The 273363-nt window shown below is 39.9% G+C and overlaps 13 protein-coding genes and 3 long non-coding RNA genes across 36 annotated transcripts; 12 read left to right on the top strand and 4 right to left on the bottom strand.

Moving 5' to 3' along the window:
* Positions 1-18200: 18200 nt before the first annotated feature.
* On the top strand, positions 18201-28879 carry LOC124280440. The gene is made up of 16 exons (XM_046716378.1): positions 18201-18409; positions 18766-19099; positions 19617-19772; positions 19931-19977; positions 20241-20339; positions 20492-20611; positions 21567-21689; positions 22825-22899; positions 24487-24605; positions 24849-24938; positions 25409-25498; positions 27852-27965; positions 28080-28284; positions 28481-28630; positions 28771-28836; positions 28869-28879. Exons 2-16 carry the CDS (start codon positions 18840-18842, stop codon positions 28877-28879), a joined length of 1725 nt encoding a protein of 574 aa, XP_046572334.1. The 5' UTR covers positions 18201-18409; positions 18766-18839.
* Positions 28880-43108: 14229 nt separating this feature from the next.
* LOC124280423 lies at positions 43109-94459 on the top strand. Of its 3 annotated transcripts, none has more exons than XM_046716363.1 (20): positions 43109-43197; positions 48961-49100; positions 49853-50270; positions 51300-51953; positions 52325-52452; positions 52571-52693; positions 53272-53394; positions 53851-53922; positions 54345-54448; positions 55082-55186; positions 55965-56048; positions 56438-56557; positions 56993-57182; positions 57974-58120; positions 63315-63391; positions 64430-64500; positions 64823-64896; positions 91761-91932; positions 92319-92395; positions 94059-94459. In XM_046716363.1, the coding sequence occupies exons 2-20, from the start codon at positions 48971-48973 to the stop codon at positions 94061-94063; spliced, it is 2874 nt and encodes a 957-aa protein (XP_046572319.1). In that variant the 5' UTR covers positions 43109-43197; positions 48961-48970; the 3' UTR covers positions 94064-94459. The 3 variants fall into 3 exon arrangements, with proteins under 3 accessions (XP_046572319.1, XP_046572320.1, XP_046572321.1); XM_046716364.1 differs by having other exon boundaries at positions 43146-43197; positions 48968-49100; XM_046716365.1 differs by lacking the exon at positions 43109-43197 and having other exon boundaries at positions 49036-49110.
* LOC124280424 lies at positions 84503-85481 on the top strand. The gene is made up of 3 exons (XR_006899680.1): positions 84503-84666; positions 84970-85038; positions 85380-85481. It is a non-coding gene; the product is annotated as an uncharacterized LOC124280424 (long non-coding RNA).
* A 2307-nt stretch (positions 94460-96766) lies between the features above and the next one.
* On the top strand, positions 96767-118870 carry LOC124280410. 2 transcript variants are annotated; one of them, XM_046716335.1, is made up of 27 exons: positions 96767-96844; positions 99041-99186; positions 99574-99741; positions 100030-100110; positions 100277-100852; positions 101769-102201; positions 102642-102676; positions 103122-103383; positions 103835-103939; positions 104217-104765; positions 104970-105013; positions 105504-105623; positions 107997-108116; positions 108233-108355; positions 108838-108912; positions 109047-109168; positions 109709-109810; positions 110707-110796; positions 111106-111210; positions 111630-111855; positions 112397-112543; positions 112700-112785; positions 113026-113099; positions 115458-115534; positions 115686-115809; positions 115910-115989; positions 118245-118870. In XM_046716335.1, the coding sequence occupies exons 2-27, from the start codon at positions 99042-99044 to the stop codon at positions 118247-118249; spliced, it is 4074 nt and encodes a 1357-aa protein (XP_046572291.1). In that variant the 5' UTR covers positions 96767-96844; position 99041; the 3' UTR covers positions 118250-118870. The 2 variants fall into 2 exon arrangements, with proteins under 2 accessions (XP_046572291.1, XP_046572290.1); XM_046716334.1 differs by having other exon boundaries at positions 103829-103939.
* A 3521-nt stretch (positions 118871-122391) lies between these two features.
* LOC124280419 lies at positions 122392-134285 on the top strand. Of its 2 annotated transcripts, none has more exons than XM_046716357.1 (18): positions 122392-122497; positions 123811-124761; positions 125124-125278; positions 125919-126038; positions 126213-126335; positions 126569-126640; positions 126741-126859; positions 127150-127254; positions 127497-127586; positions 128011-128118; positions 128460-128658; positions 128998-129141; positions 129511-129593; positions 129726-129796; positions 130320-130396; positions 130666-130825; positions 133276-133355; positions 134033-134285. In XM_046716357.1, the coding sequence occupies exons 2-18, from the start codon at positions 123911-123913 to the stop codon at positions 134035-134037; spliced, it is 2562 nt and encodes an 853-aa protein (XP_046572313.1). In that variant the 5' UTR covers positions 122392-122497; positions 123811-123910; the 3' UTR covers positions 134038-134285. The 2 variants fall into 2 exon arrangements, with proteins under 2 accessions (XP_046572313.1, XP_046572314.1); XM_046716358.1 differs by lacking the exon at positions 122392-122497 and adding an exon at positions 123118-123360.
* Positions 134286-135390: 1105 nt separating this feature from the next.
* Positions 135391-152306, bottom strand: LOC124280412. 3 transcript variants are annotated; one of them, XM_046716339.1, is made up of 20 exons: positions 151684-152306; positions 150938-151084; positions 149720-150179; positions 148207-149325; positions 147844-147980; positions 147300-147422; positions 146798-146920; positions 146284-146355; positions 145648-145769; positions 145162-145269; positions 142156-142245; positions 141323-141442; positions 140859-141027; positions 140417-140560; positions 139996-140084; positions 139775-139845; positions 139254-139318; positions 138406-138574; positions 138221-138306; positions 135391-137719 (listed from the first exon to the last, which is right to left on the bottom strand). In XM_046716339.1, the coding sequence occupies exons 2-19, from the start codon at positions 151071-151073 to the stop codon at positions 138225-138227; spliced, it is 3399 nt and encodes a 1132-aa protein (XP_046572295.1). In that variant the 5' UTR covers positions 151074-151084; positions 151684-152306; the 3' UTR covers positions 135391-137719; positions 138221-138224. The 3 variants fall into 3 exon arrangements, with proteins under 3 accessions (XP_046572295.1, XP_046572296.1, XP_046572297.1); XM_046716340.1 differs by lacking the exon at positions 151684-152306 and adding an exon at positions 151434-151622; XM_046716341.1 differs by lacking the exons at positions 135391-137719; positions 138221-138306; positions 138406-138574; positions 139254-139318 and adding an exon at positions 139444-139522.
* Positions 152307-152412: 106 nt separating this feature from the next.
* On the top strand, positions 152413-166710 carry LOC124280411. Of its 2 annotated transcripts, none has more exons than XM_046716337.1 (20): positions 152413-152510; positions 153439-153571; positions 153891-154317; positions 154825-156075; positions 156290-156429; positions 158143-158265; positions 159570-159692; positions 160109-160186; positions 160420-160523; positions 160834-160926; positions 161887-161970; positions 162146-162265; positions 162527-162734; positions 162945-163091; positions 163655-163743; positions 164469-164539; positions 164625-164704; positions 165673-165838; positions 166163-166237; positions 166514-166710. In XM_046716337.1, coding segments are annotated over exons 2-20 (3510 nt in total). In that variant the 5' UTR covers positions 152413-152510; positions 153439-153441; the 3' UTR covers positions 166515-166710. The 2 variants fall into 2 exon arrangements, with proteins under 2 accessions (XP_046572293.1, XP_046572292.1); XM_046716336.1 differs by having other exon boundaries at positions 160813-160926.
* Positions 166711-169290: 2580 nt separating this feature from the next.
* Positions 169291-179942, top strand: LOC124280413. 3 transcript variants are annotated; one of them, XM_046716342.1, is made up of 22 exons: positions 169291-169383; positions 169982-170260; positions 170447-170918; positions 171123-171166; positions 171281-171908; positions 172110-172159; positions 172560-172655; positions 172772-172891; positions 173037-173159; positions 173308-173382; positions 174372-174487; positions 174764-174868; positions 175366-175455; positions 175644-175772; positions 176193-176424; positions 176589-176735; positions 177266-177357; positions 177510-177583; positions 177751-177842; positions 178054-178210; positions 178601-178674; positions 178907-179942. In XM_046716342.1, exons 2-22 carry the CDS (start codon positions 170020-170022, stop codon positions 178924-178926), a joined length of 3177 nt encoding a protein of 1058 aa, XP_046572298.1. In that variant the 5' UTR covers positions 169291-169383; positions 169982-170019; the 3' UTR covers positions 178927-179942. The 3 variants fall into 3 exon arrangements, with proteins under 3 accessions (XP_046572298.1, XP_046572299.1, XP_046572300.1); XM_046716343.1 differs by having other exon boundaries at positions 169353-169387; XM_046716344.1 differs by lacking the exon at positions 169291-169383 and adding an exon at positions 169673-169690.
* Positions 179943-182711: 2769 nt separating this feature from the next.
* Positions 182712-197244, top strand: LOC124280415. 3 transcript variants are annotated; one of them, XM_046716350.1, is made up of 20 exons: positions 182712-182829; positions 183167-183211; positions 186820-187237; positions 187771-188589; positions 188749-188915; positions 190365-190490; positions 190679-190801; positions 191076-191147; positions 192061-192179; positions 192383-192487; positions 192683-192772; positions 193019-193138; positions 193246-193444; positions 193711-193854; positions 194332-194420; positions 194551-194621; positions 194749-194816; positions 195430-195592; positions 195848-195927; positions 196188-197244. In XM_046716350.1, the coding sequence occupies exons 2-20, from the start codon at positions 183193-183195 to the stop codon at positions 196193-196195; spliced, it is 3000 nt and encodes a 999-aa protein (XP_046572306.1). In that variant the 5' UTR covers positions 182712-182829; positions 183167-183192; the 3' UTR covers positions 196196-197244. The 3 variants fall into 3 exon arrangements, with proteins under 3 accessions (XP_046572306.1, XP_046572305.1, XP_046572304.1); XM_046716349.1 differs by having other exon boundaries at positions 183167-183293; positions 190368-190490; XM_046716348.1 differs by having other exon boundaries at positions 183167-183293.
* LOC124280420 lies at positions 196020-199019 on the bottom strand. Of its 3 annotated transcripts, none has more exons than XM_046716360.1 (3): positions 198948-199019; positions 197896-198903; positions 196020-197811 (listed from the first exon to the last, which is right to left on the bottom strand). In XM_046716360.1, the coding sequence occupies exons 1-3, from the start codon at positions 198964-198966 to the stop codon at positions 197633-197635; spliced, it is 1206 nt and encodes a 401-aa protein (XP_046572316.1). In that variant the 5' UTR covers positions 198967-199019; the 3' UTR covers positions 196020-197632. The 3 variants fall into 3 exon arrangements, with proteins under 3 accessions (XP_046572316.1, XP_046572317.1, XP_046572315.1); XM_046716361.1 differs by having other exon boundaries at positions 197938-198903; XM_046716359.1 differs by having other exon boundaries at positions 196020-198903.
* LOC124280417 lies at positions 197645-212926 on the bottom strand. Of its 4 annotated transcripts, none has more exons than XR_006899674.1 (24): positions 212710-212817; positions 211475-211650; positions 210705-211074; positions 210414-210466; positions 209743-210274; positions 209430-209564; positions 208282-208325; positions 207959-208057; positions 205713-205832; positions 204696-204818; positions 204450-204524; positions 203412-203533; positions 203048-203143; positions 202827-202916; positions 202451-202573; positions 201693-201897; positions 201182-201328; positions 200830-200915; positions 200600-200670; positions 200229-200302; positions 199978-200149; positions 199705-199781; positions 198474-199600; positions 197645-198221 (listed from the first exon to the last, which is right to left on the bottom strand). XR_006899674.1 is itself a non-coding variant. In XM_046716353.1 (24 exons), exons 2-24 carry the CDS (start codon positions 211578-211580, stop codon positions 199431-199433), a joined length of 3015 nt encoding a protein of 1004 aa, XP_046572309.1. In that variant the 5' UTR covers positions 211581-211650; positions 212710-212817; the 3' UTR covers positions 197645-199430. The 4 variants fall into 4 exon arrangements, 3 of the variants coding, with proteins under 3 accessions (XP_046572309.1, XP_046572308.1, XP_046572310.1); XM_046716353.1 differs by having other exon boundaries at positions 197645-199445; positions 199521-199600; XM_046716352.1 differs by having other exon boundaries at positions 197645-199600; positions 212710-212926.
* Positions 212927-213007: 81 nt separating this feature from the next.
* LOC124280418 lies at positions 213008-238251 on the top strand. Its single transcript, XM_046716355.1, has 23 exons — positions 213008-213104; positions 214336-214521; positions 214682-215141; positions 215430-215503; positions 215640-215883; positions 215965-216096; positions 216280-216335; positions 216446-216559; positions 216880-216996; positions 217341-217463; positions 218736-218810; positions 218937-219058; positions 219237-219341; positions 219727-219816; positions 220056-220175; positions 220559-220757; positions 220865-221008; positions 221357-221442; positions 221941-222011; positions 222267-222349; positions 222764-222917; positions 223142-223215; positions 236865-238251. Exons 2-23 carry the CDS (start codon positions 214368-214370, stop codon positions 236921-236923), a joined length of 2856 nt encoding a protein of 951 aa, XP_046572311.1. The 5' UTR covers positions 213008-213104; positions 214336-214367; the 3' UTR covers positions 236924-238251.
* A 727-nt stretch (positions 238252-238978) lies between these two features.
* LOC124280414 lies at positions 238979-250639 on the top strand. Of its 2 annotated transcripts, XM_046716345.1 has the most exons (22): positions 238979-239098; positions 239603-239816; positions 240264-240705; positions 240832-240890; positions 241148-241784; positions 242256-242311; positions 243085-243171; positions 243708-243830; positions 243984-244106; positions 244376-244450; positions 244627-244748; positions 245225-245320; positions 245443-245532; positions 245755-245877; positions 246225-246414; positions 248067-248213; positions 248400-248491; positions 248578-248651; positions 248816-248916; positions 249035-249197; positions 249561-249634; positions 250209-250639. In XM_046716345.1, exons 2-22 carry the CDS (start codon positions 239612-239614, stop codon positions 250268-250270), a joined length of 3141 nt encoding a protein of 1046 aa, XP_046572301.1. In that variant the 5' UTR covers positions 238979-239098; positions 239603-239611; the 3' UTR covers positions 250271-250639. The 2 variants fall into 2 exon arrangements, with proteins under 2 accessions (XP_046572301.1, XP_046572302.1); XM_046716346.1 differs by lacking the exon at positions 238979-239098 and having other exon boundaries at positions 239728-239816; positions 240551-240705.
* A 330-nt stretch (positions 250640-250969) lies between these two features.
* Positions 250970-252114, top strand: LOC124280421. 4 transcript variants are annotated; one of them, XR_006899677.1, is made up of 3 exons: positions 250970-251196; positions 251484-251710; positions 252060-252114. It is a non-coding gene; the product is annotated as an uncharacterized LOC124280421 (long non-coding RNA). The 4 variants fall into 4 exon arrangements; XR_006899678.1 differs by lacking the exons at positions 251484-251710; positions 252060-252114 and adding exons at positions 251374-251423; positions 251773-251837; XR_006899676.1 differs by lacking the exon at positions 252060-252114 and adding an exon at positions 251773-251819.
* A 1818-nt stretch (positions 252115-253932) lies between these two features.
* LOC124280422 lies at positions 253933-268764 on the top strand. The gene is made up of 3 exons (XR_006899679.1): positions 253933-254143; positions 258025-258028; positions 268747-268764. It is a non-coding gene; the product is annotated as an uncharacterized LOC124280422 (long non-coding RNA).
* LOC124280416 lies at positions 255933-268435 on the bottom strand. Its single transcript, XM_046716351.1, has 23 exons — positions 268227-268435; positions 265755-266012; positions 264969-265467; positions 264555-264595; positions 263127-263550; positions 262718-262828; positions 262441-262490; positions 261917-262036; positions 261102-261221; positions 260521-260643; positions 260236-260310; positions 259906-260027; positions 259473-259574; positions 259021-259110; positions 258798-258905; positions 258397-258601; positions 257953-258102; positions 257757-257842; positions 257463-257533; positions 257064-257134; positions 256632-256791; positions 256385-256458; positions 255933-256180 (listed from the first exon to the last, which is right to left on the bottom strand). Exons 2-23 carry the CDS (start codon positions 265972-265974, stop codon positions 256116-256118), a joined length of 3087 nt encoding a protein of 1028 aa, XP_046572307.1. The 5' UTR covers positions 265975-266012; positions 268227-268435; the 3' UTR covers positions 255933-256115.
* Positions 268765-273363: the final 4599 nt, after the last annotated feature.

Here is a 273363-nt window from a genome sequence, read left to right as displayed (position 1 = left end):
CAGACAGCTATACAGCTATTGTTAGCATATACAGACAGATATACAGATATTGTGAGCATATACAGACATATATACAGATATCTGTTAGCATATACAGACAGATATAGACATATAGCTGTTTTAATAAACAGACAGATATACAGATATTGTTAGCATATACAGACAGATATACAGATATTGTTAGCATATACAGACAGATATACAAATATTGTTGGCATATACAGACAGATATACAGCTATTGTTAGCATACAGACATATATACAGATATTGTTAGCATATACAGAGAGATATACAGATATATAGTTAGGCAGATATATACAGATATTGTTAGCATATACAGACAGACATACAAATATTGTTAGCATATACAGACAGATATACATATATAGTTAGCATATACAGACAGATATACAGCTATTGTTAGCATACACAGACATATATGCAGATATTGTTAGCATATACAGGCAGATATACAGATATATACAGCAGATATACAGATATTGATAGCATATACAGACAGAGATACATATATTGTTAGCATATACAGGCAGATATACATATATTGTTATATACAGACATATATACAGATATTGTTAGCATATACAGACAGATATACAGATATTGTTAGCATATATACAGATATACAGGTATTGTTAGCATATACAGAGAAATATACAGGTATAGTTAGCATATGCAGACAGATATACTGATATAGTTAGCATATGCAGACAGATATACAGCTATTGTTAGCATATACAGACATATATACAGCTATTGTTAGCATATACAGACAGATATACAGATATTGTTAGCATATACAGACAGATATACAGCAGATATGGGTAGCATTTAGATATACAGATATTGTTAGCATATACAGACAGATATACAGATATTGTTAGCATATACAGACAGATATACAGATATTGTTAGCATATACAGACAGATATACATATATTGTTAGCATATGCAGACAGATATACAGATATTGTTAGCATATACAGACAGATATACTGACAGAGCATATAGACAAATATACAGCTGTTGTTAGCATATACAGACAGATATACAGCTATTGTTAGCATATACAGAACAGATATACAGATATTGTTAGCATATACAGACAGATATACAGATATTGTTAGCATATACAGACAGATATACATATATTGTTTGCATAAACAGACAGATATACAGATATTGTGGGCAGTATACAGACAGATATACAGATATTGTGAGCATATACAGACAGATATACATATATTGTTAGCATATACAGACAGATATACAGCTATTGTTAGCATACACAGACATATATGCAGATATTGTTAGCATATACAGGCAGATATACAGATATATACAGGCAGATATACAGATATTGATAGCATATACAGACAGATATACATATATTGTTAGCATATACAGGCAGATATACATATATTGTTAGCATATACAGACATATATACAGATATTGTTAGCATATACAGACAGATATACAGATATTGTTAGCATATATATACAGATATACAGGTATTGTTAGCATATACAGAGAAATATACCGATATAGTTAGCATATGCAGACAGATATACTGATATAGTTAGCATATGCAGACAGATATACAGCATATGTGTTATGCATATACAGACATATATACAGCTATTATTAGCATATACAGACAGATATACAGATTTTGTTAGCATATACCGACAGATATACAGACATAGGTAGCATTTAGAGACATACAGATATTGTTAGCATATGCAGACAGATATACTGATATAGTTAGCATATGCAGACAGATATACAAATATTGTTAGCATCTACAGACAGATATACAAATATTGTTAGCATATGCAGACAGATATACAAGTATTGTTTGCATATACAGACAGATATACAGATATTGTTTGCATAAACAGACAGATATACAGATATTGTGGGCCTATACAGACAGATATACAGATATTGTGAGCCTATACAGACAGATATACAGCTGTTGTTAGCATATTCAGACAGCTATACAGCTATTGTTAGCATATACAGACAGATATACAGATATTGGGAGCCTATACAGACATATATGCAGATACTGTTAGCATATACAGACAGATATACATATATTGTTGGCATATACAGACAGATATACAGCTATTGTTAGCATATACAGACATATATGCAGATATTGTTAGCATATACAGGCAGATATACAGATATATACAGGCAGATATACAGATATTGTTAGCATATACAGACAGAGATACATATATTGTAAGCATATACAGGCAGATATACATATATTGTTAGCATATACAGACATATATACAGATATTGTTAGCATATACAGACAGATATACAGATATTGTTAGCATATACAGACATATATACAGGTATTGTTAGCACATACAGACATATACAAATATTGTTAGCATATACAATCAGATATACAGCTATTGTTAGCATATGCAGACAGATATACAAATATTGTTTGCATATACAGACAGATATACTGATATAGTTAGCATATGCAGACAGATATACAGCTATTGTTAGCATATACAGACATATATGCAGATATTGTTAGCATATACAGGCAGATATACAGATATATACAGGCAGATATACAGATATTGTTAGTATATACAGACAGAGATACATATATTGTTAGCATATACAGGCAGATGTACATATATTGTTAGCATATACAGACATATATACATATATTGTTAGCATATACAGACAGATATACAGATATTGTTAGCATATACAGACAGATATACAGATATTGTTAGCATATATATACAGATATACAGGTATTGTTAGCATATACAGAGAAATATACAGATATAGTTAGCATATGCAGACAGATATACTGATATAGTTAGCATATGCAGACAGATATACAGCTATTGTTAGCATATACAGACATATATACAGCTATTGTTAGCATATACAGACAGATATACAGATTTTGTTAGCATATACAGACAGATATACAGACATAGGTAGCATTTAGAGACATACAGATATTGTTAGCATATGCAGACAGATATACTGATATAGTTAGCATATGCAGACAGATATACAAATATTGTTAGCATCTACAGACAGATATACAAATATTGTTAGCATATGCAGACAGATATACAAATATTGTTAGCATATACAGACAGATATACTGATATAGTTAGCATATGCAGACAGATATACAGCTATTGTTAGCATATACAGACAGATATACAGCTATTGTTAGCATATACAGACAGATATACAGATATTGTGAGCATATACAGATATTGTTAGCATATATATACAGACATATATGCAGATACTGTTAGCATATACAGACAGATATACATATATTGTTTGCATAAACAGACAGATATACAGATATACAGATATTGTGGGCCCATACAGACAGATATACAGATATTGTGAGCATATACAGACAGATATACATATATTGTTAGCATATACAGACAGATATACAGCTATTGTTAGCATATACAGACATATATACAGATATTGTTCGCATATACAGGCAGATATACAGATATATACATGCAGACATATACAGATATTGATAGCATATACAGACAGATATACAGATATTGTTAGCATATACAGGCAGATATACATATATTGTTAGCATATACAGACATATATACAGATATTGTTAGCATATACAGACAGATATACAGATATTGTTAGCATATATATACAGATATACAGGTATTGTTAGCATATACAGAGAAATATACAGATATAGTTAGCATATGCAGACAGATATACTGATATAGTTAGCATATGCAGACAGATATACAGCTATTGTTAGCATATACAGACAGATATACAGCTATTGTTAGCATATACAGACAGATATACAGATATTGTTAGCATATACAGACATATATGCAGATACTGTTAGCATATACAGACAGATATACATATATTGTTTGCATAAACAGACAGATATACAGATATTGTGGGCCTATACAGACAGATATACAGATATTGTGAGCATATACAGACAGATATACATATATTGTTGGCATATACAGACAGATATACAGCTATTGTTAGCATACACAGACATATATGCAGATATTGTTAGCATATACAGGCAGATATACAGATATATACAGGCAGATATACAGATATTGATAGCATATACAGACAGAGATACATATATTGTTAGCATATACAGGCAGATATACATATATTGTTAGCATATACAGACATATATACAGATATTGTTAGCATATATACAGACAGATATACAGATATTGTTAGCATATATATACAGATATACAGGTATTGTTAGCATATACAGAGAAATATACAGGTATAGTTAGCATATGCAGACAGATATACTGATATAGTTAGCATATGCAGACAGATATACAGCTATTGTTAGCATATACAGACATATATACAGCTATTATTAGCATATACAGACAGATATACAGATTTTGTTAGCATATACCTGACAGATATACAGACATAGGTAGCATTTAGAGACATACAGATATTGTTAGCATATGCAGACAGATATACTGATATAGTTAGCATATACAGACAGATATACAAATATTGTTAGCATCTACAGACAGATATACAAATATTGTTAGCATATGCAGACAGATATACAAGTATTGTTTGCATATACAGACAGATATACAGATATTGTTAGCATATGCAGACAGATATACAGATATTGTTATACAGACAGATATACAGACATTGTGAGCCTATACAGACAGATATACAGCTGTTGTTAGCATATACAGACAGCTATACAGCTATTGTTAGCATATACAGACAGATATACAGATATTGTTAGCATATACAGACATATATGCAGATACTGTTAGCATATACAGACAGATATACATATATTGTTAGCATATACAGACAGATATACAGCTATTGTTATACAGACATATATGCAGATATTGTTAGCATATACAGGCAGATATACAGATTATATACAGGCAGATATACAGATATTGTTAGCATATACAGACAGAGATACATATATTGTAAGCATATACAGACAGATATACATATATTGTTAGCATATACAGACATATATACAAATATTGTTAGCATATACAGACAGATATACAGATATTGTTAGCATATACAGACATATATACAGGTATTGTTAGCATATACAGAGAAATATACAGATATAGTTAGCATATGCAGACAGATATACTGATATAGTTAGCATATGCAGACAGATATACAAATATTGTTTGCATATACAGACAGATATACTGATATAGTTAGCATATGCAGACAGATATACAGCTATTGTTAGCATATACAGACATATATGCAGATATTGTTAGCATATACAGGCAGATATACAGATATATACAGGCAGATATACAGATATTGTTAGTATATACAGACAGAGATACATATATTGTTAGCATATACAGGCAGATGTACATATATTGTTAGCATATACAGACATATATACATATATTGTTAGCATATACAGACAGATATACAGATATTGTTAGCATATACAGACAGATATACAGATATTGTTAGCATATATATACAGATATACAGGTATTGTTAGCATATACAGAGAAATATACAGATATAGTTAGCATATGCAGACAGATATACTGATATAGTTAGCATATGCAGACAGATATACAGCTATTGTTAGCATATACAGACATATATACAGCTATTGTTAGCATATACAGACAGATATACAGATTTTGTTAGCATATACAGACAGATATACAGACATAGGTAGCATTTAGAGACATACAGATATTGTTAGCATATGCAGACAGATATACTGATATAGTTAGCATATGCAGACAGATATACAAATATTGTTAGCATCTACAGACAGATATACAAATATTGTTAGCATATGCAGACAGATATACAAATATTGTTAGCATATACAGACAGATATACTGATATAGTTAGCACATGCAGACAAATATTGTTAGCATATACAGACAGATATACAGCTATTGTTATATATACAGAAATATACAGATATTGTGAGCCTATACAGACAGATATGCATTGTGTTGCATATAACAGACAGATATACAGATATTGTTTGCATATACAGACAGATATACAGATATTGTGGGCCTATACAGACAGATATACAGATATTGTGAGCATATACAGACAGATATACATATATTGTTGGCATATACAGACAGATATACAGCTATTGTTAGCATACACAGACATATATGCAGATATTGTTAGCATATACAGGCAGATATACAGATATATACAGGCAGATATACAGATATTGATAGCATATACAGACAGAGATACATATATTGTTAGCATATACAGGCAGATATACATATATTGTTAGCATATACAGACATATATACAGATATTGTTAGCATATACAGACAGATATACAGATATTGTTAGCATATATATACAGATATACAGGTATTGTTAGCATATACAGAGAAATATACAGATATAGTTAGCATATGCAGACAGATATACTGATATAGTTAGCATATGCAGACAGATATACAGCTATTGTTAGCATATACAGACATATATACAGCTATTATTAGCATATACAGACAGATATACAGATTTTGTTAGCATATACCGACAGATATACAGACATAGGTAGCATTTAGAGACATACAGATATTGTTAGCATATGCAGACAGATATACTGATATAGTTAGCATATGCAGACAGATATACAAATATTGTTAGCATATACAGACAGATATACAAATATTGTTAGCATATGCAGACAGATATACAAGTATTGTTTGCATATACAGACAGATATACAGATATTGTTTGCATAAACAGACAGATATACAGATATTGTGGGCCTATACAGACAGATATACAGATATTGTGAGCCTATATACAGACAGATATACAGCAGATATTGTTAGCATATACAGACAGATATACAGCTATTGTTAGCATATACAGACAGATATACAGATATTGATATACAGATATTGGGGAGCCTATACAGACATATATGCAGATACTGTTAGCATATACAGACAGATATACATATATTGTTGGCATATACAGACAGATATACAGCTATTGTTAGCATATACAGACATATATGCAGATATTGTTAGCATATACAGGCAGATATACAGATATATACAGGCAGATATACAGATATTGTTAGCATATACAGACAGAGATACATATATTGTACAAGCAGATATACAGTTAGCATATACAGACATATACAGATATTGTTAGCATATACAGACAGATATACAGATATTGTTAGCATATACAGACAGATATACAGATATTGTTAGCATATACAGACATATATACAGGTATTGTTAGCATATACAGACAGATATACAGCTATTGTTAGCATATACAGACAGATATACAAATATTGTTTGCATATACAGACAGATATACAAATATTGTTAGCATATACAGACAGATATACAGCTATTGTTAGCATATACAGACATATATGCAGCTATTGTTAGCATATACAGACATATATGCAGATATTGTTAGCATATACAGGCAGATATACAGATATATACAGGCAGATATACAGATATTGTTAGCATATACAGGCAGATGTACATATATTGTTAGCATATACAGACATATATACATATATTGTTAGCATATACAGACAGATATACAGATATTGTTAGCATATACAGACAGATATACAGATATTGTTAGCATATATATACAGATATACAGGTATTGTTAGCATATACAGAGAAATATACAGATATAGTTAGCATATGCAGACAGATATACTGATATAGTTAGCATATGCAGACAGATATACAGCTATTGTTAGCATATACAGACATATATACAGCTATTGTTAGCATATACAGACAGATATACAGATTTTGTTAGCATATACAGACAGATATACAGACATAGGTAGCATTTAGAGACATACAGATATTGTTAGCATATGCAGACAGATATACTGATATAGTTAGCATATGCAGACAGATATACAAATATTGTTAGCATCTACAGACAGATATACAGCTATTGTTAGCATATACAGACAGATATACAAATATTGTTAGCATATACAGACAGATATAGTGATATAGTTAGCATATACAGACAGATATACAGATATTGTTTGCATAAACAGACAGATATACAGATATTGTGGGCCTATACAGACAGATATACAGATATTGTTAGCATATACAGACAGATATACATATATTGTTTGCATATACAGACAGATATACAGCTATTGTTAGCATACACAGACATATATGCAGATATTGTTAGCATATACAGGCAGATATACAGATATATACAGGCAGATATACAGATATTGATAGCATATGCAGACAGAGATACATATATTGTTAGCATATACAGGCAGATATACATATATTGTTAGCATATACAGACATATATACAGATATTGTTAGCATATACAGACAGATATACAGATATTGTTAGCATATATATACAGATATACAGGTATTGTTAGCATATACAGAGAAATATACAGGTATAGTTAGCATATGCAGACAGATATACTGATATAGTTAGCATATGCAGACAGATATACAGCTATTGTTAGCATATACAGACATATATACAGCTATTATTAGCATATACAGACAGATATACAGATTTTGTTAGCATATACCGACAGATATACAGACATGGGTAGCATTTAGAGACATACAGATATTGTTAGCATATGCAGACAGATATACTGATATAGTTAGCATATGCAGACAGATATACAAATATTGTTAGCATCTACAGACAGATATACAAATATTGTTAGCATATGCAGACAGATATACAAATATTGTTAGCATATACAGACAGATATACTGACATAGTTAGCATATGCAGACAAATATACAGCTATTGTTAGCATATACAGACAGATATACAAATATTGTTAGCATATACAGACAGGTATAGTGATATAGTTAGCATATATACACAGATATACAGATATTGTTTGCATAAACAGACAGATATACAGATATTGTGGGCCTATACAGACAGATATACAGATATTGTGAGCCTATACAGACAGATATACAGCTGTTGTTAGCATATACAGACAGCTATACAGCTATTGTTAGCATATACAGAAAGATATACAGATATTGTGAGCCTATACAGACATATATGCAGATACTGTTAGCATATACAGACAGATATACATATATTGTTTGCATAAACAGACAGATATACAGATATTGTGGGCCTATACAGACAGATATACAGATATTGTGAGCATATACAGACAGATATACATATATTGTTGGCATATACAGACAGATATACAGCTATTGTTAGCATACACAGACATATATGCAGATATTGTTAGCATATACAGACAGATATACAGATATATACAGGCAGATATACAGATATTGATAGCATATACAGACAGAGATACATATATTGTTAGCATATACAGACAGATATACATATATTGTTGGCATATACAGACAGATATACAGCTATTGTTAGCATACACAGACATATATGCAGATATTGTTAGCATATACAGGCAGATATACAGATATATACATGCAGATATACAGATATTGATAGCATATACAGACAGAGATACATATATTGTTAGCATATACAGGCAGATATACATATATTGTTAGCATATACAGACATATATACAGATATTGTTAGCATATACAGACAGATATACAGATATTGTTAGCATATATATACAGATATACAGGTATTGTTAGCATATACAGAGAAATATACAGGTATAGTTAGCATATGCAGACAGATATACTGATATAGTTAGCATATGCAGACAGATATACAGCTATTGTTAGCATATACAGACATATATACAGCTATTATTAGCATATACAGACAGATATACAGATTTTGTTAGCATATACCGACAGATATACAGACATGGGTAGCATTTAGAGACATACAGATATTGTTAGCATATGCAGACAGATATACTGATATAGTTAGCATATGCAGACAGATATACAAATATTGTTAGCATCTACAGACAGATATACAAATATTGTTAGCATATGCAGACAGATATACAAATATTGTTAGCATATACAGACAGATATACTGATATAGTTAGCATATGCAGACAAATATACAGCTATTGTTAGCATATACAGACAGATATACAGCTATTGTTAGCATATACAGAAAGATATACAGATATTGTGAGCCTATACAGACATATATGCAGATACTGTTAGCATATACAGACAGATATACATATATTGTTTGCATAAACAGACAGATATACAGATATTGTGGGCCTATACAGACAGATATACAGATATTGTGAGCATATACAGACAGATATACATATATTGTTGGCATATACAGACAGATATACAGCTATTGTTAGCATACACAGACATATATGCAGATATTGTTAGCATATACAGGCAGATATACAGATATATACAGGCAGATATACAGATATTGATAGCATATACAGACAGAGATACATATATTGTTAGCATATACAGGCAGATATACATATATTGTTAGCATATACAGACATATATACAGATATTGTTAGCATATACAGACAGATATACAGATATTGTTAGCATATATATACAGATATACAGGTATTGTTAGCATATACAGAGAAATATACCGGTATAGTTAGCATATGCAGACAGATATACTGATATAGTTAGCATATGCAGACAGATATACAGCTATTGTTAGCATATACAGACATATATACAGCTATTATTAGCATATACAGACAGATATACAGATTTTGTTAGCATATACAGACAGATATACAGACATAGGTAGCATTTAGAGACATACAGATATTGTTAGCATATGCAGACAGATATACTGATATAGTTAGCATATGCAGACAGATATACAAATATTGTTAGCATCTACAGACAGATATACAAATATTGTTAGCATATGCAGACAGATATACAAATATTGTTAGCATATACAGACAGATATACTGATATAGTTAGCATATGCAGACAAATATACAGCTATTGTTAGCATATACAGACAGATATACAAATATTGTTAGCATATACAGACAGTTATAGTGATATAGTTAGCATATACAGACAGATATACAGATATTGTTTGCATAAACAGACAGATATACAGATATTGTGGGCCTATACAGACAGATATACAGATATTGTGAGCCTATACAGACAGATATACAGCTGTTGTTAGCATATACAGACAGATATACAGCTATTGTTAGCATATACAGACATATATGCAGATATTGTTAGCATATACAGGCAGATATACAGATATATACAGGCAGATATACAGATATTGTTAGCATATACAGACAGAGATACATATATTGTAAGCATATACAGGCAGATATACATATATTGTTAGCATATACAGACATATATACAGATATTGTTAGCATATACAGACAGATATACAGATATTGTTAGCATATACAGACATATATACAGGTATTGTTAGCATATACAGACAGATATACAAATATTGTTAGCATATACAATCAGATATACAGCTATTGTTAGCATATGCAGACAGATATACAAATATTGTTAGGATCTACAGACAGATATCCAATATTGTTAGCATATGCAGACAGATATACAAATATTGTTAGGATATACAGACATATATACAGCTATTGTTAGCATATACAGACAGATATACAGATATTGTTAGCATATACAGACAGATATACAGATATTGTTTGCATATACAGACATATATGCAGATATTGTTAGCATATACAGAGAGATGTACATATATTATTGGCATATACAGACAGATATGCAGCTATTGTTAGCATACACAGACATATATGCAGATATTGTTAGCATATACAGCAGATATACAGATATATACAGGCAGATATACAGATATTGTTAGCATATACAGACAGAGATACATATATTGTTTGCATATACAGGCAGATATACATATATTGTTAGCATATACAGACATATATACAGATATTGTTAGCATATACAGACAGATATACAGATATTGTTAGCATATATATACAGATATACAGGTATTGTTAGCATATACAGAGAAATATACAGATATAGTTAGCATATGCAGACAGATATACTGATATAGTTAGCATATGCAGACAGATATACAGCTATTGTTAGCATATACAGACATATATACAGCTATTATTAGCATATACAGACAGATATACAGATTTTGTTAGCATATACTGACAGATATACAGACATAGGTAGCATTTAGAGACATACAGATATTGTTAGCATATGCAGACAGATATACTGATATAGTTAGCATATGCAGACAGATATACAAATATTGTTAGCATCTACAGACAGATATACAAATATTGTTAGCATATGCAGACAGATATACAAATATTGTTTGCATATACAGACAGATATACTGATATAGTTAGCATATGCAGACAGATATACAGCTATTGTTAGCATATACAGACAGATATAAAGCTATTGTAAGCATATACAGACAGATATACAAACATTGTTAGCATATACAGACAGGTATAGTGATATAGTTAGCATATACAGACAGATATACAGATATTGTTTGCATAAACAGACAGATATACAGATATTGTGGGCCTATACAGACAGATATACAGATATTGTTAGCATATACAGACAGATATACAGCTGTTGTTAGCATATGCAGACAGCTATACAGCTATTGTTAGCATATACAGACAGATATACAGATATTGTGAGCCTATACAGACATATATGCAGATATTGTTAGCATATACAGACAGATATACATATATTGTTGGCATATACAGACAGATATACAGCTATTGTTAGCATATACAGACATATATGCAGATATTGTTAGCATATACAGGCAGATATATAGATATATACAGGCAGATATACAGATATTGTTAGCATATACAGACAGAGATACATATATTGTTAGCATATACAGGCAGATATACATATATTGTTAGCATATACAGACATATATACAGATATTGTTAGCACATACAGACAGATATACAGATATTGTTAGCATATATATACAGATATACAGGTATTGTTAGCATATACAGAGAAATATACAGATATAGTTAGCATATGCAGACAGATATACTGATATAGTTAGCATATGCAGACAGATATACAAATATTGTTTGGATCTACAGACAGATATACTGATATAGTTAGCATATGCAGACAGATATACAGCTATTGTTAGCATATACAGACATATATACAGCTATTATTAGCATATACAGACAGATATACAGATTTTGTTAGCATATACTGACAGATATACAGACATAGGTAGCATTTAGAGACATACAGATATTGTTAGCATATGCAGACAGATATACTGATATAGTTAGCATATGCAGACAGATATACAAATATTGTTAGCATCTACAGACAGATATACAAATATTGTTAGCATATGCAGACAGATATACAAATATTGTTTGCATATACAGACAGATACACTGATATAATTAGCATATGCAGACAGATATACAGCTATTGTTAGCATATACAGACAGATATAAAGCTGTTGTAAGCATATACAGACAGATATACAAATATTGTTAGCATATACAGACAGGTATAGTGATATAGTTAGCATATACAGACAGATATACAGATATTGTTTGCATAAACAGACAGATATACAGATATTGTGGGCCTATACAGACAGATATACAGATATTGTGAGCCTATACAGACAGATATACAGCTGTTGTTAGCATATACAGACAGCTATACAGCTATTGTTAGCATATACAGACATATATGCAGATATTGTTAGCATATACAGGCAGATATATAGATATATACAGGCAGATATACAGATATTGTTAGCATATACAGACAGAGATACATATATTGTTAGCATATACAGGCAGATATACATATATTGTTAGCATATACAGACATATATACAGATATTGTTAGCACATACAGACAGATATACAGATATTGTTAGCATATATATACAGATATACAGGTATTGTAAGCATATACAGAGAAATATACAGATATAGTTAGCATATGCAGACAGATATACTGATATAGTTAGCATATGCAGACAGATATACAAATATTGTTTGGATCTACAGACAGATATACTGATATAGTTAGCATATGCAGACAGATATACAGCTATTGTTAGCATATACAGAGATATGTACAGCTATTGTTAGCATATACAGACAGATATACAAATATTGTTAGCATATACAGACAGATATACAGATATTGTTAGCATATGCAGACAGATATACAAATATTGTTAGGATCTACAGACAGATATACAAATATTGTTAGCATATGCAGACAGATATACAAATATTGTACGCATATACAGACAGATATACAGATATTGTTAGCATATACGGATATACAAATATTGTTAGCATATACAGACAGATATACAGATATTGTTTGCATAAACAGACATATATGCAGATTTTGCTAGCATATACAGACAGATATACATATATTATTGGCATATACAGACAGATATACAGCTATTGTTAGCATACACAGACATGTATGCAGATATTGTTAGCATATACAGGCAGATATACAGATATATACAGGCAGATATACAGATATTGTTAGCATATACAGACAGAGATACATATATTGTTAGCATATACAGGCAGATATACATATATTGTTAGCATATACAGACAGATATACAGATATTGTTAGCATATACAGACAGATATACAGATATTGTTGGCATATATATACAGATATACAGGTATTGTTAGCATATACAGAGAAATATACAGATATAGTTAGCATATGCAGACAGATATACTGATATAGTTAGCATATGCAGACAGATATACAGCTATTGTTAGCATATACAGACATATATACAGCTATTATTAGCATATACAGACAGATATACAGATTTTGTTAGCATATACCGACAGATATACAGACATAGGTAGCATTTAGAGACATACAGATATTGTTAGCATATGCAGACAGATATACTGATATAGTTAGCATATGCAGACAGATATACAAATATTGTTAGCATCTACAGACAGATATACAAATATTGTTAGCATATGCAGACAGATATACAAATATTGTTTGCATATACAGACAGATATACAGATATTGTTAGCATATACAGATATATAAATATTGTTAGCATACACATACAGATATACAGATATTGTTTGCATATACAGACATATATGCAGATATGGTTAGCATATACAGACAGATATACATGTATTGTTAGCATATACAGACAGATATACAGCTATTGTTAGCATACACAGACATATATGCAGATATTGTTAGCATATACAGGCAGATATACAGATATATACAGGCAGATATACAGATATTGTTAGCATATACAGACAGAGATACATATATTGTTAGCATTTACAGGCAGATATACATATATTGTTAGCATATACAGACATATATACAGATATTGTTAGCATATACAGACAGATATACAGATATTGTTAGCATATATATACAGATATACAGGTATTGTTAGCATATACAGAGAAATATACAGATATAGTTAGCATATGCAGACAGATATACAGCTATTGTTAGCATATACAGACATAGATACAGCTATTGTTAGCATATACAGACAGATATACTAATATTGTTAGCATATACAGATATACAAATATTGTTAGCATATACAGACAGATATACAGATATTGTTTACATATACAGACATATATGCAGATATTGTTAGCATATACAGACAGATATACATATATTGTTGGCATATACAAACAGATATATTGTTAGCATATACAGAGAAATATACAGATATAGTTAGCATATGCAGACAGATATACAGCTATTGTTAGCATATACAGACATATATACAGCTATTGTTAGCATATAGAGACATACAGATATTGTTAGCATATGCAGACAGATATACAGATATTGTTAGCATATACAGAGCCTATTCAGACAGATATACAGCTATTGTTATCATATAGAGACATACAGATATTGTTAGCATATGCAGACAAATATACAGATATTGTTTGCATATACAGACAGATATACAGCTATTGGTAGCATATACAGACAGATATACAGATATTGTTAGCATATACAGACAGATATACAGCTATTGGTAGCATATACAGACAGATATACAGATATTGTTAGCATATAGAGACATACAGATATTCTTAGCATATGCAGACAGATATACTGATATAGTTAGCATACAGAGACATACAGATATTGTTAGCATATAGAGACATACAGATATTGTTAGCATATGCAGATAGATATACTATATAGTTAGCATATGCAGACAGATATACTGATATAGTTTGCATATGCAGACAGATATAGATATAATCCGTCCAAACAATGACACAACTAAGTTTTTAAAGCACACCGTTTGGTCGGAATAGTCCGACATGACTGTCGGGAATAACCCGACAAGGGTGTTCGGACGAGTCGACAAGAGTGACAAAATGACATGAACGGTTCTTTGTTGCTATTACTTATTGCTTCATATTATATATATAATGAAACACAACAGGAATTGCAGATGTAGCGTCAGCTGTTTGGTTGTTTTGTACATCCTGATGTATTAGTTGTTCTTGGAGTTGTTCTAATAGGTATGCATGATTATTAATTGTACTTGTTAAACTGGAGATTTTGTTTTTGGATTTAGTGACTGAAATGGTCAGGAGTAGAACGACAAAAACTAGTTAAAGATAATTTACAACAATCAGTTGAAATCACGTTTGGGGATGTTAATAAGATCTGCTTAGGACAAATGACAAAGTTAGACAAACTAACTTCAATACATATAGATCAGTATATGCTGTCCTATACCAACTTCTCAGTATGTTAGAGACCCGTGAACGTCAGGGTTAGAATAGGTCTTCAATAACCCATGCTTGTGGTAAGAGGCGACTAACGGGATCGGTGGTCAGGCTCGCTGACTTGGTTGACACATGTCATCATATCCCAGTTGCGTAGATTGATGCTCATTCTGTTGATCACTGCATTGTCTAGCCAAGAGACGATTATTTACAGGCCGCCGTCATAAAGCTGGAATATTGCTGAGTGAGGCGTTAAACAACAAACCAACCAATTGTTTTTAGTTACATTTGATACACCGTATACTAAATTGCAAATTGGATGGACGCAAGTGACTAACGTTCCTTCAAGAAACCCTTTCTCACCAGTGACTGGAGTTATAGGCAGTAATTGGCTGTTACTGAATCACGAAGTATGCATATTGGAACACTAGTAATAATTTGATAATACGAGCATATGCGTCCTACTGGCGTCCTACCGAATTCGCTATTCCTTTTTGTGCTCTTCTTGAGCAAAATTCACTGATCACGACCTACGTCTTCGAAAACCACAGTTGTGAACAGAATCCAGCTATGACATCATTTCTTGTGACGTCACCTCGACCTTACGTTGCAATAAAATTCGAATGACGTCATCATGTCATGAGGATGGCATAGGGATAAACACTTTCCATGAGTGCTTTTAAGGAATGTGATAGTTCATAGATCGATAGTTGTAAGTTGTAGGGAAATGCAATTGTGATTAGCTATTTTGTTCCCAGGGTGGAGGTCGATATTATGGTGATATTACGACTCGACTTCTAATTTGAAGCAAAAAGTGAACCTAGAAATCTGTACGCAAAAATATCCAGTCTTAAACCAACCAACAAAGAAGACATGTTGTACAAAAAACCTTAACATGAAAATACAACTTACTGCATACTAATCTAAATGATTTTCCACAGTAAACTGGCTGTGTACAGTTCACTGGCAGTACACTTACAGTGGCAGTATCAAATACAATAACAACCAGGAAGTAACAGCGTCGGAGTCTGATAATAATATCAGCTTAGCTTACATGAAACAGTAATACGTGCCTGACAACTAATTGTTGTTAACACGCAATGTTATGATCTTCTGCTGAATCTTAACAAAAACGATGCAATACAGTTACAATATTGTTTTACAATACATTACAATTACATATACAACTGTTAACTTCGTTCATGTGTAATACCATGTTCATGATTGTTATTTACATTGTGAAACTGGTATTGTTTCCTCGTGCAACATTGACATGCGAGAATAGAAGAAGGCAACAATAGTATTAGCAACTAATGCAAGAGGTTTTGGGGACTTTCAGACAGAACACTTGGTGAACAATATGCGTGTGCAATTAGTATATACATTCCCGAGCATTCGGAGCTGTATGGCAGTAATCTAGAATCTAGACATGTCCCTAGACACTTACAACAGGGTGTGATCTGTGTCAACCATGTTCTTTGATTTTCAAGGGATGTCAGGTCACGGCAGTGGATTCAAAGTTCGGTTGAGGGTAAGGATATTTTTGGTGACTTCCTCAAATCACGGCACTTTTGTTAAATATGTTTCCAATTTAACAAATATGGTCACTACTAATATAAAATATAACATGCATTGAACATGTAGAATACATGTTTCGAATTGTGGATGCTAAATATCGATTTTGTTTCACCTGCATACTTCTGTTAAAGACTGACTGACTGAGTTTGGTTTTACGCCGCTTTTAGCAATATTCCAGCAACATCACGGCGGGGACACCAGAAATGGGCATCACACATTGTACCCATGTGGGGATTCGAACCTGGGTCTTCGGCGTGACGAGCCAACGCTTTAACCACTAGGCTACCCCACCGCCCCCTTCTGTTAAAGAACCCAGTGGGAATTATCCATCGGATGACAGAAGCGAGTCACACATACCGAGTAGCAGGATTGACGGTATTGAGATGGAACTGAAGCAGCTTCGAGAGGCAGTGTCTGAAATGAAGAACATACTGCAGAAAATGTCGGACAAGGTCCTCAGCGAAACTCACGTGTCAACGTTCACACCAATGAGTCAGACAGAAGAACAGCTGACGACCATTATACTACCGGAGAAATACAGTCTAGGAACCCCTGAAGCTCCAGTATCAGCAGTGGCAACAGCGACCTTACCTGAGTGCTGGCCTTCCTTTGACGAAAATGTAACAGAGGATGGTGTCATGGGGTTAGTCTGACAAATGTCTACACCAAATCATCAACCAGTGTTTAGAAAGGATCACCAGAAGTAACCCCATTCAGTAAACCCACTCAGTAACGAGTATCAGGTTTCATAACTCGGAGTCCGAACTGCCGTCAGTATATAACAATTTTCGATGGCTATAATCCTGTTAAATTGAAGCAACATCCAGGAGAATGACCACATGTCTAGGTTAAACAGAATGATTTTGACCCGAGGCCTAGATATCTAAGGTCAGAAACCATACTGATTTTGACATAATGAAACGGATGTAAAATTATGAATTCATACCATGGAAATATTCCGACAAACGATTTTTCACACGTATATCTGCATTTTGACCTGAACCAGGTATTAATATCTGTGAGTCAAATTGAGAACAGGGCCAGCTATACATTGGAATTGAGCACTACGATGTGACGATGTCCACTTGTATCTTTTTGGTCTCTACAACAGCGTTACTAATGGTCGGAACATTATTTCCCACCCATTCTTTTATTATCAGATCAAAAGTTTCCTGTGGTAAAGCATATTTGATGACAGAAGTTCCGAAACTACATGGCCAAACAAAACCATCACATGCAGAATCCAAACCACGTGATCAAAGAGATGACATACAACGACAACATCACAGCACCGGCAAGGAATCTTTCAGGGAAATGTATGTACTCCAATCTGAATGTCAGTTCTGTGTTCATCGTCGGTACGCTCGATCCAATAATGGTATTTTAAATTTTGCCTCCCTTTAACTTTATCATTTCTAATCTTGTAAAATAATAGTTAACAATCATATTTGATTTTGGCTATGATTTCTTTCAGTCCGGAACACATAAGACTACAGAAGCGACTTGATCTGGCAGTAGCAAGTAATAGTTTTGTTATTAAAATCCCGACATCGGTCATTGGAATATTTTAAATTCAACTTAAATACATGAGTTTGGTAAAACGACATACACTTTTACTTTCATATCTAAATATGCGTAATCGATTGTCCAAAGTTTGCTTGTAATCGCGTAATTGTTTTATCGACATTACTACAACACAACACTTGCACAATACGCGGTACCGTTCCGATAACTAACACAACATATACTCTGTGTATGTACTAAGCAATACAAATCCCTTTCAGAGAACTATGAACGCGCAGAATTGTTGTTAAAGAACCTGCCTGTTTGTGGGAATGGATTAAACCGTCTAGCAACTTCTGTTGCTGTGGCATTAGAACCAGGTAAGCTAATATATACCCGAAGTCAGTATTCATTAGTTTCTGCTTCTTTAATAAATCTTGACATATATATCTTGACATATATATCTTGACATATATATCTTAACATATATGGAAACACTTGGTTATGAAACTACACCTTCTCGCATTTCCAGAAGACCCAGAGCCACTTAGAGCTAAGGCACTGTGCACCGTGTTGTGTTTGGACGTTTCTGAGAGCTTGGGGCAAGAAGGGTTTAAGGAAGTGAAGCAAGCAGCACACAAGTTTGTAGATGGTCAGTAATTATATTGTATATTGCTGTCAATGGTAAGATAGGTAAATGTAGCATACGCTATATTGAGAATTACAATGTCCCAGTGAACACAGAGTCTTGCACTTTTCTGGAGTGAGTCACATCCGAGATTTGAACCCACACTCCCAGAGGCACCTAATCGCCAGCACACAAAGTCAGCAGTTTCCATAGCATGAACGTCTGGCAATTAGCAGTTTCCATCAGACTATGTGAACCCCTCTTATAAGTGTAATCCCATGGAAACATGAGTCAAGACCACATATACACAAGTATTTCCCTAGGTCTTCTAAAACTTAACATGATCAATATGAGTTATTGATAAATGTCCTTAATGTGTTCAAAACCCCACCACTGTATGTCCTCAGTATAAGTTATTCTTAACCACTCATGCTTGCAGAAACCTACTCCTATGACCCCTGGCTGGCTTTTGTGTTCTGAGACCCGTGAAGGCCTTCAGTAACCCATGTTTGTCGTCAGAGGCGACTAACGGGATCGGGTGGTCCGGCTCGCTGACTTGGTTGACACATGTCATTGGTTCCCAATTGCGCAGATCGATGCTGTTGTTGTTGATCACTGGATTGTCTGGTCCAGACTCGATTACTTACAGACCGCCGCCATATAGCTGGAATATTGCTGAGTGCGGCGTAAAACTCAACTTACTCACTCACTTTTGTGTCCTGACCAGCTGGTAAGAATGGGAAGGACATTTGTTGCATTAATTTACTGGAAGTAGTCACTGAATTCGTATTGCTGTCTACAGTTTGTGTAACTTTGTTATTTAACAGAACTGACTGATATTTATTGTTCTAGTTTTGTTTCGTTGTTTACGGGGTTTAAGCGTACCGTGGAATACTTTACCTCGTTTTATGAATGTCTTTAAAATGAAGTATTCCTCAGAAATATATCGAAATGCTAAATTTCCATAACATGGCTTTAGGTATAGAGGCGATGGCGGAGAAGCACGGACTGGAGGAGAATCTGGCCTTGGTCGTAATGGGAGGAGGTGCCAGGGTGGTCAGACAACTGACCAATGACTACACCGCTATTAGAAATGCTATCGGTAAGGAATGAGATGTATGAGCGGTTAGTAAGTCAGGCATAACACCTAGTATGTCATCTTAGTAGCAGGAAAATAATAGTTAATAGTAGGGAAATAACAGCTGGGTTTATCTCAACAGGCGGTCAAGTATTAACGTAATAGCAGGAATGGGCGAAGGTTGTCGGTGTTTACCTGAAATATTTGACAATTATTGTGGAGATTTAGGATAGTCTGTAGCACCAACTCATGGTCTTTAGGTCTTTCAGTTGATAGACGCAACTCTACACTACAAGGTAGGCAGGTGGCGTCTCCACAACTTGGTCAGCTGTGCTTCAAATTGACCTTTTAGGGATATATGTGCCGATTCGCAAGAATACACCATTGTTACACGCCATTCGAACAAACTTTTTTGACAAACTATTGCAATTGACTACCGCAATTTTTTTTAATAAACTATTATGATATATGATCGTAAGTAAACAATTAGAGAAAATGTCATATGGTGGGATACGTGCTCGCATGTGCATTTGCTAAGGGTCAGTAGACAAGTAGACGTATCGGGATTACTTTCGAAACTTCTGGAAGCCTTTCAATTATATTTAGTCGCAGTGACAGGCTTGCTTCTGTTATCTCACATCTTACTCGGTGCAGATGGTTATCTTCAACGTTGACATCCAGCCTAGGCTTGTTTTGAAAGCGCGACCAAAGATCTTTGAGATCAAAGATGTTTCTCTACTTCCATACCTGTGTTTACTCTACAGTAATTTCAAATATAATGGTATTTACACATTGGCAATTACTTGATTCAAAGGTTAATTGCACCTGCACAGTTTATTAACATTTGCTTTTTTTTTGTTTTTTGTGTGTTGGTTTCACACTGAATTCCTTAATACAGGTTTCCTGGTAAATTGTTGGTCACAGTGTGTAAAACGACACGAAATTTTGAACAGATGATATTTGAACATAACTATTATAACAAACGATTACACACCATGATGGCACATTCCAGTAACCCATTATGTAAACAGTCATAACAAAACATGATAAAAACGATACTAACAACACATTATAACATACCATTTTGATAAAATGTTATCACAAATCACATTTGAAGCCATTACAAAACAGCATCATAGCATTCAGTCTTCATTTCCAGATGGCCTTTGCATTGGAGGAAGAAGTCCTATTATCGAAGCTTTGGTGGTTTGCATTGCTGCTATTAAAGAGACTGGTACGTATTCACTCCTTCGTATTGCCTCTCGTGTTCTACACAATTCATCCGAGAAACATCTAATATCTAAATCATGCTGACATTTTTCAAATAAAACCGAACATGGAAAAAGAAATGTCAAGACTAATATGTTAAATGTTAACATATGCAGGGCATTTCAATGCATAAAAAACGGTCCTTAGTATTAGTATGTGCTACCAATACATAGTTTTGCAAACTATTCCTTATTATCAGTATGTGCTCCCAATACATAGTTTTGTAGACCATTTCTTAGTATCAGCATGTGCTACCAATACATAGTTTTGTAGACTATTTCTTAGTATCAATATGTGCTACCAATGCAGAGTTTTGTAGACCATTACTTAGTATCAACATGTGCTACCAATACATAGTTTTGTAGACTATTCCTTATTATCAGTATGTGCTACCAATACATAGTTTTGTAGACTATTCCTTAGTATCAACATGTGCTACCAATACATAGTTTGTAGACCATTTCTTAGTATCAATATGTGCTAACAATACATAGTTTTGTAGACCATTACTTAGTATCAATATGTGCTAACAATACATAGTTTTGTAGACTATTCCTTAGTATCAACATGTGCTACCAATACATAGTTTGTAGACCATTTCTTAGTATCAACATGTGCTAACAATACATAGTTTTGTAGACCATTTCTTAGTATCAATATGTGCTACCAATACATAGTTTGTAGACCATTTCTTAGTCTCAACATGTGCTACCAATACATAGTTTTGTAGACTATTCCTTAGTATCAACATGTGCTACCAATACATAGTTTGTAGACCATTCCTTAGTATCAACATGTGCTACCAATACATAGTTTGTAGACCATTTCTTAGTATCAACATGTGCTAACAATACATAGTTTTGTAGACCATTACTTAGTATCAATATGTGCTAACAATACATAGTTTTGTAGACTATTCCTTAGTATCAACATGTGCTACCAATACATAGTTTGTAGACCATTTCTTAGTATCAACATGTGCTAACAATACATAGTTTTGTAGACCATTACTTAGTATCAATATGTGCTAACAATACATAGTTTTGTAGACTATTCCTTAGTATCAGTATGTGCTACCAATACATAGTTTGTAGACCATTTCTTAGTATCAGGATGTGCTACCAATACATAGATTTGTAGACCATTTCTTAGTATCAACATGTGCTACCAATACATAGTTTTGTAGACCATTACTTAGTATCAGTATGTGCTACCAATGCATAGTTTTGTAGACCATTCCTTAGTATCAGGATGTGCTACCAATACATAGTTTTGTAGACCATTTCTTAGTATCAGGATGTGCTACCAATGCATAGATTTGTTGACCATTTCTTAGTATGAACATGTGCTACCAATACATAGTTTTATAGACTATTCCGTAGTCACAATATGTGCTACCAATACATAGTTTTGTAGACCATTTCTTAGTATCAGGATGTGCTACCAATGCATGGTTTATCTGGAGTAGAAAAAAGTTGTTTAGTGTTGCCTATAGTGTCATATATGTGTAATATTACAATACAGTTAATGCTTAATTCGTTACATTGCACAGCAGGAATACTTAGCATAGATGGCCACTACCTCAAGCCAAGAATTATCTTCCTCACTGACGGATATGCTACAAATGAGTCTGTTGTTGAAGGGCCTGACCTGACGGAAGTGGATCAACATGTTGGTGAAACACTTCCCTTCACTTAATCCTCAACACTGAAAAATACTTTATATCATTTGACTAAACTAAGTTATATTTACATATACGGACTGAAGGCCCAGGTGAGCCTCAGTTAATCCGTGTTGTCTTGCGTTCCTTACTAGCGAACGTTAAGAACCGTGATGCCTGAAAGATTGTTGAAGAGTCACTTCCTCTGCTCACTCACTTCAAATCATTTAGCTGTTGCTATCTCTGTGTTGCAGGCGCGGGTACACATAGTACAGTTAACTCGTACAATTAGTTCAGGTGGCATGGATCCAGTGGTTTGGGTGGCTGTTGGGAACGCTGACGGAGTATGTAACTCAACTTTGGTTGCAAAATCTTCTATCCTTTGCCTCAGTTAAGATAACCCCTCATTTTTCTAATATTGCTATATACTTATAGCACAATTATACCTCACTGAGCAATGAGCAAGGCTCGTGGATATTGCCTTATTATACTAATGACACCACACCGCAACGCTCTACGCGCATACAAAAAATGGATGAACAACTGCAAGTGATTATTACAGAGTTGGGTCTTTAGGACAGATTAAAAAGTGGTAAAGGAACTATATTTTCTGGAATTCTGATATTCAAAGCATATATTTGAAATGCGATCTGTGTAAGAAACAACAACAGAGAGCTACACTCATATTAATAATATAGAAGTTGTATATGCATATAACTCTCTCCGTTGTTCATCACACCAACTTCTAAATGCCACTCAAATAAGTTGTGTCAAATAGTCCTTGGACTTATGCTGCCGTCTGATTTGTTTGTAGCATTTCCTACGTTCATTGTCCGCACTTGGCAATGGGACATGTGTCGAATGCAAGAAAATTGAAAGTCTCTGCAAACATTACAGGCTACAGGTAAGAAATTAACACGAATGTTAGACATTTTTCATGCCTTTGCCGGCATTAAGTAATTCATTTGCATAACATGGTACGTTTGACCGCTTCCACTGTTGCGTGTCTTTAATAATGGCAATCTTTCTGATACTGACACTTCAAAATATAACAAAACACCTGTATAGTTCTGATACCAACTGGGAATACTATGCACGCCAGTTTACCAATATTGATGTCAAATTAAATCAGAATGAGAGAAATAGCTGTGAGGGGCCTTTGACGCTTAACAAATTTGCCTTTGTTTAAAAAATTATGAAAAATCGAAAGAGTCCAGGATCAGACAATTTTCCAGCAGAATTCTATAAGTTCTTCTGGGCAGATATTGGAATTATTTTCCTTAGATCTATAACACATGCTTTCTATATTGGAACTTCGTCAAATTTTCAAAATCAGGACACAATAACCTGCTTTTCTAAAGAAAACAGGGACAGGCGATATTTACAAAAAGCTGGCACCCAATAACTTTATTAAATGTATATTATTAGGGAAATGCAAACGGGCTTTCTTAAGGACCGTTTCACTAGGGAAAATACAAGAATATTATATGATATAATGAACTATTGTAAAATAACAATTATCAAATCACAAATAATCCCTCTATTTACACATCCATTTTCAGCTCTGCCATTGCCGGACAAAACCAACCTTCTTTAAATCGCTAAACACAATCTTCTTTTAGAGGCATTTTAGAAGTTGTATGGATAAAGGAAATTTGAAACCAAATTCTATGGATAGTCAACTTCTTTATTGCAATGAGTGCGACGTTTCGGTGTAGGTACTAACACCGTTATCAAGCAAGTGATGAAACGTCGCACTCATTGCAATAGAGAAGGTGACTATCCATAGAACTTGGTTTCCCTTAAACTCAATCTTGTTGAAACATAAAACGAGATAAAATATAAAAAGAAAAGTGTTGATCAATGATCATTCAGAAGGGGGACTTGGCATTTTTGATGTTGAGGCTTTTTGTGAATACACGAAACTGAAATGGATTAAACGCCAGACAGAAAAACAGCTGGCAAGATGTTCGATGATAATAAGGATATCCTGAATTTCCCAAACCATCAATTAAACAGGCTGATTAAAGACATTAATCGTGATATTAGGAAAGATGATTTAATTATTTCTAATAAGTTGCAATTATGCGAGATTGGAAATATTGACGAATTAAGAAATCTCCCCTTCATGAATTTCGTTCCATATGAAGATATCAAAACATACATTAAACGGTATCAGTGTGGAATTAGATATATTCGGGACCTAATGATTGATTGGGGACACTTCAAAGAACTCAATGTCTTGAAATGCGGCTTCAGATTATATGAAATGTTCATTACCTGTTTCAGATTGTTCAGCATTATACCCAACTCATGGGTTCAGGGACTTTATCTCATCGCCAGATTGCATATTTATTTATAAACTGATCCGTAATGATGATGGTATTTGTTCTCTTCAGGATCATAATTCTAAATGGAGCTCAAAGTTAGATGCACATATATCAGAAAATTACCTTTCCCTAGAATTGGAATTTCCAATATAAACTCATCCATCGTATCATACCATCAAAATCCTTTTTTCAAAAAGGATTGATAGAGGATAACCTTTGTACATTTTGAAAGACAAGAATATTTATTTTTCCCTGTCGAAACGATCAAATTATGATAAATTAGTTCAATTTTTGGAAGGAAGTAGAACCTATATAAAGTTAGACCTAACTATGAATAATTACCGTCTTGGCGATCCAAGGATGAATATCCCTGAAAAACACCTTATTAGAACCAAGCGCTATATAATTGTCATTACAACAAGACAGTTCCCATATTTACGCAAATAATACCATAATCACAACATAGAAAAATTCATTTCAGGAGACATTACCAAATTGGCAGAAAAATGCCCCCACCCCCAACCTTCGCCTACAAATTTAGATTGGTACAAACCAAACCAATGTATGATCACCTCTCTCCTGGTTCCACTTGCCTACTTTCCTATATATTTGTCTTTGTACTTTATTCACACAACCAACTTATGTCCTCTCTTATTTTGTCCTCTCTCAATCATGAATATATGTATGTTCTTTAATATCCAGTTGTATGGATATTGTACTATATTGTACTGAAAGCAACAACAATAAAAAAGCCAAAAAAAAACAACAACAACAACAACAACAACAAATCTTCTGATACTGTATGGCTCGAATTTTGTGCAACACAATAAATTGATGCATTTAGCTTTCAATGTCCCCAATATATTTACAGTGACAGTGTGTTCAGAATATTGCCATTTTCTAAAACATTGTGGATATCTTTTTCAGTACAACATAGGTCAAATCTACAACTATTTAAAAAAAGGCAAGTTCGGAGAAACGCCAGAGACAATTCAACAGGTTGTCGGAGCACTGACTGGAGACATGGACGAAGAGGATAGGGTAAGGGTTAATATGAAAGGTTTATATATATGACAAGTGTAAGATACATGTAATCATTTTCCTGGGTTCATTCGCATGTTATTAAATATTGCAACTTTATCTTCTCTCTTTCAGGATTTTGTTATCCAAGGTGTTCAACAAAAACTCGCCTTTTGTGAAGTACCAGATCCGGATGAAATGTGTACCGATTTCGACAATGTACATGAAATGAGTGAGTTGCCTCCCCTTGGTACTCGAGTTGTCCGAGGTCTTGATTGGCAGTATGAAAACCAAGACTGTGAAGGACCCGGGACTATCGTCAATCACGCGAATGACAGATGTAAGAACATATTTATTCAAGACCATGATCTTTTACAATCCAAAGCTAAATCAAAGCATTATCAGAAACTCAACAATAAATATTCATCATAAATCGTCCGATTGTATTATTTAAAAACGACACCTCTCATAAATTTTGAAGAAGCATTAGCCTCAAATCACGGCATCCTACATACGACCGCCATTACTTAATGCAGATATGCTATGGGTGTTGTGGGACGTCAACGGCGTCTGCTGCCGGTACAGGTATGGCCATGATGGGAAAATGGACGTCGTCGAAGTAGAGGACCAGCCACGCTTCTTGCTGCAGGATGAATTCATAGAAATCGGAGTCAGGGTCAAACGAGGTTTGACATGCTTTTACAATCATTAAGTGACAGTCATTGTTGTAGAAGTATCATTTAGATGTATGTTCTCGTTGGGATACTTCAATGAATTTCCTCTGTACAGCCACGTGTTAGGTTGTCCTTGTTCTGTTCCCGTGTAGGAGTGAACTGGTCCTACGGAGATCAAGATGGCGGCGAAGGGAGTACCGGAGTTGTCATTAGAAAACGTGAGGATGGTGTTGTGAAGGTATGGGACAAGGCAATATTTGAAGATAAGTTCACGCATTATTCCATTTTTATTTGGGAATTGTCCATCTAATTTCTGCATCGTGTGAACCCTTTTACACTATTACCATTGAAATGTTTGCAGGTAAAGTGGCAAAATGGAAATCTAAATAAGTACAGATATGGATTGGACGGGAAAATGGACGTTGCTGTCTGGTATGTGCTTCCACGTCTCTGTCAAAAAATAAACGCATCAGTGTAAGAAACCTTGTGTCATACATTAGACACGTGAGTGTCTAATACATAAACATTTGAATGCTGATAATTGTCAGTCTGCCTTTGTACAGTGAACCTGCCGATTTCATGAAAGTACGAAGCAGTTCCCAAGATGTTACTACCAGTAGAGACAGAACAAGCACCAAAGATGGTAATTAAATTATCCCTAGAGCATTGTATCACACATTGAACATCACTGAAAATTATTCACTGGATGACTAACATTTACACCTTATATGTGTCCCATAAGATAAAATATATATATTGGCTGAATACCAACAACATCCGTATGTTCAACAGATGTAAACGCTCTTTTTATCCTGATACAGTCGGTGAAGTGGGGTATGCAACAGCAACAGAAGAAAGGCCCAATATAGTCTGGCAGTGGCAAGATGACAAAGCGAAGTGGCACCTGTACAGTGACTCATATGGGGACAAACTGGAGAAAGAGTTCACCAGGAAGCCCTTAGGGTCATGTGTCCTACAGAAGGAAGGAAAGAGGTAGGTGCATCTATACAGTTGTTTTCAGATTTGGTTTGGCTGTAAATCAGTATAGATTATAGATAACGTTCCCCTCAACATTATGTTGTCGTTGCCCCTGCAGATTTGAGTATACGTAAGCATTTTTCACGCATTGAATTGTAAAAATAGGCCCACGCATTAAGCCTCAAACTGGAAAAGTTACTCCAAGTTTGGGCATCATCCAGTATTAATCATTTGTACATACAGGTAAACTATAGAGCGTATCATTCCTCTTGACTTTTGTTTGTTAAGTTCTACTACATTTGTATTCCAGATAATGCTACAAGTTATCTTAATTTTAAATAAGTTTATGCACACAAAGTTTGTAATTCAAGCCCTCTGCTTGGTTACAGTGTTCGTGTTCTCTTTTAACATCCCATGGTTGAGAAAGACGTTGGAAGTGGATCTAGTTGTGCAGTCAAACGATCAGGTCAAACATCCTTTAGTTATCAGTTAATGTTTACAGGACGTTTAATCTTTAACTCACTCATAACTATTCCGAAACCAGTGTATAAATATATCAACATATATGAACATGTATGTGTTTAAGCATACGGAACTGACTTTCTTTGTTCTTTATATTTTCAGTTTTAAGTCACGCGGAACTTCGTGAGCTGAAAGGAGAATGAATATTGGAAAATGGGTTTTATTGGTATCTTAAGCCATTCTGCCAGATTTCCTCAGGCTGTGCCTCATTGCAGTGCTGTAACCAAACTACAATTTTTATCCAGAACAGTTATAGAGGACTTTCCCATCAAAGCCACAATACTTGTCAGCATGATTAGAAACATGTGGCATACACCGACAACATACCCTGCATGTAACCTTTAGTTCCTGGTTTTCAAATATGCCATAAACTTAATCAACTATAATTGCTGTGAGCCACTCACAAGTTCGTTAAACTGCAACATGTGAGCCTAAAGCCTTTCAACTGAATAAAATAACTGATTCATTGATTATGGCAAGACGTTATACTACATTTTAGTTTGGACCTACATAAGTGCTGATTGAGTATGGAAAGTATCCCATCATATCTCAAGTGGAGTCCAATTGAATTTCTGTTGTCAGCAATTACCTTATCCACTATGTCAGTCTCATTTTGTAGAGTGTAGCGTGTCCTGAGTCACTCTTAAAATTATGCACGTAGTTGGAAGATCAGACCTAGATCAGAATGGGTGAAGTACGTACAATGTAGATGTATTGATAACATTGCCACGCGGCTGTGTGCGATAGGCTGTGCTCATCTATGTCATGTCTGTAGTGTCGTGAGAGATAAAGTACAAGGAAGTTAGAATACCCAATCTCAACTGCATAACAACACAGTACACAGGTCTTTGTGAAGCGGATTACCGTTAAATTGTTGATTGTAGTGATAAGAAACCTGTTGCAATAAGGGCACATGCAGAATTAGTGTTTGTATATAATTGATAATTTTGTCGGGGCCAATTCCTGGAATTGCTCATTCCCTGGGTTGGGGCAAGAGTGTTGCCTTAAACCCGTGAATGGCCAGCTAATGCCAGGGATGGGGCAGAGTTAACGACTGCTCATTCCTTGGGACAGGATGATATCATACACATGCTGATTGACTGGATTGTTGTGCTGTGAACATTGCTTGGTCTGTCTATTTTGCCATATATTTGTCATTTGTTTTACAATAACGGCAGACCATGTAGCAAACAGCAATAGTTGACAGTTTGGTGAAAACAAAAACCTTCTCAGTTTCTTTGATGGGCATGTTAGAAGTTGAGGTGACATAGAATGATAATAATTTTAAGGATATACAACTTCTATATAAAGGTCGTAATTAGGAGATAATCCTATTGTGTTTACAATTTGGAAGTGATTATAGTTGGTTGAACGTTGCTAAATGTCATTTAAAACCGAACATAATTAAATGTCATGGTAGAATAATATATAAATGAATGTTTCTACAATCGGTATGTGATTAGTTATATACATGGGGCGGCTCGTCACGCCAAAGACCCGGGTTCGAATCCCCACATGGGTACAATGTGTGAAGCCCATTTCTGGTGTCCCCCGCCGTGATGTTGCTGGAATATTGCTAAAAGCGGCGTAAAACCAAACTCAGTCAGTCAGTCAGTTATATACATTGATTTCAATAGGCATTCTACCATTTAAGTTCGTTTTTGATTGGCTGTCACTAAAAAATTAGAAGTGAAAATTTTCAATAACCACTTCTGAGAGCCGGTTCACTGTGCATAGTGTCAAAGCACTACGCAAGGGTAATGAGTGCATATTTAAATAGCGTTTTATTCATGGTGCATATGTGATGGTAGAATGGAGATAATCGCTGCTAAATGTTTTCGTTCGGTTTTAAATGAAACATTTAGCAGCGTTCAACCAACTATAATAATTTCCAAAATGTAAACACAATAGGATTATCTCCTAATTAGAGATAAGTGTTTTAAGTGTTTTGAAACTTTCCCCTTGCCTCCAAACGTCACCAAGCCGAAATTTTCATCAATGTTATGAACCTAGCACATAGGGGATCCTTAAGACTGGTTTCAATGTAAAACAAGGCAAACATATGGCAGATACACAGATGAAACAAAGTGAAAAAGAACAAATCAACAAGACGGCATACGTGTAATTCATTCATGTATTACTGAACTCTAACGCAGCAGTGGAATCGTACAGGTATTTAGAAAGCACAATGTGCATAAAGAACATGTAGAGGTGTGACACCTGCACCACTTCAGTACAGCCTTACATTCATACATCTGTAACATGTACAGGTGTGACATCTCTATCACCTCAGTACAGCCTTACATTCATACATCTGTAACATGTACCGGTGTGACACCTCCACCACCGCAGTACAGCCTTACATTCATACATCTGTAACATGTACAGGTGTGACACCTCCACCACCACAGCCCCAGTACATATCTGTAACATGCCTGTACATTCATACATCTGTAACATGTACATGTACAGGGTGTGACACCTCCACCACCTCAGTACAGCCTTACATTCATACATCTGTAACATGTACAGGTGTGACACCTCCACCACCCCAGTACAGCCTTACATTCATACATCTGTAACATGTACAGGTGTGACACCTCCACCACCCCAGTACAGCCTTACATTCATACATCTGTAACATGTACAGGTGTGACACCTCCACCACCCCAGTACAGCCTTACATTCATACATCTGTAACATGTACAGGTGTGACACCTCCACCACCCCAGTACAGCCTTACATTCATACATCTGTAACATGTACAGGTGTGACATCTCTATCCACCACCTCAGTACAGCCTTACATTCATACATCTGTAACATGTACAGGTGTGACACCTCCTCCACCCAGTACAGCCCCCAGTACAGCCTTACATTCATACATCTGTAACATGTACAGGTGTGACACCTCCACCACCCCAGTACAGCCTTACATTCATACATCTGTAACATGTACAGGTGTGACACCTCCACCACCCCAGTACAGCCTCACATTCATACATCTGTAACATGTACAGGTGTGACATCTCTATCACCTCAGTACAGCCTTACATTCATACATCTGTAACATGTACCGGTGTGACACCTCCACCACCGCAGTACAGCCTTACATTCATACATCTGTAACATGAACAGGCGTGACGCCTCCACCACCCCAGTACAGCCTTACATTCATACATCTGTAACATGTACAGGTGTGACACCTCCACCACCGCAGTACAGCCTTACATTCATACATCTGTAACATGAACAGGTGTGACACCTCCACCACCGCAGTACAGCCTCACATTCATACATCTGTAACATGTACAGGTGTGACACCTCCACCACCCCAGTACAGCCTTACATTCATACATCTGTAACATGTACAGGTGTGACACCTCCACCACCGCAGTACAGCCTTACATTCATACATCTGTAACATGTACAGGTGTGACACCTCCACCACCCCAGTACAGCCTTACATTCATACATCTGTAACATGTACCGGTGTGACACCTCCACCACCCCAGTACAGCCTTACATTCATACATCTGTAACATGTACAGGTGTGACACCTCCACCACCTCAGTACAGCCTTACATTCATACATCTGTAACATGTACAGGTGTGACACCTCCACCACCTCAGTACAGCCTTACATTCATACATCTGTAACATGTACAGGTGTGACACCTCCACCACCGCAGTACAGCCTTACATTCATACATCTGTAACATGAACAGGTGTGACACCTCCACCACCGCAGTACAGCCTTACATTCATACATCTGTAACATGTACAGGTGTGACACCTCCACCACCCCAGTACAGCCTTACATTCATACATCTGTAACATGTACAGGTGTGACATCTCTATCACCTCAGTACAGCCTTACATTCATACATCTGTAACATGTACAGGTGTGACACCTCCACCACCGCAGTACAGCCTTACATTCATACATCTGTAACATGTACAGGCGTGACACCTCCACCACCTCAGTACAGCCTTACATTCATACATCTGTAACATGTACAGGTGTGACACCTCCACCACCCCAGTACAGCCTTACATTCATACATCTGTAACATGTACAGGTGTGACACCTCCACCACCCCAGTACAGCCTTACATTCATACATCTGTAACATGTACAGGTGTGACACCTCCACCACCGCAGTACAGCCTTACATTCATACATCTGTAACATGTACAGGTGTGACACCTCCACCACCCCAGTACAGCCTTACATTCATACATCTGTAACATGTACAGGTGTGACACCTCCACCACCCCAGTACAGCCTTACATTCATACATCTGTAACATGTACAGGTGTGACATCTCTATCACCTCAGTACAGCCTTACATTCATACATCTGTAACATGTACAGGTGTGACACCTCCACCACCGCAGTACAGCCTTACATTCATACATCTGTAACATGTACAGGTGTGACACCTCCACCACCGCAGTACAGCCTTACATTCATACATCTGTAACATGTACAGGTGTGACACCTCCACCACCCCAGTACAGCCTTACATTCATACATCTGTAACATGTACAGGTGTGACACCTCCACCACCCCAGTACAGCCTTACATTCATACATCTGTAACATGTACAGGTGTGACACCTCCACCACCCCAGTACAGCCTTACATTCATACATCTGTAACATGTACAGGTGTGACACCTCCTCCCACCGCAGTACAGCCTTACATTCATACATCTGTAACATGTACACAGGTGTGACACCTCCACCACCCCAGTACAGCCTTACATTCATACATCTGTAACATGTACAGGTGTGACACCTCCACCACCCCAGTACAGCCTTACATTCATACATCTGTAACATGTACAGGTGTGACACCTCCACCACCGCAGTACAGCCTTACATTCATACATCTGTAACATGTACAGGTGTGACACCTCCACCACCGCAGTACAGCCTTACATTCATACATCTGTAACATGTACAGGTGTGACGCCTCCACCACCCCAGTACAGCCTTACATTCATACATCTGTAACATGTACAGGTGTGACACCTCCACCACCCCAGTACAGCCTTACATTCATACATCTGTAACATGTACAGGTGTGACACCTCCACCACCGCAGTACAGCCTTACATTCATACAACTGTAACATGTACAGGTGTGACACCTCCTCCACCACCCCAGTACAGCCTTACATTCATACATCTGTAACATGTACAGGTGTGACACCTCCACCACCCCAGTACAGCCTTACATTCATACATCTGTAACATGTACAGGTGTGACACCTCCACCACCCCAGTACAGCCTTACATTCATACATCTGTAACATGAACAGGCGTGACGCCTCCACCACCGCAGTACAGCCTTACATTCATACATCTGTAACATGTACCGGTGTGACACCTCCACCACCGCAGTACAGCCTTACATTCATACATCTGTAACATGAACAGGCGTGACGCCTCCAAAACCTCAGTACAGCCTTACATTCTTACATCTGTAACATGTACAGGTGTGACACCTCCACCACCCCAGTACAGCCTTACATTCATACATCTGTAACATGTACAGGTGTGACACCTCCACCACCGCAGTACAGCCTTACATTCATACATCTGTAACATGTACAGGTGTGACACCTCCACCACCCCAGTACAGCCTTACATTCATACATCTGTAACATGTACAGGTGTGACACCTCCACCACCCCAGTACAGCCTTACATTCATACATCTGAAACATGTACAGGTGTGACTGCTCCACCACCGCAGTACAGCCTTACATTCATACATCTGTAACATGTACAGGTGTGACTGCTCCACCACCCCAGTACAGCCTTACATTCATACATCTGTAACATGTACAGGTGTGACTGCTCCACCACCCCAGTACAGCCTTACATTCATACATCTGTAACATGTACAGGTGTGACACCTCCACCACCGCAGTACAGCCTTACATTCATACAACTGTAACATGTACCGGTGTGACACCTCCACCACCGCAGTACAGCCTTACATTCATACATCTGTAACATGTACAGGTGTGACACCTCCACCACCCCAGTACAGCCTTACATTCTTACATCTGTAACATGTACAGGTGTGACACCTCCACCACCCCAGTACAGCCTTACATTCATACATCTGTAACATGTACAGGTGTGACACCTCCACCACCCCAGTACAGCCTTACATTCTTACATCTGTAACATGTACAGGTGTGACACCTCCACCACCCCAGTACAGCCTTACATTCATACATCTGTAACATGTACAGGTGTGACACCTCCACCGACCCAGTACAGCCTTACATTCATACATCTGTAACATGTACAGGTGTGACTGCTCCACCACCGCAGTACAGCCTTACATTCATACAACTGTAACATGTACCGGTGTGACACCTCCACCACCGCAGTACAGCCTTACATTCATACATCTGTAACATGAACAGGCGTGACGCCTCCCAAACCTCAGTACAGCCTTACATTCTTACATCTGTAACATGTACAGGTGTGACACCTCCACCACCTCAGTACAGCCTTACATTCATACATCTGTAACATGTACAGGTGTGACATCTCTATCACGTCAGTACAGCCTTACATTCATACGTCTGTAACATGTACAGGTGTGACACCTCCACCACCCCAGTACAGCCTTACATTCATACAACTGTAACATGTACCGGTGTGACACATCCACCACCACAGTACAGCCTTACATTCATACATCTGTAACATGAACAGGTGTGACACCTCCACTACGTCAATGCAGCCTGACATTCATACATCTGTAAAATGTACCGGTGTGACCCCTCCACCACGTCAGTACAGCCTTACTTTCATACCCTTACAACAAATTCGTATTTACAGAACCCTGGTTCATGCAGAAACCATCACTTTTCAAAAACGATATCAATGTATGTTAGAAATTTATCTATTTGCCGGAAGGTTGTTCAATTTGCATACTGTACAATACCTGTTTATACCACTTTTAACTTGACATGGTTCTATTTTGGCATATATTTTACATTATGGAATATTACACGATTCCAATGGATATACAACGTACTTGTTGTTCTTTTGACCTTTCTCCTAGTGTCATCGTCTACGCCTTTGTCCTTATTTGCTTTGAAGATGACCCGATAGCTGGAAAAAACCAAACGAACCAAGAAAATCCAGTGAATAATTGGACGAAAACTCATAAAGGCAACAGTATTATTAATAAAATGAGCCTAAAATGGCTTTGTTCAGTGTGTTGTCTCACATTAAGCATGATTATATGTTCACATGTCGTCCGATCTGGCGAAGACGCAGTCCCCTGGAAGGATCTGAGGCAGTAAAGTAGAACGTACAATTTACTGTGATCGGTCCAACCATATTATTTATTCGAGGAAAATGGATCTCACTGCATTTGAGATCAGAATAATTTCAGGATATGAACGATTATATAAAATACATTAAAACGAAACAAGAAACCAACAAATAAAGAAGATACTTACGTCTCTTGGGCTGGAATGATGGTGATGATAATGTCTTGTGATCTGCACCCGTTTGATCCGAGGAAAGTGGTTTGGGTTCCAGTTTTGGTAAAGCATTTACATAATCACCAACTGCGTCTTCACCTTTGAAACTGATTAACATTGGAAAATAGTCATAATTTAAGTAAACACATGCATAAACTTTTCTGTCGTACCGCTCACCTCACTCACCTTTCAGTCAATTCTGCTTTACTGACTGGTCCTGCTGCCCCTACTAGTTGCAAGTTTGGGAGTGAAGATGGGCTTGTGTCACAAACTTCAAGTCGAAGCTGTTTCGTTTGTGAATCAATACGTAGACCTCGGTCTGGTATGGTGTTGGGTGAGGATGGAGATCTCTTCATGGATTTTGTTCCCATAATCAGATCTTCCTCAATGCTTGTCAGCATGCTTCCTAAGATCACTCTCATCTGCGGATTCAACATCACGTAAGTAAGTACCTTTGAACTACACACATGAAACAAACCTATATTTAACACGGAATTCACATGCTTTACTCATATTTCATCTAAGATATATCCATCCTCATTTGGATGGTATAAGGCTGAACTCACATCACAGACATTATTAATCCACTATTAACATACCAGTATTTGTTTAATTCTCCTGCGACGACCCCCTTTCTGATGGAAAGACCTTGTACCTATTTAACAATGTAATAACCATTCCTCAAAAAAGGCTGAACAACACCTCACTTCCACATTATTACCAAATGTGTGAATATTGTCTCAGTTCCAAGAGGAAAATGTGAATGAGTGAGTGAGTACTGGCACATAGGCAGTATTTCAGCCACATCGTGACTAAAAGAAGTCATATATTCACAATACATGAAGATAATTCACAAGAACATGTCAAGGAAGGACAGTAAATACAACTAGAATATCACAGATGTAGATGTAAAGCTGGCATATAAGTCTAGTACGTATTTTATGATTGAGAGGAAAATGTAATGTGTTCACATCAGTCACAATGCATTAAGCGTAATGCATACACATTTCTTACTTCCTCTTTCAGATTCAATGGGGTATTCAGTTTTGGAGCTGTTTTGAACAATGCCATTTTTCTCATTGGATGTTTTATGGTACTTTTCATGTCATGCCTCAACTCAACCCCAGATCCCTGCAATAACCACATGGGCCAAAGGCTCGCGTGTGGTATGAGATGAATACTGACCTAACCCTTTTATCACATACCATGACATCAGATCATGGAATGTAGCTATTACATGTGAATGTAATGCACTTTCACTTTCTTTGGAGGAGACTAATGCAAGACATGTTATTCCATTTTCTTACCAGCTGGGATGATATGAATCACCCATTCAAAATTCGTTGATACGTTATGTCTTACCGGAATTGGGTGTGATACGGATCTCGTTATAACACACCATGTGGCCATCTCTATGTTGCCTGTATGGCACATGCAAAATGTCTCAAATCATTGATAGATATATACTGAGAGGCATAAACAGCCCCCGCATATCAGGAATAGTCCAGCTATGCAAGCCCGGAGTCTGCCAGGCATTGATAAGCACAATCTCCGAATCAAAACTTGTAGAACTGCTCTCCAGTGAAACTGCAAAGCTTGTGTCAACTCAGCTACAGTTTGGGGAGGATTCAACTGACGTCTCACACGGTGCCCAAGTTCATCTCACAAATGGTCGATCGGGCTAAAATCAGGTGACCGCGAGGGCCAGTTCAAGACATCCACATTGTTCTGATGCAAAAAGTCCTGTGTTATCCTAGCCGTATGTGGTCTGGCATTGTCGTGTTGGAACACGACGCGATGTCGTCCATGTCTTCCCATCAATGGCAGAAGCACCCGCTAAACCTAAACATCAGAGCTATGCATTTCTTAACCACATGTTTTCACCATATTGTAGTTTTCAAAACAGCAACATCTCCAAAACGGACTTAGTGTAGAAAGTCCAATGTGCGTTTTTAACGCCTCTCAGTATATGAGGGGCGGTGGGGTAACCGAGTGGTTAAAGCGTTGGCTCGTCACGCCGAAGACCCGGGCTAGATTCCCCACATGGGTACAATATGTGAAGCTCATTTCTGGTGTCCCCCGCCGTGATATTGCTGGAATATTGCTAAAAGCGGCGTAAAACCATACTCACTCACTCTCAGTATATGATAATTATAGATAGGCCTCTCATAGTGAGACTAGATATTCAGAATACAAAATACATGCTTTCACAATGGCTGCAGTCTATGGAAGAGGACACGTTTTAGATCAATGCACGTAACAAAGTACACGAATCTCGACAGGGACATACACATACTTGGTGACGAATATCGAGTAAGTTACCTCCCTTGCAGAAGCCAAACACCCACAGGACAGTCATGTATACGCCTTTCTACTCAGTAGTATTAACACATAATTTTGTAAATGGATAATCAGCTTTAGTGCCATTTGCGTGCAGGACGTGGTCATGCCCATCTGTAGGTCATGAATCTTTTCATACTTTGAATATTGTGAACATCACCATTGTGATATGACAAGTAGGATATGATTCTGGTCCTATCATATCCGAACACATTTTGTAATGGGTTCATATTTTTCATATTTTTTCCAGTAGAGATTTAAAAGCAATATCTACTGACAGATACAACGCACGGTGTCCTTTTACCTATTTCTTTCTGCAAAAGACGTCGAAGTGTTACTGATTTCGTGAAAAGAGTCGAACTGACCTATCGACAGTGAGAGACACTGCTGTAATACACCACAATGGGAGCACATGAGCAGTGATAGCTGAGTCCTCTCGTACATTTGTGTAATATTGGGAGAGTTGCGTCCCTTCATCCATACATACGTTGCAACATTTCCAGGTACGTCAGTTTGAGACGTGCGTAGGTGTTATACCTTGATTTCTGACACATTGTCTTGGTACATGAAGAATATAGATTAGTCAGCTTTCTACATGCAAAGTCTTATTTGTGAAGCGTAATGTATAATTAGTTACAAAGATTGGTATTTTCTGAGATAAGGGAGCTTTGTACTATGTATTTTACAGAGTGCCCCATGATAAATGACATTCACTCTATACTTTCTCCTTATAGAACTCACTCTTGCAAAGTATACTAGTATTCAGTAAGTGGTGAACTCGCCAAGAGCTGACACCACCCCGTACTGTCAAAACAGTCTCAGGGGGTTCATGCCCCATTACCGGTGGCTTCGTTTTTTGTGTTATTTTTTCACACATAATATCAGTAAAATACACCTGCAAAAATCACATCCTCTTCATCCTGTTATTCTGTTATGTCTGTTAGTTCTCTAGCATTCTTTGTAAAACAAGGTGTCATTGTCGACATTTGTGATCAGTACGATCTCCAGGAAAAGAAAGACTTGATTTAATGCATCGCATAGGCTTTATACGCGTATACATGGAATTTGACACTACGCACACGTAATACGCACAACGCATCACGCAATTACGCAGACGACGGAAACCTAGCTTTATATTCGCTCACGAATGGTGTGCATTATTACTGGTTTACTAATGTCATGGCAGAGGTACAGATAAGCTGCGTATCTGCGTAAATTACGCAAACATCTATGTGAAAACTCAATTCCTTTCAAGGCTATTGCGTACAGGTATGCTTGACGTTTTGTAAATACTTAATAAATTTGATCTAACATGCGTACACACAAATATGTCAAATCCTAGCTTGCGTACTGTAACATTCAGGAAACCTACTAGAATTTGAAGTAATCAGACCCATGCGCTACAGATGGAGGTTACTGGGGATAGAGAGAATACCAGACTCAGAGGTACATTGAGAGGTTCTATTTCAGCACATGAACTTGGCAACTTGCAGCCTTTCTTATCTTTTCTCATATTACAGATCAAATATAAATAACACACACGTCAACCAACATTTAAACTTTATTCTATTTTCACAAATAATGGAAAATGGTAAAATACCCAACTGAGTTTGAGTGAGGTGGGTATAATTCATTTGGTTACTCAAATGAAAATTAGCATACCCAATTGAGATGAACACAAGCGAGTATTCAAGTCAATAGTTTATTTGCTTTTAGGCCACCGGCCCGTAACAAAAATTGTACAATAATATGTACATAGACAATAAATCACATGATGTGCATAAGCGTCATCAACATAATAACGATTTCCTTAAGACAGTTGCATGATATATATAATAGGCTAACATTCTTAATTATCTCATCATTATTAGAGGTCATTAGTGATATAAAATTATGTCCTACTGGCAGTTGTAGAAAATGTTTCTGGTATGTATTTCTTCCTAATATTATTAAGAGATTTACATTCTAACATAAAGTGCATTTCATCTTCTATTTTACCGTTTTTACAAAGTTGACAATATCTTTCTTCCCTGATAATACCCTTAGCCCTCCAGGTTTCTATTTCTAATTGTAAAACTCCACACCTTAAACTTGCTAATAATCATCTATACTTCTTTATCTTAACAGCATTTAAATATCGTTCTGGTTCAAATATTGTCTTAAAACGCCTAAATGTACATACTTTTGAAGAAGTTTCTATACCGGTATACCATTCTGTAATAAAAACATCTCTCATCCTTTGTACAAATTCGAACAAGAAACATTCTATATTCTCCACTCCCCATTCCACCACACAACCCCCAAACCGTCACAACACAAATAGCATACCCAATTGAGATGAACACAAGCGAGTACATAACTCAATGACCCAAAGGTTATCTGTACTGTAGCTCTGGACATGTAACCAGTGTAGTACTCGCTAACGAATGTTGTACGTGGAGCCAGTATTATATACTCCACTGACTTGGTCAACCATGGAGCCCTGTTTGCTGTGTGTGTGGGTGGGTGGGTGGATGGGACAGGCTGCCGAATTCCAGCTGCATTTCATGCTGTCAGTATAGGTGAGTGAGTGAGTTAAATTTTACGCCGCTCTCAGCAATAATCCAGCTATATGGCGGCGGTCTGTAAATAATCGAGTCTGGACCAGACAATCCAGTGATCTACAGCATGAGCATCAATCTGCGCAATTGGGAACCGATGACATGTGTCAACCAAGTCACCAAGCCTGACCACCCGATCCCGTTAGTCGCCTTTTACGACAAGCATAGTCGCCTTTTATAGCAAGCATGGGTTGCTGAAGGCCTATTCTACCCCGGACCTTCAAGGGTCTTTCAGTATAGGAGATGTACAGGGCAAAAAACACTAGCATCAGTCAAGCTATCTTTGCCTTGTACACTCAGCAGCCTTAGGTTTACATTTTAGGACACACTTAAAACGCAGGTTCCTAATTATTCATCTAAATGATTTTGATGAGGCCACTTGATAACGATAAAACTGAGGGATGTATGTATTATAACCTCACAAACCAAACGATAATCCTGAAAATGTAACATAATGAGAATTGTTTCGTTTGTTACGCCAATAGACGCAGAAACATGTCCTGTGAACACAACAGACTGCGTCACTTGGTCTATAAATAGAAACCCGGAAAACCCCAATCTCGTAACCGATTGAGGAACACTGAAAACATCTGGGGGATGAATAGTGGTTAATTTCTGGTAAGTTTGTTTGTCACACCAATATGTTTTGACTTAATTGTTTTCCTGCGATATTTTCATGTGCCTGCCGAGGTGCGCCCGGGTTGTGTGTTATATATCTATTTCCTGGATATGTTGTTTCGTTGTAGGTGCTATCTTTTCTTCGTGCATATTCCTCACGTAATCTCGCTCACACATTCACGTATGGACCATACACTGACATCATTCAATGAAGGTTTAGTCACCTGCACATGAACAATCTTTTCAAATGTTGAATAATAGCAACATGGCAATATGGCAGCAGGTAGTAGTTTAAAGGGAAGTAACTCGCCAACATCCCCTTTCAACTGGTTTGTTGTGGGAAGTATGTGCTCGGGTTAGATAAATGAGTGAATGGGTTGGGGAGCTAATTGACAGAGATATTCTTCAATGTGTGTCTCTGTGTGTGTGTCCCTCTCTCTTTCGCTCTGTGTGTCTGTCTCTGTTCTTAGAGTTGTCTCCGTGTGTTGTATGTCTCAATATGTATGTGTGTGTTTCTCTCTCTTTCGCTCACTCTCTCTTTCTCTCTCTCTCTCTCTCTTTCTCTCTGTGTGTCTCTGTGTGTGTGTGTCCCTCTCTCTTTAGCTCTGTGTGTCTGTCTCTTTGTGTGTATGGTGATGAATGTGTGTGTGTGTGTGTGTGTGTCCTATTTTGTTCTGGGAGGGGGTATCAATTTTGTAAATATGTACTGGGGGTAGGGGGAGTCAGCAATTTTGTACATACTTATATTTTAAAATAATGGGTCGGTGGGTGGAGGTATTACCGATTTTGTACATGACATGTTATTCACATTTTACATGCTTCTCCATAATAGTCACCATCACTCCCCAACCCCACCCTCCATCCCCGCCATAAGTTATGAACGGTCAATAAGATAAGATAAGAGAAAGAATCTGATATTTATCGCATAGAAGGTACAAAGATATAGAAATACGCAGATACATTTCACATATAAATAAGGTACAACATTTTCAAAAATCATATGTAGTATAATGACATGGAAACGATATGAGGAGACTAGTGTGATACACAATATTCATACAAAATTGTAAATAATTGATATGATGACATAGTTTGGAAATTGTTTCTGTACATCCGTTCGTGAAAATTGTGAAGAATTGTTCATTTTTGCAGAGTGTAGCAAATTCTTGCTCATGATTAAGGATTGTATGTAAAAGTGATTCTCTTTCTTTGCTATACTTTGTACAGGATATTACATGGTGCTGCTCATCTTCTAAGACATTACACATTTTAAAGAGACGTTGTTCTAGTGGTTTTGCAGGTTTTGTACGTCTACCAATTTATGATTACTTAACCGTAGTTTTGAGAAATGTGATCTGTGATTTGGTTCACATTCCGAATCTGTGAGAACGTTGAGTCTTCTATTTTTCCGTTAACTTTGTATGATGATGAGCCTTTTCAGTTGTGACGCACTCCCGCCCATCCTCTATCGTCCATTCGCTGGAACCACAGGGGTGTGTCACGCTTAGAAACAGCGTTAGAAAGACATATAGGTATATAGACCCTACCCTAGTATTATATAAAAGGAAAGGGATGTAACGACGGAACCACCCCTCCTCAATCTAAGTTAGATTTCACCACGTAAACCATTTTAAGGCTCCGTCGAGGCCTACGGATCAAAAGCGAGATGATTTCTCTACAAAATGAGCTATAATTGGTCACAATCGGATCATTATTTCAAAAGTTATACGCCACGACTCACCGGAAACAGCAACCTCCGCAATTCCAAGCCCAAATCATGGATCACCCAAGACAGCGAAAACACACCTTATAAATTCGTTTATTAATTCCAGCCACGTTGACAGCACCTATGTAAGGCTAGATTCGATCGGCACCGCCATTGCACGGGTCTAAAAGCTAATTGCAACATCTACAAATCATTTCCTCGACAGTAAGCAGGCATGTTCTCAAAAACCATCGGCAATCATACTCACTTGTCGGCCATAGATGGCCTTGACATTTCAGTGACCTGAACTGAACCCAGGAAATGGTCTCAAAAACGCAAACTGATCTCGGAGATGGTACGGTGTTCCCCATGTTTTTCATGCAACTCATTCTGCATGTGCTGTTCACAAGTACCAACCCTATAAAATGCATCCTCAGACCTGGTTGAAACATTCACATTTCAACGGCAGCAGGATGCCGCGACTCACGGCAGCTCAGAGGAACCAGGCGCTAGGAAGACTTGAAGCTGGCCACATTGCACAAGCCGTTGCCAATCACTACCAGGTCAACGTTCGGACCATCTACAGGCTGCAGGAACGTTTCCGGGCCACCAACTCCACAAATGATCGCCCCTGTACTGGCAGACCAAGGGTGACCACAAGACGACAAGACCGCCATGTTGTGCGACAGCATGTGCAGAATCCCTTCATGCAGGCATCCGAAACAGCACGCCAGACAGTGGGAACACACGGAAGACCAGTCAGTACTGATACAGTACGCCGACGTATTAACAGCTGGAGCCTCCATTGCCGTGGACCTTAACGTGGACCTATCCTCACCCCTCGTCATCGGCGTGAACATCTACAGTTTGCCATACAACACCAAAACTGGCGATACAGGCAATGGAGAACTGTTCTGTTCACAGATGAGAGTCGGTACTGCGTATCAACTGCAGATGACAGAACACGAATATGCCGACGAGGTGGCCAGCGTTACTCAGACCAATGTGTTATGGAAAGAGACTCAAGGGGAGGTAGAAGCATCATGGTATGGGATGGAATAGGCTTAAACCAGAGAGTGGGTTCTGTGGTGTCCCAGAACCTTGGTCCAGGGAAAGGAGGCGGCATCACAGCGGTGTGCTACGTCGACCGACGTTTTTCCTACGTGTCAGCTATCCTCTAGAACAATCTGCACGTGTCTCTCAAAGAATCCCCCTCAATAGCCAGCTTCCAGTCTAACTGTTCAAGAAGCACTATGACATCTAAATGAACTCCTGTTGTAAATATGTATATAGTTAGCGCCATGAGCTACCACTTGGTGATTGGATATAGGGCGCTATACAGATGGACTTATTATTATTATTATTACAGTGCCTATTTAATTTAAAATTCCAGTGCAGGGGCTTATGTAGCAAAAATGCTTCCCGTGGGAAGTGCATGTTAATTTTTGGAACCACTGATAATTGTGATCAGTATTGCATATGGATTCAGAAAAAACATGGTTCCATTTATTTTGATGATTATAAGTATCATTCTTGGGTAACTGAACATCGGTACCCATAATCGAGTTACCAATGTGAGAAAAACATATTTTTATATAACTATCACAACATATGCATGAAGTATGTCAAAACTACCATTATATATCATGAATCTCAATAATATATGATGCATAATAATCACTATGATCATAAATACTTCTGCCAAAAACTGACGGTGTGTTTCAGAGGGTATCCAGTCAACCCTGCTTGTGTGAGTGTATTTATGTGTTGGCATCTTTACTCAAATACTACTAGATGGATTTCAATGAAACGTTCTGGATCTCTTGGGTATGTCCCCAGGACAAATCAATTAGATTTTGAAAAAGTACACTATTCAAAAAAAAGAAACGCAAAAGCAAAATATTATTGAAAAATTGGTCTTATTCAATTATGTAAATCAACGAAAAAAAAGGGTACAGCATTGAAATTATGTAGAGCAATACATTGGTATCTCGTGCACACTTCACAAAAATTATAGTCATCATAGTCATTACTGCTGCTGTCCACGAGGTGACGCTGACATTACTGCCTTGTATGGCCACCTCTTACTGCTAGAACTGTACGACACCTCCTTGACACAGATTGAATCAGTTGTTGGATGTTTCGTTGTGGAATCCTCCATTCCTTCTGCAGCATGTTGAACAACAGTTACTGTTAAAGCCTCAATGGCGGATTGCGACGTTGACGTACACGTTTATCTATCTGATCCCACACATAATCAATGGTTTCAGATCTGGGGATCTGGAGGGCTAGGGGAGGACATTGATGTTGTTATTGTCCAGGTAGTCAACTGTAGCACGTGCTGTGTGAAGTCTGATGTCGTCCTGGTGGTCCAGCTCCCTTTGGCGGTCGACAAGACGATGCACGTGAGGACAGAGAAGCTGGTCGATATGTCTCGCTGCCTTAAGATTGCCTTGGTCGAGCACCAATTCCGATCTGCAGGTGTATGAGATGGCTCCCCACAACATCACTCCTTCTCTTCCAAATCTGTCCACTTGCCTGATGCATTTGGATGCAAAACGTTCATTGCGTGGTCTGTAGACACGTTGTCTTCCGTCAAATCGCTTGAGGGGATACCGCGATTCATCATTGAACCATATGTGCCTCCAGTTTCCAAGGCTCCATGGCAGCACCGCGTTACACCAACTGACTCACGGACGTTGATGTAATCGTGTCAGAGAGGGGGCAACTTGTGGACGTCTGGCACGCATACCTACCTTTCGGAGACGGTTCCTGATTGTCGGACATGCTCCAGGCTCCGAACCGTTCTTGTGCAGTGTCCCGGGTGGAATGATGGCAGTCACGTAGGTGGGTTACCCGGATGTAGCGATCTTGGTCTGTGGGGTGACTCGCGGTCTTCCTGGTCTTGGATGGTCATTTGTTGAAATTGAATGCACAAAACGATCCCACAAACGAGGTATTGTCCTGGGATGAACGCTGAAGGTCCTCGCCACGACACTCTTGGATTTGCCAGCTTGTAACCGTCCAATGGCTATATTTCGGTGGGCACCGTTGAGACGTCCCATTTTCTCATCCAATATTTGCAAGGGTCCTGGGTGAGATACATTTGGGTCTTTTATAGTCATAGGTTGCACGCGAAAAGCAATAATTGCGGCTTTTGGTTGTGTTCCATACCACTCAAGCTCATCATGACAATCGTGATCGATAAAACCATTCAAAATCGTTTATGGTTGCATTCGCTCACGCATGTTCTTCTAAACCATAATAACAACAATATTCAGCCCTCAAACATGCTTAATTTGACATTTGCATACCAACTTGCATTATTTCAAATTTTGTTTTGGTTTCTTTTTTTCCCTTTTTTGAAGAGTGTATGTTAATGTACATGTACACAGAGGTACTAAATAATCGCAATGTTAAAAAATGGAGAATATGAATAATAACTAAAAAAGTTATGGATGGATTTGAATGAATCTTGGTGGTTATGTTAGGTATGATACAAGGGCTATCTGCGAACAGTTTGGTGAAAGTACATTACAGTAGAAATATACATTAGTACTTTAAACATGTAACAGTGAAAGGAAATTGCTGTGCAAGGCGGAGGCATGTTCTATAAGGAGGGCCCTTCTAGTTTCCAAATTAAGAAAAAAAAGAATTCATGATTGTGTTTGTATGACAAATAATGTCGAAGCTTGTCTCTATGTCATACATCATAAGCTCCCTTTTGATATGCTACATGACTATGTTGTGATAGGTTTATGAAAACATGTTTTTCTCGAAATGGTGTCGCAAGCAATTTTGGGAACTCATATTCCATCACCCCACAATGACACTTATAGCAAACAGAAAAATGGAACCTTGTTTTTCCTGAATCCATACACAATAATGATAACAATTAGTATTGATTCCAAAAATTAACATGTAATTCCCACGGAATTACACAAGCCCCTGCACTATTCGTACTGACATTTGTTTTGCTGCTGAGTATATTTATAGAGTGCCAGCTATATACGGCTTCTAAGAGTCATTTGAAAACCTATTTAGATGTATTTCCCTAGTTCCCAGGCGATGGCTGAAGTGAATTACCGGGAAATCCGAGGCAAGACTATTGTGCGCTCACATAAGTGCCTGCCGGTTGTGGACTTGTGGTTTGATGACGCTCTGCTGGAGAGACTTAGAACAGACCAGGTCATTAAAGGTAACTGTTAGTGAGTGAGTTTGATTTTACTCCGCTTTTAGCAATATTTAAGCAATATCATGGCGGGGTCTTCGGCGTGACGAGCGAAGGTTTTAACCACTAGACTAACCCACCGCCCCATTAAAAGTAATGAGGTAATAAGTCTTTGTGTGGTACAATACTTTGTCATAATCCGTCTTTCTTGCTTCCTGAATGTCACAATATATTATTTGTTTCAATGTAATGAAACCTGATCCTGTTTTAGTTGTCATGTTGCGACAGCGTTGATGCAATAAAGTGATTTAAGGAAAACATTTTTTTTCAATCTAATGATGCTATGTAGTAGAATGAATGTACTAACTGAATTAGAATATATATTGTAGATAGACATTGACACAGCACCGAAAAGTCTCTATGAAATAATGTGTCGGTATCTTCATGTTTCACAGGTTTAGGATTCATCAGTGTTACAGACCTTTGTCTATCTCTGTTTGGAACATTTTCTCACGTTACTGTTATTCTTACGATGTTACCCGTGAAGATCTTGGTTAGAATTGGTCTTCAGTAACCCATGCTTGTCGTAAGAGGCGAGGACGGGGTCGGGTGGTCACGCTCATTGACTTGGTAGATACATGTCATCGCTTCCCAATTGCGCAGATCGATGCTCATGATGCTGATCACTGTATTGTCTGGTCCAGACTCGATTATTTACAGACCACCGCTGGAATATTTCCGGGTGCGGCGTAAAACTAAACTCACTCACTATTCTTCAGATGGAGCGTGCCTCGTGGCAGTGTACTGGGAGGACCATGTTACCGAACACGCTGTCTCCTCATCCATCACATTGGCACCAAAACACCGTTCCGCAGACTTCGAAAGGCGGATGAGTCTCCATGTTGACACAACCAATGGTCGCTTGTTTCATTTCGTCAGTCTCATGTTCCAGACTTTCAAGGCGAGGTTGATACACGTCAGACTGAGTCCCATCTCGTTCATTTTTCAACATGAAGACAATCATTCAATGAAAGCCATGAGAAAAAATGCACGGGGACTAAGAACTATTTTCCAACGATTTATGTCGCATTTGGCACATGGTGAGGTTGAGATGAAAATACGACTGGTGAATATGTCCGCCCCTTCCTATGCCAGTCGATGGTGTTTCACAAACAACTCCCAGCTGCACAAAACAGGGTTTGTATAACCGTTGTGAAGGGGATTATCACGTAATAAATGTGGAGATAATATATGCAGAGTTTGGTATGGTTGTTTAACATCGCACTATCGAATATCCCAGCTGTATGGCAGCTGTCTGTATATAATCGAGTCTGGACCAGACAGTCCAGTGATCAACAACTTGAGCATCGATCTAAGCAATTTGGATACGATGACTTGTGTCAACCAAGTGACTGAGTCTGACCACCTGATCCCGTTACGACAAGCATGGGTTCCTGAAGACCAATTCTAACCCGGATCATCGCAGATCGATATATGCAGGGAATTAATAAGGAGAAAACCTTTAAAACCAAGAGGTTGGACCTTACATGTGTCGTAAGAGGCGACTAATGGGATCGGATTGTCAGGCTCGCTGATTTTGTTGACACACGTCATCGTATCCCAATCGCGTAGATCGATGCTTATGCTGTTGATCACTAGACTGTCTGGTCCAGACTAGATTATTTACAAACCTTCGCCACATAGCTCGAATGTTGCTTAGTGCGGCGTAAAACTCAGCTCACTCACACTGGCGTGTGGGTATTTTAGTTGTGTTTGGGCATGACGTGATAAGCTTCACTTATAGGCTTTCCGAACGGTGGGCATGTGACAGTAATTTGTACTGAAATGAATTTTTGACACCAAGGCGTACAGTACGATTAAACCGCTCCTCACGTTACAAATAGGAATGTTATTTTGATGTTAAATAGGTATATAATTTGGGAGGAAACCATATGAATAGACTGTATCCAAATTACTTAATACATCTTTCTTTTAAGTTAACACGATATAATTTAATATTTCAAGCCAGATTGCGTTGTATGTCATTTGATGAACAAGGAAGTCAGAAAATTTGATAAACTATATCCTGCACAGTAACGTCCGTGAATACTTTCAGCTTAAATGTAGTAATGCTTGTGCATGCTACATAGTTCAGAGATGTGCATCTTTTGGAGTTAGTGGAGTCAGAGATAACTACAGTAACCGATGTATATTTTTACATTACAGTTCTACAGAGAGCGTAGTGTATGAACTTAGTGACGTGGAGGAACACGGCCAGGAGGGGAAATCTTGTCGAAGTACGGAAATCTCCGAACAGAGACACCTTGTAGAGAATAATCCTAACTCGCAGAAACATGAAGATGGTCAAATCAGCCCTCACCTGGAAAGAGGCGGCGCAACTCGACATCAGGGTTCGGGAAACTGTAAAGAAAGCCCTGGAGAACATAGACTTGGGGCATTCCAGGCTGGCAACAAGTTGTCAACATCTGAATCTGAGCCTGATGACGACTTGTATGGGGGAACACTGAAGAATGACAATGTTAAATGGTGCTCTAAAGAAAGTTCAGCGTCTACCTCCATGCACGATGACAAAATGTATGCAAGCCCGGAGGAGGAACAGCATGAAAATCAAATGGAGAACGAAGAGCATGATCGGAACATTGATGCCAATGGGAAGGATAGACTGTCAGCCAGCGACACCAATCCAGGTTGGGTAGACTCAGCCAAACAAGATGGACGTCACACAAACAGGTCATGGAACACCGGCACCGGTTTTGGAAAGGGGGAACATCTAAGCGATTTATCTGAGAAAAGTTCTGTAAACAAATCAAAGACAACACTTCCCAATAGTTACGAAGAACAAGCCGATCAGATATTAAGGTAGACGTTGAAAGATAAAAGTTGTTTGTGCTTCCATAGGCTGCGTTTGATTTTACCGTTTTGTTGTCTGGTAGTGCTTATCTCCACACAGTTGCACCATATGCTGCTGGGCTCAGCAAAGCTGACGCTGTAGCAGACATCATTGTAAAATATACTCTCATCGCTATGGGTCCCTCCTCATTGCTAACAATCATGTGTATAAAGATGGGAAATGTGTCGTATGTACGTATTCAAAACATAACAAATATTGCACAACATTTAATTATTACATTTGATTATTTTAAAATAACTGACCTTTAATGCCAACTGCTTCATGCAAACTATGTGGAGGTATGATATTGGAAAATATGCTAATATGTGATCAATTTCAGTTTAGATATAACCGTATCCAAAACAACTGATGGAAATGACGGCCATGCGATCCTGCATCAATTAAGGGAGGTTACCGAAGACGTTGGGGGTAATTGTTGGACTGAAGTGGAACATATTCTCCATGGTGGTGAGTGTACGTCCTCTCGTATCTGGAAATGAAAAAGGACATGTAGAAATATTAGTCCGTGCGTGTCCTTGAGGTAGTTACAACATGCTGCGACATTTATTTCCAAATGTGTTTGCAGAAAGTCATGCAGTTCCAACGGCGGGCAAGGGAACAGATACATTGCTATGTTTGGACACCTCGGGTGACATGGGTAGGCTTGGATTACAGCGGTTACAGCGCATTGCGTACAGCTTCATAGAAGGTATGTCTCCACTGTTGACTGGGGGGTAGCCTTGTGGTTTGAGCGTTGGCTCCTTACACCGAAGGCCAGGGATCGATTTCCCACATAGGTACAATGTGTGAAACCTATTTCTAATGTCTCCCGCCATGATATTGCTAGAATATTGCTAAAAGCATAACACCATACTCACTCACTGTTGGTTGGTTTCTGTTAGTTCATAATGAATACTGTATGTAAATATATCATGTTTGATTTATAAAATGTTATTTATTGAACTAACATATCAAAGCAATTGTAGCTTGAAAAGTAAGTATTGTACCATTCATAGTCAAGCATGTAAGGCATTTTACAGCTATTTTTCTATCACTATATAAACAAATGTTGGGTATCTACATCTTGCTGAATGATTGTGTACTGACTAAACATGTACTATGTAACATACTGTAAGATCTCTCCAAATAAAGTAATCATATGCCAGTATGGCTAATGCACTGTATTATGTTGTACATTCTGTGTTTGTGTTCATTAACTGACAGTTTAGGACAGGACATAATGAATCTTCATGCAGTTCATGCATATGATTATGCATTTTCTTCTAGGTATCGAGAACAACGCCGAGGAATATGGAGTAGAAGAAAATATATGCATTCTTGTTTTCGGAAGAAGGCCCGGTATACTTCATCCCTTTTCAAACGACTATGAAAGTCTAAAGGAGGCAGTAGGTGAGGATCCTGATGTACCGAAGGGAGGTTATGCCTTCCAGATACGTAGCATTAAGAAAACACCTTTGTTGGAGGTATATAGAAACTTACTTTTTCATAATTTGTAATGTGTATGACACTCTTTCAGATATATATAGATATGATAGATATGATAGATATAACGTCTTGGAGTAATATAAGGAGTATATGGGTTATAATTTAGAAATAATTTGTCAGAAAATGTTGAAGAGAAAATGATGCAACCGTCCAAAATAGTATTTAAGCCTTTTGTAAGAAAGATTAGAACTAAGCCTTTGTAAGAAACTTACTGAATAACCCTTTTTACTCATAGAGAACAATAAGGTTTATTCTTCAAGAAGAAGAGTTATTCGTGTTAATACGAAAATACATGTTTATATGGTATTAGCGAATGTCTCAGTTGATTCTTTCATGTTGGAATTCAAACTTGTTACATAGAGGAAATTGAGTATGGCGGATACTCGCCCTTTCTCCACTACATGCTCGTATGTGTAGCAGCTCTAACCAAAGGTAAGTTGACCTTTATAAACGATGGTTGATTGATTAATTGATTGATTGGTTGGTTGGTGTTTTACGCTTCACGCAGCACTATTCCAGCGATATGGCGGCGATATGTCTGGACCAGACAATCCAGTGATCAACAGAATGAGCATCGATCTACTCATTTGGGATACGATGACATGTGTCAACCAAGTCAGCGAGCCTGACCATCCGATCCCTTTAGTCATCTCTTACGACAAGAGTGGGTTGCTGAAGACCAATTCTAAATGAACAAAAAATTTGATAAATCAACAAAACTAAATCGGCATTCGGTTAAAATATGCTACAGTGTCATAATTATACAATACCCTGACACTGAGTGACACAGAAAGGTCAGTAGTGAACAGATGAACAATAACACCATAACTGATACTTACTACATTCATATGCAGGAGGTGTTTGCGATTTCGGTGGGTATCTGAAAGTTCCGCCTCGGATGGTGGTGGTGACAGATGGAATAACACCCTTCAAGAGGGAACAAGTACAGGACGCACAGGTATTCCATACTTTGACAAAGAAGCCATGGATCCATTGCTCATTGTCAACTTCCAGATGATGTTTTACACTGACCATTTCATAATGGTTCCAGAAATATTGGAAACCGATTTAGTGTAACATCTGGCATATGTAGCTGGCAATGTTGTAGATGCAGGATGTTCGCTATGTGTTGTTTTGAACATAACCGGTGTTGCCATTCTGAGAAAACAAGTTGACTCAATGTCAATGTAGCTTTTATCAGATTGGTGACAGTATGGAATCGGGATATCTATGACTGATTTGAGTCACATTCAGTCACATTCAGTAATCTATATACATATATAGACATATTTAATTTTTATTTAATTTGAAAGCGTTTATTTTGTAGCGTACACACAAAGTTCATTAGCCTGTCTCACAGTCCCCGAACGAAAATATTTTCCCTACTCCCTACAATGCTAAAGCCCTAAATGAAGCAAGTCTTGATTTCCTTTAGTTCACGTATTTCACATCTCAAGGGGTCTTCTTTTCAATATAAATGGGTTTATTTGTTAACATCATAATTATGTACATTCAGAAACTAAGCGTTAGTTTAGAAGTCCATGTGTTAACCTTTGTTTTGTGTAATAAATGTACATGTTTCTCAATGCAGGGATTCCAGTACTTTACGGCCACACTGATGCAGATAATGATGAACCCCAAAACGGAACGTGTGGTCAGCCCAATCGTTTTTGTACCGCATGGAAATGCACAAAAGGTTAATCTAATGATTTATACATTAATGTTCCGTTGTAAAACTTGTGTGGAATAATCCAAATATATTACTATAACGGTCTTGAAATATTTTGAGGGGCGGTAGGGAAGCCTAGTGGTTAAAGCGTTCGCTCGTCACGCCGAAGGCCCGGGTTCGATTCTCCACATGGGTACAATGCTACAATGTGTGTGCCCCCCCCGTTTATATTGCTAAAAAGCGGTGTAAAACCAAAACTTAATCACTCACTTGAAGTGATTGAGTTTGGACCAGGAAAAACAAATCGTGGGCTAAGATTCACTCCTGTGGCGTCCGATCATGATGATTGGTAAACAGACAGGCCACTGATCAAGACACTTAAAAGTATCAAAATGTTACTACATGAGGTATAACGTTATTTGGTACCCAACAGACCTAAAGTGGTGCCTTTTGCTATTTAGAATTTTTTGGCATATTTATTCCCCTGGAGTTCCATGGAAACAATTTGGACTTCGTTTAGAAAAAGGAGTGAATTATTTTCTGGAGCTTATCACACACACAAAAACAAGCCCAATATCTATCAACAAAACTTAACAGATATACCTAACAGATCCCAGGTGCCTTTTGCTAGTTGCGGATTTTTGGCAACTATATTTTTCATGGTTTCCAAGGAAACGTTTTGGACTTTAAGTAACTGTGGGGGCCGGGGTTATCTTCCGTTGACTTTTGTGTATTTTAAGTCCCTGCTGTTTTGCTTACGCCTTCTGTCTTTGGGTATCTTGGCACTGTACTTTTTGAACTTCAGAGTTTGATGCAGTCAACAGCTGATATGTGTCTAGGGGTGATTGTTGAGGATGTCAAGACAATCTGCAACCACCAAAGGGTACAAGTGAGTAAGACGTGGTTTGGTTTGTACGTTGTACAGTACAACGCCACATCCAGCGATGTTCCTCTGATATGACACCGGTCCTGTATATTCCACTCTAGACCAGGCAGTACAGTGACTGGTGTTATGAAACAACGGTCTTTGCAATTAGAATACGATGCCATATTATGATTAAGGTATTTAGCTTGACCAGCGACCCTGTTAATCTTAATCAAGAATGTGTTGCAGAAGATCAGCTGTATGACTCAAGTAGTGTTTCAGCAATAATAGTGCTGTTAAATTTCCAATATGTTATGTCCATATTCCTAATTTAAAACATTGTACGATTGTATAGAAACCTCTTAATCATACACACACGCACGACTTGTCAATATGAATGTATATATTTTCAGATCCTCGTTGCACAAATCATCAAATTTGTTAAAGTGGACCCTGCCCTGCGTGTAGCACGAGTAAAACACGTCGATCTCATTGTTGACGCCGTTTGCCAGGATCTATCAATTGCTGAAAAAGTAAACATTTTCTTGCTATTCGTGTATTCCACGGTTATCAACATGGCCAGACATTACAGATTCATGTCGATGGTCTCAAGGAGTACTTCAACATAAATAGCCATTATGCTTGTTTATGGGAAATATCCCAAAAGATGCAAGTTAATTTCCCCATGACCACAGAATCTTTTGATAACATATGTATCTGCCCACCACCTTTGTGAGCAGTGACGGTTTTAAAGCAATGCATAAAGGTCTTATTTATTTGTGTCGAAATATGATATGCATGGAAATACATGAATATAAAGTTCCCTTAATGATTTGTATCCATCGGACAAAATGAGTGAGTGCGTTAGTTTAATTTTACGCCGCCTTAAACAACTAGGCTACCCCACCGCCCTCTAATAAAATGAATTGACTACTATTAGTATTAAGTGAGTACATTTTTTCAACTAGACAGCTGTTATGCAGAAGGTCAGTGCTAATCTTGACATGGACTTTGGGGCTACGGATGTATTTGACAACGTCAACATATCAGATGACCTCCCTCCCCTTGGGAAAAGAGTGATGCGAGGCCCCGACTGGACGTGGAAGAACGAAGACACGGAGGGGACAGGGACGATAGTCAACCATGCCATTGAGGGAGGTATGGGGACTGGCATAATGGTTGAACTATCTGACAGAAAGTACCAAAACCACACTGCTCATAAACAAACCCTTAACTTCAGTTATGAGGCCTAGTATATTCTTCACCCCACTTACATGTAAAACAGACTTGTTATTAGGAACAAAAATCAACAAAAAGTATATATACCTGTAGTAATATTTTGTAATACTCTGTGTATTTGTTTTGACGAGAACCAAAGTAAAATAACTTCATATATATTATGTGCTTACAATTAGATTTGAGTGTACTTGTTACTGTTTGTTGAAGAAGGAAGGCAGGTGTGTTATTGGTGTTTTTGGCAGGTGTGTTATTTGTGTTGTTGGCAGGTGTGTTATTGGTGTTATTGGCAGGTGTGCTACTAGCAGGTGTGTTATTGGCAGGTGTGTTATTGGCAAGTGTGTTATTGGCAAGTGTGTTATTGGCAGGTGTGTTATTGGCAGGTGTGTTCTTGGCAAGTGTGTTCTTGGCAAGTGTGTTATTGGCAGGTGTGTTATTGGCAAGTGTGACGCAAGATGCATTTAACAAAATGCCAGCAACAAAAACATCCATGGAGACAGAGCTTTCAGTGATGCTGCACCAGTTTTCTGGAACTGAGATCAGTATCTTCCCTGGAAGCATTTAGCAGCCAACTAAAAACTCATCTTTTTCTAGCTACCTTCTTGTTTCTCCACTTTCTTTACACAGCGCAACTGACAGTAGGTTGGACATTAGGGGTTTAACCAGATGCATCATGATTATTATTGACAAAATAACATCCGTCCTTTCTGTAGCGTACATATGGGTGCATTGGGACAACGGAACATGCAACTGGTACAGATACGGTGCAAACGGACAGTATAATGTGTTACTCGTGGATGATCATCCTCGCCTGCCAGATGGAGTTGAACCAATCAGTATAGGAATGGAGGTACAGCCAGGTGAGTAACGTGTACAGTACAGCATCTAGGTGTCTCTCATGCCTGTCAGATGGAGTTGAACCAATCAGTATAGGAATGGAGGTACAGCCAGGTGAGTAACAGGCACAGTACAGCATCCAGGTGTCTCTCACGCCTGCCAGATGGAGTTGAGCCAATCAGTATGGGAATAGAAGTACAGCCAGGTGAGTAACGTGTACAGTACAGCATCCAGGTATCTCTCACGCCTGCCAGATGGAGTTGAACCAATCAGTATAGAAATGGAGGTCCAGCCAGGCGACTAACGCGTACAGTAAAACATCCAGGTGTCTCTTTTATGCCTGTCAGATGGAGTTGAACCAATCAGTATAGGAATAGAGGTACAGCCTGGTGAGTAACGTGTACAGTACAGCATCCAGGTATCTCTCACGCCTGCCAGATGGAGTTGAGCCAATCAGTATGGGAATAGAAGTACAGCCAGGTGAGTAACGTGTACAGTACAGCATCCAGGTATCTCTCACGCCTGCCAGATGGAGTTGAACCAATCAGTATAGGAATGGAGGTACAGCCAGGTGAGTAACGTGTACAGTACAGCATCCAGGTGTATCTCTCATGCCTGCCAGATGGAGTTGAACCAATCAGTATGGGAATAGAAGTACAGCCAGGTGAGTAACGTGTACAGTACAGCATCCAGGTGAATCTCATGCCTGTCAGATGGAGTTGAGCCACTGAGTATAGGAATGGAGGTACAGCCAGGTGAGTAGCAGGCACGGTACAGCATCCAGGTGTCTCTCACGCCTGCTAGATGGAATTGAACCAATCAGTATAGGAATGGAGGTACAGCCAGGTGAGTAACGTGTACACTACAACATCCAGGTGTCTCTCATGCCTGCAAGATGAAGTTGAGCCAATGAGTATAAGACTGGAGGTACAGCCAGGTGAGTAACGTGTACAGTACAGCACTCATGTGTATCTCATGCCTGCCAGATGGAGTTGAACCAATCAGTATGGGAATAGAGGCACAGCCAGGTGAGTAACGTGTACAGTACAGCATCCAGGTGTCTCACAAGCCTGCCAGATGGAGTTGAGCCAATCAGTATAGGAATGGAGGTACAGCAAGGTGAGTAGCATGTACAGTAAAGCATCCAGGTGCCTCTCACGCCTGCCAGATGGAGTTGAGCCAATCAGTATAGGAATGGAGGTACAGCAAGGTGAGTAGCATGTACAGTACAGCATCCAGGTGCCTCTCACGCCTGCCAGATGAAGTTGAGCCAATCAGCATACGACTGGAGGTACAGCCAGGTGAGTTATGTGTACAATACAGCATCCAGGTGTCTCTCACGCCTGCCACATGGAGTTGAGCCAATCAGTATAGGAATAGAGGTACATCATGGTGAGTAACTTGTACAGTAGAGCATCCAGGTGTCTCTCACGCCTGTCAGATGGAGTTGAACCAATCAGTATAGGAATGGAGGTAGAGCCAGGTGAGTTACAGGTACAGTACAGCATCCAGGTGTCTCTCACGCAAGCCAGATGGAGTTGAACCAATCAGTATAGGAATGGAGGTACAGTAAGGTGAGTTACAGGTACAGTACAGCATCTAGGTGTCTCTCATGCCTGTCAGGTGGAGTTGAACCAATCAGTATAGGAATGGAGGTAGAGCCAGGTGTGTTACAGGTACAGTAGAGCATCCAGGTGTCTCTCATGCCTGCCAGATGGAGTTGAGCCAATCAGTATAGGAATAGAGGTACAGCATGGAGAGCTACGTGTACAGTAAAGCATCCAGGTGTCTCTCATGCCTGTCAGATGGAGTTGAGCCAATCAGTATAGGAATAGAGGTACATCATGGTGAGTAACTTGTACAGTATCAGTATAGGAATAGAGGTACATCATGGTGAGTAACTTGTACAGTAGAGCATCCAGGTGTCTCTCATGCCTGCCAGATGGAGTTGAGCCAATCAGTATAGGAATAGAGGTACATCATGGTGAGTAACTTGTACAGTAGAGCATCCAGGTGTCTCTCATGCCTGCCAGATCGAGTTGAGCCAATCAGTATAGGAATAGAGGTACATCATGGTGAGTAACTTGTACAGTAGAGCATCCAGGTGTCTCTCATGCCTGCCAGATGAGAGGAGCCATCGAGTTGAGTTGAGTACAGCATGGAGAGCAACCAGTATCTCTCATAGCCAGATGGAGTTGAGCCAATCAGTATAGGAATAGAGGTCCATCATGGTGAGTAACTTGTACAGTAAGAGCATCAGGTGTACTGTCAGTAGAGCATCCAGGTGTCCTCAGGTGTAACTTGTCAGTACAGCCTCATGCCTGCCAGATGGAGTTGAGCCAATCAGGTACATATAGGAATAGAGGTACAGCATGGTGAGACTTGGTAGAGGTACATCATGGATGGAGTACCAGTGGAGAATCCAGGTGTCTCTCATGCCTGCCTGCCAGATGGAGTTGAGCCAATCAGTATAGGAATAGGAGCATGTACAGGTGTCTCTCAGGTGCCTGTGCAAAGCATCCAGGTGTCAGATGGAGTTCAATCAGTATAGGAATAGAGGTACATCATGGTGAGTGCCTGCATCCAGATGGAGTTGAGCCAATCAGTATAGGAATAGAGGTACATCATGGTGAGTAACTTGTACAGTAGAGCATCCAGGTGTCTCTCATGCCTGCCAGATGGAGTTGAGCCAATCAGTATAGGAATAGAGGTACATCATGGTGAGTAACTTGTACAGTAGAGCATCCAGGTGTCTCTCATGCCTGCCAGATGGAGTTGAGCCAATCAGTATAGGAATAGAGGAGGTACATCATGGTGAGTTACTTGTACAGTAAAGCATCCAGGTGTCTCTCATGCCTGCCAGATGGAGTTGAGCCAATCAGTATAGGAATAGAGGTACATCATGGTGAGTAACTTGTACAGTAGAGCATCCAGGTGTCTCTCATGCCTGCCAGATGGAGTTGAGCCAATCAGTATAGGAATAGAGGTACATCATGGTGAGTAACTTGTACAGTAGAGCATCCAGGTGTCTCTCATGCCTGCCAGATGGAGTTGAGCCAATCAGTATAGGAATGGGAGGAGGTACAGCATGGAGAGCTACGTGTACAGTAGAGCATCCAGGTATCTCTCATGCCTGCCAGATGGAGTTGAGCCAATCAGTATAGGAATAGAGGTCCATCATGGTGAGTAACTTGTACAGTAGAGCATCCAGGTGTCTCTCATGCCTGTCAGATGGAGTTGAGCCTATCAGTATAGGAATAGAGGTACATCATGGTGAGTAACTTGTACAGTACAGCATCCAGGTGTCTCTCATGCCTGTCAGATGGAGTTGAGCCAATCCGTATAGGAATATAGGTACATCATGGTGAGTAACTTGTACAGTAGAGCATCCAGGTGTCTCTCATGCCTGTCCGATGGAGTTGAACCAATCAGTATAGGAATGGAGGTAGAGCTAGGTGAGTTACAGGTACAGTACAGCATCCAGGTGTCTCTCACGCAAGCCAGATGGAGTTGAACCAATCAGTATAGGAATGGAGGTACAGTAAGGTGAGTTACAGGTACAGTACAGCATCCAGGTGTCTCTCATGCCTGTCAGGTGGAGTTGAACCAATCAGTATAGGAATGGAGGTAGAGCCAGGTGTGTTACAGGTACAGTAGAGCATCCAGGTGTCTCTCATGCCTGCCAGATGGAGTTGAGCCAATCAGTATAGGAATAGAGGTACATCATGGTGAGTAACTTGTACAGTAGAGCATCCAGGTGTCTCTCATGCCTGCCAGATGGAGTTGAGCCAATCAGTATAGGAATGGAGGTACAGCATGGAGAGCTACGTGTACAGTACAGCATCCAGGTGTCTCTCATGCCTGTCAGATGGAGTTGAGCCAATCAGTATAGGAATAGAGGTACATCATGGTGAGTAACTTGTACAGTAAAGCATCCAGGTGTCTCTCATGCCTGCCAGATGGAGTTGAGCCAATCAGTATAGGAATAGAGGTACAGCAAGGTGAGTAACTTGTACAGTACAGCATCCAGGTGTCTCTCATGCCTGCCAGATGGAGTTGAACCAATCAGTATAGGAATAGAGGTACAGCAAGGTGAGTAATGTGTACAGTACAGCATCCAGGTGTCTCTCATGCCTGCCAGATGGAGTTGAACCAATCAGTATAGGAATGGAGATACAGTCAGGTGAGTAACGTGTACAGTACAGTATCCAGGTGTCTCTCATGCCTGTCAGATGGAGTTGAGCCAATCAGTATAGGAATGGAGGTACAGCCAGGTGAGTAACAGGTACAGTACAGCATCCAGGTATCTCTCATGCCTGCCAGATGGAGTTGAACCAATCAGTATAGGAATGGAGGTACAGCCAGGTGAGTAACTTGTACAGTACAGCATCCAGGTATCTCTCACGCCTGCCAGATGGAGTTGAACCGATCAGTATAGGAATAGAGGTACAGCAAGGTGAGTAACGTGTACAGTACAGCATCCAGGTGTCTCTCATGCCTGCCAGATGGAGTTGAACCAATCAGTATAGGAATGGAGATACAGTCAGGTGAGTAACGTGTACAGTACAGTATCCAGGTGTCTCTCATGCCCGTCAGGTGGAAGTGAGCCACTGAGTATAGACATGGAGGTATAGCCAGGTGAGTAACAGGTACAGTACAGCATCCAGGTGTCTCTCACGCAAGCCAGATGGAGTTGAACCAATCAGTATAGGAATGGAGGTACAGCCAGGTGAGTAACGTGTACAGTACAGTATCCAGGTGTCTCTCACGCCTGTCAGATGTAGTTGAGCCAATCAGTATAGGAATGGAGGTACAGCCAAGTGAGTGACGTGTGCACTACAACATTCAGGTGTCTCTCACGCCTGCCAGATGAAATTGAGCTAATCAGTATAGGAATGGAGATACTGCCAGGTGAGTAACGTGTACAGTACAGTATCCAGGTGTCTCTCACGCAAGCCAGATGTAGTTGAGCCAATCAGTATAGGAATGGAGGTACAGCCAGGTGAGTAACAGGTACAGTAGTATCCAGGGACATTATGAACACGCTGAATGGAGTTAAACCAGTCAGTAAAGGAATGCATGAGCAGTAGGTCCGGTGGGACATAATAGTCTTGCTTACAGCTTTAGTAAATGTGGACGGAAGGTTCTAGTTATAACCGTATCAATCTGATATGCATGTCGTAACTTTATTATACTCACACATTCTTTCTTTGTCAGGTCCTGACATGGAAACGGGCAGCTGTGATGATAACCAGTCAGGGACTGTCATCAGACTAATTGACGCCCGAGTGCTGGTACGTGATGTCACACATGATGTCATAGCGTTGTAGTATTTGTATACCGCAATCCTACATGACAAAGCTTCTGACAAACTTCACCCCGTGGAAGTTATATTTGGAGTGCTGGACTTCCTCTTAAATATCTTCTATTTAAAATGTGGCCGTAAGGCATTTAGACAAGAAGTAGGTACCCTCACAGGCACAATGTGTGTTCGTTCGCCTCCTTTCGTATCTGTTTCTCTATGCATAAAAATCGGAATTTCTACTGGCCTATTGAAAACGAAAGAACTTAAGCTTCAGATATATTGATGATCTGACACCGTTCAATAAAAAGCACATGTCCGGTTCCTTTCCATTGATTAACCAGCCTGGACTAACAGCCACACGTGGCCCATATTTAGATGCATAAAGACTTTACTACGAGAGTGACGATTTCAACTTTCCATTAGTCAAGTTCCCATTAATGCCGAGCAATGTTCCATGTTTACATTAAGGTGCAATCGTGCTTGGTGTATTTACTATACGAATCTTGCTCAGAAGAATATGCAAGGCCTCAGTAAGCATTTCAATAAGTTTTCTGGTGGATACCTTGAGGTCTTCGCAAAATCCGACACATTTGTGTTGAAAAAAGACGTCAGATGCCATTTACTATTTTGACTTGTACCAGACGTTCCCATGTCCTCCCCGTAGACAGTAAGGCACTAACCTTTTCGCGAACATCTACTATCATCACTATTTGATAGTCATTCACAAACACATTCTAATGATATCTTACTGTCGACTCTGCTATTGGCACAGATTTCCTGTGGATGTGAAAAAAAGGCTGCTGTATTTATAGATTCCCCATAGCTGATGTGATGATCGAACCGAATTGATATTTTGTGTAAGAGTATAAACCTACTGTATCTGATAATGTATAAATATACATTTTTTTTGAGAAGTTTATTATGTAACGTATTTTAGAATCCATGCGGATCGTATGATCTGTTATTAGAGTGTGTAGTCCAACAGATTGTGTTATGTTCATATATCTATGTATTAATCAATTTTCAGGTCATCTGGGAGAATCAAAGCATTTGTGAACACAGATACGGCGAAAATGGCAAATACGACGTTTTAATCAGGTAGGACTTGACAACGCTATATCAAAACTGTTGTAGCCTGACGTACAAAAGAAAGTACACACCTGATGCTTTGGTCAAATGTTTTCCTAAAACAGCGTAATATTTAGAAAAGTGTTTTCATTGTGACTCACAAGTCACAAACAGTGTGTACGTGTTGCAATAACACCATAGATATCGTACCCAGTTGGAACATTGCTAGCAAAATATTTACGTTTTTTTAATAGTCTCAAAACACCAGGTGTGTACTTTCTTTTGTACATCAGTATGCATGTTTTGCAAAATTTGTGAGCTTGTACCTAATACTCTTAATCTGTCACAACAGGCTGCCCTTGCAGAACGTTGGTACCCATAGACAAAGTGCATCATATGAAGACGGAGCACTCAGGTCATCACATGGTGAGTGTAGAAGAAATATACACCAACCTCTGAGGCCTATAATAACGTTCCGCCGGTCTGTGCAATGATTGATAGATTGGGCAGGACCTTTACTATTGTATAGATCTATATATAAATTTATCATCCAAAACTGGCCTCCACATGAAATATCGCTGCCGGTGATGTCGCTACAGGGAAATTCCATTGCAATGTGTCACAGACCCTTATGACTTTATGGGTTGTACCGGTTGTTGCGGTTGTCAGCGTGTGTATTATGCATTGGTTAGTAGGTGTATCATGGATTCATCAGACAGCGTATCATGCATTCATCAGACGGTGTATCATGCATTCATTAGAAGCTGTATCATGCATTCATCAGCCATGTATTAGACATATATCAGACGGTGTATCATGCATTCATCAGACGATGTATCATGCATTCATCAGTAGGTGTATCATGCATTCGTCAGACGATGTATCATGCATTCATCAGACGGTGTATCATGCATTCATCAGACGATGTATCATGCATTCATTAGTAGGTGTATCATGCATTCGTCAGACGATGTATCATGCATTCATCAGACGGTGTATCATGCATTCATCAGACGGTGTATCATGCATTCATCAGACGATGTAACATGCATCCATCCGACGGTGTATCATGCATTCACCAGACGATGTATCATGCATTCATTAAACGGTGTATCATGTATTCATCATTAGGTGTATCATGCATTCATCAGACGATGTATCATGCATTCATCAGACGGTGTATCAAGCATTCATCAGACGGTGTATCATGCATTCATGAGACTGTGTATCGTGCATTCATCAGACGGTGTATCATGCATTCATCAGACGATGTATCAGGCATTCATCAGACGGTCTATCATGCATTCATCAGACGGTGTATCATGCATTCATCAGACGGTGTATCATGCATTCATCAGACGGTGTATCATGCATTGGTGATTAGGTGTATCATACTTTCATTAAACGGTGTGTCATGCATTCATCAGACGGTGTATCATGCATTGGTTAGTAGGTGTATCAGGCATTCATTAAACTGTGTGTCATGCATTCATCAGACGGTGTATCATGCATTGGTGAGTAGGTGTATCATGCATTCATTAAATGGTGTGTCACGCATTCATCAAACAGTGTATCATGCATTGGTTAGTAGGTGTACCATGTATTCATCAGACGGTGTATCATGCATTGGTTAGTAGGTGTATCAGGCATTTATTAAACGGTGTGTCAAGCATTCATCAGATGGTGTATTATGCATTCATCAGACGGTGTATCATGCATTCATTAGACGGTGTGTCATGCATTCATGAGATGGTTTATTATGCACTCATTAAACGGTGTATCACGCATTCATGAGATGATGTATCATACATTGGTTAGTAGGTGTGTCATGCATTCATTAGACGGTGTATCATGCATTCATGAGATGGTGTATTATGCATTCATTAAACGGTGTATCATGCATTCATCAGATGGTGTATCATGCATTGATGAGTAGGTGTATCATGCATTCATTAAACGGTGTGTCATGCATTCATCAGACGGTGTATCATGCATTGGTGAGTAGGTGTATCAGGCATTCATTAAACGGTGTGTCATGCATTCATCAGAAGGTATTTCATGCATTGGTGAGTCGGTGTATCATGCATTCATTAAACGGTGTGTCATGCATTCATCAAACGGTGTATCATGCATTGGTTAGTAGGTGTACCAGGTATTCATCAGACGGTGTATCATGCATTGGTTAGTAGGTGTATCAGGCATTTATTAAACGGTGTGTCAAGCATTCATCAGATGGTGTATTATGCATTCATCAGACGGTGTATCATGCATTCATTAGACGGTGTGTCATGCATTCATGAGATGGTTTAATATGCACTCATTAAACGGTGTATCACGCATTCATGAGATGATGTATCATACATTGGTTAGTAGGTGTGTCATGCATTCATTAGACGGTGTACCATGCATTCATGAGATGGTGTATTATGCATTCATTAAACTGTGTATCATGCATTCATCGGACGGTGTATCATGCATTGGTTATTAGATGTACCATGTATTCATCAAACGGTGTATCATACATTCATCAGACGGTGTATCATGCATTGGTGAGTAGGTGTATCATGCATTCATTAAACGGTGTGTCATGCATTCATCAGACGGTGTATCATGCATTGGTTAGTAGGTGTACCAGGTATTCATCAGACGGTGTATCATGCATTCATTAGACGGTGTGTCATGCATTCATGAGATGGTTTATTATGCACTCATTAAACGGTGTATCACGCATTCATGAGATGATGTATCATACATTGGTTAGTAGGTGTGTCATGCATTCATTAGACGGTGTATCATGCATTCATGAGATGGTGTATTATGCATTCATTAAACGGTGTATCATGCATTCATCAGACGGTGTATCATGCATTGGTGAGTAGGTGTATCATGCATTCATTAAACGGTGTGTCATGCATTCATCAGACGGTGTATCATGCATTGGTTAATAGATGTACCATGTATTCATCAAACGGTGTATCATACATTCATCAGACGGTGTATCATGCATTGGTGAGTATGTGTATCATGCATTCATGAAACGTTGTGTCATGCATTCATCAGACGGTGTATCATGCATTGGTTGGTAGGTGTACCATGTATTCATCAGACGGTGTATCATGCATTGGTTAGTAGGTGTATCAGGCATTCTTTAAACGGTGTGTCATGCATTCATCAGACGGTGTATCATGCATTCATGAGATGGTGTATTATGCATTTATTAAACGGTGTATCATGCATTCATCAGACGGTGTATCATGCATTGGTGAGTAGGTGTGTCATGCATTCATTAAACGGTGTGTCATGCATTCATCAGACGGTGTATCATGCATTGGTTAATAGATGTACCATGTATTCATCAAACGGTGTATCATACATTCATCAGGCGGTGTATTATGCATTGGTGAGTAGGTGTATCATGCATTCATTAAACGGTGTGTCATGCATTCATCAGACGGTGTATCATGCATTGGTTAGTAGGTGTACCATGTATTCATGAGACGGTGTATCATGCATTGGTTAGTAGGTGTATCAGGCATTCATTAAACGGTGTGTCATGCATTCATCAGACGGTGTATCATGCATTCATGACATGGTGTATTATGCATTCATTAAACGGTGTATCATGCATTCATCAGACGGTGTATCATGCATTGGTGAGTAGGTGTGTCATGCATTCATTAGACGGTGTATCAGGCCTTTATTAAACGGTGTATCATGCATTGGTTAGTAGGTGTACCATGTATTCATGAGACGGTGTATCATGCATTAGTTAGTAGGTGTATCAGGCCTTTATTAAACGGTTTGTCATGCATTCATGAGATGATGTATTATGCATTCATTAAACGGTGTATCATGCATTCATCAGACAGTGTATCATGCATTGGTGAGTAGGTGTATCATACATTCGTTAAACGGTGTGTCATGGATTCATCAGACGGTGTATCATGCATTGGTTAGTAGGTGTATCATTTATTTCATCAGACGGTGTATCATGCATTGGTTAGTAGGTGTAGTAGTATATACAATGGGGGTTTTGGACCAAGTCCAACAAAAGCCTCTGCAAAGCCTTATTTGTGAAATAAGGCTTTGGTCGGACCCTTTATCCAGCTACCATTACCCCTACTGCTTTTGAGTCCCCCCGGCACTGAAAGCCTTATTTCATTACTATGAAAAAGTTTGAGACGCTAGCGTGATACGAACGCCCAATGTTATACCTCACAGCCGCACCACTTAACCGACTGAGCTACCGGGGACATGGCTGAAATATGTCGGTTAACGGGTCTATCCTGAGATAGCGAACTAGCACTTTCCTGATCATGTGACATGCCGTGTTGACAGGATACTATGTTGGGATTACTTGGTATTTTGCTTGGGGGGTAACATTGTGCCGTACGTCACGATCAATAATTCCGCTCTAACAAACCCTCTACCTGGCCCATCCCTCAAGTAGTACAAGTTAGGCTCGTCGGCTTTCATGTCCACTTTATCTATGTTGTAAGTTTTGACTGACCATATTGGGTCAGTGGCTCGCTTACAGCTATCACCCTCGTGTTCCCCCGGCTGGTATATATACCTAACTAGGGCCCTATCTGGTATCTGTTTCTCCTTCCCACGCAATGGAGCAGCCGACTCTGCCACTATTGATTTTAGTTTGATAGCGTCTGCCGGTTTCTTGCCGGTGAGACGGGTGGCTTCATGGTTGATTGCCGACACCACCTTGGGTAACCTAGCGACCCATTCAGTCGATTGCTTCCCCCGGGTTGGCCATCTCCCTCGCATACTGATACCCGAATAAGCGCTCAGCCAAAGTTCTATTGAATCTCTCAACTATGGCTTGGCTGCGATGGGCTCCAGCCGTGCCACGCCTGACCCTTGTATCGTGTTTGTCTAACAGGTGTGACACGACACCCATGAACTCCCGCCCGGGGTCAACTTGCAGCTCTGTTGGCCACGTCAGCGGACTGCGTTTGTATATACGCTCGAATCCGCGGGCTACCTGGACCGAGTCTTTCGCGGTCAAGGGTTCGGCTTCCTTATAGCGACTGGCTACGTCCACTACGGTTAAGGCATACTTGTACCTCTTGTCGTGGGGTAGGAATAGTAGGTCTGCCTGGTGAACGCTGTTGGGTATATTAATACCAAACTTCCTTCTAGGCACGTAGCGTGGTGGTGGCAAATAGATCTGCCACAGGGCTTGTTTTTCAAGCCACGCTTTGGCCTCCTCCGGCGGTACTCGCGCCATTTTAGCTAGCTTATCTACAGCACTAGCTCCTTTCCAGTACCTCCTTTCCAGTAAATAGCCTCAAACTTTCTCTGGTTCCGTGACATGTCGCCCCGACAGGGTATTTATATATACCTATGTTCTTGGTTCAATTTTCTCATGCCCGTACGCGTACGTGTTTATCCCATCAATAGCTATCCAACGTTTAGTGTCCATCAGCGACAGGGACGTCTTCTTTATAATCAGTCCGTATATCTTATGCCCATCACTTCTAAGTGTGTTCATTTTATGTCTAAAGGTACGGGTCTTGAACAGGGCTTCCTTGAATCTGGCGTGTTTGATGTGTTGTTTAACCACGTACTTCTTAACACCCTTAGCCTTCCGGATCTCACCATTGTCGGCCTTCAGTATGGAATACATCTAAGGCCTCAAACCTATGTACTCGGCTATGGGCGTGCCAGCACACTCGTTCTTCATCTTACCTAGGACCTTTCTATTTACTGTGCTGTGTATGGCATGGTCCTTGGGGTAGTCGCTGGTGTCGTACAAATCGAGGTGTTTTTTCATGTCCTCGTACACGTCCTCGGTTCGAATCTCCATCAGCAGGGAATCCGTGTCAGTGTACAGCACTTCACACCTGTCGTCGTACTGTTTCTTAAGCTTGTTGTAGTAAAAGTCGTACATCAGGTGTTTGGATAAATCGAGGATGCTCATCCCCACGTAAACAGGCCGGTTGAATTTTATGTGGCTTTTCTTCATGTGTAGGGCAACTAGGTCATCGGTGAATATCTTGCTACGGTTGAATGCCGGAATGGCTATCAGTCTCCTGAGCTTGTCTTCCTCATTCGACCGAACCAGCTTCACAGTCACGCGTTTCCTCAGGTTCTCCATAGTCTTACCAAACACCGAGTTGTTCATGAGCTTATAGAGATTTTTCTCAAAGTCACTGGTGGCCAGATTTCGGAGGTCTGTGTTCATTCTGATGTACGGCTCCATCCAGGGGCTCTGGTTGAACACGAGCACCCTGTGTATTTTAGTCAGCCTCATACCCAACGACAGGTACAGCTGTAGGTTGCGGTAGTAAACGATGTACTTGGTCTTATTCATTAAGTTAGGCACGAGTTTTTCAACGTCTGCCACCCGCCCACCTAATAAGTTATGTTGGTACTCAGACATCCAGTCTGGGTTAACCCTCATAATTTCGGGGGCCAGGGGGGTAGCTGTTGTGTGATGTGTGTAATGCCTTGGGGTATTCCAAGTCAACCTCGAGGATATAACCTTTGTTCGAATCTGGTGCGATGCTCATAACATCAATGGGTGACGCCCATTCGAATCCCCCTGTGGGTAGATACTGGCTCATAGCCCAGCCGTACAGGTTGTTGGCATCGAGTTAGAGAATATGATTGGTTGGCTTGCTCGGGTCGTAGCCCTTCACGTATTGATTATTTGCTTTCGCGTATCGTTTGGTTGCCATGGAGATCCCGCCTCGCAAGCCTTTCTCAATGAATAGGTGCATGTCATAATCTGTAAGCAATTCCAACTTAACTCCGGTCTTTTTCAACAAGGCATCCCACGACAGACCTAGGCTGGTGTAATACCATGCAGGGTCGAGTTTATACTGCTTGAAACATGTCCCGCCTAAACGTCTCAAATACGTCGGCTAACAGCAGTACATCTGTCCTCAAGTACAGGTCGTGATAGTCACCCAGATTCTTACAACCCAGTTTATTCCATACATTAATAGCGTGTGAGTAATCATCTTGGGATATTTCCGAGTCGGTCAGATAGCTGTAAAATTCTCTGATGGGGGGTAGTCTGGTCTCGGCGAACTTGGCCCAACCATCCATGTACTCATAGGGGTACACACCCTTCCTCATCAGCAGGGGTCTAGTCTCAGCGTCGGTGTATCGATCGGTGATAGGGAAGGTATCGTTGGCCTTGACCAGACTGTCAAGTGACGACAGTAGGAACTGAACCGAGTCGATGAACCTCAGGCCGTTTAAGCTGAAGGAAATGTATCTCTCCATGTTGTTGGGGATACACGTTATATTACCATCAATTTTCGCGATGGCCTGCATGATTAAGTGAGAGTCGTACCCTCTCAAGTTGTGAAAGACCACGGGGATGTTTTTTGTCTTAGGGATGATTCTAAGCTTCAGGTTACACGTGCTGTGAGCGGCGCCTCTATACTTACCAGTTACATGACAGTGATCTCTCACCGAATCACCGTTAAGTGGTGAGTCACACACGTGGCAGTTAGTGCTACAGGCGTGAGCTAGCCTGTCGGCTTGGGTCATACGCATGGGAGCGACTGTATACAGTGCGTTCCTAATAATTTTTTCTTCCTCCTGCAAACACTTAAGAAACTTTTAGCCGCGTCGGGACCCCTGTACACTACCGGAGCTTTCGTTTTCCCATCACAACAGACGACAATGTATCCAAACCCACTGGCCTCATGCTCCTGTGTTTTCTGTGTGAAGCTCTCACCTGTGGGAGTACCCCCGGCAGCCTCAACAGGTTTGACCAAGGCTTCAAAGTCGGCGTATATGATATAAGGCACAGACATTTGGTTCTTGTGGTTACCGAATTTTAGGATATTATCACCTTCCTTAGGCATGTCGACTCGTATAGCCGTCTGCCCCACACCTTGGCAATCCTCCCAGTGGGATTCTAATAAATCAGCTCGTGTGAAGCCATGTAGGCACCTTTCGCAGAAGTGGCTCTTTTCTCTGTGTGCCGATTGGTCATACAACAGCCTGCTAAAGTGTTTTATCCATGTGTAGTGGTACTTGTCGCCTCGCTGGATCATGAATATATTGATAACGCGTTTCCCCCCCTGTCCCCCCAGTTGGGGTTCCCCCAACGCTGGGCTGACTTTGTGCACTATTGTTGTGTTACCTTCGTGCCCAAAGACATTTATAGCTAGATTATTCTGTTTTTCTATTTTAGTTATCTGGGATATGGGGGTGGGTTCATCTTTACCATCCCAGTTGAGCCCATCGTCTTGGGGATAGCTAGAAAACCTGTCTGAATGAGTGTCAGCTGGAAACAAGGCTGACCTGATAGCTACCCTCAGGCAATCGTCTCCGCTATTCTTGACGTTGACCATGGCATGTTTTTTCCTATAGTAGGGGGGCAAGTCTAGGTATGACCCGCCTCTGAACGGCACGTAGTTAGCTATGTCTAGATAGACATTATCGATTTTATCTACAGCCCACCCGGACCCCAAGTGTGTGTAGCGTTCTAGGTATTCTCGTATCTGCTGAAAACTGGTATCGATTGATGCGTCTATGGTCTCTATATGGGTCACGACCTCTTGCCTACACCGGAAGTAAGGCTGAACGTACTCAGTGATCCCTTCCCCCACGCCCACCTCCTTATCGAGTGACATTTTCACTGTGATTTGAAATTTGATACTTCCCAGACTGTTTAGTTCCTGGTTGACCTTATCAGCTATCAGAGGCTTGATATCTGTGATGTCTATATTCCTATCAACATGCATGCGCCAGCCTCTCAAATAGTTGCCTACAGCGCGCTCAGTGCGCACGAACTGTAGGTCAATAGCTCTATTCTGCCGTAATAGTTCTACAAGCTGTGGTTTCCTCATACGGGAATATCCCCCTAAACCCAAATTGCGTACCTCGGCTTTTAATTGTTTTACAGTGGGAGGTTTTGCTACGGGGGCATGTGATAACAATGCGATTAACCCGGCTCTCCCCAGGTTTGAATAACCCGTGAGCCCAAGCTGTTTTGCTTGAGCTTTTAATTGTTTTACCGTAGGAGGGGCTTCTAAACCTAGTAATCTCAACAAGGCTGGCTTCCTCATTCGAGAATAACCGATAGTAGTCATAGTTGCGTACACACCTAAGAAGATCAATCTCTAATTGGGCCACCGTAAAGGTAAAAAATGAGTAAATATCTAGATACACCTCATCGATTATTCCCTCGACCCACCCGGAACATGCGCAGCATAGTAGGGTGTTTTGTATTACTTGCAACGAGCCGTCAACAAGTATATCTATCTCCCCATGCACATCTACTCGCCCCCCATCATAGTAATTCCAAGTGTGTCCAGCCCATGGCACATCAAACCCTACTTTTACCATGATTGTAAACGAGCACCCCTTATATAGTTCACTAACAATCATGGGTTTGAAGACACTGATATCTATACTTTTCCCCACATCCATCTGCCAGCTTCTCAGGCAACGTTCCCTGGACTCAATTTCCACAAACATAGCTATACGTAGGTGTGCACAGTGTCTAATTGGGCCACTGTCAAAGGGAGGTAACTCCTCAGTATGAACAGTCATCCAGTATGAACAACGTCGACTCCCCTTTAAATTTCTCGTGAAGAGCTTTCAACCAGTCCTGCAGGCGTGTTCCCGGGTCGACTTTGTGTACGTCCGGGTCCGTCATCACCCAAGGTCTTTCCGTGTACGTTTTATTCATGCTCAGAGTAGGGCACATGATAACGATGTTGTCGAACACATCCCTGTAGTACCCCTCCAACATATCCAACACGAAAACGGTCTTCCCAAAGCCAGTCTGCACACACACTATGGCGCAGTGTGGGTCGCGGGGCAAATCAATAGATGGCTTGCACGAATCTCCCATTGTCTATATTAAGTTGCGCGTCCATAATAACGTACAGATATAATTTCAACTTGCCAGCGGGTTGAGCCTTCTTGGTAATCTGGATGGTTATCCCCTCGCTGCTGTTGTCTATGCGGCGACCGCTACCGTGCAGTTTATCGTCATCCGTGGATCGCATGTCCAACCATAGGGTGTACTTGGTGGTCAGGTATTCACCGATCTGCACGGAGGATAGGTCCAGGTCCTTGGTTATGTATGGGTGTTGTTTGATGGCCGCTAGCTTTTTTATCTCATCCCACTGCTGGTATGCTCTCATACCATGACTGAACAGCTGGTTGGGCACGCCCTCTATGGTCACTTCCACCTTTTCAATTTTGGGGTTGAAAACTTCTCGCTGTCCCTCCGGAACGGCTCGTAATCCTCCACGGGGACGACCAGGATACCTTTCATCGATCACGCCGGCACGTTCAGGTTGATATTCCACACAGTGTCGCTCTTATCTCGCACGACGACTGATCTATGCGCAGTATGCGGTCGTACAGGATGGCCATCTTCCCCGAGTACTGGCTTCGAACCTGCCTTGCCAGCTCCGGGCTAGTGACCATGTCGAACTCCAGAGAGATGTTGTCTATGGCGTAACTGGCCTCATCGCCGTTCGGCGTACGCACTACTTTACTGTAGTCGTTAAACGTGAGCTCGTATTCAAGCCTATCACTCAGCGCGGCCTGGTAAAACGGCGCGTGTGACGTGAGCAACTCGAAGTCGAGCGGCACGCAGAACCTGTTCCCGTACGCTTGAGCGATGGCCTTTTCACCGTCCGTGATCTTGGCTAACTGGTCTGCCGTGAAGCCATACCCCATGCGCAACCGAGTTGATTTGCTGATGCCTTGATACACGTCATTGACGCGTTCTCCCTAGCTTTTCCAGAGGTCCCCGTAGCAGTGAAACACGTCGCTGTCGTCGATGCTCAGCACCTCGTTACCGCTGATCTGGATGGTGGTTTTCTTGATGATAGCTCGGCCTACGTTCCGCACTAGCTCGCGTTTGTCGTTGTCGGAGGTCAGCGTGAGGTTGAACGCCAGTCGAACCGTGCCTGGTACAATGAGGTCATTCTCACCAAGGTTTGGGAATCATAACCAGCAGCGTTTTATTCTTGTCTATCTTGCTGGGATTGTTGGTGATGGTCACCGACTGGCGCACGGTTCTGACGCCTAGAGGCTCTCTTGATCTCCGGAAGGGATCTAGTTTTCTACCATACATTGTTATATAAATGAAATATATAAGTTTTAATACTAAATAATGGCTGAGTACATACCTATGGATGATATGTGGGATGATAGTGCCCAGGCATTCGAGGATGAAACCTCATTCGAGAATGAAGCCTCATTCACGCAAAGCAACGAACTCGTGAAGCAGGCCGTCAACGGGTTTTATGATGGCTTAAAAGGGGATAAAAATTACGTAGAGCCGTGGGGGCGAGACTATTCCAAGTTTTTTGTTGATGGTAATGGCACGCTGCGACTGAGGGGTCGCCCGGAGATCGATCTCATGAATAAGCGCACGAGAGAACCGCTTGCCTTATCAACACCCTTCCCAAGGAGGCCGTTCAAGATCTGCAAGACGTCAGGGACGCCACATCTGATCAAGACATGACTGATAACATTGAAAAGCTGTTGGCCACATACCATAACAAACCCTTACCCGGGTTCGAATTTACCGTTCGGGAACTACGGGGGCTGGACAAGGCCATGCAAACCATTCGCGGACATCTCGTGAACAACACGGCCAAACTGTACGCGATAGACGACCACATCGCCCATGAAAAGACCAAACTCGGTGAAACTGAGGATGAGTCTCTGAAAGCCACCATCGAGGAACGAATACGTAATTTGGAAGAGGAAAGGAAGACCCGGCTGGAAACGGCATCCTCCTTCCGAGACCAGCTTCGATCCCAGGTCAGCCGTGAGCGGGAAACCGTTGATCGAGTCCTCTACCAGGACACCACACTAGCTGACAGGATTCGGATACTGTTCCGGGAGCAAGGGATCACCATTGCCAGCATTCTGACTGCATTGGGCTTCATCATATCAACCCTGGTGGTGTCATTGACGCCGGCGGCAGTGGCACACCAAGTGATGGGGGCGTCAAAGCCTTGATAAAAAAACTCGGGGAGGCCCTGGCTAAACTGGCTGGTAAGGCCACCGAAGCCCTACCCGGCATCCTGGGTAGCATCGTCTCGTGGTTGCTGAGCGCTCTGGCTAAAACTGCCACGTGGCTTAGTCAAAACCTGTGGGCAGCCATCGTCGCCGTGGCGGGGTTGGTGTACATAGCAGCTAAGGAATTTTTAACCAAATAAGCCCCAAAGCTACCCCACCAACCACCAGGGCTGTTTTACGATCGATGTGCTGCTGATTGGACGCCTGAACGTGTGGGGGTGACCCCACAGGGGGTGTTGGTTGAACCCTAGGCTCCGGAGGTGGCGCCACTATACCCGTTTCACCGGTCGTGGGTGGTGGGACGTGGGGGACGTTGACATCGAGGTTGACGCCCAACTTTTGGTCTGCCGTGGCTATGACTATTTCGTTGTTGTAGCCCACCACTTTTTTTACTCTCAGTTGCATATCACTCGAAGCCATGTACAGCCCCACGTCGAAGATGTAGTCGACTTTCGACCTGGCGTATTCCAACACGTCTTGGTAGCATTTGATGGCACTCGGTAGATCAACTGGAGCATTGATAGCATCCTCAACGTTGACAACGAACTGTTTCTGAGCGTCGTAAGCAGTCCCCTTACCAAGGATGTTGGAACGCGTTTGCATCTGCGCACCCAACAGCTCCCACACGTAACGTTCGAATCGAGTCGTTTAACCTGATTACCCCGGCTCCAGTGAACCCTCTCGACGTGTCCAGCATGAACTTTTTCCAGTCATCCGCTGCCCCCTGCTCGAACCTCCAGACTCGGTAATCCTTGCTGTTGTCGAAAGCCATGTAACGATCATCCCACTCGTTGGTTGTTAGGTGATGATCGACTTGTATCCCCATTCTTTCAACTTCTCGCTGGCATCCACGAGGTGCATGTTGTGAACGATGGGGATACCCAACCCGTGGTTCGGTCCCGGCAAACGCCAATCCGTCTTCGGGTTCAGTTCGAATTCATTGCAAATACGTTCGTAGGCCCGCCTATCGTACTTGTTGTTTACTGCGTTCCATGCGTTGTCCTGTGGGACCGGAGCGCTGATTTCTTTAAGGATACGCCTGACCTGGTAGTACACGTGGAACGTGAACACTGACTGACTCAGCGGTCCACGCCGAGTGTCGGTCAATGTCACACCACACCCCGTTGTAGCGCACCACACGGCGAGGTTGAGTTGATTCTGCCAGAACTGCATCGGGTTGTTGAACCAAGCATGAACTACCTTAGCGTTAGTCACCGAAAATTTATACAGGCTGAACACATCTAAAAGCTGGGCGTTGAAATACATCCCATCAGCGACCGCGATCTTCATGGGTGAGAAATCTACGTCCAGTTTAGGGTAAAACACTCCAGGGGAGTAAGACACTCCAGGGGAATACATTTTAAAACTATTATATAATGAGCATATATACTCTAACATGTACATAACACTTCCAGGAATAACGAGCGGCGAGGCCGTTCAGCTGACGCACGCAATCGATAATACGTCGGGTGAACTCGAAGTCGCACTCTGCGATATCACCTACCTACCGCAATGGACTAACATCAATGCCAGCAACAATAAGCTGTTCGTCAGTGGAGCTCGCAGCCAGATAACTGACGGCTACTACAGCGTGTGCTCGCTAAGCGACGAGGTCTTCAAACCCCTGGGAGCCGAACTCAAGATGAACGACTCAAACGGCACAGTGGTGTTAATCAACAACGGAAAAAACTCCTTGAGGCTCGGCCGGCCATTGGCGAGGACACTCGGTATGTCACCTGACGAGATAAAACCAACAACTACCGTCACAGGTATGAAGTTACCCGACCTAGTACCGTACCGAGGGCTGTACATTCATCTCAACCAGGTGAGCACAACGGACAACATTCAAGGTGGGCACCCTTCCACTATACTGAGGGCAGTGCCGGTTAAAACGGAGAAATACAACGACGGTAGAACCGAGTCGTTTTCACCGCGGCAGTGTATAAGAGGTTGGCTCAGGGCAACATACCTGAGCTGATAATATCGGTGTTAGATATAAATCATAATCCCGTCAGCTTAACGCTTCACATAAAATGACCAGCGCACAAGGGCCCGGGGTGAAAAAATGCATCAATATGGGGATCTCCGACCTCGGGGACACATGCGGATTCGACGCGCCCGGAGTAGATGGTAAATTGTACGCCTTGCAACTGAAAAACAACATTTACAAACGCGTTGAAGTCCCCTTCGGTGGAGCCCTAGGTGATATAATAGATACCTCAAGAGCGGTTGTCAACACTAAGTACACCCTAGTCAACACCGGTGATGATAAATGGATAATATACCCATCGTTCGGGGGCAAACTGTTCGACTTAGACGATGTTGAGAGCACTACCGTAGCCCGAAACAAGCCATATACGCTAGTCTTCACCGAAGATGACAAGTGGGTGTTATTACCCGATAAAGATGACTGGTTTCTTAATATTAGGCTCGGCTCCCCCTACGTGTTCACGGATAACAAAGACAACTACCTAAACAAAGTCGTGAACAACGGAACCCTGCTAGTGGCTTACGTCCCGACTCAGAGACGTAGCGTAGTCATCAACCCACTCGCCAGTATGGCAGCCCATATGCTATCGAGTAAACCGGGCATGCAAAACGTGACATTGCAGTTGGTGTCTGAATTCGAAGGCGTGGTCACCATCCTGGAGAGTCTAACGGCGAACTCAACACTGATCATCAAAGTCTACCTAGGGGAACCATCACGGGGTGATGTCGAGATCGTGAAGGGGATCAAACTCGGGTGGGCGAAACGACACCAGTATCACGTTTGCACAGTTTATGTGCTGGTGGGTGTCGGCTCCAACACCAGTCTGCAGGGTGTCACCGTGATCGTGGAAAACACGATATCACTAACCAATATATTCCTACCTGACAACATACACTTCATGGGGGTGAAGTTCACCCCTGAACTATTATCAGAAAACCAGTTGGAAATTATCTCGTAATAGTATTATAGCAATGACCAGTCATCGTCCCAACGCTACGCTTAACGACCTAGGGGACACGGAGGGATTCGATCAGCCTGGTGAGGAAGACACCTTATACATCCTGCACTTCAAAGACAACGTGTATAGGCGGGTGCCGTTATCAGATTTTAAAGAGCCTGAATGGGTAGTCAACTTAACCCTCGCCTCACCTTATATCTCATTAAAGGAACAAAATTAAGAATAGCGGTATCTTGCCTGGGTGTTTCGTTCCGGGGCCTAATACAAGGGTTACACTGAGCCCGGGTTTACCCAATATGTTACTGGCATCCCACGGGGGTGAGTTAATGTATGACTACTACGGGCACATAGGGATTCCGGCTATGGTACCAGGCTCCACACTCATCATAGAAGTCTATCTCGGTAGATTTAATATTAATAATGCAGTACAACAACTTTTACCTGGGGTGACAGTGTACTGGAGTCCCCAGAACTATGGTAAACGTTACCGTATCATTATACAACCAGACCCCTCAACGGGTTCTATAACCCCCTCAATAAGCCCCTCTGAGGCTCTTGTGAATGGAGAGTTACCTATTAAATTCTCACCTATTCTCCTACATGAGGATTTATTCCTTATAAGCCTCAAGTACGTTGATCGACTGTTAAATGAAACCCAATTAAAATATCTTTTGTAATATATATTATAGGATGGGTCTGTACCCAGTCGTAGAGGAAGTAGCGAAAACCCTGGAAACCGTAGACCCGCAGACTGCATCGTAAGGCATTGAAACACGACGAGATCAGGGTTCTGGCTGAAGCAAAGCTGAACACAGTAAGTGAGCGTATTTCCACGGCACTTACTGACAGTAAGATCTCCGAGGAGGAGTTTCGTTCAATCCTCTCTGAACTCACAAAATATAATAAAATGAAACAAGAGATTCGATCCAAGTCTCGTAAGTCTGCTATCAGTGAGGATGAGAAAAAAAAGTACATAGAACAGGGAGTACCAAAAGCCCGGCAAGCCTTTATTACAAACACCAAAGAGATTATAGGCGATTCACGTTAAACTGTTTCATCGAGGTAAACGTGGTATAGCGGCACGTTAGACGCAGCCCAGCTTTGGATAATACAATCCCAGGATAGACCCGTTAAACCGACATACTTCAGCCAAGTCCACGGTAGCTCAGTCGGTTAAGCGTCGCGGATAACATTGGGCGTTCGTAACACGCTGGCGTCTCAAACTTTTTTATAGTAGGGGTAATGATAGCTGGATCAAGGGCCCGACCAAAGCCTTATTTCACAAATAAGGCTTTGCAGAGGCTTTTGTTGGACTTGGTCCAAAATCCCCATTCCCTATACTACTGGAGTATCAGGCATTCATTAAACGGCGTGTCATGCATTCATCAGACGGTGTATCATGCATTCATGAGATGGTGTATTATGCATTCATTAAACGGTGTATCATGCATTCATCAGACGGTGTATCATGCATTGGTGAGTAGGTGTATCATGCATTCATTAAACGGTGTATCATGTTTTCATCAGACAGTGTATCATGCATTGGTGAGTAGGTGTATCATGCATTCATTAAACGGTGTGTCATGCATTCATCAAACGGTGTATCATGCATTCATCAGATGGTGTATCATGCATTGGTGAGTAGGTGTATCATGCATTCATTAAACGGTGTATCATGCATTCATCAGACGGTGTATCATGCATTCATCAGACGGTGTATCATGCATTCATGAGATGGTGTATTATGCATTCATTAAACGGTGTATGATGCATTCATCAGACGGTGTATCATGCAGTGGTGAGTAGGTGTATCATGCATTCATTAAACGGTGTGTCATGCATTCATCAGACGGTGTATCATGCATTGGCTAATAGGTGTGCCATGTATTCATCAAACGGAGTATCATACATTCATCAGACGGTGTATCATGGATTGGTGAGTAGGTGTATCATGCATTCATTAAACGGTGTGTCATGCATTCATCAGACGGTGTATCATGCATTGCTTAGTAGGTGTACCATGTATTCATCAGACGGTGTATCATGCATTGGTTAGTAGGTGTATCAGGCATTTATTAAACGGTGTATCATGCATTCATGAGATGGTGTATTATGCATTCATTAAACGGTGTATCATGCATTCATCAGACAGTGTATCATGCATTGGTGAGTAGGTGTATAATGCATTCATTAAACGGTGTATCATGCATTCATCAGACGGTGTATCATGCATTGGTTAGTAGGTGTACCAGGTATTCATCAGACGGTGTATCATGCATTCGTGAGTAGGTGTATCAGGCATTCATTAAACGGTGTGTCATCCATTCATCAGACGATGTATCATGCATTCATGAGATGGTGTATTATGCATTCATTAAACGGTGTATCATGCATTCATTAAATGGTGTATCATGCATTGGTGAGTAGGTGTATCATGCTTTCATTAAACGGTGTGTAACGCATTCATCAGACGGTGTATCAAGCATTGATTAGTAGGTGTATCAGGTATTTACTAAACGTTGTGTCATGCATTCATCACATGGTCTATTATGCATTCATGAGGCAGTGTATCATGCATTCATCAGACGGTGTATCGTGAATTCATTAGATGGTGTATTATGCACTCGTTAAACGGTGTATCATGCATTCATGTGATGATGTATCATGCATTGGTTAGTAGGTGTACCATGTATTCATCAAACGGCGTATCATGCATTCATTAGACGGTGTATCATGCATTGGTGAGTAGGTGTATCATGCATTCATTAAACGGTGTATCATGCATTCGTTAGTAGGTGTATCAGGCATTCATTAAAAGGTTTGTCATGCATTCATCAGACGGTGTATCATGCATTGGCTAGCAGGTGTACCAGGTATTCATCAGACGGTGTGTCATGCGTTCATCAGACGGTGTATCATGCATTGGCTAGTAGGTGTATCAGGCATTCATTAAACGTTGTGTCATGCATTCATCAGACGGTGTATTATGCATTGGTTAGTAGGTGTACCATGCATTCATCAGACGGTGTATCATTCATTGGTTAGTAGGTGTATCATGCATTCATTAAACGGTGTGTCATGCATTCATCAGACTGTGTATCAAGCATTGATTAGTAGGTGTATCAGGTATTTACTAAACGTTGTGTCATGCATTCATCACATGGTCTATTATGCATTCATGAGGCAGTGTATCATGCATTCATCAGACGGTGTATCGTGAATTCATTAGATGGTGTATTATGCACTCGTTAAACGATGTATCATGCATTCATGTGATGATGTATCATGCATTGGTTAGTAGGTGTACCATGTATTCATCAAACGGCGTATCATGCATTCATTAGACGGTGTATCATGCATTGGTGAGTAGGTGTATCATGCATTCATTAAACGGTGTGTCATGCATTCATCAGACTGTGTATCATGCGTTCAGGAGATGGTGTATTATGCATTCATTAAACGGTGTATCATGCATTCATCAGACGGTGTATCATGCATTGGTGATTTGGTGTATCATGCATTCATTAAACGATGTGTCATGCATTCATCAGACGGTGTATCATGTATTGGTTAGTAGGTGTACCATGTATTCATCAAACGGTGTATCATGCATTCATCAGACGGTGTATCATGCATTCGTTAGTAGGTGGTGAACCAGGCATTCATCAGACGGTGCGTGTCATGCATTCATCAGACGGTGTATCATGCATTGGTTAGTAGGTGTATCAGGCATTCATTAAACGGTGTGTCATGCATTCATCAGACGGTGTATCATGCATTGGTTAGTAGGTGTACCATGTATTCATCAAACGGTGTATCATGCATTCATCAGACGGTGTATCATGCATTGGTTAGTAGGTGTATCAGGCATTCATTAAACGGTGTGTCATGCATTCATCAGACGGTGTATCATGCATTGGTTAGTAGGTGTACCAGGTATTCATCAGACGGTGTGTCATGCATTCATCAGACGGTGTATCATGCATTGGTTAGTAGGTGTACCATGTATTCATCAGACGGTGTATCATGCATTCATCAGACGGTGTATCATGCATTGGTTAGTAGGTGAACCAGGTATTCATCAGACGGTTTGTCATGTGTTCATCAGACGGTGTATCATGCATTCGTTAGTAGGTGTATCAGGCATTCATTAAAAGGTTTGTCATGCATTCATCAGACGGTGTATCATGCATTGGCTAGCAGGTGTACCAGGTATTCATCAGACGGTGTGTCATGCGTTCATCAGACGGTGTATCATGCATTGGCTAGTAGGTGTATCAGGCATTCATTAAACGTTGTGTCATGCATTCATCAGACGGTGTATCATGCATTGGTTAGTAGGTGTACCAGGTATTCATCAGACGGTGTGTCATGCATTCATCAGACGGTGTATCATGCATTGGTGAGTAGGTGTATGATGCATTCATTAAACAGTGTATCATGCATTCATCAGACGGTGTATCATGCATTCATGAGATGGTGTATGATGCATTCATTAAACGGTGTATCATGCATTCATCAGACGGTGTATCATGCATTGGTGCGTAGGTGTATCATGCATTCATTAAACGGTGTGTCATGCATTCATCAGACGGTGTATTATGCATTGGTGAGTAGGTGTACCATGTATTCATCAAACGGTGTATCATGCGTTCATCAGACGGTGTATCATGCATTGGTCAGTAGGTGTACCATGTATTCTTCAGACGGTGTATCATGCATTGGTTAGTAGGTGTATCATGCATTCATGTGATGATGTATCATGCATTGGTTAGTAGGTGTACCATGTATTCATCAAACGGCGTATCATGCATTCATTAGACGGTGTATCATGCATTGGTGAGTAGGTGTATCATGCATTCATTAAACGGTGTGTCATGCATTCATCAGACTGTGTATCATGCGTTCAGGCGATGGTGTATTATGCATTCATTAAACGGTGTATCATGCATTCATCAGACGGTGTATCATGCATTGGTGATTTGGTGTATCATGCATTCATTAAACGATGTGTCATGCATTCATCAGACGGTGTATCATGTATTGGTTAGTAGGTGTACCATGTATTCATCAAACGGTGTATCATGCATTCATCAGACGGTGTATCATGCATTGGTTAGCAGGTGAACCAGGTATTCATCAGACGGTTTGTCGTGTGTTCATCAGACGGTGTATCATGCATTAGTTAGTAGGTGTACCAGGTATTCATCAGACGGTGTGTCATGCGTTCATCAGACGGTGTATCATGCATTGGTGAGTAGGTGTATCATGCATTCATTAAACGGTGTGTCATGCATTCATCAGACGGTGTATCATGCATTGGTTAGTAGGTGTATCATGCATTCATTAAACGGTGTGTCATGCATTCATCAGACGGTGTATCATGCATTGGTTAGTAGGTGTATCAGGCATTCATCAGACGGTGTGTCATGCATTCATCAGACGGTGTATCATGCATTGGTTAGTAGGTGTACCATGTATTCATCAAACGGTGTATCATGCATTCATTAGACGGTAGGTGTATCATGCATTCATCAAACGGTGTATCATGCATTCATCAGACGGTGTATCATGCATTGGTTAGTAGGTGTATCATGCATTCATCAGACGGTGTATCATGCATTGGTTAGTAGGTGTACCATGTATTCATCAAACGGCGTATCATGCATTCATTAGACGGTGTATCATGCATTGGTGAGTAGGTATCATGCATGCATTAAATGCATTCATTCAACGGTGTATCATGCATTCATCAGACGGTGTATTATGCATTGGTGATTCATCAGACGGTGTATCATGGCATTCATTAAACGGTGTGTCATGCATTCATCAGACGGTGTATCATGTATTGGTTAGTAGGTGTACCATGTATTCATCAAACGGTGTATCATGCATTCATCAGACGGTGCATCATGCATTGGTTAGTAGGTGAACCAGGTATTCATCAGACGGTTTGTCGTGTGTTCATCAGACGGTGTATCATGCATTGGTGAGTAGGTGTATCATGCATTCATTAAACGGTGTGTCATGCATTCATCAGACGGTGTATCATGCATTGGTTAGTAGGTGTATCATGCATTCATTAAACGGTGTGTCATGCATTCATCAGACGGTGTATCATGCATTGGTTAGTAGGTGTATCATGCATTCATTAAACGGTGTGTCATGCATTCATCAGACGGTGTATCATGCATTGGTTAGTAGGTGTACCAGGTATTCATCAGACGGTGTATCATGCATTCATCAGACGGTGTATCATGCATTGGTGAGTAGGTGTATCATGCATTCATTAAACGGTGTATCATGCATTCATCAGACGGTGTATCATGCATTCATGCATTCAGATGGTGTATGATGCATTCATTAAACGGTGTATCATGCATTCATCAGACGGTGTATCATGCATTGGTGAGTAGGTGTATCATGCATTCATTAAACGGTGTATCATGCATTCATCAGACGGTGTATCATGCATTGGTGAGTAGGTGTACCAGGCATTCATCAGACGGTGTATCATGCATTCATCAGACGGTGTATCATGCATTGGTTAGTAGGTGTATCATGCATTCATTAAACGGTGTGTCATGCATTCATCAGACGGTGTATCATGCATTGGTTAGTAGGTGTATCATGCATTCATTAAACGGTGTGTCATGCATTCATCAGACGGTGTATCATGCATTGGTTAGTAGGTGTATCAGGCATTCATTAAACGGTGTGTAATGCATTCATCAGACGGTGTATCATGCATTGGTTAGGAGGTGTACCATGCATTCATCAGACGGTGTATCATGCATTGGTTAGTAGGTGTATCAGGTATTCATTAAACGGTGTATCATGCATTCATTAGACGGTGTATCATGCATTGGTTAGTAGGTGTACCAGGTATTCATCAGACGGTGTATCATGCATTGCTTAGTAGGTGTATCAGGCATTCATTAAAAGGCGTGTTATGCATTCATCAGACGGTGTATCATGCATTGGTTAGTAGGTGTATCAGGCATTCATTAAACGGTGTGTAATGCATTCATCAGACGGTGTATCATGCATTGGTTAGGAAGTGTACCAGGTATTCATCAGACGGTGTATCATGCATTCATCAGACGGTGTATCATGCATTGGTGAGTAGGTGTATCATGCATTCATTAAACGGTGTATCATGCATTGGTTAGTAGGTGTATCAGGCATTCATTAAACGGTGTATCATGCATTCATCAGACGGTGTATCATGCATTGGTTAGTAGGTGTATCATGCATTCATTAAACGGTGTGTCATGCATTCATCAGACGGTGTATCATGCATTGGTTAGTAGGTGGTGTATTCATACGGTGTGTCATTCATCAGACGGTGTATCATGCATTGGTTAGTAGGTGTATCAGGCATTCATTAAACGGTGTATCATGCATTCATTAGACGGTGTATCATGCATTGGTTAGTAGGTGTACCAGGTATTCATCAGACGGTGTATCATGCATTGCTTAGTAGGTGTATCAGGCATTCATTAAAAGGCGTGTTATGCATTCATCAGACGGTGTATCATGCATTGGTTAGTAGGTGTATCAGGCATTCATTAAACGGTGTGTAATGCATTCATCAGACGGTGTATCATGCATTGGTTAGGAAGTGTACCAGGTATTCATCAGACGGTGTATCATGCATTCATCAGACGGTGTATCATGCATTGGTGAGTAGGTGTATCATGCATTCATTAAACGGTGTATCATGCATTGGTTAGTAGGTGTACCACGTATTCATCAGACGGTGTATCATGCATTGGTTAGTAGGTGTATCAGGCATTCATTAAACGGTGTGTAATGCATTCATCAGACGGTGTATCATGCATTGGTTAGGAGGTGTACCATGCATTCATCAGACGGTGTATCATGCATTGGTTAGTAGGTGTATCAGGTATTCATTAAACGGTGTATCATGCATTCATTAGACGGTGTATCATGCATTGGTTAGTAGGTGTACCAGGTATTCATCAGACGGTGTATCATGCATTGCTTAGTAGGTGTATCAGGCATTCATTAAAAGGCGTGTTATGCATTCATCAGACGGTGTATCATGCATTGGTTAGTAGGTGTATCAGGCATTCATTAAACGGTGTGTAATGCATTCATCAGACGGTGTATCATGCATTGGTTAGGAAGTGTACCAGGTATTCATCAGACGGTGTATCATGCATTCATCAGACGGTGTATCATGCATTGGTGAGTAGGTGTATCATGCATTCATTAAACGGTGTATCATGCATTGGTTAGTAGGTGTATCAGGCATTCATCAAACGGTGTGTAATGCATTCATCAGACGGTGTATCATGCATTGGTTAGTAGGTGTACCATGCATTCATCAGACGGTGTATCATGCATTGGTTAGTAGGTGTATCAGGCATTCATTAAACGGTGTATCATGCATTCATCAGACGGTGTATCATGCATTGGTTAGTAGGTGTACCAGGTATTCATCAGACGGTGTATCATGCATTCATCAGACGGTGTATCATGCATTGGTTAGTAGGTGTATCAGGCATTCATTAAACGGTGTATCATGCATTCATTAGACGGTGTATCATGCATTGGTTAGTAGGTGTACCACGTATTCATCAGACGGTGTATCATGCATTGGTTAGTAGGTGTATCAGGCATTCATTAAACGGCGTGTTATGCATTCATCAGACGGTGTATCATGCATTGGTTAGTAGGTGTATCATGCATTCATTAAACGGTGTGTCATGCATTCATCAGACGGTGTATCATGCATTGGTTAGTAGGTGTATCAGGTATTCATTAAACGGTGTATCATGCATTCATTAGACGGTGTATCATGCATTGGTTAGTAGGTGTACCAGGTATTCATCAGACGGTGTATCATGCATTGCTTAGTAGGTGTATCAGGCATTCATTAAAAGGCGTGTTATGCATTCATCAGACGGTGTATCATGCATTGGTGAGTAGGTGTATCATGCATTCATTAAACGGTGTATCATGCATTGGTTAGTAGGTGTACCACGTATTCATCAGACGGTGTATCATGCATTGGTTAGTAGGTGTATCAGGTATTCATTAAACGGTGTGTGATGCATTCATCAGACGGTGTATCATGCATTGGTTAGTAGGTGTATCATGCATTCATTAAACGGTGTGTCAGCATTCAGCAGACGGTGTATCATGCATTGGTTAGTAGGTGTATCAGGCATTCATTAAACGGTGTGTAATGCATTCATCAGACGGTGTATCATGCATTGGTTAGGAGGTGTACCATGCATTCATCAGACGGTGTATCATGCATTGGTTAGTAGGTGTATCAGGTATTCATTAAACGGTGTATCATGCATTCATTAGACGGTGTATCATGCATTGGTTAGTAGGTGTATCAGGCATTCATCAAACGGTGTATGCATTCATCAGACGGTGTATCATGCATTGGTTAGTAGGTGTATGAGGCATTCATTAAACGGTGTGTCATGCATTCATCAGACGGTGTATCATGCATTGGTTAGTAGGTGTACCAGGTATTCATCAGACGGTGTATCATGCATTCATCAGACGGTGTATCATGCATTGGTTAGTAGGTGTATTCATCAGACGGTGCATCATGCATTGCTTAAAAGGCGTGTCATGCATTCATCAGACGGTGTATTATGCATTGGTTAGTAGGTGTACCAGGTGTTCATCAGACGGTGTATCATGCGTTCATCCTACGGCGTATCATGCATTGGTTAGTAGGTGTATCATGCATTCATTAAACGGTGTATCATGCATTCATCAGACGGTGTATCATGCATTGGTGAGTAGGTGTATCATGCATTCATTAAACGGTGTGTCATGCATTCATCAGACGGTGTATCATGCATTGGTCAGTAGGTGTATCATGCATTCATGAAACGTTGTGTCATGCATTCATCAGACGGTGTATTATGCATTGGTTAGTAGGTGTACCAGGTATTCATCAGACCGTGTGTCATGCGTTCATCAGACGGTGTATCATGCATTGGCTAGTAGGTGTATCAGGCATTCATTAAACGTTGTGTCATGCATTCATCAGACGGTGTATTATGCATTGGTTAATAGGTGTACCAGGTATTCATCAGACGGTGTGTCATGCATTCATCAGACGGTGTATCATGCATTGGTGAGTAGGTGTATCATGCATTCATTAAACGGTGTATCATGCATTCATCAGACGGTGTATCATGCATTCATGAGATGGTGTATGATGCATTCATTAATCGGTGTATCATGCATTCATCAGACGGTGTATCATGCATTGGTGAGTAGGTGTATCATGCATTCATTAAACGGTGTGTCATGCATTCATCAGACGGTGTATTATGCATTGGTGAGTAGGTGTATCATGCATTCATTAAACGGTGTGTCATGCATTCATCAGACGGTGTATCATGCATTGGTCAGTAGGTGTATCATGCATTCATGAAACGTTGTGTCATGCATTCATCAGACGGTGTATTATGCATTGGTTAATAGGTGTACCAGGTATTCATCAGACTGTGTGTCATGCGTTCATCAGACGGTGTATCATGCATTGGCTAGTAGGTGTATCAGGCATTCATTAAACGTTGTGTCATGCATTCATCAGACGGTGTATTATGCATTGGTTAATAGGTGTACCAGGTATTCATCAGACGGTGTGTCATGCATTCATCAGACGGTGTATCATGCATTGGTGAGTAGGTGTATCATGCATTCCTTAAACGGTGTATCATGCATTCATCAGACGGTGTGTCATGCATTCATGAGATGGTGTATGATGCATTCATTAATCGGTGTATCATGCATTCATCAGACGGTGTATCATGCATTGGTGAGTAGATGTATCATGCATTCATTAAACGGTGTGTCATGCATTCATCAGACGGTGTATTATGCATTGGTGAGTAGGTGTACCAGGTATTCATCAGACGGTGTGTGATGCGTTCATCAGACGGTGTATCATGCATTGGTTAGTAGGTGTATCATGCATTCATTAAACGGTGTGTCATGCATTCAGCAGACGGTGTATCATGCATTGGTTAGTAGGTGTATCAGGCATTCATTAAACGGTGTGTAATGCATTCATCAGACGGTGTATCATGCATTGGTTAGGAGGTGTACCATGTATTCAGCAGACGGTGTATCATGCATTGGTTAGTAGGTGTATCAGGTATTCATTAAACGGTGTATCATGCATTCATTAGACGGTGTATCATGCATTGGTTAGTAGGTGTACCAGGTATTCATCAGACGGTGTATCATGCAGTGCTTAGTAGGTGTATCAGGTATTCATGAAAAGGCGTGTTATGCATTCATCAGACGGTGTATCATGCATTGGTTAGTAGGTGTATCAGGCATTCATCAAACGGTGTGGAATGCATTCATCAGACGGTGTATCATGCATTGGTTAGGAAGTGTACCAGGTATTCATCAGACGGTGTATCATGCATTCATCAGACGGTGTATCATGCATTGGTGAGTAGGTGTATCATGCATTCATTAAACGGTGTATCATGCATTCATCAAACGGTGTATCATGCATTGGTTAGTAGGTGTACCATGTATTCATCAGACGGTGTATCATGCATTGGTTAGTAGGTGTATCATGCATTTATTAAACGGTGTTTCATGCATTCATCAGACGGTGTATCATGCATTGGTTAGTAGGTGTACCAGGTATTCATCAGACGGTGTGTCATGCGTTCATCAGACGGTGTATCATGCATTGGTTAGTAGGTGTATCATGCATTCATTAAATGGTGTGTCATGCATTCATCAGACGGTGTATCATGCATTGGTGAGGAGGTGTACCAGGTATTCATCAGACGGTGTATCATGCATTGGTGAGTAGGTGTATCAGGCATTCATTAAACGGTGTGTCATGCATTCATCAGACGGTGTATCATGCATTGTTTAGCTGGTGTACCATGTATTCATCAAACGGTGCATCATGCATTGGTGAGTAGGTGTATCAGGCATTCATTAAACGGTGTGTCATGCATTCATCAGACGGTGTATCATGCATTGTTTAGCTGGTGTACCATGTATTCATCAAACGGTGTATCATGCATTCATCAGACGGTGTATCATGCATTGGTTAGTAGGTGTATCATGCATTCATCAGGCGTTTAGTTTGACGCCGCCTTTAGCAACATTCCAGCAATATCACGGCGGGTGACATCAGAAATGGGCTTCACACATTGTACCCATGTGGGGAATCGAACCGGGTCACCAGCGTGACGAGAGAAAGCTTTAACCACGAGGCTACCCCACCGCCCTTGCAGAACTGTAGATACAGCCCAGCTGTTGTTGTAGATACCAAGTTACACCCCACAAAGACAGAAGACCAAGGCGCGTACCAGTGGCAATGGTTTGATGAGATCCAAAGTGAATGGCGACCTTATTCCGAAGTCACTGATGCCAAATTAAAGACATCTTTCATGAAGAGACCAAATGGATCATGTCTTCTACAGAGAGATGGACAAAGGTTTGTGACTGAGTTGTAGTGTACGCCATACATCTGTGTTGTCAGACATTGTCGCCATACAATTCACATCCGTGTCTGTTCTACCATGCTGATTGTATTAGTTCTTTCATCAATTTATGTAACCAATGTTTGTCTTAAGAGGCGACTAATGGGATCGGGTGGTTATACCCGATGACTTGGTTGACACATGTCATCATATCCAAATTTCACATATCGATGCTCATGATGGTGATCGATGGATTGTCTGGTCCAAATTCAATTATTTACAGACCACCCCATATAGCCGTGATATTGCCGAGTGCGGCGTTGAGCAACAACCTAACAAACCATCATCATTTCATGTGACGTCTCTCCAGAAGGTGGTTCACTGTTATTTTTCATTTTAGTTTCAGAGTCTCCTTCACGAAGTTAACCGAAAGGTCTATGGACAAGGGTTCTACAACAGCAGTTCGAAAATTTGATGGTAGGAAGAACTGAAATCATTCTACTTGGAATCAGGAAAACAAAATGGTTGTTTCGGATGATGGGCGGACAAGCCCATAGTGCCACCATTTTCCTCCGGTGACGAGGGCGGTAGGGTAAAGTAATGGTTAAAGTGTTCGCTCGTCACGCCGAAGACCCGGGTTCGATTCTCCACATGGGTACAATGTGTGAAGACCATTTCTGGTGTCTCCCACCGTGATATTGCTAGAATATTGCTAAAAGCGGCGTAAACCTAAACCCATTCACACACTCTGTTAAAGACGGTAGTAGACGTATTAAGGTGACTTCCAAACTGAAGCACTCAGGAATCCGTACTCAAATATATTAAGTGTAAAGCCAGCAAATAACAAAGAACAGTTATAAATTTATTCTTTTTAGTTTATTTTAAGCATATTTTATTTTAGTGAAAAGGATCGGGGACAAGTTCTTACAACTTATAAGACCCCTCTCATAAGATATCGTTGTTATTTGCTTGTACTGCTGTACATGTTTTAAAATAATTTCATTTTTATGATTTGTCAAAACATTGAGTGTAAGGCCAGCAAATAATAAAGAACTTCTAAATATTTAATTGTATTTTACTGACTGACTGAGTTTGGTTTTACGCCGCTTTCAGCAATATTCCAGCAACATCACGGCGGGGAACACCAGAAATGGGCTTCACACATTGTACCCATGTATTTTACAGTTGACTGGGTATGTAAATCAAAACAAACTGTTTCAGAGTAATACAAATGGCAGTTGGCAACGGTACAACATCCAGTGGTTATACGTTTACAACGGCAGTAGACAATACAATAGTACTGGCAATCGCAATTAAGTCCGTGATCACTGAATTCTACTACCCTAAATCAGAATCACTTGCTCGCCGAGTCAGTGTCGTAAGTAAAACCTCTGGCCAGGTAGAGACATGCGAAAGCTATGATTGGATAATATGTTTTTTAAAAGCACATCCATCCTGTAATTAAAACTGACGATAGTTTTAGTATTTAATGCAGACATTTTATCACCATGACCTATGCTTAATGTATGTACAGATATTTTCAAGTAGGTAACATTTTGTGCGGAACTGGGGTTGATGTGTTCAGCTTCCTGTGCTTGGAAAATAGACGGAATAAGTTAGCCCGAATTTGTGTTTTTATTGTAGTTTAAAGGCGGACTGTACCGATGTTTTCATGGAATGATGATTTAAAAAGAATATTACGTTACTAATATCTAGGGTGAAAACAATATATTCACACAACCGGTGGGCTTGATGCAATGAGAGTTGATAGAAGTCTAGTTTGCGCTTACCCACGTTGCCACCTTCCAGAAAGTTCCAAACAATGCTGGACTAGTCTAAAGCTTGTTCTAGAACATCCGAAAATCATCGAAATATAGTAACTTCCTTATAGTAACACCGTTGCTTACATTAGATAGTAATATGCTCCTGACAACTAATATTTGTTAAACCCAATGTTATGAACTTCGACTGAAACTTAAGAGAAACAATTAAATATTACAACAATATTTAACAAGGCATTACATCTAACAAATATTGCATATGATTTACTAAGTATTATGTGTGGTAATAATGACTACGAAATATTGTATTTTGAAAATAATTGCGTTACTTTGTAATGATAATTGCTTTTCTCTCTCAGTTTGATCATGAAAGAAGGTTTGCATACAGAAGCAGGGATACCTTGCTTTGAGGATGGCAGCTTCACATGGGATGTTTCTGCTAACCATTAGAACATCATTCTGCAGCAAACATTGAATACTATCCACGTGGACATTGATATTCTAGCTTTGTACTCGTTTACCATACGAAGTGTCCGTGTACAAACAATCCGTTTCTGAGTGAGTGAGGGTTACCGCTTAACAATATTCTATCATTATGACGGCGGGTGACACCAGGAATGACCTTAGCACGTTGTACCCATGTAGAGTATCGAACCCGGTCTTCGGCGAGATCAGTGAACGCTTCAGCCACGGGGCTACCCCAACGCCCCCAATCTCTGCATGTGGGATTTTATATGGCCCAAGACAGTATCTCAAGAAAGTGGCGGCACTTCAATTTACTTTGAAACAGCTGCAATGATTTGTTATCTGTTGACACCAAAGTTGTTCTGTGGTCATAAGTAACATTTACCAAGGTAGTTGTGACCTGATTACCCCTAGACTGTGTATAGAGGGAGGTGGAGGAAAACTTGGTTCCAGTGTACCGTATATGTAACGGTATACTTATTGCTTTCATTGTTAAAATACAGTCAGGGGAGAAGGCGTTATGAAAACACAATACCATTTAGAAAATGGTCAAATGTTATATTTGGGATGTGTACCGTAAACGGTATACTTATTGCTTTCACAATTATTTGAATATGTTTTCGAACAAAATTGCTTATAACCCCCTCTCTACTGCATGTGTACACAATTGATGGTCCCCTACCTCCCCAGAACATAACGAGTGACCCTCCTCTCTCTCTCTCTCCTCGCCTTAAAATCATCATCAGCTCCCTACTCCTGCAAGTCTAGATTTCCTCAGGTTCTGAATCGCCGATATCGCCGGGGCTCCTTTTCAGTTTAAAACGACTTGTTTCTCTTTATAAAAATGATATACATTATATCTGAGACTAAGTGTTAGTGTGGAGGAGGAGTCTCAATGGTTAGTTACAGACCATGAGAACCGCGAAGTTGGTCTTTCAGAAATAGATGGGAATTTCAGTATCGGAGTGGTGGTATCAGCAACTTTGACTGTATTCGTTTGCTTTTCATGATTAGGTGTTTGAAATTGAAAAAAACAGAACAATAAGAAGACAGACATAAATGTTAGAAAAAGACATGTTCACATGTATATTCTTACCGGAACTAGATGATTGAGTTCATTGATTGTCGATAAAAAAACCGATTTGTAACCATTATCAGCATTCATTTGTACAAGCTCCGAATGGTACGATTAAACTATATTTAATAGATTTCTACTGTTTGTTTTGGATTTTATATTATACTAACAAATGGATCAATACAGATCAACCCGTGAAGATCCAGGTTAGAATTGATCTTCAGTAACCCATGCTTGTCGTAAGAGGCGACTAATGGGATCGGTAGTGTACGGGTACTGATTTGGTTGACACATGTCGTCCTATCCCAGTTGCGTAGATTGATGCTCATGGTGTTGATCACTGGATTGCCGACTCGAATATTTACAGACCGCCGTCATATAACTGGAATATTACTGAGTGCGGCGTGGAACTAAACTCACTCACTCACGCCAATACAAATCACGTCCTGTGGATGGAGATATCAGAAGGAAACATGGTTGTGGTGATAGCCTTAAATTCAACCTGCTATGCAAGGGCTTGTGGTGAGTACATACGTTCCACGTGCAACCGACAACCAGGACGGCCTTGTCCTCAACACAAACTACCAGCTGACAGGTTTGAATAATCATATCTCGCAGATGTAGCCTGCATCCTGCATAAAGCATGTCTCCGGAAGTAAGAACAATAAACAGACAGATGATAACTGTTTGTCATTGTCGCTCTCCGTCAAGGTTGGGTTCGAGGACATTGGTATGTCAGTGGGTGAACTGAGCTTTACCAACCATTGAAACTACCGAGTTGCTTCCCTTGCATCATATCCGAATTTCAAACTCCTACCTTCCCTCTCCAAAAAGAAGTATTGTTTGTAACCTCATGCATAATTTACTGTTAACGTTAGTGGATCAAGGAACACACCACCACCACACACCCACCCCCACACACCCCCATCCCCACGCACACACACACACACACACACACCCTTGGTTGAGTTGGGTTTTACGTCACATCGGCATTATTCCAGCCACATAGTGACGAGAACAAGTTTGCATTAATAAACATTGTAAGTACATACTCGGAATGAGTTTTTATTTCAAAAGCATAGGTTCATTACATTGTTATTTAAAAACCGAAAAAGAAATAGCACCAAATTTCACACCCCTTGGATCCGCCAATGGTTAGAATATGTTTCTATGTAAGTCTTTCGAATTTTTACTGTAAATTGTGTTTCAACATATATGGTCAGAAGTGCACGATTCATTATTAAACGTACATTATCATTTCGTGAAATATTCGTGTATATGAAAGGAGACACTACAGAAGGTGATGTGGAGTCTATTATATCTGCGTGATCCAATTCCTCGGTTATGTCTGCGTGACTCAATTCAATTCCTCGAGAATCGTGTATACAAGGAAGTGGTTTGGAAAACCCAGGCCTATCACCGACGCATTCTATCTATAGTCCGCTTGGCAACCTTCCAACAACATATACAATCAATACCGTCGTGACATAATCACCAGGTCATGGTCACTGGTAAGTCACATGACTGATCTAATTATAGAAACATGGAAATACCAGTTTCTCGCCTAAATTTATACCCATTCTGAGCGATAACAAGAATCTGCATGTAAGTGTTTACAAATTAACTTTTCCTGACACAATGCGTTGATTAAGTCAACTATACTTATTTATAACTTTATTTCATTTATGAATGATGTACGTCTGCATGTTGATGTGTTGATATAAAGGGGTTATATCGCATGAGTTTAAGAGATGAATCCGCCATTATGACATGTAGCCAGTGTAGGTCATTATGTGTTCATCAACACAACTCTGGAATCTGTGTCCCTCATGTAACTATATCTCTGTATCACAGAAAGACAATTGTATTGCCAGAAGTTTATTCATTATGCAGTTTATTACGCATCAAAATCTGAATAGTTTCCACAATGTCATACGGTATAAATGTGTTCGTGTTAAATCAGCTGTCTATTTCCTGTGACACTGTTGGAACGTTTAAGCGTGAGTATGTAGGGGTATTCTTAGACTTGCACAAGTCTCTAGGGTCATAATTAATTGTATAAATGAACACTTATAAAAAAAATATAATTAACAAACTAGCCGGTCATCTGGACTTTCCTCTTTGAAGGACAGAATTACTATACATCCACTGGCTTAGCATTCAGTCGAGCCTTGGAGCAAGGCCAGGCTATTCGTAGTCTTGTAAATGTCAATTTTATCACATGTCTTCATCTATATATGGTATGAAAGCTTTTTTGCTAAGACCTGCTGCTAAAACGATACCCAAGGGAATGGCTCTTAGCGTCCTGGGTTCTTGATGGAGAATATTACTGATGAAATGATGATGAATCTTCAATATTTCACATTAGATGTGGCCTAGATTTATTCCCTGAAACCAGTTATGGTTGATTTTATAATCAGATCTGATTGAAAAACTAAGGTATAACATCATTACCACGGACTCAAACTGATACATTGAATCAGAATATTTCCGTCACTCTCAATGCCGACTGGACTTTGCATGACATTAACTGTTGCGTGTACACTGCTGCTACAACACTGGAGTCAGCGAGACAGTAAGTGAGTGAGTATGGCTTTACGCCGCTTTTAGCACTATTCCAATATCGCGGCGGGCGACACCAGAAATGGGCTTCACACATTGTACCCATGTGGGGAACCGAACCCGGATCTTCGGCGTGACGAGGAAACGCTCTAACCACCAGGCTACCACACCGCCCCTGTCAACACTGGAGAATCTCTGTTCAGTTACTGAGCGACAAGACAAAAATAACGGGCATTCATAAAGACAAACCCCAGAATAAATGAAGGAAATTGAAATAAGGAAATATTTCTCCTGGATAGAACTGTGCTGAAGATTACATTTCTCATGGAAATTAATAACTAAACGTCAGAAATTGATTTGGAAAAAAAATAAAACCAAATATAAGACAATGAAACAAATCTAAATCAGATTCTTAATTCCTCAAAGGCAAAGTAAAACACGGACTGAAAAAAAAAGAAAGTGAGACAAAAAAATAGATTCTTTAAACACAAATAAACTTTTCAAATATGATAAACAACTTGAGGCACTGATATGAAAATATTCTACATGGATTCCATTGTAAGGTTTTGAAAATAGCTGTGGTTTATAAAGCGACTGTAATCTTGAGTACTTATGGGTAGAGAAGTACAGTTCTTATATACATGTCCATTCGTGCGTTTCATTTGTCCAGATTGCCGGAAACGAGGAATTGAAAAGTATTAATTCAAAACACTGAAAGGCTCTCGTGGTATTCAAAACCGATAGTAGAAACCATTCCCCTTTGTTCCATCGCTAATGATTAGCTGTTTAAATTCTCTCATAGATACAGTACTTCTCCCAAAGAAAGGTGATTTGACTGATCCTAATAACTCCGGCACTATTACATGTCTGAATACACCGTAAGGATGTCTTACAGATCTTGTGTCATCATACTACACCTCTAAAAACATTTTTAAAAGGACCCTGAAAGAGCTTTTGTGTCAGTACTGCGTGATGGTACAGAAATGAGCGTCAACAAGCAAAGTTCCATATCAAATCAGCATGGGTTTGGCTGTGATAACTATATAGTTCGGGAACAGTGATTCATTTTCGCATCTTGACAAACTAGCTAGGGTGAACATTTCCATATGCTCAGAAAAGTCGATACTATACTTCTGATTCAGCACAGGTTAACATAGACATATTCTGTGTATGCGAACAAGTAACATATCTTGTCATGTGTGATACATAATCTCAAGGTCGGCTATCCATCTATTTCAGAATGGACGGTGGCGGCGACCTACCAAGGGCCCCCAAATCGGATTTTCTCAATAGGATTAAAATCAAACTTGCAGGTCAAGGGAACACTTTACAGTTCGGAAAGAAGAATCAAATGGTTATCTCCAGTTCATCAGCTGGGGCTCAAGGTATTGGTTAATACACAGGAAAAACCTTTGTTTCCTTAATGGACATGAGTAAGTAGGTGTGGTTTAAAGCCAAATTGAGGTCGAACGCTTTTACCTTCACCATACAATCGTCTTGGTGTACGGTAATGTACTGAGAAAAACAAATAAAGGAACACATGGAAAACCAAGTGTTCCTCTAATATGTTCCAGTTTTCATCACCAGCTTTGAATAGCGCTGTGGGAGGAGATCTGAGAATAAATAAAGGGACACTGCCATGAAGTGGTGTTCCCTTAATTGCTTCCTTCAGTATGTAACCTAAAGACTCCAAACAAACCTACCCCACGTATATTGAAGTGTAAGGTCACCTGTCTTGCATCTGGATGTAAGTGTATTCGTTTTCTGTGTAGGTCCAGATGTCACCGAAATGGATCCGAGTGACCTAGATGAGTCCACGACAAACCCTGAAAGTTTGAGAGGAAGTGGTGGACCCGAGCTAGATCTTGGAGGAACCGGAAACAAGGTTCAGATCAGTGAGGAAAACATACTTGTTTTCACCCAACTTGATGACAAGGAGAGTAAGTATAGAGTAGCTTTCCAACTGTAATAATATCATGAAACAGTTAGAACTTGCTGCAGACTGAAATGAGTTGATAATGCGCTGATCAAATAACTTTAGGTTCCCGTGGAACATTTGCAAGCCTTTCTTTTGCAAATTATCGAATGAAGGACATACATATATATGTGTATCCATGTTGTTCTGTTTTGCATCTGTCATGGACTAAAGTAACGAAGGTTTAAAGGTTTTTGGAAATGCACGTATATTAAATACCGTTTACACTGTTATGATGTGTGCACTGCTTCAGTACCAATGGAACAGGAACCCTCTCCATCTCACCGTAGTTTGGAGCCAACAGTAACAGCAGTTCAAGCATCGTCTTCCCCAGGTAGGAATGAGTTGCTGGAGTACAGCACAATAGTCATAACAAACTGAATTATAACAGTACAGTAAGTGTTGCTGAATTGACGAAGAAATATAGTGGCCTTGATCAGGCAACGTTTGCTAATTTGTCTTCATATTGATGTTCAAGATATTTTTCTGTGTACCGACAGATACTGATGGAGATGTAGTTCAATCGTCAACGACAGAGACACCGATGAATACCAGCGTTCCTCAACATAGCCTCAGTACATCGAATGTTAAATCCCAGACTTGTGTTAAATCTGCATACGGGCCCGATGATAGATCTCTTGTAATAGACGGCTTAGAATTAAGATCATCTCTTAACACATTCCCCGAAGATCAGTCGCCATGCCATGATGAACCTCCTCCAGTTGACCTGTCAAGAACACGCTCTGTGAAACTCCAACCAGAAACAGGTAGATCTGGTGGTGAATCGCCCGGTTTCTCAGCGGAATTGTCAGGAAATCGTAGGGTCAAGTCTTCTCCATCAAGACCTGTAGCAGGACATCGACAGTCACAGCATGGACACCAACGTGACTTTCCACCATCCGCTGAACGTCAACAAACACTGACAAGGCAGACATCTGAGAGTGGTCACATGAGAGAAACACCCCAAAGACTTCACTTCCGGGAGGTTCGGGGCCAGGAGTATCACAGACTTGATCACTGCTGCCATGTTGTGGACATACGAAGAAGAAGTGATGTGTTTGGAGACGTATCTCAAGGTAGTAAACCTCATTATACTCAGTCGGACTCATGGAACATGTGTGTCAGTACTCACATTGTTACGAGCGAAGATGTAATACAGGGGTATATTACAACTTCTCTCGCACAGCTAAATAGACTACACAACAATATGTCTAAATGAGAACAATTTAATCTGCATAAATTTAATAATATCCTAATAGTTGGTTGGTGCAAAACATTGATTTATCAGTGTAATACATGAAGAGGGCATTCACTTAACAATAAGTAGTGACAAAGCAATATGGCAGTTGGTAGTTAAAATCACCTCATTTCCTGGGCTTTCGAAGTCTGTAAGACCATCATGATTTCACAGTTAGGACTTTTCCGTATTTAACACATTCCGACAGGACCGACATGGGTATAAGAATTGTATATACTGTCCTCACATCCATATCATGAGAAGAAAACTGTCAGAAGTCAAAACTACGATCTACTTCTCAACCAGACCAGAGTTACACGGAGCTTCAGTCCAAGTATTTGAGTTTTAATGCTTTGTCTATTGGCTGGCCACTGTGAATTCATATACAAAGGCAGCTTGCCTGAATCAATCAAACCCCAAGATTACATTCCATTCAGTTATATAACAATTTTGTTTCGCTCCAGTGGATGTCCCTCACCTCAGGCTAAATCTAATTGTGTCATGTATGTTCATCAATATATAAAAGTATGCAATATATTATCAGACATGTATCATCACCCATAACAACATGTATCCCGATCTCAAAGTATGGGATGTTTCCCTTCACTGGTCTTGTGTCGCTCTTCTGTCACCTGAATGACGCATTATCCAGCAATATGGTGCCCTTCTCTGTTTGGTTATCATGGAATCCCGTTATCATGTATAACAGAATGTAATGTAAGCTTCACTAATTGCTAAAATGTGATATTTTTCAGGGACTTTGTTGAGTTTGTCGTGGGATGCGACAAATAAGCACGTTGTATATACGTCATGGACTGTGAGGCTGGATACAGACATACACAGAGATCGTGCTGCTGTCATCAATCAGCTGGTTGATGACAAGTTCCGAAACCTACAGAGTCTTGCTGGGAACATATTTCGGTCATACACAGCTCATCTTGTACGTGTAACAACCGACTTTTCATTCACGTTTGGCCACTCAGAGCAACGGTCTGCAAACAGAATGATTGAAAACAAGGACGACGTCTGCACAATACTTTCTGCACATTTACCAGTGCATTGTGACTTTAGTCTGGAAGTGTCGAACAATGCAAGTTACGATGTGTCACGTGAGGAGGGCCCTGAGGACTGCCATACCGAAGTCCCAGCAGACGTTCAGATTATTTCGGAAGCGATACTCAAGAAAATGTGAGTATGACGTAATATCTGAAGAAGACACAGGGACTCGAGTGTAGCCTTCAGTGTAGGTGATTGGTCACACATCATATTATGTACTGAGTTTTCTATGTGCATTTTTGTGTGTGTTGTTTTAGTGTATCGGTAGTATACATACTTCTTTGAAATGTTCATTTGGAAAATATGCACTATGAAATCCAATCCTAGGGAAGTTCGTAACAGACCAGTGCTAGTCTTAATAGGCAACTTGTGGGATTCGGAAGCTCAGTGACTTGGCTCCCAACATGTCCCAAAAGGCGTCGATCGCTGCCTATCATATAGCAAACCTGTCTAGTCCAGACATATATTTCCAAGTCACCTCCATGTTATTGTATTGCTGGGTTCGATGTTAAAAAGCAATAATATATAAACACCACTTCACTTAACTTTACTATCGAATATGTCCCTTGTAGGAATCTGTCAACGCAGTCAAGGGAAGAGAACAATGGTAAGATTCGAATATCTTGTCATTAATACACGTACCAAATGATAATATGATGGTACTTGAATGTTCTTGACACAAAATAAATGGGAAATTGTAAAATTATTAACATATGTTATATTCTGGGATTACACTTTCTCAGTAAAGTACGTATTTTAGTACTTTTGTTAGGTTTAGTCCAATCTGGGATTCGATCCCCCATTCACCAGCACACATAGTCAGTCGTCTAACCCACTCAGACTTCGCGGCTTCCACAAAAATGGATGTCTGACAACTGGTAGTCTAGATCACACACTTTATGCACCCTTCTGACAAGTGTAAATTGGCATGGCTCACACTTTCGAAAGCTATGAATACACAATGCCATTTGAAAGTGGTTGCATTTAGCATATGTTCTATTTTGTAATATAGACTATCTTTTATAAAAGATTGGTTCCAATTTCCTTTACAGAAATTGCGGAAGTTCAAGGTAGACTTGCAAAGATGGAATCTGAATTTATGAATGCTGAGACGGAGTTAACCCAGACTCTAAAGACCCAGAAAGAGAATTCCGAACGCCAACTGCAGAAAGGTCGAAATAAATTTGAAAAGTGTATAAGAGAATTACAACAATACCAATCACCGGTAAGCGCGACCAAATCCTCAGCCCCTATACATGGACCAGTTCTGGAACCAAACGCTGGTTTTACAGTTCCGCCAGGCACGCAGGGTCAGTAAGTATACACTATTTCACCATGTTGACCGCCAGCTGTCAAATGAGTTGCTTTTGATATATTTTAGTGGTTAGAGGATCCGCCCGGTGAGCGGAATGTCGCGGGTTCGCTCTAAATGACGTTATAATATTGTACTTGTTGGTCCCTGCCTGGCGCATGGCATTAATGGGTACAACAAGGACTGGTCGGCTCGGGGTCTGAGTTTGGTATTCATGCTTAACTACGGTATGGTATCTGAGGTGAGCTAGCGCTATAAAACCAGCATAAGTCTGGGCTAGTACAAGCAGCCACACATACGCAAGCATGCACGTCGTCATATGAGCGAAATATTCTCAAGTACGACGTTAAACCCATGTCACCTCACCCTTGGATGTATTTAACGTTCTGTGCAAGCAGGAAACAGTGCCTGCCAATTTAGATGATTCAAGTTGTGTTATTGCTTCAATTTCAGAATGTATGCCACAAGTGAAAGTGAGCCCAATGTTCTAGATCAGAAATCATCGCCAGCTCACACGGTGCAGTACTCAGAAATACCTGAAAGTCCAACTGGAACAAGGCGAGTGTGAACACCTGCATTGACTGAGTAATTGACTGATTAATCAATTGATTGATTGGTTTTGTAAGTTGATTGGTGAGTGAGGTACCTTTGACGCTGCTTTGTTTATGATGGCGTGATTATGTGGAAAGATTATGCAAAATGTCTTTCATATTTGATAAAAATCGTAGAAACCTAACACGAAACCTGTAAAAGGTACAAAAGTCTGACTATGAACATTCCATGCCTTGGAACGACATACTTTCAATATATCTAATCATGAATATTTGTTGATTAGGTATGATATTGGGTTCATGAACAAAGCAGAGTTCTCCTCAAGAGGAGCGGGATCCACAACAGACCAACAACCATCCGGGGGCCCACCGACTGGCCAACGAGCATCCACGGGCGTAGCAACAAGCCAGCAATCATCCGGGGGCCCACCGACTGGCCAACGAGCATCCACGGGCGTAGCAACAAGCCAGCAATCATCCGGGGGCCCACCGACTGGCCAACGAGCATCCACGGGCGTAGCAACAAGGCAGCAATCATCCGGGGGCCCACCGACTGGCCAACGAGCATCCACGGGCGTAACAACAAGCCAGCAATCATCCGGGGGCCCACCGACTGGCCAACGAGCACCCACGGGCGCACCAACAGGCCAAAAAGCAGCCACGGGCACACCCAACGGTCATCAAGCGCCACAGGGCGCACGAATAGGGAAACAATCAACCAGGGGCGCACCAACAGACCAACAAGCACCGCATTGCGCACTAACAGACCAACAAGCCCCCCAGGGAACAACAGCGGCGCAGCCCACCTACATCCATAAAGACACACACAAAAAGTATGATTCTGCGAATAACCATTCTTCATAATATAGACCAACAAAGAAGAGGTCCAGTCTTTCAACTCCTAACGTATCAAACTTCATTTTGTTTCTCATAAAAACATGCTTTTCTTGTAGTTGTGCCTTTGGTATCGATTAAGTTGCATTCTGTTGTAGCGCGTATAGGTACGTGTTGTTTTCAATCATTATGTTTTTTTTCAGTTCCAGGCAGGATGTCGAGGATCTATTACAGATTATACCAGAAGGTAGCGCTTAACACGGAGATTTCTACAATCTTATTGTTTGTAATTCCTCCATGTTTACCATTGTTGTGCTCAAATGGCAGCCATGACTGTACGTTATTCTGTCATTGTATCGGTATCTAGATACAACATTGTAATGGAATAGAGCCAGGGAAATCCGTTTGGAGCGGACGAACAAACGATGTCATCACTTGACCAAGCGTGCTCCCTGTCCCTGACCCGACAATTGTTGACCTTAATCGCCTATCCTTACTTATGACATTTTCTTATTTGAGAGGCATTTCCTTCCTCACTTATGACAGTTTTGGTAATTGTCTTTATGTTAGGTGTTTCTAACATACAGCATCAATTTCACAGTTGAGATCTGACTAGGAGGATTTACTCAAATATTCTTATGGTATGTAAAAACACAGGCAATATGGGGGACTAATTTGGGGTTAACAAGCAAAATACTGTTGCCGCATTATCGGCTAAAGTACACCTTCCATTGCAGAAAGTCTTGTTACTGCTGAAAGGTTGCTGCAAGCATTCAGCGTTTCAAGCGTTGGCGATAGAAGGTCGCACCCAGAGGTGAAACGCCTGGCAGATTCCATAGCTCTGGCACTACAAGAGGGTAAGATTGTCACGAACAAGGAAGTGCTGTGTGCGGCGCGGCGTAATTATTATGGTAATATGTTTGTTAAACACACATAAAACTACATTGCGTATCACCGGGGAAATACCTCTCCACCATCTCTCTCTCATTCACCCGATTTTAAAGGAGAATACTAAAACATTTTGTTTCATAGGGGTAAAAGCATTCTAAAAGTCATCTACCATCATTAGTTTGTAAAAGCTTTTAAAATGGCAATAAGCACGTAAAACACGCACTATTTCCGCCTATTACGGAAACACACGACAATTAATGAACAGCAGCGGGAATCACGTGACATGCACTCAGTATAGGGTTATGGGATTGGTGTACGCTGCTTTTGGCAATATCCGAACAAAATCTCGGTGGAGGGCACCCCGTATGGGCCTCAAGCATCGAACCCGGATTTGGCGTGACCAGCGAACCTTTAACCCCTGGAATACTCAGTTGCTTGTCATAAAATTTGAAGGACCGTCAGTACGATTGTTACTACTTTTTGTGTGCTTTGGAATGTGAAATACTACGTATATGATGACATGCATATATATTGTTTTACACAGACATACATTTTATTCAGTAAAAGACCACTGGCCCAAAATACATTCATAAATATATGCACCTCGTCATAAATATCGCACCACCCACTTTTTTCACTAAGTAAAACTGGATCTACAACCTCATAAAAATGGTGCTTAGAAAAGCACATTAAACTGTTTAGATGGCCTCATGTGAGCGTTTAGTCAGAAAATTGACAACACAAGACCGAATTTGTGCACTAATTGAAGGTTTAATTGTAGCAAACTAAAATTTCATAAATGTTGAACACACTAGTAAGGTCCACAATGACTGGCTATAGCTAACTCAGTAACTGGTGTAACCGCCTCGCACTTGGATAACATTTTCAACACGGAGTCTCATGCTGGCCACCAGACGTCTGATTCTCTGTTGGGGGTTCTGCTGCCACACATCATGCAATGCATGGGTCAATTCCTGAAGGTTCCGAACTGAAGGATCCTTTGCTCTCAACCTACGTCCCAAAATGTCCCACACATGCTCAATAGGATTCATGTCTGGACTTCTGGCTGGTCATGGTTGTGTCTCAGTGGCGTTGTGTTGGAGATGCTGAACAACGGCTCGAGCACGATTTGGTCTGGCATTATCGTCCATGAAGACTGAACGTGTGGCGAGAGCATGGTAATCGAAATGAGACACTACAGCACCGTCCAGGATCAAGTTCTGGTACCTCTGTCCATACAATGCCCCGGGAACTGTGATGAGGTCAGGTTTACAGTCATAGGACATAGTCCCCACACCATGACGGATCCACCCTCAAATGGAACCTCAGCTTGAATGTTCCTCTGATCATATGCTGTGCCTCTCTGCCTCCAAACTCGTGCCCTCCCGTCTGTATGATGCAACAAAAATCGTCTTTCATCGGACGAGTGGATCCTTCTCTATGTCCTCAGGTTCCAGCGAGCACATGCTTGGCATCAGGTTAAACTGGCATGGCGGTGCTGATTTGTGAGGAGTGGACGTCTGATTGGTAGTCTTGCTCTCAACCCTGCAGAATTTAGGCGTCGTCTGATGGTGCTGATGGACACTCTGTTGTATGGATGCCATCCATGTCGCAATTGTGTACAAGTAGACATTTGGCTTCGTCTGGCATGGCGTACGAGAGCACGATCTTCCCTGTCATTGTTTTTTTCTGGGACGTCCAGACCTCGGTGCATCCTTCATTTCACCGGTAGCAGTATGCTTACGTATCAGCCTGCTGTTGATAGTGTGATTAATGTTCATTTGTGCTCCAATAGCACGACATGACATACCAGTCTGGTGCATACCAATAATATGCCATATTTGGTTCAGAGGCACTGGACGCTTGGGCATTTCACTAGTTTGTCGAAATAGAGCTAATTTATGCCTACAATAATTTTTTTGCTGTGTCTGCCAACATAACATACGCCAAAAAGGGCCTATGCGCATACTGCATTTATAGCTAACCGACCCCCGGGACATGCATGCTTAAGGCAAGCATGCACGTGCAGCTCGGAACAGGGTGTGTTTGTGATATTATATTCACAGATGGTGTCGTATATTACATATGTACGTGTAGTTTAAAAAAAACGAAACTTATATTTCTACTTTGACTTCCAAATGGGTGTTGCGATACTTTTGACGAGGTGTATATGTTTTGCATGAGTTTTACACAATAACATCAGATTTTTTTATTTTCCTAGCATTATATAAAAATAGGCATACATTATTTATTATTTTCCAATATCCTGGGAAATCCCCCCAAAAGCCAAACCCAAATCTAAATAACATATCCTTGATATATTGTTTTACATCAATAAGAGGGACGACCACCATCCAGATCGAACGGCCCCGATACCATTCTTTGTCTTGACGTGTCTGACAGTATTGGACAGAACGGCCAGGAGCAGCTGAAGGAAGCGGCAAACGTCTTCATCGACGGTAGGCGACCTCCATGAACCTCTTCCTACTAGTAAAACAGATTTTGTTGAAATAAATATGTTTTTGAGAGTAATTGTTGTATGATATTGTTGAAATGGCATCCCCGTCTTCTTCAGGCATAGAGGACGTAGCTGAACAGTTCGGTCTGGAGGAGAACATCGGTGTGGTCGCGATGGGAGGAAGAAGCACAGTGGTTCAGGAACTCACTAATGACTTTGGAATGGTCAGGGAAGCTATAGGTATGGGAAACGGCTCTGTGTTTTACATTCTGCGTCACAGTTCATGTTCTTAACGCTATGCATTTAGGTATGATGTCCAATGGTTTTAACCACATCAAACGTGTTATATACCCTTTTCAACTAAAATTCGATTTGTTGATTTGTTTTCTAAATTACTGTATTTGTTATAGTTGAAAAAAGGTATTTTTATCAATAACCATAACAAATCTGTTATTAGCATGCAAGGTAACAATAGTATTACCAGTTGCCTCACGTGCAGCTATGTACCTGGGCCCAGTGTTTCAAAGAGTGAGTAAATGAGTTAAGATTCACATCGGCAATATTTCAGCCATACCGTGACTACGTTTTTCAAAGAAACAGTAGCGTCAAGAGATGTTTTTCAATAGTTGTAAAACTACGAACGTTTTGTGAAACGGCACACTGGTCTTTAAACGTTAAATACAAATCGCTGATTCTATTCATTTTAAATTATTTTGTTTCAGATAATCTTAAGTTCGGTGGCCGAAGTCCACTATTCGAAGCGCTACTTGTTTGTGCTGCGGCAGTGAAAGGCCGGGGTATGTGTATACTTCCATGTTATATTCAATGTATTGCAGCCCAAATAATATTAATTCCACCCATATTAAAGTCCAATACACATTTTCCTGAAATATGGTTTCGACAAGACGTACAAGTTTCGTTCTTATTTCAGGTGGTATTTTAAGTATTGGTGACGAACACAAGATCCGACCTCGGATTATATTTATAACGGACGGATTAGCAACAAGCTATGCTAGTTGGACCGGCTCTGACGGATGGAGCTCTGACCATGAAGTAAGATCCATGAACACCGCCGTTGCTCCTGGAGACGTTTTCTGTCAAGACTCAAACATCCGTGTTGTTTGTTCACAATAGATAATGCCATACACTTTATACTTATTTCCTGTCTTAAATCGCTACTAGATAAGGAAGAGAATACAATAAATATCCCATTTCCCTCTCTGTTTAAGAGACCCGTGAAGATCCGGGTTAGAATTGATCTTCGGTAATCAACATGCTTGTCGTAAAAGGCGACTAACGGAATCGGGTGGTCAGGCTCGCTGACTGTGTTGACACATGTCATCGTTTCCCAATTGCGTAGATCGATGCTCATGCTGTTGATCACTGGATTGTCTGGTCCAGGCTGAATTATGTAGAGACTTCCGCCATATAGCTGGAATACTGCTGAGTGCTGCGTAAAAAATAAACTCACTCACTCACTCACACACTGTCTTTATGAATCATATAAAAGTGTAACAGGGTGTACCGCTTGTCCTCAAGTGAAATATTTACGTAAATGTGGTGAGAAATGGCTTACTTGTGTATTTTCTCCAGACCAAAGTTAAGCTGATTCAGCTTGTTCAACAATTTCTACCGAAGAATAACAGTTCCGCTCCTCATCCGATAGCATGGGTTCCAGTGGGAAAGGCGGACAGAGTGAGTAAACAGATATCTGTCACTGATTATCTTCAAAGTTGCATCAACATATCATATGATCACCAGCTGGACTACCTTTACATGATCAAATCTGTGATTGACAGTTGTTGGAAATACGCCTAAGAAGTTTAATGTCTTTACTGAAATGTTTGTATCATCATGAATTTATCATTCGGGGCGGAAGGGTAGCCTAGTGGTTAAAGCGTTCACTCGTCACGCCGAAGACCCGGGTTCGATTCCCCACCTGGGTACAATGTGTGAAGCCCATTTCTAGCGTCCCTCGTCGCGATATGGCTTGAGCATTGCTAAAAGCGGCGTAAAACCATACTCACTTACTCACTATTTGTTTTATTCATGATAAAAACATAAGCAGAAACGGCGCCATGTGTTGCGCCCCATAGTCATACAGGAGCCGATGATTATAGGCTCGTGTTGCGCCCCATAGTCATACAGGAGCCGATGATTATAGGCTCGTGTTGCGCCCCATAGTCATACAGGAGCCGATGATTATAGGCTCGTGTTGCGCCCCATAGTCATACAGGAGCCGATGATTATAGGCTCGTGTTGCGCCCCATAGTCATACAGGAGCCGATGATTATAGGCTCGTGTTGCGCCCCATAGTCATACAGGAGCCGATGATTATAGGCTCGTGTTGCGCCCCATAGTCATACAGGAGCCGATGATTATAGGCTCGAATTCGGAATTCAACCCATGTCGACATGGTTCTTGATGCTCTAAGTGGTTACCCTGATTTGGTCCTCCTTCCTTAGATTAAGCCGATACATGCTGTGGTGGCAAGCTATTTGTCTGGTCACTCACAGGAGCACGCGTCCCAACTGAATCAGCCAAACTCTTTAACCATATACATCAATATGAAAATGTACTGGTAATTTCAGGGATTTTTGAAGTCGCTTGCCAAACTTGGACACGGAGAGGTTGTGGAACGTGACAACATTGCGAAACTCAGCAGGAACTACAGAATCCAGGTATATGGCAAATTGTTTTTCCAAGAACATAAAGGTTGCCAGAAATGCTGAGTGTATTGGCTCCCGTGTTTTAGAAACTGTCATGCTTGTGATATAACCGTGAGTGTCCTGTGAACATACAAGCACAGTGTTATTAGTTATGCTCAATGTAATTTGACAGTGATATGAATTACGATAGTTGTTGACGTCCAATTGAAAACTTCAAATATCTTCCTATCTGCAGATGCTCGTGGTGAGCATGATATTCCATGGCCTGTTTCATTCTCGTGACAATTTACTTAACACTTTCTATTACGTTTGTTTTAACAGGGAAGTATAGGAAAGATCCTGATATGTGTGAAAACAGGTTCTGAGTCAAGTAGTATAGAAACTCTTGCAGAAGCCCTGCTCGGAGACATGGATCCTGAGGAAAAGGTTGGTAATGATATCACAGTACTGTTGTCAGTATTCGTGGATTGTAGTAAAAGGCATGAAGGTTTAATGATATCCTTCCGTTCACGCGAGGAAGGGTAAAAGGGAAGCATTGTTTGTTTCCGGAGCATAAGGCAAACAGCCTTCAATGTTTCTTAGTCCATTTCTGCTATTCAATATATTTTAATGGTGTGTATTTTTGTAGCGGTTTTCATTCTTTGGGATAGCCGATCTTTTCGATATGCTTCAAATATTTTCACTTTCACACTCGCGTACCGGGAGTGCGTAAGTTATCAATAACTTGAAAGCATATTATTAATAATTAGTTTTGTATTCACTATTTCGAACAAGTCCAGGCAGCGTCTGTCTTCTTGCCGGAGACATGATTACATCATGCTTATCCATTCGTTTCATTTACCAAGTCCGCCATAGTGGAAGCAGTGAAGAGGAAGCTGGACCACACACACACGGGCGGTGATGATGATGATGATGATGATGATAACATGGAACCAAACGACTTCAAACGCTTCCGAGAGAAGAACGCTCTTCTTGCCCTTGGGACGAGAGTCAGTCGGGGTCCTGACTGGAAGTGGGGCGACCAGGATAGTGGAGGACCCGGGACAGTGATCAACCATGCCAGGGAAGACAGTCAGTACATTTCAAAATATCACACTTTATCGAGAGTGACTTGCCTATCATTATAGTGTGTAAATGGAACTCAAGACTGTTGCACTTACAGCGTAGATGAGCTGACTGGACGTACACCGGTGTTGTAGTGCTGTCCTACTGGAATACTCAGGGGCGGATCCAGGAGTTTGGAGAGGGGGCAGTGCATATAAATCATGAAGTCAAAAGGTTAGGGGGGCAATGGTCTTCAGAGAAAGCAATTTCGGGGGAGGGGGTGGGGTGAGGTGGGGTGCGCACCCCCTGGATCCGCCCCTGATACCATACCTCAGTTGGCATCAGTTGAACATGGATACCCGGACTCAAACATATCCTAAGCAAACTGAAATTATCTGAAGCACGAAATGAAATTAAAGTTTTGAAAACAGCTGTTTGTTTGTTGAACTTCTCTCATGTCAGGATTGATAGAAACATTAGTTACGCCCGTCTCAAATTGTTGGAAACTGCGACAATATCATTCTCAAAACTTATGCTTGTTGAAGACGTCTGACTTGCATACTTTTAGATTTGGTCTGGGTATGTTGGGATTTCAACTCCACATGCTGTAGATACAGATATGGATACGAGAACAACTACGACCTGTTGGTGACAGACACTGCGCGGTACCTATGTGATGACGAACTCATTGAAATAGGGAACAAGGTCCAAAGAGGTAGGCATACAAATTGACCAATGTAGACATCAACGGATATTCTTACACAATATTCAAGACAGTAACAGTATCAAATAAGCATTCAGCGATATTAATTAGAGTACTGTGGCGGTAGTTAGTGGTGTATGCAGTATTGTGACTTTGTGCTATTCGTAGGACGTGATTGGGCGTATGGAAACCAAGATGGAGGACCCGGAAATCACGGGGTCGTGATCCGGAAATCTCCGGAGGGAAAGGTCAAGGTAAGTACACATAGGCATATGTGTTATACACATTGTGTCATCCTGAACATTTATTATATATTTACAGCTTTTCAACATTTCACAGAATTACATGTATCATTTTTCATTGGATCCTATTTACGCCGTCATTCTTTCCAAATTCCCGGCAGACTTCAGAACATACTGGTTGGTCTATCCATCCGTATCTATAATGTCTTGGCGTACGTGTAAGACTAATCAGATACGTAACATGTGTTTCAGGTGCGATGGTTTGCACAGGATACTATTTGTACATACAACTATGGCTGTGATGGACGCTTCGACCTTGAAATATGGTGAGTGAATCCTGTTGTCCATATGTGGCGACAATTGATGTCATATCATATCTGGACTTGGATTCTGTCACCGGTGACCAATTTAAAACAACAAGAATCATTCTGCCTGGGAGTAAAGCGTTGTAGAATTTCTTCAATGGGTCAGTGACTCAGTGTGACAGTATTGGCATTGAATAACTGAGTCGATGCAAGATAAAATTAACCATATGCTGTATTGCTATCCGTATATATTTTCAATGTCGGAAACCCATTGCTGGCGTCTCCCGTCGTGATATTTCTGGAATATTGCTAAAAGCGGCGTAAAACTAAACTCACTCACTCACCTTATATATTTTAAAACTTGATCTCTGCCACTCTTGTGTAATGCCAACCGATCCCGTGACAGTAACTACTGTCGCGTTAATAGTATGTCTCCATCATATACAAAATTGCCATCCATTCTGTACAAACGTACCATCCATACTGTACAAACGTACCATCCATACTGTACAAACTTACCATCCATACTGTACAAACTTACCATCCATACTGTACAAACTTACCATCCATACTGTACAAACTTACCATCCATACTGTACAAACTTACCATCCATACTGTACAAACTTACCATCCATACTGTACAAACTTACCATCCATACTGTACAAACTTACCATCCATATACTGTACAAACTTACCATCCATACTGTACAAACTTACCATCCATACTGTACAAACTTACCATCCATACTGTACAAACTTACCATCCATACTGTACAAACTTACCATCCATTACTGTACAAACTTACCATCCATACTGTACAAACTTACCATCCATACTGTACAAACTTACCATCCATACCATCCATACTGTACAAACTTACCATCCATACTGTACAAACTGTACAAACTTACCATCCATACTGTACAAACTTACCATCCATACTGTACAAACTTACCATCCATACTGTACAAACTTACCATCCATACTGTACAAACTTACCATCCATACTGTACAAACTTACCACCCATACTGTACAAACTTACCATCCCATACAACTTACCATCCATACTGTACAAACTTACCATCCATACTGTACAAACTTACCATCCATACTGTACAAACTTACCATCCATTCTGTACAAACTTACCATCCATACAAACTTACCATCCATACTGTACTGTACAAACTTACCATCCATTCTGTACAAACTTACCATCCATACTGTACAAACTTACCATCCATTCTGTACAAACTTACCACCCATTCTGTACAAACTTACCATCCATACTGTACAAACTTACCATCCATACCATCCATTTCTGTACAAACTTACCATCCATACTGTACAAACTTACCATCCATTCTGTACAAACTTACCATCCATTCTGTACAAACTTACCATCCATACTGTAACTTAAACTTACCATCCATTCTGTACAAACTTACCATCCATACTGTACAAAACTTACCATCCATTCTGTACAAACTTACCATCCATACTGTACAAACTTACCATCCATACTGTACAAACTTACCATCCATACTGTACAAACTTACCATCCATACTGTACAAACTTACCATCCATTCTGTACAAACTTACCATCCATACTGTACAAACTTACCATCCATTCTGTACAAACTTACCATCCATTCTGTACAAACTTACCATCATACTGTACTGTACAAACTTACCATCCATACTGTACAAACTTACCATCCATATTCTGTACAAACTTACCATCCACTGTACAAACTTACCACCCATACTGTACCAACCTACCACCCATACTGTAAAACTTACCACCCATTCTGTACAAACTTACCATTGATAATGTACAAACGTACCACCCATTCTGTACAAACTTACCACCCATACTGTACAAACTTACCATCCATTCTGTACAAACTTACAATCCATACTGTACAAACTTACCATCCATACTGTACAAACTTACTTACCATCCATACTGTACAAACTTACCATCCATTCTGTACAAACTTACCATCCATACTGTACAAACTTACCATCGATTCTGTACAAACTTACAATCCATACTGTACAAACTTACAATCCATACTGTACACACTTTCGATTCATAATCTACAAATTTCCCATGCATACTGTACAATATACCATCTATACCTACATGCTGGCTACCTGTAATGTACTAAATGACCTTCCCTGCTACAGCCCAGTTAACATTTGCATAATTGTTGATAAGACAAGCCTAGATGTTCTACACTCTTATTCCCTAAATATATTGCCGCACAGGGAATTTTGTTTTTATTTTACATAATTGTATATTGTTAATGTTTTGGGTAATTACGATAATTCCAAATGGATGTTTATATATTTATTTAAATTCATTTTCAGTAAACCAGATTTTGAAACACCTCCAAGGAAACCTAGTCCAGTCCCTGCAACATCTGATTCAGTTCCTACAGTAGTTGGTATGTACCCGCAGTCGATACCCCGCCATATCCCATAATATGGTGCAGTAGAATGCAATATTCATTGTTTGAACTATACTAACTGTGTACACGCCAAACCTCAATGCCGGTTTTCCCCCTTACTTTCACATATATTCCATATACCTTGCAGCATGGGAGTGGTGTGACAACGCTGGTGCGTGGACACTTTACGACGTGGAGACGTCGCAAAAACTGGAAAAAGAGTTTCAGAGAAATGGAAATGGGTCGTGCTTGATACAGAAGAATGGGAAAAGGTACGAGAGTGGAGTTGAGTGTAGTACAGTAAAAGTGTGTATATATATACAGTTCAACTGTAGTTCGATTCGGGTTATGTTGTAAAATTGTTTGTTTCAGTTTCAGGGTGGTATACAAAAAGGACCCGATGATCGAGAAGTCAGTGTCTGGCAATGAGGTGCACAATGTTCGGCGAATCGGTGAGATATGTACTTGTTTTTTTTAGGTAGATTAATATTGTTCAGAGAAAGATAATACTATATATGTACAACATTTATTGCCAGCGTGGGAACGTTTGCTGTTACTGTATCTTAGACAGGCAGTTCTAAACCCTAAACAGACCCTAACATTTCTAAACAGACCAGTGTGTATATCTTTAGGACTGGTATAGTCTAGTGTATTATCTTTGGGTATAGACAAGTGTGTATGTCATTAGGTATAGTCCAGTTTGTATATCATTAGGTATAGTCCAGTGTGTATATCATTAGGTATAGTCCAGTGTGTACATCATTAGCTATAGCCCAGTGAGTATGTCATTGGGTATAGACCAGTGTGTATATCATTAGGTATATACCAGTGTGTAGATCATTAGGCATAGACCAGTGTGTATATCATTAGGTATAGTCCATTGTGTATATCATTAGGTATAGTCCAGTGTGTACATCATTAGGTATAGTCCAGTGAGTATGTCATTAGGTATAGACCAGTGTGTATATCATTAGGTATAGTGTAGTGTGTATATCATTAGGCATAGACCAGTGTGTACATCATTAGGCATAGACCAGTGTGTATATCATTAGGTATAGTCCAGTGTGTATATCATTAGGTATAGTCCAGTGTGTACATCATTAGGTATAGTCCAGTGAGTATGTCAGTAGGTATAGACCAGTGTGTATATCATTAGGTATAGTGTAGTGTGTATATCATTAGGCATAGACCAGTGTGTATATCATTAGGTATTCCATTAGGCATAGTATGTCAGTAGGTATAGACCAGTGTGTATATCATTAGGTAGTGTGTGTATATCATTAGGTATAGTCCAGTGTATTATCATTCTGTATAGACCAGTGTGTGTCATTAGGTCTAGTCCAGTGTAGATATCAGTATGTGTATATCATTAGGTATAGTGTAGTGTGGTAGGCATAGACCAGTGTGCATGTATAGTCCAGTGTTATAGTCAGTAGTTATAGTATAGTGTGTATATCATTAGGTATAGACCAGTGTGTATATCATTAGGTATAGACCAGTGAGTATATCATTAGGTATAGTCCAGTGTATTATCATTCTGTATAGACCAGTGTGTGTGTCATTAGGTATAGTCCAGTGTGTATATCATTAGGTATAGACCAGTGTGTATATCATTAGGTATAGTGTAGTGTGTATATCAATAGGCATAGACCAGTGTGTATATCATTAGGTTTAGTCCAGTGTGTATATCATTAGGTATAGTCCAGTGTGTATATCATTAGGCATAGGCCAGTGTGTATATAATTAGGTATGGTCCAGTGTATTATCATTGGGTATAGACTAGTGTGTATGTTATTAGGTATAGTCGAGTGTGTATATCATTAGGTATAGTGCAGTGTGTATATCATTAGGTATAGTCCAGTATGTATATCATTAGGTATAGTCCAGTGTGTATGTCATTAGGTATAGTCCGGTGTGTATATCATTAGGTATAGACCAGTGTGTATATCATTAGGTATAGACCAGTGAGTATATCATTAGGTGTAGTCCAGTGTATTATCATTCTGTATAGACCAGTATGTGTGTCATCAGGTATAGTCCAGTGTGTATATCATTAGGTATAGACCAGTGTGTATATCATTAGGTATAGTTTAGTGTGTATATCAATAGGCATAGACCAGTGTGTATATCATTAGGTTTAGTCCAGTGTGTATATCATTAGGTATAGTCCAGTGTGTATATCATTAGGCAAAGACCAGTGTGTATATCATTAGGTATAGTCCATTGTGTATATCATTAGGTATAGTCCAGTGTATTACCATTGGATATAGACCAGCGTGCATGTCATTAGGTATAGTCCAGTGTATATATCATTAGATATAGTCCAGTGTGTATATCATTAGGTATAGTCCAGTGTGTATGTCATTGGGTATAGACCAGTGTGTATATCATTAGGTATAGTGCAGTGTGTATATCATTAGGTATAGTCCAGTGTGTATATCATTAGGTATAGTCCAGTGTGTATATCATTAGGTATAGTCCAGTGTGTATATCATTAGGTATATACCAATGTGTATATCATTAGGTATAGTCCACTGTGTATATCATTAGGTATAGTCCACTGTGTATATTATTGGATATAGACCAGTGTGTATATCACACAGCACACAGCATATGCAGATTTTTTTAAACTAACCTCAATCTAATTTTCATCTCGAGCTGTGCTATTTCATGTTATTCATAGCAATAGTGCATTCTTGTCTTTCAGCATGATGGAACACGAACTGTGGTATACGGAAGGCCATTGCAAGAAACAGATGTGTTTTTTATGTGATTCTAAATATGGGACCAATTGCTGTCGATCCTGACAGTGGCTACTTCCTTGTCCGTGTAGCATAATCTAATTCCATCGCCAGTATTCATCTGCTAAACTGGGCGTCGGGGTAGCCTAGTGGTTAAAGCGTCCGCTCGTCACGCCTAGGACCCGGTTTCGATTCCACACATGGGTACATTGTGTGAAGCCCATTTCTGGTGTCCCCCGCCGTGATATTGCTGGAATATTGCTAAACGCGGCGTAAAACCATACTCACTCACAAATATACATGTAGGTGATGTACATATCTTACCTGTGTGTACACCCAATTCGTACATATTGTATATTGTACATATTGTATATTGCCATATTGTACAGTACTGATCATGGTACACAACCCCATCGGTATTCAACAACCAAAGATCGTTAGTTCCGTAGATCGATACTCATGATGTCAATCACAGGATGTTCTGGACCAAACTATATCATTTACACGATTGATGTACAACACACGCTGCCGTTATATACTGGACTGGACTGTTGCTGAGTTTAACAACAAATGAATAAACACATAAAATGTATGTATTCTTTTATTATTGTTTATGTGTATGATTTTAAGTATAAAGTAATACCAAATATGAAAGAGTTTTCACATGTTTGTCTTGTCAGAATTCTTGCAGTTCAATGCAATTTCCAAGGGAATACACATCCTGACGAACTTGACTCGTGACATAAAACAGAACATCATGTCAACATATACTATTCCAAAAAAGAAACGCATAACCCAGAAACCTGTTGCGAAAATGTTGTATTTTCAAACATGTATAACTAGCCCACAAATAAACTTTAGGACATGAAGTTTTACATCAGTTTAGAAGAAGGTAATACCCATACAACCAAGTGGATAATTTTAGATAACGGTGCCGTTGAGCACAATGGTGACCACGTAGCTTGGTCCCGACGTCGGGTCTCTTGGCTCTCAGTGCAATCTCTCTCAACCTGTTCCGTACAGTTTGACCAGATATCCTCCGAAATCAAGGCACCCTGGCTGCTGTGCTCTCACCCGTGGCAGTACGATCATGCAAATGTAGTACCCGGATGTACCGATCTTGGGCTGCAGTGGTGACTCGGGGTCACCTGTACGGGGAGGGTTATTTGATGTACCTGTTTGGTTGTAACGGGCTGCAAGCAGTGATATCATGTTCAGACTAACATTCAGACGCCTGGCAACAGAAAATTGGTAATCTCCAGCGTGCATTCTTTCAATGGCGATGTTCCTTGTCGCAGTGTCAAGACGTGGCATAGTGATTTGACCTTAAAACTCCTTCAAAACGAATGCCGATAGCCAGACAGTGCATGCTCTTTGCTGCACAATTTCAAGTGGAAGGTGATTTATGTTGCGTTGTGGCGATGCCTTTTTAATTCTTGTAAGAAATCCCATCAAAAACAACATTTTAAGGTAAAGTCGATTTTTCACTTGTGCAATAGTGTAAAATCATATTATCAACACTTTTGTTACATATTTTGACGACTGTTTGAACTCAATTGGTTATTAATAGATTGTTTAAAATACAAAACGCTATGCGTTTCTTTTTTGGGATAGTATATGTGTCATGGCTAAAGTTTACTGCAGTCAAACTGTGCGTCCTTTTGAAGTGTTTGACCTGTATGATCGTGCATCCTCAAAAAACATGCATCACGTCGAAACCTGTACTATCCAGGTGCTAAAGTTCCGTAATGTAATACTTGTTCCGGGTTCTGTAACTGCTTATCAGCAAACACGTTCAACGATCGTGTGTCAAAACATGATTTGATTACACTGTACTGTTCCTTCCTTTTAACAAAGTTCTACCTAATGCTGATTTCGGAGAATTGTCTATACTTGCTTTTTTGTATTTGTATTATTAGGGACCGTTCATAGTTTATATCTGGGGTGGTGATTATTTTTAAGGGGAAGCGTGTAAAATGTGACATGTACAAATTTAATGACCCACCCCTTCCCTTTTAAGCATACTTGTTCTATATTCTAATGTACAAAATTGCTGACACCCCGTGTGCATGTGCACAAAATTGATGACTTTATCCATTTCGTTATAGGATTTAGCTATCATCTTGACGGTGTATTCCCAGAGTGGGTGGCCTCTCTGTCTATTACATAATAACCAAATTCAGGGTCCACTCCGGGACAACTCGTTGAAAAGGTGTGAACGTGGGGGCCAGTGTGGAACATCAACAACTTATTAGGGGCCACTGTGGGAAAGGCCACTCCGGGCATAAACCATCTTGACGCCACTCGTGATACTAATCTATGCTACAAATGCCGATGATAATAAATGACTTCAGTCGGAAATGTTGAATACAATAGGGCAATTATACACAAATACGCATCATGAATATATGCAACACGCATACATTGTAGGAATACTTACACATTTATCAGATTGTAACAAAAGTACTTTCACACTGACTGAGTTTGGTTTTACGCCGCTTTTAGCAATATTCCAGCAACATGACTGCGGGGGACACCAGAAATGGGCTTCACACATTGTACCCAGTACTTTTACAAATGCTGCTGTATTGTTGGAATAATGAAGTTGTAACGGAAAATGGTTTACAGTATTGGCTGTGCAAATTTGCCGGAAGGTTAGGCTACCTGGTAGGGATATATCTGGGTTATACCAATACTTTCTCGGGAATAAGGCTTTCAGAGGGTTTTATTGTTTCATTACGATACTTAAGAGGTCATTTCCAAATCTCACTTATCAGTGACAAAAATGTTCATTGCAGGAATTACCTCATGTAAACGACATGTTTCCGCGGTTTTTAACAAGAATACATTGTCTACGCATGGGCGGCGTCTATGCGCAGGAAACCTTCGCGAAAATCGGGAGTCATTCTTATTGTCATTATTATTTCAATTCTTATTTTTAAAAAAGCCACAAGCTTATGATGAAGTCGGAATTGTGCAATGGCGGTTACAACACATTGTCTATACATTGTCGCTGATTTGTGGGGAAGAGCAGGGATTTTTCGGCAGACTGTTCATAGTAGTTCATGGTAATGCAGGCACAGATATTTCGAAAGGAACAGGAGCCTAGCGATATCTATAAAATAAAATATTGTCTTTCCCTTTGTTATGCTTTTTTTCTTCCTTGATCAGTATAGGCGCGGTGAGTAGCCTAGTGGTTAAAGCGTTCGCTCGCCAAGCCGAAGACCCGGGTTCGATTCCCCACATGGGTACAATGTGTGAAGCCCATTTCTGCTGTCCCCCGCCGTGATGTTGCTGGATTGTTGTTAAAAGCGGCGTAAAACCCAACTCACCCACTCACTTGAGCAGTATGGAGGTGACGAGTAACTGATAGTTTTTGGTAGAAGTAATTAATAGCCTCGCTCCTCACATGTCAAGAACAGGTACCAATCAGCACTTAACGGTATCTTAGTTTTATTTGTAACTGATCAGATGTTGGTAATAGCTCACTTTATTATATATAACTCTTCGGTAGAACAATTTCCCGACAGGCCCAATCGTCCCAGGCGTCGCAGCTTGCTGCGCAAAGTTGCTTTCCTTCTGTATGTCAGGATCCTATGTTCTAATCCTATAAGCTCTAATGCCACTTTTCGCACTGAACAATATACCCCGATGACGTAGGAAGCTCTTCAGTCAACATTAAACTTACACCATGATAAAATGTTTAGCATTCAAAGAATTTCCTTTCTTTTTAACTTTCCCCGAGAATATATAATATGTAAATGGAATTGGGACTTGAATGACGCGATAGAATCATCCAGAAATACATTTTTCCACATACGCTTCCAATTGAAGTTATATTTTCTTGTTTTAGTGACACATACTATTATATATCAAATGAAACATACAAAAGCATCAAGCGGACATATACAGTCTACTTTGGGGTCATGTTGCACAACGTTAAATAATATATTTCCTACTATTCATATGGCTTACTACGAAGCCGATTAACGCTAGTTTCATTTTAGGCATTGTGCTGCTTCTCTAAGGTCAGTTGACACCTCGGCTCAGTGTCGCGCACAGCTGAAGTGCTCCCACAGCGGTATCCGGATGTTGAACGCTTGCCAAGTCAGCCTGCTATAGCAAATGACATGTCACGGTTATATTTAGCCGACTGGGAAAACCCACATTGTTCAAAACGAAAATGGGCGAATGGAGGTTTCGTGTTGGAAAACTGATTGTGAGTTAATTTTTGAATCTCTGTGTTGAACTAGTCGTACACGAATAGTCGTACACGAATAATTACACGCATGTACGATAAGTCCTAGCAGTTATCTTAGAGGCAAGTGTGGAGTGATATGGAGTTTCTTATTGTACTTTCTACCATTTAGGAAGATGTTTTGTAGCAGGTACTTTGTCTCGTTACGGTACGCCTGAGGCGTGTTCAGAACCGCGAGTGCCCGCGAACGCTAGCGAGCGCTCGATGCTGAACGCCTGTGTCCGTTCTAGCGCCCGCGCGCGCACGCGAACCATTCTCACAGCTGCCTCGCCAAGCGAACCAAGATGGCGATCATGTTTAATGTCATTCGTCACCACTCGCCCCTTTCCGTAACCTCCAAAAAGAAGACATGGAGGATATTTTGTTAATGTTGTCAAATAACATGTATATGTCATCGAGTGGTCTGAAAAAGTTGATATGTTCATGACAATTGACAACCTTAACAAAATATATTTATTATATTTTGATCATTGTTTATAAATCATCGAGACATCGATTTCGTAGTTCGCGTTTCGTAGTTCCAGGCAAAAGTGATATTCTACTCAGTGAAAATGACAATACCATTTTTATTTTCACCAATATTTCACCCTTAAGAATATAATAAAGAAGCTATTCGGCTTGTCCCGGAACAACACGAGTTGGTCACGAATGGTTTATTGTAACCAAGCGCTCGTGTCCGTTCAGGGCCGAAGCGAGCGCTCGCGGGAGGCAATCGCGCGGGCGCTCGCGGCTCTGAACACGCCTCAGTATTCAGTGATACAACATGTATCCAGTGGGACGGGAAAATGAGCTACGAAGTATTGGGGAATGCAGGATGAAGTAAAGTGAGCTTCTTGAGGAAGGGAGATAACTCGAGCGATACAAATGTCATGAAATACGCCTCTTCTGGTCTGACAACATAATACCGTGCTCTATGTATATATGCCTGTATATATGCGTGTGTGGGAGTTGGGGTGGGAAGGGGGGGGGGGTGATTGGGTGGATGGAGAAACCTGGGTACCCTGACATGCCTGGTTGAAACACCTGTATGTTTATTGGATACGCACGTCGCGGCCACACCTTGCCTACTCCGCATGAGGGTTTGAGGCCTAATGGTTAAAGCGTTCGCTCGTCACACCGAAGACCCGGGTTCGGTTCCACACATGGGTACAATGTGTGAAGCCCATTTCTGGTGTCCGCAGCCGTGATATTGCTGGAATATTGTTAAAAGCAGCGTAAAACCTCACTCACTAACTCACTAAATATGACTGTTTCTATAATTGTTACATTTGCAGATACCCGGAACGTGGCATTCAGTTCATTAATGATAATTCGAACTTGCTGATCATTTCATGTGTATAAGAAATAGAGCATAAGCCAACTGACAGTTCAGTAATGGGGAGCGTGGAAGGTGAAAATAATGCAAGGATTAGACAGAGATTTGCTTCCATTGAAGAGGAAATACTTGCCCAAAGAACATTGATAGAGACAGAAGTCGAACGTCAAAGGCAACAACATGTTGAACTGAGATCCGCCCTAGGGCAGTTACTTGCATTGATTGCCGACAATGCAGAGTTATTTGAGTATAGAGAGCAAGAGGACAGCAACAGTCGAACAGGCAATGTCAGTTTACAATCAAAACAACAGCAACCTCAACAGCAAACAGACAAACGTAGATTGCTAGCCACACAACAGCACCCTCAACAGGAAACAGACAACACTGGATTGCAAGCCAAGCAACATCAACCTCAACAGGAAACAGACAACAGCAGATTACAATCCATGCAACAGCAACGTCAACAGCAAACACACATAACTGCGCCACAATCCAAACAGCAACAGCATGGAGACAACGGACCCGACAGACCGGAAACAACGGTCGTCTTTGGAACGTTAGACGCCGACAAAGTTGCAACACCACCAACAGATCTGATTAATCATTCATTGCAAAAGGACCAGCAAAACAGTCCCCCGTCCCCCAAAACAGGCATCATAGGAACCAGGGGCCATTTGGTCAGGGAGAAGAGTAAGAAGCAATTATGTGATTTGGTCCGCCAGTTTCTCCGCTCAAGTGTGTTACCCGGAGTGACTGTGGACGACTTCCGGGTCGTGGGGAGACTGACCGGTATCAGCTGTGATGATCTGAACCCAGACGGCGAGGACGACGCTGTTGGTCTGGTGGAACGAATGCTGAGGAGGGAAATGGGGGGTCAGACTGATCCATTACTTCATGATCCAGATGCAAGGTACAGTACGCCGAGATTTATAATAATGATGTATACAACTTTGCATGGTTCAGTAAATCAGCCCGATATGAGTAGCGTTACCACAGTGTACTGCACAGCAAAGTTCGGGCGGATACAGGGGCGGATACAGCTTTTTGAGGGGTGCACACTCTTGAGAAAGGGGGCTGCACACTTTTTTTTTACACGTTCTCACGAGAGTGTCAATGGTCATTTAATACACTTTCAGGACAAAAGGGGTTGGGGATCACATCACCCTCTCTGGATCTGCCTATGCAATAATAGTATATACATATCTGAATTAGCTAACCTCTGTTCATTAAGAGTAAAGATGTGGTAATCGCACGGCCATGTTGTGTTTGTAGAAAAAGATTTGAAGCAAAGCTGAGCAAAAGGAAGTCTGGTTGTAGTCGGTCCGGCAGAGCAAGTATACAAGCATTACTGAGGATGGACGTTCTGAACAGCAGAAACCCCCACAACGGTTCACTTTGGCATGGTGTACAGGAGGCACTGAAAACAGGTTTCTGTCCTTGGTCCTCACTTTATCATGAGTAAAGTGAGTGAGTTTAGTTTTACGCCGCATTCAGCAATATTCCAGCTATATGGCGGCGGTGTGTAAATAATCGAGTCTGGACCAGACAATCCAGGGACCAACATCATGCGTATCGTTCTACGCAATTGGGATACGACGACATGTGTCAACCAAGTCAGCGAGCCTGACCACCCGATCCCGTTAGTCGCCTCTTACGACAAGCATGGGTTACTGAAGATCAATTCTAACCCGGATCTTCATGGGTTTATGAGTAAAGTTTGTTTCCGCCTCAGTACGGACCAGAGGTGGATACAGTGTTTTGAGAAAGGGGTGGGGGAGGCGGGTGGTTTGGTGTGCACAGTTCATTGTCATACGTTTCCCGAGAGTTTCAATGGTCATTTAATAAACTTTCAGGACGAGGGGCGTAGGGGTGGGGTGTGTGCACCTCTGCACCCTCGCCCCTACCCTCTGGATTCGCCTATGTGGACCACTTGTGGCCAAATGTTATACATATAGCCGATCGCAAACAATATTGAAATCATGTAAGTTTGTCAAAGTTGCTGTTATCAGTATTTTGAATCAATGTAATGTAGATATTAATTCATGGTATAGGTGTTTCTTCTTGTAGCGGGAGATATTCCGATGGCTGAAACTTCTCTTGACACAGTCCTGTGCGTAGATTCCTCCGAGAGTATAGGTGACAATGCATTGAAGGACATCAAAGACTTTCTTCTCGGATTTATCAAGGGTAATATATTCTCATAGATACAATCACATAGCTAGTGATCAAACACGTGGATTTCTTAAAATAAATGTACTGTACTATTAGTTTTAGTCAGTTCAGTAAATAGAGCTGTGTGTATGGAATACTTGCCAAATCAAATTTTTGTCTGCTTTTAGCATATAGCTTCCTTCCATACAGGACTTGAAGAAACTGCAGAAAACCATAACATTGAAGAGAATGTTGCACTTGTAACATTTGGAGGGCGACCGAGGGTGTTGCGTCATTTAACTAACGACTATGGAAGTCTCAGGGATGCAATAGGTATCACTTTCATTTTGTGTACAGAAATAGAAATACCACCATTAATATAATGGTTGCTCCACATTGTGCATTCCAGTTAACTATGATTGGTTATAAGTTGAAAGCTAAATGTTCTTCTGACTAACTCAGGACGTAGAGATCCCTCTCCTCTCTTTGTGAAACCCGCCTCTCTGCACACTCTCTGTATATGGTTTCTATATATGCTCTAATTTCCATAACTTTTGCTTTTACAGAAGACATCAGCCTTGGGGGACACTCGCCACTTCTTCAGGGCCTACTCTATTGCTTGGCGTGCATTACTAGAGGTGGGGAAACTCTTAATTAGAGTCTAAATCCAAATACGAAATGTGGTCTCTATATTTGGAACCTTTTGTTGAGGTTTATTGTGCTGATGGTTTGTTTCAGGAGGTGTATGCAGATTTGGGCAGCTGAAGGTTCCACCAAGGATTGTCTTCATCACTGATGGGCATGCATCCAATGAATGTCGTAAACATACTACAGACAATCGCCATATCAGTGAACAGGTTTGCAGTACGATCATATATACACAGAGCAAGTGGGTTACAAAATCTCTTGAAGTATTTTTACTAACGTTTAATTGAGAATTATCCCGATTGTAGAATTATGAAAGTAAGTATTCTATCTGCTCTGCATTGTGCATATGTCGATGTAAGTAATGGAGAAGTGGAAACAAACATAGATATCCCCCAACACATGAAACATTTTCGGTCATGTTATTTTGTTTTTCTGTTGATCGTTTCTATGTTAGATTTTGTTTTCCAAATTCTGTAAAGCTGAAATGTTTGTACTATAGGAGAAAACGAAGCTTCTGTCCATTGCAAGTGTTTTGAGTGGTGACCGCAGTAAACAGGACATCGCGGACCCCCTGGTGTGGGTGCCTGTTGGAAACGCCAACAAGGTGAGGCCACTTTCCTAGTTTGACATGCATATTGTCTTCGCTAGTCTTAGCCAGTCTTCGCAAGTGGTATTTAATATATGCGAGTGTATTTTACGTAATTAAAATCAGTTGATTATGAATACAAGACGCAAAAGAAATTTGAAATCTTGAACATCCTTAGAAACAGATTCCATTTGGTGTATGGGGCGAAATAACTATGAACGTTTAGTACAATATTTTGACACAGGAAATTATATCTACAGGAATTCCTTCGACAAATGGCATCCGCCAGTCTGGGCACATATACTTCGCCAAGTAATCTCACTACACTTTGCAATTACCAGAAGATAAAGGTAAGAAGAACAGGTATACACCGCTAGAAATTGAGTAATGTGAAGTTATATGTATTGACATTGTGCCTGATCACTCACTAACATCGTAATATAGAATACATGTATCATATATCACAGTCCTAGAAGGTAATGTACCCGTGAAGGTCCGTGTTAGAATATTGATCTTCAGTGACCCATGCTTGTCGTAAGAGGTGACTAACGGGATCGGTTGGTCAGGATCGCTGACTTGGTTGACACATGTCATCGGTTCCCAATTGCGCAGATCGATGCTCATGCTGTTGATCACTGGATTGTTTGGTCCAGAATCGGTTATTTACAGACCGTCGTCATATAGCTGGAACATTGCTGAGCGCGGCGTAAAACTAAACTCACTCACTCACTAGAAGATAATGTGCACCAGGTATCTCTGTTTTATCATTTCTAGAGGGTCAGTGCCAACGTTTTGAACTACATGAAATCTCATGCTGACAATCAACGAATCATCGACCGTGTCATCGACGCCTTTGGTTTGGATCTCCGATATGATGATAAGGTAAATGTTGCTTCACGCTTATATTAGCATATATTATATATATATAAGCAGTATCAGAAAGCGATCTTAGCCCTCTCATTCCTTAATATACAGTTATCGCTAAGGAGGTCGTATTTCTCCAACCTTAACACAGACTTAGCACTAAGATTGTTTTGTACAGTGGCGCCATGGAGATCCGTCTCAACTGCCGATTTGATTTCAAAGTGTTGTCACATGAGCATTGGCGTTAACATCTGTTCCTGGTGTTCAGACAATCAAATATCAGTCACATTTTACACTTGTAGTTTGATCAACCAGAACACTTCGAATTATTCCGTCCGTTGTAACCAAATCATTTTCAGATTCAAGTGGCAACACTCGTCCATAATATCCTGAACAAGGGCGTCTTAAATATAAAGTCACTGGACAGATTTGACAACATCAACATAAAGGAAAACCTGCCGCCGTTAGGTTCCAGGGTTGAGAGGGGTCCTGACTGGATGTGGGACAACCAGGACTCCGGACTTCCAGGAACCGTTTACAACCACGGAGAAGAAGGAGGTAGAACACATCAGCTGGGACAGTTATAGAAAACTTGTAATATATGACTTATCACTAGTGTAGTTACATGTATCGTATAAGACAGGAGTGAGTGAGTTAAATTTTACGCCCCATTGCATCAATGTTCCAGCTATAAGCGGCGGCCTGTAAATAATCGAGTCTGGACCAGACAATACAGTGATCCACAACAAGAGCATCGATCTACGCAATTGGGATACGATGACATGTGTCAGCCAAGTCGGCTATAAGATAGGCAATTTGTCATGCATTAATTTGGAAGGTCATGATTACATTTATTGTTTCAGTGTTGTACTCTCAGTATGATTTCATTACTTTCAGAATCGGTGTGGGTGCTGTGGGACAATGGCTTCAACAATGTGTATCGTTGTGGTGTAACAGCAGGGTACGATATCCTGCCAACAGACCGCCCCCGACAACTACTTCCGGATCGGCTGATAGATGTCGGTGTGCAGGTCGAGAGAGGTAGTATGCCGTAATTAAATACAATTAAACACCGTTGTGTCGATCTTTAGTGTGCGACGGTTGTCTCGAAGTAGAAACTCCCTGCAAATTCGTTTTAGTCGTGATTTTTCGGATAACATAAGTTATTACTACTCATGTGCCTTCAACCTAGCCATAACGGTGTTTAACTGGCAGTATTGTCTTCACTGCCAACTATTGGATTATAGAAGACTGATATATGCTTATTGTGAAACTTCATGAAATAGTTGTAAATACATATCGACGTTAAAGTGTAGACAAAAAGGTGTTCGTCATTGGAGTTTCTTACTGCACTTTAATAGTAGGATGTTAACTGTGCTGTGTCAAAACGTCAATCGTTTACTACATCAGGTTCTGACTGGTCTCATGAAAATCAAGATGGTGGACCAGGGAACTACGGCGTGGTCATTAGAGTCAGGGGATTGCGTGTGAAGGTAAAGTTATGCTACCACAGTCATCTGTTTGCCTTCAAAAGTAGTTGCATTTGTTGAACTCCATCCTTAAATGAAATATTCTTGTCATGTAAGCGAGACAATATATGTATGGAGTAAAGTGCATTGTTACAGGTACGTTGGAACAATGGGGGGATACACGAGTACAGGTTTGGTGAAGACAACAAGTTTGACGTGTCAGTTCGGTAAGATGTGATTATATAATATTTGTAGTACGAGTGTGCAAAAGACTCAAATCACTCTAAAGTTGGCCGTCAAATCATCTCACTGCGGTTTCACAGTTGTGTTCAGAGTTTTATCATCCAAAACGGTGTTCCACCGGAGATACTGCTTGTGTGAGATCAAACGATATCTCCTAGGATATCATTTTGACAGATCTTGTACAATGCCCTGACAATGCTATGACGTCATGAACTTGATGACGTCACAAGGCTGTGACGTTGCAGCACTGCAAGTCTAATGGCAGAACCGTGATCGAAGAGTGATTTTTGATGATAAATATAATCTCACGCTCGTGTCTTCTGATAGCAAATATATCAACAGCCGTTGATAAAAGTAAAAATATCCTCGGAAATTTGTAATTTATCAACTCGTGATGATATATTTCATATCAAAAGACACTCTGGTGAGATTCTCTATATGTTAAAATATGAGATGTAACATATAAAATGACAGTTGCTAGAAAATATCAAAATGTAATGTCCACAGCAATCTGATGAAAGCAAAAGATCGGAACAGACAAGCACCAACATCAGCGAAGGTTAGCAATCTCAAGCAAAGTACAGGTAGGTTTTAATTACAGAAAACAAAAGTGAGGGTATGCAGAAGTTATTCTGAAAACTGAATGAAGGGACACTGATAGTTCTCTATGTGTTGTTACTAACTGTAAAGCTACATTCTTAGACGAGATAAATATTTATAATAATTTATTTTAATTAATTTAAATATTTATAATAATATTATTAATTTATGATAGATTCACAATTACATCTTCACGGCGTGCAGCCTTTTTACACTACGCTGTATGACGACGGGGAGGTTTTACAACACACAGATCACGAGAGGCAGCGAGAGGAGGAGAGTCGGTATGTGTGGCAGCGTCAAGACAGAACAAAGGGTTGGCAGAACTACACAAAGGAAGAAGATGCAAAGATGAAAAAAGAATACAGGAGGAACAAGACAGGGACATGTTTGTTACAGAGAAATGGACAATGGTATGTAAAGGCAGTAGTTACACACTATAGTAGACAGACATAGACAATTGTATGTAAAGGCAGTAGTTATACACTGTAGTCGACAGACATAGACAATGGTATGTAAAGGCAGTAGTTACACACTATAGTAGACAGACATAGACAATGGTATGTAAAGGCAGTAGTTATACACTGTAGTCGACAGACATAGACAATGGTATGTGAAGGCAGTAGTTCCACACTATAGTAGACAGACATAGACAATGGTATGTAAAGGCAGTAGTTACACACTATAGTAGACAGACATAGACAATGGTATGTAAAGGCAGTAGTTATACACTGTAGTCGACAGACATAGACAATGGTATGTGAAGGCAGTAGTTACACACTATAGTAGACAGACATAGACAATGGTATGTAAAGGCAGTAGTTACACACTATAGTAGACAGACATAGACAATGGTATGTAAATGCAGTCGTTACACACTATAGTAGACAGACATAGACAATGGTATGTAAATGCAGTAGTTACACACTATAGTAGACAGACATAGACAATGGTATGTAAAGGCAGTAGTTATACACTGTAGTCGACAGACATAGACAATGGTATGTGAAGGCAGTAGTTACACACTATAGTAGACAGACATAGACAATGGTATGTAAAGGCAGTAGTTACACACTGTAGTAGACAGACATAGACAATGGTATGTAAAGGCACTAGTCACACACTATAGTAGACAGACATAGACAATGGTATGTAAAGGCAGTAGTCACACACTATAGTAGACAGACATAGACAATGGTATGTAAAAGGCAGTAGTTACACACTATAGTAGACAGACATAGACAATGGTATGTAAAGGCAGTAGTTACACACTATAGTAGACAGACATAGACAATGGTATGTAAAGGCAGTAGTTACACACTATAGTAGACAGACATAGACAATGGTATGTAAAGGCAGTAGTTACACACTATAGTAGACAGACATAGACAATGGTATGTAAAGGCAGTAGTTATACACTGTAGTCGACAGACATAGACAATGGTATGTAAAGGCAGTAGTTACACACTATAGTAGACAGACATAGACAATGGTATGTAAAGGCAGTAGTTACACACTATAGTAGACAGACATAGACAATGGTATGTAAATGCAGTCGTTACACACTATAGTAGACAGACATAGACAATGGTATGTAAAGGCAGTAGTTACACACTATAGTAGACAGACATAGACAATGGTATGTAAAGGCAGTAGTTATACACTGTAGTAGACAGACATAGACAATGGTATGTGAAGGCAGTAGTTACACACTATAGTAGACAGACATAGACAATGGTATGTAAAGGCAGTAGTTACACTATAGTAGACAGACATAGACAATGGTATGTAAAGGCACTAGTTACACACTATAGTAGACAGACATATAGACAGTGGTATGTAAAGGCACTAGTCACACACTATAGTAGACAGACATAGACAATGGTATGTAAATGCAGTAGTTACACACTATAGTAGACAGACATATAGTAAAGACAGACATAGACAATGGTATGTAAAATGCAGACAGTTACACACTATAGTAGACAGACATAGACAATGGTATGTAAAGGCAGTAGTTACACACTATAGTAGACAGACATAGACAATGGTATGTAAAGGCAGTCACACACTATAGTAGACAGACATAGAGTGGTATGTAAACAGTTACACACTGTAGTAGACAGACATAGACAATGGTATGTAAAGGCAGTAGTTAGACACACTATAGTAGACAGACGTAGACAATGGTATGTAAAGGCACTAGTTACACTCTGTAGTAGACAGACATAGACAATGGTATGTAAAGGCAGTAGTTACACACTATAGTAGACAGACATAGACAATGGTATGTAAAGGCAGTAGTTATACACTATAGTAGACAGATATAGACAATGGTATGTAAAGGCAGTAGTTCCACACTATAGTAGACAGACGTAGACAATGGTATGTAAAGGCAGTAGTTACACACTATAGTAGACAGACATAGACAATGGTATGTAAAGGCAGTAGTTATACACTGTAGTAGACAGATATAGACAATGGTATGTAAAGGCAGTAGTTCCACACTATAGTAGACAGACGTAGACAATGGTATGTAAAGGCAGTAGTTACACACTGTAGTAGACAGACATAGACGATGGTATGTCAAGGCACTAGTTGTACTCTTCAGTAGACAGACACTGGAATATGGTATACCAAGAAAGTTGCACAAGTTGTTGTGTTTTAGACCTGCATGAAAGATATATATCAGGTGATTTCATCCATGGCATTTTCAGAAATTCTTTTGTATTTTATATTTTGATATCTTCCTAAAAAAGCCACCCGAACACGTTCGGTTTCGATTTCAGGAGAAAATGGAGGTTAACACATCAATGGTATAAGAAGAAAGTGCACGTAAAACTAATCAGTTTATATTTCATAGTTTCAGAATCTTCTTCAAAAACGAAGTTGAGAGATGCGTCCTGGATGACAGCCTTGTGAGAATACGGAGGATGTTTCATGGCAAGTTACACCTCTAAATGATCATAATGGCAAGGCTTTGTGATCATAACTGTGTGTCAGTCAGGGTCGTCTTTTGCACCGTCACGTTTTAGTACAATGTTTTCCTTCTAATTAGGCCTGCCCTTTGTAACAGCCCAGGACATGTGTGTCCAATTTCATTCTGAGATTATGTTTAACAAACTACGTTTATTTCGTTTAGCCCAAAATATGTTGTCTTGCCATGAAAAAACAAACAAATAAACAAATACATACATTTTTAGTCATAAGATTGCAAGTACTATTGTGCTAACCCACATGTATATTTTTAATAATAGTTTCTAATAACCCGACACGTGTGGCTCATGAATATGTTCATTAACCGTTTTTGTATTCGTTTGTATGTAAACTCCAATAAAGTAAAATAATAAAGTTAATAAAGTATTTTTGCACCATTGACGACACGGACAATCAATAGCGCAATAGTGCATGATATTTGCTGTTTGTCTGAAACAGACACACAATACAAACTGTTTGTCATGATAAAGGCAAGGTAGTGTTAACAAGGTACAACATCACAAGTGGTTACCGCAACGATTAATAGTTACTGACAATGTGTCTCTATTAGTAAATATGTTATAACAAGTTCAGAAGAAACCTCATTTTTGTGTATACTTAACACTGTTTTCTCTCTATTGCAGATTGATGGAGTGCGGTCATGACAAGACTGTGGTATCTGGGATGAAAGGTTTCTGTTTGAACTGGACTGTCGCCCCAGAAAGACTGTGTTTGTGTCAGTCATGGTTTCAAAGTTGATAATAAGCTTTAATAAGATGCCCTTTGAACACCTGAGTGAGTTTCATTCAGCGCCGTTTAAACAGTAATCATTAATACCACGTGACGGGCTGGGGCTGGGAGCTTGGGCTGGGGCTGGGGCTGGAGCTGCGGCTGGGAGCTGGGAGCTGGGGCTGGGGCTGGGGCTGGGGTTGGGGCTGGGTTGGGGCTTGGAGCTGGGGTTGGGGCTGGGGCTGGGGTTGGGGCTAGGGCTGGAAGCTGGGGTTTGGGCTGGGAGCTGGGGCTGGGGTTGGGGCTGGGAGCTGGGAGCTAGGGATAAAAGCTCTAAGTGATAGTAGTCTAAGACATCGTGACAAAGACATCCTAGATACATATATAACCGGGGTTCAAACATAAGATCACAACTTTGCAGCGTGGCCAAGAAATTCTGCCTTTAAGTTAGCTATTTACTACACCCTTGTGACGCTAAAGTAAATGTGTACCGTGAAGAATATAAGAAGTTTTGTATGTTCAGGTAATCATCATAATTTACTTAAATGTATGATCGAAGAGGATATTTTATTCATGATCTTGACATCGTTAGTTGATGATGATGATGATGATGATGATTTTGAGATATCCGACTTGATGGGTATTTCGCACATGGAATCGTCGTCTGGACTTGAATGGCTGAAATATTGCCGAAGCAGAGTGTGGAACAGCATTCTCCCTCCTCCTCGACTTCCACACATAGAAACATACACGCGTGTGTTCAATGTGTTGAAGCATGAATAAACAAGTTATACCAATGTGCGCTTGATAGTCATTTATTATTGTTATGAGACTGGAACTACACTTTGTTTTCCTCATGTAGAGTCATGCTGTTCGTCAATGTTCGACCCTTACATCGTCGCCGACGTACAATTCCGATGGAGATAACAATGAGAATATTTATAACGCGCCTTTTTCAGGCAAGATATCCTGCTCGAAGCGCAACAATCTCATCATGATTCCCCCGGATAACCCAAGCTGCCTGATAGGCGCGAGAAGGTTAATAGTGTTATTTCACCAATTTCTGCTGGGTGAAAAGAGGCAATTTTGAACAAACTGTCAGGAGTTAAGCTGCCAAACACGGTCACCCATCCATGGACTCTCCCCGCCCAACGTTGCTTAACTTCAACTGAATTGTGACCTGAGCGCTATGCACAGGACCTCACGCCACCAGATTAATTTATATCAACCCCCCCTGTCATGAGGTGCAGCAGAAAGCTATGTAAGATCAAAATGGGTGATTATCTTTATTCATGAAGAATGTAGGCCTCTGGCCAATGTTCATACAGGTGGTCAGTCAGCAGATAATGTATATGGCAACACAAATATACAGTATATAATGAATAATAATTTAAGAACAAGTTATTCGGGAGCAATTCGCATAAAAATATACATTGCCAGCTTTCTAACGACATTAACATCCGTTGATGCCAAAAGCATAATATATTTATTACACGTAGGGAATGATATAGATTTAGTAGGTATGTACTTCTCACGCAGTGTTTTATAGAAAAATGGTGTCATGGGAAATTATTTCAAGTAATCAAAAAACATGTATGAAAACGTTTGTGCATATGTATAGGTTGATTCCCACCGTACGGATGTTTTCACTCCGCCATGCGGCGTAAGACAAGGCGGTATGTTAAGCCCTCTGTTATTCATCCTATTCATAAATGAGTTGGTAACAGAATTAGAAAAATAGTAGACAAATGGCATTTTGTAAGCGATGCCATTGGCCTGATAAAGTTATTACTTTTGGCAGATGAGGTTGTCCTGTCATCTGATTCTGTTATAGATCTACAAAGAATTAAATATTTGGAATCTTTCTGTGATAAATGGGGCATGGAAGTAAATTTAGATAAGTAAAAAATCATTGCTTATCGCAATGATGGTTGTTTAAAAAAAATGACAAATGGCATGAAAGTGTGTTTTCCTGTATTTAGTATATTCAGTAAATATTCGGATATGTCACTTAAAACAGCCACTAAAATGTTGGACACTAAAATATTACCGATTCTTTTATATGGTTGTGAAATCTGGGTTATACATATCGAGAATACATTGAGAAATTTGTATTTCAACACAGTTTGTAAGCTGGACCGAGAGGCCTACAATACTGAATAAAGACTACTACTACTACTACTACTACTACTACTACTACTACTACTTATAACGGACACAACCCATTAAAACGTGGTATTCATCTTCGGTGCAGCCTTCACTACACACAGTGCACACCCATTTATCTATAGGAACATTAACATATGTACCTGTTTCTATTTTGAGCCCATGGGAACTGCAACGAAACTGTGCTATGGCCACGCGGAAATTTGCAATTGTTAATTGTTGGAGGTATAATTCAGTTCCAAAGGTACCTTTAAAGAACGTATAATTTCTAGTTTTAGATTAAGATAGTATTCAGTTGTTGCTTGCTGTTTGTTATCTAGCGCCAACAACAATCCGATGCAGGACACACACAGAATAACAATTTTGACATCGGAACATCTGACATCACACTGACCAGTAAATATTAGAGTGAGTGAGTGAGTTTAGTTTTACACCGCTTTTAGCAATATTCCAGCAATATCACGGCAGGGGACACCAGAAATGGGCTTTACACATTGTACCCATGTGGGGAATCGAACCCGGGTCTACGGCATGACGAATGAACGCTTTAACCACTAGGCTACCCCACCGCCCTAGTAAATATCAGAACTGTCGACGCGTAGATGTGGTGACTGGGGAATTAGCTCGGAATTAAGACGAACATAGAAAAATACGTTGATGAAGTGTGCATTGACAAAGACGAAGAATAGGTTGAGTTCAACCTTCTTAATTTGGTGACACAAGACATAGCAAACAAGTATACAAGAATGAGGTGGGTGGATTCCTGCTCAGCCCATTTCTTGACTCTCACTTTTCTGGACTATATAGTTTTTGGGCTTTTTAAATATTTGATCGATGGCTGTCCTGAATTAGTCACTATAACAGAACTATGAAAAACTATCGGAACAATCAATGGTTACATTGTATCGAGAGACGGAACAGATAGTTTCAAAAACAGGATGAAAATGGCTCAAACATCAACATTTTCTTTTGTGTTACATTTATTTTAACTTGATGGGATCCGTAAAGATCCGGGTTAGAATATATCTTTAGTAACCCATGCTTGTCGTAAGATCGTCAGGCTCGCAGACTTGGTTGACACATGTCATCGTAGCCCAATTTCGTAGATCGATGCTCATGATGTTGATCATTGTTTGGTCGTCTGACCCAGACTCGATTATTTACAGGCCACCGCCATATAACAGGAATGTTAAACTAAACTTGATGGTCAGCAAATGAATATGATGAATGGCTGGATAGGTATTTACAAACGACGCCATATTCATTGATGAGATTGGGTATAAAAAGATCACGGCATGAAATGAGATTGACAAACTAAATGTATAAAAATAGAACTGTAGAAAAAAGCAGAGTTAAGTGATTTCATATGGAAATGGGTCACACATGAATCTGGAACGTCGAGGCTGCACTATCCTCTTCTATGAGACTTCACATTTCTAAAACAGAACAAATATTGATCAAAACCGGTGAAATAAACTACCGGGAAAAAGAAAGTTATAACCGACTTCACTGGACCAGAAAATATAAAAATAATCGTATGTGAGATAATGATTAATGATAATTATCTTACAATCAGAAATCATTTTAGAAAATGACATTTATGCTACAATCATGCACGTGTTTTTTCACCAATGTCACACGTTTGGGTTTTTCACATTTTGAAAAAAAATGCACGATTCGTTTTCGGACAGCTTCGTTGTTATCGGGACCACGTGGCGTTTTGGCGTATGTTCTCTGCTTGGTTTCAAACCTGTAACTGCGCTTGTATTTTGTATACAACCACTTTAAAAGTGGTAACTTTCTCTGTAGAATATTTAACTAACACATACATCAGAAACAGCTGATATGTTGCCGGAAGGATCATATCACAACAGTGTACACTAGATAACGTTTGATGTCTTGTTATCAGTGTGAGGTAAACATACAGGAACACTTACCATGTTACTGAAAATATTTTCGTACTCGCACCCATGATTTATCAGCCAATGACCGTTCCTGTAGGGACTTGAAGGACACCCTGAAACTGTAACGAACCCATGTATGTAAGTGTAACGAGAGTCGTGCAACTACAGTTGAAATGAAATCGTTGTCTCCAGATGATGATGCCAAGCATGTCACATACCTCTGTGTATTTCTTTGGACCAGACATGAACCTGTGGAATTTTTACCATACGCCTTCTTCATTTTGGCATCAATGGCTTCTGGATATGGTTCCCAGCCATTCTGTTTGTCCTCCCTCTGCCATACGTAAGGTCTGTCGCCATCTTTGCTTGACAGGGCATTTGCAGTATCTAAGGAATGAAATAATATACTGATGAAAATATAACAATGTTTGTCTTATGCCATAAATAGCTGCTTACCATTACAACTAAATGCTTAAAGTTGTTTCTCAAACAAAAAAGAGCAAAACAAATGTCAACCCAGAGGATGTGTACAAGGGATTTAATAAAAAAGACAAACTAATTTATATTGCACCTTATCTTGCCTCCCACATAAATTGCGTTTTCTGATTGACTGAGCGCTCTTCTATTATTTTCAATGTACCCCGCTTACAAGCGACTAACATTTTCTATGTACCCCGCTGGGAATGAGAAACTCATTTGGAACTTCGTAGTAATAATTCTTTATCTCGAATAACATTGAATCACGTATGATGTACGGAAATTACCGATGTTTTGCGAATGCAAATCGATAGAAGGGAGATAACTCTAAATTTGCTATTCTTGTCGTCTCGTCGTCTGGTATTCCATACTATGATCCGATACCCGTGCTTCAAACAGTTCCAAATTACCATTGAGGTGTTCAGTAAGATAAATACGTTGTTCACTGGTCCCTCGGGGCTCACGGGTTGATGTACCTTCGATGTTTCTTTGTGTTCCCCTCGCCCTTTGAGAGTACTCCAGCCCATGTTCCCCTTGAAACCAGTGAACAACTTATAATGTTCATGTCAAAGCCCATAAACATATTTACCTTGACTAGTTCCTATGTGAGGATTTATCTTGGCAGTTGTTTCCAGGATGCACGCAATTGGGTCACTACAAAACAGTTATTCCTTCATGGAAATTACATTTTTTTATAAAACTGGAGTGAAAATGACGTTTGTGATAATACTGGACTGCATAGAAGACTTAATTTCAAAGACATGCCAGTCGGAGTTTGCATGTTTTTCACTTGCTCATCTCCCATGTTTATTTCCACAATAGATCCTGTTTGTTTCCAGGATGCACGCAATTGGGTCAATTCAAAACAGTTATTCCTTCATGGAAATTACATTTTTTATAGAAACTGGAGTGAAAATGACGTTTGTGATAACACTGGACTGCATAGAGGACTTAATTTCAAAGACATGCCAGTCGGAGTTCGCATGTTATTCCCTTGCTCATCTCCCATGTTAATTTCCACAATAGAAGACATCCCTGGGGGAGTTTTAGTATTAACATCTGTAAGTCACCGTGCGGTGTCACATTTCACAACGCGTGAGGCAAACATACCGAATAGCTATGTCCACCATGCCGCACAGTCCATATCTGTAGTCGTTCATTTCACCATTCTGCCATCGAACCTGTAACAATTATTAATTTATTTTTTTATACAATGAGATGCGGATTAAATTCGGCTTTGCTACGCAGGATAATTATCCAAGTGGGTTTAATACAATTGATCCGAAATTATTACTTTGATCTTTCTCAGGGTTCTAAGTAGTATCTATCACCTTGACTTTCCCAGGTGTGAGACGAATGATGGTGCCATAGCTGCCATGTCCACCGTCTTGGTTTCCATACACGCGATGCCATCCAGGGCCTTATAGGATATAAACACAAACATGTCTAAGATGGATGGAGGATGGAATTGTAAATTATTGCAAAGTTGATCGAGGTTCCTAATGTAGTTGGGCGGTGGGGTAGCCTAATGACCAAAGCGTTCGCTCGTTACACCGGAGACCCGTGTTCCATTCCCCACATGGGTACAATGTGTGAAGCCCATTTCTGGTGTCCCCGGCGTGATGTTGCTGGAATATTGCTAAAAGCGGCGTAAAACCAAACTCCTAATGTAGCTGTTCATTCTCATGTACTGGTTACATCACATGAAGAGGGTATGAAAATCAATAAGCAAAGTTTCATGCCAAATCTGACCTCTTTCGACCTGTACCCCTACTGCCACTAGGTTACCGCTGAGAACCCGAGGCTGGTCTTCCACCACAGTGACGTCATACTTTCCGTCATGACCATATCTGTAGTAGTTGGAATGACCGTTATCCCAGATCACCCAAACTATACCTGAAGAAAGGCAACACATCTGTTTGAAGTAAGCTTATGTAATGATTCAGAGTAACCTCTATATCAGCTTCACCTTCGGAAGAAGGTACACCATGACGCGAACATAGACATCTCAAAACTACTGATTTCCTTGTTTAAAATGTTATTGATGTGATATTGATCATCCCTACCACCAATCCAAAATATATTCTTGTTGCAGTAGATATGAAAAGCCATACTAATCTGAACCGCAGATATAAACATTGTGATATAATATATAAAACATTATTAAATCCTGAAACTAATATATTATTTTCACCTAGTTTGGCGTGGTTGTAGATAGTGCCTGGTCCTTCTGTATCCTGATTGCCCCACTCCCAGTCCGGGCCTCTGACCACCCTTGTCCCCAGGGGAGGTAGACCTGGTTCTTCGTTGATGTCATTCGAGATTGACGTCAGATATGACTCTATTACCTTGTAAATCTCCATCTGAAACAGACCATATAATGAAGTATTTATCATGAAATGGAAGACTTACCATATTCCAATCCTCAATATTAAGAAATCTCCAGTGAAAATGGACGTCCATTGACCTGATATCCAATGACCTGATGTCCGACAAAGTCATAAGTGGGAGTTTATGAATCAAGATCAACTATTCAAGTTGTTCGCGAAAAGGTGAACGTCTCAAAGACCCCACTGGCACCCGTCACAAACGCATGGAAAGGTACGCAAATCATCCACCTAAAAATACACATTCCATGCATATGAATGTGACACTGACCGTACTGGCCCTGTCGATGTCGGGTCCAAGATTCGAGAACAAAGACCGCAATCCTGCCACAAATATGTCCGTCTCATTCCCTTTACGGCTGACGTATTCGATGGCTTGAGCGGCAACTTTCTGAAAGTAAGAACAAAATCAAATCATTATTACACACACATCTTTACACCACAACACAAAACAGAAAGGACATTTAAACATTGTTCAATTTCGCTTGTATGATGTTTGTTTCACATCATGGATACTATTATATAACAAAATCAAATCATTATTACACACACATCTTTACACCACAACACAAAACAGAAAGGACATTTAAACATTGTTCAATTTCGCTTGTATGATGTTTGTTTCACATCATGGATACTATTATATAACAAAATCAAATCATTATTACACACACATCTTTACACCACAACACAAAACAGAAAGGACATTTCATTTAAACATTGTTCAATTTCGCTTGTATGATGTTTGTTTCACATCATGGATACTATTATATAACAAAATCAAATCATTATTACACACACATCTTTACACCGCAACACAAAACAGAAAGGACATTTAAACATTGTTCAATTTCGCTTGTATGATGTTTGTTTCACATCATGGATACTATTATATAACAAAATCAAATCATTATTACACACACATCTTTACACCACAACACAAAACAGAAAGGACATTTAAACATTGTTCAATTTCGCTTGTATGATGTTTGTTTCACATCAAGGATGCTATTATATAACAAAGCTGAAATAGAGACGGGCTTTTTGCCTTATATATTTAGAGATAAAGTCAATATCGGAAACAGACAAAGGACAATTGCTTACGCGCAAGTAATGAAACTTTGACAGCTGGACAAAGGACCCAGCATCTGTCACTTTGCCATCACATGCTAATGCCAGGGTTTCAATGCATTTCTAGAAAAGGAATCAAACGGACTACATAAGTCAATGAACATTATTATATGGCAGCTGTAATTTATCTCTCGATTAAGTCATAATAGCCTATTTGCGTATTGCTGGATTTGAAGTATCAACGGTGGATAAAAGTTGGATTATGAATTTCGACAGGATATATCAGAGACTTTCCAACATGAATATCGATAGGATATATCAGAGACTTTCCAACATAAACATCGATGGATATATCAGAGACTTTCCATTATGAATATCGACAGGATATATCAGAGACTTTCCATTATGAATATTGACAGGATATATCAGAGACTTTCCATTATGAAACTCGACAGGATATATCAGAGACTATCTATTGTGAATATCGACAGGATATATCAGAGACTTTCCATTATGAATATCGACTGGATATATCAGAGACTATCTATTGTGAATATCGACTGGATATATCAGAGACTTTCTATTATGAATATCGACAGGATATATCAGAGACTCTCTATTATTAATATCGACAGGATATATCAGAGACTATCCATTATGAATATCGACTGGATATATCAGAAACTTTCCAACATGAATCTCGACAGGATATATCAGAGACTTTCTTTTGTGAATATCGACAGGATATATCAGAAACTTTCCAAACGAATCTCGACAGGATATATCAGAGACCTTCCAACATGAATCTCGACAGGATATATCAGAGACTTTCCATTATGAATATCGACTGGATATATCAGAAACTTTCCAACATGAATCTCGACTGGATATATCAGAGACTTTCTTTTGTGAATATCGACTGGATATATCAGAGACTTTCCAAACGAATCTCGACAGGATATATCAGAGACCTTCCAAAATGATATCGACTGTATATATCAGAGCCTCTCCATTATGAATATCGACAGGATATATCAGAGCCTTTCCATTATGAATATCGACAGGATATATCGGAGACTTTCCAACATGAATATCGACAGGATATATCAGAGACTTTCCAACATGAATATCGACAGGATATATCAGAGACTTTCCATTATGAATATCGACAGGATATATCAGAGACTTTCCAATATGAATATCGACAGGATATATCAGAGACTATCTATTATGAATATCGACAGGATATATCATAGACTTTCCATTATGAATATCGACAGGATATATCAGAGCCTTTCCAACATGAATATCGACAGGATATATCAGAGACTATCCATTATGAATATCGACAGGATATATCAGAGACTATCCATTATGAATATCGACAGAATATATCTGAAACTTTCCAACATGAATATCGACAGGTTATAGCAGAGAATATCCATTATGAATATCGACAGGATATATCAGAGACTTTCCAACATGAATATCGACAGGATATATCAGAGACTTTCCAACATGAATACCGACAGGATATATCGGAGACTATCCATTATGAATATCGACAGGATATATCAGAGACTTTCCAACATGAATATCGACAGGATATATCAGAGACTATCCATTATGAATATCGACAGGATATATCAGAGACTTTCCATTATGAATATCGACAGGATATATCAGAGACTATCTATTGTGAATATCGACAGGATATATCAGAGACTTTCCATTATGAATATCGACAGGATATATCAGAGACTATCTATTGTGAATATCGACAGGATATATCAGAGACTTTCCAACATGATATCGACTGGATATATCAGAGACTTTCCATTATGAATATCGACAGGATATATCGGAGACTTTCCAACATGAATATCGACAGGATATATCAGAGACTTTCCATTATGAATATCGACAGGATATATCGGAGACTTTCCAACATGAATATCGACAGGATATATCAGAGACTATCTATTGTGAATATCAACAGGATATATCGGAGACTTTCCAACATGAATATCGACAGGATATATCAGAGACTCTCTATTATTAATATCGACAGGATATGTCAGAGACTATCCATTATGAATATCGACAGGATATATCGGAGACTTTCCAACATGAATCTCGACTGGATATATCAGAGACTATCTATTATGAATATCGACAGGATATATCAGAGACTTTCCATTATGAATATCGACTGGATATATCGGAGACTTTCAAACATGAATATCGACAGGATATATCAAAGACTATCCATTATGAATATCAACAGGATATATCGGAGACTATCCATTATGAATATCGACAGGATATATCAGAGACTATCCATTATGAATATCGACAGGATATATCAGAGACTTTACAACATGAATATCGACAGGTTATATCATAGACTATCCATTATGAATATCCACAGGATATATCGGAGACTTTCCAACATGAATATCGACAGGACATATCAGAGACTATCTATTGTGAATATCGACAGGATATATCAGAGACTATCTATTGTGAATATCGACAGGATATATCAGAGACTATCTATTATGAGTATCGACAGGATATATCAGAGACTATCTATTATGAATATCGACAGGATATATCAGAGATTATCTATTATGAATCTCGACTGGATATATCAGAGACTCTCTATTATGAATATCGACTGGATATATCAGAGACTTTCCATTATGAATATCGACTGGATATATCAGAGACTATCTATTATGAATATCGACTGGATATATCAGAGACTATCTATTATGAATATCGACTGGATATATCAGAGACTTTCCATTATGAATATCGACAGGATATATCAGAGACTTTCCAACATGAACATCGACTGGATATATCAGAGACTTTCCAACATGAATCTCGACTGGATATATTAGAGACTTTCCATTATGAATATCGACTATATCATACGGATATGGACATAATACAAGTAAACAAATGTAGAGTTGATCATGGAACCAAACATTTACCCTATCACAGGACTGTCCTACTGAAACCAACATTTACCCAATCACAGGACTGCCCTACTGGAACAAAAATGATTTCATCAGGTAGATCGTCACTTGGCTGTCTACTTCTGACCTCTCGGAACGCCCATATAATCCTATTTTGGTCCTGTGGAATGGAAAACGTGAAGCTTATTCATAGATGCCTACATGAAGTTTACAATGTAATCGGGCCGGTGGGGTAGCTTAGTGGTTAAAGCGTTCACTCGTCACGCTGAAGGCTGAGGTTCGATTCCCACATGGGTACAATTTGTGAAGCCCATTTCTGGTGTCCCCCGCTGTGATATTGCTGACATATTGCTAAAATTGGCGTAAAACCATACTCAGTCAGTCAGTTACAATGTAATCAGAACATATACGGCTGTGCTTCACCTATTTGATTATCCCATTACGTATTGCTTTCCTTTATGGATTAGAGATTACACCAATAAAACTATGCCATTTCTGAGGAAAGGACTGTGACAGTTTGGAAACGTTGGTTTAGCACCTGCACACTGATCCACTGGGTGTCCCCGGCAGTTTCAGGCAACTCAGCTGTGGGCTGGCCGTCGGTCAGGAATATCATTCGTGGTCGAAGCTCCATTCGATTGTTGACTCTGAAGATGCCACCTTTCACAACACGAAACCGTTTCAAAGGAATATTGCATTTACCTACACCCTTCTTAAACGGGAGACAGTGACATACGGCGATATATATCAATTATGTTCATATTCCGAAGTTTGGTGACATGTATTTATATTATTAAGAGTGTGAGTGAGTTTGGGAGAAGTGGTGCACTCGTGCCTAATCCCGTTGTCTTTTGGACAATAAAATGTGTTTAAACCAGTGAATTTGGGTTTTACGCCCGAATAGGAAATAATACAGATATTACTATATATCTGTAACACCTTCCTTACACAATCGAGTCTTAGCTAAACAAAGCCCACATTAATACCTCAGTCGGGACACAATTGTACACCATAACCTAGGTAGCATATGTAACCTGCCAGGCTGCACTAGTCAGCTGTTACGCCAAACTAACTCATGCCACAGAATCATCACGGAGGTTCGGCCGTTCCAATTAAACGGTGCATTTAGTGCCAAAGACACAGGTGAAATAAGAACACAGGTCAAGTAACATACCTTTTGCAAGTGCTGCCATGGAGACAACCAGGCCTTCATGTATCGGTGAGGGACCTCTTGGTGTTACTTTCTCTAGGAACACAATGCAGACAAATCAGATGACGTTCCAATCCCATATACCCGTGAAGGTCCGGGTTGGAATGTGCTTTCAGTGACCCATGCTTGCCATAAGAGGCGACTAACGGGATCGGATGGTCAGGCTCGATGACGTGGTTCACACATGTCATCGGTTCCTAATTGCGCAGATCGATGTTCCTGCTGTTGATTACTGGATTGTCTGGTCCAGACTCCATTATTTACAGACCGCCGCCATATAGTTGGGATATTGCTGAGTGCGGCGTAAAACTAAACTCACTCACTCACTCCAGTCCCATACAGTTCATGTCAGTCTTTAACGAGGTTCGTGAAGAATACATTAAAACATAAACATGTTCAAGTCTAACATATATAATATTTATAGATTAGCAGCTCAAATGACGGTAATATATGCGGCAAGATGCATAAAAGGAGATACCTAAAGCGTCTCGGAGGCTTCCATAGTCATTGGATAAGTGATGGATCACTTTGGCTCGACCCCCGAAGGTGACGAGGGCAATATTCTCTTCAACATCATGTTGTTCTGCAATGTCCTCGATTCCTGTAAATATGAAACAAAACATTTGTGACCATAACATTGTAGCCCTGTAATGCCTGTAGTTCCAGCGAAGCAATTTGATACAGATTTAAAGCAGTAAGAAATACAGTTGAAAACACAATAAGCATCACGCCCTCTACAACTTTGTCTACCTTGTGAAAATACCTCTGTAGTAGACGTAACACAGACATCAGTTTTACGTTATATTGTAAAAGATATTGATACCTCACAGTTTGTCATTATTGACATCATCGTGGCCCTGTCATCTTCTTGATAAGGTTTCCAATATGGAGCGCACGCCTTCTGACATGATATACAACAAAACAATGGTCCGCTTTAAGCTATTACATGCACAAAATAAAATATATTTTTAAGATATTACCATTTATAAAATCAAGAGTAATTTTCTTCATTTCTTGAAAGGCTTCTCCTCGCATGCTTCCAGACGTGTCCAAGCATATAATAGTATCGAGGGCCAGATCATGTCTTGGAGCAGGACATTCCTCTGAAACAATTAGCCCTTCAATGTATTCAGGTATAACGGGTTGTACTATAAATGAAGCAGAGTGAAGCTTTGTGTGCAGTGAATACATACATGCGTTATACAGATAATAATATGTTTACCTTAGTACACTGACAAACCTGTATAATGTAAACAGCAAACGTTTCTTCTCCAATAGACGTATCATGTGAACGACAATACGACACACACACACACACACACACACACACACACACACACACACACACACACACACACACACACACACACACACACACACACACACACACACACACACACACACACACACACACACACACACAAAAACACATGACAGTAGCTTGTTCCAGATTAAATCCGTGATTCATAGCAAATAAAACTGACAAAACACAAAATCCAATTCCACCTGACCAGCACGACTTACCTTCTAACAATGCTTCTTCAGCACTTTTCCATATTCTGCTCCAGTGCGGGCTGTTTCCAATCGCGCATTCAATCATTAAACGCAAAGCTTGTCCTTTTGTTTCATTTCCTTCGATCTTCTCCTTTTTCGGTTCCCCGCTGACAAGTAATATAACAAGATTGGTCAAACACTGAATAAGGTAATACTTCGTTTGGTTTAGGACTTGCCTGGCATTGAGGTATATAAAGTAATTGTTCTCAATTTCAATCATGAACATGCAAGAAATATACATTATATATAATTACAACTGTAGATGCCTACGCTACGAGGAAACTGATGTAGTTCGTGGATGATATATGATGGTACATTCCAGTAAATCCTTACCATGTGTCAGGTGTTGATGTGTATGGGGGCTGGATATTTACTGCATCTGACTGCATATCAGAATAAGCATCCTGTCGTGACGGCATGTAATTATAGCTATACAGCATGTCCTCGAGAAAATTCATTGCTTCATCAGAGGCAGCTGCAACCCCCCTCCTCGGTTCCTGGCTTGCTTGTTGTTCTTTGTTAAGTGATCTGCATTGTGCAATGGAAGCGTGTCCACGTACTGCCTGGCTTCTGTTTTCAGTGGTCTGGTACGATTTCTTGTAGGAGTATGGCTTTTCGTATGTTGGCTTCCTGACGGGATATATGCCATCTACTTTTCCTGGAAATTCTTTGTTCTCTGTGCTTCTCACCCGTGAGTCACTATTTTGATTATAAACATTAGTGTCATTTCTGAGATCGGGAAACTTTCGTTTTTGTTGAAGAACAGGTCTTTCTCCAGTTGGTCTACTTTGCCTATACCCCAACTCGTCATGCTCATCCTCAGTGTGGTTTGAGGCTGCAGTGTCCGATTCATTTGGCAATACCATCTTCTCATTGACTGCCACATCATCACTGAGGTCCTGGTTTGATTCTCCTTGTCTTTCTTCTGTTTCCTCTTTACTCCCAACACTTACTTCACCCAATTCCCTAGCCACCGAATCCTCACCCTGTCGCCTTTCCTCATCGTTCTGCTCCTTCCCATCATCGCCATCATGGCCCTCCTCCTCCTCCTCCTCCTCCTCCTCCTCCTCATCATCATCATCATCATCACCATCATCATCATCATCACCGCTAAGTATTTCTATTACTGGACGGTATGCTGTTCCTTTAGTCGAATTAAGCGACGAAGCATCTTCAGATGGGTCCAAATCAAAGTCAATAAGATTTCTGACTGGTTTATGTTCAATATTCTCCTCTGAGGCTGAAGGTTCAGGAGCTTGTCTTCTGCCGTTTGGGAAGGCCTGTGAGATTTTCATAAGTGAAGCACGTATATTTTCATATTGCTGATCCTGATCGTTGAACTGTGACTCCATGGTCTGTCTTTGTTTGAACAGTTCGTCTTCAATACTGGTGAATCTCCTTTCTATTCTGGAATGTATGGCGTTCGAAGTAACATCATCTTCTGAAGAATACCTGTTCGTGTACGTGAACGAAAATACTGATTAGTGAGGGGGAATGTGGATACACATGGTAAAGTGCTTATATAAATGTGGAGTTTTCATAAATGTGTATTCCCTATTGAGTATTGTTGTACAGTTATGACATTGTTTGGACTGATATATTTAAATGTATATGCCTCGTTCTTATGAATAAAAACATAAACACCGTTATTTGTTATGACAGAATGATTCATGAGCCTGACTATGAGCCTTGTTCTGTAAACAGTGTAATACCTCTGTTCGTTTGTGATAAACTACTTCCAGCCTCAGCACTTTGGGATTTCCTTTGACGTTACACTGGCACGACGTGGAGGCGGCGTTCCCCAACTCACCAACTCAGTTTTACTATTACATATCATATCACTTACCGCGCTGAGTTCAGCCTTCTTTGCGTTGAATCATCATTATAAGCCCTGTGAAAATACCGGCACCAAAGGCCGGTTTCCATTGAAACACTTTTTGATTTATGTATACCAATGTGCAATCCCTTTAAATCCTGTAATCCAGTCGCCTTCAGAACGAATTCTTTCACGATTATGAAAACCTTGAACTTCTCACGCAAGAGCATGTTCCTGTCTGAACCCACACAGTGCTGGAACGTCAGAACAAGTGGGGCGTATTCCACGTGGGTCAGCTGAACCTGGTGTGCCGTGAGCATCTTTCTGGTGAAGTCATGTAACGCTGGGTGATCCTTGAGGAGGTTGTTAACATGGTCGGGGGTTATGACTGTTGACTTGTGGTCACCATTTGCTTCCGACACTGTAATACTGGACATCTCATTCCCAATATCGGTGTCGTCCCAGTGCAAGTGAAAGAGCTGCATGGATTCTGAAACATTATACAATATTACAGAGTGCATAGTTTGTGTAAGCACATGTTCGTCACCAGCTGTAGTTCAGTGTTTGTAGTATACAACAGATGACAGACATATAAAGAACTATATGGGGAGGGCATTGGACGTGTCATTAAATGTATTTCCTTAAATCCCAAAGTGAGATGAACGTATATACATTGACCATAAATAAAGAAAAATAATCTGGTGAACATTTATCATTTCCTACACCCTTACAATACACAAAGCACAATTTCAATGCCACTGCTTTTGTGAAGTTGAATGTCATTAGATATGTGCTAGTATAGCAGTAACTACTGTAAGTGGCATTTTAGAGTTGGCATGGTGAAGAAACAACTGTTCTGTGGATTGACAACTTTGTGGATTATATGGATTGATCAATTCCAAAATGATGTCATTAATGCATATAACTTGTTCCTCTTTAGCAGTAATTAATATTGGCATTGTTGTTTATATACATTGTAGCAAAATGAGTGAGTGAGTGAGTTTAGTTCTACGCCGCACTCAGCAATATTCCAGTTATATGGCGGCGGTCTGTAAACGATCGAGTATGCGATCAACAGCATGAGCATCAATCTACTCAATTGGGATACGATGACATGTGTCAAGCAAGTCAGCAGGCCTGACCACCCGATCCCGTTAGTCGCCTCTTACGACAAACATGGGTTACTGAAGAACAGTTCTAACCCGGATCTTCACGGGTTTGTAGCAACATGACTGGTGTGTCCCCTACCGTTGTGTTGTATGTCAACATCATTGTTTGTGCATATGTCAACGACTGCACAGCAGTTCCTGTTTCCTAAACAGGCATTGTCTGGCCCAAAGTGACGGAAATGTACCGCGGATACAATACCACTCGGTTCCTCCATGCCCGTTAACTCTGTAACAAAATCCGGGTAATAAGCAGAGCAGATATACAAGTGATTAACAAGTGCTGTCATACATTGAGATTTTTAAATGATAACAAAATATTAATGCTATGACGTACACAGAAACAGAACATTAATAGGACTCAAACAGAACATCGACTGCCACAGAACACCATTTTCAAATAAATTCACCATTCACCAGTGAAATAGGTACATATATTTTTTTCCTGTCATTATGTCAACCAAAGTAACAGCTGAGATAAAGATACCTTGATTCGTACAATTGTGTTGTATTCGGGTTTAGTCTGGCTGGAGTTATGGGCCTTTATGAGTCATGGGATTTCGATCGCGCATATTCACGCTCGCGATGTCAGTCACTGGATTGTCTGGTTCGGACTCGATTTAGTTACAGTCCGCCGTCGTACCTCCTGAATATTGCTACTGAGTTAAACAGCAAACGAACGAATAATTTAACGAGTACTTTAATAAGTGAAGAAAAACGAAGCCATCACTATATCACAAGGGGCGTTTAGACGATGTTTATCCGGCATAGTATTCAGACACATAACTAACATATGTATACAGCAAGTTACTTATGTACAGTACCTACCGTCAGTCCTGTAGCCAAGGGCCAGAAGGTACTTCTACTTTCCCTATCACGGCTTTTCCATGGGGACTATTTATAGACGTGAAGTGTGTTGTCCTGGTCAGGTTAAAGGATAACTTCCTTGTTTTACAATGTTCGCCTACCAACGAAGTAATTAGTTACATAGAAATCGCTCATACAATTCAGCATACACAGATACATATTTAAGAACTCGGTTTTTGTGCAGGTAACAGTTCCTGTGTTTGTATTCCATTGCATGCCTGCTCAGCGTGTGATCAAGGACACAATTCCATGTCATAATGTTTCTTACTTTAGAGATAACTAAACTGTGCACCCGGGGCTCAGCGACCTGGATATCAGCTTGCAGAAAGCATGGCTCAAACAGCAGTGTGGGTCAATAAATTCAAACTAAACACACGGGAACAATAGCCACCACGATATCTGCTCAGTATTCAATTATTATACGTCAAGCAATAAAAGATAGCGAATGGGCACTGCATGTAACATCTCAAACAATAACAGAACCTATGCTATTTAACACACATTACTTCTGCAAATTTGTTGCGTTTGAACCATTAATATTAAACCCAGAGTTATAACAAAGATGACGTTATACTTAATTAGGTTTGCCTAAGAAGGGTTCATGTGTATCACGCTGTCCTATGTAGCAGGAGCAAAATCAACACCATCATAGGGAAGTATAACATGCTGAACACGGCCACCGTGGCGCTATATATAGCCTCACTGGAAAGGCCAGTTTAACATGGCGACTTGAAGTTTACACCAAACAACGGGTGTATAAATGAACGACTGACGCTGAACTACAGAAGGTAATGCCACATAAACACACCTTCACATTGTATGCTCATCGTAATTTTGTATACATTTGATACATTTGTATCTTGTTTTCGTGAACCAAACCACAAATCGCATTTGTCACTTTGATACTGCTTTCAGTTTGGGTAATGTCGTTATATTTGTTCATTAGTCACGATATGTGGGGTCTTTACATCGTGTGTCAAAATATGGCACATATGCATGTATATGCAAGTATATGCTACTCTAAGTTGTACTGAAAAACACATTCAATTGGTATTGATATTTCCGTTATCGCTGATATGTAAAGGGAACTAACTCTAGTGAACATCTTGTGTTCAGAACGATATCAATGTTCATTGCACAGCTACTCACAGCGCCGTGTAGAGTTATATGAAATACACGGAAAATGAAAATGGTTTAAGCAAACTATATATTGGCATTACCAGGCCTTCAAAACGGTCGAGACCGCCTCCGTGGTGTAGTTGTTAGAGCGTCCGCACGGAGAACGGTAGGTCGCGGGTTCGATCCCCGACCGCGTCATACCAAAAGACGTTAAAATATGGTACTTGTTGGTGCCTGTCTGGCGCTCGGCATTAATGGGTACAACAAGGACTGGTCGGCTCGGAGTCAGTATAATGTGTCTGAGTGGGGTATTGATGCTTCACTGCGGCATGGTATCTCAGTGGGCTAGCACTATAAAACCAGCTTTAGTCTGGGCTAGTACAAGCAGCCACACATACACACGCATGCACGTCGTCATATGAGCGAAACATTCGTATGTACGACGTTAAACCCCATTTCACCTCACCTCACGTCAAAATGGTCGACCATGACATACTTGTTTTTTTTCTTCTAAAACTCATTTATATAATATATCTAATATTTACGAGACGGATGTGCTGAAACAGACTATGATAAAGGTTGTTATACATTTTACAGGCAATGGCAGACATTCACTTTCGAAAGTACACAGCTGGAAAGCTGGTTCAGTCTAGTGACAATCGACAAGTTGTTGATATCATTTTCAATGAAGATTTAGTCCAACGAACTGAACGTGGAGAAAACCCCAAAGGTAACTATCCAGATCGGCGTTCTGTATAGGTATATATGCTTTAGGGTTTATGATATGGATCAATAAGATTAAATCAAAGTAGATAAAGGGATGTATTTGTAAGTAAAATGTTCCCTTAATAAAACCTTAGTGCTGCTTGAAAATAGACCACATCAACATCTGATCTTTGAAAATAATCAAATAAAGAAACCATTCTATATAGGAATCCAAACAGATCTAAGAATATCTATCTTATAGTCCAGTAGCAGTTAACGTAATGGTGAAAGGTTTCGAATTTTTATGAAAATATAAACATGTAAGAATGCATTATGTATTTCAGAACGGGAAACCCTTTTGTGGGTCAACTGGGGAACTGACGACCATGGTAAAAGTGTTTTCTCCGCTATTACGCTCTCAACACAGGATCCTGATGACGGGGCGGACACTGTAGGCAGAATCACGCACATCTTGAAATCAACGAATGGAACCATGTCTCATTTCGTGACGAACATGTTGAAGGTGTTTCGGGCAAGAGTGCAGTCAGTGACTTTGTGTCCAGTCACCTTCGTCATGAGACATGCCAGACGTGAAGATTTTAAGTCTATGTTAAATAATGGCTTACAACTGAGGCGTGTGTTCAGGGAACTGATGTCAGAGCTACATGCCCCAGGAAAACTGGATATCAAAATCAAATTACTGTCGCATTCGCCAAATCCACCAACGCACGAGGAATGTGAATCTCACAAATCATCGTTACAGAGGCTCAGGTTAGTCTGCATTATTCCTTTGAAGTTTTAGTAATCGAGTTTGGTTCAATGCTGCTTTCGGTAGTATTTCGGTTTTTTCCTTTTCGTTTGTTAACTGATTACCACGGCACTCAACAATATCCTCAGCTATATGACAGCAGTCTGTAAATAATCGAGACTGGACCAGATAATTCAGTGATTGACATCATGAGCACATATCTATAATTATGCATTTGGGTTACGATGAAATGCATCAACCAAGTCATCTAGCCTGATCACCCGATCCCGTTAAACACATTATCAAGAGAATCTTAAATCCGAGCCCAGGATCATAGGTTTCTGGCAGGTATGCAACCACCAAATTGTGGCGCCATTGACTAACCGGTACTTCACCCACCACCACGATCCCCAAACACTCCCACGTCCCGCGACCCACGCCCTTTTCAGTATTTGAAATGTGTAAGTACTTGTAGAAATGAATGCCATCAAACCTAACAGCTTTAATATGTTCTGTGTCATTTGTTATAGCTCCACCGAGACAGTAACTCATGAAATGACTGATCCTGGCAACCTCTTGATTGAGGAGAGATTCAGCCGTATCGATGAAGAAGTTGCCAAGCAAAAACAGTTCTTGGAAAAGAATATAAAACAACAGAAACAACAAAGCGAAGCTTGTCGAGAAATTCTGTCAAGAATTAACTTACAGCTTCATCCGCAAACAAAGGAAGGATTGCTTGTGTCTATTGACGACGACAGACATGAAGCAGATGGAGACACTATTGGTCACCTAAACCAGTCTACTATTCCCACATCAGCAACGGACATACAATTAGATACTGTGGGAAAATCCCAAACAGTATCTGAATCAGGTAAGCCTGTAACGGATACCCTTGGATCGACATCTACAACTACAAGTACTGATGGATTACGACAGCATCTGATTGAAGGCAAAGACATTGAGGTAGATGCAGTTGAAGAAGATAGGTCGATACCACTTGAACATGAAACAGTTAAATCTGGGTCTGGAAGTTCAAATGTCGCAAAGGGTGATAAGGAGAAGCAAACTAATGAAAAGGTTAAGCTTGCCTCGAAAACAAAGGAGAACTCGAAATATGACTCTCCTGTTGTGGAGGACATTGTAAAGGAGCTCAAGGGAAAGGACAGCATTACTACCAGTACAAATGAGATGCCAGGCAATCGGTCTGTAGGAATAAACAAGATAACAGCTCACGTTGGAAATACGTCGAAAACGTACAGTCCCATAAGTACTGAGGACGGACCGAAGTCATCAGGTGACGGTGTCTTCAAGAAGCCCCCTCCACCAAGAACTGACGCACTATATCAACAGACGAAACAGAGTTCACAGATTAACGAAACATATGCCACACAGCAGTACTCAAACACTAAAGACTATTATTCTACCTCTTATATCTATCCCAAAGACAATAGCAATACCTATGGTAACAGTGCTGGGAAAGGATCTTACAATCCATCGAGTGACGGAAGTGTAACACAACTGTATCATAGTTCCAGATACTATACAGAGTATAGTCCGAATGACGGGTTTTACGTTACCACCCGAGAGACTGATTACACATTATACACAGCGGCAGGAGAGGAGAAATGGACAAAATTGGTCCGATATAGGAAAGGTACCCCAGAACCAAATATCATGGACAATCTGCCATATAATTTAGTGCCTGTGTCTGCCCAAAGATGCTCTTATGCACTGCCTGGTTCATCGGAAAGTTATAGCGGGATTGAAAAGCTTTTGGTCAGGTGAGGTTTATTTTTCTTTGATTTATTACTGCGCATTGTCTTGTGCACGGCCAAACATTACTGAACAGTATAATATAAAGCAGCTAGAAAGGGGTAAAACGTAAAACATGATAATTCCTGCATGTGTTATATGGGCAAGGCAGAAGTAATAGTAATAGTGAGGTTGGTTTGTACATATATGTTTATATTCAGCTCCGTGCATCTACTTTTATAGGATGGACATTGCAGTTTCAAAGGAAGAAACCCCAAAGGGGCAAAAGGAAAAAAGCCCAGTCTGCACACTAAACTACCTGAGGGAACTTCTGGGTGATGGGGACTCTGTCTGGGAAAGTGCTGAAGAGGCTCTCCAATCAGGTCGGCACTTTACTGAATGCATCTAATCATCATGAAGTTTATCATTCATTTATGCTTCGCAACATCCCTTATCTTACCTCACACATAAATGTCGCTTTCTGATTGGCTGAACGCTCTTTTATTATTTTCAATGTACCCCGCTTACAAGCGAGTAATGTTTCAATGTACCCCGCTGTCAATGGCAACTCATTTGGTACTTCGTGGTAGTAATTCTTTATCTCGAATTACATTGAATCACGTATATGATGTACGGAAATTACCGATGTTTTGCGAATGCAAATCGTTGGAAGGGAGATAACTCTCAATCTGTTTTTCTTGTCAGCAATATCTAACGATGGCTACAAAAAGATGTGTACCCGCGCTTCAATCAATTCAAAATTAAAATTAAGGTGTTCGGTAAAATAAATACGTTGTTCATTGGTCCCTCGGGGCCCATGGGTTGATGTACCCTCGATGTTTGTTTATGTTCCCATGCCCCCCTCGTGACCAGTGAACAACTTATAATATTTTCCATAGCACCAGTATGTCAGCATTAACCACAGCACAGGAAGTTGTCTAACCTCGATGGTCGTTTAACGTTTACAAGTGCGATCATCTTCAAGATTCCGGCATATAATCCTCAAGACCCCACATAAGTGTCAATAACCGAGCACAGAGTCAATATCTGGTGTGACCTCCGCCAACTACAGTAACATTATATGACGCTTGACTGTATCAGACGTTTAATTTGACGTTGAAGTTTTGGAGTTCCAATTGTAGGATTCCATATGAAGGGCTAGTTCCAATACATCAAGACTTTGCTCTATGGGATTGAGATCTGGGCTCCTGGTGGGTCAAGGTGGAGTTGCTACAGCCTCTTGATCTAAGAAATCATCTATGGCACAGCCATAATTTGGTCTAGCATAGTCGTCCATGATGACTGGCCTTGTGTTCACAGGATGATCTCTGACATGTGGCACAACAGTCATGTGAGAGGCACCAGCTCAATATCAAACAGTACTTGCTCCAAGATATTCCTTTGTGCATATGCAGTGGTTATGCTTGGCCAAAAACAAGGTCGGCCATCAGTCATGAACGAAAGAAACGTCCGACCAGTGGACCCTTCTCCATGACCTCAAATTCCAATGACGTCGAGCTCTCCGGAAAACCACGGACGCGTAGCCCTAGCGCCGGTTTGGGGAGATGTTTTCTGACCAATCGTGTGATCCGATAGTCGGCTGACAACCAACTTGTCATTGCCCTCATTGACATGCCAGCATGCCGCATGACAAACACCTGCCACCTTTGAGCAGTTGTCACTTGAGGAGGCTACATTTGTTCTTATCGACAACAAAATCAATTGACTTTCCAATTTATCGAGCTGAGAGATCAGTTTTGGGAAACTTGATATTTGCTTAATAACGGATGCATGTACTACACTTGATGTCCGTCTTTGATCGTTACACGTGAATATCTAAAATCAATGTAAGATGCCCCCGAAGGGTCAAATGAATCATACAAAATGGCAAAGTTATGATAATTATGAATATAAATAACAATGGTTAAAAATAATTAGTGTTGCGATACATTATTCCATGTGTATATTTCACTGTCGATTGTATATAAGCGGTTGTATCTACAAAATTCGGATAAGGATGCGAATTACAAGTGTTTTGATCATGTTCATGACAGAAGTGCTCGTTATGAAAACTAACTCATTGTTTATTGTTTCAGAAACGTGTCCTGTACCGCGAGTACAAAACGCAACGGATACACTTCTTTGTCTGGATGTCTCCAGTAGTACATCACGGGAATCATATCATCAGTTAAAAACAACGGCTCTCAGCTTTATCAGTGGTTTGTTTCTTGATCAGTTTATGTGTGTCCCAGATAAACAGAACGCTGTCTCTGCTGATGGAACAGTACTTAGATATATGGGGGTAGCTTGGTCGTTAAAACGTTTACTCGTTACGCCGAAGGGTCAGGTTCGATTCCCAACATGGGTACTGTGTGAAGTCCATTCTGATGTCGGCCGCTGGTCTTACTGGGTACTGCGGAACAAAAAACCCTCACATTCTACCATCTTCGTTTAGGATGGTAACCACCCCAAACCCCCACAGCCCATAACTCCTATAGCTTCTAACAACAACGTTCATGGTCCAGTGCACTGCTAATCTCCTGCCTGTTACCTATTTCATACAATGGACCAGCCCAAAGACTTAGCAATTGAGAGAATGATTTTAATGAGCAAAACGAAAACTAAGAGTTTGAGAGTATGGTTTTAATGGATGATAACAAAAATACGTTAAGTTCAATAATATTAGACTTGAGGTTTTATTAACTTCAATACAAATTAAATATCAATTTTCATCCATGTACATTGTTCCAGTGCCTCGTATCGTTACAAAGGTTCAACGATATTTAACTTGAGGTTTAAGAGTGAGTGTTTCAGTGTCTATCCAAGTTTGAGCAGGTGGCCCACATGGTCCAGGACCTGGAGAGGTGTTTTCAGTCCACGATCAACCTGCTGGCTGAGGCGACACATGCGTTGCTCAATCTCTCTGTACATCCTCTTTCTGCTTATCACAGCTGCACCAAAGTGCACCACGACTGCACCATTTCCGCGTGTTGTTTTAACTACAGACCCGTGCCGTGTTATATTCGGACACTTGATGTACTCTCCATAGACTTTTAATTTTCCGTTGCTTATTTATGGCAACAATTTAATCAACATACGTACAGTGTCGTGAACTCTTTAAACATGGCGGGCTATGGGATTGTGCATTGTGGAACCATACGTAAGTTGATAAATTTGATGTCATTAGTTAAATAGTGGTCGGAAAATTGAACTGAAATTATGTGTGGAGAGAGGAGAGAAGATTTCACATTTTCACAAATTTTACAAAGATCCATCCTAAACCCACTTCATGAAAATTATCTATGCTACACTGAAATAACATGTAAGTCTATGGAAATTACGTGAAGTGTCCGAATATAACTGGCACTGTAGCCAATATGGGTACTGGGTAGTAGGGGTTTTGGGAGACAAACTTTTCGATAGGTAGTAAGTGTTTACATTTTGTTCCCGGTTAAACTATTGCCATGTTATTGTCGTTTTCAAGAGCATGATGGTACATAACGGAGACATTATGTTTGTTTAGGTGTTGAAGACATAGCAGAAGAACTTGGCGTTGAGGAGAATATAGCCATTGTTACCCTCGGATCCAAAGCTAAAGTTGTGCACCACTTGACCAATGACTATGAGAGTCTCAGAGACGCCATAGGTAAATCCCACTTTCAAAGCTTTATGATAGCTTCATGATAAAATGTGGAACATTTCACTGGCAAAACAACAGTTGAAACAAGAAGATAACACATGGTATTCTAATATTAACCTTTATATGCTACCCCATTAACCTTTATCATCTTTTATGCATGTTTTGATATATTTATCAGGGTTAAACTGAACTCTCTTTCGTATCCCACGGCATGGGTATATCTCAGAGCAAATCGTGATTAGCTGAGTTGTGTGGCTTAGCCGTACCAGGATCCGCTGATCGGGGATATTAATCCGATATTCGACTGAGATGAAGCGTCTTGATATAAAGGAAATATTAGTCAAGGCCAACCTGTATTAATCACCACTCACTTTTGATCCTTTATCCTTTATGATATAGTATATATTTTTTTATATTTCTAGAGGAGATGGAGTGTTGCGCACGTTCTTCAAAAACCTACCTGGAAGGCATTCTCGTTTGTCTTGCAGCTCTTACTAAAGGTACTATTTTCACATGCTCGCATACATCGTATCTTCTATGCCTGTATCGAATCATGGGATGCAGACATGAAACTTATTTGACTGACACCGCCTGTATCCCATGTAGAAATATGTTTATTTTTCTCACTTTCTTCGACCATGCTTATATATACAACGTCTATATACACAACGTGTATATACTTCTGTACTGTCCCCAGTACTGTAGAAGTTCATCATGATGCTCTCTGACACAGGTGGAGTGTGCAACTTCGGGGGATTTCTCCGAGTACCCCCGCGACTCATCGTTGTAACAGATGGACTGACACCAGAAAAAATGGACCAATGTAGGGACTCTCAGGTATGTACCTATGTCATGTGTTCAGGATAAACAGTGATTCTTACGTGCGTTTGGCTTATGTATAATCCTACTTGACAATTATTTACTAAACAACTAATAAACATAATCCCTTGATGTAAATAGGATTGTGTATTTCTGATCTACTGCTTATTGTGTACGTGCAAATGTTACATAAAATGAATAACTTGAAGACGTGGAACATTTGTAATGTGGGTACTCTGGATGCATGACACGAATTTCCTTTCCGAATAAATGTAACTTGTATTTAAAAAGTCATGGCTATTTCTAGGACAAAAGACGCTTGGTACAGGCACTTCAAGAAATGGGGAGCGAATTTGTGAGGAGCAATGTGGTCAGTCCCATTCTCGTTGTCCCTCATGGAAATCCCAACGTGGTGGTAACTGTACGACATTTCTTTGAACTTAATGTTTTCCAAAATCGTCTTATTATAATGCGGTCATCTATAGTGATTTAACAACGCAAGCTTATGATATAAACTACTGGGCAAAGGAAATTATCACTTTTAAAGTAATTGTATAAAAGATCGGGATGATCAAGAGTCACAACAATAGGGCAGCATTTGTAGTCCTAGAAGAACAACACTGGTTATCATCCGTGGAAATCTGATTGTCCAACGATACCAGGATGAAGTGTTGAAACCTTTTGTGGTTCCCTATAATCGACAACAGGCAAGAGGATTCATTTTGCGCGACATTAGCGCCAACGTATTGCTTGGGGACGCGTTCCAGACATGAACCCCCATTGAACATCTCTGATGATCTTTATTGTTCGTACTTTCCAACGAACTGACAGGTGAACAGACTCTCTATAGGATGCCTTTTCTGACTACGTCCTGTTGGCGTGTATGGAATTAATCGCTATTGCGACGTGTCCCCTGAATTATTGATTTTATTATGCACTGTTCGTTTTGTGAATTTTCACCCCTCTTTCGTAATTAATGAATGTAATTGAATTACAATAAAGTCAGTCACGTTTTTGGAAAATGATTTCTGTTTGTAAAAATACGTCTTTGTTTCTATTCGGTAATAATCAGGTAAGTCGATGTAAGGAGAGATTTCGTATGCTTGGTTGTTGTTATACATCTGAACAATTCTGCTATCCGATCTATTTCTGTGGCAGGTGTGGCTGACATCCTAAAGTAACAGGGATCAATGATATGTGTCAACCAAGTCAATGACCCCGCTCCCCGTCACTTTTTACGACAAGTACTTTGCCAAAGGTTCATTTTAACTCGAATCTTCACGTGTTGATATTAAATGATTATTTAAAGGGTTTGGGCGATTGTATGAATATATCTATCCAGGATCATAGGAAGATATCTCGTCAAACTATCTTGTTTCAGGATTACTTAAAGACAATGGTGAGGATCTGCAAAGGAGAAATTGTGTATGACATAAAAAGCGCATGCAGTTATCAAAGAATGCAGGTAATGTTCTCAATGAATGCATAACAAAAAGCATACCCATACGTAGCCATTAGACATATCTCACACATTGCCGTAGACAACACGAACCTCCTAGATAATAATATTATCATGAACCGGAAGTGAGCAATATATGACTTTGGTGAAGTGTGAACACAGATGATGATGTTTGTTGTAGAAATTCTGCGCCCAAATCATCCGATATGTGAAAAGCCAATGCGGACTGAAGACAAGCACTGCAGCGAATGTGGACATCATCCTAGATTGCCTATCTGCAGACTTCTCCGCCACGGAAAAGGTGCACCAAATAATAATCCTTCCTGTCTCACCTACATGATTAATGATAACAGGTGTACGTGCAGATACATACTCCTTATTAAAGACTGACGGAGGGGCAGACCAAATAGATCCGCCTACGATTTAATAAACATTCAGGACAAAAGAGTGGGGTTAGAAGTGCATCTGAATCTGCCAATGTGACGGCTATGATTCCGTGTGTAGCTTGTCCTTGCAGGATTTGTGAAAAATTGTGATTCCTGTGTATGTTTGTATCTTGTAGAACACAATCAGATCTATTGTAAGAGACCAGCTGGATCTGGAGGAGAAGGATGCAGGAGATACAACGCTGTTCAACAACATTCAGGAAAGTACCAGTTGCCATATCCTTCTACAGCTCGGCACAAGAGTCGCCAGAGGCCCTGACTGGAAGTGGGCAAACGAAGACTCCGACTGCCCCGGCACTGTCATTAACCATGGACCTAACCACGGTGTGTAGGTCCCAAACAATATTTTGGCCTTTTGTAAAAAGGGCTTAGATTAAAATGCTGTCACCGCCGAAACCGATCCTGTTTTGCGTCGACAATTACATGGATGGAAAACTAAACGTCAGCGGCATCGCCAGGTGTATCAGATTCTATAGTATCCTGTAATAAATACATGTACAATAGTGCTTACAGTATTTTATTGTATTTCTCTAGGTATGTTGTGGGTGGTGTGGGACAACGCCTTGAGCAACACCTACAGATATGGTTACTATGGCAGCTATGATGTATGGCCGGTGGAGGACCGACCTAGATTGCTTGGTGAAGATGGAGATATTGACATCGGTGTGCAAGTCGAAAGAGGTGATGTGTTATAATCGCTAGGGATGAAATCATGAATGATCTTTATTCACACCAATAACTTCGGAGAGTAAACACAAATGTTAGTTGTTCATTTACCCAAACATATTTACGGAGGTATTATAAAGGAAATTCATTTTTTCACAAAATCCCATATTTACATGATCCTGGTGAGAAATAAGTCTATAGATACAGAAGTAGTCGCAGGCTCGGGTAGCTTATGTCAGGTGATAAACATGCTATGGTCAAACTGTCACGGCTCACATTCTCAGCAATAGCGGTTATACCACCTCGTAATGTCAATATTTTGACTTCGTCATCTGCACAGTCTTCAATACACATGTACTGTTCGGGGCTTAGTGTGTCAAATAGAAATGTTACTTGCATCAGCCAAAGCTGTACGACATACCAGTTGGTGGTTTATTATGTCATCGCACTCTACAGCACACATTAAACACTGCCCAGGTGAGCATTTTTTAAATTGAAATCTCATTTGTAAAATGCATTCACAGCTTCATGTGAACAAAATGTAATAATTATATGCTGGTTCATTATGTTGTTTTCAGGTCCTGACTGGCTAGAAAGCTACTCCGATCAGGATGGGGGGCCAAAGTCGTATGGAACTGTCATACGAAAGAGGGGCGGTCGCGTTATGGTATGTGTATATGTGTGCGTGCAATGTAAGTGTTGCTGTTCATTTTCAGAGTAAAATAGGGTGGTATTGTAAGTGTTGCTGTTCATGTTCAGAGTAAAATAGGGTGGTATTGTAAGTGTTGCTGTACATGTTCAGAGTAAAATAGGGTGGTACAATAAGTGTTGCTGTACATGTTCAGAGTAAAATGGGGTGGTACAATAAGTGTTGCTGTACATGTTCAGAGTAAAATAGGGTGGTATTGTAAGTGTTGCTGTACATGTTCAGAGTAAAATAGGGTGGTACAATAAGTGTTGCTGTACATGTTCAGAGTAAAATAGGGTGGTATTGTAAGTGTTGCTGTACATGTTCAGAGTAAAATAGGGTGGTACAATAAGTGTTGCTGTACATGTTCAGAGTAAAATAGGGTGGTATTGTAAGTGTTGCTGTACATGTTCAGAGTAAAATAGGGTGGTACAGTAAGTGTTGCTGTACATGTTCAGAGTAAAATGGGGTGGTACAATAAGTGTTGCTGTACATGTTCAGAGTAAAATGGGGTGGTATTGTAAGTGTTGTTGTTCATGTTCAGAGTAAAATAGGGTGGTACAGTAAGTGTTGCTGTACATGTTCAGAGTAAAATGGGGTGGTATTGTAAGTGTTGTTGTTCATGTTCAGAGTAAAATAGGGTGGTACAGTAAGTGTTGCTGTACATGTTAGTCGCTAGTTAAACATATGTCTTAAATTCACAGGTGCTTTGGAGAAACGGAGATGTATATGAATATAGATTTGGTGAAAATGGGAAATACGATTTGACAGCGAGGTGAGTATTTTTTACAGTTTAATGCAACATAGTTTGCAACAATGTGGTCTTCCATCCTTATTTATCAATAATTTGTTGTGTTTAGGGACCCAGCAGAACTGCTGATGGATTCACAGCAAAATAACCCGGATGGTGAGAGGTCAGCAGGGAAGCACGAGAAACAATGTAGGTATACATACCGAGAAGCTGTCATCCCAGAAATGTTGCATGCTGATACAGTTAAACAGCTGCATACTTTCAGGTAACCGAGGGGCGGTAGGGGTAGCCTAGCGGTTAAAGCGTTGGCTCGTCACGCTGAGGGCCCGGGTTCAATTCCCCACATGGGTACAATGTGTGAAGCCAATTTCTTGTCTCTCCCGCCGTGATATTGCTGGAATATTTTGCTAAAAGCGGCATAAAACCCAATTCACTCACTCAGGTAACTCCTGACCAACGTTTATACTGATTGATTCGTTTCGCGAAACTCTTTGATAGTAACTACTAATCGCCAAAAGAGAATAGTGGTGGCGAAATTAGGGTAGTGAATACTTAGTAGAGCATCAATGAAGTACCACTCTAAGTGCCACTGAGCATAACCTAGGGACGTGTAATCGTACGAACAATAATATGTAATTATCACAATGGATATGGCATCAGCTACTGTCAACATCCTTGCTCATTTATAGCTAGACTAAGATTAAGGTGTGTGTTTATCACAATATATATAACTATAACTATATTTATAGTTATAGTTATATATATTGTGATAAACAATATAACACGATATCTCCTCGGAGGCATCGTTTTGACAGTAGATTTTGTACAATAAATTTTTATGAGATCAGATTGCTTTGACATGATCAATGTTATGACTCACAATGCCATGACGTCAAAAACCTAATGACATCACAATGCTATGACATCATAAACCTGATGACGTCACAATGCTATGACGGAGTTGCCCTGCAAGTCTAATGGCAGCACCGTGCTCAGAGGTGTACATTTTTCACTGAAACTAATGAAGAGTGATTTTTAATGATAAGTAGAATCTCGCCCTCGAGCAATTTGGAACTGTATCAACTCGTGTTGATATAATTGATATCAGTAGACACTTGGGTGAGATTCTCTACATAATTGACATTGATACTTTATAGACGAAACGAAGCAGCAAATATCGGGTAGCAGGTCCTCGTACACTTGGCAGTGGTTGGATCCTCAAGGTGTTTGGCAGACATATTCACCAGAACAATGTGCCAAACTCTCGCAGACATATTCCAAACGTCCAGATGGGTCATGCTTAGTGCAAAAGAATGGGAAGAGGTAACTACAAGCTTAGATCTGTGACATGCGGTGATAGCATTCAGTTCATGAGCCGGAATTTCAGATTCTTGTGATCTGAGAAAAATGATTAGTTATAAGTGCAAAAATATATTGTTGACATGACACTATAATATACTTACTATTTTCCGACTTACATGTTTGAGATGAATGACTGTGTACAAAATGTGCCGATACCCAAATTAGTGTCATGTTATGTGCAGAATGGGGACACGTGCATGTGATCATTGGAAAAAACATCAATATTTGTCAATGTTTTTCTTGTGTTACCGCTAACGTTATATTCATGGTGATGTTATTGTATAGCTTCAGAGTGTCGTTCAGGAATCAAACGGAGAAATCTGTTGATGATCATACAGTCACACAAGTAAGGCGAACATGGTAAGTGTAATCAGTAGGCGATAATATGATCATATTCATGGTTCAAATAGGTTATTTAGAGTCCCGTTATCATGGCATTTAAATCGACACTGATATAAATACAATATTTTCGTAATCACACACACACACTTGGTTTCCTAACCATTATTTGTACAGATGTAAATCTTCATATACTTCTTTGCGACTTTAACATATTAGCACAGTCGATTTCAGAGACACATATATGTGTCCAGGTGTGACAATCCTTCACTCACAATGTGTCGTGCGTCCTTTCAGATGCACGTGGCCAGCGCTGCAACAAGTCGCTCAGGAAATCGAAGCTTACATGGGACAGTGCTGACGAACGGAAATTAATGATAGACATATGATGCTATGAAACAGTTACCAGTATCTAATAACAACTAATGTATGTATGTATGTATGTATGTATGTATGTATGTATGTGTGTGTGTGTGAGAGTGTGTGTGTGTGAGAGAGTGTGTGTGTGTGTGTGTGTGTGAGAGAGAGAGAGAGAGAGAGAGAGAGAGAGAGAGAGAGAGAGTGTGTGTGTGTGTGTGTGATATCCACTAGCAGGATCACTAATTTGGAATGTCTTCAAAACATGTTTCAGCTTAACAATACCTAAGACATATCTTTTAGCATTAATGAATGTAAATGTCTTCATTGTGGTTTGTCTTCATGGTGGTCTGTTTCTGTGTCTCATGAGCCTTTTACTTCTGTGACGATCCTGTCTCATCTGAGATATTTTCTTCATAACCAGTCATATGTCTGCGACAACTCTTCTGTGTACTACAACTTCTTTATCGAACATACTAGTCATCACAGTTTATTAAAGACAACCTCGTGGTGAAGATGCCGTTACCGGAAAGGTCCTACTAAAAGACAAATGCTTCTGAATAGAGTGCCAGTGTTAAACATGGCATCTCAGTTGTTTCGCTATGTCAGTAAAATAGACCTAACAATGTGTATGCTTATAATTATTGTCCGTGCCAGTCAGGCCCTACTGTATTATATATAACTCCATGAATCGTGTGTACGTTTATCATACGCTGGTTTTAGTTCTCCATATAATTGAATCGTTAACAGTGTATACAAAAGATATATGTGAGACAATAAAATATTTCCTCCACTTTTATTGAGTATCAATTCCATTTGATTCAGTTACTGTAACTGATAAATGCATGTATTTCAGCATTAGAAGTTATTTATGGCTGCAACAGTAATGTTACATAACACTATTATTAGCAAACCAGTTAGGTCGGGTAATGAAATAAACCCACATTGACACAAACAACAGCTTATTTAGAAGTAAACGAATGTATTTCTGATAATGATAATGATATGTATATAAAATACCATTCAGGGCGCTTGTTAATGTAGCTTGTAAAACAGTATTATTCACAGGTGTATATGAACTAAGGAAATGCTATCAAAACTTAAACTGATTGCAACCAATGCTTGTACTTTCTGTAAAGCAAGTGTCGAAACCATAATACACATATTCTATGAATTTGATATTGTCAAAGAGATCTGGAATAGTGTTATTGGATTCAACATAAGACGGGCACTCTTCTTCACTTAGATAAGAAAAAAATAATATTAGGATACTGTGAGAAAAGAAATGATGTGCTCAGTCGCATTATAATTATTACAAAATACAATATTTTCAAATCAAGATTAGCAAACAGACATCCTAATATTTCAAATATTAAAAAAGGTGTAAAAAATTCATATAATTTAGATAATTACAACTCGAAGATAAATTGTAGTGTAGCATCATTTCTACAGTTTTGGTCTTCATGCCATAAGCTTTTTAGCTGAAGATGTTATCTATTTAGTTTATTTCATATTCTCTGTAATTCTGGAAGATCATTATAGAAATTCCAGGAAATGTCTGGAAATAGTGAACTATTCACTGTACGTTAAATTTGTACGAAAAAAGGTGAAATGAAAAAAAACATTAGAAAACAACAGCTTATAGCTGAAGTTCCTTGTTATCAGTGCTGATGGCTAATACGCTTTATGGGGCACGTATACACCCAGCACAACACTGGCGTATGTAGATTGGTATTTAAAACTGATTCAGTGTAGTCCAGTACAATAACACACTTGAGGTGTGGGGTATGTTACTTATGTAGCACCCGGATTAGTCATGGATCACTCTCTCATTGTGTTTCACCGGTATCAACGGGTATGGCATGTCTTCTGACGGTATTATGTCTGGCCCTGTGCCACGTTAAGACTGGGTCACTGCATGGCATAGAGCTGTGTAGATACATTCCCTGCCTCAATGCACACATGTAGAAGTGAATCAAAGCGAGCTCGCTTCATGTAGGGGTGAGTGAGTATAGTTTTGCGCCTGTTTTAGCAAGTTCCAGCAATATCACAGCGGGGACATCAAAAATGGGCTTCACACACTGTCCCCATGTGGGGAATCGAACCTGGATCTTCGGCGTGACGAGCGAACGCCATAACCACTAGACTACCCCACCGCTCCGCTTCATGTAGGAGGCCAGCCCGAAGGCATATAGGTTACAAGTGGTTACCACGTTACCCACGAGTCCAGGTATAGCACTGGCCACACAGACATAACTAGACTAAGGCTTAGTCTCTGAATATATATAATTTTGATAGTAACAAACAAGCCCATTTATATTGAAAAGGAGCCCTAGGGAGACCAGAGATTATTTAGGGCTTTAGCACTGCAGAGAGGGCTTGGCAGTAGGGAAATTAATGTGGTTCAGGGACTGTGAGACAGACTAAGACATAACCTCCATGCCCCGGTTCCCCTTGCCCCCAGCCACATCCTACACATTTAGAAATGACAGTAACGGTGCAGTAGTATGGCTGTACGTGCAATGTAACAATGACTTGACACCAGCATAGTACACCAGCATTGCTCAACCAGGGAAGAATAGAACTAGCTATTCCCGAGGAAAAGCGACTTCGCGTCCTGTTTCGTCATGTGATCTCGGGCCAGGTCACCATGACATTATGTCTTTCCACGAACACGGCTATGATCCCTGGGAATTCCGTATCAGTCGTATCTGTGACCTAGTTTGTCGTGTGCCACTTCATGTCTAAAATTAGCACCTGTCGGAAAATACGCCCAAACAGAAACTACAATGAGACGCTGACATGGCCGTGTGAGTAGGTTCTGTATACTTGGTTTCAATATGTTTTATCATTTATAATGACCCTTGGTAGAATCCAAGAATCATAATAACGTTGGGAAGTAATCACAGTTTTATTATCTGCAGTCTTACCAATATCGCTCATAGCAAAGCCTCACCAAGCATTCATTCGTTACATATCAAATAAAGGGACACAACTCGGGGTGTCTTGTGAGTGCCAAGCAGACATTGCAAATACATGTTTCGCGAACAACTTACCCTGGAGTGGCAAAACTCACACATGAATACGTTTCCTTAACGCACAGAAAACATCAATTATGTAAAGATTTACACATAATTATTTGTGAATCATATTATGATATGAATTAATATGAATGTTTTGTGTGTTTACATGACTGTTTCTCTCAAAGCTACTTAACGCCATTAGTGTGTGAGTGTGTGGTCTTACGCCGCTTTTAGTAATAATGCACCGTTATCACGTCGGGGGTCACCGGAAATGGGTTCACACATTGAGAATCGAGCTCGGGTCTTCGGCGTAACGAACGAACGCGTATAACAATTTCGAGTATTGTGAAGTTTCCATATGTCGACATTTTCTGTTTTTCGATAGGGTATACTCTGAATGATGCCCTCAGTGCAAGCTGAAGTATGGAAGAAAGCAAGGAACCGGACTGTGAGACGGAAGAGCGGGAGACTCAACTGCGGCTGCAACAACTGATGGAGATGAGTGACACTTCTGCTCGTGACACGTGGGATCCCAGCGTGACCGTAGTATTTAGTGAAAGAAAAGGCACCAAACTGATGACCTTAAGTGAAGATTTTCAGGCAGTACAGATTTCCCTGGATGAATTTGGAATGAAACAGATAAGAGATCGAAGAAAGACAACAGGCAATACATACACTATGTACACATATAATTAATTTACTATTTCATGGATTCATGTAAGAAGCTATCTTTAAGAAGATATTTTTTATCATTCCAGTTGTCATAAACAGCTGTTGTGAACATGTCGATACAAAACTGTGAGACTCCTTTCTATTGATGCTATACATTAATATATGAATATATTTTCAGCCGATCAAACTGTCATCACGCTAGCGTGGGAGGAACATCCACAAGATGATGCCTGTACCTACACTGCTGAGATATGTCTTCGCGAAGAACGGGAAGATTCTTTCATCGACGTTATCCTCGGGATGTGTGAAAACAGATTCGCGTCGCTAAGACGACTTGCGGCGACATTATTGAAAGAATGTCAAGTTAAAATAACTCGAGTACAAAGTCAACCATTTGCTCTAGAACTCCTTCATCGCAGTTCTGGCGGTTTTGACAACTTAGCATCTCGTGTTGGTGAGCTGGAAAATATCTTGAAGTGTGCGTTTTCAGAGTCCACAAACACAAATATTTCACTTGATCTTACTCTGCATGTACAGGACCAAGAGCAGGATTTCGTAGCTGAAGATATGGAATTTACCATGACCATATATGGATCGGAGACTGAGAGTGAAGATGTGCCTGTCATGATTGTGCGAGAGGGGGACACAAGGTAAGTACATTATACCTCTTCTTGTATTCAGAATAGATGAGTTTGCTGTTAATATTCATTTATTGATAAATGCTGTTAAAAGTTAACTGCCTGATCACTTCGTCTCCACGTCTTTTTGTGCTTTGTTACTATATGTAGATGATAACTAACGAAAGCTGTTGCATTGATGTTTCTTTAATTCATGATTTACTTTTGTTCAAACAGTTCCAAATCGGGAGGGTCACAGAATCTGGACACTTCACACAACGGTAAGAAATCTTAGAACTTGTACTGAATGTATTATATAACTAACCAGGTAACTGTCTCGCCTGGTAACTGTATTAGTCTTCACATGACAATGACAGGAGGTAATCTACTTTTAGATTCTGAGATTGATGTTCGTTTCGGCTTATTGGAGGAAAATATACATCGTCAAAAGATCGATGTTAGAAAACGGTTTGATGAGCAGAAGGCATTCAACGAGGAGCTAAGGCACTCAGTCGAGCAGCTGGCTCACTCTGTTCATCAGTTGGTCGACAAAACTCACAATGGAAGGAGTGCTGGTATCTCTGATGAAACTAGAGGATGCCAGCATGATACGCTGGTTTCTCTCCATGGCACTACCGGGCACACGGCAGAAACTGGTAATGATAGCATCACGAACTTAGGCTTTGAGCAACAGGAAGTGGACACAGGGTCTGAAGAAGAGCAAATAATGCCCGGTTCGTTTGAAGGAAAGTCAGGGATGGAGCAATCCCAACGGGAGAACTCTTTTACCACCCCATCCACGACGTCGGAAGTGTCTCATAATGATAACTGCTTTTCTGACGATGAAGAACCTGCTAACTATTCCTCCACTGAGGAGATGAAAGATACGTATCCCGAACACCAGTCTGTCTTCAAATCAACGCTGTCCGGGGAGGATGCTAGAAAAGACCATTCACCATCCGTCACTACAAGAAATGAAACTTGCCTAGAACTGGACAGTCGCTCCGAAGATGATCCTCCTGGGTAGGGTGCCTTACATTTTTTCAATGTATTTTCAATCTAACATCATCATCAAAGCATTTACTTTTGCAAAACAACACTGTTGGGTCTTCTGAAAATGTTTTTGTTGTATGTAGGGCACCATATTATGTATGTAATTCGATTATTTTGTGTTTAGCGTTTGTTGTGTTCAGTCTTAATTTTCTGAACGTTTTGTCGATCCAGTTTACCCGTGGAGACTTTGCATTCATCGGTACTAGATGGCAGCACCGGCGGTAGGTAAAATCGTTTTCATTCTAATGACAATTGACATATTCCATGCAGTGTTAGAGATGCATGCCTTTCATGAAGCCGTGATTGAACAATATCACTCCTCAACCACTGGGAATAATCAGTCTCAATCGTCCGACGAAACAGATACCATTTTAGCATGATAGACGAAAATTAGATGAATAGATCACCGAAAATCAGTGACGACACTAGGTGTTCTCTAATAGGGTTGGCATATTCTACTCTACCAGTATAATCCGCCGTTCACAATAAGGCTATTTCATCACCATTACGATCATTAGAATGATATGTAGTTTATCTCATATTCAACAAAGTATGTTACTAATGCTTTAGGAGCTTAAAAAAACCTTATTGCAATTAATTAAAATGTTTTTAAATTCTTAGGTAAGGCACGAAGTTTCCTCAGTCGCTATGGTGTCCAAGGAACTTCAGCTGGGGTTCAGAGATTGGTAGCCACCGTGGAATCTGCAATGAAGGATGGTAGGCATTGAAAGTGCTGCAATAATTTCTTGTTTGATCTAAAAATTATTTGACAAAGTGACAGTTGGTGGTATGTCTCTATAACTAAATTCTCTGTGTTTGGTTTCGGTATATAGATGTTCCTATGCCTCCAACTGCCAGGGGCCTCCATACAATCTTGTGTCTGGACACGTCGAGCACAATGAGCGAGCGAGGAATTAAAAAGATGAAGGAAACCGCATATAGTTTTATAGACGGTGAGTAGCCACAATCTTGCTGAATAAACAGTTCACGCGTGTTTCTAGACTCAAGGCAAGAACTCCACAACAAAGTTTCGCCTTAATATTCTACACGTTATGAAATATTCCTTTACTTAAATCTGTGTGACTTGTGTATGTTCAGGAGTTGAAGATGCTGCTGCTGAGTATGAGATGGAGGAGAACGTTGCCATCGTGTCCTGTGGAGGCCCCGCCCGCATCGTTCATCACCTTAGTAATGACTACTCAAGTCTCAGGGCTGTTATAGGTTAGTCAGTTTCTCTCCTACAAAACAAAAAAACGGGCAATATAAAGAACTGATTTATTCACATGATCATATTAACAAAGAATGAACTAATCTTCCATTCTGATTAGGTCTACAAAGCTCAACGTTTAATGCAATTTCACCTTTCCAGAGAACTTACACATTGGTGGACGCTCTTGGATGTTCGAAACACTTCTAGTCTGCCTTTGTGCCATACTGGGAAGAGGTAGGTTGCTTTCACTTTTCCTTTTACAACACTGGAGTCTTTCTTATGCAATGGTACGGACTGGCGTCCAACGTTAACATTATATGCTAACTCCAACAAACCCTGTTTGTAGATAAACTGAAAGGCAAAAGAAACGTCATGATATTAGAAATGACATTTGAGTATCAATGGAGTATTTGAACCTATTTTTTTTAATATACACCGAAGTCAAGTTTGAGGAAACATGAATCGTGGTCGTATAGCCTGTATTGCCCAATAAAGTATTGTTTGAGATTGAAGTTAGAAATGTTTTTGTGTTTTTGGAGAGGGAAAAGTTCCAACAAACACAACATTGAAATGCATTCAGGAATAAATTGCCGGCTTGAACGGCAACCGTTCACTTGTTTTCTGATCACAGCAGCTATGACTAGGTTAACGAGAGATCAACCACAGCAAGCTATTGGACGTCTGCACGCTGGTCAACATGCTCGAGTCATTGCTAATGACTTCAGTTGCAGCGTACGAACGATAGAACGTCTTAGAATGCGATACAACGCCACCAGCAGCACTGATGACCGTCCACGTAGTGGTCAACCCCGTGTAACTACACGTCGCCAGGACCGTCATATCGTCCATCAACACGTTTAAAAACCTATTCGCAAGGGGCAGAGAAACAGCGTGGGTGACCATAGGAAACCACCAGCGACCAGTCAGTGACCTACCATTCGGCGACGTCTCCAAGCCAGGAACCTGTTTTGTCGATGTCCTGCCAGGAGACCCATATTCACCCAACGTCATCGCCGGGAACGTATCCAAGTGGACACAACAGCGGCAAAACTGTCGTGGGGGACAATGGAGAGGGGTTATCTTCTCTGATGAAAGTCGGTACTGCATTTCAGTGGCGTATTATTTTGAAAAAATAGGTTCAAATGTTCAATTGATACTTAAATGACATTTCCAATATTACGACATTTCTTTTGCCTTTCAGTATATAATAATTCTATATGCAGGTGGTGATCTTGACATAAAGGGTGTTCATCGAGTTCAACCCAGAGTAATCGTCATTACGGATGGAAGTACTGCTGATGAACTTGGAAGTACTGATCACGTTGGGGATATGGAGAGTGTGAGTCTCAGTCCATATTTCAAGGATCCGAGTGGATACATGCGGTAAATTCATGAGGCTATCCAAACCATTTAGTACTTCATTTATGCCTTTTACAAGCAACTGTTTACAACGACATCTTCAAGAAGACTGAACCAAGCACAGGTGTTGTAGGTATTTAAAAACTATTGCTTAGCAGAGATTTGTGAATGCGGGTTTTGTCCCCTTTGTGTATATTTTGGACTCAGTTGATTGAAAACCAAAACGTGATAACAATTAATCTGTCTTGTTGTACAGGAAGAACGTCGGGTTGTCAGACTGATGGAAGAATTCGGTGAAAGGAAAAGTGAGACCGCATTCCCCAATCCGTTTGTGTGGGTTCCTATTGGCAACACAAACAGGGTACAGTTAATATATGTTTGTTTTACCTTTTGAACTAATGCAAATTGTAAACCCAAAGTGACTGTGTTCTTTAATCTGATTGGTTGAAAAACGTGATCAAATGGTATTCGATTCCCGGAAATTCGCTGCGTATTAATACATACAAACATCGCTCACACCATTGTATTGTCACGTCGTCAGCTGTGATGACATCATTCAAATCATATTGTGACGTAAATTCCAAATGACGTCACAAATGAGCAGTTCAAGATGCTACCATGAGAGACAGCCGAAACGGCCGGCTGATGACACTTCACTGCTGTACCCGTACTCAATGTCAGTGAGTGCAGACACAAAAACAGTGTGTGGACCTTTTGGTTTACTTTTGTGTTTACAATGTAAACATATGCCTCAATACTTGTAAATTTGCTTTAATTCCTCACACAAAAAGGGTACCGTAGTAAATCAGTTAAAGATTTGTATCGTCTCATTAATTAGATATTATACGGAATTTTCAGGATTTTCTGGAGACTTTGGGAAGCATGGATAACGGCGTGCTTGTAGAACGTGAAGATGTTGGTGATCTTTGCAAGTATCAGCGTATTCAGGTATTTCTTGCAGTATAATGATATATACTTGTCCAAGAAGCCACCATGTCTTACACCTGTTGGTGAATTGTCCTGCCTCAGTCTATTAACCCACACAAGTTACAAGCCATATCCTGTAAATTTTCAATGTAAGCAATTGGTATTATGAAGATGTACTCATATGTATAACACTCAATACTTACTTGCAGATTCTTATTGGACAATCTTATGCGGTCATCAAGAAAAAGATTATATCTGAGGAGGAAACCGAAGTTGATTCTGATGACATTGTTGCCGTAGTAAACGGAATTGACAAACATTTGGACACTGATGACAAGGTCAGTTTGTCGAATAATTATACAATTGATTACTTTTATCTGAACATGCATTTGAAGGCAATATATCATACACACTTCTCTAAAAAAATATATTTCTCTCAGGAATACTAACTATCAGTCCTCAGGGAAGCTACCATATAATTTATTCCAAAAAGTACGTACGTACATTAAAAAGTTCCAGCATTTGTTTACATTCCATATATGGCAAGTGTTCTCTGGTCGCTTCAAAGTTGCAATTATCGATTTCAAGTCGTAAGGGATATTAAGTCTTTTATTGCGTCAATATGAAGCTAAAGTGAGTGCATATGCCCCAATATATATAATAAAGCCAAACTATTGTCGAAAATGTGTGACATTGTGCCTTTAACAATTGTCTTATGATAGCAGATGTACGTGTCTATACTTTACTTATTTGTTCAGGAAACTGTTGTTACTGCAATTGAAGAAAAGATCGAACAGAGACTTGCCAGTCATGCCTTTTCTACGGAGATTCTTACCCAAAATTTTCGAAACGTGGTGGAATTCAAAGATGAGAGCCTGCCCCGGCTTGGGTCTCGAGTTGTCCGTGGTCCACAGTGGAAATGGGGAAACCAGGACTCACAGGGTCCAGGGACAGTCATCAATCACACTGAAGGAGACGACGATGACAAAAGTGAATCTCTTTCATGAATATAATATCAGAGTAATTTAAGGCAATACAATATTATCCATTCCATTGTTTAGGTTTTGATATTGCATAGTAAAAATTAAAAAAATTACGATTTTGCTCCATTTCATATTTGAAAGTTGTGATAGTATGTATCTTTATTGTAACAGAGCTGCTATGGGTTGCATGGGACAATGGCGAGTGTCAGCAATATCGGTATGGTTATCAGAACGCAAGGGATGTGATCGTAGTGCACGACCAACCAAGGATAACTCCATCGGAACTGGTGATAGAGATCGGCTGTGAGGTGACACGAGGTAAAGAAATACGTTAGGTTTCTCATGAACATGGAACATTACATATGCACGTCCGTATCCTTAAACATGTGACCTGAAAAGAAAGATCATCTTAATATACGTCTTGTGTATGGTGTCATGTCCTGATCGAATATCCCCTATGGTATTTCCATATACAATAAGCGTCAATGTTTACACAGTTTAATCCTTACTCTTTGAAGTTTCACAAGGTGAAAGGCTTTTAATAACACAATAAGCATAATATACACAGTCATACACATCTGTGTCGAGGTCGGACGGACATTAGCAATTGCTTCGAGTGATCCGAAGGATAAAATTTTACTTCGAAACAAGCATGTTTCACATAGTTGTGTTTGAGTGTACCAAGTTATTAGATGCAGGTTCATTAGCATCTGTTTTCACATTGGTAATAGGGACCATCGGTATTGTAGCAATATTGTATTGTTCTGTGACGTTAAGATAAGCTAAGCTTAGTCACGTGTACTACTATGAGCTTGAAACAATTAACACACACAAATGTCTAACCACAGGTTCGGACTGGAAGGACAAATATTTGGACCAGGATGGAGGCAAAGGGGGCATAGGGGTTGTCATCCGCAAAAACAACCGGGGCAAAGTAAAGGTAACAGTGTTGTAAATAGATATAGAGAAGCGTTTTAGCGGTAATTGCAATTGTTGAAATGTATGGGAACATAAGAACTATTTTGGTTTACATTTCTGCCTGTGCACATCTATAAACTTGTATAATAATGAATGAAATAAACTCTTATGTAGGTCCGATGGAATCGAAACGGTCACATCAACGAATACAGATTTGGGAAGGGTGACAAGTTGGATTTGTCTATCAGGTACAAGAAGACCTCCGTATGTTTGAAATGTGTCAATTTCTCAAACAATATTCTCTACCGGTTCACATGTTCATTGATGTAACTGTAAAAGTAAAACTAATGTGTTCACACAAACGACGGATATATTGGACACAAAATACTGTATATGTTTCTGTCTATCTGACCAGAGATCCTGCCGAGTGTTTGATGGAGCTTACTCAGACTGAAATGAATTCCTTTGAAACTGATGCCGCTCCTGGACAAGCGTTACCAGATGACGGTAAATGATGCATTGCCATAACCACTTAAATGTTTAAGGATATTTGCAGATTGATATCTACATAAAACAAATGTTAAATACATGATGTGAATAACTTAATACTTTTTAAAATTACTTTTTGGTGTTTCTGAGAAGCTTTGTCTTAACCATGTTAATGTTTTTTTTAATCTTTCTGATGTAAACGTAAGACTGTTTCATCTCTTATAAACAGCTGCTGCAGAAGCACCAGGTGTAGGACAGTGGGCGTGGCAGTGGGAGGCTGGGTCAGATGAATGGCGGTTGTATGGAGACCGGGAGATGCACAAACTGGAGAAGGAATACCTGAGACGCCCCACAGGATCGTGTGTGATACAGAGAGACAACACAAGGTAATAACAACTTAAGGCTACTTGAGTAGGGTGTATGTATGTTGTGAAAGAACGCTTTAGAATGCAGGTTTGAAAACAAATAATAAGAAACGGGATGAGCAATTTTCAGGATATTGCAGTTATTTGCGAAGATAGATACTTCAAAGATGTATGTGTTGCCAATGTATTTGTTGAAAGCCTTGCACGGTATTATGGCTGGCACTGAGTGTCTTCATCGCCAGAAGAAGAAGAGGTATTACAGATAGTGTGTCTAGTATTGAACACAAGATGTATGTATAATAATAGTATGGTCTAAAAAACATATTTAGGAAAATCATTTCTCGATTTTCTATAAAAAACACACAATTCTTCGTTTATTTGACAGTGTCATTGTTTATAAATATCTTACAGTTTTAGAGTACTCTTCAAGGACTGGCACGAAAAGAGAATTGATGGTACCTCGAAGCGAAGAGTAAGAAGAATACGTGAGTGGATCACAGTTTTTATTATATTCGTTAGATACGCAGAGTGTCAATCGACTCTGAAAAATCCACTTTTATTGCTTTGACAAGGCACAACTAAGAGCTGTAAATGTTCTAAGAGCTGGACGTCTACCCCCCAAAACGGTTGATACATGCATATTTCTACTTGGAAGAATGAAGTATTTTGAGTAATGGTACAAAACTTCAGTCGATGATATTGTACCTCCTTTTGCAGGTGTAAATCAGAAGGACTAGAGATGTGCAAATGTTACGGCTTCACTCCCTGGACTCAAGGATATATTTCAATGTTTCTAGTTCAGTATTTTCATTAAAAATACAAACTTGTGAGATGATGAACATGTCAAAATTTAAATCGACACGATGCCATGAATATAAGCACGAAAACTTTAAGAATTAAAAAGGTTAAGACGATGATCTCTGAAATGATGGTATATTTGGTCTTGACAAAATGGTCATGCTGTCTTGTGAACTGGTACATAAACAGTTAAGAACTCATTAAGATATTTGGCGTTATAATATTGATTCCAAAATCTATTCAGATATAAAGTTTAAATCATGTATTGATATGATAGTTTACCAACGCATGCACTGATGATGTGCAATGTGTATGCCAGACAGGTATACAGGTGTAATTCCCAGGCGAGGTCTGCTTAGTAGTCGTTAGTAATACAGTACGTGAACTACATGAACATTTTACTAAGGTTTTATGATTACGAAGATGACATTTAATTTCGAATCCGTCACTAAAGAAATCAGTAAGGATAAAGAAACTACTTGTTTATTCCATGCTTCTTGAAAGTCATAACACTTGCAAGGCTTGCGTTGTTAGTTATCTTCTAAAACATTTATAAGGGCCATTATGATCAAGGTTCCAATCTCGGTCCCCCTGGTTATATTTCTACACCTGTCTAAACCATGGACCATACCAGTGGGTTTCACCGAAGTTGTAAACCTATGAAACCTTCATAACTTCGGCTGTCCTTCACATCATGTTGTCACTCAGTAATATAAGTGGAATACTGTTTACAACAGCGCTAAACCCCATTCACTCACTAGTTCTTCACTGTCACTATCTTATCATTGGTGTTCTTACATGAAGTATTTCTGGTTCGTTCCTACATGCTAAATGTTTATAGAACTGTCATAGGAAAGCCGGTATTTTTCAATTTATGTATAATTTTAACTTGCATATGCACGTATTATTTTGTTTGGTATGAGAGATGTTCATAGAGAATAAATATTGGCTTACTTCTTGCGTTATATTTGTTCATCGAAGCATGATAGTAAATCACAATGTGGCAGATGGGAGACAGACAGTACACCTGGCAGTAAATCACAGTTTGGCAGACGGGAGACACAGACAGTACACCTGGCAGTAAAGCACAGTGTGGCAGACGGGAGACACAGACAGTACACCTGGCAGTAAAGCACAGTGTGGCAGACGGGAGACACAGACAGTACACCTGGCAGTAAAGCACAGTGTGGCAGATGGGAGACAGACAGTACACCTGGCAGTAAATCACAGTTTGGCAGACAGTGTGGCAGACGGGAGACACAGACAGTACACCTGGCAGTAAAGCACAGTGTGGCAGACGGGAGACACAGACAGTACACCTGGCAGTAAAGCACAGTGTGGCAGACGGGAGACACAGACAGTACACCTGGCAGTAAAGCACAGTGTGGCAGACGGGAGACACAGACAGTACACCTGGCAGTAAAGCACAGTGTGGCAGACGGGAGACACAGACAGTACACCTGGCAGTAAAGCACAGTGTGGCAGACGGGAGACACAGACAGTACACCTGGCAGTAAAGCACAGTGTGGCAGACGGGAGACACAGACGGCAGTACACCTGGCAGTAAAGCACAGTGTGGCAGACGGGAGACACAGACAGTACACCTGGCAGTAAAGCACAGTGTGGCAGACGGGAGACACAGACAGTACACCTGGCAGTAAAGCACAGTGTGGCAGACGGGAGACACAGACAGTACACCTGGCAGTAAAGCACAGTGTGGCAGACGGGAGACACAGACAGTACACCTGGCAGTAAAGCACAGTGTGGCAGACGGGAGACACAGACAGTACACCTGGCAGTAAAGCACAGTGTGGCAGACGGGAGACACAGACAGTACACCTGGCAGTAAATCACAGTGTGGCAGACGGGAGACACAGACAGTAGTACACTTGGGAGCACAGTGTGGCAGACGGGAGACACAGACAGTACACCTGGCAGTAAACAGACACACAGTGTGGCAGACGGGAGACACAGACAGTACACCTGGCAGTAAAGCACAGTGTGGCAGACGGGGAGACACAGACAGTACACCTAGTAAACCACAGTAAAGACGGGAGACACAGACAGTACACTTGGTAGTAAATCACAGTGTGGCAGACGGGAGACACAGACAGTACACTTGGCAGTAAAGCACAGTGTGGCAGACGGGAGACACAGACAGTACACCTGGCAGTAAAGCACAGTGTGGCAGACGGGAGACACAGACAGTACACTTGGTAGTAAATCACAGTGTGGCAGACGGGAGACACAGACAGTACACTTGGTAGTAAATCACAGTGTGGCAGACGGGAGACACAGACAGTACACCTGGCAGTAAAGCACAGTGTGGCAGACGGGAGACACAGACAGTACACTTGGTAGTAAATCACGGTGTGTGGCAGACGGGAGACACAGTGGCAGACGGGAGACACAGTCAGTACACTTGGTAGTAAACCACTGTGTCCTAGACGGGAAACACAGCCAGTACACTTGGTAGTAAACCACAGTGTCCTAGACGGGAGACACAGCCAGTACACTTGGTAGTAAACCACGGTGTCATAGACGGGAGACACAGCCAGTACACTTGATAGTAAACCACAGTGTCCTAGACGGGAAACACAGCCAGTGCACTTGGTAGTAAACCACAGTGTCCTAAACAGGAAACACAGCCAGTACACTTGGTAGTAAACCACGGTGTCCTAGACGGGAAACACAGCCAGTACACTTGGTAGTAAACCACGGTGTCATAGACGGGAAACACAGCCAGTACACTTGGTAGTAAACCACAGTGTCATAGACGGGAGACACAGCCAGTACACTTGGTAGTAAACCACGGTGTCCTAGACGGGAAACACAGTCAGTACACCTGGTAGTAAACTAGACGGGAGACACAGTACACTTTGGTAGTCCTAGACCACAGTGTCCTAGACGGGAAACACAACCAGTACATTTGGTAGTAAACCACAGTGTCATAGACGGGAGACACAGCCAGTACACTTGGTAGTAAACCGAAGTGTCCTAGACGGGAGACACAGCCAGTAGACTTGGTAGTAAACCACAGTGTCCTAGACGGGAGACACAGTCAGTACACTTGGTAGTAAACCACAGTGTCCTAGACGGGAAACACAGTCAGTACACTTGGTAGTAAACCACAGTGTCCTAGACGATAGACACAGCAAGTAGACTTGGTAGTAAACCACAGTGTCCTAGACGGGAGACACAGCCAGTAGACTTGGTAGTAAACCACGGTGTCCTAGACGGGAGACACAACCAGTAGACTTGGTAGTAAACCACAGTGTTGTGGAAGGAAGATTCTCAGCCCATACACCTGTCAGTACCTTATAAGCTGGTGATATTAAGAATATATGTAGAGTCATATTTACTTATTGACTCTGTGACTTGAATGAAGCAATTTGTATGATAAAATATCAGTTGTCATATTGATAATCTCTCTAATGGGAGGTCGTTGTTATACAAAAGATTATACTTGTATGAATTGTGACTATTGAAACAAAACAATGAACCAGTATGTATGCTTTGCAAACACATTTATAAGTCAGAAATCAAATGTAGGAACCACACGCGTCCTTGGCAATACCTTGGTGAACATAGATCTTGAATTTCATTACCAACATACACAAGCTGACACTTGAGTGGATATTGAACAGTTCGAGCCGAGTGATCCTGTGATATTCAACTAAGGGGACGTAACCCACTGGCAAGTTAGTTGTATACAGATATCTGCCGTGTGGGTGATCAGGTCATGTACGCCATGTCATGTCTATATTTAGCAAGATCGAGGATATAAGTACCACTGGCAAGTGTGTTGGAAGACTGCAAACTGAATGAATACGTGCAGATAAGTACGCCTTCTATCCTTGTTCCTTGATAGGCAAACATATCGATTTTAAAGTAACAATCACATGTTTGATAAGCTCGGTACCAGTGTCGCCTAAATCTATATTTAGTAACATGACAACGACTTGCTCAGTTGATCACATGATAGTAAGTCGGGGCTTCTCGCACAAGCACAAGGGCTAGTACAACTACATGCATATTCATATATGTTTATGCTTCTATTTCTACAGCATCTGCAGTTATATTGAATAAAGAATGATAACAGTGTCTGCCCCCATATGGTACTTATACTTAATTATAACCTTACGATTGTATTATTTTGTCACAAATGATTGTTTGTAGATTGCCATGGGAGACCTACATATTCGATGCACCCTCAATGGACAGGTGATTACAGATGACCCCTCACATGTTGTAGTGGATGTATTCTTTAACGAGTGTTTTCTTGAGCGAGGCACAGGTCAAACAGGTTCGTACACGCCATAGGTCTTCCATCCATTCAGGTATTGTGTATGTATATAAGCACATTCAACTCTTACTCGTGTAAACACATTTTACTTTTATCCGTGTAAACACAATTAACTCTTACTCATGTAAGCACATTTAACTCTTACTCGTGTAACCACATTTAGCTCTTACCATTGTAAACACAACATACTCTTGCTCCTGTAAACACATTTAACTCTTACTCGTGTAAAGACATTATATTTTTACTTTACTCGTGTAAATTTTAACTCTTACTCCTACACACAGTATACTCTCATTCGTGTAAAGACATCATATTCTTACTCCTGTAAACACATTTAACTCTTACTCCTGTAAACACATTATGCTCTTGCACGTGTAAACACATTTAACTCTTACTCCTGTAAACACATCATACACTTACTCCTGTAAACACATTATGCTCTTGCACGTGTAAACACATTTAACTCTTACTCCTGTAAACACATCATACATTTACTCCTGTAAACACATTATGCTCTTGCACGTGTAAACACATTTAACTCTTACTCCTGTAAACACATCATACACTTACTCCTGTAAACACATTATGCTCTTGCACGTGTAAACACATTTAACTCTTACTCCTGTAAACACATCATACATTTACTCCTGTAAACACATTATGCTCTTGCACGTGTAAACACATTTAACTCTTACTCCTGTAAACACATCATACACTTACTCCTGTATACACATTATGCTCTTGCACGTGTAAACACATTTAACTCTTACTCCTGTAAACACATCATACACTTACTCCTGTAAACACATTATGCTCTTGCACGTGTAAACACATTTAACTCTTACTCCTGTAAACACATCATACACTTACTCCTGTAAACACATTATGCTCTTGCACGTGTAAACACATTTAACTCTTACTCCTGTAAACACATCATACACTTACTCCTGTAAACACATTATGCTCTTGCACGTGTAAACACATTTAACTCTTACTCCTGTAAACACATCATACACTTACTCCTGTATACACATTATGCTCTTGCACGTGTAAACACATTTAACTCTTACTCCTGTAAACACATCATACATTTACTCCTGTAAACACATTATGCTCTTGCACGTGTAAACACATTTAACTCTTACTCCTGTAAATACATCATACACTTACTCCTGTATACACATTATGCTCTTGCACGTGTAAACACATTTAACTCTTACTCCTGTAAACACATCATACACTAACTCCTGTAAACACATTATGCTCTTTGCACGTGTAAACACATTTAACTCTTACTCCTGTAAACACATCATACACTTACTCCTGTAAACACATTATGCTCTTGCACGTGTAAACACATTTAACTCTTACTCCTGTAAACACATCATACACTTACTCCTGTAAACACATTATGCTCTTGCACGTGTAAACACATTTAACTCTTACTCCTGTAAACACATCATACACTTACTCCTGTAAACACATTGTGCTCTTGCTCCTGTAAACACATCATACACTTACTCCTGTAAACACATTATGCTCTTGCACGTGTAAACACATTTAACTCTTACTCCTGTAAACACATCATACACTTACTCCTGTAAACACATTATGCTCTTGCACGTGTAAACACATTTAACTCTTACTCCTGTAAACACATCATACACTTACTCCTGTAAACACATTATGCTCTTGCACGTGTAAACACATTTAACTCTTACTCCTGTAAACACATCATACACTTACTCCTGTAAACACATTATGCTCTTGCACGTGTAAACACATTTAACTCTTACTCCTGTAAATACATCATACACTTACTCCTGTATACACATTATGCTCTTGCACGTGTAAACACATTTAACTCTTACTCCTGTAAACACATCATACACTAACTCCTGTAAACACATTATGCTCTTGCACGTGTAAACACATTTAACTCTTACTCCTGTAAACACATCATACATTTACTCCTGTAAACACATTATGCTCTTGCACGTGTAAACACATTTAACTCTTACTCCTGTAAACACATCATACACTTACTCCTGTATACACATTATGCTCTTGCACGTGTAAACACATTTAACTCTTACTCCTGTAAACACATTATACTCATATACTTCCTGATCATATCTCAAAATGAAAGTGAGGACTGAAGGGCACACACACTGACACTGTATGAGATTCTGTGACTAACATGTATGACGGAAATTACTTGATGTGGAAAGATGATGAGATTTACGGTCATTTTCCACCAAATGAAAATTAGTCAATCAATACACATTTGTTATATTTACTGAATGAGTCTTATATCATGAAGTTTGGGCAACATAATTTCTTGTTTCTGTGGCAGTAGGTCACTGATAAAATATGTTGATCATGATTATAAACCTGCACTAATAACCGACTATATTTGAAAAGAATAATGTCTATATTATAGTGCATATGTAGTACATGACAAGTGTGTGATTAGTAAACACATTCCTCTATTGTTACCGTGCAGGAACGTACTGTATTTGTCTGCAAATGAAAGCAACCAAAATATGTCAATGTTTCTTGCAGATCTACATATTTGTCCTTATATGTCCCTATCACTAACACATGTAACACACGCATAGCAACACAGATTATATTAGTGTATCTCAAGCACATGCAATGGTATAAGAACTAGAATGTACCTTTATGCTAAGGGATATGACTTGATTATTAATTCCTATTCGGCTACTCAAATGGATCTACTAATGATAATCCTGAAATATTAGAATCTATCCAATGGCATTCTTTCATTGTATTGCCAGCCACATTTGTGTTGTAGCACTCTATATTACTTTCCGACACAAGTAGTTTAAATGTTATACGCAGAAAACTATAGTTATTTTGTTTTGTATTTGCATCTCGGAGCGGTATTCAGATCAGCAACATGCTGCTTGTTTTCCGATCCGGTTCCACTTTTTCAAATAAATATTTTTAGACCGTGCATGCAGCTGTTACCATAAATAACGAATTGCAGTTTTGTCGAGTGGGTTCTTTTATGTGTGCCTAACTGATGATAAGCTGACCTTTCTAATTCAAATGTGCGATAAGCATGTGCACAGTCATGCTATTGAAAATAGTATTCAGTACTGACGTGTTAAACTGTAAACCTTTGTAGTGAAAAAGCTTAAGAAATTAAGAAATACATTACTGAAACGTATGAGAATTAATCAGCTATCGTTGTTGTGCTGTGTAAACAAGAAAGAAAATATTTAAAACTACAGGTACTAATGGGAAATGGCTGTCAACGTGATGCACAATGCATATAGTGTCGATTATTTATAGACAGCCTCCATATTGCTGGAATATTGCTGAGTGCGGCGCTAACCAATAAACAAACAACACACGAATAGTGTTATACATGTCCTCTAATTGACAGTTTGTTATATAATGGGACTTTTATAACAATCACCACCCTTCCTGTTTTTGCATGTTTCTGCAAACTCGACTATTTGTTGCATATATTCTCCAGTGATTTCCTTCACAACAGGGGAACTACTAGCATGTCTGCACTGGGAAGAGCCTGAGGAAGCGGTGACGTCAACAGTTGAGTTAAAACCAACGAAAGACAACAGTTCTGTTGAAGACGAATTCTGCAGACGAGTCATTCAGGAAAAGAAACATCTGTACTCTTTTGTCAGTGAAGTTTATGAAACAATTAACGTTAGACTGGTTGCAGTGAGATCCCCGCCTCTACATTTTACTTTCCGGCATCCGAGAAGAACACCATTTCCCGAGAGATCAGATGAATTTTTCAGACTGCTAAGAAAGTTTGTATGTAGCTGCGTGTCATTGAAGTCAGACATCAACGTAGCACTGAAATCAGATGGACAGTACACAGTGCCCTGTACCACATTCTTTCACAGTTTCAACCAGAGTGGAGAAAGATTTGATAGACGAACCAAAAGGTGAAGTATTATTGTGAGTGGATGAGTTGAGTTTACTGACCATCGGACCAGTATGCCATTTATATCAGCGTGATGTTCAATCCGCTCTGTGCACCTGAAATGTTCACCGGTTAGGTGAAACCATTGCAACATTACACGTCTATTGTGAGCGCCAGTGACGACCTAGCCACCATGCTCCTCGGGTCAATAGAATGGTTTTTCACTGCAGAAACATGTTCAAACACGTGACTGTATTTAAGTACCTAACCACGCCATGCAGTGGCTGACATGTTTGAATACTCACTATATCAAAGAATCTACATCTACTTCATATAGTTATAAATGTTACATTTAACAAGTAATACTACTTTTCAAGACAACATGTACAATTTTGCATCAAATAAGGTTGATATGAATGGCGTTTTGCACGTGTTGTTCTTATATCAATATATTTCTTATTCTGTAGTACTCACGTGGTGTACTTATATCAATATATGTCTTATTCTGTAGTACTCACGTGGTGTACTTATATCAATATATGTCTTATTCTGTAGTACTCCGGGTACTCAATCGGTACAACAACAACCGCTTCATGAAAGGTTTGCATTGATAGAGGAAGAAATATCAAGCCAGAGAGAACTCTTGACAGAGCATGATGTTGCTCATAGGGAACAAATCAAGAACATTAAAGCTACATTAATACGTGTCTTAGACTATATCGAAGGTAGCACGCCATCCGTTGAGGAGATGGCTCTTGAAGGGAGTGAAGCCAGCTGTACCGCAGTGGATGGCAGTGTAACAAAACAGGACATCGTTACTGGTCTGGATTTTAGTGCTAGAGACATGAGTTCTGGTTCTGTCTACCCAGGTGGAATGAGAAGCATCATACACATTGGAACTTTATCAGCAGACAACGACCACGAAAATGAATTCACCAAAGACACAAGTAATCAGGAGGAATTGTCGAATCTTGACAGATGTGCCAGCTCCCAACAGCATGGTGTAACATCAGACCTTGCACAATGCAATCTTAGGGCTACAAACACGGAACCAGAGCCTGAATTAGCAGACAGGCTCACTACAAATGCACAGACACATATATCATCAGTAGGGAAAGAGGATGGTTTGAAAAAGCAACCAGAAAAGGATAATTTTGCGAAAGACACTTCAGCTGAAAACAGTCCCAAGGAACCGTCAAACGTTGAACACCGTGCTAAGAGACAACCCCATGGGAGAAATTCCAGTTCTGAACTGCTTTGTCAAGGAATGGGGAGACTGGCATCTGTGAATGTACCTGATGTTACAGACTTAAAGAGTATGCTAGTCACAATGAGACGGGACAACAGGGAGACGCTGTCGAAACTGGCCAAGGGGTGTGTACAATGAGATAATAACTGTCACATAATTTGTGTATAATGTGAGAGCATTAATGTGTAAATTATCGACGTTTGTTTTCGTCGGTGACTTCTTTATTGCATGCGGGTCATAGCATATCCTGGATATCATGAACTTCAGTTTTTAATTATATCCAGGGGAAGGTTTGACACTGGCGTGACTAAGGAAGGGAGAGCTGTCACGGATTCTTTCTTGGAGAGTATGCGACAGATGACAGAATATCGGAGTATCCTTGAAAACATTCCTGGTGCAACTAGTGTTTTGGATGGAATGATGGGTGCATATGAAGAGGCAATAACCAGCGGTATGTGTCAAAACATGCTCTTATTTTAAACTTCATTTTTCAGGAAATCCTTATTTTTCTCATGTCAGTGATGTAAAGTATGTAATACATTATTCTAAGCTTATGTGTGGTATCGTGTTTATGTTTGGATCTAATATATAATTTAGTGAACTCCTGTCATTCCAGCAATAAGAATGAAATTACCTTACTGGTTAAAATTTGCAAATTACAAATGTAATATGAAGCAGTCCACGGTGATACATCCTGGTTACTGATCTCGCATAGTTTATTTGGTTACAATGAATGGGTATAGAAGCTCTTCCATAGAAAAGAGTGATTGTGTTACCCAGGCGCCTTTGACAACAGTTGGCACATCAAGTCGATGGTCATCAACGTTAGTGTGTGAGTATGGTTTACACCGCTTTTAGCAATGTTACAGCAATATCACGGCGCGGCACACAAGAATTAGGCTTCACACATTGTAACCTTATGGGGAATCGAACCCGGCCTTCGGCGTAGCGAGCGAAGGCTTTAACCACTAGGCTACGCCCCCGCCCCCTGTGGAGGTCATCAACACCTACATTTGGGATACACCATGTTTTTGAGGAATGGAGGTTTACACTTTTCATCCCGAGTTCGTCATTTTTGCCAAGTACGTCGGTCAGAATGTAGGTTATGGTTCCGGGATGACGACATACGTCATGCTGCACTCGACTGTCTGACGCAGGTGAGAATAGCATTGTCATTCCATTGTCACAGCATTGTCATAGCATTGTTACAGTATTGTCATAGCATTGTCAGCAGTTACATTGTCATAGCATTGTTACAGCATTGTCATAGCATTGTCATACAGTATTGTCATAGCATTGTCACAGCATTGTCATAGCATTGTTACAGTATTGTCATAGCATTGTCATAGCCAGCCATGTCTCAAAGATGATGTTGGTGGAATGGTTGGCTGTCGACCTCAGAATTTCGCAGAGTTTGCAACATGAGTGAGTTAGGTTTTACGCCGCACTCAGCAATATTCAAACTATATGGTCGATAAATAATCGAGTCTGGACCAGACAATCAAGTGCATGAGCATCGATCTACGGGTGGAATTTGCAATGGGCTGAGAAAGGTGTACAAGAAGAACGTTACGACGAACGATTTCAGTATGGCATTTGGTATATGGAAACCAGGATTTCGTGTCTGCATCAATGCTAACGGAACATGAAACAGATATTGTAGGTACCGAGTAGGCCGACTTCTACATTGCGGGGTGTCCCTAATATTCATCCTAGTTTATTCACTGAATATTTGTGATGAAATAGCTATTACATCTCATTGTAATACCTGATGATTTTTTAAAGTGATACTTTGCGTGGCTATTTCTCCAACAGTATTTTCTATTGTGTATCCGAACTGTTTTACATTAATTTTCACTGAGCTGCACAAGTCGTCTATGTCGTCCAATGTTCATTGCAGCAGGTGATTCTGAAGGCATTCCTAAAGCTCTAGGGTTAGACACCGTTCTTTGTCTCGACACGTCCGGCAGTATGAGGGGGGATGCACTGATAGAACTGAAGAAAACTGCCCGAGAACTCATCGATGGTATGTATACAGACGTTTTGAGGTGATGGGAATTTATCAACAGAAAACTCATCCCCGGCATCTTTAAAGCAAATGTAGTCATATATGAATACATATAAGAATCGATTATGAGATTTCATGTCTTTATGACATAGTATTTATAACAGGTAAGTGTCCAAATCGTCTAAATCTTGTATGTTTTGAAACAGGAATTGAGGACATAGCAGAAGAACACTCCATTGAGGAAAATGTGGCTCTGGTTACGTTTGGGGGCACAGCAAGAATTGCCCATCACCTGACAAATGACTATGAATCGTTGCGTGACTGTATAGGTACGTGGACGTCAATACGATATGTTAATGGGGTATGGTTTATCACATAAAATAGAACAAACGAAAACGGCAACATAATCTCAACACAGCCAAATATAATACAGCACGCAATTAAATACTTTGCACCCTGCTGTCATTTAGCGTGTCATGTAACAAGTAACACTGATAACGTTTCTCGTCATTGAGGTCATAATTTAGTATATTTACATTCAATGTGATTTTATAACCTCTACGCTTGTCCTTAGTGGCATCGCATCGTTTGCTTTACTTAAAGATGGACTGGAAGCACATGGGACAACTCCTCTTCTCCAAGGTCTCGTCGTAGCCTTGTCTTGTCTTGTCAGGGGTAGGTGAAGTGCTAGTCTCCCAATGATCAACAAGCATCCACTAAGAGCGGCATTGTACATGTTCCTGTCCGTATGTATGAATTGGTGCAAGGAATGGCATGTACGGCATCGACATGTTCCTGTCCGTATGTATGAATTGGTGCAAGGAATGGTATGTACTCCCCCAGTTTTGTTGGTGTGTTTGTTGTTTAACGCCACCAGCAGCAATATTCCAGATATACGGAGGGGGTCTGGAAATGGTGATCTAGTAATCGACATCATGGGCACCGATCTATGTGAGTGGGACACAGTGACATTTATCATCCAAAACCATGTTCCACAGGACATATTACTTGTGTGAGATCATAAGATATCTCCTAGGGGATATGGTTTTGACAGTAGATTTGTGCAAAGCCCTGACAATGCTATGAGGTCATGACCTTGATGACGTCACAATGCCATGACATCTCTGCACTGTAAGTCTAATGGTAGTACATGTACAGTGTTCAGAGATGTACATTTTCATTGAAAAGTAAAGAAGAGTGATTTTTGATGATAAATGGAATCTCACCCTCGTGTCTACTGATACCAATTATGTCAACACTCGTTGATAAAAGTAAAAAATATGTATCATATTTGTAATTTTATCATCTATGTGTCAACCAAGTCAGTGAGTCTGACCACCCGACCCCGTCAGTCGCATCCTATGACAAGCATGGGTTGTTGCAGATTAATTCTAATGCTACACTCCACATGAACGTACAAGCAGTTGTATGTACGTTCTTCATGTTAGGATCATGTATAGACCTACGAAAACTCATTAGTTTGCTTTAATCTTGTCATCGACTAACACAAGAACATACACATGAAGTATTGTTATCCGGTCTAAACGACACTGAACAACGATGTATTTAGCTTTTATGTTCTTTTAAGGCGGAATTTGCAATTTTGGCGGGATAAAAACGACTCCAAGAATAATTTTCATCACTGATGGTTTAGCTACGGTCGAAGGCGAGGTACACATGGAAGACGGAACGCGTCCATGTGAGCAGGTATACATTTCACATTTTGGTTATATGTTGTATAAATAACTAAACAGTCTTTTAGTTCAGGTGACTGAGCATGGCTCATTAGGCGCTTAAATGCATCCTACAAGACCATATCACTGCTATTATCTTTTAAAGCTAACATTTTAAGACAGAAATTGTTGAAACAATTACCATATCGTGATTACATTTATGTTTGTTCACGATAGGCCAAGCTATGTGTGATATCCTCAGTCAATGACCTAGGACATGATGGCTTCAAATGTGCTGTGGCCGGACCCATCGTGTGGATTCCGGTAGGGAATGCGGATAAGGTAAGACTTTTACTTTCTGTCATCCCTTTAAACATTGTTTAGGTTGTTGTTTTATCCCCATGGAAGACAACTGTATGAGAGATCAATGTACCCTACCTGTATTATTTTTAATAGGATACTGTACAGTCATGACTGAATTCGTCTACCGTGATAATATTCACACTGTGATGCATGTATATGCTCTTAATATTGCAGAGTTTCCTAGAATCCCTTTCGACAATTTGTAAAGGCGAATTTGTGGAAAAGACAGACATGAAAAGACTCAGTAGATACCAGCACATCAGGGTAAGTCGATGATTACGACAAGAAGGGTTGGTAATATGAATAAACAAGCAATCTGACAAGGTGTTGAAGACAATTGTTGGTTGATTAGATGAATAAGATTACACTACTCAACATAGATTAACCACCTTGCAGCAACAAACGTAGTCGATACACTCATAAACTACTGGAACTACTTCTGGAAATCGGATGTTAGGTCCGTGAGATATATTTCATCACGGGCTGACATTTTGTGTGTTCGGTTCACAGCGGCTAAGCAGCAGTGTCCTCGCCTGTGTGAGAAGTGAAGATATTGATCCCGCCGAGTTCCACCACAAACTCGATGTCATCATTGATGCCATAACTCATGATGTAACAACGGAAGAGAAGGTAACAATTTCCATCTTTCACTGCAATCTTTGTAATGTTACCGTGAAATATGGAAAACTACTTTCAAGGTAGCTGTGAAACTAATACCTGTATTTGTATTTTTCAAGGACGAGGTTGAAGCCATTGTTAGAGAACAACTCTGCAGTGTGGAGGTTGACTTAGGTGCTACAGACGACTTCAGCAACGCCATTGAATACGGCAATCTTCCCCCTCTTGGAACAAGGGTAGAACGGGGTCCTGACTGGAAGTGGGGGAATCAAGACGCTGACGGCCCGGGGACTGTCATCAACCACGGACAATCAGCAGGTGCGCATATTACTGAATGCATCTATTTTTTTACGTTTCCGCCCATTATTTAGGCGTGTTTAGTTATATGTGAATGTGAATAAGAATGTGAATGTGAAAATAACCCGAGTACATATCAGTGGAATACCGGCGCTACATGAGACAGGTAAGGGAGTTTGACATATTTTATATATATCGTTGGATTCTTTGAGGTCGTTTCAAAGAATCGGTAATAACTTCCTTACTGTAAAATCATGTAATTTACAATATATTTGTCATATTTGCAGATTCTCTATGGGTCAAGTGGGACAATGGAGGCAGAAATGTGTACAGGTACGGCGAGGAAAGTGCCTTTGATGTCCTGATAGCAGACTATCTACCGCGTGTTGTGGAGCATAGTCAAATCACAATCGGTGTCCAAGTAGAAAGAGGTATGTAGCAGGTGCACCAAGCGAGACCATTTCGATATTCGTATTTTCGACCTCCTCAATGGACTAGTTGCTAGAACACCAGACAGTGACTAGATCTATGAGTGAGTGTGTATGATTTTACTCCCTTTTTGCAATATTCCCGCAATACCACGGCGGGGGACACCTGAAATGGGCATCACACGTTGTACCCATGTGGGGAATCGAACCCGGGTCCTCAACGTGAACAACGGACCCTTTAACCACAAGGCGACCCCACCGTCCCTCGATCAATGAATAGGAATTTATGTTACTTTGCCTGGTAGTAGGCATGAAGGGGTAAAACAAAGACTTGTTAGCTTGCAGTCAGAATATGGTTCTGCCTGGGTCACTGTTTAACTGACTCATTCCTCTCTGCAATAATTTTGAATTCGACGTTAATTCCTGTTTCTCTTTTATATCGAGAAAAGCAATAATACAATAACAATACAACTGCTTCAGGGCCGCACTGGTTGGACGCCTATCAAGATCAAGATGGTGGACCCGGAAGTTTAGGCACCGTCATACGTAAGCGTGGCCACAAAGTGAAGGTAACCCCCACGCCATTAATAAATATATGGATAAATATCTGGATCCAACAAATACATGTCATGTTCAGTTTCGATATTCTGTTCTTTCATCAAACAAGGAGTGACCGGTATTCGTTTTTGTTATCTCCAGGTTCGTTGGGAAAATGGAGATACGTTTAACTACAACTATGGAGAAAACAATACATTCGAACTGAAGCTAAGGTAGGGAATCATGGGTCGGGTCATAGGGACAACAATTGGTTTCAGCTTACTCACACTGCTGTTTGTGAACCGACTAATAGATTATGTGTTCTTTTGATAACACTGACTTGTAAAATCATACTTTCAGAGACCCATTCTCATGCCAGACAGTGCAGGTTCCGGAAACGAACGGTTCTCTGTGTTCCACTGGACAATGTAAGCAGTCTTTGGTCACAGCATATAACATTTGTCATTTCTTGAGAAGCACGCTCGTTTATCAAGCGTTCATAAGCACCACACACGTGCTAATGGCGAGGGCACCTAAAGTTTGTCATGCCGGAGTAAAACTGTGAAAACCTTTCTTGGTGTAACGACTTAACCCTGCGAACTGTCATGAGAGAAAATGGGTCAGATATAAAACGCTAAGCTGTCTGTGTCATGTGTAATATGACGAGGTCATTTGGTCGTGTTTGTTGAAGTAACGACTGTAGGAATGGCATTAATGCTACTACCAAGCTCCCAAGGGGCTTGTAAACGACTTGATCCATTAAAAGCAAGGTCTTTATATGCGAATAGAAGTACTTTTGCTTAAAAGAAACACATCTTAATATCATTTTACGATTGTGTCAGTGTCAACCGTGGATTAAACTTGAGTAGGGGTGGTGGGCATGATAGGGGGTCGTGATTTGAATAACGAGAAATTGTGTAAGTCAGCTGGTCATATTAAGACATGCAAGTTTGTTTTTCTAGCACTGAATATTATTGATTAGGTCCTGAATATAGGAGAGCCAAAAATGAGAGCGGTAGTTTTAACGTCAAAATATTTCAGCAAACGGAAGGGATGAAGATAAACCGGGTGCGCAATACGTGTGGCAGAGAAGTGATGATGGGACCACATGGCACAATTACTCGGAGGAGGAAGACAGCAAGCTGAAGAAGGAGTATGAGAAACGGAAAACTGGTTCATGTCTCCTGACAAGAAATGGTGAAAGGTATTCAACAAGTAAACACACATGGAATCTATAATCACCGATTTATAATACAAACGAAACCCAATACACAACATGTTTTATTATGCATCAGGAAAATGCATAATGTAAGTTAAGTACAATACGTTTCTCGGTAAAACCTACTGGGAAATATATTTCCACCAATAGCTCTAAGTGTCATGAAGATCAATCCTGTTTTATTATGTTCTTGAGCAACATGCCATTACCCCATCATCTTTGTGTCCATGTTCCTTAAAGCTTCAGAGTTTCCTTCAAAACAAACACCGAGAGGGCAGTGACCAACAAGACCACAGCACATATCAGAAAACGATATGCGGGTAAGATTTTTATCATCCTGAATCCTCCCGTTATAGTGCAAAGTACACATTGTATGCGTTATAAAACATAATAATTCATAAATAACTAGCAGTAGCAACAGCAGGTTTTTATTTTCAAATAATACTTTGTAATGTAGATTCCTAAAGTTATACTTTTGATCACTTTGGACTTTCATTTCATATATATTCGATGTGACTATAATACTGTTCAAAGCAGCCCTATACCCGATCACTTATTCCTAATGTGTTCTTCATTTCAGACAAATGAATCATATAACAGAACATGCACGATCCGAACATCTGATATGAAGTGCCCAAAGTCTTGGGGAAATTCCCCAGAGGCATCATTTTGACATTAGATTGTGCTGCAGTAGTATAATGAAAATGTGAACATAAGTAGAGAAGTATTTATGATGGGAAGAGGTTAAGTGGAGTGGGGCGTCTGTCAAGACATCGATCAGTATCGTTTGCTCTGCCTTTCGTTATGTTGATTCAAGTCAGCAGTTGCAATTCCATAATAATAGCATCGTAATATAATTACCGGAAATCACAATTCCTCTTTTAAAAATCACTCAAATAACGTTACGGTATATATCCACACGCATCAGAAACGCGTGAAAGTCCGGATAAGCTGTTTTCTTTAATCCGCGATTGTCTTAAGAGGCGATGCTGATCAGGCTCGTTGATATATTAAGTGGGTAGATCTGCTGATGACAGCCAGTGGATTGTACAGTCCACACTCGGGTGTTTCACACATCACCGTCACATAGAAGGAATATATGTAGCTGAGTACGGCACTGAACGTTAATCAAACTTGCGACCAAGTGTAAATGTTGTCTATATGACCTGAAACGTTTCTGTTTGAGGTCTATGCTTGATATGTTTTCAATAAAATTCTCCTTGTGAGTTCAAGAAATTGTTTCCTGGATTGGGGAAAAAACAAAATTGTAAATATTACTCACTGAATGACATTTGACATGGAAGTGAGAATTGGGAGGTTGGTGTACCCTACAGTTATAAAATTAGAGATTGCAAAACCTTATGGATGATCAACTTCTTAACAATGACGACGTTTCGTTATAGATTCTTATACAGTTTTCAAGCATGTTTTCAAGCATTCTCCAAAACGGTATAAGAATGTCGCGATTGTTAACATAAAGAAGTTGATCATCCATAAGTAATAAAGATGCTACTTTATGGTTCCGACGAATGTTTGTGGTTTTATATCAGTTTCCGCTTCTCTGTACGCTACAATATGAAGATTGATGCTCATTAGTGTGGTTTACACAATGACAATAAAATATATATTGCCCTTTATTGTGCTGTGGTTTGTGTATGTTCGCTACAGGCATTCCAACTCCATTATAGTTTTATGTCGTTACTTTCAATTGGCGTCACATGTGAACTCATTATGAATGCTATCGAAGTGATTACAATAAGTGGAATTAATGAAATATTTGAGACACATGAATTCTCAAAAGCCAAAGGATCTGATTGATTAAACATAATTAATTCGAACAAAAATCAACAGCTCAACATTGGACACTAAGTAACACAATATCCCCAGGGGATGTCTCCCTGTACATACACATCTAAGTTGGTCTTGGGGGCAAGGGATAGCTTAGGGGTTAAAGCGTTAGCTTGTCACGCTCAAGACTCATGTTCGAATCTCGCACACCTCGTTTTCTTTTCTGTGATAATGTCCCTAGAACCTCCGTCGATAATATCCGTGTTTATTCATATGCAAAAAGAACCCAAGGATGATGACAAATGTACAAATACAGTCAGTATACAAATATATGTTCAGAACATGAACAGGGTCAGTGTGTATACAACTGCTGTTCATTTCACCACGTTTACAAAGACAGCACTGTACAATTGGATGTACGTACCCAATCAGTATACAGCAACTGTCCATCAGACCATGTACGCATCCAATCAGTACACATCTACTGCACATAAGACCATGTACGTACCCAATCAGTATACAGCTATTGTACCTCAGACCATGTACGTACCCAATCAGTACACATCTACTGTACATAAGACCATGTAGGTATCCAATCAGTATACAGCTATTGTACCTCAGACCATGTACGTACCCAATCAGTATACAGCTACTGTCCATCAGACCATGTACGCATCCAATCAGTACACAGCTACTGTACATCAGACAATGTGCGTACCCAATCAGTACACAGCTACTGTACATAAGACCATGTACGTACCCAATCAGTATACATCTACTGTCCATCAGACCATGTACGCATCCAATCAGTACACAGCTACTGTACCTCAGACCATGTAGGTAACCAATCAGTACACAGCTACTGTACATCAGACCATGTACGTACCCAATCAGTATACAGCTACTGTACATCAGACCATGTACGTACCCAATCAGTATACAGCTACTGTCCATCAGACCATGTACGCATCCAATCAGTACACATCTACTGTACATCAGACCATGTAGGTATCCAATCAGTATACAGCTATTGTACCTCACACCCTGCACGTATCCAATCAGTACACAGCTACTGTACCTCAGACCATGTAGGTATCCAATCAGTATACAGCTATTGTACCTCAGACCCTGCACGTATCCAATCAGTACACAGCTACTGTACCTCAGACCATGTAGGTACCCAATCAGTACACATCGACTGTACATAAGACCATGTACGTACCCAATCAGTATACAGCTACTGTCCATCAGACCATGTACGCATCCAATCAGTACACATCTACTGTACATAAGACCATGTACGTACCCAATCTGTATACAGCTACTGTACATCAGACCATGTTCGTACCCAATCAGTATACAGCTACTGTCCATCAGACCATGTACGTACCCAATCAGTATACATCTACTATTCCCCAGACCATGTACGTACTCAATCAGTACACAGCTACAGTACATCAGACCATGTACGTATGTTATCAGTATACAGCTACTGTACACCAGACCATGTAGGTATCCAGTCGGTACACAGCTAGAGTAAAATTCCGGGTATGTACGTATCCAGTCTGCATACAGCAACTGTGTCACCTCATGTACAGTTTAACAGTATAGAGCTACTGTTTAGTTCACGATATGGACGTACTCAGTATGAATACAGCCACTACTGTACATAATCCTTGTCCGCCCACATCCATCCCACGTCACGATATGGACGTACTCAGTATGAATACAGCCACTACTGTACATAATCCTTGTCCGCCCACATCCATCCCACGTCACGATATGGACGTACTCAGTATGAATACAGCCACTACTGTACATAATCCTTGTCCGCCCACATCCATCCCACGTCACGATATGGACGTACTCAGTATGAATACAGCCACTACTGTACATATTCCTTGTCCGCCCACATCCATCCCACGTCACGATGTGGACGTACTCAGTATGAATACAGCCACTACTGTACATAATCCTTGTCCGCCCACATCCATCCCACGTCACGATATGGACGTACTCAGTATGAATACAGCCACTACTGTACATATTCCTCGTCCGCCCACATCCATCCCACGTCACGATATGGACGTATTCAGTATGAATACAGCCACTACTGTACATATTCCTTGTCCGCCCACATCCATCCCACGTCTTCTACAGCTGATGTTTGGGAGATGAGCTGGTCCAGGTCCTTGGTACTCACAGCTGCACAGAAATGTAAATCATGAAATAAAAACAGTTATCAGGGAATAGAAACCATTCTATGAGCTATTTGTCTAATACTTCTTCCATGGAATAAAACTGCTCACCGAGTCTTTGAACATCATATCTTCTCCCATCGTTGGATGACTTCTGTGACATGGGTTCTTTGAATGTGATACGAAAGCTGAAAATGAAAATTACACTACAGATGTATATTAGCTCATTAACTGTGTTATTCACAAAAAGGTATGCACACATTTACATGATGCCTAAAGGTGAGTTTACGAAATGGTTGAGCATGTGGGTTAGTACTAACAATTATTGAATACATCTTTACAACATCCTTTACAGTGTGTAATGTGCAGTGACCACATATTTACCTCTGATCCCCTTTCTGAAGAACGCAAGTCCTGGCACTTGTCCGGCTGTAATCCCTCTCCAATTTTTCTATCTGCTTATGTGTGTACAGTCTCCAGACGCCACTATCGTCTCTCCATTGCCAGACTATGTGTGGTCTGTCCTCTGTCTGCAGGGTTCCCTTGACTTCTTCATCTATAAAAAACACTTGTTTTGAAGACCCAAATATCACTATAAAACACTCAGTTCACATGATCAAATATTCACAACTCACCTGGGACTCTAGAAGGAGATGCTGTTTCTTCCAAGGACGCTGCTATAACAGCAGATAATTCGTCTTCTTCAGAACTGAAAAGAATGATAACATGTAAGGGATAAGAAGAGAACAGAGACAATGATCTGAGCTTAATCTATTAGTTGCACCTCCTTGTGTGGCTACTGTGATAACTTCAAGGTGAATGACGCATATTTTCGTGAACGCATGTCATCACTAAATATATGTCATCCAATGATCTGATTTTCATCACTTATCACTCATTTAGCCTTTTCAGCCCTTTGAAATCTGTTACGGGAAATAATCGACAAAGGTTGGTGTTGACATGTTAGATTATAGACGCTAAAACAAGTATTTATGCTGAGTCTTACCTGATTTCGAGATCAAATTCCCCATGGGATCCAAAATTGTAGGAGTTGATGTGGCCGTTGTCCCATCTCACCTGAAAGTGTATAAGTACATAATTGTCGAATCCTGGAAAGTTTTCTTTCAGTATACGATATTATCATTTGGGGGGGTTTTGAGAGAGTTATACGAACCCATGTTTAAATGTGTGAGATAATTCGAAAACATTGTATCATTAATAAATGTTGTATTTTACTTTCACTCTCCCATCCTTCCGTTTTCGTATCACCATCCCACGGCCGCCAGGACCACCATCTTGGTTTCCATATGACCAGTCAGTTCCTGGAAATAGGATACAATGTATAACAGTGGCTGTCAGCTGTACATCACCGAGGACTCCTCCATCATTTGTAAATGGCTGAATCCGGGCGACTTATGACACTGAGAATACTCCACCAATATCAAGGCATTAATACTGTCTGTACATTATCGGCCGTGTGTTTAACGTCTTATGTTGCGGCCAGTTCTGCATCAGGAGTATTTTCGACAAATCCAAAAAGTATTATAACATACTAAGACATGAACAACGGAAGTCATATATGACATACCCCTTTTGACCTTGACACCAATCTCAATCAGCTCATTTGCGGCCAGGCGTCGTGACTGGTCGACTAGAAGAACATCGAACTGTTCTTCATACCCATATCTGTACCTGCAGTTGCTGTCGTACAGATCCCAACGTACCCACAAAAACTCTGACAAAAAGTAAATAATACACCATTACTTCTTCTGGAATAGTCTCATTGTTGGAATTTGCGTTTTGTCAGTGGTGTATGATAGATGATGTACCTGACCAGGCTGACTTTATACAAACATATGAATCGTTATAAATCGTTATATGATCTGAATCGTTATAAACTACAAAGTATAACAACATTACTATATATACTTGTTCATGAACGTTATTGTCCTACAAAACGCTCAACAGCGACAGAAATCCTACTAAACTACTGAAAACAGATTCAATCATGTGTTTATGAATCACTATCAAATAATGATGATGCCAGATATTGGGAAAGAGGTGAGCGTATCTTGCCCCAAGTAATAAATGTTTCTCACGATGATCATTTGCATGATTGACAACGGTTCCAGGCCCTTCCACATCCTGGTCTCCATACTTCCAGTCCGGTCCTCGTATCACCCTGGACCCAAGTGGAGGTAACCCCTCTCGTTCGAGGACATTGTCATAATCGCTGGGACCATCATCTGGTAGTATGCCATCTTTCTTTTCTATCTTTTCCGTCACTGCTTTGATTACGAAAACCTAAAACAACGTACATCTAAAAATTATGCACAATGGCATCAACTCTTCACTTGTTTCATTCCTGACAAACACTTTCAAAATAGAGTCTCTTTCAGAAGGGATTCTTTGCATTTATATTTTGTTTAACGCCACCCACGACACCGTCCAGCTATATGACGGTGGCTTGTAAGTAATCTAGTCAGTACAAGATAATGCAGTGATTGACATCATGAACATCGATCTTGACATTTTAAATGCAAAGATATGCACCAACTGTGTCAGCAAACATGTCCACCCGTTCCCGCTAGTCACCTCTCACGAATACAAGTTCAAACAGGGTTTTGCTAAAAGACACTTATCAAATATCTAATAGATAGTTGTTACACTCACCTGTGCAATTGGAAATAAATGTGCAATATACCACGCCTTTCGAACCTGGTGTGTATCGGCTACATTCAGATATAATATGAAAACAGTTACAATTCACACATTGATGACAAGTGATGGAAGGTGAAGGACAACGTATATATTCGAATAATGGTTTCCCAACTTGATGTTTGAGGTATGATGTCACCTTTTCTTCGTGAGTCATGTCACCCATGAAGGCTTCAGCTACTGCTTCGATGTTGCGTTCTGTTCTTTCTCTGTCTTTAGAAAAGCTCTTCTCCAAGCATAAGTAGATTTTTGCGATCGTATCCTATAACAGAGTTAAGTGTTGATTAATAGAGAGTAGTAATGTACTTTGAAAAGCGAAGTTAAATATATTTGGCCTATCCTCAATAATAGTGTAAATGTTCAACACCTAACAAAGTTGCGGTGCAATTTGACATATAACCATTTATATAAACAACAGATTTTTGTCGAGATAATGTTTACGAATTGGACTGTCTCACTAGAAGGACGCAACATCTATCTATTCAACGGTAAAAGCTATTATATAGTATATTTACCTGTAACCTGTAACGGCTACACAGACTGTGAATGTCCTTCCCTTCGACCAATTCTTGGTTTCCCAGTTTCGCCAACGAGGACAGAAACGTCTGAAAATGATACATTTATTAAATATACAAATAACAACATTCGTTACTTGTGTTTAATGTCCTTATAACATATTTATTTGCATAATGTATGTAACAAAATGTTATACAGATTATCAATAATAGTTCAATACCGTATCAGCGTTTCCCACTGGCACCCATATCAGTGGATCCGTGTCACTCTTCTCTCGTGCCAACATGGTTGTTAGACGGATAATCTGGACCTTCAACTAGTAACACAGGTGTCCGGGATTTATATTGGTAGAAATACAATTAAAACAATTCTCATTTTTATGTTTCATTTTAATAATTGTTGTACACTTATACAAATTACTCTATATTTATTCAAACACCATATCAGGGTTAAGATTACAAACACATGTACATACATTATGTAACAGGTATATAGCGAGGTTATGTGTAATTTCTATGACCCTTCCAGTCAACTATTGCATCTGTCCTTTGATAGATGATATGTGAAAGAATAACAAAGCATACATTTGAATCATTGATAACAGAGTCTGGTCCATCGGGGTGATCTTCACTGGTTGCAAAACCATCCGTGAAGAAAATAATCCTTGGCTTGACTTTGTGAATTCCGCCAATACGGAGAATACCAGCTGTGGGACACAATCAGAATAAAGTGTAACAACATGTAGTGCAGCGTTAAACTGGTTATTACTTTTCACCAGGTAAATAAACTGTATCAGCAGGTACTTCAGCGCTAAACAGGTCATTACTTTTCACCAGGTAAATAAACTGTAACAGCAGGTACCTCAGCACTAAACAGGTCATTACTTCTCATCAGGTAAATAAACTGTAACAGCAGGTACCTCAGCACTAAACAGGTCATTACTTTTCACCAGGTAAATAAACTGTAACAGCAGGTACCTCAGCACTAAACAGGTCATTACTTCTCATCAGGTAAATAAACTGTAACAGCAGGTACCTCAGCACTAAACAGGTCATTACTTCTCATCAGGTAAATAAACTGTAACAGCAGGTACCTCAGCACTAAACAGGTCATTACTTCTCATCAGGTAAATAAACTGTAAGAGCAGGTACTACAACGCTAAACTGGTCATTACCTCTTATCAGGTAAATAAACTGTAAAAGCAGGTACTACAACGCTAAAGTAATCATTACTTCTAATCAGGTAAATTATTATAACAACAGGTATGTCAACGCTAAACTGGTCATTACTTCTTATCAGGTAAATATACTGTAACATCAGCTACTACAAGCGAGTCTAGTAATTCCGCGCGTCCGGTAATTCTGCGCAGCTGCAATAGCGTACTTCCGTATCGAAGGTAAACATCGTCTGCTACCACATTTACGCTTGAAATCGGGACATTTCTACATGAGGCTGGCTTTTAATCACCAAAAGTATGTAAATAACAGTAATTGACAGATAAATTGACAATTTTATGAAAATTCGTTTTCTTCAGACTTTTAGACCTTTTTCTTCATTATTCATAATTGGAGAGACTGGGCAAGCTTGTGGCCGCCCGGAGATTTGTACGAGGCAATGCTTACCTCTGTTCTTGATTGATGCCACGGAAACAACAATAGCTTCGAATATGGGACTCGCCCCTCGCAGAACCAAGTCATCTACAAAGCAAAATATGTTCAAAATGACGAAACTGTATTGATTCACAGCTGGACATTGGAAAACAATGAAACAAAAACCTGTCAACAGAGAATTCATTAGCATGTTGAATTCAGACCACAGGCACCACAAACGTGACTGTTACAGCATTCATCCCTTAACTACCGGTCTACCTATTGCGTCCCTGACCCTTCCATAGTCATTTGTGATATCCTGCATCACCGTGACATCCCCGCCCATGGCCACCAAGCCGATGTTCTCCTCCAGACCCTGCTGTTCAGCCATTGTCTCTATGCCTGCAACACAGAGTAAGTCAGATGAGAATCTGTATAGCAAAACATCCCTTTTGTCACAATCAGGTCCTGTTTGATTTGTCTGTTAGTCATAATGAATATCAGTCAGTCTATTACTCGCAACGAGATCCCCTTTGTTATAACACTGCATTTAGTAGTCAGAATGAGGTTTCTGTTTGGTATGACATTGAACCTAGCAGTCACAATGAGATTTCTGTTTGTCATAACATTGCATCTAGTAGTCAGAATGAGATTTCTGTTGTTATAACATTGCACCTAGTAGTGAGAATGAGATTTATGTTTGTTATAACTTTGTACCTAGTAGTCAGAATGAGATTTCTGTTGTTATAACATTGCACCTTGTAGTCACAGTGAGATTTGTTTGTTATAACTTTGCACCTAGTAGTGAGAATGAGATTTCTGTTGTTAGAACATTGCACCTAGTAGTCACAGTGAGATTTCTGTTTGCTATAACTTTGCACCTAGTAGTGAGAATGAGATTTCTGTTGTTATAACATTGCACCTAGTGGTCACAGTGAAATTTCTGTTTGTTTTAACTTTGCACCTAGTAGTGAGAATGAGATTTCTGTTGCTATAATAGCATTGCACCTAGTAGTCAAAATGAGATTTCTGTTTGTTATAACATTGCACATAGTAGTCAGAATGAGGCTTCTGATTGTTTCTGTTCTGGTCAGAACATCATGAAAGCTATTAGTCAGAATTAAGTCCTGCTTGGTGTATTCAATCTGTAAGTAACTTTGAGGTCGAATCTAGTAGAACAATCAATCTAATCAAGATAGTGTGAGGAGTTGGTGTCTGTTAAATACCTTTAGATGCACGTACATACTATTGTGCAATTTATGACATAGATGCTGTAGAATTGAAGTGTGTCCGTACCATCGATAAACCTGTTGACCGTCTGCTTCATTTCTCTCAGGCCTTTTTCTCCAATACTTTCGGAAACATCGACACACAGCACGGTGACGGCTGAATTAGTTCTTGGAGGTGTGGGATGGGCTTTGAGTAAAATGAATAAAGTGTTACAAATGTTCGTCGATCAAGGGAACCACGCCATAGATGATATAAACGCAATTAACCATATCCTACTCTGATAAATAGGATGAAAACGTCAATGATACCGCTATGTTAACTTGCGTGATATCCAAATACTGCAAATATATATACTATGAAATGACACAATAATAAGGAGCGCAAATCGCAATATATTATTTTAGACACAACAAAGGAGATCATGAATATATACTACTCACACTTTGCTAAGGATCACAGAAATTAACAACTTTAATTAAACGTAGATTTATAATTTGAAATTGTATCCATTTAAAACTGGGAAAATAAAAATATCGTAACCCCTCTTTAGGCAAAAAGTCACTTTATTCTAACCTTATGCACTGTATACACGAGTAACCATAAAAATGGTTTTCGTGGCACCAATCAACCATTTTGCAAATCATGGAACGAGTCATTGACAAGAACACAACACCTGTCAATAGCAGGTATGGGATCCACAAGATGAAATGGCATACTGAAACCTAGGATCCATGCTTACAATAAGCTTAGATATTTAAACCAAATTAGACCCCACATCATAGATTTGATCCTTAGCAAAGGGTGAATCAGTACATATATACTCAGCAGCAAGAAAAACGTCAGTATGAATTCAAAATTAGATAGGCACTGTAATCAAATCATTACAGAAATGGACATAATAAGCAGATCAAAAACATCTTTTGTGTACAATATCCTGACACATCAATGAATGACTCAGCACAATTTCAAGTCATTACGTGAACGTTTGCAGCCCATTGAGACCCTTGACTTCAGTATCTAGTGTGACCACCACGAGCGGCAATAACTGCAGCACAGCGTGTATGCATGGAGTGCACCAATCCATTGATGAAGGCCATTGGCACCTGGAACCACACTCTGAGAAAGGCCTGGCACAATAAATCGGGTGTGTTCGGCCTTGGTATGACATTATTCAGTCTCCTCTGAATTTCATCCCAAAGATGTTCAATTGGGTTTAAATCAGGACTAAGGGCTGACCACTGCATAATGTTGACACCGTTCTGCTGAAGGAAGTCCCGTGTAGCTCTGGGGCGTGGGCCCGGGCGTTATCATACTGGAAAATGTTGTTCCAGTGACTTGCGAAATGTGGTATGACGTGGGGTCTGAGAGCTTGGTCGATGTAGCGCACCGCTGTGATGCCGCCTCCTCTCCCTGGACCAAGGTTCTGTAACACCACAGGGCCCACTCTCTGGTTCAGGCCTATTCCACCCCATACCATGATGCTTGCACCTCCCCATGAGACTCAGTTGATACGCAGTACCGACTCTCATCCGTGAACAGAACAGTTCTCCACTGCCTGTATCACCAGTTTTGGTGTTGTAGGGCAAACTTTAGACGTTCACGCCGATGACGAGGGGTGAGGATAGGTCCACGGTAAGGTCCACGGCAATGGAGGCTCCAGCTGTTAAGACGTCGGCGTACTGTATCAGTACTGACTGGTCTTCCGTGTGTTCCCACTGTCTGGCATGCTGTTTCGGATGCCTGCATGAAGGGATTCTGTACATGCTGTCGCACAACATGGCGGTCTTGTCGTCTTGTGGTCACCCTTGGTCTGCCAGTACGGGAGGCGATCATTTGAGGTGTCGGTGGCCCGGAAACGTTGCTGCAGCCTGTAGATGGTCCGAACGGTGACCTGGAAGTGATTGGCAACGGCTTGTGCAGTGTGGCCAGCTTCAAGTCTTCCTAGCGCCTGGTTCCTCTGAGCTGTCGTGAGTCGCGGCATCCTGCTGGCGTTGTAATGTTCAACCAGGTTTTGGGGTGCATTTTATAGGGCTGGTCTTGTGAACAGCACGTGCAGCATGGAGAACACCGTACCATCTCCGAGATCATGTTGCGTTTCTGAGACCATTTCCTGGGTTCCATTCTGAGTTTGGGAAGGAATGTCTTTGCTCAGGTAAAGTTGAAGATGTTGTCAAAAATATACAATCAAAACATTAAATGAGTTTACAGTTATCCGTTTCTGCGAAGGAAAATTCCAAACTGACGTTTCTTTTGCTGCTTAGTATATATATATCTACAACCACACAAATATATATGAATGAAGAAATGCATACCAGCTTCCAGGGCCAGTGCAGTTGCCTCTGTCAACCTTTTCCATCCGTCGAGATTTATGGTCAGAGCTGTTAGCAGTTGTTGGGCTTCATAATAGTTCTCTAAACAATAAGAACCTCACACATGCTTAAAAGGTGAACATTAACTCCTCAGAGGTATTCTTCAAACAACTGTATCATTGTGTCCAGATGTGTAAAATATCATATATTATTATATAAATTATACAAGTCCATGTAAACAGTCATTAATGTACTTTACTGAAACCGGGCACAGGTTACACTGTAACGCAGTAAAATAAAACTATGAGAGAATGTGACGTTCTTACTGCTTATTATTTCGCTTGGTGACATTTGCTGGATATTCTCCGAACTGAAACAACAAGGTTTGACAATCAATACAATTTCCCTCAGTGCGGCACCTAATGTCTAGCAAACACTAGCTGTATCTAAGTATGTCATACAGCTGTATCTAAGTATGTCATACAGAGAGCCGGAAGGTCAACGTTAATCCCAGGAAAATCCCAGCCAGGAAAATCCCAGTTATAAAATACATGATCAAGGAAGTTATCTTGCATGAAAATAGTTGATGTTTATACACTATTTACATTAATGAAAGGCAATAATCAATATTCGGTTAATTAGGGCTCCTTGCCTCTGGGCAGGAGACCTATTGTAATCGTTCGGATTATTATTATTATTTATTATTCCGCCGATTTTTGTACCAAACATAACTCCTAAGCCAATGCTCCGAATCACTTACAAAAAATCACACAGATGCGCACCGAGGTGTAGATATTCCCCCTTAAAAATCTCTAGGCTCTTGGCCCAATAGCAAAAGGGTGATAATTCAAAATTAATTCCAAACTTTTAACGTTTGACAGCAAATATTTCAAGAACTAATTGTTCCAACACTTCCAAATTTCTTGCACAGATGCACAATCGAATACCCAACAATTTTGCCTGGACAGGTCAAGTCGCTAAAACGTACCGTTTGGCAGTTATTTTTGTTTTCAGTTTTTCTGAGTAGTTTGCTCCCAAAATGTGCAAATTCTGCCATTCTGCCAGTATGGTAGATGATGTCCTGGTGATTCCAGAACACTAATTGTTTTGAACGTAGACCCAAGAACAACTGAGATACAGCCTTTTAAAGAGGGAACTATTTCTTCTCCGGAACTTCTTAAAAAAGTACATGACCCCCGTGACCCCGGCTGTATTTGGAAGATCCGCTCACCTGTTGAAACATGTGTTCTGGCTCCGTTTTGGACGATGATATCTAGCCCTCAGATACAATAGATAGAAAGTAAAGCCAAGGAGACCTCATCGTTGCCCGCAACTATATTTCACATTATGATCAGATGGTATATTTTGTGAGTTTATCAAAAGTACATGTAAATACTTTGAAACATTTGCGAGAAAGCAGTATCCGGCGGAGAGCATATGTTAACATCTAGGTTTCTCATGACGTACTAAATACCTCAGCCATGATGTATGTGTCTCCAATGTATCATCAAGGCCTGTCGTTGGTACAATGTTTTGATCCACGTCACGAGAACCAGGCATTTCTTCTAACCCGTTGTCGTTACCTCCCTCAGCTCTGTTGTCTCGATAGCTGCGGATATAAATCAGATATTCAAATCATTCACTTTTGTTGAACGAGAATTTGTGAAGTTTAACCCATTAATGGTAAACCTGCTTCAAGGAACAGGTTCTGATGTAATAGCAATCATCTGAACACATCACATTTTTTCTATTAAACATCTCATACTGTTCGTCATTTTTATACCTACCTATCTGTAGTTTCAGGAACTGGTGACTCCCGCTGATCGTTAACACTGGTGCCCCCGGACCTGGCAGGGTCTCCCTTCGGTGGTGCTCCTGCATCTGTTTCAGGAACGTGTCCTTGGACATTAGAAACCCCTTCAGTGGACACCGGTGTTGCGTCACGTTTATCGGCTTCAAGGACGTGTCCATGTACACTGGCAACCCCTTCAGTGGACAACGGTGTTGCGTCACGTTCATCGGCTTCAAGGACGTGTCCATGTACACTGGCAACCCCTTCAGTGGACACTTGTATTGCGTCACGTTCATCGGCTTCAAGGACGTGTCCATGTACACTGGCAACCCCTTCAGTGGACACTTGTATTGCGTCACGTTCATCTGGTTCTGAACGTACAGCCAGTGCAATGTTCCGGACCTCTCCTTCCATATAAGTTTGATTTGTCTGAATCAGAGTGCGGACAAGGTTTTCCATGTTTCTAAGTTCGCAAGACATTCGTTCTTGAAGTCGGTCTTCAATCCTTTGTAGCTCTAGCTGTGTGTCTGTGGAAATAGATGCATGTTTTGAGACAAGAATGGGAAACATTCCGTTACGGGTGACTGAAAGCAGAACATGAAACTATAGATTATGTACCTGATGACAATTATTTACATTACACTGAGAGCGTGCAACCGGACATACCTGATAACGTTGACGTTCTGCCGCCGTTGTCATAGCCGCTCTTTTCTTCAAGCCTGAATCATGGACAGGGATGTGATTAACAGTAACTATAACTGTTTGAAACATTATCATGCTTGTCTCATATTTTGATTTGAATATACACACGAAGCAGTTGAGTTCTGACGCCCCATAGGTAAAAACAGATAACTCATTTAATCAATATGTTTACTGTTTTGAGCGCTATTGTGAATTTGACCATAACATTACATTTCATTGTTAGTCTGTTTTCATATGCCGATTAAGACAACATACAATTCTAGCGACACAGCATAGTTCCTGTGTGTGGAGGGTGTATTGATGAGATGTTGAAAGGACGCCAATATGTTTCGCTTGAATCCATCCATCTTTTCCTCAGAATACTGTCTGTGTTGACATGCGAATATCAAACCTCTTTCAATATGAGTCAGTTCAGTGTCATGTTCCTTCCACAACCTATCTGTAAAATGATGCAGGTGGGTAAAGGTGTCACTCCCTAAAAGTCGAAAAACATCACTTTCATCGGTTTGTTGAGTGTCCGGTGCACAGACATGAAGCTTCCATCGTGTAGTATGTGTGACAGAACGGTTCTTGCTCCCGCCATCCGCCCAGTCACAGCGGATAAAGGCCACGGCGGGGCATCTCTCTAAAACAAGGAATGCTGTATAAGCAGCTGTACGATACTTTGTATCTATTGCATATGTTTTGTTTGATTCAACATGAATGTGCCAAGCTCATTTCTGGTGCCCCCCGACGTGATATTGCTGGAATTGCTAAAAGCGGCTTAAAACCAAACTCACTCACTTCAGCATCCACATCCAGTAACGACTTTGGAGTATATTTGTTGTTCTTGACATATACTGATTCCATAGTGAATATAAACGTCTTTTATAAACTAACTGAAATACTATTTAAGTTATTGTATGTTGGTGTTGGTCACAGTGTTATATTTATTCTATTCATGAGGGTCGGGAGTTGTCTCCTGACATGCCCTTCCCCCACTTCCTGTCGTGAGAAAAAAGTCTACCTATCCAGCCCACCATTACCTGAACGGTTATGCCCATCTTCCAGGAACTTCCATAAGTGCCTGGTTATAGTTATGTCACAGCACCCCTCCATGTGTACAGATGGGGATCCAGAGGAACCTGACATTAATTCCGGAGTTCCCTCTTCAGTCGTTACACATCATCCCCGCACTGTGTCATGTGTGCGACTTTTAGGTCTAAATGAAAAACACTTTCTTTGATAGAGTAAATCACCTGAATCACTTGAATCATTTCCAGAGAAAAAATCCCTTAATACTGACATACCTAAAATATATCAACAGTACAAGATCATGCATTAACATAAGTTACATTTGAAATAATTCTTTATATAAGTTATGCCAGAACGCATGTACTATCAAGTATTATGTTGTTTGGTATTAGTTGGTGGTTTGTAGACAGCCCAAAGATGCTGTCGGTGTATATATTCTGCTGCTCAATGAAACCTGTCCACCCGACTCCCATCTGGAATGTGTTCAGTACGTGAACCAACTCCGTGCATTAACACCCACGGGATATATATTACATCAGAGCACTTACTGAAATGGTGGAGAGCTAGCCGAACAGTCAACACTGAAGTATCACATCAACGCTCAAATATCAACTTTGAAACTGTTATTCTAGTTATCAGTTCAGTCATGTTGGGAACTGATAACCCAACACCTCCAGCACACATGCATGGCTGCTGTTACAGCGATAGTTTTTAACTGTACATACAACTACATACACAGACCGACCTTCAATGCAGATAGCACGCATCATAAACCAGTACGTTATATGTCCACATGAATAGTGTCCGACATGATTACATCCCATACCACCATACATCAGGGGCGGACCCAGTTGTTGTTGTTGTTGGTGGTGATGATGATGATGATGATGTGTCTGTGCATGCACCAACCCCCCGCCCCCTTCTTCCCGAAAACATTTCCCTGAGGACCATTTCCTCCTAACCTTTCTACTTCATGATTGATGTGCAACCCCCATGTCCAAAATCCTGGATCTGTCCCTGTATATAAGACTAAATGTCATTTGTACTGGGCTTCTCTGTAAAATGCATAGTACTAAGTTCCCTATCAAAGAAAATACAAATCTTTGTAACTAATTGTACATTGGCTTCAGAAACAAGACTTTGCATGTAGAAAGCTGACTAATATATTTCTTCATGTCCCAAAAGACAATGAGTCAGAGATCAAGGCACTATTAATTTCTCTTAAGCACGTTTCAATTTGACTTACCTGGAAAAGTCGAAACGTATGTATGGATGAAGGGACGCAACTCTCCCAATATTACACAAATGTACGAGAGGACTCAGCTATCACTGCTCATGTGCTCCCATTGTGGTGTATTACAGCACGTATTGTGTCTCTCGCTGTCGATAGGTCAGCTCGACTCTTTTCACCGATCTGTTCACGAAACGATATCAGTGACACTTCGACGTATTTTGGAGAAAGAAATAGGTCAAAGCATACCGTGCGTTGTTGATTTCTCGATCACGTGTTTCTGGCACTTCGCCAACTCACTCTCAAGGGACAGATATTTATAGGTGGGGATTTCCCGTTAGTGGTGGATGATATCCTCCTGATTGCTACATTACTTCGCTGTAGGAATTACAACCTTCACCTTAAAAACTGTGAGTAGATATTGCTTTTAAACCTCTACTTGGAATAATACGAATAATATGAAACTATTACAAAGTGTGTTCGGACATGATAGGGCCAGAGTCATATCCTACTTGTAATAGCACAATGGTCCTATTCACAATATTCAAAGTATAAAGAAGGTTCATGACCTACAGATGGCCATGACCAATTCGTAAATGAAACTATAGGAAATTATCCACGAAGAAATGTATTAATACCACTTACCCAGGACGTGATTTGTAGAAAGACGTATCTATGACGGTCTTGTGTGTGCTTGGCTAGTGCAAGGGAGGTAACCGACTCTTTATTCGTCAACAAGTATGCGTATATCACTGTCGAGATTCGTAGCCATTGCGAAAACATTCATTTTGTTATTCTGAATATCTAGTCTCACTATGTAATACGTTCCACAGAGAGGCCAAACTATAACTATCATATATTTATCAATGACTGGAGACATTTTGCATGCGCCATACAGGCAACACAGATACGTCCCCATCACATGGAGTGTTATAACTAGATCCGTATCACACCTCATTCCGGTAAAACATAACGTATCAACGGATTTTAAATGGTGATGCATATCATGCAAGCTGGAAAGAAACTGGAATAACATGCCTTGCTTTTGAAAGAGGTGAAAGTGCATTACATTGACATGTAGGTGATTGTGCATAGCATTGACATGAAGGTGAAAGTGCATAACATTGACATGAAGGTGAAAGTGCATTACCGTGACATGTAGGTGAAGTGCGTTACATTGACATGAAGGTGAAAGTGCATATCACTGACATATAGGTGAAAGTGCATTACATTGACATGTCGGTGAAAGTGCATTACATTGACATGTCGGTGAAAGTGCATTACATTGACATGTCGGTGAAAGTGCATTACATTCTGATGCTATGGTATGTGATAGGGTTATGTCAGTTTATATATCATACTCCATGCGATCCTTTGGCCCATGTGGTTATTAAAGGGGTCTGGGGTTGAGTTGAGGCATGATATGAAGGAACTGAGACAATATTCACACATTTGCTTTCTTGTCATCCGGTGTCCTGTGACAGCCGTAAACATAGCCATAAATATGTTCATAGAGGATTCAGCGTGATATAATCTTGATACGGCACCAAGGAATATGCAGATACACGTACTCAACTACGGAAAGATGAAGAACAGTCTGTACAAAATACTGACCACATTGTATATTCAAATCAATTACAGGAAAAAGACCTACAGTGACCACAGCGGAGAAAATGTCTCTAGAAAATGCTTCTGGGCACCTTCATAGTCATGGCAGTCTGGTCGCAGAAGAGGTACATTTCAGAAAGGTGGAAGGGAACAGACTTGTGAAACTTGGGCAGTGCTGTACCATAGTGGACATCCATGTACTAGACGTGGGTCTACAAGGTGAACCAAATGTAGAGTTTCTATTAATCGCTCATACACGTTACAAGTTTTTTTTTAAAACATTTATCTTCTAAAAAGTAGGCAAGCATGACAGGAATTCCTTTGCATTTTTTAATGATTTATGACAGGTGTATATACAATTTTCATTTATTCCTTTCAGATCACGAACAAAAGCAAAGGCTCCTCACATTCGTCTGGAATGATCTTAATCTGTCAGCAACACTAAAATTTACCAAGCTACAATTTAGCATAACATATTTGCCCCCTTCGTTCCAAAACTCAATGTGTTCAGGTCTTGAAGAGGACAATTTCAACCACTGCAGAAAGTTTGTTGCAAATGTGTATAAGGAATACAAGGCAATGGTAGTTGCCGTCACTCCAAAGTCCACTCTTTTTGAGGTGGTTCATCAGGATGAATGTTCACTGCAAAGTATGATAGAAGGGAGGACTAATCTAGAGAAAATGTTCAAAGACTTGGTATTTGACTGTACAAAAACTGTACCAGAAGTGTCACTGGATATCTTTGAAACTGGTGATGTGGAGCACCTGAGATACAACATGGACGAGGCAACTCAAAGGGACCTTGAAAAGCATTGGTCATCTGCTGCGGAACAAAGCCGGCAGGAATTATGAAATATTATATCAATATGAAACGTCTTGTCCTGTTCCACACAATATTAATACTAGCATTGACATACTATGCTGCTCACAATAAGTTAAAGCACACCTGAATCTTCCATATTAGTTTAATTGTTACCATGGTAATAATGTGGAAATGAGTGGTTAAACCTTTCTTGAGGAATGGTTATTACATTTTTATATAGGTACAGGGTCTTTCCATCACCTTTTATGTGGAGATTATTGTTGAGATATGTTTTAGAAATGACAGGTATGAATATAAATTTCAGATCTCTTGCCTCTTCAAGTATGAGGTCCACTTTCATGACAAGGGGGTCGTCGCAGGAGAATCGAAGAAATACTGGTATGTTTGTAGTAGATTATGTGATGTAAGTTTCAGCCTTATACCATTCAAATGAGGATGGACATATCTTACATGAAATAAAAGTAAAGCATGTGAATATCCAAAGGTAATTATTTACGTGATGTTGAATCCGCAGATCAGAGTGAACTTAATGAGATCCTAAGCATGCTGGCTGGCATTGAGGAAGATCTGAAGATGCGAACAGAATCCATGAAGAGATCTCCATCCTCACCCAACACCATACCAGACCGTGGTCTGCCTATCGATTCACAAATGAAACAGCTTCGGCTTGCAGTATCTAACACAAATCCATCTCCACTCCCAAACTTGCAACAAGGAGGGGCAAGAATACCAGTCAGTAAAGCAGATCTGGCTGAAAGGTGAGTGGTGTCCGTTCGGTACTTCAGAAAGTTCTATGTATATGTTTACTTAAATAATGACTATTTTCTCATGTTAATCAGTCTCAAGGGTGAAGCCGCGGTTGGTGAATATGCAAATGTTTTACCAAAACTGGAACTCAAACAACCTTCCTCGGATCAAGCGGATGCAGATCACAAGAAACTACCATCACCATCATTCCAATCCCAAGAGACGTAAGTATCTTCTACATTTGTTGGTTTTCATGTTTCTTTTTTAATGTATTTAATGTACTTGTTCACAGCCCGAAATGATACTGATCTCAAATCCAATGTTACTGACGATGAGATCCATTTTCCTCGAATAAATAATATGGTTGACAGATCACACTAAATTTTATGTATATTGTTTTGCCTCAGATCCTCCCAGGGCACTGCGTTTTCGCCAGATCGGACGACAGTTAAAATGAAAGAAGGTACATATGTTGTAAACGGTTATGGATGTGATTTTTATCTTTAATAACATCTTTTACACCAAAAGGGGACTTTCAGAGCACTGATATTGTTAAGTTGTTTCGTTGAACAGGCAACGTATCTGAAGGTATGATGGCATTGATGAGACATGCTCGAGGTGGTGGTGCTGAAGAAGATCTACAGATACTCAGACTGACTGAAGCTGTCGAAAGAGCAAAGATGGATGGTGTGTATTTTTGCCACGAAGACTTATCTCTACATCTTCATATGTACAGATTCAGATCATGTTAGATTCAATAAGAACAATGGCGGATAGTTCCGACGTGTTCGTTTGTCGTAAGTCATGTGACTCTTTAGGCTCAAAAGTTGTTCCGATGACGAGTAAAATATTCGCGACAATAGTAAAGCTTTCAAAAAGTATTACCAACATGTATTGTTAACATTTGTGACAGGACATGATTCACATCAGTTGGATAGGCGGGTTTGTAACCTATAAATGACATATCCATATCTTTACACCCATTCGCTATTTTTACATTATGTCAGAAGTGCCAGTTCCACCACGAGCTGATTCGCTGGATACAATATTATGTCTGGATGCATCAGAGAGCATGATGGAGAAAATAGAAGACGTGAAAAGGATTGCCCACTCATTTGTAGATGGTGAGAACGTGAAGTGTATTGAATGAAGTTGCAATGTTTGAACTATTTTCATGAATTATAATCTTCCTCAGTGTTCAGAAATCCCTAGCTGAAGGAAATATTAGACCCTCATGCATGGGTGTAGTGCTGTCAAACCCCGAAATATGTTAGAGGCTATTGGGTTTTCGAACCAACGATCATAGTTTCCTTGCGTGCCCTGGGGACACAACTCTGCATACGGCGCCTTAGTCGACTGGATCATCCTTTCTAACAGTTTCCAAATATATCCAGAATTTTTAACAGCAACACAGAATTTCTTCATTTACTCAGTTAGAAAACTTGGTGAAAGTAGTGAACATTTTCAGGCTTAGAAGACATAGCAGAGCAATATGGTCTTGAAGAAAATGTCGCCGTGGTCAAGATAGCTGGCGAGGCTAGTGTTATCCAGCATCTTACAAATGACTTTACAAGAGTCCGAGATGCTATAGGTAAGTTGAAAACAATAAGGGTGACGATGAATGCCATTTACAAGGGATGGCTCAAATGTTCTGAGTCTTAGTACGAAGCATGTGTGGTACACTCTTAACATACACCCTTGAAATACCATATGCTTGCTTGCTGACTCCCGTACACACCCAAGGAACATATTTCTGCAGGTATCGAAGTGACCAGGTCTTCTCTGTTAATGAAAACAAAAAATGGTTGACGGGCTATCATATCGAAGTATATTCAACTGAACTTGGTCTTTATTATGGACACCATGTCACTGTTAAGGGGCAGAGACCGGAGTTCAAGCGGGAAGAGAGAGGCTCGAAGATGATCCAAGATCAGGAAATAATTTAACAGCCATCACTAAAGAAATTGATGATAAAGTATAACGACGACCCATATCGCGAGAAATTCGAAATTGTCAGCGCAGTAGGTACCTGTGATGAAATATTGAGAACATGAATTTCTGAGGAATGCTGTGGGCATGACAGACGTTTCAGCTCGCTGGAAGCCACTGTTGTTGGATCCTGACTGTCGTAGAACTTATCAGTGATAAAGGTATCCACTCTGGTTGTGCTCGCCGTCTTATAACACAGATGAGACGAAGGTTCAGCCATGTCAGCCGGAGACAACCCAACAATCAAAGCAATGAATAAATGTCCATTGAAGAAGGCAGAGTCTGTACCCTCAGCTGGCAAAGGAATTCTACTACTGGACAATCTCCGAGAGATCAAATCTTCTTTATCCAAAATTATGCATATGCAATTGCGTGAGAATATCAAGGATATGAAGTCAGGAAAACACACACTAAACGTGTATTTCTTCACTTTGGCAATGCAAGTGCCTTATTTTGCCATTGCAGAATGCATGAACGTATTAAACATCCGCCTATTCTCCAAGTTCATCACTGATGCTGGTGATGCCGTCATGACTGCTGTGGTTGACCTTTCAGGCCTCTAAATACCTTTTGCACAAGTGGGAATCAGACACAAGAGCATCTCCCACAGGAGTGCGTAGACGTTTTAGGGGTTTATGTTGAAAAAATGAAGTGTACTATACCGAAGTAAGGATGAAACCTTCGCAGCAAAATCTCTTTTTAATTTACATTTAGACATTTCCCTTCGACCATTCAAACTTGTCTTACACGTCGTTGTGTGACATGCTTAGTTATATTAGCAAGCAAATGTATTACACAATACAGTAAATTGTTTAATGCCTTGTTGAAATTGATCTGACTAACAATCTAACTTATCATTCACTTTTATTTACAGATTCACTGCAACCTTTTGGAAGATCACCCTTCTTTGAAGCTCTTATGGTTTGCCTGGCTTCATTGCAGGGGAAAGGTGAGAACCACAGCTCCTCTACAATACATGTAATGCATTGCACTGTACGCACATACACACTGTGTCAGCAGTGTCATTCAGAGTACTTCAGTTAAACAAGGACCTGTCATTGGTATGTCATTTCAGGGCGAATCGTAAACGTAGCTGGATGTCACAAGATTCGACCAAGGGTGCTGTTTATCACAGATGGCAGACCAACCAATGAAGCTCAGTGGTCAGGACCAGACAATGATCCGGGGAGTATGTCGGTAAGCGTCATCTAATTCAATTGTCATTTTGGACAATTACTGATGAATTAGTAATTACTAATGCAGTTGGTAGTTAATATTATAACGTTCTGTAATCCTTTTATATGAGGGTTGGTTGCGAACGTCAGACGTACTGACACAATGTAAAAAATGCTTACTCGCTCTTTACGTCTCATAGCATAAACTGCCTATTATTCGACTGGTCACTGACTTTGGGTCCAAGAAATCCAGCAAAACACCCAACCCGATAATATGGATTCCAGTCGGAGATGATGCTGATAAGGTACGTGTATACCTTGTTCTTCTTTATTATTTATGAAACAACGTTGTAGCATTTGTTTCATTCATGACATCATTGTTATATGTATTACATTTATGAGGTATCATTGTAGTACTTATTGCATATATGACATATTATTCTTGCATTTGCTGCATTCTTGGCATATTATTCTTGCATTTGTTGTTCGAATGGATAGCGTTACAGAAACATAGTGTTGTAATATGTTTAAAGGGGATGCCATTTCCCTTTTGGCGAACACCTGGTGCCACCACTTGTAAGTGATCCATTACTTCACATGTACGTTCCCTTTACACCAAGTGGAATTTGTTTCTGAGGATAGTCTAGACAGGGATTTCCTTTAGCACTGACGTCTTATGTTAAATTTTAGGACTTCTTGAAATCACTTGCAACATTGGGAAATGGATTTCTCGCAGATGAAAAGGACATTCCAAGGCTATGTCGCTACTACAGAATACAGGTAAAATTTATACAGGTGTTACACATGTAAGGTACAAGCAGCCAGTGTAAACCTTAACTTGCATGGTCTCTCCCGCATAAATCATTGCACTTAACAAAAACATTTGATCTGCACGGTAACAGTTTATGTACAGATGATCAAAGTTAACTAAGTTGTTGTATTTATATAATAATACCGCATGTGTTGATATTGAGGAAACCTTGTCACGGAGACCTGAGTAGGCTGACGTCTTGTTCCAGGAGGGCATTGGCAAGGTGGCCAGCTGCGTTCTGCGGGACAAAGAATACTACGAGAACATATCAGGAGCTGTTGAAGCTGTGGCTGAAGGCCTCCTACCGAATCTATTGCCGGAGGATAAGGTAAAAGCAGTTATCCATAATTAGGCCATAATGTGTAGAATTATAATATCTACTTTCCTTTGTGTGGCCTATCAAAATAATCCAGTCGATAAGTGTCCAGACAACTGTGGTGGGGCCTGACTCATCACCATCTGTAAAGTCACTATCTATTTTATTTACATTACATATATATTGCAGACCAATGTATGGCACATGCCCTTTATAGGATAATGGTAAGAAATCGATACCTGTTTGGGATATTAAGATGGTTTTGCCATTGTATAGACCGTCATACGATACGTACCCAGACTGTGGTGTAATTGAATAATATTTCATAATTCTACATTATATCCATCTGCACAAAATGTGAAATCTTCGTTTAACTGATTCTGTGCATTTTGCAGAGGGAAATTGTAGCCGATGTCAACGTGAAGATGAAAACCCACAAGACCGAAGGAAAACCTGATGATTTTGAAGACATTCACGAAGATATCAAAATGTTTCCCCCTCTCGGATCAAGAGTTATGCGAGGTCCGGAATGGATGTGGAAAAACCAGGACACGGAAGGTCCCGGCACTATCATAAACCATAACCGTCTTGATAGTAAGTAGTCATTTGTCTCGATTACTTCTAAATTGCAAACAATAAATGTTCGAAAGTGTCAGTTTTGTCAACCCTCCTTGACATATGACTTTGTTTTTGTCTGGAAGAATGGCTCTGGGTGAAATGGGATAACGGAGAGCAGAATGTGTACAGGTACGGAGAGGACAACAACTATGACGTCATTCTTGTTGATGGTCTACCCCGCATACCAGATTCAGATGACATTCAGATAGGGGTCCGAGTCACGAGAGGTATGAGTGAAAAGTATATATTATACTGATAATCTATAGATCTTGTTTCACGTTTCCAAATCTACGTATCCCATCAAACCTTACTTGTGCAATATTGAGTAATGGCAGTTAAGTATAAAGCTTACTCATCACAATGAGAAATGTCTACGCTTCGTGAGAAGGTAACTTTTGGAGCTGGATTGGTCTTTTAGATATTTGACAGCAAGGGATCTTATTCAAGCATTTATAGACATACATTGATAGCTTATTGTAGCATATTGACGATAACAATTTAATTCAACGAAATAGGAAATTCACCTATGTCAAATAGTTATGGCAGTAAGTATTAACCTGGAGCTACTTGAGCAGGTCCACACTGGTACACTGATGACGAGGATGGAGGAGAAGGGAGCACCGGCGTCGTCATCAGGAAGAGAGGGAAGACCGAGGTCAAGGTAACACATGACAGTCAGGTAACACCCTTTACAGGGTACAGGTGACCAATTGGTCCAAGACGCTCTTTACAGTCTCGCAGATCAAGTATATAATCCTCATCACAACATTGATGTTGCAATTTATGTAAAACATGTTTTCCATGCAAGAAATGTCACCACCACTACGTGCACTTAACTGTAGTAAGTGTATTTGCACTATAGGTCTTTAGGCCCGAAATACTGATTAAAATGAATCTGAATCTGAATCTATATAATCCTCAGCTATGATCCAGTATGTGTACTATTCAGTACCCCTGGCTTCACAGAACTGCTTCTTTCGACATTCCTTCCACATTATGAGGCCCAAAACGGACTTGACCAAATTCACCAACTTACGTGTGAAAAGGACATTTTGGCTTAATCACATTTGCTTTGTATTCGTACATATCTCACATTAAAACAAAACTTGTACAAAGGCAAAATAGCGTCAAGGCCAACACACACCTTTCTACGTTATAGGTCAGATGGGACAACGGCAACATAAGACGTTATAAACATGGCATGGACGGCGTGTTTGAACTACACATATGGTATGTTAACGTTCATTATAAGTATGTCTTTATTCTGCACTGGAAATAATTTGCAAATTGAAGTGCCCCGTTGTACTCATGAATATTGGACATTGTATATAGTTCTTCACACTCTGTAGTTTAATGGACGTGATATTACCCATGTACAATTGTGACCATGCCAAAAATCGAACGAAACAAGAACCAAATCAAAATATTAAAATATGTCATAAACCAACACTCTCGAGTATAGATGTCTATTTTAACTCTTTTCAGTGACCCTTATCAGTTCGGTCCCGAACCATCTGTACCAGAGCACTTACGTGAACCCGACCCACCAAAACCACCGACAATTGGAAGTAAGATATGACATGTATCATGCTGTTGAAGTAACCGTTTGTATGTGTTTCACTACTAGTATTAGTGAGTGAGCGAGTTTAGTTTTAAGCATCTTTTAGCAATTTTCCAGCAATAGCTCGGCGGGGAATACCAGAAAGAGGCTTCACACATTGTATTCATGTGGGGAATCGAACCCGGATCTTCGGCTTGACGAGCGAACCCTTTAACCACTAGGCTACCTATTAGTATTAGTACTAGAGTATTCGTATTGGTATTAGATACTCATGAGCAGCAGTAGTAGTGTTAGTAGCAGTGGTATAACATGTCCATGTTTGAAGATGTATATCATGGTGTGATAATGTTATTTATGCAATAAGTACAATTAATATGTCCAATAACCTCGATATATTTGACACGACTCTTGCTATTTTCAGCACTTAGACGTATGTCCAATGCCCTTGTTGTCTGGCAGTGGCAGGATGGGGCGGGTCAGTGGAGACTGTACCCCGACTCTCTACAGACTAAAATATCTCAGGCATTCGACAAACGGAAAGGTGGATCATGCTTAGTATCAAAAGATGGACTTAAGTAAGTGCGGATTAAGTGGGAAATAAGCTATGGTACTTGTATCGTAACTGTAATATTTTATATGCTACACTGACTTAACAGACGGTCACCATGCAGTTGTCAGCCTGCAACATTCATAAATGTTTAGCGGGATACAATACAACGTTTTCTCAAAATTATAAGCGAATTTATTGATTACAGCAATGCATGAACATAACCACATATCCCTTTATACAATGTTTCAGCTATAGAATATCGTTTACTAACATGAGTGAGAAATCTGTGGAAGGAGATTTACGACACAACGTACAGCGTATATGTAAGTGTAATTATATTTCGATTATTCTACATATATATAAACAGAAACAACTATTTTTACTCAAGCAACAACTAGAACAAGTGTCGACCATCTCCCTAGAGACACTTCTATCTGTGACTGTGTTCATTAAACCATTGGGAAGCTCTCTGTATAATACAATGTCCGTGTATATATACTGGTGATGTCTGTGTATATATACTGGTGATGGTCTGTGTATATATACTGGTAATGGTCTGTGTATTATACACTGGTGATGTCTGTGTATATATACTGGTGATGGTCAGTGTATATATACTGGTGATGGTCTGTGTATAATACAATGGTGATGTCTGTGTATATATACTGGTGATGGTCTGTGTATATATACTGGTGATGTCTGTGTATATATACTGGTGATGGTCTGTGTATATATACTGGTGATGTCTGTGTATATATACTGGTAATGGTCTGTGTATTATCCACTGGTGATGTCTGTGTATATATACTGGTGATGGTCTGTGTATATACACTGGTGATGTCTGTGTAAATATACTGGTGGTGCTCTGTGTGTTATATACTGGTGATGGCTGTGTATATATACTGGTGATGTCTGTGTATTATCCACTGGTGATGTCTGTGTATATATACTGGTAATCGTATGTGTATTATCCACTGGTGATGTCTGTGTATATATACTGGTAATCGTATGTGTATAATACACTGGTGATGTCTGTGTATATATACTGGTGATGTCTGTGTATAATACAATGGTGATGTCTGTGTATTATATACTGGTGATGGTCTGTGTATTATCCACTGGTGATGTCTGTGTATATATACTGGTAATGGTGTGTGTATTATCCACTGGTGATGGTCTGTGTATTATATACTGGTGATGTCTGTGTATTATCCACTGGTGATGTCTGTGTATATATACTGGTGATGGTCTGTGTATATACACTGGTGATGTCTGTGTATATATACTGGTGGTGCTCTGTGTGTTATATACTGGTGATGGCTGTGTATATATGCTGGTGATGGTGTGTGTATTATACAATGGTGATGTCTGTGTATATATACTGGTGATGGTCTGTGTATAATACAATGGTGATGTCTGTGTATATATACTGGTGATGGTCTGTGTATAATACAATGGTGATGTCTGTATATATATACTGGTGATGGTCTGTGTATAATACAATGGTGATGTCTGTGTATATATACTGGTGATGGTCTGTGCATATAATACAATGGTGATGTCTGTGTATATATCCTGGTGATGGTCTGTGTATAATACAATGGTGATGTCTGTGTATAATACACTGGTGATGCTCTGTGTATATATACTGGTGATGGTCTGTGTATTATACACTGGTGATGTCTGTGTATATATACTGGTGATGGTCTGTGTCTTAGACAATGGTGATGTCTGTGTATATATACTGGTGATGGTCTGTGTATATAATACAATGGTGATGTCTGTGTATATATACTGGTGATGGTCTGTGTATTATACAATGGTGATGTCAATATGGTCTGTGTATATATACTGGTGATGGTCTGTGTATAATACAATGGTGATGTCTGTGTATATATACTGGTGATGGTCTGTGTATTATACAATGGTGATGTCTGTGTATATATACTGGTGATGGTCTGTGTATAATACAATGGTGATGTCTGTGTATATATACTGGTGATGGTCTGTGTATAATACACTGGTGATGTCTGTGTATATATACTGGTGATGGTCTGTGTATTATACAATGGTGATGTCTGTGTATATATACTGGTGATGGTCTGTGTATAATACAATGGTGATGTCTGTGTATATATACTGGTGTGATGGTCTGTGTATAATACACTGGTGATGTCTGTGTATATATACTGGTGATGGTCTGTGTATTATACACTGGTGATGTCTGTGTATATAATACCGGTGATGTCTGTGTATATATACAATGGTGATGTCTGTGTATATATACAATGGTGATGGTCTGTGTATTATACACTGGTGATGTCTGTGTATATACTGGTGATGTCTGTGTATATACAATGGTGATGTGGTGATATACATAACTGGTGTGTGCATAATACAATGGTGATGTCTGTGTATATATACTGGTGATGGTCTGTGTATTATACAATGGTGGTGATGTCTGTGTATATATACTGGTGATGGTCTGTGTATAATACAATGGTGATGTCTGTGTATATATACTGGTGATGGTCTGTGTATTATACACTGGTGATGTCTGTGTATATATATGGTGATGGTCTGTGTATAATACAATGGTGATGTCTGTGTATATATACTGGTGATGGTCTGTGTATTATACAATGGTGATGTCTTGTATATATACTGGTGATGGTCTGTGTATAATACAATGGTGATGTCTGTGTATATACACTGGTGATGTATATATACTGGTGATGGTCTGTGTATTATACACTGGTGATGTCTGTGTATATATACTGGTGATGGTCTGTGTATATATACAATGGTGATGTCTGTGTATATATACTGGTGATGGTCTGTGTATATACACTGGTGATGTCTGTGTATATATACTGGTGATGGTCTGTGTATATATACAATGGTGATGTCTGTGTATATATACTGGTGATGGTCTGTGTATAATACAATGGTGATGTCTGTGTATATATACTGGTGATGGTCTGTGTATATATACTGGTGATGGTCTGTGTATATACACTGGTGATGTCTGTGTATATACACTGGTGGTGGTCTGTGTATTATATACTGGTGATGTCTGTGTATATATACCGGTGATGGTCTGTGTATATACACTGGTGATGTCTGTGTATATATACTGGTGGTGTTCTGTGTATTATACACTGGTGATGTCTGTGTATATATACCGGTGATGCTCTGTGTATATACACCGGTGATGTCTGTGTATATATACCAGTGAAGCTCTGTGTATAATACAATGGTGATGTCTGTGTATATATACTGGTGATGGTCTGTGTATAATACAATGGTGATGTCTGTGTATATATATACTGGTGATGTGTCTGTGTATATATATACTGGTGATGTCTGTGTATATATACCGGTGATGCTCTGTGTATATATACACTGGTGATGGTCTGTGTATATATACCGGTGATGTCTGTGTATATATACTGGTGATGGTCTGTGTATTATACAATGGTGATGTCTGTGTATATATACTGGTGATGGTCTGTGTATAATACAATGGTGATGTCTGTGTATATATACTGGTGATGGTCTGTGTATAATACACTGGTGATGTCTGTGTATATATACTGGTGATGGTCTGTGTATTATACAATGGTGATGTCTGTGTGTATATATACTGGTGATGCTCTGTGTATTATACACTGGTGATGTCTGTGTATATATACTGGTGATGCTCTGTGTATATATACCGGTGATATCTGTGTATATATACCGGTGATGTCTGTGTATAATACAATGGTGATGTCTGTGTATATATACTGGTGATGGTCTGTGTATAATACAATGGTGATGTCTGTGTATATATCCTGGTGATGGTCTGTGTATAATACAATGGTGATGTCTGTGTATAATACACTGGTGATGCTCTGTGTATATATACTGGTGATGGTCTGTGTATTATACACTGGTGATGTCTGTATATGTCTGTGTATATATACTGGTGATGGTCTGTGTATATATACAATGGTGATGTCTGTATAGTATATACTGGTGATGGTCTGTGTATTATACAATGGTGATGTCTGTGTATATATACTGGTGATGGTCTGTGTATATATACAATGGTGATGTCTGTGTATATATACTGGTGATGGTCTGTGTCTGTGTATATATACTGGTGATGGTCTGTGTATAATACAATGGTGATGTCTGTGTATATATACTGGTGATGGTCTGTGTATTATACAATGGTGATGTCTGTGTATATATACTGGTGATGGTCTGTGTATAATACACTGGTGATGTCTCTGTGTATATATACTGGTGATGGTCTGTGTATATACACTGGTGATGTCTGTGTATATATACTGGTGATGCTCTGTGTATTATACACTGGTGATGTCTGTGTATATATACCGGTGATGCTCTGTGACTGGTGATCCGGTGTATCTGTGTATATACTGGTGATGCTCTGTGTATAATACAATGGTGATGTCTGTGTATATATACTGGTGATGGTCTGTGTATAATACAATGGTGATGTCTGTGTATATATACTGGTGGTGCTCTGTGTATTATACACTGGTGATGTCTGTGTATATATACTGGTGATGGTCTGTGTATAATACAATGGTGATGTCTGTGTATATATACTGGTGGTGTCTGTGTATTATACACTGGTGATGTCTGTGTATATATACCGGTGATGCTCTGTGTATATACACTGGTGATGTCTGTGTATATATACCGGTGAAGCTCTGTGTATAATACAATGGTGATGTCTGTGTATATATACTGGTGATGGTCTGTGTCTTATACAATGGTGACGTCTGTGTATATATCCTGGTGATGGTCTGTGTATAATACAATGGTGATGTCTGTGTATAATACACTGGTGATGCTCTGTGTATATATACTGGTGATGTCATCGGTGTATTATACACTGGTGATGTCTGTGTATATATACTGGTGATGGTCTGTGTCTTAGACAATGGTGATGTCTGTGTATATATATATACTGGTGATGGTCTGTGTATAATACAATGGTGATGTCTGTGTATATATACTGGTGATGGTCTGTGTATTATACAATGGTGATGTCTGTGTATATATACTGGTGAAGGTCTGTGTATAATACAATGGTGATGTCTGTGTATATATGCTGGTGATGGTCTGTGTATTATACAATGGTGATGTCTGTGTATATATACTGGTGATGGTCTGTGTATAATACAATGGTGATGTCTGTGTATATATACTGGTGATGGTCTGTGTATAATACACTGGTGATGTCTGTGTATATATACTGGTGATGGTCTGTGTATTATACAATGGTGATGTCTGTGTATATATACTGGTGATGGTCTGTGTATAATACAATGGTGATGTCTGTGTATATATACTGGTGATGGTCTGTGTATAATACACTGGTGATGCTCTGTGTATATACACTGCTGGTGCTCTGTGTATTATATACTGGTGATGTCTGTGTATATATACCGGTGATGCTCTGTGTATATATACACTGGTGATATCTGTGTATATATACTGGTGATGTTCTGTGTATTATACACTGGTGATGTCTGTGTATATATACCGGTGATGCTCTGTGTATATGGTGGTGATGTCTGTGTATATATAATGGTGAAGCTCTGTGTATAATACAATGGTGATGTCTGTGTATATATACTGGTGATGGTCTGTGTATAATACAATGGTGATGTCTGTGTATATATACTGGTGATGGTCTGTGTATTATACAATGGTGATGTCTGTGTATATATACTGGTGATGGTCTGTGTATTATACAATGGTGATGTCTGTGTATATATACTGGTGATGGTCTGTGTATAATACACTGGTGATGTCTGTGTATATACACTGGTGGTGGTCTGTGTATTATACACTGGTGATGTCTGTGTATATATACTGGTGATGGTCTGTGTATTATACAATGGTGATGTCTGTGTATATATACTGGTGATGGTCTGTGTATAATACAATGGTGATGTCTGTGTATATATACTGGTGATGGATGTGTATAATACAATGGTGATGTCTGTGTATATATACTGGTGATGCTCTGTGTATTATACACTGGTGATGTCTGTGTATATATACTGGTGATGGTCTGTGTATAATACAATGGTGATGTCTGTGTATATATACTGGTGGTGCTCTGTGTATTATACACTGGTGATGTCTGTGTATATATACTGGTGAAGCTCTGTGTATATACACTGGTGATGTCTGTGTATATATACCGGTGAAGCTCTGTGTATAATACAATGGTGATGTCTGTGTATATATACTGGTGATGGTCTGTGTCTTATACAATGGTGACGTCTGTGTATATATCCTGGTGATGGTCTGTGTATAATACAATGGTGATGTCTGTGTATAATACACTGGTGATGCTCTGTGTATATATACTGGTGATGGTCTGTGTATTATACACTGGTGATGTCTGTGTATATATACTGGTGATGGTCTGTGTCTTAGACAATGGTGATGTCTGTGTATATATACTGGTGATGGTCTGTGTATAATACAATGGTGATGTCTGTGTATATATACTGGTGATGGTCTGTGTATTATACAATGGTGATGTCTGTGTATATATACTGGTGATGGTCTGTGTATAATACAATGGTGATGTCTGTGTATATATGCTGGTGATGGTCTGTGTATTATACAATGGTGATGTCTGTGTATATATACTGGTGATGGTCTGTGTATAATACAATGGTGATGTCTGTGTATATATACTGGTGATGGTCTGTGTATAATACACTGGTGATGTCTGTGTATATATACTGGTGATGGTCTGTGTATTATACAATGGTGATGTCTGTGTATATATACTGGTGATGGTCTGTGTATAATACAATGGTGATGTCTGTGTATATATACTGGTGAAGGTCTGTGTATAATACACTGGTGATGCTCTGTGTATATACACTGCTGGTGCTCTGTGTATTATATACTGGTGATGTCTGTGTATATATACCGGTGATGCTCTGTGTATATACACTGGTGATGTCTGTGTATATATACTGGTGGTGTTCTGTGTATTATACACTGGTGATGTCTGTGTATATATACCGGTGATGCTCTGTGTATATACACCGGTGATGTCTGTGTATATATACCAGTGAAGCTCTGTGTATAATACAATGGTGATGTCTGTGTATATATACTGGTGATGGTCTGTGTATAATACAATGGTGATGTCTGTGTATATATACTGGTGGTGCTCTGTGTATTATACACTGGTGATGTCAGTGTATATATACCGGTGAAGCTCTGTGTATATACACTGGTGATATCTGTGTATATATACCGGTGAAGCTCTGTGTATAATACAATGGTGATGTCTGTGTATATATACTGGTGATGGTCTGTGTCTTATACAATGGTGACGTCTGTGTATATATCCTGGTGATGGTCTGTGTATAATACACTGGTGATGCTCTGTGTATATATACTGCTGGTGCTCTGTGTATTATATACTGGTGATGTCTGTGTATATATACCGGTGATGCTCTGTGTATATACAATGGTGATGTCTGTGTATATATACTGGTGATGGTCTGTGTATTATACACTGGTGATGTCTGTGTATATATACCGGTGATGGTCTGTGTATATACACTGGTGATGTCTGTGTGTATATATACTGGTGATGGTCTGTGTATAATACAATGGTGATGTCTGTGTATATATACTGGTGATGGTCTGTGTATTATACAATGGTGATGTCTGTGTATATATCCTGGTGATGGTCTGTGTATAATACAATGGTGATGTCTGTGTATAATACACTGGTGATGTCTCTGTGTATATATACTGGTGATGGTCTGTGTATTATACAATGGTGATGTCTGTGTATATATACTGGTGATGGTCTGTGTATATATACAATGGTGATGTCTGTGTATATATACTGGTGATGGTCTGTGTATAATACACTGGTGATGCTCTGTGTATATATACTGGTGATGGTCTGTGTATTATATACTGGTGATGTCTGTGTATATATACCGGTGATGGTCTGTGTATATACACTGGTGATGTCTGTGTATATATACTGGTGATGTTCTGTGTATTATACACTGGTGATGTCTGTGTATATATACCGGTGATGGTCTGTGTATATACACCGGTGATGTCTGTGTATATATACCAGTGAAGCTCTGTGTATAATACAATGGTGATGTCTGTGTATATATACTGGTGATGGTCTGTGTGTATAATACAATGGTGATGTCTGTGTATATATACTGGTGGTGCTCTGTGTATTATACACTGGTGATGTCTGTGTATATATACCGGTGATGCTCTGTGTATTATACACTGGTGATGTCTGTGTATATATACCGGTGAAGCTCTGTGTATAATACAATGGTGATGTCTGTGTATATATACTGGTGATGGTCTGTGTCTTATACAATGGTGACGTCTGTGTATATATCCTGGTGATGGTCTGTGTATAATACACTGGTGATGCTCTGTGTATATATACTGCTGGTGCTCTGTGTATTATATACTGGTGATGTCTGTGTATATATACCGGTGATGCTCTGTGTATATACAATGGTGATGTCTGTGTATATATACTGGTGGTGCTCTGTGTATTATACACTGGTGATGTCTGTGTATATATACCGGTGATGCTCTGTGTATATACACCGGTGATGTCTGTGTATATATACCGGTGAAGCTCTGTGTATAATACAATGGTGATGTCTGTGTATATATACTGGTGATGGTCTGTGTCTTATACAATGGTGACGTCTCTGTGTATATATCCTGGTGATGGTCTGTGTATAATACAATGGTGATGTCTGTGTATAATACACTGGTGATGCTCTGTGTATATATACTGGTGATGGTCTGTGTATTATACACTGGTGATGTCTGTGTATATATACTGGTGATGGTCTGTGTCTTAGACAATGGTGATGTCTGTGTATATATACTGGTGATGGTCTGTGTATAATACAATGGTGATGTCTGTGTATATATACTGGTGATGGTCTGTGTATTATACAATGGTGATGTCTGTGTATATATACTGGTGATGGTCTGTGTATAATACAATGGTGATGTCTGTGTATATATGCTGGTGATGGTCTGTGTATTATACAATGGTGATGTCTGTGTATATATACTGGTGATGGTCTGTGTATAATACACTGGTGATGCTCTGTGTATATATACTGCTGGTGCTCTGTGTATTATATACTGGTGATGTCTGTGTATATATACTGGTGATGGTCTGTGTCTTATACAATGGTGACGTCTGTGTATATATCCTGGTGATGGTCTGTGTATAATACAATGGTGATGTCTGTGTATAATACACTGGTGATGTCTGTGTATATATACTGGTGATGGTCTGCGTATTATACAATGGTGATGTCTGTGTATATATACTGGTGATGGTCTGTGTATAATACAATGGTGATGTCTGTGTATATATACTGGTGAAGGTCTGTGTATAATACACTGGTGATGCTCTGTGTATATACACTGCTGGTGCTCTGTGTATTATATACTGGTGATGTCTGTGTATATATACCGGTGATGCTCTGTGTATATACACTGGTGATGTCTGTGTATATATACTGGTGGTGTTCTGTGTATTATACACTGGTGATGTCTGTGTATATATACCGGTGATGCTCTGTGTATATATACACCGGTGATGTCTGTGTATATATACCAGTGAAGCTCCTGTGTATAATACAATGGTGATGTCTGTGTATATATACTGGTGATGGTCTGTGTATAATACAATGGTGATGTCTGTGTATATATACTGGTGGTGCTCTGTGTATTATACACTGGTGATGTCAGTGTATATATACCGGTGAAGCTCTGTGTATATACACTGGTGATATCTGTGTATATATACCGGTGAAGCTCTGTGTATAATACAATGGTGATGTCTGTGTATATATACTGGTGATGGTCTGTGTCTTATACAATGGTGACGTCTGTGTATATATCCTGGTGATGGTCTGTGTATAATACACTGGTGATGCTCTGTGTATATATACTGCTGGTGCTCTGTGTATTATATACTGGTGATGTCTGTGTATATATACCGGTGATGCTCTGTGTATATACAATGGTGATGTCTGTGTATATATACTGGTGGTGCTCTGTGTATTATACACTGGTGATGTCTGTGTATATATACCGGTGATGCTCTGTGTATATACACCGGTGATGTCTGTGTATATATACCGGTGAAGCTCTGTGTATAATACAATGGTGATGTCTGTGTATATATACTGGTGATGGTCTGTGTCTTATACAATGGTGACGTCTGTGTATATATCCTGGTGATGGTCTGTGTATAATACAATGGTGATGTCTGTGTATAATACACTGGTGATGCTCTGTGTATATATACTGGTGATGGTCTGTGTATTATACACTGGTGATGTCTGTGTATATATACTGGTGATGGTCTGTGTCTTAGACAATGGTGATGTCTGTGTATATATACTGGTGATGGTCTGTGTATATAATACAATGGTGATGTCTGTGTATATATACTGGTGATGGTCTGTGTATTATACAATGGTGATGTCTGTGTATATATACTGGTGAAGGTCTGTGTATAATACAATGGTGATGTCTGTGTTTATATACTGGTGATGGTCTGTGTATTATACAATGGTGATGTCTGTGTATATATACTGGTGATGGTCTGTATATAATACACTGGTGATGCTCTGTGTATATATACTGCTGGTGCTCTGTGTATTATATACTGGTGATGTCTGTGTATATATACCGGTGATGCTCTGTGTATATACAATGGTGATGTCTGTGTATATATACTGGTGGTGCTCTGTGTATTATACACTGGTGATGTCTGTGTATATATACCGGTGATGCTCTGTGTATATATACACCGGTGATGTCTGTGTATATATATACTGGTGAAGCTCTGTGTATAATACAATGGTGATGTCTGTGTATATATACTGGTGATGGTCTGTGTCTTATACAATGGTGACGTCTGTGTATATATCCTGGTGATGGTCTGTGTATAATACAATGGTGATGTCTGTGTATAATACACTGGTGATGCTCTGTGTATATATACTGGTGATGGTCTGTGTATTATACACTGGTGATGTCTGTGTATATATACTGGTGATGGTCTGTGTCTTAGACAATGGTGATGTCTGTGTATATATACTGGTGATGGTCTGTGTATAATACAATGGTGATGTCTGTGTATATATACTGGTGATGGTCTGTGTATTATACAATGGTGATGTCTGTGTATATATACTGGTGATGGTCTGTGTATAATACAATGGTGATGTCTGTGTTTATATGCTGGTGATGGTCTGTGTATTATACAATGGTGATGTCTGTGTATATATACTGGTGATGGTCTGTATATAATACAATGGTGATGTCTGTGTATATATACTGGTGATGGTCTGTGTATAATACACTGGTGATGTCTGTGTATATATACTGGTGATGGTCTGTGTATTATACAATGGTGATGTCTGTGTATATATACTGGTGATGGTCTGTGTATAATACAATGGTGATGTCTTTGTATATATACTGGTGATGGTCTGTGTATAATACACTGGTGATGCTCTGTGTATATACACTGCTGGTGCTCTGTGTATTATATACTGGTGATGTCTGTGTATATATACCGTTGATGCTCTGTGTATTATACACTGGTGATGTCTGTGTATATATACCGGTGAAGCTCTGTGTATAATACAATGGTGATGTCTGTGTATATATACTGGTGATGGTCTGTGTATAATACAATGGTGATGTCTGTGTATATATACTGGTGGTGCTCTGTGTATTATACACTGGTGATGTCTGTGTATATATACTGGTGATGGTCTGTGTATAATACAATGGTGATGTCTGTGTATATATACTGGTGGTGCTCTCTGTATTATACACTGGTGATGTCTGTGTATATATACCGGTGAAGCTCTGTGTATATACACTGGTGATGTCTGTGTATATATACCGGTGAAGCTCTGTGTATAATACAATGGTGATGTCTGTGTATATATACAGGTGATGGTCTGTGTCTTATACAATGGTGACGTCTGTGTATATATCCTGGTGATGGTCTGTGTATAATACAATCGTGATGTCTGTGTATAATACACTGGTGATGCTCTGTGTATATATACTGGTGATGGTCGGTGTATTATACACTGGTGATGTCTCTGTATATATACTGGTGATGGTCTGTGTCTTAGACAATGGTGATGTCTGTGTATATATACTGGTGATGGTCTGTGTATAATACAATGGTGATGTCTGTGTATATATACTGGTGATGGTCTGTGTATTATACAATGGTGATGTCTGTGTATATATACTGGTGATGGTCTGTGTATAATACAATGGTGATGTCTGTGTATATATGCTGGTGATGGTCTGTGTATTATACAATGGTGATGTCTGTGTATATATACTGGTGATGGTCTGTGTATAATACAATGGTGATGTCTTTGTATATATACTGGTGATGGTCTGTGTATAATACACTGGTGATGTCTGTGTATATATACTAGTGATGGTCTGTGTATTATACAATGGTGATGTCTGTGTATATATACTGGTGATGATCTGTGTATAATACAATGGTGATGTCTGTGTATATATACTGGTGATGGTCTGTGTATTATACAATGGTGATGTCTGTGTATATATGCTGGTGATGGTGTGTGTATTATACAATGGTGATGTCTGTGTATATATACTGGTGATGGTCTGTGTATTATACACTGGTTATGTCTGTGTATATATACTGGTGATGGTATGTATTATACACTGGTGATGTCTGTGTATATATACTGGTGATGGTCTGTGTATTATACACTGGTTATGTCTGTGTATATATACTGGTGATGGTATGTATTATACACTGGTGATGGTCTGTGTATAATACACTGGTGATGTATGTGTATATATACTGGTGATGGTCTATGTCTTATACAATGGTGATGTCTGTGTATATATACTGGTGATGGTCTGTGTATAATACAATGGTGATGACTGTGTATATATACTGGTGATGGTCTGTGTATAATACACTGGTGATGTATGTGTATATATACTGGTGATGGTCTGTGTCTTATACACTGGTGATGTCTGTGTATATATACTGGTGATGGTCTGTGTGTAATACAATGGTGATGTCTGTGTATATATACTGGTGATGGTCTTTGTATTATACAATGGTCATGTCTGTGTATATATACTGGTGATGGTCTGTGTATAATACACTGGTGATGTATGTGTATATATACTGGTGATGGTCTGTGTACACTGGTGATGTATGTGAATATATACTGGTGATGGTCTGTGTATAATACAATGGTGATGTCTGTGTATATATACTGGTGATGGTCTTTGTATTATACAATGGTGATGTCTTTGTATATATACTGGTGATGGTCTGTGTATAATACACTGGTGATGTATGTGAATATATACTGGTGATGGTCTGTGTATAATACAATGGTGATGTCTGTGTATATATACTGGTGATGGTCTGTGTATAATACAATGGTGATGTCTGTGTATATATACTGGTGATGGTCTGTGTATTATACAATGGTGGTGGTCTGAGTATACGCTGGTGATGGTCTGTGTATTATACAATTGTGGTGGTCTGAGTATATATACTGGTGATGGTGTGTGTATTATACAATGGTGATGTCTGTGTATATGTACTAGTGATGGTGTGTGTATTATACAATGGTGATGTCTGTGTATATGTACTGGCGATGGTCTGTGTATTATACAATGGTGGTGGTCTGAGTATACGCTGGTGATGCTCTGTTTATTATGCAATTTGTTGGGTTATACAATGGCGTTGTTAAATTGTTGTTGAACATGTGTGATAAATAGTTGGAACACAATCTCTGATACAATGATGATAACAAATTATCAGTGTAATGTGTCTTTCGATTTTCAGCTGTGACAGATGAAGAATTAAAAGGCATGGAAGAAGCAGAGCGACACATTCAGTCCTAGATCCCAGCTACCATCTCCTAACCAAAACTGTTACGAGTTTAGAAAGGATTCACCAGACATGCTAATACGGATTTTACAAGGACTGAGCAACTAGTGGCCATAGATACTAATATGTGATGAGAAAGGACTGACCACAGATACTAATATGTGAAGAGAAAGGAATGATACCAGCTGCGAATATGATTTGAGAAAGGACTGATCACAGATGCTAATATGTGATGCGAAAGGACTGATCACAGATGCTTATATGTGATGAGAAAGGACTGATCACAGATGCTAATATGTGATGAAAAGGACTGATCACAGATGCTAGTATGTGATGAGAAAGGACTGATCACAGATGCTAACATGTCATGCGAAAGGACTGATCACAGATGCTAACATGTCATGCGAAAGGACTGATCACAGATGCTAATATTTGATGAAAAAGGACTGATCACAGATGCTAGTATGTGAAGAGAAAGGACTGATCACAGATGCTAATATGTCATGCGAAAGGACTGATCACAGATGCTAATATGTCATGCGAAAGGACTGATCACAGATGCTAGTATGTGATGAGAAAGGACTGATCACAGATGCTAATATTTGATGAAAAAGGACTGATCACAGATGCTAATATGTAATACGAAAGGACTGATCACAGATGCTAGTATGTGATGAGAAAGGACTGGTCACAGATGCTAATATGTGATGAGAAAGGACTGATCACAGATGCTAGTATGTGATGAGAAAGGACTGATCACAGATGCTAGTATTTGATGAGAAAGGGCTGATCACAGATGCTAATATTTGATGAAAAAGGACTGATCACAGATGCTAATATGTCATGCGAAAGGACTGATCACAGATGCTAGTATGTGAAGAGAAAGGACTGATCACAGATGCTAGTATGTGATGAGAAAGGACTGATCACAGATGCTAATATGTGATGAGAAAGGACTGATCCCACTTAATAACCAGATAACCAGTTGAGAAAGGACCGGTCTGTAATGGTGAATGGAATAATACGATTGTTCATATAAGACAAGATAGGGAGTTATGTTTGTCTTTTGAATGTCATAAGTGAATGTATCCTGTGTAATATATACGGATAGATTTATCAAATACTTGCAGTTTTAGGTATTTGTGTTGCTCTTTCAGCGTGAAAGAAGGAACAGTTATCAAACAGTCTTTCTAAGATATCATAAATGTCGGCAGGTGTTCTTTTCAGTTATTGTAGATTACATATAATCTATACAATGGATAGTTTCAATGGATATTGACGTAAAGCAAGAGATACAAATCACATTGTACTTTATTGTCATATATCTTATTTTATGAACACACACCATATTTCAGTGTTATAATTTAGATATTTGTCAATAAAAGAAAGTATATGTAAGAAAAATAAATGTTCGTTCGAATAAGTTAATATACTCATGCCAATAATGGTTGTCACCCCTTCAATTTTTGTGAGGTGGGGTTGGGGTGGGGGTGACAACCATTATTGGCACGAGTATATCATGGCTGGAGTTATCAATAATTTGATGCATAAAAAGTTATCTGTCAAAAAATTCTCTAGGGGTGGGGAGAGATGTTTTTACAGATTACTTTTTATGCATCAAAGTATTGATATAACACTCCTTTAACGTTGATAGTGCCCCCTTGTTAAGACAAGTTAACTAAGGTCCGGTATATGAGTGACTGCACATTGTGTGAGGACATAATTTAACTCCATAAAAATGTACTCTCACGACTAAGAACGTCCATTCAGAGAAGCGTCACAGAGAAGCGTCACAGAGAAGCGTCACAACATAACCTTTTCCCCAGCGACAAACATATAGAAGTTAGGTATTGATTTTTTTCAGTGTTTGTAACGTTCGGTGGTTGAATTTCCAGTTGCATCTGGTAGACACATACGAATAAAGAAATTGACAACAGGTGACCATTAAAAGGAAGTACTTTGTTTTCATTTTCGAATGTTGTTCGCCGCCATTGTTGTATCTGTGTTCATGTCGACTACTCTATTATTGGAATTTGAGTTGGTCTATATTTAGCTTGGTATTTCCAGCTATATATATCTCTGACAACTTTCCGTTTAACATGACCAGTACAAGGGAGGTGCTGAAGGAAGTAACAACCGAGCTAATTTACATGTCATATGAGGTCAAGGACGCATCGTCCATGAAATAAGTGAGTACGCACTTTACAGATAATTGAGGTAGTCGAGAGACAGAATGAGTTATGAATATGTTATGTAAAGAAGTGTGATGATAAACGTGGCCACCTAGACACTATACTCTGGTTATACGTCTGGTAGTCTGCCTTACAAACACGCAGTATAGTTGACAGTATGTTGTTCATTACTGGAACAAACCACAATGGACACAAAGACTACACAGATCGCGCGTGTATGTGTGTGTGTGTGTGTGTGTGTCTCTGTGTGAGACACTCTCTCTGTATGTGTTTTTGTGTGTGTACGACTCTCTCTCTCTCTCTGTCTCTGTGTACGTGTCTGTCTGCCTCTCTATCTCCCTCTGTGTTTTTTTTTGTGTGTGTGTGCGCGTACGCGCTCTGGTCATATCAACTACTTACAAAAGGTCAAATCTGTCTGAGGTCACTCCATGCCCGAACCGATACCACCAGTGGTGGTGGTTGGTTAAGTTATTCTAAAGTTATCGCAAACACGAAAATCAGGTTTCAGAGATGGAGCGGGCAACCGACCCACTTCGGGAACTGCGAGAGAGGTGTGCGGCAATGCCTCACATGGTTGACTGGAATGACATCGATTCCCTGGTGTTTCGGGAAATCCGCGAGACAGGCACTCTGACGTTAGGCGGGTCTTGTGCAGTTGTTGATATACAGGTTGACACCAACGCTTTGACGTTATCTGATCGAGGAACTTTTACAGGTATAAATATATCTTGTCACGCCACTTTTATGAGAAACAATAAACTTAGAAACTATCCAGAATGTCACATAAATTCATCTTTATCACTTTATTAAATTGTGCTCTTCGTAAAATCGAAAATCAATGTGGATTGTGTGTATGAGGGAGGCTCGTATTGACCGGTCATTTATATGAAGCGTCGCAGAGATGTGCTCCGTGGACATGCCTGAAACGACTATGGGTTCGAATCCCGGTTTGCTCCCAAACCAACCTCACTCACTTACTACACGTGTATTTACTGCATGGTTATATGAGTGTGACACTGCACAGCCAATTTATGTGTAAAGTCTTGCTTCTGTGTTACACAGAATTTACAATATGCTTTGGAACTGTTCATAAACACGTACACTTCTTGGTATTGTCTTCTGGATTGTTTAACTACATCTGAACTCTTGTGTGGCACTTCAGAGGAGATGGACCTTGTGACGCTATCTTGGGACAACTCCGCCAACACGTCACACCACTCAGCATTAGTCATACACGTGAAAGAGAGAGACTCGTTTGTTATCCCGCGCATTGTCGGTGTCTTATGCAACGAACATTTTAGAAAGCTTCAACAGTTTGCAGTCATGATGTTTAAAGACTACAAAACCAAAATATTAACGCTTAAACCATCTCCACTAAGCTTTGAACTTCTTCATGTGGATAGTCCTTCTTTAGAAAAGCTCAGGGACAACATAAATGTTGTTTCGAAGAATTTCAGGAATTTAGTCTTTGAAGAGGGACAAATCGATGTGACATTTGAACTGAGAGAAAATGACCTCGCTGTGAGTGAGGAGTTTGCTGTTGGTGAGAAGCCACGTGAAGCTGGTGGCCATGGAAACAGACCTATCGCGCCGTTGACATCCGGGTACGTAAAGAGATACATCGGTGAAAACATTTAACATATCTTGCTGAACCCAGTATATACACATGACAGTTAAACGAAGATGTTCGTTTAACTGTATCCCATAAATAATATATGTTTTTCGCACAGGAGGATGGCAGGTCGGTTACCTGGGGCTCATGGTATGAGAGATGTTTCCAGGGTCAAAGGTAACGATTAGAATATTTACCAAAAATATATAAGACGTACAACTAACACATTCTATGTTCCTTCTTTGTTGGTATGGCAATTAACCTCATCATTTCCAAAATATGCTTTCTGTGGCAAACGAAAGATGAAACTAGTAAGAGATAAAATGGTTCAATGCATTATCAGTGTTACTACATCTGCAATGCTTCTAAACCTGTTTTAGTTTAATCTAATTGTAACAAACCTTAACCGACTTAAAACTATGCTTTGCTTTAAGATGAGTCGTCAACAAAGGCATACGAACAAATAGAGAGGAAATTCAAGTGGCATCAGGAGAATATAGAGGCCAGATTTGAAGAACAGAGACGTCAGAATGAATTCATGCGGACGTCCTTGAATACCATTATGGAATCTTTGAATATGAGTACAAGATTAAACAGTTCTCATTTTGATGAGCATGACACTGGTGGACATTGCAGTGTTTCCTTCCCGCCATTGTCAAGAGTTTCAGGAGATGGTGAAGAAGCAACAGGAGACTTGCCGAGGACAGGGAACACAACACAAGTACATGCGCTCGCATCAGGCGAGGGACAAAACGTTACTTCTGGCCAGAGAGAGGAAAGACCTGTTGCAAATGATGATGACAAAAACCTGCACGAGCAGAGCTCAAAGCCAGCTTGTGAGCTTACAACTGATGAGGAAAAAGGATCTGGAAAAGCACATTCTGGTTCCACAATTAGGCGGCATACCAAATCTGAGGATCAGCCTACCATACCGGAGACACCAGTAAATGCTAACCTTGATCAGGTATCACCCACAACAACCTCCTATTATGAAGCTGAAGCAAGAAACATGTTCACAGTCCCATCATCTGTTCCAAACACAGAACCTGAGCACGGTACACCTTGGTCAAGGTATGTAGCAAGGCTGGCATCACTAGTACTGGTCGTTCGTATCGCGAATATATAACACTGATTGTGTGAGACCACAAATGTTCCGTTTACGACTCACTTGCAACACGGTATCAGTACTTGTACAGTCCGTTTGAGACCGATGAATTGCTCACTAACACAAAATCTAATAATTGCAACAAAACCAAATTTTGCACAGTCACGTGAAATTTACAGACCAACTCTGATGATATGTCTTAAAATTTTGGGCATCCGAATAAAAAGTTGTTGTATAGCACACGATCATTATTTCGTTGACACTTTTCGCTATATTTTACGAGGGCGAACCATTTCACTACACGCGCTTGTTGATTACCTGACGGTGACTGTGCAAACCTTGGTTTATGAGATTTTGTGTTAGTGAGTAAATTCATCGGTCTCAAATGAAATCAAACGGACTCTACTTGATTGTAAAATCGGTGACTGTCTTTGCAGGGAAGTAATGGCGTCCGGAATGACGATGTCCGATAGATATGAAATTGCAGCGGAAGGTAATGAAATACAACAATTATCAACCTCACACATAGAATTCGTTGTGTGAGGTGGATGAGCGCTCTTCTATTATTTTCAATGTACCCCCTTAGAACATTGTCTGTATAGTTACTATAACCCGCTGGGAAAGCCGAACTTATTTGGTACTTCGTCTTAGTAATTCTTTTTCTCGAATAATTGTGTCGCTTTAGATGTACGGAAATTACCGATATTTTGCGAATGCAAATCGATGGAAGGGAGATAACTCTAAATATGTTTTTCTTATTGAGTGTTTTGACTGTTGTCATTATTGGCTAATTGCCTAACTCTGGTACTCCTTTTTATGATCCGATACCAGTGCTTCAAACAGTTCAAAATTAACATTGGAGTGATCGGCATGATAAATACGTTGTTGACTGGTCCCTCCAGGCAAATGGATTGTTGTATCCTGTACATCAACAAACATAGAGGGTACATCAACCCATGTCCCCCTCGTGACCGTGAACAGCTAATACAGTAAACTAAAACTCCAGATGCAAATAGTACATGAAATACATGGAACATGGCAAATCATATTCACTAGAAGTGAAATTATCTTTTAGTGACATCTAACAACTGGGATTACATTTTTCTAAAAATATTGAATGATATATTTCGAGATGACCACCTTTTAGGAAACCTTTTGCGTATTCTCAAACGGAGTTACGGTCATCTTTGTGATGTGACATTAGGCATATGGTAATGCCATTGATGGGAGAGCGTGCTTGTGTAATATACACATGTGTTGTTTCAGGTTACATGGCACCATTCATCCAGATTATGGGCGATGATCCACGGGCAAATCGTATTAACACAACCATCAGACGGGAACTTAATTCAAGTGTGTATATGCTCAGTTTCATTGGGGATTGGAGAATGATAGTTAAGGCTTAGAGGAGGTTACGACATTAAACTACCAATAACTACCAATCGAATATGTTGATTAAGTTCGTATTTTTAACAACCCTCTTGATAGACATATAACGTAGGAACAATAGATCAGCATCAACTGCAGAATACATCACGTAATGTAGTTTGTTTGTTGCTTAACGCCGCACTATCTCAGCTATACGACAGCTGTCTAAATAATCGCGTTATGACAATCCAGTGATAGCATCGATCATGGCAATTGGGATACGATGACAACCAAGTCAACGAGCCTCACCACCCGATTCACTTACCCTTTTACATCAAACGTGGATCAAGTCTAACCGGGATCTTCACGAGTGGCATGTGTATACAACTTTGCTTGATTGTTTGCACATTATTATATACATGTTTGTCAGATACATATTTACCAGTTCAGTATTATTTTTCTAATACTACAAATGCATTTGAGTGTGGCTTTGTCTTTCAAATGGTTTGTTGTCATTACAGAGCAAACATTCCCGCCGAGAGCCTCAACCTCACTGGGCACAGTCCTATGTTTCGACACATCCACGAGTATTGGGCACCAGGGACTTCAACAGATGAAGAAACAAGCTCTCGACTTCATTGATGGCGCGTAAAGTTTCGTTCTGGACAGTTTGTAGAATCTAATTGACAAAATAATGAATCAGACTCACACCCAACATTTGACATAGAGTAAATACTTGTAATGCTGGTTTGTCAGTTTATATGTATTGTATATTTTCTCTGTATTCTAAATTACAGGAATAGAGGATATAGTACAGGCACACGACCTAGAAGAAAATATTGGAGTCGTTGCATTCGGCGGTGTTTCACGTATTGAACACCACCTCAGCAATGACTACACAAGTGTCAGGGATGCTATCGGTAGGAAGCTTCAGTTTACTCAGCTTCAGCACTTAGTCATAACAGAAACATGCAAGCGACGTACATGAACATACTTAAACCATCAGGGCCTAGATTTTCGAAGCTCTCTTAGCGCTAAGATAGTCGTAAGTGACATACATTAACCTTAACTTACGACTATCTTAGCGCTAAGAGAGCTTCGAAAATCTAGGCCCAGGTTTAGACCGTTTTACATTTCCATGAATAGAAGAAATTTCAAGGTACATATGTCACCTTTCTCTTTGTTTCAGAGAAGCTGGAGCTCGGTGGTTGCTCTCCTCTCTTTGAAGCTCTACTTGTGTGTTTGTGCTGTCTCAAGCGCCGGGGTAAGGGTTTGTGTACACAATTTAATATGCGAGACAGTAAGTGAAGAAGAATGCTGTTAAACTGCTACTACGTACAGACATAATAAAACTAGGCGATACCTTAAGTCGCATTACTCCTTTGTGACGAAAATGGTGAGCTATAGACATTTCGATTAATTCCATATCAATATGGCCAGGTGCAATAGTAAATCTGTCTGGAGTAGTCGCCCTTCGACCACGCCTGATCATCTTCACAGATGGAAATGCATCCAGTGAAAGCGACACCGGAATCGGAGATGTCCACCGTACTGACACCCAGGTATGTAGGAGCTTTTACGTTGCAACCACAATTACCAATACTGCTAGTCAGTATACAATATAGGAGAAAACATGTGTATGACCATAACGTTTATTGAGTAGCAGGGCCATGATTATATATTAAATGTCATCTCGACTGTGAAGATGGGGTTAGAACTGGTCTTCAGCATTCCATTCTTGTAAGAGGCGAATGGTAGGTTCGGGTGGTCAGGCTCTCTGGCATACTTGATGCAGGTCTTTGTAACAAAGTTGCGTAGATGGATGCTCAAATGCATGATGTTGGTTATGGAGTTACCTGGTTCTGATGTGAGTAAATACAGGGCAAGGTCACATGCAAATGTCAGGACTGCTATGGTTTCACTCCTTGCTCTAATAACAAACAAATTGTGTTTCTGTTTTGCTATTTTGACTATATTGGCAGATTGCAAATGTTAAGAGCATATTAACATTCAAAAGGGTTTTTTTCATCTTTTGCAGGTGAAGATGCAGATTATCGATTTACTTCAAAGACTGACGAATGAATCCATCTTTCCCAAACCTGTTGTATGGGTTCCTGTGGGAAGTGCCGACCGAGTATGTATAAACTCCCGTGTTATACAATATTCCCGTGAAGCACTACGAATATTTTCTTGAAGATCATGTAGATGGTCACAACCTTCTATGGCAACGTCTTCTTACTAATATTATTTTGACAGGATTTCATGATGTTCCTGGCAAAGAAGAGCAACGGGTTTTGCCTTGAAGGAGCAGACATCACTGAACTATGCACGTACCAGCGAGTTCAGGTATGAAATTGTGACGATGTAACTTGGGAAAGAAGTTGCTGAAATGAAATGAATTATTGAATAAGTGGACATAAAGACAATGTATTCTATGATGTCGCTACAGAATAGAGATATATCTGAAATAGTGGCAAAACTTGGATAATTTCATGTTAACAATAATCATCAGATCATGCCTTGAATTATTACATTTGAAAGATCCCCATTTTACTTTCCAATATGTAGACAACAATCAGCAGAGTATACAAATGCATCAACAATGGAATCGGCCCTGAGGCAGACACAACGTCGAGCCAGATACAAACTCTCTTAGAGGCACTTGGGGGTAAATTCAGTAATGAAGACCAGGTTGGTAGTTCAAGCACCTTGCTTAAAATTATATAGAATTATACTCTCCTATACTTAGTATAATAACGTATCACATTTAAATGCTATGCTTATAATCTATGATGAATGCATCTAAAGTCTGATATATTATACTGACGCCTTACTAAATTACACATGCCTTACACCTAACATATTCTTACATTATGCATAATTTTGATACATTTTAACGTGATCGAATTGTTCCCTCACCCCCCATTGTTAAAGGAGAATAACACACAGCCTTTGACGTCCAACATTTGTACAACACTGTCGTTAGGTTACCTGTATCTGTGTGTACAGCTATTGACATATGAGCCTCTTACTTTCAGAGGGAAATTACAAAGTCGGTGACAGAACTGATTGAAAAGGGCGTCAGTGTTCCAGAACTTGGCACAAATGTGGAGTTACCAGGGTTACCACATCTAGGCAGCAGAGTGATTCACTGGAAAGACAGGAAGTGGGATAACTACCACACGGAGGGACCAGGGACAATTGTCAGTCATATTCCAGCGAAAAAGGGTAAAGTCTCGTGTCTGATGCTTTAGTTCCATGCTCATCAGTGGTTAGAAAGGATCGTCTAATTTATATCATGAAAACTTGTTCTTAGGTGAGTTTAGTTTTACGCCGCACTCAGCAATATTCCAGCTAAATGGCAGTGATCTGCAAATAATCGAGTCTGAACTAGACAATCCAGTGATCAACAGCATGAGCATCAATCTGTGCAACTGGGAACCGATGACATGTGTCAACCTAGTCAGCGAGCCTGACCACCCGATCCCGTTAGTCGCCTCTTACGACAAGTGTTACCGGGTTGTGATGGGTATAAATGACGATGTCCAAACACAGGCTACAGGTGTGAGGTTTTATTTGCAGTAAGAGAGGTAACGACACTTGCAATACACAAAACAATAACATAAGGTATTATCATAAAAACATGATGAATCTTTCACATACAAGTAACTTACAAGTACACTTTCACATTCGCATATAAATATCTTTGTTAATGAGGCATAAAATCATTGTCTGGATTACATACATGTGTACTTTACATGAGGTATACAATGAACATGGATCATTGTTATAAATTACATTACATGTTCTCAATACAATAATTAATTACCACTTTGTGGTACCAATGATACAGATGGCAATCAGTGATACATATCTATCATAATACATTATGTACAATATATACAGAGAATAATAATTAATATTCAAATTATCCGTACCCTGTGGGTGACACTGGGGTGTTAATTCTCCTGGGCAGCCGCCTCAGTGGTACAGTGACAGTGTTAACCTATACAGGAACACATGAATGTAAGTATATAGCTACCAGATATACAATGAAACCCAGTGCATAAAAATATCACTCTGGAGACGTAAAACACATGAAATGGCTGAACACTGAGCGAAGTGTTTCACATTGCAAATAATTACCATAACACATTAATTAAGATAAGGCATTCACTCACTAAACATTCACACAGAAAGGTTAGAACATGTCAGAATATTTAGCCCTACTGATTTAATGACTATGGTGACATGATCACCATACCAAAGATAAATATATTAAAGGTGTTGAAATATGATATACATAGCTTAGACTACCTATATTATATGTTTATATAATAGCTAGCAATAATATATATTACTAACCTTAAACAATGAGAATTCTCTGTTCCAATTAGTCAAAGGTCAGACCAGTTTGTAAATCAGTGTCTTGTCAAGTGCAAGATGGATGAAAATGTGCACAGTTTAAACCGACCAATGAAAACAAGACTTGGGTAGAACAAAGAGGAAACAAAAACTTAAACATGGACTAAGCTAAAACCCCTTTACCTCTATAGACTGCTCCAAAAGGCATAGTAAGGAGAAGTTGAAAAACTACTGTCCTAACAACTTTAAAATACTAGAACATAAAAGCACCTGAATTAAATAAAACTATTCACAACAAACTATTCAGAACTGGTGTCTGCCACACAAGCATAGTCGCCTTTTGTGGCAAGCATGGGTTGCTGAAGACTATTTCTACCCCGGATCTTCACGGGTCTTCTCTCAGGTACCAAGAGCTTCAAACACTATTCGTTGCTATACATCTGAAAGACATGTTTTAGGCTCTATTAACATTACACTAATAATTAACTGTAATGCATCAGAGGTATGTTTGTTAGACTGGGTGCTGGTACACTGGGACAACGGTCGGAAATCTGAGTGCAGGTATGGTGCAGAGGGCGCTTTTGATGTCATGGTCGTCACTGATCAACCCAGATATAATTCCTCAGACATGACGTTTGACATCGGATGTGAAGTCACAAGAGGTATTATTAAGAAAGAGAGGTATTATCAACGGATGTGACACATATATCCAATCATACTATATTCTCCTTAAGAAATATTTCTAAATAAACTATATCTATTATTATTTAATTGTCATGTATGAGGAAATGTGTACAGTTTTTATTGACTCAGCTTCATGACACCGCTTTGTGCAATTTCTTTCTTAGGTTCAGACTGGGAGTCCAGATATGGATACCAAGATGGCGGTGATGGGTGCGTTGGAGTGGTCATTAAAAACCATCAGGAGGGCCTAGTTACGGTCAGTCAAGCTCTTCACACTAACAGTAGGGGCAAATCTCATAACATGACAAGTTCACATGCCATCTATAATTTGTTCCTCCTCAGGTGCGGTGGCTGACTACTGCACACATTGATGTCTATAGATGTGGGCGCGAAGGCAAGATAGATTTGACCCTTAGGTGTGTATCGATCTAATTGACTTATTGTATTTTGCATGTTTTGCGGATCAAGTGCTATGGTTTTAAGCTCTTACTGTATCTAGATAGTTTATTTCACATAGTTCCAGGTAATCGGTTCTGGGTTTTCCGAAAGCATGATGTCATTGGTTTCTGCCATTTTACAGAGATCCAATTGAAAGTCTGAAGGAAGCGACACAAGCAGATGGGCAGATGTGGTGTGGTCTAGCAGATGTACCAGACGAAAGGAAAGTTAAACCTTTAGTTAGTAAGTATATTTGGTTTTCAAACTATGTTAAAAAAAATGTCGTATTGACCACACTATATGACCATGTAAGGAGACAGCAAACCATTGTAATCAACACAACTGACTACATTGTTACAAGACCCTGCTCCAGAGATGGATGAGGAAGATTACAGATGGACGTGGCAGTGGCAGGATGGGGAGGGACAATGGAGACTATACTCAGATGAAGAAAACCAGAAGTTAGAAAAAGTCTTTCAACGCCCCAACGGTAGTTCGTGTCTGTTACAAAGAAATGGCAAGAGGTACTAATCGACTAATATACTTTAACATGACGATGTTGCTTTAATTTGTGTTATAGCTGTATTTGTACCTAAGAAATATACAAACCTTGCCCAGACAAGCACTTATGGATATAACTAACCTTCTACACAGTAAGGGTGCTATAACACTCATCCTGGTCAACTCGACTTGTTAGACAAGCATTCTGATCAGGCTGGCTCCATGAGAACTATAAGAGTAATATATGTGACAATATAAATCATGCTTAATGTGAGAAAACACAGTGAAGAAAGCAGATTATGTTCAATGTATTAATATTACTGATGTATTATGAGTTGTCGTCCAATTATTCGCTCTATTTTCTTGGTTCGCTTATCTTTCTCCAGCTACCGGGTCATATTCAAGGAACATCAGGAAAAAAGCATAGACGATGACACAATGAGAAAGGTCAAAAGAACAAGTACGTTGTATAGCCATTGGTATCGTAAGGAAGAAAGTTTTTGTACGGATGTCAAATTCTTCTATATTATCCATTCAGCACTAATTCACTGTTAGTGCTGGCTTCCAGTTGTTCCATCGTTCAGCATGCATTATTGTTGTCTCATTACTTTTGTCATTCTTACATGTACATATAATATATGCTCTCTGTCTCATACCATTCATTCGCCTGATAAAGGAGTAAGGGATATACTCCGAAACATTGTGTTCCTCATAATAAAGAAGTTGATATCCTTAAAAACTCCCTTCCTTATGTGTATCACTTCTAAATGCCGTTCAAAGACCTCATTGGCATCGTGTTAATATTTCATAATGTAAAACATATATCAACCAAAGTAACATGGTAATTTCCATGTGGTATTAACAGGTATTGTGCAATGTTCAAACTGAACAATCCCCGGCAAATAAATAAATGTCTAACGTACATTGATATCCTTTTTGAAAATTGTTGGGGACTGTTGTTACAGATTATAATTTTGAAATGTATTATTAATATTTTTAACGTATTTCTTGCTAATGTTCAATGTGTTTTTTAGGAATGAACGCGGATGATCTCACGGTTTACAAGGAAGTCGAGCGACAACTGAGAAGAGCGTAATATACTCTGCTACAGCTTCAGGGTGTTAAATCGGTTAGGGCCTAAAACGTCGACCTATGGTCAAATCATCACGGGCCAGCGGAGGAAAAAAGATCTACGTGCTGTGCGTTATGACATTTTAGCAATTAACGTTGGATTATAGACACAATGACGGGTCTGCCTGTTGTTAGACAAGGATATTCCGACTTCATGAGCCGACACCGTTAAATCATGTATTGCAAATATAGTGTTGGCTTGACAATGATTGACACACTTTTTTCAAACAATCTATATTGTTATGACAGCGCATTCTAACGACGTCACAATTGTGATCTCATAATGCCAAACACCTTCGAGGAAATATCTACAATAAAAGTTGGAACGCCAAAAGTCTCTGTTGATATGACAATGAAGTTGTTTATACTTCTACAATATAGTTCATATAGACTGAAGACAAGGCTGGTTACCGTAACGACATCAACGCAACGGTGGTTTGTACATGAACCAGTGTTCTGTCGAAGAAGCATGTGAATATGAATTTCTCACTAAGTGTTTCAGATGTATGAATGTAAGGCTGTCCGGAGGTGATCGAGGGGTCACACCTGTACATGTTACAGATGTATGAATGTAAGGCTGTACTGGGGTGGTAGAGGCGTCACACCTGTACATGTTACAGATGTATGAATGTAAGGCTGTACTGGGGTGGTAGAGGCGTCACACCTGTACATGTTACAGATGTATGAATGTAAGGCTGTACTGAGGTGGTTGAGGGGTCACACCTGTACATGTTACAGATGTATGAATGTAAGGCTGTCCGGAGGTGATCGAGGTGTCACACCTGTGCATGTTACAGATGTATGAATGTAAGGCTGTACTGGGGTGGTGGAGGTGCCACACCTGTACATGTTACAGATGTATGAATGTAAGGCTGTACTGAGGTGGTGGAGGTGTCACACCTGTACATGTTACAGATGTATGAATGTAAGGCTGTACTGGGGTGGTGGTGGTGTCACACCTGTACATGTTACAGATGTATGAATGTAAGGCTGTATTGACGTGGTGGAGGTCTCACACCTGTACATGTTACAGATGTATGAATGTGAGGCTGTACTGAGGTTTTGGAGGCGTCACACCTGTTCATGTTACAGATGTATGAATGTAAGGCTGTACTGGGGTGGTGGAGGTGCCACACCTGTACATGTTACAGATGTAAGGCTGTACTGAGGTTTTGGAGGCGTCACACCTGTTCATGTTACAGATGTATGAATGTAAGGCTGTACTGAGGTTTTGGAGGCGTCACACCTGTTCATGTTACAGATGTATGAATGTAAGGCTGTACTGAGGTTTTGGAGGCGTCACACCTGTTCATGTTACAGATGTATGAATGTGAGGCTGTACTGAGGTTTTGGAGGCGTCACACCTGTTCATGTTACAGATGTATGAATGTAAGGCTGTACTGAGGTTTTGGAGGCGTCACACCTGTTCATGTTACAGATGTATGAATGTGAGGCTGTACTGGGTAGGTGGAGGTGCCACACCTGTACATGTTACAGATGTATGAATGTAAGGCTGTACTGGGGTGGTGGTGTCACACCTGTACATGTTACAGATGTATGAATGTAAGGCTGTATTGAGGTGGTGGAGGGGTCACACCGGTACATGTTACAGATGTATGAATGTAAGGTTGTACTGAGGTGGTGGAGATGTCACACCGGTACATGTTACAGATGTATGAATGTGAGGCAGTACAGGTGGTGGAGATGTCACACCGGTACATGTTACAGATGTATGAATGTAAGGCTGTACTGAGGTGGTAGAGGCGTCACACCTGTACATGTTACAGATGTATGAATGTAAGGCTTTACTGACGTGATAGAGATGTCACACCTGTACATGTTACAGACGTATGAATGTAAGGCTGTACTGGGGTGGTGGAGGCGTCACACCTGTACATGTTACAGATGTATGAATGTAAGGCTGTACTGAGGAGGTGGAGGTGCCACACCTGTACATGTTACAGATGTATGAATGTAAGGCTGTACAGGTGGTGGAGGTGTCACACCTGTACATGTTACAGATGTATGAATGTAAGGCTGTACTGAGGTGGTGGGGGTGCCACACCTGTTCATGTTACAGATGTATGAATGTAAGGCTGTACTGAGGAGGTGGAGGTGTCACACCTGTTCACGTTACAGATGTATGAATGTAAGGCTGTACTGAGGAGGTGGAGGTGCCACACCTGTTCATGTTACAGATGTATGAATGTAAGGCTGTACTGAGGTGATAGAGATGTCACACCTGTACATGTTACAGATGTATGAATGTAAGGCTGTACAGGTGGTGGAGGTGTCAAACCTGTACATGTTACAGATGTATGAATGTAAGGCTGTACTGAGGTGGTGGAGGTGCCACACCTGTTCATGTTACAGATGTATGAATGTAAGGGTGTACTGAGGTGATAGAGATGTCACACCTGTACATGTTACAGATGTATGAATGTAAGGCTGTACTGAGGAGGTGGAGGTGCCACAACTATTCATGTTACAGATGTATGAATGTAAGGCTGTACTGAGGTGGTGGAGGTGCCACACCTGTTCATGTTACAGATGTATGAATGTAAGGCTGTACTGAGGTGGTAGAGGCGTCACACCTGTACATGTTACAGATGTAAGAATGTAAGGCTGTACTGAGGTGGTGGAGGTGACACACCTGTACATGTTACAGATGTATGAATGTAAAGTTGTACTGGGGTGGTGGAGGTGACACACCTGTTCATGTTTCAGATGTATGAATGTGAGGCAGTACAGGTGGTGGAGATGTCACACATGTTGATGTTGTTGATGCAAATTGTGCTTTCTAAATACATGTACGTTGCGCCTGAATGAATTACACGTATACCGTCTAGCTGACGTCTTTTTGCGCCTTGTTACATGTATGTATCTGCCATATGTTCGCATTGTTTTATTGAAACCAGTCTCAAAGACCCCCAATGTGCTAGGCTCATAACATTGGTGGGCTTGGTGATGTTTAGAAGCATATGAAAGTTTTCCCAACTCCTAACTGATGACAATTGAAATCGATGAAACTAATCGCATACCGATTATTGAAACTTTCGTCCATAATTATTATTTATTGTGAATTTCATTTTTTGAAACAGCGTTTGTGATCCGGTTACCAGTATAAATTCCGATTAAAGTATTTTAGTAATAATATGTTCTAACGTTGATTTGAGTTGAGGTCGTTCTTTGTAGATTACTGTTATTGAGTCAGGTAATCGTATACTTTTAGAACAACTGACTGTTGGCCGTATGAACGGGCTTTTACGAAAGTTGTATAGAAGTTGTATATCCATAAAATTAGTGTCATTCTTTGTCATCTCAACTAACATGCCCATCAAAGGTACTAAGAAGGTGTTTGTTTTCACCAAACTGTTAAATATTGCATTTTGCTCCATGGTCTGCAGTTATTGTAAAACAAATGACAAATATATGGCACAACAAACAGAGCGAGCAATGTTCACAGTACAACAATACATTAAATCAGATTGTGTATGTTATCATCAAAAGATTATCAGTTTTATACAAAAACTAACGGGGCATATGCCCTTACTGCAACAACTATCTTATCAAATAAAATCAGTTTAACGGTAATTCGCTTCACAAAGACCTGTGTACTGTGCCATTAGGCTTGTTCAACTATCCCTGTTTCGGCTTTGGCCAAAATAAAAATATGTTTAAACCAACTCCTGTTTCATAAAAATATTTGAGGACGTGATGTGTTCCACATGAGAGTCGATTTTGTATATGTATGTCAAATTATGTCAAAGATGAATTTCACATTCTTTAAAAATGTCCACATTGATATTCGTGAAACATATGTTACAAATATACTGTTGTACATCAATATGAACTACCCAATACGTTCTTTACGAAGCAGTAATACCTGGCCTCAAGAAGCTTTACATTAAAGATGCCGTATTTACTCAGCTCATATAATTGCTGTGAACTACTCACGGCTTTGTTAAATTGTAGCCTTTATGTATGTAGGCCAAAAGCTTTTCTACTGAATAAAATAACTTATTGATCGATGCTATGACGTTATATTACGTTATATTTTTGACCTACATAAGTACAGATTCAGTATAGAAAGTAGCCCAATATATCGCGAGTCAAGTCCACTCTTGTTGTCCTTACTTATCCACTCTATCAGTCTCATTCTGTCGAGCGTCCTGAGTCACTCTTATAAAGTATGCACGGAGTCGGAAGATCAGACCTAGATCAGTATGGGTGAAGTATGTACAATGTAGATGTATTTATAACATTGCCACGCGGCTGTGTGCGATAGGCTGAGATCATCTATGTCATGTCTGTAGTGTCGTGAGAGATAAAGTACAAGGAAGTTGGAATACCCAATCTCAACTGCATAACAAGAATGTTAGTATTAGTATTAGTTGAGTTATTCAATGTGCCGTTACCGTATTAAGTTGTTTAAACATCGTATCCTTGAATATAAAAATACACAATTGTTTTTTAATAGTTTTATTAATATTCAATCAATTTTTATAGTTCCGACATGCCCCCAAAAATAGTTATAATGACCACATGAAACTTGGATGTTTTTGATATATGACGATTATATCTGTCTGCGTTTAGGTCACTACGACCGGGAGTTCAACACTCAGTATAAAGGTAATTCTACGTCTTGCCACCTTAGATTTGATATGTGGCAGGTATTGTTCCATTCAAAACATCACTTTAATCTTACGTTTCATAATCTAAATATCTTAAAATATAACTTGTACACATCACAATTTGATTTATCCTCTTTACAGCCCGCACCATACGCTTCTCAAATAAATACAAATCCATATCCAGTGAGTGAGTTTAGTTTTGTGCCGCACTCAGCAATACTCCAGCTATATGGAGGCGGTCTGTAAATAATCGAGTCTGAACCAGACAATCAAGCGTTCAACAGCATGAGCATCGACCTGCGCAATTGGGAACCGATTACATGTGTGAACCACGTCAACGAGCCTGACCACCCGATCCCGTTAGTCACCTCTTACGACAAGCATGGGTTACCGAAGGTTCATTCTAACCCGGATCTTCACGGGTCAAATCCATATCCAAATGGTAATGATCTCACGTAATAACTTTTATATACTGTTTGTTGTTCCATCTGTAAAATGTACATCACAACATTGTTTTGGATGCCTTGTATCCGGCATTTCTCGAAGTCTACACCGGATTTACACCATTTTAAAGAATACAGTCTGATTCAACAAAATATGTCCTCCACATTCATATAACTGTTCTTATGTTACTGTCCTAACCAAATCCAATTCATGATTACCTGAAATTATTTAAACAGTTATAACTAAATCCTAATTCATAATGAGTTCACATTTGCAAAATATTACCTGAAATTGTTCAATAACAGAAACCCGATATGTCAGAACCTTACCAAATCATGAGTTTGATATGTATAGAACAACTGGAGATACGTTTTGTGTCTGTTAACCAACATTTTGACAATGCTTTATTTTGAATAGATTTTGACCAGGATAGTTTATTTGAAACAACAGCAATCTCAAATAATTGAAATATTCAACCTTTTATCACTCGAAAATCAAATCTCACTTTTACCTATGTTAACCACAAAATCTATAGACCAGTGCGTCATTTTATTCGAAATGAAATGTCAATCTACTGAACCACAGAGTTAATTGTAAGTGGCGTCAGACAGTAGGTCTCATAAATATATGGAACAGATTGTTTAAATGGGCGCGGTAAAGTAGAAGGGTTAAATTCTTTCAAATCATTGTATATATAAAACCCTCCCCATCTGGAAGCCACAAGGCGGTCCATCAGCTGTCACCACTGATTGAAAATTCCTTGGCGACGCATTCATCCCGGTCTTCATCACTCACCACTGAAAATGGAATTTATCGTCAGTAACTTATATAACTTGCGGTATCCTAATCTCACTCCCAATTAATACAATATTAAGGCATCATGTGATTTGATACATATTACAAAGCACACATTTCTGGATCTTCCCTCAAGAGCAGTCAGTTTATAGCACGCGTCTATTCCCTGTTATACGTGCATTATGTCTCTAACGTGTCTGACATACCTAGGCGTCTCACGTCATGCCTGGTGCTGTCTTCCACACATTTCACTTGCATCAAGCTGAACAAAACACGGAAACTGTAAATAAAATATAAAAACTTTAAAACTCCACATCAGTATGACAATGTAAAAATACATTTACATGTATATTCTGAAAAAACCCACATTCTATTCTATTCTATACTCTTTCATCCTTTTATTAGAACATCAACATTATAATATGTTCAACCTTAAAATAGGTATAATTCTACCTCCTCCCTTGTTTCTGTATTACACAGGAACCGGTTGGTTTTCGATCAAATTCCCTGGTGAGTTTGTCAATATTTCCCCTGTCATACAGTCGCCACCGGCCTCGGTCATCATGCCACTGCCACAGAACGTGAGGTTTCTCAGCAGTTGGTACACCATGACCTGATGATGATGAAAGTTGGAGCATCATGTTGACATATATGTTTGTGATAATAATTTTGATCTGTAATAAAAATAAATCACCAAGATGACAAACACGTACACTTTACACACATTACAGTGTATTCATTCTACAAACGCATCAAATGCATTCTCCTCTCTTGGATGTTAGATGAACAATATATCTATATTGTAACAGTTAACGACAGTGTAAACTCGTGTGTCGTAACACAGATCTCACATGATACCATTGTTTGAAATGACACAAATGTCACCTTTCTGGGAAGCAACATCATCTGTGTGTGTCCTCTTTCTCTGTGCCGAAGGTATGATATCTTCTAGGGAGCTGTATATAAAACGAATGTCCTAATCATGATCACATTGACATGTGCATGTGTACTGAGTGATGCATTGTAGATTATTTAAGTACTGACACCGTTGGTTAAATCTTGTACTGCAAAGTACTATATAACTGTGAATTTCAGAAAATGAAATATGATTATGCCACGTTCATTAATGAACCAGAATTATCGTTTAAAAAGCATTGAACTTATCAATATTGTCATCTCTTTCATTTACATTTTAAGAAGTTTGATTTGACATTAAATAACTTAATAAAAGTTAGGTTTACTATGCTCTACAGACAAGATAATATGAGGAGGTGAATTCATTACCATATCACAAGTTCCATTTTTCCTTCATACCCATAGTTACAGGACTGAATCATACCATTGTGCCACCTGACCTGGAAATAAATATATTCAATAAACATTACTTATACTTACTAGGGGTTTCGATAAGGGTAAATAAATGAAACTAATGATGGAAAGTGTGAACATCAGTTATCTATAAGTGTGCTAAATATGGCTAGATTGCTCCTGAGTACTGGGTGCGATTCGTTCTTTCACCTGTCTACAAAGGAAATGTGCACTCATTATTCAACATTGCTTATATAAGGTCCTCCTCACTTTCACTTTGCCATCTTGCCTTTTCCTGATGATAACACCAGTGTTACCAACGTCCCCGTCTTTATCGCCACTTGACCAGTCAGCGCCTGCAAATAGAGGGGAAAAGCAACGTAAACCTAAATGTCGAACTATTACTTCTGTGTTTACTTTGTTCACCGAAATGATAATGCATTGCCAAATACATCAGGCTTCGTACCTCTTCTCACTCTGCACCCAATCTCAATCAGCTCATTCTGACTAAGGATCCTTGGCTGGTTATCCACTTCAGTGATGTCATACATGCCCTCGTAGCCAAACCTGTATCGGCATGCAAAATCGTTCAAGTCCCACTGAACCCAGACGTAGTCTGAAACAGACCTAGAGTTGCAGAATTTACTCTACAAAAATGTTATCAATTATTGTACATGCAATAAGAACACTACATGGTAAGTGTTACATACACTTGATTTACAACTTACGTTCGTCTTTAGAACGGTCAGTCTGTTTAATACTTCCATGTAAAATAACATGGTTACCTTTCCCCTTCCACCCCTGGAATGGCCAATGTGACACAGATACGAGCATGTCATTCTACATGTAAACTTCCTCTTCTGTCAGTGGAATAGGCAATGTGTGTAACATAACAAGACGTATTACTCACTGTCATCATCAGCATGGTTGATAATTGTTCCTGGTCCATTTAAATCCTGGTTTTGGGACTTCCAGTCAGGACCTCTGATAACCCTTGACCCAAGGGGAGGCAAGTCCTTGAGCTCCTTAATGTTGTCATATCCTTGAGGGTCATCATCCACGAGGCCAGTGTCCTTTGTTTCTAATTTCGCCTTTACTTCTTGAATGACGTAACGCTGTAGGTAAATAAATGTCGTGTATTCTTGCCAGTTCTGTGTATCTAGATATAGTAAATTACCTTGAGATAAATACAATTAGTATCTAAAGAGTTCCTCATTTATATAATCAATCGCCCCATCAGACGCGTGTATGCATGCATACGTTGCAACTGTCTTTACAAGGAATGGACTACCGGAGAGGAAACTGGGTTACCTTCTCTTGAGGAGACATATCTCCGATGAAGACATCTGTCAGTGCATCCATGGCCTCGCTCGAGAATTCATGAGATTTTATTAACATGTACATTTTTCCAATGCTTTCCTGAAAAAAAATGTTGATGTTTTAAACACCCATGTCCTCACCAGAAACTATAATGTGTAAGTAAATATGTGTGAAGAATGTAAAACTGCAATAAAATGAGGTGTTGTTCACTTACCTGTACTCTGTAGTAGGTACATAAAGTTGCAATGTCCTTTCCTTCAACAATGTTTCCATCGCTAAGTTTTGACAGAGGGGTCAGGAATGACTAGGAACAGGTTAAATGATAAGTAACACAACAGTAAACCAAATGGAGCATTGAAATGGTGTCCTAATAGATACTTGAAAACTATATACGTATCTATACAGAAACGTCACTATTGTACAGTAGAAGTAGATCATCCACAAAGACTTGTCATTACTACCAATTACAACCTCAAGAATGCATCTCAAACTTAAATATCCAGATTATAAAATGCATGCCTAATATTATATGGTGTACTGATTGCTACGAATATACTTGTGATGTGATAGCTCTTTTCTTAACAGTCATAAAAGAAACTCTAGATGTAGATTGTATTGCCGGAATAGGACCCGTCATGAACCACCACAGGGGCATTGTACACGTACCCTGTCCGCAGATGCGACAGGAACCCATGTTATTGGGTTTGGAGTTGTACTGCTCTTCTTGAGGGAGAGTTCACTCATTAGTTGGATCAGCTCGACCTTGGTCTAAAACAAACAAAAAAAATATAAAAAGGTATATATTTTACCTTGCACATGTACAGGTTTTCATGACATGCCAGTATAATATATAGATGGCGGTTAAGTGTTATCAACAACCACCTTCACCTGAGGCATCCACTGGTTCACATAAAACCTTCGAGAATATCACTGATTGTGATTCTGATCCTAATTCTGTCAAAAACATAATACTTTAGAATACCTTATTGGACTTATCAACTTATAGTACTTACGTCTTCTTCTGACAAAATGCTGACTACAAGGGAACTACCTCACAGCATCGCCAGAGTTGCCTGATCTAGAATGTTAATGAACGTACACTGAGATCTGTTGAGGGGGTATCTGATCCTGTTGGGTGGGTGTCGTCAGTGGCCAAGCCGTCTGTGATAAAGATTATCCTTGGCCTGATCTTGTGCACTCTTCCAACGCTTAGTACTCCCCCTGTGACAGTCATTATATTTGGTTTACTTTTCCTATAACGAGACCTGATATGATGCTGTTTGGAAAGGTATCTTTATGACTTCAAAACGTGAACTCTGACATTATGACTATGACTAACATCGATATAGTCTCATTTTAATTCATAATCTGGTTAAACCGACATTAAAATGGAAAATGATACAAATTTAGAACAACGTGGACATCGTACCTCCTTCTTTCACTGTCGCAACACACACCAGGAGAGCTTCGAATATCGGACTTTTCCCATAACAGACCAGACTTTCTGTTGCAAAAGCATACCACAAGAATTGATTAACTGTTCAGGCAGTGATGACATCACGTGTATTAACACGTTGTACATAATATGTAGTATGCTTCTCTTGAAGTGAAGAACTGTTACATGGCATATGCACTGCAGAGCAGTGTCTTACTTTTACGACTTGCATGCGTGATAAAATCAACGATGTAACGAATATCCAGTTTTAGCAGTTACCTATAGCATCTCGGACAGCTCCGTAGTCGTTGGTGAGCTGCTGGACAACCTTGGCTCCTCCTCCCAGTGACACCACACCTACATTCTCCTCTACTCCGTGCTGAGCAGCTGTATCCTCAATTCCTGAGACAAAATGTTATTAAGTAGCTCATAAGTGATGTGTTACATATCTAGTCTGTGTTACCTTGGTCTGAAACTGATTCAGAAATCGTAAAACACGATTCAACAATTCAAGTCGTAATAACGTTAAAAACCGTAACATTCCAAAGAAGGCAAACACTGTCATTTGAACTGGAAACGAGAGGGTATCCGTGGTCCTGGATATGGAAGCTGTCTGGGGCCATACAATAAACAACAGCATATTGTGGTGCACTTTGGGGACATTTATTGTAAGCAATTAAGAACCACAAAATGTAGAAAGCTGAGGTTCAGAACGTATAAATCAGCACAGGTATTATCGGTATATCATCTGGTATCATCACAACTTGAACTGGACTAAGACACGCATACTAACAAGTCTGAAACAAACAAAGCCATCATTACAATAATGAAAAGGGTTTGACTCAAATATTTATACAAACCATCTACAAAGTTGTTGGCAATCTGCTTGACTTCCTCTAGGCCTTCCAGCCCAATGCTGTCTGACACATCCAAACATAACACAGTGTCCATGCCCATTGCCCTTGGTGGTGGTGTAACTTCTGGAACATTCACAATTAGCATTCTGTATACAGAGACGTATCATCGGCATGTCATCAGTATGTCACATGAATCAACTTCACACATAGGTATCTTGCAGAAAGGTTAATAGCATCAGCATACCAGATAACCCGTGAAGATCCGGGTTAGAATTGGTCTTCAGTAACACATGCCTGTCTTAAAGGACGACTAACGGGATCGAGTGGTCAGGCACGCTGACTTGGTTGACACAAGACCTGGTATCCCAGGTGTGTAGAACGATGCGCATGATGTTTATCACTGGATTGTCTGGTCCAGACTCGATTATTTACATATAGCTGGAATATTGCTGAGTGCGGCGTTAAACAACAAACCGACCAACCAGCATACAAGATAAGTAACATCTAGGAACAAGGAAAGTGTTTTATGAGACATCCTTCGTTTGAGGAACGACTGTTGGGGCAGCCTCAGATATCACCTGGACAACAAACTTAAAACAAAGGTTTCGGTTTTCCACCTGTTTACAGGACAGCAAACATGTACAACCAGTGTGTCAGTGGTTATGGAAAAGGTAACAATAAGGCATGAGTGTTTCTCCGTAAATGAGACAAGGGAAACGTCTATGTGTAATGTACCCAATTGTTCCGAAATGAATACACTAGATAATGTGCGCATCATCTATAGTCTGTGACAACGCACTTCTGATGTAACCGCCTACCTTCAACCAGAGCTGCAGCCACAGCGTCAGTCAAACGTCTCACTTCCGGGTCAGATGAGCTGTCTCCCACATTAGCGACATTAAGGGAGTCCAAGAGCTGCTCAGCCTCTTCGTACTTTTCTGTTGAATGTATTAAGATATCATTAAAAACATCAAACTACCATATTCTACAAATGAAGCAGCAGTCTACAATTCTAAAATGCTTGGGTGTTATTTGAAGCAGATGTAATACCCCAAGATTTTGAGTTAAATACAGATTGTCAGTGCCCTATCTGTATTATCCTCAGATACAAATTTCTTTGGTTGTAACGAGTGCGAAGACCAACTGCGAGAACAGCTGCATCAAACATTGTTAGCCCTATAAGTATTTTTTGTTATTATGATTTTCTATATTGTTCACAGTATTACATTTTACAGTTGCATACTGACCACCCTGGAGAATATATGTGTGCAGGAAGGTTAGGACAACACATTGAGATGAACACACATTAAGATGAATTAAGCTGAGGTGGGAAAGAACTCACGTTTTACGGGTACTTCTCCTTTTGGTTGACACGGGATGTCTTGTTCGGATCTGACAACAGTTTGGGAAAACCATTACTGAAAGCTGGACATCTGCATGTCATGTATGCATATATTACATGTGTAGAAACATTGGACATTATATGCGTAAAGTTTTGACATGTGGTCATGGGCGTTGATTGTAAAATGTTGCTAAAACGGGGATGCAAGTATGAGGAGATAACATGACTGTCAGTGAATGAAAACTATATCGCAAGTGGTTCCGTCTGTTCATAATACCTTGATGGAGGGATAACTACATCCCCCTCAATCCCAGCACCTTCAGAAGACGCAGCTGTGCCGATTGTAGCTGGACCTGACATTTGCTGCTCATCTGTTCCTTCGCCTGATCTGGAGAAAAGAAGTCATTAGAAATTAAAGAAATTTGTGAATGGACACTCGTTGAAGTTATTTTGTAAATTTATTTAAAGAATGACACTCTCATCGAGTGTAAATGTGGACATATCAATGCGAAATTTGAAGCATAATTCCTTTGTTTCTACGTCCAAAGGTAATATATTAGAAATTCCATGAATCGCATAGAGTTATGCCGAGCAGTGGACAAGTTTGTAGTACCAAGAAAGCCTGTTTTTGTTGATTTGTTTATGTGTACGGGGTATCGTTATTATCACATAGGATGGATGCTCACATTTCATAGCTTGCTGCTTTCGTGGGTTCATTGTTGTCAGCGATGGATGTCGGTGGGACAGTAGGTTCAGTGTTCCGGGAAGTGTCGGGTGCCACTTCCTTCTCCATATACACCGGGTATGCCGTTTGTTGGAACTGTTCTACTGACATTGAGATAAATGGGAAACCCGCCTTTCCAGTCAGTGAAAGCATGTCATGAGGCTCGGGGATCAGTGTATGTTCAGAGTGTGTTGGTTCCTTGTCCTGTCGATTTGCTGGTGTCTTCGTCAACACCGTTTCCAAGAAGGTCTGTGTAACCTCTCTCATCTCCTTCAATCCTCTTCCCATATCAACACGAATGCTGTCCATATGTCCATTCACCTCTCGCTGCATCATTCTAAAGTCGTTTTCCATAGATTGCAATCTACGCTCGACCTCTGTCATATCTGTCAATTATAAGTCACATACTCAAGTTGCATACTCATATATGTTGTTTTGTGTGTCAGGAGTCGTATTCGATGTAATTTAAATATACCTGTGGTGTACAATAAAACTGTAAAGGCCAACAAGCAAATTTATAATTTGGAGAATGGTGCAGTAAATTAATAACATAAAAAATCACATACAGTAAAGTAAACACAAATTACGTCTTTTGACATGGAAGTTGTTTATTGGCAATCTTATAAAAGAATATAAGTATTTGAACCAGGGAAAAATTGTGTTTACATGGCCTGAGAAACGAAGCCTAGCAGTTGATGTTCGAACTTCACAAGATTAGCAAAAAACATGACATATTCAAGTAGAATGACCAGCAATGTTCACCTTAAAAGGCTAGACAACCAGACGCTTTTAACTTCAAACTCAACGCAACCTCAGTGCAGAAGTCAGAAAAAAACACCTCACTCCTCTATTCATCGTTCTGGAACAGGTCCGCCATACCACGCTTCGGTGAAAACAACGTGCACATGGAGAGCTTTCGGTTCGCTTCAGTCATCAGATGCTTTTACAGGTGCCAGTTACACAAAGACGTTCGGAGTCAGATTATTTTTAAAATGACCGGGGTCGGATCATACCTGTGGAGCAGCCTACATTCGATCACAGACCCAGGTGTGTACATTAAGACGCACTGTTACAGACTAGCATATAGTAACTAACCAGTGACCCAAATGGTTGAAGCGCTAGTGAGCAGCACTTGGTGCGGGATATCAGCACTATATAAAACTTTGAATGTGTGTATGTTTAGGATCAGTTTGGCATCAATGCACAAGGAGCGCGCGCGCACGCACACACACACACACACACACACACACACCGTGTCAACTTGCTTGTGAACCCGTCTTTGTTGTTTGTGTGTTACAATACCTTTTGCCTTTGAGTGTACATACGGTGTATTTCAAACTAGATATGTGTGTGTGCGTCGTACCACGCTCATTATATTGACGGTACACACCTGTTACATTCTTCGCTGCCCCGGCGTTGGTGTCTAGCGGGCTATAAACAGTAAACGGCAATATAACCCAGGGAATTGTCATTTGTTACAGGAAACCTAACTCTGAGGATGAGCCGAACAACGTTTTACTTTGAAACCACACCAAACCTTACAGCAACAGTTTCTGGCGATTACGACTGACGTGTGGATTGTTCCAAATGATTTCACATGAAATAGTACGATATCGAGTATCATAAGAAAACAAAACATTTTGTACGGCAGTCACTGACTGTGGTTATTTTCAATATACAGTGTATACAATATACAATACACTTCGATTAGACTGATTTGTTTATCGTCTTCTATTAGAAATGGATACTTACACAATTTGCCTATCAACTGATACTTTCATGTTCATGTCGTACTAGTACTCACACGTTTGGCGGTAGTGTCTTTACCAGTGGATCCATTCCTGGAGCGAGGGGATCAGCATCAACGTCTTCACCACCACCTACATTTCCACCTGCTTCAACCTCCATACAGTCACCTGTACGTATATCTACCTCCAGCGTGAACTCTATTTCCCCCTTGCCCATCCCCAGCAGCAGCTGGTGGAACATCTCCCGCACAACCTCCTTGTCTGCAACCATTCTCTGTGAAGACTCCTCATCAGCATGTTGGAACACGAACAGCAGAGACCCACTGCAGACTGAAGTAAGTCTGGAAGCATACTTCATGAAAATGTCCTCAATAAATTTCCTGAGACGCGAAAACAGAGAGTTTGAAATGTGTTGTAATATTTCCCCACGCATGTCCCTAAACATTTCCTTCAGCCGTATTGTCCATGCTGAAGTCAATGTCTTGGCTGCGTCTTCTTCATGTACAGCAGCTCCATGCCATTTCAGCAGGATAACGGGGACGTTTTTATCACAAACTGTCGAAAAGAGGAAACGTGTTGTGATTTAAGCAGCAAAAGCAACCAAAACGTGTAATACACGAAAAATAAAAGTTAAGTCGACGTGATGGACGCCATTATCAGTAGTTAGAAACAAGCCAACAACCATAATTATAAAGGCACGGATTCTACTTCGACAATATTATCATATAATCCCATATGATTCTGTGAAATAAGGACTTTGTATTTACCGTATTGCGGCATCCTGCTTATATATGTTTGTGTCACAACCTGTAATCTCTAAAATAGTACACATGTGTTCCTACCTAAATGTTCCTCATCCTCCTTTGCCATTTGAAGGAAGTCCTTGGTTACGGTTATGTCAACAACTTTGTTGTTGGAACCTATTTGTGTAATAAAGTTTCCGCGAATTTCTCGGAACTGTATTTCACCCCCATCTCGAATAGAACCATCAGTTTGTGTTGTTTTGTCAACAGTGTAAGGGGGTCCACCGGGGTGGTTTTTGGTACGGCGAGTATCTGTCATGGCATCTGATATGAGAGGAATTCCAGTATCAGTTGTATCTGTTGAGTATAAATTCATGGCGCTATTATAGACAGTTACTCTGCATGTTAAAGACCGCACGTGGCGGACGGCCGGTAGCCCAGACATTAGACACAAAGTGTTCTGGTTAAAATAAACTTCAGTACATTCACCTATATATTCCCATGAAAAACAGTTGGAATAAATATTTATGATATTATGCCATAATTAGAACTGAATTCCTGTACACGTATTTGTTACTTGGAACAAACGTGGAATGAACGTCTAAAACACTCAAACTCATGACTTCAGTTAAGGAACATGTACATATATACTAGGCACATAAAGAAACTGTGCATACAAAAATTTAAAATCTAAATTTATCAAACCTGTGTAGACACATAAGGATTTAAACTCAGAGATTAGTAACATGTATCCAACATGCATGCACGTGCCACGTTCCGTGACGTCAGTGGGTTCGTCTTTGAGACGTGCAACACGTTGTTGCACGTGCATTCCGGGAAAGAGAAACAGAGCAAATGAATGCCATACAGTACTGTCACTTTGGAAAGCTCAACCCCTGCCCTTGCGATCGCTCAAAAACTTAAACGGCTATTGAAACGCATAGCATGCCAAGGCTCACGTCTGCACAACGTCATGAGGCCATTGGGATGGTCCGTGGGGGAATGTCTCAACGACACGTGGCTGCACATTTCCACTGCCACCGGAACACCATTTCTGCACTACCAGAACACCAATTAATGACGTCATCGATCGGTCACGTTCTGGACGTCCACGTGTAACAACACCAAGACAGGACAGATGGATAAGGGTGACCCATCTTCGCCACAGGTTTCAGACTGCAGTGATGACTGCCCGAACCTTCCCAGGACTTCGCCGTATCCACCCCAACACAGTTCGACAACGTTTACGTCATCACGGGATCAGACCACGACGTCCCGCCATACGGCATATCCTGACAAAACGTCATCGACAAGCTCGCCGAATGTGGTGCCGAAATCATGTCCGCAGACCCTTGTTTTGGTGGAGAAATGTTGTTTTTACAGATGAGTCCAGGTTTAACATTTCCCATAGTGATGGACGTCAACGTGCCTATAGACGCGTGGGAGAACGTTATGCCTCGGCCTGTGCCTTGGAGAGGAATCGCTTTGGTGGTGGTGGTGGTTCCGTGATGATTTGGGGTGGCATAGCAGCACGCCAAAGAACACCTTTGGTGATTGTTCAGGGCAACTTAACTGGTGTGGGGTACAGATATCAGATTCTTCGACCTGTGGCAATTCCTTTTCTGCAACGTCATGGCCCTGGGTTAACATTCCAACAGGACAATGCCCGCCCTCATACGACAAGGGTTGCTATGGATTTCTTGCAACACCACAACGTTGACTTACTGCCTTGGCCTGCAAATTCACCGGGTTCCTCCGATAGAGCATGTTTGGGACGAGATGGATCGACGTCTACGTCGTCTTCCTCATCCGCCAGATAACGTCCTTGACCTTGCAATAGAACTTGAGAGAATCTGGCGTGACATCCCGCAAGCCTTCCTTGCACGTTTGATAGGCTCTATGCGTCGCCGATGCACTGCTGTTCTCAATGCCGATGGTGGACATACCCGTTATTGAGCTTGTGACATGGTCGTTAGACCCCTGTCCCGCTTGTAGACTCGTGACGTCATTGTGATTGACTTTTCAATTGAAATTCTCCCGACTTGTTATGGTCTCATGATCCCTCCATTAAAGTTTATATGTACCTTTGACATTGTTATCGTACTTATCAACTGGGATAATATATTGACAATGCACAGTTTCTTTATGTGCCTAGTATATATATTGTCAAAGACAAAACACCATCATGGCTTATCAAACTCAACTTGGAAATGTAACAATTTCATACCCATATTTAAGGATAACATATATCTCATCATTATCGATTTTTGCAGATTCTGTCGAACCTTAGTTCACTCTGTCTTTTCAATCTTCCGGCTGAAGCGGGATTGCTTACGACGGTGACCATCAATAATATGTATAACCTGTTATGTAGAATAAGAACCTAGTTTACACTTTACACGACTAAGCTGAAAGGTTCACGCTGTTTGTGTCTTTGAGGACATTACGTCAACTTGGAAAGCCATATTCATTTCAAAACTACAGACACGATTACATATACGATTACACAATGACCAGACAATTCTTCAGCAAAAATAATATCTACTGACATATTTCAACACTTTTTCCTACCTGCTGCAAAGCAAACTATTCATAACCACTTGATGACGCTCCTTGTGTGGCCGGCAAATACTGTCAAATACTGCGGTGTAAAATATGTCACTCCTCCTGAGATGACGGAAAAATTACCAACGGTCTATATATAGGTCATGCAGGAAAACCCACTGATTGCTTTGAATAAACCAGTCGATTCTGCTTAGCTAAGTCAACCATTAGGTCATCGTGACATAAGTGTCGTGTTATTGATTCAACTTCCTTTATCAGTCGCTTTTGCAGTGACTTGGGTTTGAAATACAACACGTAGAAATGCAATGTGGAAGGGAGGCAATTCGTCCGACCTTGCTGGAATCTTCACAACATAGATCTGTCGCATTTGTTTACATCGTATTTCCCACACCTGCGAGGCATCACACTGCCATGTAGCACCTCGAGTGAAAACATTTTTAGAACTAGATGTTTCTTCTTAAAAGATAGATAGGAGGAATTCACACTCTCGCTTGATTAATAACATCTTAAAGATGAAGTTCTTGAGTTGCATTTAGAAGTTGGACGAACATTTCACCTGATGAAGGTGCAAGGAATAGCTCTGAACGTTCGTTTAAAGAAGAAAAAGTTGTTATCCATAAAAACAGGTCATGTATTCATCTTGAAGATGTTTAAGATATTTTGAGTTGATGCTAGTTAACAATGTAAGTCATAATGTTTGCGACATCGTATTAATGTTTTTAGGATCTGCATACGCCTATGACGAAAACGAAAGGTTTGAATGAGCAAGCGTAGTATAGGTATATTTCTCATTGCCGCGGAAGCATTAACTGTTGATAGGTATCAATGTACATCTATGGAGGGGTGTATCTACAATGTGAAAGTTTATGCCCAGTCCTTTGATGTAAAACACGTGTTTAAATTACACTATTTGAGACATGTCCTGTCTATGGGACAATAAAGGCAGAAACACCATTAGCATGAACATTGTAATGCAAATGTTTTAATGAGGCATTTGTTCTGTTTTAATGATGATATTCTTTGCTGCTAGATTGATATTACCAGTTCTCTTGGATTGTACTTGTTGGGAATGCCATCTTTTCCAGTCTGTCTGTGTGTGCTGTCATATCCATATGTACCTATGTCATATTCATATTTACTTTCTATCGAATGTTGAAAACTTTGTAGAGAAATGATTGGTCCATAGACCCAATGTAGCTATCTATTTGACAGATATTGCGATGATTTGACATGAGTAGATATCCAAAACATGGGCGAGTGCGGTGCTTAACTGTTGCATTTGGTAGCTGCCTTCGTAATGCATATTTAGCAGGTATATGTGTTGGTGCAACCGTTCAGCCATATGGCTGTGTGAAATGAAACGCCTGGATTTCGAAACGTAACGCACAACTTTGGCATCGTATAATTAAGAGAAAACTTTTATGATAACTGTTCATGTAACAGTTGGTTGAAGACGCTAATATTCATAAACCTGTATCTTCCGACATGAATGGGGACTTAAAACATCATCGTGTACATCTTGTGATACACTCAAAATAATAAGAACACATTTATGAAGAAACGTATTTCATTTATTGTGGTAACATGGTTACAGCACCACAGCGTTGTCACGCACAAATAGAAACATCCACAGTGCACATACATATATAAGATCAGCAGTGTAAACACTACACGAAATTTAAATTCTTCATCTTTTCACATAAACCAAGTTATTCACAGGAAATATTCTACACTATGCCCATTTTCTCGCGAACATGTGCGAACCAGCCGATGGCATATTTGGAACAAGATGGTAATACATGAAATATGCAGTTTGACTATCTTATCAACACATGTAGTGGTCATAGGAAGTGTGAAGTACTTAAATTTTACTTTACTGATATCTCTTTGAAATATTTATTTTGTATATTGTGTTTCCATTAGCAAAACATAAATCACGTCTTTTAGGATTATGTAAATATCTTTAAAATATTTTTAAAATATATATTTCAACAAGAAGACAAAGTCATCAATATCCCCCGCAATGGCAGAATACTCTTCATGAATATGTCTACGAGTTATGATCATGTCAAATGTTTTGGTGAGTATATAGAAAAGTGGAAGGAGAGTATTGAAAGGTTTTTAAAGTTCTGCTCCAGAAAAGAGCACTACCATCAGTTTCAGTCTAAGTCAAACCTGTTGCCATGGAAATGCCAAAAATATATAATTCAGAATACCATAACTATCAAAAGGCACCAGTACACCACCAGGCCTATCTATGTGCCATGTTGGGTGAAGAAATAGTGAACAGTTTTAAAGTTCTGCTCCGGAAAAGAGCACTACCACCAAATTCAGTTGAAGTCAAACTTGTTGCCATGGAAACAAAACATTTTGTATTCAGAATTCCAAAACTATCAAAAGGCACCAGTTCACCACCAAGCCTATCTATGTGGAAAGTCTGGTGAAGAAATATTGATCGGTTTTAAAGCTCTGCTCCGGAAAAGAGCACAACCACCAATTTCAGTTAAAGTCAAAAGTGTTGCCATAGCCTTTCAAAAAATATTTTATTAACAAATCCAAAACTATCAAAAGGCACCAGTTCACCACCAGACCTATCTATGTGAGAAGTGTGGTAAATAAATATTGAACGGTTTTAAGGTTCTACTCCGGAAAAGAGCACCAACTCCAATTTCAGTCAAAGTCAAACTTGTTGCCATGGAAACGCAAAAATATAATAGTCAAAAATCCAAAACTACCAAAAGGCACCATTACAACACTAGACCTATCTATGTGCCACGTTTAGTGAATGAAATATTGAACGGTTTAAACGTTTTGCTCCGGAAAAGACAAATGTGCACGGACTCACGGACGGAGTGCATTTTAATGTCCCCCGCAAAACGCGTTGAGGGGCATAAAAAGATATCCGCAAAGTAAAATTATATATACTTTACGGATATCTCTTTGAAATATCTAATTTCTTTGGTTTGGATTTTCCATTAACAAAACAGAAATGACATCTTTGAGTATTATGTAAATATCTTTGAAATGGTATAACATGGGGGAGTTGTCTCTACTTTGGAAATAGGAATATTTTTTGTTTGTAATTGATATTTTATTACAGAACCCTGTTACGGGTAGGAACGAAGGAACCAGGAATTCCTTGCCCTCTTTGAGAGTAAGAAAAACATGATGAAGGATTCAGAATTTTAACAAGATAAAACTGTCACACACAAATGCATACCGAAAGAACACACAGTATATACACACAATACAAAAGATCCACATGAATAGTGATAAGCTGCAAGTGTGAATACACAGGTGCATATGGAGCAAACCTAAGATAGTATTTTTTCACAACTTTCATTCACACCTGACCAAGAAATATGGTGAATATACCAACCATCATAATATAACATTATAAAGGATGGACATGGCTGGAAGATTCAGTATTCTGAAATCAGGAAAAGAAGATTCAGTATTCTGAAATCAGTTAAGTGGAGTCTTGAAACAGTGAGTGGCAGGACATCCACTGCGAATACAATTTATTTTGTTCACATTTATCTGTGAAGATTTGTTTTTCTATTGTATGTGTATTTTTTAATTCATATAGGAAATTCTTGAGATATAGGTTTACCTTTTCTAATTTACATTTATAAATATACAACTTTGAAAGAATTAAAATCTTGTCAAAAGCCCTATCAGTTATTACATTTTCCTTTATACCAAATAAAATGAGTTCTGCACTTAAACTCACAGCTATGGTCACAGCTATTAGTTATCCAAAGAAGTAACTTATTCCAAAAAACCTTCACTTCATGTCACTCCCAAAATATATGCAAAATACTTTCTTGTTCAGATATACAGAAACTGCACAGAGTATTCTCGGCCTTACCAATTTTAAATAAATATACATCGGTTGCAATTATTCTGTGCAGCAGTCTGTATTGAAACCATCGTAATTTCGTGTCTTGTGTAGCCTTGAAAGGTTTATGATAAATATACTCGTAACATGCCAGGAATGCTTTTGTTAGTTCATTTTGAAAAAGGTTTTGAATCCATTTCCTGGTCATTCATTAACAAAACTTTGACACTCTTTGGCTTTGGTAAATATAATGAGGAAATGGGTTTCAACTTTTTATAACGATATTCATTCAAATTGGTTAATAAATGGAAATATGTCATATCAGATTCCTGTTCATCGGGGTTGTAGACAAGGTGATCCTCTCTCGCCATACATTTTGATGCTATGTGCTGAAGTACTTGCCAATTGTAGTTAGAAACAATAAAGATATAACTGGAATAACCATTGACCAAATCACTTACACTCTTTCTCAATATGCAGATGATACTGAATTTATGTTAGACGGAAGTACAAGATCATTTTAAGCCACAATTGATATGCTTAATTTATTTGCTGATATTTCAGGTTTAAAGATTAATTTTGACATGTCACAAGTTCTTTGGGTTGGTTCAAAAAGAAATAGCAATGATAGATATATGCCAAGTCTAAAATTAGTGTGGCATTCAGATATTTTCAGAATTATCGGAATTACATTTTCTACTTCTTTGGACAAGATGGTTAATTTCAATTGTAAAGGTAAGTTGTTAGAAACCCAAAAGATAATTAACAGATGGGTTAATGGCATAATAACACCTTTGGAGAAAATTGCAATTATAAAGTCATTACTTTATCCAAATTGATTTTTTTCCCCTCACATTGCCAAATCCTCCTAGGAATTTCTTAATGGAACTGAAATAGGAATACATTATATAATTTAAGGGAAAATATCCTAATCGGAAATGTCTTCAAGGTTATTCAATTATGTGAGTACACTTTATATAAAACGGTATCAGTCGAATGCATTAGAAGTCACTATGTCATTTCCCCGAATCTCATTGTGACTCGACTCTAAAGGGGATTGAACAACAGCAAGAGTGGGTATTGCTTCAAACACAAGACTATGTACTATTATTAGAACCTAAACTGACAGCAAGCAGTGACTTAATAATACAGAAAATGACTGTCCGTGGTTAAGTTGAGGAAAGTAGGCACAATATAATCTGTGTTTCCTGTACAGTACTGTAAAGCGGAGTCAAACAGGAATGTGTATTATAACCTAAGTTGATTTCATATCCATCAATGATTTTTCCACGCATGTATGTA

This window comes from Haliotis rubra, unplaced genomic scaffold, assembly GCF_003918875.1.
Source record: "Haliotis rubra isolate DU_JTF1 unplaced genomic scaffold, ASM391887v1 Scf267, whole genome shotgun sequence".
NCBI classification, from domain to species: domain Eukaryota; kingdom Metazoa; phylum Mollusca; class Gastropoda; order Lepetellida; family Haliotidae; genus Haliotis; species Haliotis rubra.
The sequence above is the reverse complement of the archived record's forward strand: the minus strand, read 5'-3'. Positions and strand labels throughout refer to the sequence as shown.

Coding starts and splice junctions, on each gene's coding strand:
- LOC124280440 (XM_046716378.1), top strand. CDS start 18,840: ATGGAACTGAAGCAGCTTCGAGAGGCAGTGTCTGAAATGAAGAACATA. Junction 19,100..19,616: donor ACAGAGGATGGTGTCATGGG/GTTAGTCTGACA, acceptor TTTTATTATCAG/ATCAAAAGTTTCCTGTGGTA. Junction 20,612..21,566: donor AGCACACAAGTTTGTAGATG/GTCAGTAATTAT, acceptor ACATGGCTTTAG/GTATAGAGGCGATGGCGGAG.
- LOC124280423 (XM_046716363.1), top strand. CDS start 48,971: ATGGCTGAAGTGAATTACCGGGAAATCCGAGGCAAGACTATTGTGCGC. Junction 64,501..64,822: donor AAATACGACGTTTTAATCAG/GTAGGACTTGAC, acceptor CTGTCACAACAG/GCTGCCCTTGCAGAACGTTG. Junction 64,897..91,760: donor AGCACTCAGGTCATCACATG/GTGAGTGTAGAA, acceptor CTGTTGTTGTAG/ATACCAAGTTACACCCCACA.
- LOC124280410 (XM_046716334.1), top strand. CDS start 99,042: ATGGACGGTGGCGGCGACCTACCAAGGGCCCCCAAATCGGATTTTCTC. Junction 105,624..107,996: donor AGCTCTGGCACTACAAGAGG/GTAAGATTGTCA, acceptor TACATCAATAAG/AGGGACGACCACCATCCAGA. Junction 111,856..112,396: donor CAACCATGCCAGGGAAGACA/GTCAGTACATTT, acceptor GCATACTTTTAG/ATTTGGTCTGGGTATGTTGG.
- LOC124280419 (XM_046716357.1), top strand. CDS start 123,911: ATGGGGAGCGTGGAAGGTGAAAATAATGCAAGGATTAGACAGAGATTT. Junction 124,762..125,123: donor CTTCATGATCCAGATGCAAG/GTACAGTACGCC, acceptor TTGTGTTTGTAG/AAAAAGATTTGAAGCAAAGC. Junction 128,119..128,459: donor ATCTCCGATATGATGATAAG/GTAAATGTTGCT, acceptor AATCATTTTCAG/ATTCAAGTGGCAACACTCGT.
- LOC124280412 (XM_046716339.1), bottom strand. CDS start 151,073: ATGGAGGAACCGAGTGGTATTGTATCCGCGGTACATTTCCGTCACTTT. Junction 150,180..150,937: donor TGTTGACATACAACACAACG/GTAGGGGACACA, acceptor ATAATGTTTCAG/AATCCATGCAGCTCTTTCAC. Junction 142,246..145,161: donor TAGGGCAGTCCTGTGATTGG/GTAAATGTTGGT, acceptor TTCCTTTTCTAG/AAATGCATTGAAACCCTGGC.
- LOC124280411 (XM_046716336.1), top strand. CDS start 153,442: ATGGCAGACATTCACTTTCGAAAGTACACAGCTGGAAAGCTGGTTCAG. Junction 153,572..153,890: donor ACGTGGAGAAAACCCCAAAG/GTAACTATCCAG, acceptor TATGTATTTCAG/AACGGGAAACCCTTTTGTGG. Junction 160,927..161,886: donor ATCCCAACGTGGTGGTAACT/GTACGACATTTC, acceptor ATCTTGTTTCAG/GATTACTTAAAGACAATGGT.
- LOC124280413 (XM_046716342.1), top strand. CDS start 170,020: ATGGAAGAAAGCAAGGAACCGGACTGTGAGACGGAAGAGCGGGAGACT. Junction 176,425..176,588: donor AGGAGACGACGATGACAAAA/GTGAATCTCTTT, acceptor TTATTGTAACAG/AGCTGCTATGGGTTGCATGG. Junction 178,675..178,906: donor GCGAAGAGTAAGAAGAATAC/GTGAGTGGATCA, acceptor CTCCTTTTGCAG/GTGTAAATCAGAAGGACTAG.
- LOC124280415 (XM_046716348.1), top strand. CDS start 183,173: ATGGGAGACCTACATATTCGATGCACCCTCAATGGACAGGTGATTACA. Junction 188,916..190,364: donor TGAAGAGGCAATAACCAGCG/GTATGTGTCAAA, acceptor TGTTCATTGCAG/CAGGTGATTCTGAAGGCATT. Junction 190,802..191,075: donor ATCGTTGCGTGACTGTATAG/GTACGTGGACGT, acceptor CTTTACTTAAAG/ATGGACTGGAAGCACATGGG.
- LOC124280417 (XM_046716352.1), bottom strand. CDS start 211,580: ATGTCAGGTTCCTCTGGATCCCCATCTGTACACATGGAGGGGTGCTGT. Junction 200,303..200,599: donor GAATTTGATCTCGAAATCAG/GTAAGACTCAGC, acceptor CATTCTTTTCAG/TTCTGAAGAAGACGAATTAT. Junction 200,150..200,228: donor ATCTCCTTCTAGAGTCCCAG/GTGAGTTGTGAA, acceptor TGTTTTTTATAG/ATGAAGAAGTCAAGGGAACC.
- LOC124280418 (XM_046716355.1), top strand. CDS start 214,368: ATGTCTCTAGAAAATGCTTCTGGGCACCTTCATAGTCATGGCAGTCTG. Junction 215,884..215,964: donor AAAGCAGATCTGGCTGAAAG/GTGAGTGGTGTC, acceptor CATGTTAATCAG/TCTCAAGGGTGAAGCCGCGG. Junction 219,342..219,726: donor TCGGAGATGATGCTGATAAG/GTACGTGTATAC, acceptor GTTAAATTTTAG/GACTTCTTGAAATCACTTGC.
- LOC124280414 (XM_046716345.1), top strand. CDS start 239,612: ATGGAGCGGGCAACCGACCCACTTCGGGAACTGCGAGAGAGGTGTGCG. Junction 245,878..246,224: donor AATTCAGTAATGAAGACCAG/GTTGGTAGTTCA, acceptor TCTTACTTTCAG/AGGGAAATTACAAAGTCGGT. Junction 249,635..250,208: donor GAGAAAGGTCAAAAGAACAA/GTACGTTGTATA, acceptor TGTGTTTTTTAG/GAATGAACGCGGATGATCTC.
- LOC124280416 (XM_046716351.1), bottom strand. CDS start 265,974: ATGACAGATACTCGCCGTACCAAAAACCACCCCGGTGGACCCCCTTAC. Junction 258,602..258,797: donor ATATGTCTCCTCAAGAGAAG/GTAACCCAGTTT, acceptor ATTTACCTACAG/CGTTACGTCATTCAAGAAGT. Junction 256,792..257,063: donor TGATGTTGCTTCCCAGAAAG/GTGACATTTGTG, acceptor CATCATCATCAG/GTCATGGTGTACCAACTGCT.